Raw genomic sequence first — 230,373 nt, forward strand, 5'->3', positions numbered from 1 at the left:
AAACAGAGATATTTTACATACACAAAATCCTGGCTTGAAAATCTATGGGAAAATTCCACATTATTAAAGATTCGCAAAAAGTAAAAACTTCCAGGTGTTAAAAAGCTTTTAGAAACTTATTTTGGCATGAAGGTAATGCAGTTTTTACGTTCCCGTGACCACTGAAATACAAATTCATTTAGATAATGCTTTTAAACAAAAGCACAAAAGTCCCTATACTGCCCAAACAGGTGGCCATATTTGCTTCTAGAAGATCACTGATGTTTCTGCTGTGTTGACTGCTGCTTGGTTTGCCCAAAATTACTCAATATATGGCTGCTTTATTTACATTTATGAGGCAGTTTGATTAATGAGCTATGTATTAAGATACCTTTAGTTGTTGGCTATAGCTGACTTCTTCTTCATTTGAAATAGTCTATGATAATGTTTAGATTGTTAAGACAATATTTAGTGTATAGTTATGTATATAGTGTGTAAATAATTGTCTTATTACTGTCTTCCAATAACTTTAATGACTCCAAAGCAATCTTGATGACTTTAAAAAGTCACAGAGGGGCTTAGTGGATCTTAGCAGTGAGTAAGTGGAAAAAACACAGCTGTAAAGACCTAATAAAGCGTTAGCTCACATCGCCTCTCCCCCCACTGTCATCCCCTGATAGCCCAGGCATCTCATCAGTTATCTTTCTGCTAACCTGTTGCTCCTCAGTGTCTCAGGCCAACCACTGCAGCTTCGCCTTGAGGAGAATTTTTCGTACACACCGCTGACAGCTATCTCCCAGAGCAGTTGTTGGTAAACACAAATGAACTGCTTACCCCAACAGCAGGTTTCCTCTAACCCCTAATCCAAGCCAGAGGAGACCCCCCTCTTACCCTTTTGACCTTTTCCTCAGACCAGGCTCCCTCCACTCCTCCTCATCCTCCTCTGTGGTGGTGGTGGCAGTCGATGGGCCAGTGAGATAAGCCTGAGTGGAATTCCTGTCTGGGTGTTCTTGGGAGTAGTCTGGGTGGCAAAGGAGCATCAGTGAAAATCACTCAGCACTCTAGTCAATAAGGAACCAGTTTGAACCACGACTGCATTTCACATCGGGATTTTTTCTGTCTCTTTTCCGACTGTGTTTGAAGTTTTACAGTAGCAAGGAGAAATTGTTAGAGAGGAAACAGTGCTATATTGGTTGTGAGCCTGTGTGAACTTTTCACAACCTCTAACCTGAGGTAAAACAGCCATAAAAAGCCTGAAGTGTGCATGAATCAAAGAATCAGCTTAGCACGGAAAAAGAGCACCAGGAATGTGATCTTGTACAAATCGGATTTCTTAGAATTATGAAAAAAAAAACCATTTAGGTCATAGTTATTGTATCACCAGACATGTTTTTTTTTTCGGTACATTGACATACGCAGAGTGATTTGTCAATACCTAAATGTGATATACTACTGCAGACCGGGGTCATATCGGCCATATTAACCATGAGTCTAGCACTTCCTTAGAGACTGTAGATACATGGTAGAGGGGCCACTCGTCTGGGAAAGAATGCTGGTGTCTAGAGTGGCCTGGGCTAGGCAGCGGCGTGGCCATTGTGCCCCAGGAGAAGGTAATTAGGAAGTGAAACCTTGACCAGTTGACAGCAGGCTTTGTTCAGGGGCGAGTGGGCCAAGAGAAATGCTTTTGAAAGCTTTTTCACTTTCTTTGCAGTGGTGACCTCAACCCCTTCCTCCAGAAACATGCTGGGGGAGATCATATATGTTTCTGAGGAAAAAAAATGAATTTGGGAGGGGGGGGGTGTTTAAGTGCTATTTATTGAAAGAGAAGAAATCTATAGGCAGTGCGTTGTTTGACAAGGGCACCAAAACAAATATACAGAGTACAGTACCTGTTTAACAAAAATGTCACTCCTAATCCGAGTTTAAATAAGGTTCAATTATTTGTTTCCTTACTTATCATACCCGCAATATATGTTACATTTGAAAGACTCTTACAATTATGCTAATAACAGCCACATCCTGGGCAGAACAGCAGTCCATCCAGTTCAGGATGTGTTACTGAGCTGCAGCTGCAGCTGGAGCCCATAATCAACTCTGCTGTTTACTTTCCCTGTACTGTACACTTGCTGTCCAGCATTAAACTTGTGGATGAGCCAAACAACCAGCATCACTCTAGTGAGGGCATCCAGCACTAGGAGCCCACGCCTGTCCTGTCCCTGTTGACCCCGGCATTCTGCTCTGGGCTCCTAATGTGACAGCAGAAGTGTGAACATAGCTTTGGCAAAGAGTAAGTTGCAGTAAGAGGAAACTACACACAGCTGGTATACAAGATCCTGGACTTTGTACTTGTATATATAGTCCATTTTTAAATTATATTGCTTTAAAATTAAAAAAGGTGCGTTGCTCTATGTGATCGCCTGGTTTTAAAACGATTTCAAATTCATACAGCACAAAGTGGAACTATCACATGTTTAACCTGAAAAGCCCTTGACCACAACAAACACATTCCTCTGTGCTTGAAATTGAGCACTAGCCTCGCAGCTAGTCTATAAAGCACAAGAAGAATACGTGAGGAATCTCCCAAGTCCTTTGTTATCCTCTTTGTTCTCTACTTTATTATGGCAAGTCTTTCAGCAGGGTCTCTTTGTTACACAGTGGTCTCATTCAGCTTAGCGTCAAGGACTCGATTGCTGTCCCTCCACACCAGCTCCAACGGGTTAAATGATGTGTAGCTGCTGCCTGAGTAACTAAACCACGGTAGATGAACGTATAGCCATCAAACAGATCATTAAACTGTGTGCTGCGATCCTTATGACCCAAACAGCTTAGAAATTCAAAGACAAATAAGTTGATGCAAATTTGTCAAAAGCCCCCATGTTTGCTTATTTAAACATTAAAATGACCCCAAACATTTACAGTTTACAGTTTATAACTGTACAAACTCTGGTGTGGATCTTCAAGCACACCTCACCGTTGTGTTTTGGAAAAAAGTACATCACCTACTTAAAGTGGTTATTCTTACCATCACTCAGCTTTTATGAAGTTCTTAGGGAAAAGCTGCAGCTTTATGGGTGGTTCTTGCGCTGCTTTCGTACATTTACAGTGCTACAGCACAGGTGTCACAAACAGGCTTTTCCAAGTAAATGAAGTCAACTGATTGCTCTTGACTTTCTCCTGGAGACTGTGGAGCTCAGCTGGGACAGGGATCAGTCCTCTGTGACTGCAGTGATTAAAGTTTTATGTAGTTGACAGAGGAGTTAGAAAATGCCAGAGGACATTTCGCTTAATGATGCCATCCCCGAGGCCAGTATTATGTCACTCTGAATGAGGACTGAAGAGACAGAGGGATGACATTTTTACAGGTCGGGTTCTTATAAACACACTTGTGTGTGTCTGCAAAAAAAGATGTGCCAAACACACACACACACACACACACACACACACACACAAAAAACCTGCATGAACCACCACACAAACACACACATACACGCACCCAAGTACATGCATCCACTTCTCAAGTGCGACACCATAACACAGTCACTCTGCTGCTGTTGTATCCCGTAAGTGTGTGTATACGTGTGTGGTGAGTGCCATAGTTGGCTGGTGGGCCAGTGTTTGATGATGAAGTCATCAGTTTAAGTAAACTCCAGATGGCCAGGCAAGAAAGTAAAACAAGTGCCATCTGCTTAGATTCAACTGCTGCTCAACTTCTCCCCTCCCCGTCTCCCCGTTTCCCCCTCCCCTTTAGTTGGCACAGCTAAGGACCCGAGCACTCAGAACATTAATGCCATTAGTGAAATGTTTCAGAAGAGGCAGCCAAGCACAATGCATTACACTAGCACTACATTACCACCAAGGCCCACGCTCGCTGCTGGCTCACTCGGTCACAAGGTAATGCACAACCTGTAAATCAACTACGGTATTGTGCCTTGATTAAATGAATGTGTATCACATCGTGCATATTGTTAGCACAGAAGACAGCACAAATTATTTTAGTGACTTTAGTCTGACTTACCGTGCACGTCAAGTACTTGACCTTCAGATTTTAGCTCATAATTCAAAGAACGTTAGCAATAAATTTTCTTTTTGTCGACAAAAAATAACAAAAGAAGTTTAAAAAAAAACTCGTGGGTGTTTAAAATGTAAGTTTTTTCACCTTCAGGGGACTGTGGATCTGCTTGGAAAATTCCACAAGAACTGATCTGTAAGATTAGGACACATTTTGTATGCAAAGTTGCCATTTTTGCCTGAAGCTGGTTAAAGAGATAATTTGACAGGAACTAAAATGCATACTTTGTGGTTTGTCATGTTAATGCAGTTGCTTATTTTTTAGGCCATTTATTCTAATGGTGAACACTAATTTAATATATACAAATATATACTTGTTAAATAGAAATATTTAACAAGTATATCCTGCAGTCTGTTTTTTCTAATACCTAATCAAATTACAGTTTCTATAGATAATATATCAAAGAGGCTCCTGGTTCTGAAATACAATGTATTTCGTCTGTTCACGGTTAAATTAGTAATATTTCTGTTGCAGCACACGTCCCCTCACTTATGAATTTTGAGTGTTGCGCAGTATTCTTTTTGATAGAAAATTATTTTGTTTTAGTCTTTTTATCAAACCATCATTTAGTCTGAATTCTTTTAGTATTAGAGAGTATTAGAGTATTAAGATTATAATAGACAAAATCTTTTCATTTGACTAAAATATCAACTGTAAAAGTTTGTTGTGTTTCTATCAATGAGAGTTGCTCCACAAAGGTTAACAAACTGTCTTTGACATCAGATGTGAAACATGTCCATGTGTCTAGTCTTACCTTCCTTCCACATATTGATGTCCATCCATCCATTCACTGCCGCTTATCTTTTTCAGAGTCGCGAGGGGGGTGCCTGGAGCCTATATTGATGTTTTGTTGCCCAGAAAAAAGCTGTACTGTTTCCTCGGCGAAGATCAAATGTGCACTAACCTTACTGCACAAAATATATCCTGCCTTTCTAGACAACTTAATTTTTCGTGAATAGATCTCATCTCACCAAAACATTATAACATATCTTATTTTTTTTCATTGAAAAAATGTCAGTACATGTCATCATAGCTTTTTGGTCCTGGTACAGTAGTATATCACTCAACAGATTGAAGGTATGTATACCTTCAATCTACATGCAGAAATGTAAACATACCTATAGAAATATAACATTTTTCTTATCATATTTAACAAGTGAATTTGTAGCCTTTTATGCATTTATTGATATGAATTACAACTACTTCGATGGTATCGTTATGCACCTAGCTACTTACCTATTGGGTCACCCAAAAAGTTGGGGAATTGTAATGGCTCTACCAGTTATTTGATTGGCTTGTGTTGCAGTTATTGCCCTGTGTGATGAATAAGCTCAGGCAGGTTTGTTTTCTGTCCTCTCACTGATGCAGAACTCTCAGCGATGCCCTTCATCTGGTTTAACAACATTGGAGTCTACACATCGGTTAAGCTGTGCGTCCTAGAAGAAAAACAGGACCAATCTCCTTCACCACTCTGTGCTGTAATTAAGCCCACAGCTGGCAGTTCCCATTACGCCATCAGAGCGAGCAGACTGACTATGTTCTGTGGCACTGCAGGGCCTTACCTCTCTATTTTCCCCCCTCTCCTCAGCACCTGTATATTGTAAAGAAGTGTGTCGGCCCAAACAGCCCTGCAGCGAACAGCCTGATGGCTTTGAGAGTGTTTGTTGTGAAACACTTTGGTGTAACACATCATCTCTCCCCCGCTTCAGTGAACATTTTAGCATTCCGCCCCAGTTTAGCTGCGCCAGGTGGGGAAAAATGTCCACATGTGTTTTTAGGTTGAGTAAAATTCACACCAGCCTTTTTTTATATATTTGACAGGAAACTACATGGAAATGTGGCATAATGGAGAACAGGCAAGCGCCCCGACAATTGCTGTGGGGGCGACAACAATGAGGGCCACGAACAGCAACAAGCGAGGGTTTCATCACAACGGGCTACCCCCGAAGCCCCCCACCTCCTCTGTTCTCTCTCTCTCACTCACTCATTCTCGCCTCTTTCACGTCACGTTCGAGCAGGAATTTTAATGCTGTGCCGTCTTGAGTTTGCCCACACCAAATGCAGGCCTGTCCCCGTAGACCAACTCTCTCCTGGCCAAGATCAGCTGTCTGACCGCAAAGCAGCCTGCTGTAAACACTAGCCAGACAACACAATCACACACACACAAAAACACTCCAAGAATTATCACACTGACAAAATTACAAGCAAACATTGTCAACAAAATAATTTGCTTCCAGCTGCATACCATATTGGTTTAGATGGAGGCAGTTAGAAAGATTACAACTGGATCAAGTAGAAACAGAACATTACCGTCCAAATCCATTTCAGATTGTGGGAAGTCTTATGTAACATGTAAGGGGAGGGAGGGAAAAAAAACTAATGATGTGCACATGATTGGCAATAGTTGGCTATTAAAATTCCCTTCCCCCTCAAAAAAACCTACTGCAGGTGCTGCAGCAGGACGATTAGAAGTAAAACTGAAAAACTAGAACCGACCAAAACACAGCGGCCCAAGGTCACTGCTGTTATTGTTCCAAGTGGCGCTGTCAAACATAAAAATGACCATGCATTTTTTTGGTCAGTCTCCGCTTTGTTGATGTATGTTTATGTAAGAGTTTCTGTCAAAACACTGAAAAAAAAGATAAATGTGGCTAATTAAAAGAACATTTCTTTGGTAGTTGCTGTAATAGATACCTCATTGTGAGGTCCAGGGGCAAAAGCTCCCCTTTAACCAATCACGACCTCGGCTCATATTGAATTTGACTCTTGCAGAAGTTTTTGATTTCTGGAGTCTTGCTTACCTACAACCCTCCCGTGCCTCCACACACACACACACACACACACACACAAAGCCATATATGAGAACAAGTATATGTACACACGCTATACTGGGGAAAAAAAGTCTTTGGTATGTCACATCAGATTTGTACAAAGGTGAGACTGAGGTTCACTCGAATTAAAAAAGATGAACTGATGGAAAGACTGAGTCCCCGTGAGTCATGGCTCTGAAGCGAATTGGACCGAGATGCTACAACATGAGCACACCTGCTGCACCTTCACGCTGCCCTCAGAATGTCCTCTGAGTCCTGCTCTGCCGTGTCAGAAAGCAACATGTTCCAGCTGACTGCAATTAAACGGTAAACTGGAAATACTTACCACTGATTTAGTTGTACATAAATTGGTCGAAATGTGTTCCAGGGAGGAGACGCTTACCTCACCGCTCACCACCCAGGGCGGACACACATCTACCTAACCGGGGGTTTCTCAATTAAAGCCTCCCCCCAACCTCCTCCCTCTTATCCTCACCTGTTTGGTTTTTCGTGTGTGTGTGTGTGTTTCAAGGAAACATGAAGATCATCTGGGGGGGAAAATTGCAGGCTTCACAATCAATCAAGGAAGAGAGCTGCTAGACAAAAAAAACCAAAACAATTTCATAAATTGTTTTTTTTCCAGTCTCTCTCTTTATTATTTGAGTCTGTTAAACATCATAAATCCTCTGGATAGGAGATAGACTGGAGAGCCTCTGTGAGAGATTTATATCCCATGCCTTTTTCTAATCCAATATCCCCTCCTCTCCAGCCATTCCCAAAATGGTTTGGCTGTGAGGACGCTGTGGAGGCTCTGCTGAGGGGAACACACACACACACACACACACACACACACACACACACATGTTCACACACCCCGAGTGACCAGAGCAACAAGAGGAATGTAGCGAGTTGCGCCACATCCCAGCTGGACTGACAGTGAGCACTAGCGGTGTCCTCCTTTCCACCGAGGAGGATGAAAGGACATCAGCTCGTCTAAGACGCTGAAGGAACGCCTGGAATTAAGAAAGGGGAAGCTCTCCAACAGGGGCTTGCCTGGGAGACGACCTCGGTTCACTGCTAAAGCAAAGAAGAGGAAGAAGATGCGGGGGAGCAGGAGAAAGAGAGAGAGAGAAGAGAACTTCAAAAACACTCCTCACGCCACACCTGTGATCAATTATGATCTGCAAAATTAGAGAGTTACTAACGAAAACCCCAGCCTGTAATAATTCATAATTATCAAAAGAGCAGAAAGGGAGGGAGCACGCAGGGTTCACAGGGACTTTGGAATATGTTTGGAGGATGGGGGCGTAAGATGTACAATTTCCTCAGTGTGGCGTCCCACCTTAAGCCCCTTTCAACCAAAGGGTCAAACGAATCTAATTGCGATTCAGTCCTATGCTCGCATGTCTGTTGTCAGTAAAAATATTTGCTTTGAGCAGTGCAACCAGAGTCATATTATATATTATAGAACATCAATGTTAATCTCCCGTTCCAAAAGCTCTTTTGGATTTCCAACTTCTAAAACAAAACTGCACGGTAAAATAAATAGAGCGGCAATAAACACCTACTCCACCAGTTTGAGCCGTGCTGTTTGTGTAGCTGCAAGGAGCTGCTCTGTGATGTAACACATTTGTGAGTTAATCCTGCACATTATCCACTGATATGAAACAAGTGAGCAGAGCTATTGGGGTCCAAGAACTGTAGAGTGAGGCCATGACAAAGACGATGACTCAGTAAGGTGAGAACCTGCTCATAAAGAGCGCTATAAAATGTGATCCTTTATCTCTATCTCTGGTTGTTATGTTTGCAGACACTGCTCTTATCTTAACGAGGGATTAAGTGAGATAAATGCACACAACCCTCGTAACTGCCTTTTTTTTTTTTAGCACAATCATCGAGGCGAAATTTCTGCGAAATCTAAAACACAAGTGTGTAGATACTTCACTCAGAGGATTAAGGCAGGAAGAGATAGTATCAGTGTGAACTGCGATGTTCTAAACCCATCCCGTGCTTATCACTGCTGCTGCTAAACCTGTCAGAGAATCCCAGCAGTAGGAATCAGATACCAGCAGACACTTCTGGGAGGAGTGCGGGTGTGGTGGAGGGAGGAGGAGGAGGAGGAGGGAGCCAAATGACACTCCTTTCCAAACAATCCCAGTGCCAGTGAATATCCCAGACAATACACTCCCCCTGAAAGAAAATAAATGGAATCTCCTGTTTGGGTTAGATCGCTGAGAAAAAAAAAAGAGAGAAAGAAAAAAAAGAGGCCAATTTGCTGAAACTGCTCAACATGCTGTGTTTTAGTCACTGGACTTAACTGGAGGAAAAATGTGACATGCGAGCCAAAATGGACAAGGATGATTGCTGTTCACTACGAGCTGGTAGTACACAGTGTTATCTTTTAGAATAAAGTCTAATTTCAACAAAGATCACTGCTGATGTGCTTATTTTAGATACATATAGCAGTTTGGGATGTTAAATCACAAGACTAAAAGTCTGAAATGAGCAACAAAGTAAAACAGCTCAAGTCAAAACTTCAGGGAAAATGAACACCAAGTTTTCTCAGCTGCAGATATCCACAGTACGTATGTATCCACATCCATACATCACACTTGTGTTCAGTTCTAATTCTGTGAAAACATCAAACACTAAACATTTAGACTGAAAATGTGAAGTGGCGCTTAGCTGTTACGTGTTTGGCACAATAGACAGATAAGTGTAGGTGTAATCAGATACTGGAGGCAAAAGATGTAATTAGATCACATTTAGTAGTCAAAATTTGTTTTTGTAAAGTGTTTGCGTGCATCTGAATAGGGAAAAGATGATAAGGATGGATATTTTTCTAAATAATGGATGTCGGCAGTGGTTGCTGGGACAGAAATTATTACACCGCCATCAGGGGTAGGACGATTGATCAGTCTCTCCATTCATTTTGCAGTATTTGCAAAGAGTTTGCAAGTTTTTGACTGGTTCTCTGTGTATTTGTTTGAGTCTGTTGTGTCATGCGCCAAGGCAAATGGTGATGCCGTCAGATAAGAACCATGTTCAGTGATGGAAACTGAAAAATATTTTCCTACTAAAATCACAAAGGGGCTCTGATATATTACTCTACAGAGTACAGCTTGTTTGCCAGCAGTAAAAATGCTGTCGGAATAAAGATCATGCGTGTTAACTATGATGAAACAGCTACAGTTAGTAACAGACAACTCTGCTTTATTCTCCAGTTCCTTTATAGGTTAAAAGAATCAGCAATACTAAAATAATTTTCTTGGTATCAGACTGATACCAGATTTTGTAGTGTTGTACAGCACTAGTCTGTAACACATCACATTCTCAAGTTTGGGTATTACAAAATAAAGCAAACCCTGTGACATGTGACATTTGTACGTGTCTAGGATCTGGGATCATTGTATCAAAAACTACTAAGAGCTTCAAAAAAGGAAATTGTGGTGATGTCAACCAAAAGACTAGAAGTGTAATAGCATTTCACAGTGAAGTAGCATGACACTGCATGGCCTACAGCCCTGGGAACCACATCAAAGCCTAATCCATTTTCCCCAGTCCCCTATTTCAGAACCACTGCTCTCCTTTACTATGTACACTATTTTTTAAAATCCTTATTAACTGAACCTTTTTAATACACATTCTTTACTGAAAACTGTATGATAAATCCCTTAAAGAATGGTCACCTTTAATTTAATTAATCTATTTAGGAGGGTCACATTGCTCAAACGGTTTCCCTGGAGGGCTGCCTGGTGAGGTCCATGGTGTACCCGGTTAGCATGAGGCCAAGTCGGTCTCCCAAAAACCTTCTGCGCTAGCATGCACCTCATTAAGTTAACAGCTCGTTGTCAGCGCGGAGACAGGAAGTCAGACTGTTGTGTCATGATGAATGCTCTCGTAAGCAAAGCATGTCAAGGATGGCGGTTCAACTGAGGTGTTCAGACAAAGGGTGGAGAAGGGGAGGTGGAGTCATTGTGTTGTTGAGTTGTGAGAATCCAAATCTATTCTCGTAACGTTCACACACCTTTGTTATTTTCCCAGCTACCTCTACAGTAAATTGCATAATAGTAAAGTTAGTTTTTAGCTGGGCATTTTAAGATGAATAAACTCAAAAAGTCATATAATCTATGTGATTTTTTAAATCATCACCATCAACAAATTTCGAATCTCAGATATCTGAATCTTCTTCAGATTCCTCTTCTTCTGGCATTGCTGTATATCTTTGACACCTAAGGTAAACATTTAAAATATGATGATGTTCAGAGCAAAGCTTGTCTGTCTTAAATAAAGTGCATTCAAAAGATTTGTTAAACAAATTGATCCATGTTGGCTCAGAGTCTGCAGAAATGAGTGATGACTATCAGGTTGGCATTCATTTCAAACTTACGATTACCATCTTGTCAATTTGTTGCATCAATCACTGGACGTATGCGATTCCTTCACAGTGGATCTGAAGAAACACCTGTGAGTCTCCTTTAATATATGGAAGTCATCGCACAAGAAGACATGAAGGTGTGAGAAATAAGGCTAATGGTTATCTTGTGCTAACTCCTGGCTATAATAGCTGCTAGCTTAAAGAAAAGATTTGCCTCTGTATGTTCATTAGCAACTGACTGAGCCCCTAAGTGAACAGAGGAATGAACAAATAATTACAGCAGATGATTCAGCACAATCCATTTAGCAGGAAAACTCTTCATTTCGATGAAAAATTAGCAAACGCTTAGATTCCTGCCCCACATGTTTGAATACAAGCTGTTTGAAAACTGAACACAAAGCCAAATGTAAAAAGCTTGACAGACAACAGAGTTATGCCTGACAATATAACGGACTCCATAATTATTTTAAAGCCCTAAAAGCCCATTTGTGATTGGCTTACCCAGCCCTAAATGGCCTGGAAGTCTTTACTACATGGCAGCCGTGTTTTAATGGGCATTGAGGCATAAAACACTCGCCTGACACACACGTATGCTTTTTTTAAAAACTGATTTGCAAATAATACCCCAAGCACTTCATCTATAATCATTTTCTGGGAATAATTTGATTGCTCAGATGTTTGTTTGGGTCCCCTGTGTCAAAGCCTTTTGCCCCAGTGTGCAATGTACACTATTTAAGCAATGAAAATAAACCTTGTACATTCTGGGGTCTTTGCCAACAAGTACCCAGATGGTTCATTTAAAAACCATGAAAACAACACTATGTGTTTCTACCCCCCTCAAACATATAATTCATATGTACCCGTGTGTTGCAAATGCATCAGAATAGTATGATGTGTGTGTGTTTACATTAAAATTCATGGGCACCTACCTTCCATATGGTCATAGCCTTTAAAAAAGGGGGGAAAATATTATACAAACAGATGTGAGAACCGGAGCAACACTTAATTTTGGTTAAGTGTGTGGGGCGCCAAGGACTGCTGACTGATGCAAGTGCATAGATGTTGACAGTTAGATTTCATATAATCAGATAAAGTGCGTGATTGCCCCAAAAATCAATCATGATCAGTTTTTAAATCTTCTTACATATAAAAATACAAGATAAATGAAAATTTTTTTAATGATTTATTATGTTATTGATCAGTAGCCCAGGTAAATTATATTATTTAGACAAAAAAGACTGTCTAAATAACTTGGTTTAAATACTACTATAAAAATATATTTAAAAATTGTATAAAAAGGATATAATATTGAGCAAAAGTCTTGAGCCACCCTTGATTTCTTCATATAGTTCTAGGAAAGTGAGAAGCAGGTGTAGTGAATTATTGAAAATTATATGGAAATAAATAATAAACTGGTTCTTATATAGTGGATTTCTAGTCTAATTGATCACTCAAGACATGCCTCATTCACCCATTCATACAATCACTTTTTTCTACCCAAGGCTTTGTATCTAACATTGACACTGAAACAGCTGCATTGGAGAGCAACTTGGGGTTCAGTATCTTGCCCAAGGATACTTTGGCATGCAAGCTGGAACAGCCAGGAATTGAACCACCAGCCTTATGATGTAGTAGATGACCTGCTCTACTTCCTGAGATGCAGCCACCCAGATTATACTGTATATGAAGCGAAAAGGAGAAGCTGCTACAATCAGATGCTTTTCTAAATGGTATTGCATGGTGGCTAAAAACCTGATGGTTCTCTTCAATGTTCATAATTGCGTCAATTTTGACAAGATCCCCAACACCACTGGCTGAAATGAAACCCCAAACCATAGCAGAGCGTTTACCATGATATATACATGGCTGTAGTGTAGACACCCACTGTTGTATCCTTCTCCTGATCTTTTCCATACATAATGATAACAATTTGAACAAAAATGTCAAATTTAGATTAATCTCGGACCTGTTGCCACTGATTTTCAATCTACTTGCTGTGTAGTTTGGCATTATTTTATAAACTGTTGATCTGCTGCAGATAGTTTTTTTAGCCCTGTGACTTCTTCTTTTGTCCTTTGTCCTTTGTTTTACTCCGTGGAGGCAAAATATAAAGAAATAGGGGGGTTTCTCAAGACTATTGCACACTGCTCTGCATTTCTGAGGTCATAAATTGCGCCACACATTTTTCCAATATACTTGGCATACCAATGGGCCAATTCCTGTAAAAAAAAAAAAAAAAGCATGTAAAATGCATATGTGAAAAGTTGTAGGGAATGTAGAAAAAAGATACCAGATATATGGCTATCCTGTAAACCACAAACCTGATCATTTGAGCAGGAAATCCAGCCATGTCATGATGCTCTTATCAAGTGGTGGCAATAACTCACCTTTTCATGTAATCTAAATGAAGGGGAAAAACAGCTTGTCTGTTACAGTGTTTTGGTGATGGCAATAAATCATCCAAAAAATGCTACATGTAAGTCACAGTGCAACATGTCGTTCTTGCCGAGCTTTGGTTTTTATAGCTGGGGACAAAAATGCCTGCCTGTGGGGTGACATTTCTACATGATATTTTTCACGTCAGTGTTATCATCTGCCTACAGTTGATTGCATTTGGTTTTGAAAACCAATTTAGGTGTTTATTTAACCCAACCACACTGTAACGGAAAAGAGTAAGTCTTCTAATAAATTCCATGATGACAGGGCACTCCCAAAATGACGATCCCTCCTTCTTTCACCATCTCAAACCAAACCAACCCCCATCTTTGCTCCTCCGGCATCATTCCCGACCCCTGCCAGTCTCTGGGAAACTCCCAGCGTGCTCTCTGCTCCACCAGTAACCGCAGGAAATGAGTCTCGGAGAGCGCTGAAGTTTAATAAAAAATAAATGAATGGGGTGTCCCGGGGATCGAGTGAATGAAGAGTGGGAAACAGAGAAAGAGTGAAGTTGCAGTGGGTGCCCTGCAGTGGAGAACAGACAAGGCAGGATACAGAGAAGGAAAAACAACATATAAATGTGAGCCTTTTTACCGTGTGTGTTTCTGTACAGTGAAACACGGAAACCAAAACCAGCTGCAACGAGAGGTTCTCGCGGACAAGAATGGAAACTCGGATCAACTAGCGGATCATTTAATACCATCTAACCTTCTCTTTACCCTTCTCTACAACCACCAGCGGGCATTGGGCCTACAAACATGGCACAAACACATACTCAAACACAAATACCTTGTGCATGTGTGCACAGACTTAGCTGCATAGATCCTTTTCTTCCCTCTCCTGACACAATAACTCTCATGCTCTGAATGGAGGGACAAACATTCCAGACATGCCACATGTCGGGCTGCTGGCGAATCATTAAACTGTGGAAGAGAAACTGCAGGATACCCTCTTTTTCTCCCATGTCTTCTCTAATTACCCTTATACCTTTAATTGATGTTAAACATGAAACAGGTATTAACTTAAAGAGAAGGAGTAAAATGGAAATCCGCTGGGCACTTGGAGGCAACCGGATGCACTTTATGCGCCGATGAGGATATGTGATAACTCTATAAATTAGGAGTGGGTGTTATCTCCCTTCGGCTGCTGGTTGCTCCCAGGATTACAGCTTACCTCTGGGCCTCCTGAGGGAAAGAAAGAAAAAAAAACAGGCTTGACACGACAAGGGAGTGAAGTGGAGAAGTGGAGAAACAGCTACAGTAAAATACGTTTGGTCAGCAAATCCAACTCTGAGCTGGACAAAAAAGGGGATTCGGAAGTGCTAGTTGTTGGATATCCACTCAGAGCTCGCATATCCTCGGGGCCCCCCTTTGAAAGCGTGGCCCTCTAAGTGCCTGAAGTGTAACACCAAGCAGTCTATTGAGAGGCAGGTGATGTGCAGAACAAAGGGAGGATTCAGCACCTCAGTGACACAGTGGGAAAGAGATGAGTGATTATTAGCCCCGCTGAGGGCCTTGACAGACCATTTAAAGGCAGCTTCCTTTGATTGTGACAGTGTAATTGTTTCACAGATACAATCACGTTGAGCACTTACCTGGGGCAGGGGAAACTGGACTTTCATTAAAGTGCGGGATTGTCTCCAGGCTGCTTTGTAATTGTGCCTGTTGTCTTGTTTTGTGTTGTTGCCCGGACTCTGTTCCCCCGCTTCTGCACTGAGGTAATCCAGAGGTGTGTGGGCGTGAATGCGTGTAGGGATTTGACTGGAATATGGTGTTTTAAGATAATTAAATTCACTCTGCAGATTTAAAAGATTGCCAGCACCTAAGGAAACATTACAAAACTGCAAAAAAACTAGCCGGACTTGCATGAAACAGTGACAAGACATAGGAATAAATCAAACTCAAGGAGTGTAAACATGCTAAATAAACAGTGGAGGAGGGTGGGAAGGCCTCTCGCTTAATCCTGGTCTCCTCAAAACAGCGAGCTAGCCCCTGTGTTTGTTTTTGATTCGGCAGGCTGAGATGACACAGTCTGTTGGGTGCTCTATTGGCCATGTGGTCTGGGTCCATTGAGCGTGGCTGTGTGTCCAAGGGCTGAGCTGATTAGATAATAAACCGCAGAACGAAGAGAGAGGACGGACCGTTTGGGATGGTCACTCTGCGTTTTTTGAGTTGGGGGGGGTTAGCTCTTGCAGCTGCATCATCTGTCAGGACGCTAAAGAGCTTGATTACTGGTAAAAACCTAAAAAAACAAAAAGGAAAACAGTGCTGCATAAACATTTTTAAAGATCTTTAATGTGTTGACATCCAGCATTCGCTGCCAGCTATTATTCTGTATCTAAATGTCTTTATCAGGAGTGGAATGAACAACTTTAAGACATTTATCTGCTTTGTAAACACAGGATGTTTACCCGTTAGCTTAAGAAATTACACAAGTTGAGAGCTGGCCATGGTTTGCAGATTTTGCAACTTGATAAGAACAACATACAAATCATTGGCGCTTTGATATTTCGTGGATGTTTGATTTGAGAAGATTAGTTCCGGGGTAATAACAGGGCCCCAGCATGCTGCCAACCATGATTTGGCAAGAAGAAATACACAAATGCACAGCTGAGGGCTCGACATGAGAGCTCTCCCTCGCTTGTTTATTCCCCCATGTCAAAAAGCGGTGTGAAGAATTTTTCATTAAAGAAAAATAAATTGGTGTTATTATTAGTTGAATCAGTCACGCTTTCCACAGCGCATGTAACACAATCCCACTCCCCTTCCTCTTGGTTTTGTGTTCACAGCTCAATTTAAGTAATGCATTTTTGTTGTCAAATGATAAATGTACACTAACTAGGATGGTGCAAGCCCTGCTGACCCTTGTCCTCCATTTACATTTATGCGTAGATGGCCCACGGCTAATTTGAAATCTGTTGCTAGGCATGCAACCCATCCAGAGGAATTTAAGAGCTAGGCAAAATGTCTGTGAGGACACATGAGAGCAAGAGAAAAAAATGTGCGGAATCAAGTGAAGCAAAGACGTAAAGCTGGTTCAAAAAATGCCTACAACTGCCAAAGTTAAACACAAGAATCTGCAGCTTTCATCACTCACTGTAGATCATTACTAATCTAAGAAATGGATGCAAAATAGAAAACCAGAAAACAATTGAGAGAGGCAAGTGGAGGTCACAGTTAAATGACATTTGAAATTTTTCGATTGACACAGCGGTGGACCAAAAATAACCAAGGAAAGGTCAACCCCATAAAAAAAAAAGTGTACAATTTTGTAACTCATTTTACTGTCATTGAAAAACATAAATAAAAATTCACTAACAGATATGATGCAATATTTTGCAATGTGGACTGCAGGAGTATTTGTTCTGTTGATTGTTTTATGTATATTTTAGAGTGCATGATTCATTAGGTTTATTCATTTTTTAAAATTAGAGCTTTTCTCCCTTTTTTTGTTTGTTTTATGCCGATCTCTTGTCATCCTTACTCCTTTCCTGCTAACTTCTTATTTATTCATTTTTTACTTTAGAGGTGGCCTATTCAGTAGCTAAGGCATAGCTTACCTTATGCCTGATAGGTACAGAAATTTAGCATGCTAGACAACAGCCATTAATATAATGCTCATTTAAAGCAAAGTCTCTTCACACTTTAGTGCATTAGATGATAAGCAGTGATGCAATGCTGCCTAAAATGTAAGAAAGAAATCAAGCAGTGATCATAATGGATGAGTTTGTAAAAATGAAAGCTCCACTTGTGGATTTGCTCTCATTTATTTTAATCACTGAGCGTCATGTGAACATCATGTGACTTGCGGTTCTAGCTGTGGCCTGTGTGTAACACTCTTCCTTGGCAGGACATTTGCATAAAATATAAAAAATATTTATATGTATCAAATACACAAAAGTGAGATGCATATTAATGTTGCATATATGAATTTAGCTTTAGCCTTTATACTAATAAGGCCAGAAAAAGAATAACAAATCAGGGACATTTTATTTTTGCCATTGTAATTTTTTCCTGCTTTCTAGCCCCTTCCTTTTCTTGCTGTAACTGCCCTGTATTGTAGTCTCTTAGTTAGTATTGCTAGCAACAATCTGCTCACCTGCAGCTCCACAGAGCCACTTAATCCATCTGTCATTCTATTTATATCTGTATGTTAATATTTCTTTAATACGTTCCAGTAAAGTGACAGTTGACACCAATATTGCATCCCTTAGTGGTTTGGCGTGTGTCCACGAGTCCCTGCGCTATGCGTTCCACACAAGAGACTCATTCCTTAAGCCAGATCTCATTCCAAAGGGCTTAGGGGAGTGCTGTCAACGGGGCCTCCAGGAACAGAACCATAATGGGGATCCGATGGGCCCCGATCTCTGTGGAAAGATCAGTTCCTCTGCTTAATGAGACTCGGGGCCCCTTCATGCAGTCGACCTACCTCTCCTCATCGTTTCTCACGTCTGTGAGATCAGATTCGCTTCTTTCTCACCGTAAATCTGGAGAGCAGCGGCCCTGATCGACGTTAATTACCTGCACTCCTCCTCGAGGAAGTTCCCTCACTCGTCTGATGAGTGGATGGACCGTTAATGTGCGACGGCGAGTTTCTACGCACATGTCCGTGCATGTGTGAAACGGGGAAATTGAGTTATGATAACAGGAGATGAGCAAATTGAATTCTCACACCATATATCCACACAGTGGGACAGCCCGATCCCTCCCTCCCTCTTCTCCACCCAACCCCACATCCACCTACCCCCCACCGTCTCCCTCCCTCCAACTGCGAGAGTCCCCAGCTCTCAGTTTTTAAGTGCCTGAGCTCCCAGAATTTAAAATAATACGATCAGGTTTCCAGGCAGGTAAGTGCATCCAGACTTGTTATCTGTGATATCACCCGTGCTTCAGCCTTCTTCCTCCTGCTCTCTCGTTTTCTCCCCGTCTTCCCCTCCATCTCTCTCCCTCTCTCTTTCTAAGGTATCTCCTGGTTTTCTAAAACTGTACAGTGAAACCCAATACTTTGCATTATATACTTTGTGAAAAGCGGTTTCTGCAGCATCTTGTCATCGTTTGGGTGACCGGCTGCTGTTTGAAGTGCTCTCAGGTTCAGGGCTCGGCGCATAACAGTGACGGCTCGGCTGCACAACAGCGTATTATTTACCCAGATGGGGTTAATTGCTGAATAAAAGAATGGTTCTTTTCAGTTGACCATTGTAAAGCTTCACCCACCCCTCTTCCAAGCCTTCCTCTACACAGACGCACACACACACACACAACTGCACAGAAATATGAGCTAATATACTGAAAACACACACACAGGGATGTATACATGCACATAGACTCTTAGACACAAACACGTGCACTGCAAGAGAACTATTACAAGGATGTAAGCAAGAAACTAAACGAAGCATCGTTAACTCATTCTAAAGATGTGTATCTATTGTGTGATGGGTAGAGGTAAAGGGGGAAGTGCAGGTCTGCACTGATGGGTGATTATCCACCAGCTTCCAGCATCAGATCAGAACTGAAGGCGATGGCATCATTCCGCAAAAATGCACGCCTCCCTCTGATCACATACAGTACAGTTACTTATCTAAATGAAACTCACATTGCCTGCCTAATCAGATGACATATGATGGCATGCAGTAAGTATGAGAGGTAAAATTCATAATGCGTGAGATGGAAGAAAGAGAGAGAGAGAAAAAAAGAGTTAATGGAGGAACAGGAGGGGTGGGAGGCAGAAACAGGGAAAATGTGAGAAAGAGAGAGGAGGAGAGGTTAAATAGCTCCCACACTTCAGGGCAGGATGGCAGGTTGGACAGGGCTTGACAAGTCCCAGAACAGTAGCCTCTCCTGATCCCCATTAGCAGCAGCCTGACAGTATTTCTCCTTTGAAGAACAGAAAGTCAACACTCCATTTGTGGAGATAAGGGGCAGGTGAAGGAGTGAGCAAGGCGGCGAGGAAAACAGTCTAAGCTATACTGACTTAGAAAAAAAAAAAAAAAGGGTTAAATCATTTGAACTTCTGCGCTGCTTCGCTGACACACCGTGCACATTACTCCAGTGCCCTTCATCTTTCTTCCAAAACTGTTTATCAACGCATTAAACTGCCTTCCTTCCTACATATTATACACAGATGCAGTGAGCCACAGCCATTAGCGTTCTCGCTCTCTGTCTCGGTGACCTGTGCGTCTCTTAAAGGGCTCACACTCTCACAGCCAAGACACCCCCCACCCACACCACCACCACCCCTTTTAGAAAAGCCAGTGTCCCATCTTAGCCCCGCTCTTCAAACAGGTCTGCATTGATTAACTCAGGGGGCTTTCTCGCCTATCCACCTATTAATTATATGGCCTTCATTAACACTGGGCTGATGAATGGCCTCTGCTGGAAAGGCAAGTTAAGAGGAGGTGTTAACACAGCACCTGCCTGCACTCATGTGGCCACTTATTAACCAACAATGACCTTCCACATCATAAACCCACTGGCCGGCTATTTGCTGTCTAATAAACAGAGCCCCTCTCTCTCTCTCTCTCTCTCTCTCTCCTCGCTCTCTCTGCCTTCCCTCTTCCATGCACAGACCCCTTTGCTTTAGGCCTCTCAGAGTTTATTGTTCTGGAGGGGGGGAAAAAAATAGATGCCTGTAAACTTCGGACACCTGGAATCAACTAAAATACAGATCCATGGGACCAAAAAGGAGTTAAGTAGCATAGGTGGTTAATGGACTGATGAAGAGCCTCTCCACAAGCTCTCTGAAGAGAAGACAGACGTAGCTATACGTGTCAGAGCTTTTTCTCTCTCGACAATGTAGCTAATGGTAGCAGCTAGGCAGCACTCCAATGCTAATCTGTCATAATAGCGGGTCAGTATACAATGATCATACGCTGGGTAGATATAAGCCTACATATGTGTGTGTATATATATATAAAACACATTTGCCTTCCACATACAAGTTCATCAGGTTTAATTCAGACATGACAGGAACATATGGACAATAACAATATCTCCCAATATTTGGACAGAAGGAAGAAACAAGAATTGTCTGCGCTGGTGCCTCATTTTGTTTTGAAACCTTAATAAATCTCAACCTTTACTGCAGCAGGCACTGCACCATTATTCATACAGTGTATTCACTGGTACAGTTCACACCAATGCGGCTAATTGGGACTCTTAATCTGTATTTGCTTGTATGTTTTAAAATGATTTTTTTTTACAGTTTCATCCCTCAATAATCCCCTTTGACTCAACACTGTACACTTTTAAAAAACTACCTTACAGGGCTGGTGGATGGTTAATGCTAGTTAAGTGATTCTGTGCAGGTGCATGTTGGATGAGTAAAGGACCAAGAAGTGAGTCGATGCTTTTATAAGAAACTGGTTTGTATCTGAACCAGTCACTCTGTGTGAGCAGAAGCCTTCTCTGGGTGAACGTCTGTCTGATGGATACTGATCTTCACATCAGTCTGACTGGATGTTGTTTTAATATTTGTATTCACATGATTTTTAATTTCATTTTACTTGTGGTTTGGTTAGGTTTAGCTCACTATTTGATTAGGAATGAGGAATGTAGCTCGGATTAAAATATGCTCTCTTGATAACCTCAACAGAAAGCGTCTATATGCACACCTTGACACTATAAGTCGAGGCCATGATATAACAGCTCGCATAAATGACCTCTCCAGATGTTTCAGGAAGACGGTCTCAAAAATGCTTTGGGTGATAAATGTTAAAATTGGATGCGAGCTCTGATCCGAACTGATCCATGGTTTAACTGCACTGGTTCTAACTTATTTGATGTTGGCAGCCCACTTAGTAATAAATGAGTACATCAGTCTAAATAGTGGTTTAAAAAAGACTGATGTAAGCCCAGTAGATTCAGTTGGTTCCTGAATGGTGTCGCAAAGCATCTGCTAGACTTGCCATTGGGACTTCCATGGTTATAGACAACATGTAGTAATCAAAATTTTGAAATATGCTTTTTGTTATTAAATGTGTAGCTGAGGAATGAATGAATAAAATAAGTTTAAATTCAGCCAAGTTAATAGTAAAGTTAAAAAAAAGCTTCCATATAAATCAGTGATGACTGAGACTGTTGCAGGGATATATTTCTGTCAGTGTCAGAGTGAGTAGTTTTGGCCATTTACTCCGAGGTTAGAGTGCTTCATAGTGGTTGTGTGGATGGAGACCTCTCAACGGAGGCTATAGTTTGGTGGATGTCAGACAGACATAATGGTCTGGGGGCTGAGCCACCCGCTCAGTCCCTCTGCAGACCGGGGGAGAAATGGGAGAGAGAGTCCTGGTAATGGGCCCTAATGTGAGGACGTATTTATTTCATCCACTGGCCCAAGTAATTGGCTGTCTTTCAGTGTGGCCGAGGTTAAAACGCCGAGTGATGGATGGCAGTTTTGACAGAGGTTAGCTGGCTTCCGCTTTCACTGCTATTCTTCTCTCTGAGAGATGGATCCTGTCGCTGACTTCGGTGGAGTGATCCACTCTGAAGCCCTTTATCTCGGACCAAAACCTCAAGGCCAATTTTAGCCAAAACACTAACTGTACATTGAATAAAACACGAATTAAGGAAAACAAAAAAGCTATTAGCAATGAACAGAAACCTCATATTTACTCTGGACTGGAACATAATTCTCCCAGTTTGGGTTATAATGTCACATTGAAATTCCTTCATGTAGTACCAAAGTCACTATGGGAGTATGGGATAAATGGGCATGCCAGAGCTTTTAGCAACTAATCTTAATGAACGTAATGATGAGGGATGAATTTAGTGGGTAAAGCACAAACTGAACCAATTATAGAAAGCCACTGCTATGCTGGCATGAGAATATTTCCCTATTAGTACAGTAAATGTATCGTACAATAAACTCAAGCAATTCCCCAGTTAGGGAAAATAACAGAAAGAAACTGTGGCCTCTGCAGACGGTTCTGATCATGTTTCAGTTGTTTATAGCCATTAGTGTTGAGACTTCATCTCTTTATTTATGTCAAAACCACACCAATGTTGACTGCCGAATGGATACACTTTGGACTTACCATCCACTGAAGTGTTTTTATTCGAACATTTCATCCGTTCTGAGCTCTGCCAAACCCGCAAAGAGCTAAATGTGTGAACTGAATCTTAAAAAATGGTTCCAAAAGAGACAGAAGCAAGTTTTCTTTTGTATTGTGAGAAACTATAAAAACATTTTAATGAAAGAGAAGCAAATACTTTGTACAATAATACCAAGAAAATACATGAATATAGACTAGCATGTGGCTACCTCACCTTCTGTATCAGGTTCAGGTTTTAGCACCTGGCAGGTGCATTCAACCATCACAGGAAAATGGGTGGGGTGGGCATGTTGAAATGCCACAGAGTTTTTCACTGGTGACTTCCAACTAAGCAAAAGTCATTTAATGCACCCTAGAAATCTATTTTTTGTTGTTGTTGTTTTAAACCCCCCCCCCCGTGTCTCATTAGTCCAGGTGATTTAGCATCCCTCTCTAATGCCATGTGTAGTGCACCATGCCAGGACAGCTGAAAGCCCTGAACTACAAAAACAAAATACAACACAATAGTATGATAAGGACACTTTAAAACCAGACGTGGACACGGTGCATGTTTTGCTTTTTCACTCTGAGGAGACTTGAAGAATTATGTTCTCTGTTATCCTTCAGTTGATCCCTTGATTATAGTCGTGCAGGTTATGCCGAAATTCTTAAGCAAGCTGGGAAAAGGGCTTTGAGCATGCAAAACATACTGCTTTATGGGAATGAATCAACCATGTGACAGCTTTTAAATTCCTCAGAGTCTCCCAAACAAATGTTACTCCTGATAGTCGGAAAGGAAGTCTTTGCCTCATCCAAAAGTAAATCAAACACATACTTACGTCTCTATTTTCTGTCTCACACTCTTTTCTCCCCCCCTCCCTTCCTTCTGTGAAGCAGAGCCTGAAAAGAGAAGTTTCCCTGCTTCAGCAGACTAGGCCATAGGGATATTAGTCAAGACAGGCAATAGTGTTGATTACTCATTGGCCATTAGATTGCTTTCACTGCAGTGGCTAAGCCTCCTGCATCATGAGATCGCTTGGCTGAGTGCAAGATTAGAGAGCGTGCTTTGCTCAAATCCCCCTGCTCACCCCCCCGCCCTCATACCCACTACCCCTTCACCCCTTTAAGCCACCCTTCCCTTTCCTTTCCCTACCCTGAAAAAAAAGCTCATCTGGCTCCCCTCAGGTCAGCAAGGCAGTGCAGCAGCAAGACAGGTTGACTAGCTGTGCAGTCCTTATTACCTCATTTCCTGTGACCACAGTTTTACCCCCTTTTCTTTTTCTGCTGCTGGAACATGTTTTATGATGGTTATACATAGTTAATGGTCCCTATGACTTAATTGTTTTTAGGGTCAATTTAGAGTGACAAATTTAACTGAACCCAATTGTTTCGCTGGCTCCTCGGAACGCATATGGTGAGTGAGGAGGGAGCGGTAATGTTTATGATCTTTGCGAGACCTGTCATACACACATACAAAAGGCCGGGAAAAGTCCCTGTATGCTTAAAACACATGGATAAACATACTGCCACACATACTTGTACTTATGACACCCATGTGGACAGAATGAAGGATGGTAAGAGCTCGGCATTAAATAAAAGTCGTCTGACCTGTTTCAACCTGAGTTTTATCCATCGGTTTCTAATGTTGGCTTCTAAAGCTCTGACGGGATTCAGTAAAAACAACAAAAGATTTCCTTCTTAAAACAGAACAAGAAGGTGCAAGGAGGGGGTCATACGCGGCACTCCAACGTCCAAAAGTTCTCTCAGAGTCGTTTGGCAAAGTGAAGCTAAAACTTACTATGAGGGTTTGTAGCTTTTGAGCCTCCTCTTCAAAATAAGCTTGGACTTGAAAGCTGGTGAAGGAAAAGCAGGGAGAGGCATAGCAGTGCAGCTTAAAGCTCATTACCTTCTCTCCCTGGCACCTTGCTGAGTTGAAAAGGCTTGGTTGCCTCTCATAGACACATCCACCGGCCGCTAATCAGGTCAACAACGGAATTAACCAATCTTTTAGATTTGGTCACTGATGCTTGCAGGTTGTAAAAATACTTGCTTTTGAGTGTCATTGTGGTTTACTGTGATATAGTTCTTGTCTGTCACTTAGAACAAAGAGGGATAGAGAGTTAAAAGATCAGGCTAAGACTGAGGGAGTTTTTTGGGGACAAGAACTCAAAAACTCATGTTATGAATCACAGAGCCCCTGTAGTAGTGGAAAGTATCCGAGCACATTAACGCAGCACATTTAAATAGAGGGTGCTGTTGTGTTTTTTCTAACCTAATTCTACTCCATTGCAGTGGCTTCAGTGACAGCCACTGCACTTTTTCTCCTCTACATTTCAACAGCTGTGACCATCTTCTAAATATAATGGTTACAGATCAAACTCATGAACAGTTATATGGAAATAGCTTAGACTCAATCAGCTCCATTATTTAAAAAAAAAGTTGCCAGTGTTTATGAATAATAATTCATTAAAAGCACAGTTTTTGTTTGAGTTTTGCAGATATTAAATGCAGAGATGATGTCTCTTGCTACAAATCATGACCCTGTGGGTTTGAAAAAACAGTCACTCATTGCAAGATAGTAACCTATTAAGGTTGACTGTTAGGTTGTGTCAGTGTTGGGGAGTAATGGAATACATGTACCTCCGTTACATATTTAAAATACAAAATATGAGTAACTGTAGTCCGTTACAGTTACCGTTTAAAAAGGTGGTATTCAGAATACACTTACTTTGTTGAAATAAATAGATTACACGGCAGTATTTTCCTGTTTCATATGTTAGGCTATGCCCTCTCTATTTTTGGTAATTCCATGCCGGTGGAAACCAAAACAAAACAAGCATTAAGAGGCTCTAATGTCTGTGTCTCAATCTCGCGGCCCACGTCACCCATACTTGCGGCCCGCATAGTGACGTGAAGAAATATTTTTTTAAAATTATTCACAAAAATTATTTAATATGAAGGCAATGGGCAGAGTGTTACAGGCATGGCCCTAAAGAATGTAGCCTCATGGGCAGTGTAGTCTGTGCTGCAGGGAGAACGGACTGCCATACCTGTTATGTGTCTGTGAGCGAGGGAGAGAGAAAAAGGAGAGTCGAAAAGTACGAGTTGTCACAACCATTGTTTTATATCTTTAATCCTGATATTAATTTCTCTTTGAGGTTAAGCCAAAGGTACTTGCTATATTCAAGCTTGTAAATTTGAATCTTTTATCCTGTCTTCCTCCTCTCACTCCCAACTGATCATGGCAGATGGCTGCCCCTCCCCGAGCCTGATTCTGGCAGGGGTTTCTTCCTGTTAAAAGAGAGTTTTTCCTTCCCACTGTCACCAAGTGCTCGCTCATAAGAAGTCATCTGATTGTTGGGGTTTTCTCTTTATTATTGTCGGGTCTTTAGCTTACAAGATGGTAAATAGAAACAGATATAGGTAGTTCAGCTATCAAGCTTTTATCACTTCACAAAAGGCCTTGTTTAGTTCCTATTTTTGTTTATTTTTGAGTCAATATATCATGATCTCTAAAATAAGATAATGCTCCTAAATGGTTCTTACTTTTTTTCTCTTTTTGCAATCTTGGTATTATTTTGCTATTTGGCCAGAAATGCTGGGCTGCACAAACTGAAGCATTTCATTTCAGACCTAATGACTAATAAATAAAAAAATTAAATAAAATCATTGTACTTCAAACTATAACATTAAGTATAATTTTTATGCATCAAAGTAGATGTTATCTGCTTCTTTTACCACTATACTAAATTATAATATCAATAAAATATGTGTAGCCTGTCTCAAGGGTTAATTTTTTGTTGTTAATTTACAACTAGCTTTTATTGCACATTTAAAGGACCAAACAACCCAAAAGATAGTAAGTGTTCAGAATATACATCTATCTTTATCTGTGCATTTCATCACTCACTACAGTTTCTGCTCTGCTGTGTGACACATGCACACACTTTAGGCCAGCTGGAGTGCACTAGCAGCCCTCCCTGACACAGACAGTTACCCGGCACATTGTCCTTGCTGAGAGGTACATCAATCACTCTGATGCAGCATGGTGCTAAACCTGGACCATAAAACTGCTAAAGCTGAAAGTGGCATGTGTGTGTTTTTCGCTCAAAGAATTTTTACTAAGCTTTCTTTCTGAAATACCCCATCCTAACTTATTCTCTTTTCATTGCCACTTGTCCACTCAACACCGACACAGAAACACACACACTGATAAACACATCAATTTAGACTGAAATAGGCTGAAGTTCAACTGGATGTTTTATCAAGTCTTTATTCAATGTGACAAAACAGCACCCGAAAATATTGAGGTTAAAATATGAGGTCGCACAGCTTTGACAGTTCCCACATTAAAGGTTATTGATCTCTCTTAGGGGACAGATGTAAATCTAAATGCAGTGAACCTCTGCAGCTGGCCCCCCCTACACCTTAATCCTGTCTGCTGCTTCTCCCCTGCAGTCATGCTGCTTCTGGGAGCCAAGGGGGAAGATCATGAAGGAGGCTGGGAGGGTGAAGGGTTAGGTGGAAGGTGCTATAGCAGTGGAAGAGACCTGGGGTGAGGGCTACTGAGCTATGGGAATGTGTTACATCTCTGGTTAGATTACGGCTCCCAGATGTCCCTTCCCTACATAGCCATGCACAAGGGCCTTTGCAGGACCAGGACTGGCCTTGTTCGACAGTGCTAACACACATATATTGTTATTTAGTCGCCAGTACTGCTAGTACGCAAGGTAGCATTTTAGCTTTAGTTCATCAGCGTTAAAATGTTGAACATTTATTTCTATCAAAAAAGGGGGGAAATGACAGAAGAAGTGATCTTCCAATCTAAAATAAAAAGGGTTTGCTTTCTTTGGAGAGAATAGCTGTCATCCAGTTCATTCCTCAGATTCCAGTGAGAAGCAAGAGCGAGACTCACCAGCAGCTCATTTGGCGTGATTGACATTATTTGCTACCATTAGCCACTAGTATGCGGTTGCCCTTTGACCCACCAGCAACCATGTTGTTTGAAACAACTTTAAGCTGTACGATTTAATCTGCATGGGAAAAAAAGCTTGAGGAACCCGGCTTTCCAGGGCCTCTCAGATCAATCAACAATTAGAGGTGAGATAATGGTGACCATATCTCCAGGGTCAGCGATCATATACTCTCCTCCCTGCCCAGCCTGGCTCAGCCGAATCCCTCCCACTCCATCACCAGAGTCAGAATAACAACCACGAAGGTTGCAGGTGAAGTGAGCTGTGTGTGTTTCTTTAACCACGGCAGTTTGACATTAAGAAAGGCAGAAACTGTCTTTTTTTTTCTCTTCTAAATGACGGTCACGGCGTGGAGGCAAAGAAGCTGATGCCTTTGCCTAATCACACTGATGTTAAGTGTGAATCAGGCTGTACGAGACAGAGGCGAAGCAGAACTGGTTTATGCTGTGAGCTCTGTGTTGGAGCATTTTGACTGACAGTTTGATCCAGCAGCTGAAAGCTTGTTTACCATCTACTGTGCATGGTCTATGGCAGCGCTGAGACATTTATGCCCAATAAAATAAGTTACAGTAAGGCAATGGTATACAGTCCAGTGACAGATATGCCAGTGACTGTAACAAATTTACTCAGCCACAGTCAAAAGGTTTTATTACAGAAAGAACTTGTTTTTATATTTTGAAATAGGAGTAAAATTCATGATATGGTTTTGACTAACTGTGCAGCTTTGCTTCCAACAATAATTCAGTGTTTCGGGTAAAAAATTATAATGGTGACCACATCTATGCTCAGCGCCACTGCGGGAACTTAATGGTCATTGTGTTGCTAGTGTACGTCCATGTTAAAAAGGGCCAGTGGTGTTGAAAAATGAAGAACACCTGATGTATATTAAGTTTGCAACAGGCTGAACTGTGACCCTCCCATATTGAGCAGCTGGTGTGAAACAAGGGTTAACAACATCTACACCCAGTCCCCCCATTTCATACTCCCAGTGCCTCATCTTCAGCCCCCTCCCCAAAAAGACTGCAGGCCACATGAGGCAAGGAAGGGGGAACTAAAAGCGGGGCAAAGAGGACCATGGGAGGCTTAAAAGCAAGCTGGATGCTTGCTGCTACTATTTATTCCATCCAAAAGTAACAAGCAGTGACTTCTCAAAATATTCAAGTGTTAAAACTCAGGTGAAAAAGAATCAAAACAAAACAATCTAAACAAAAAGAAAAACTGCCAAGGTGAGCACTTGCTGTAATAGGTCTTTCTCTGACATGTGATATTGATTTGCTCTTGCCTGTCAGTAAAGTGAGTCATTGTTTAACTTCCTCTTCAACACCCAAAACCATCACCTCTCTCCACAGGATGAGGAATGTTTGGATGTCGAAGGATCAGAGTTCTACTGTTGGTAATAATCCTGCTCGCTGTGTTGGGCTGCGCTAACACATTGGGTTTACACATGCATTGCACCAATGACAGCTCAAAGCCAGAACTGAGAGTAAACACAAGATGGTTCGGTGCAAAAATTCAAACTATGTACTTGGATATTTTTAAATGTCTGAAGCAATTAGGGCATAGCAGTGCTTGATTGTAACAAAGGACATCTGCCTGAGTACTAGGCTGAAATGTAGTTTGTAGCTCCTCATTTTTGTGTTATTTTACAATTTTTCTAGACTACATTTAAGAGGCTGAATTATGTATGTACTTCACAGCCTCATATAGTTTGATGACTGCACTAATACGTTTATGAAGATATTCAATGCACTATGGTAAACCTACAACAGTTATTTTGATATATATTTACTGTACTCTGATCCATAAAACAGACATGCTGCTCACTATTGTCAGAAACAAATCTGTGTGCATCTGTGTGACTTTTACAGTATTGTGATTGTCTGGGCTTTCTTTAAAAATTAACATATTTTCTCTAGGAGTTTGAACAAAACAGTGTAGGATGTGTCTTTATGCTCCATGGTAGCCTGTTAATTGTTTAAATGTGTTTGTTCTTTGCCTTCTGGTGTGTGTTTCACTACAAGGAGGTTAATAAAATAATGTTTCCTTACTTGGGGCAAAATTCCGCATCTAAGGAAGTGTTAAAACCATAGTGTATTTACCAAGCAATGCCAACCAGTCATTTAAGCCTTTGTGGTTCCTTTTTTGTTTATTAAAGAATGTCTGACATAGAAAATGTTTTTTAAGGAACTCTTCCCCCCCAAAAAAGGAAAGCACCATCCTGACGCATGCAGCTGACATAAGGACTTGTGTACAGTAGTGGTTAGTTGTTGTGAACACACACGTGTCTGCCGGAGACCTGTTTGTCTCTTCTCTCTGCGCTGCCAGATGCTGCACTGGTGTGTTCTTCCATATGGAACCACTCGGTTGAACAAACATAGAGCAGCCTGATCACCGCAGTGGGAAGGGAACCATCCCTTTGAGTAATAATACTAAAAAGTAGGCTAACTATACGTCAGCTATCCCACTTTTACAGGAGTCTACTTGTCCCTAATCCTCTATCCTTCACTCACCTTCTGAAAATATGGTTTTCACTGCTCCTTTTGGTCCCATTTACACCTCAGGGGGCCCTAACCCTGTGCCAGTGACTAGCCTGTGATCATCTGGTAGCCATTGGTCACTATGAAAAAACATGCTGCAATGAAGCAGAAGTTTGCTTTGTGCATAGTTTGCATGAAAGACACCAACTTGCCTGCAAACACTTGCCAACTATTCTCAGAATGGTCAGCTCCTGTGCTTAGCTGACTGAAGTGACACAGTGTGTTCTTCTGCTGCTGTAGCCCAGCTGCTTCAAGGTAAACAGTAAATGGACTGGTTCTTATATAGCGTTTTTCTACTCTACATGAGCACGTAAACTGCTCATGATTTCCAAAACTTATGATGTCTAAATTTGATTCAAAGAACAGTAAAAAAAAAAAGGTTTAGCTGCACTTCAGCTAATTTTCACATAGCTGAAGTTAACAAGAAAGACAGGATAAAAGACACAAGTGGCTGAATGCTAACATCGCCATGTTACCATGCTTATCCATCATTTTTAAGAGGCAAATTTTCATAGAAGTTCCCCTTGTAGCTAAAATCAACAATAGACAGTGTTGGGAAGGTTATTTTTAAAATGTATTCCACTACAGATTACAGAATACATGCCCCAAAATGTATTTGGCAATGTATTCCATTACGTTTTTCAGTGAGAGTAACGTATTCTGAATACTTTGGATTACTTAATATATTATCAAGCTTTTTACAACTATGTGAATGTACACGCTCCTCACGTGTTAACCTCTTCGACATGTCAATGGCTGTGAACAAAGTGAAACTTGTAAATAACTCATGAAAGAATAAAGTTATGTTGAAACCAAGCACACCATTGTTTTTATTGTGACATTACCAACAAGTTTGATGTGTCACATGGCCCTCTTCCTATTGAAAAGACAAAAGTTGTATCCAAGATGGCCGACTTCTAAATGGCCACCATGGTCACCACCCATCTTGAGGAGTTTGCCCGCTCACATATACTAATGTGCCACAAACAGGACTTTAATATCACCAACCATTCCCATTTTATTACGGTGTATCCATATAAATGGCCCACCCTGTACTATTGCTGTGTGATTTATTACTATTACTGAAGGCTACTTGCCATACCAATAGCAACTAGATTTTTAAATCTTAATATAAAATGAGTAACAGTAGGGTGGACATTGGGTAAGGCCGCACTTTTTGCAGCAATCTGGTATAGAAAACTATTCCGCGCGTATATAAAAGAGATTCGTGGCTCCGAACTGTAATAAAGGGACCTCTGGCTAACACGCCGGGTTCCGTGTCGGGCTCGTAGCTGAAAACTAGCTTTACTTTGTTGTCTGGGTCAACTTTGCTGACGAGAGACAGAGAGAGGAGTTGAAAGGCTGCTCCAACTGAATTTATTTTTTCGGAGGAAAACACGAACACAGTGTACAGTTGAGTCTTACTTACAACTGGGCTCGTCAGGCACTCTTTTTGGCTGCAGTGGTTATTATTATATTTACGTGCTTCCATCTCCCGTTTCTGCTCAGTGACAACTCGTACTTTTCCACTGTCCTTTTTTCCCTCCCTCGCGCTCACAGACACATATCGGGTATAGCAGTCCATTCTCCCTGCAGCACAGACTACACTGCCCATGAGGCTACATTCTTTAGAGCTATGCCTGTAACACTCTGCCTTCATATTAAATCATTTTTTGAACAGTAATTTTTAAAAATATTTAGTCACGTCATTATGAGATGCAAGATTGAGACACAGGCATTTGAGCCTCTTAATGCATGTTTTGTTTGGGTTTCCACCAGCGTGGAATTACCAAAAATAGAGAGGGCATAGCCTAACATATGAAACTGGAAAAGACCGCCATGTAATCCCTTTATTTCAACAAAGTAACTGTATTCTGAATACCACCTTTTTAAACGGTAACTGTAACGGACTACAGTTACTCATATTTTGTATTTTAAATATGTAACGGCGGTACATGTATTCCGTTACTCCCCAACACAAACAATAGATAACCGTGTGATAATGATGAGGTTGAATGCAGTGACATCCAACCTACAAACACACATGCCTGCATGCATGTATTTAAACGTGAAAAATCTTAACACACTGGACCAGGTCATTGCCTTGGATGACATTTTTCAGGAGGCAGGGTAGTCCAGCAGACTTTACCAAATGTTCTCTGTTGGTCACTCTCTCTGTGATACCAAAAATTGATGAAAAAGTGTCCAATGTTGTGAAAAGGTAAACTCAAACCACTTTACTTTGCTAAACCTTCCCAGTTACTTTTTTTACATGAATCTAATCATCCAGTGAGAGAAAAATAAACCAAAAGAATCCTACACCTTTTAAAATCAATCAAGTCAGCTGTTTCAACTTCTTGTCAGTTATTATATTTATTATATAAATAATATATAAAGCCACAATATGACAGCTTAGAACTGGAAATGCTTTATCTTGAATATCAGTTTGAAGGATTTTTTTTCTCTTTTTGGGGTTTTTTTTTTTTCTTGTCACAGGAACATTTAATCTCCTCTGAATCGGCGCTTTGATATTTAACATACACTAGACATACGCAAGCGCACCACCAGCTATATCATAATGTCTGAAAACCTCATTGCCCATGGAATCCTTTGATCACAGGATTGGCTTCTCTCAGCCCCTGATGACACATACTTTTGTGCGTGTGTGTGTGTGTCAGTCTGCCTTGGGATCCCCTGGGGTGAAAATGAGCCAGCCAGTGTCATATCAAGACACGCACGCCACTGCACACCTCACCAATAGTCCCCCTATCTGCCTATATTACAAGATATGGTTTAAAGCCCCTAAAAACAGCCATTAATTTCTTCAATAAGACAGTGAGCTTATAAAGACAGACGTGCAATTAAAAGAAGATCCCAGATCTTTCTGGGTCTATAAGGAGCATATCATGTTCTCAGGGATTAGGGCTGGATGTGATAAGGACACATGTACACTGGACCTGAAGGTATGGCAGTGAGATCCTTTGAGCTGCTGGAAACAATCCAGCCAGAACTGGAGCCCTGCAGGGATCGTCCTGTAAAGGAGAAGATATTACAAAATAGAAAAGGAATTCTCCTTTTTCATCTCTGTTGTACGATTAAAGTGGTAGTATTTATCTACTGCTCTAATGAAAAAAGACATAGAATAATGCACATGGTCATGGTTTTCAACTAGACCGCTGAGAAATAACTAAAGCCTTTCTGCACGGCCTCTCGTGACTGAGCTGTTTAGAAACCGAGGCTGCGTTACTCTTCAGCAATTACATACCCTGCATGTGATGTGATCCAGGCTGCTCTTGCACTAATTGTGGCATTTTAGTCAAAGGGTGGGGTCTCTGGGATCCTCTACAAGGCAAGAAACACATGCACACACATTCATCTATTCGCTCCTCCTGCTCTGTACCTTCATGGAACACAGTCGACACTGGCTAGCGTGACAAAGTCTGGTGGTCAAAGTTGTTGTAAAAGACTACAAACAGTTCAATCTCTGTAACTTAAATATACACCTTTTCAAACTAGTTAACTGGGAAAAAAAAATAAAGATGTTATCATCTAGATTTACAGGTTTAAGGACCTAAGGGTGTTTTTTGGTGTTTTAATAAATACGAATGCTGAAGTAGGAGAGTGGTTAAATGTATGGCTGTTTAAAAACACGAGTAACAGCACATGTTTTCAGACAAAGAAAAAGAAGAAGGAGTGCTTATCATCCCCACACACCTAGCTAATGGGATTGTTGGTATCCCAAAGTTGCTGTAAATGGTTGGAACAGACGGTCCCTTTCCATTGTGTGGAGGCAACAACATCAAACCATTCAACGTGCACTTTCTGAGCACTGCAATCAATTTCACCCAACAGAACAAGACCGTGTTTCTAGCAAATGTTTTAGGCTCACAGCCTTCTCTGAAAGGGTTTAAATAATGTATCTCATGCTGCTCATGCTATTCTATTCACAAGTTTAGTACTGCAGCCATATTGCATTTTTTATCAAAGAGCCCCATGCTAACACTTTAGGCTGTATATAAAAGATGGAAGTATCAAACATGGCATCACACATTTGTCTCTGGAGTCTGTATTTTGATGCATCAACATGTGTCAAAAGTGATGCACCAGTCAAACAAGTGTTGTTGTTTAGTTTTGTTTTTTAATCATTTGTTTTTGAGCCAGAAGGGGGAATCTATGGCGACCACCTCACCTTTGGAATCAGTTTCAAGTAGTCACTCCAGAGACTGCAGCTTTTGGCATTTCTGCACCAACTTTAGGTTGGAGCTTGAATGTTACACGTTTAACTTGTAGCAGTGAAGGCAGGCAGGTTTACCTCATCATCCAGTCTCAGAGCGCTTTGTTTAATAACCTCAGCAAAAAGCTAGCACTTCTTCTGAAGCCATTCAGTGGCACTCCAGTACATTTTGCAGATGTTTGACAGTGGGAGGGCAGCAGTACATTGTATTTGTGACGTTTCCTCCTCTTTTTCAAACTATATAAGCAGAAAAAGGAGCAGTCATATAAAACAGGCCAGAGGGTTCTATGGTCAGATATAACACAAATTAAACACAGTATCTATAATGTAAAGTCATCTATGCAGTGACACTTGCTTCTGTGCAAAAACAGCTCAGTTATGCCAATGTGAGAATTCACTGAAGTAATCACAAAAAGTATATCTGCAAAGCATTGTTCTACATGGGAGATTCTGTGAAATGAAAGATTATTATATAATGAGGATTTCACCAATTCACTTTAATCAATCAATCAATTTAATCAATCTAATATTAACATTTAGTCATGTAAAGATGTTAAAAACTGTTACCACAAAGCAAAATTTGAATTGCTCTCCTTCAGCTACTTTTTTAACTGCACGATCTGTCCTAGTTAAGCGCAGACTCAGACTGTCCCTGCAGCTCAGCTGTGAAACTGGGGAAGCCATTAGCATCAGAAAGACATCCCTCCAGGTCTGAGGGCTGCTGCAGTCCAGCCTTCGATTTGGAGTCAGCTGAAGCGTGTGGCGAGCAAGCAAGGTCTCATCATCACCGCCACTCACAACCTCTCTCTCTCTGTGCGGTCCAAAGTGTTGACCATCTGGGAGAGATGGAGGAGGAGGACAGGGTCCCAATCCAACTAACTCTGTCAGCGAGGCAATGCATTTTCCTCCCGTCTGTGTGTGCAAAGGACAGAGCAAGTAACAGAGCAATATGAGAGAGGCAGAAACACACATAGCAGGAGAGAGGGAGAGAGCCTGTCCTCACTTCGACTAGTGTCTGCTCACTGCTAACCTCCCCAGGTTCTGCATTGCCTCATCCTATATGAGCTCAAAATGGGCTGGGACCCATGTGTCAGGGGTCGCACTGTGGGGACTAGGCTTGGCCTAAAAGCCTGGGAAACGTGTAGATATTTGGCCATATACATTGTCGCTGCCAAGAGCAAATACTGCATGCATGTTAGCTTTTGCACAAACATGGAAATAGACATATACACACATTTAAAACACATGGGCAAGTAAGTGGGTGTAAAGCTGTGAAAGAAAGAGGAGGAGGGACACTCTGTAGGTAAACAGGTTGAGAGCATCGTGACTGTGCAGTAGGGAAAATCCCCCTGCAGGCTCCCATCCCCCTGTTGTCCTTCCACCACACACACACGCACACACACACCTCACAAATCATAGCAGCTTCTCACCAAAGTCCACATTCCTCAAGATTCAACTTCATGAGAAACATATGGCTGACGTGAATCACATTATTCCTGATTAAGTGAGTATTGGAGAAAAGCATCCATAATAAACATTTTGGATATTAGACATGATTTCATTAGATTGCTGCAGTGCACTGTAGTGAAAAAAATACCCTGCCATGGTTGGGAGTTTACATTTCTTGGCATTGTGTCAACGCAGCCCTCCAAAGATGGCTAAATAAATGCAAACACAACCATTTGAGCTATTTTCAACTCATTTTCCTGTGACATGTAAATGACAATAAAGTTTTCTTTTTTGAATTCTAATTCTAATTATAAACCAGAATCAAAAATTTTCACTAAATCACTCAGGTCTAAACTACGTGCACATGTAGAGATGTTTGGTTTTTAACTACAATGGAAACCTGTTCAGCTCAAATTTTAAATAAAGTTGTAGGTAATATGGACAAGGTCATGTCAAGCCCTGCTTTGTCTTCAATATAAGTAAGAAGGTAAAATCAGGTAACATGAGTGAGAAAGAAGCTGATGAGCATATTTGGGCTGTTTTGTGACAAATCCTGCATATGCATTTATCTAATACATTTATTTTCATGCCATTTCATTAGTTTAAATTCTTGCATTCTTATTTTTTTTACTTTTCTTATGTGCAATGTGTTGTGTAATTGGTTTTAATGATAGATCACAATACAGTCACACTGAATCAGGTTTGGATGGACTGTAGTTCATGGCTTTCATTTCATTTTAGGCACCACAAAGCAGATGTCATGTAACTGCAAACATAACAAAGATTGTGTACAGATCAGATATCCCTTAAACACTGGCTGTAAATGAAGAGCTAAGCAATGACAAAGAAATATATGCATTCATAGATGGCCAATGGATCTTAAACCCAAACCCTAATATGTAAAAGTTGTTACTTTCATCCTGCATAAAGAAGAAATATATGTTTTATTTTTAAAAAAGAAACAAAGGAACACAATTTCGCTCATCCTATGCACTATGTGCGCTCTTTTGTGGGAATTTCAGTACATGGCATCTTTTTTGGACTTAACATTTCCACAACATATTATAAAAATATATGCCATGCTTTAAATAAATCCTTGCATTTAAACACATAAAGATGTGGTGACATTAGATATTAGGTGCCATGGTTACTTCCCGCAATGTCTGCCTCACCGCTGCACTGCATTACAGGATATTTACGGCAGTGTAATGTTCTGTAGTTGCATACTCTTATATTCCCTTGGTGATTGTGTACATGTTTTTTTTTTTTTAAATCTACCAGCTATTTTGGTATTTTAAATATCAGATTAGTGTGACCTTTATTATTTATTTATTATTAAAAAATAATTATTAATTATTTTAAAAATACTTATTTTTGACTCTTATGATCAAATAAAGATGCAGGCTCCGTCACACTAGAGTAAACATAGGGCGGCAGCCTCCTTGTAACTAGAAAAAAACTGGTGGTTGCATTTCATTTATTTGTTTGTTTGGGGTTTTTGCTGTTGAGACCAGTTGCAAGTAACAACCAGCTGATTGCCAAGAGATTGAGTGTGCAACCCCCTGGACTTCTGGGTGACCACTTAAACGCAAGGTGACTGCACAGGTAACCTGGTGGGAGGCGACCTGTGTCCCAACTAAGACTGACTGCAGTTACTGTCAGACATATCAGGTTTGTAAATACCTGGTGTCTAGTTTATGAATCCAAACATACTGTACCAACAAGTTATAACCTTAGTCTGTTTAGGCCAATGAGTGCAACTTGTCTCTTTGCAATAGGAGACTCAATTGGTTACCATAACATTGCACTCTGGTTATATTCCTATATAAAAGCAAGGTTGCTGTCCACCTATGCCACTTTGCAATAAGATTCCCGAAGTAACTATGTAACTTTTCTTTTCTAAGTGGACTCTGGATCTGAGTACTTAATGTGAATTTCTGTTTAATGAGAATTTATGTGTTTGTAGATAACAATAAATGTATAATAGAGGGCAATAAATTTCAGAATTTTCCTTTTTATCATAGTTAATCATTGTATTATCACAAGAAGATTGCACATAAATGCCAATTCAATAGCCGGCTAATAGCAAACTCAATCGTGCTATTTTATCACCTTAATCTTGATGCAGCACAGTCATTTTGAACCAAAGCAAATACTTCAAAGGCAACAAGAAGTCTGCAAGTTCACTGCACACGGTCGCAATGATTTTGGACATGCCAACCACAGTTTTCCTTCGTTTGAATGTGGAATTATTGAAAACCAGTTGTTAACAATAGATTAATATCTTCTTTAAAGGAAACTTTACCTTAAAAACTTTAATACAAGATCAACAGCAATGTTGGGATATTTAAATCACTGGTTAAGTTGTCGGTTTGGGAAAGATGAAATAATTAAGATGAAACTGGTGCCCAGTTTTTTTTTTCTTCTGAAAACACAAACCAATTTAAGCTTTTCTCAGTTTTAGTTTGAATAAAACAGCTTTTTTTTTTTCCAATTTTTTCATGAACAAAGGTACTAGCAAACTACGTTACTATTCAAGGCTTGGACTTCACTTGACTGTAAATTCTTCTTGTAGTATTTAAAAGGCGAGTGCTTATGTTTTGACTTGTCAGATATGAATCACAGAGATTAAACAGTTTGAGGGCATAGGGTACAGTCTGGCCTGTGGGGACATGGCTGGAAGCTTTAAGAGTCATTACGTGAAGAAGAGAGTGGCGTGTCAGTGGTGGTATGTCATTTGGTCATTGGATGCGCTGTACCCTCCAATTCACACCATCCCACAATCAGCTGAGGACCCAGATGAAAGGAGCAAGACCGTGACAGCACAGCAGAGAGAGGGAAAATGTATAGAAAGAAAATAGACCGTAGGAAAAAAAAAGTGCTCCAGCAAACATTGGCGAGGGATAATTAAAGGGCAGGATCTAGTCATGCCATGCGATTACTCAATTCCTGTGATATCCTTGAGAAGTTCCAGCCAGCCTGCTCTATAATCTAAAGCTCAGCTGAAGATGCTGCAGAGGTGGAAGCGAAGGGCTAAGGTCACAGTGTCATGGCAAGGAATGGCTTAAGGAAGATGCCATTCCTCTTATTTTGATGGATCTTGCAAAGTCTTGCATATTGCCGTAGAAGATATAGAGTATGTGTACGACAGTGAGGAAATAAAACACTCATCAAAGGAGAAAATTAAGCCTGCAATGATAAAAACCAAAAACCTGTTCACTGCATGAGTCATTCTGCTCGAGGGAGTATGGGAGTATGAAACTTTATTAAGAGCCCTCCAAATCCAGGGCACCTAAATTACAGCTTTGATTATTAATTACCCAAAAAGAAGCCATCTATTACTGCAGCACGTCATCATGTTGTTGGCGAAGAAGCCAGCCAGTGATTCACAACGATGAAGCACAGGAAACTACTCTGGTAAATTACACACAGGGCAGGAAGAGTGTGAAGCATGCACCATAGAGGAAATGCTGAGCAGCCTGCAGTCATAATGACTGGGGGGAAAGAATAGTCTGAAGAGTTCATCCCACAGTAATATTCAGATTGATTTTAATTGATCTAATGAATGTTTCCCATATATGGGACAGAGGAAGCATTTAATAATCTTGATCAGGAGTCCTGAAGCACCTTGAGGTGACTGTTGTTGTGATTTGGCTCTATATAAAATTATGGACAATGTTCTCCTGTGCCTGCAGTGGTTCTCTCTGAGTACTCTGGCTCACACAATCCAAAAGATATGCAAGTATGCAAGGTGATTCTAGATTTGCTATGGATGTGAATGTGATGTGTGTGGATGTATGGGATGTGCAAAAGTGTCAGACCACCCCTTGTTTCTTTATATTTTCCTAGGAAAATTGGAAATAGGTGCAGTTATTTATGGAATAACAGAACAAACAGAGATTATGCAATTCTAACTAACCTGAGAGTCAAAATTAGTTTGACCAACTTTATCCTTCAACACATCTTTATCATGGTCTGGGCGGGTCTGAGTAACTTTCCACTGCATCGGCTCCCCTCCTTTGGGTGGAGTCCTTGTTGTTCCTCACCTGATGGCGATCACACCAGCAGTATTTATTACCAGCGCGCACAACCAGTCTTCGCCAGATTGTCTGCTAACCTTAGTTAGTTCTCACGTCTTTTCCTTGGTGTATCATAGTGTGTTGCTTACCTCATTCTTCTGTCTTTTAGTTGGCATCTGGAGCTCACCTACCAAGCCTCACCATTAAAAGCTCTCCTGGATTCTGGTTTGCAGCTGCCGGTAACTTCTATCCTCCCAAACTGCTAGTCTCTCCTGCCTGCCTCCCTGCATCACACTCTGTACTCACCTGGACCTTTGCCTCACGCCTTCCCTCCAAACAGTCTCAACCTGCAAGCACATAAGGCAGCTCAGTGTTATACTTCTCGGATTAACTCACAACTTTCTTTTGGACCCATCTGACAATTCTCTCCTCTGTTTTAGTGCCCTGTTCTGCCATATTTCTTCCCGCCCAGTCCATGTGATCTGTCATAGTTTAGTTATTGTCTCAGACGTCTAGTTTATGTTCCTCACTAAATATAGTCTGAGTTTTCAGTTTGCTTACCACTACGGACGCTGTGAATAAAGATTTTTTGTTACACCGCACTTCAAGCCTCTGGGCCACTGTGCCATTTTGAATTTTGTTAAACAGGTTTGTTATCATTTTTTATGTAGTCTTCAGGAATAGTTCTCCAGACTTCTTGAAGGACATTCAGATCTCTTATTTGGATGTTGACTGCCTTTTGATCCATTCCCTGTCAACATGATCCCGTACTGCTTCAATAATGCAGAGGTCCGGACCATATCGAGGCCAAGCCACGACTTATGCTGTTCCGTTCTGTGTTTTTCAATCCAGGTATTCTATCCATTGGCTGAATTGTAGCCCCAGACCATGACAGAACCTCCACCATGTCTTACAAATGACCACAGACACTCACTGTTGAACCTCTCTCCTGACCTCTATATATACTGCTGACAATTTAAACCAAAATGTTCCCATTTGGATTCATGACTCCAATAAGCCCTGTTGTCATTTTCAGTTCCGTTCTTGTGTAATACGCCAAACCTCAGCTTTTCCTCCGTTTCTCGTCCTTAAAAATTGCTTCTTGACAGCCAGACTTCCACTGAGACCATTTTTCATTAGGTGATGATGATGTTTGATGATGTGTTTTTGTGACAGGCTGGTAGTAACAAAGGTAAAAAGACTCTAAAGATGCAGTTTAAAATTTATTCTGTGCTAAGTGGGATATACAAACAAATAGTTTCCTTTTCTTTTTTTGGTGTATTTTTATTTGAGGGAAAACAACAGACATCCAGCAGCATCTTTGCTAGTGAAAACATGTTATATAAATCTGCCAGATTGGCCCAGAACTTTTTGACCTCAGTCAATTAATTAGCACTTTCCCAGAGTAGCTGCATCCGCTCCGTCTGCCTGAAGATTTATGCCTGAAAGAAGGAGAGTGAAAAAGGAACACTCTCTGATTTCAACCTCTCTTTTTTTTTTCTTTTCTCTTCCTTCACACAGACCTTATCCCACCTTTTCTACCCACCTACCACCCTGCATAACAGCACTGATCTATAAAAACACACAAACATGACACTGAAACTATGATAAACACCAGGTCTGTATTTAGAGAGGAGAGGAAATCAACTCCAGTTCAGGATGTGACCACTACCTCTGCCCAGATCAATCATGCTCATGCTCCACATGTAGACCTGCATGTGGGGGGCAACTCTATCAGTTGGGCTTTACCTACACACACACACACAAACTTAGAAATATGCACATACACACAAAGAAAAGCCGTTGTATACAAGTCTCAGTGCAATGCAACACACAGCACACAGAAAGTTAACAAGTCTCCCAGGCAGACAGGTAAAGAATGAGCCCACTGCAACTGGATTCCAGGGCCGCGGTGCTGGGTTTACACTTTCAACTCCCCCCTCCTTATCTCCCAGATTAGTTCGATAAGAGAATTATGAACCCAGACGGACATCTAAAGCTTCCTGGGGGGTCAACGGTGTGATGAGAGACAGCATGGGAGGGGAGACGGCCACCTCTGAAACACTTAACCCTCCCAATACAGATATATATATATATACACACACACACAGTTGTGCATGTGCATGCACAGTCCCCTCAACACAAGGGTTTTCCTTATTCCTTTGCTCCATCATCCCTTCTCTCCTTTATCAGAAAGAGAACAAGCGCAAAACAAAGGAGGAGGGAAGTGAAGGAAAGCGCTGAGTACAGATAGCCTTGCTTCTGCGACTTCCTTCCTTCTGTGCATTCCAGGTTTTGTGACCTTCCTTCAAGGACAAAGAGCTTCCCTCCTTTTCTTAAAATTCAGGGTTGGGGGGGGAGACTCCTGTGCAAGTCGCAGGATGTAAAGGATGATAAATTATAGAGGTCAGCAAGTCACCTGGTTACAAGAGCGACTCAGCACTGTGCAGGTACAAACATCTGGACATGGAATGTCTCTGAAATATATGCAACACAATGAGGAAAATGCCTTTAGTTTGAAAACTCTGAATTTTTTTAGTATAGTAAGAACAAGTGAAAGCAAATAAAGGAGATATGGATCGTAAATGACTGTAAAAAAAAAAAAAAAAAAAAAAAAAGCATAACATCAAATATATTGGCGGCATCTCATGTATTATGTGTCACAGCTTCAATGAAAGCACCAAAAAAGCATCACTGAAGCTAAGACACTAACCAATTTGAAGAGTCAGGTGAAGGTTTCAGTTCACAGTGTGTACACTTTGATATGCTCTTTCTGTCTCAAACTGAACATTTGTGAACATTTACACCCTCTGAATATGAATGTAATGGTACACTTTTATATTCAACATTTAATTCAATGTTCAGAAACATCAGAAATGCCAAAACACATTTTGTGTCAGTATCCAATAAGAGCCTGTCACTGTTACACCGCTGCTGTTACCACATAGATTTTTGGGACCCAGTGTATGTAGCACAGCAAGCTAGCTCAGCCAGGTTAAAAACAAAAATCTTTACACCGACTACAGTACAGTACAGAGCTCCAGTACTGATACATCGTTGAGTATAGAAAGAATTTTTTTAAAAGAAAGCTTTCAGCTGAAACTTTTTCTACTCTTATGTTAGAACTGAGAACAGAGCTTTTTATTCTGAATGGCGACACCTATCATTCAGGAGAAGATTGCAGTGATTCCAGTGCACCTCAAGCTTTAATATAAAAAGGTTATAGGGCTGTGATGATGTCACAGCTGGCACACGCAACAGTCAAAGCTGGAAACATACACTAAGCTTTAGCTAACTTGCTAGCTTTCTAACTAGCTTTAGCTCTTTCTCTCAGGTTTTGATTGTGACCCCTTAGAGGTGGTCAGGTTGCGAACTACTTCTGTAGAATCAGCCTAGCCAGCAGCTACATGCTCCCTAAAAGGAAGAAAAAAAAACGTCTGGTGTTTTCACTACCACATGGCACTAAAACTCGTTTGAGAACAACATCTCCTGCTGGGTTTTCTGTTGGCAGTGAAAAATCTACCCCCTCACACATCCTCATTTGGATGAGCACCTACTTGATGCCAGTACCTAAGAGTTTTAAAGAGGCTTTAAAGGAACAACAAGCACTACCCCGCCCATACACCAAGTCTCTCCACGGTTCCCCGGCACCTCAAAACCGGCAAGTCTCGGCCTCCATCCATCCCATGATTCATCCTCCAGCTCTGTCATCTGTGACTGGTGACGCACCCTGCTGCCCGGGGCATAATTAAACTCTCACAGAGATCGCAGCTGCACGACACCTTCACCCTCTGTGTTTCTCCACTTTGGTATCATCTTCACCTATGATCAGAGCAAAATAGCTCCTCTGAACCTCCGTAACTCCAACCTTGCTCACACTTGTGCCCTCACCTCCGATCCAGACCGGCCAACTTCTAATGCCAAGCTAATTTAATCCAAAAACACTTCCTATAGCAGCCTGTTAATGTCAGAATAGATTTCCTCTACGTTCTCTGTGACCCAGAAAAGAGCACCACCCTGCCACTTTGCCAGGAACCTTCCACGGTTTTGTGTTTCCCAACAAATGGCAAATATGCTTCAAAACCAATAAACCTACCCCTGATATTTATTAGGCTGTTATTCAAGTATTCCTTCCCTGCCTAGCCAAATAGAGATGCACATCCATGCATTCATGCACATGTGCGCACACACTAACGCAAACACGCACATGCAAGCGGTCACACACCTTTCGTCAGCTGCAGACACATTAGTAATTCTAATGAGGAGCAGAAGATTAAAGAGCTGTGTTGTCTTGGGTGTTACAGTACACGTCTAACTTTACTTTGAGGACCAGAGGTCAAGAAGAGGAACACGGAGGGAGGAAATTGAGAACATTTCTTGATTAAAGGCCTCTGGAACATCTAACCTTTGACTGTGCACATACTCAGACTGCATATGCTACCCAGCCTGGGTCCTTTCAGTGTGTTAAACCTCCGATAGCACCTGGAAATAAGCTAGGCAAATAGGCAGATGCTTAAGGATTCACATCACTTGCCCAGCCATCTGGGGACAAACTGGTAAAAGCAGCAGCCATCTTAGCAGAAGCAGTTAAAGTTTGGGTAATATAAGTATAGAGAATGACACTAACATGTTTTAGTATGTAGATAACATGCACACATCGAAGCTTACTCTCTTCTTCTTTCTTCCCTCTACATGCTTTGATATCTTCTTTAGTATTTGTTCAGTTTGGGTTTGTTAGAATAAAAAAGAAGTGAAAAAACACCAGGTTAATCTGAAAAGTAAGAGTTAAGTCTAGAATTGAATCCTGTTGTGAGCAGACGAAGGTGTAAAAAATTTTCACACTTTAAACAACTTTATGGGGCTCATCTCCACCCCTTCCTTTCATTCAGTCGAGCCGGTTTCCTCATGTCCCCTGACCTCACAGTTCTTCTCATCAACCAGGCAGTTTGCTTATCAATCCTCTCTCAGCTCCGTCATCAGTCTCTCAGTAAAAATCTGGTCCTTTCTTCCAGTTGTTTCCTCCACAACCAGCGTGTTTGCTAGGACCCTGCAACGGCTGCCCTTTTCCTGCTGACTTAGTTGGACGCTAATAAAACTGTCTTGGTCAGTCATAAGACACCCTGAAAGAGAGAGAAAAGGGTGGGGTTGTTGGGCGGGTAGCTGGGTCACAGCTAAGACTAAGTTCTACCTGACTGGCTCAGCTTAGGGGAGGGTTCTTGCTCTAGGACCTCCAAACCTGCAGGATGATAAATGGCATTTAAAAGAGACAGTAAAACACAAATATTGCATAAAGTCCTGAGGTCAAGTTAATTACGGAATATATGGGGATTTGATTGAATGGGTCTCTGGGGTGTGATCAGGCAGAGAAGCTGCAGGCAAGTCTTAGAACGTCGTCCGATGAGCGGCAGTGACTCACACACATTCCTTGAGCTGGGACCTGGTCTGTGTAAAGGACTTCAGTAGACGCAGATGATTCATCGTCCAGCCAGCATAAAAGCAGAAGCCATGAGCCAATGTTGGGCACTGCCATATTTGAGTCTTGATTTTGGAAACATTCAGGCAAGCCATTTAAAGACATGTAGCTTTATACTGAAAGCTGCGCTGATCTGTAGTTTTATGTGAATTACAAGAAAGATATGCTAAAAATTTATGAACATATGTTAAAATAACACCACCCCGATTAAAGGAAGCACTGATGCAAATGCTAACTGCTCAGCCAACGGTGCTGCATTTTTTTTTTCAGGTATTTATATCACATGTATTTTTATGTGGTTTGATGTTTATAGGAAGGTGTGATCTCAAATTTTAAAGAATTCAGTCTCAGTTATGGCACCTAGTAAAACAGTGATAACTCAAAGACTGCTGAGGAATCATTTAAGATGAGGGGGTTGTTTTATCTGAAACAACGCTAAACTGTCAAAATTCATGCATAACACAAGCAAATCCATAGTGTACACAGTGCACTACCTGTAATGTCTTGTTTATACTCTATTGTGGATATGCACACGGACAGCTGGAGACCCGTAAATCATATTATACTTCTTTGAAGACTGCTTGAAGTCCGCTCCCTGGAGCGCATGTGTAGTTGAAGCATTGTTAAAAATATTACACCGACTAGTCCGCAGGTGTCATGATGGACAGGTATGTATGCACACAAGCGTTTTGACGAAACTGAGCAGACAATAGCAGACTTGCATACTTGGGAGGTATAATAGAGGCTTAAGAGTGTTAGTGGAAGTATGCAGGAAAAAAATCCATATAAATAAAATACAATGCAATATTTTAAAATGAAAGAATTTTCCATATTAATTTTTACATGTTTTTCCACAAGTTTACATGCCCATAAACGTCCAAAACTACCAGGCCATTTTCTTTTCATTTATTTATTTGTTTGTTTATTTTAGACAGTGTTGGCCTAGCTGAAATAGGACAGAATTACTTTTTAATGGTTGTAATCCCCAGTTTTTAGTCCATTCACAAATCTCAAAACCTCACAATATGATCAACAGCAATTCCAATATTTTTTAAAGCCAGCATAATACCTTGTTACACTGCTGCTGATTAGAGGAACTGAATGTAAATGGACAGATGCAGAATTGTGTAACATGGATGAAATTCAGTGTTGCACATACAATACTGAACCACACTGTTATGCGTTAAAGGAAGCCAAACCTTTTGAAACTTCTTTTTCAGTCTTTTAGTTGTGCTAAAACAGCATATTTTTCAGCCTGCTGCATGAATTCGGACACAGGCAATTATGTGCAAAGTTATATCACAAAGCTTTATATTTTACTAAAAAACACAATTTCACTGCAAAGCCAGTATTGTTCATTCTTCTGGAAGATGAAATTCAAGTTTCTATGTAATCATTGTTGGTCAAGTTACTTGAAAATAGTAATTAGTTACTAATTACTGATTACTTCTCCAAGAAAGTAATCCCATTACTTTACTGATTACTTACTTTTAAAAATAATAAGCTACTTTATTACTTAGTTACTTTTTAAAAACATGATACACAACCTGAATACATTATAAAGCAACAGACCTTTCAGCCCAATTCTATTTTTTCTGCATAATCCATCATGTAAAATTGAATCAAATGAAAAAGTCTCTTTTTAAAACTTGTTTAATTTGTTTTAATCTTTTAACTTTATGCACATTCTATCAAGCAAAAATTACATTATATGCAACAGTTTTTGACTTGAAGAAATTTGTTTAACATTTAAACCTATTTTCTGCATATTCCAGCATATAAAATAAAATAATTGCTTGTTTTTGCACTCACCCTTTCAAATAGATGCTTTTGATTAAAAAACAGTAAAAAATAAATAAAATCAAAGATTCAGCAGAACTGAGTCCTGTCACTCTTAAATCTACTTTTACCTGTTTACCAGGAGTGGGGCCATTGCACGTTTGCCTGGTGCCACGGCCGTCATGTCAGTGGGGGGATCCTGGGGTTTCTCTGTGAATTTCACATTCACATGGCAGCGTGCTCGGTGCCTGCTCAGATTTGAAGTTTAAATTTTTGCTGTAGAAAGTTTTCCTCCCATGCAGAGTGCACAGCTAACATTTGTGTCACTGTTTACGGAATCAAACTCAAAGTAATGTCAGTACTTCCAAGCTTTAAACGCTGCACTCTCCTGCACTCCGTATCATCCATTGTTGATCTACACACGTCTGTTGCTGCCACGGATGTCGCACGCTCGTACGTCATTGTCATGAGACACTCTCACATCGGTTTAATAACACAGTAACGCAGAGTGAAAGTAACAGTAATTCAATTACTTTTTTGCAATAGTAATCCCTTACTTTACTCGTTACTTGAAAAAAGTAATCAGATTACTGCCCATCTATGTATGTAATACAAATACAAATTTCATCACACTGGATTGTTCGTGTTTTGCTCACCAGGAGCGTGAAGAGCAATGGAACCAAGAGATTATCTACTGAAAGTCTAAAAAATAAAAAAAAACATATGGAAAACATGATAAGAATAGCGCAGAGGTTAGTATGCATGCTTTGTGTATGTGCTCATGTCTGTGTTTGTGTGTAGGTGTGTGTATGCATGTTTAAGGGGATCTGTTACGTTTCAGACAGGGGGTTACGTTACCGTTTCTGAGTGTCGGGCTGCAGCCGCGCATGCAATCAGTCTTTTTCTTTATAATTTTCAATATGTCTGTTTTTTTGGACTCTATAACTCAGCACCAATTCACCAACACAATCGCAGCAATCCCAAACACACGCACGTGAACATTTCCAAGCTAAATGATTTAAACCCCTTCCTCATCTAACTAGCAGACGCCATGTGTTTCTCATGTTGCCCTGACAGTCCCTTTTCATGAGATCTTCATGTTTTATTTCAGAGTAAAAGGGACAGAAAGTGTATTCTCCTTGTATCATGTTATAAAGTACAAATCACATTGAGAGGGGGAGAAAAGCTGCAAAAGAGAAGAATGAAAGGTGGGGGGAAGCAGGCACGGTGGTGGTGTATAAATCTTCATGAGGTTTGCAGGGAAGGAAACTCTTATGCTGACGAACAAGAAGCACATGTAGCAAGCAAGCTACCAGGAAATTGGTATAGTCTTGTATGATTTTATAGGGATCTTGGGCATGCCCTTCACATTAATTAGGATGTGGAGTGCGGAGGTATTTTTTACAGGAAACTAAGTATGGAACCCCTGCTGTCTGCCTCAGGGCTCCAGCTCCTGAATGAAAAAAACTCTGAGGACTCTGTAACCAAAGTAAAGCAGGATAATGCAGGTCATATGCACACTAACATGCTGATACACTACAAGAGGCTTAAACAAAGAAACATACCTATGTAAGCATGAAGGGAACATTATTTGATGAGTGCAAACAAATGACATTTTTTTCCCTAACCTTTGCTTTGGCATTGGTAAGGAAAGTAGGCTAATGACTCTTTCTGATGCCTTCGTTTCAACTAACGAGACACTACAGGGACTCATTTTCTATTTGGGGACACAAACCTGATCCCCCGCAAGTTAAATTTCCGTTGTAAAGATGAAACACTTGCATTCTTACCTCAGATCTGCATTTCAGCTCTGGTCCCCGCCTAATCTTTTTTTTTTTTTTAAACCAGCATAAGTGTGTGTTGACTCCCTATTTGCAAACGCCTTCTTCTTTCTGCCCACCCAGGTTGCTCTTCAGAAGTACACAGCAGTAACTTCATCCTCCTTTGTCTTAAACATAGCACTCTTTGAAATGGCTGGTGCTCTGTCACCAGCCTGAACCGGCACCAAATGAACCTCAAAAAGATGATGTCAAACTCAACTGAACACCTCATCCTCACATGAGCAAGCATTATGTATTTTGAGTGTATGCTGCAAAAGGTCAAAAAATATACTCTGCCTCAGGCCAGATTTTGTAACCCCTGGGATTCAATTTCTACTGATACTGCTTTACAATATTTTTTTATTAAACAAAAAAAACTTGCTTGTATTGTACCCTGGATTGTGAGGGTAACCATAATTATAATTGTGAGGTTTTTCTATTAAAATGATATTTGCATGTTTGGTTATTAAAAAAATAGTATGCCTTGTTTTGCACCAGTAAACACAGCTTTGACTGAAGCAGTCAAGAGACATATTATGCTCCTTTCCACAGCTTTGCATGATTCACAGTTTATATATATATATATATATATATATATATATATATATATATATATATATATATATATATATATATATATATATATATATATATAGATATATATATATCCTATAGTGGGGGCCTTGGTGCAACTCCTCAGTTCATTCAATCGAGATCGAGCTCCCTTCCTCCTTCGTTTAACCCAACTTTCTTTCGATTGGCTGCCCCTCGTAAACAAAAAGGTTTAAATTGCAAATGAGTGGGGCTCATAATTTGCTTCTAACATGGATTTTTATTTATTTATTTATTTTTCTGCATGTGCAATAATGTGTACTTCAGAATCTCCAGGTAACACTTTGGTTGAATAATTAGTAAATAATGTTAATCACATTTATGCGGTTGTTTTGTTTAATCTTTGATGGTTTTGTGCAAAGACAGCACAGTGAGTAAAAGCCCTTTTTTGGTTGAATAGTCACAGCTGAAAGTACGGAACTGCAAACAGACATAGCTTTGTTGAGCGCTTGTAATCCAGTGTGCATTGGCAGGCTCTTCATATTTCATTTCACTAAATAAAACACATATAATTGTCAATGCTGCTTTTATTTCTGACCCTTTGCACTCCACGCAGACAAGCCTGTGGGTAGACCCTGCTGTTGCAGAGGAGGAAGAGCAGTCGGAGTGTGTAGCGCAGCGTCAGAGCAAGCTGTGTCCAAATGTCGTGATGTATGTTTACACAATCTAATGCACAAGTTCAAAGGTGAAGGGGAAAGGGCTTTTAATGTTTCCGGGTTTATTTATTCAGCCTAGTGTCTGGCTAAGAACTAACTCCCACCCACGCAACCCCTCCCTCCGCTCCACCACCACCTCCACTACCACTCACCCACACACCCTCACTTCGAACCCTCCTAGAAGGGCTCCCACCTCAAATGACACTGCGAGGCCTGGGATCTGATTGGTGAAGAGCACAGTATGGTGGTGCTGGAGGGGGGGGGGTGCAACAACTTCTATCCACATGTTTTCCAAGCCACGTTAAGTACACACAGTAGTATGTAAAGCTAATAAATCAGCAAACAGCAGTCGCTCTTTTCTGAAAGAGGGGTGTGGGGTGGGGGTGGAGTGGGGGTGTTATCAATTTCAAATACCTCATGATTTTTTCTGTGCAGGAAAAGATCAGGTTCTTTAATGACAAGTTGTTTCTTTTTGAGGAGAAGTGAAATTGGAATTATGCGTGGAAACCTGCGCATCTGTATCACATATGTATAAAACACTGACTGTGAATGATCCTTTTCCCAGCAGATGTTCAGAATAGTATTAAATGCACACACACACACAATAAAAAATTCCTTTAGGTAGGCAAACACAGTATGCCAGACTTTAACTGTTGTTCTTGTGAGCACAGTCAATCATAAATAGTTGAGCCATTTTATTTGGCCAACTAGCTGTTAGTGGATAGCGTTGGCACTCCAGCCAGAGGCTCATAAAATTGACATGTCTGTAAATTCATGCATTTATTGACACAAACTAATAGATGCAATGCCTTTTCTGCTCTTTCATTCAGTGCTTTTCTCGCCATCTCTTTCAGCCATCTGGACACTTTTTGGATGAGGTTTGAAGTCTGAGGGAAGTGCATTTTTTTCTTTTCCTTTTTTTTCAGAGAAAAGAGAAGCTTCAAAATCCTTTAGCAGAATGTTGCAGCCAGACGAAATACACAACAGAAAGGTTTACTGTGCACGGATGCATTCATATTCAGTTTGACTCCAGGAACCGAAGCCAGAGAGTCATGGCTGGCTGTATGTTATAGCTATCAGGGGAATCTCGTCTTCAGACAAGGACAAACCATTAGATTATGCATTGCAGTTTGAATCCAATTTTAGTGACCCTAAACAGGAATAAGCAGGTGTAAGAAAAATAATAATGTACATAAAAAAAAACATGTACAACCATAGATAGTTCCTCGATGTGTTCACAAATGTGCAAAGCAGGAAAAAAAAAACCCTTGTGTAATCCAATCTATAGTAGTAAGTCTACTGTAGTCATACAGACAGTTGTTTCCTGACTGATTTCCTTGAATGCTATTGTACTGTTTGGGTTCTCAATGTACAATTTAATAAACCATACAAAAATATTGTTTTAGCACTTCAAAAATCATAGTTGACATTATGCTTCAGAAATCATGTTATCTATCTGTCTATCCACATCTGGGCTTTATATATCTGGACTATAGGGTGGCTGTGCAGTGCACCCATGGTACCAAGCTGGCTAGCATTTGCATCAACTTTGCCTCTTACATCCACAGATGATCACTTCTGGTTCCAAAATAAACTAGAGATGAAAGTAAAGCTTGGAACAGGCTGTGTTGATCTTTCTATACAGTCTGTGGTTTACTTGTGATCGGTGACGGATGTTTTGGGGTTTTTTATGTAACACAAACCCTTGAAGAGCCCAAAAAAATGTGTTTTTTTAATTTTCTATTAGTGGAATTTTATATTTTAATATCACTGAGAGGAAACTGATAAATTGCACTTTTTTTCGTTTTCTTTTTTTGCCTGTAAATGACTTACTGAACAGTCTACCACAACGCACATTACGTGCATTAAAATTCATTATAAAGTATCACAATCACATGCTCAGTTTAAGATTCAGTACTTATCTACACACTGGGTTCAATGAAATCAGAAAGAAAAGCAAAACTTATTATTATTATTATTATTAAAACGTGGATCTCATTGAGACCCCATAAAAAAGGACTAAAGTTAACATCATCTTATAATAAATTGGAAAATAAGGGTTAGAGTTGCAGCCAATTTGACTGATTATGCTGCAGAAGCTAAACTGACGTTGCTAAGAATCTGCTTCCTGATCCATCCCCTGTCCCACCCAGCAAAAGGAAGCACTGTACATTACGGATTAAACGTGCCATGAATTATGGGCTAAAGTTTTCCCCCTGTAGAAAGTCCTTTCATGTGCCAAATGGTTGGGCAGTGAAAGAAGAATTAATGGCTCTCCTGTGGCTTTGCTTGTGATGTTATATGTATTCAAATGATGCATTTATGCAACCCATCCCCAATTTAAGCTAAAGCAAACCAGCAGCAGGCTTGAGAACAAGCTAACCCTGCTTTCCCAGTCTCATTTTCTCAGTTTCACCCTCGCTCGTCCCTTCTTCCTCATGCTAACAAGATGTGCCAGGCACAGGACACCCTGCAGGCTCCAGAGAGCATTGCCTCTGTGGGACAGATGAGGAGCAGGCTTTTGCCGATCAGCCTGGCTGGAAATCAGGAATGCCCTCTTTCTCCACCTCCTCATCCTTTGCCACTACCTCCTCCTCTTCCTCCTCCTTCCTTTCCTAATAGCTCATACCAAACTCACCAGGAGATCTGTGACCGCACCATCCAGAGACCATGAGAAGACTGCCACCAACTTCCCCAGAGGTGCAGGATTATGAGCGCAAATGCTTTGCATCTGTGCGCTGTCTGTCTGTCTGTGCATGCCGCAATGGTATTTGTGCTATATGTAATGACAGGCAGTCTCATGTCCCTGTGAGGTGAAAGTGTCATTCAGCGAGCACAGATATTTTTTGACTTGCAAAAAAACAATGTTTCTATTATTAAGTAAGGAAGCACTGGTGCAATTTAAATAGGGTCACAGACAAATGAATGGCACTCCATCATGAGAATGTACTCATTAATGCTCAAGCTTGTTAAGACACTTCATTTTGAAAATGATGAAAAGACGTTTCACTCCTGGTCTGGTATTTTTATTATTTTATTTTTATGAGAACTTTGTTCCTCCCTTTCCGTTTTGCTTCTTTGCCTCAGTTTAGTCTCTTTACTGCCCTTTCTCTGGGGTTCAGCTGGAAGTGCTCTGTTTTCTCCACAAGAATTTTATGACTGTGTAACAGAGTGTTGAGACACAAAACACTTCAGCAGCACTGGAGAAGACTGCGGGACGGGACTGACAAACAGGGACACAAAGCCTTGCAGGAATGAGGAGAAGTGAGATGTGTGAGTGTGTGTGTGTGTGTGTAGATAGTTAAAGTCAGTGTGTTGACTAAGCATTATTTTTGGTATTTAAAGTTTTTTCCAATGCTCACAGCAAGTGTCTTTAGCTTCCAGAGGACATATGGTGTTAAATGTACCTGCGTTATCCAGTTGTGCTACAATCGCACAGTGATGAGCCCCTCTGCATGCCTGTAGCATCTGTTCTATGTCTGTCTGAGGGTGAATGTGCATTTTTTGAGCCAATAAGTGCACAAGTGACAGGTTTGGATGGAGCAGTTTGCCTCTGATTAATCAGATTCAGTGCAATAACCCTGCAATCCTAGAAGTTTGAAGCAAGACCCCAGATCTTAATTCAGACTTTCATTTCGAACCCCTCTGAAGTAGACAAAGAGGTAATTTGCAAAAGCATCTGGATCCGGTGGCAATGCAGACCAGGCAGCAGAGCAAGTTCCCATCCGCAGCCCCTCTCCCGAAACTCCCTCCACCCAGCACCCCCACCCCCAACCACCACCCTCGTCTGTTTATCATAGGATCTCCAACACACAATCAAACATGAAAGGATGAGTGCTCGCAAGAGCCTTTCTAGATTTTGTGGAAATGTGACATCTCTGGAAACGTTTAGCCTGTCATAGCTGCCGCTGCTCTTCAAAGAGCGCCGAGAGGAATAGATTAATGTTGCTTCTGTAACAAACCTTCTTCCTGTCTGTTCGCCTTTCCTACTAAACATGCTGGCTCCCCATATCTACTGTAAGCATAAACAGAGATTACCGACTGTAGAACGATAAGAAGACAACAAATCATTCTAAGATGTGTGCATGCATATCGGCAACGTACTGGTCACGATTTTAACTCGATAAAGCATTTAGGCTTCTTTTTTTTTATATCACAAAATGTTTGCGTCTAAATTTCATTATGTAATCTAGATTTAAATAGGTTTATGCCTTTGAGTTAGGTTGACCAAATGGGAAAGGCATGGGGACACATCCAGTACAGCTGAATGTAATGAAACCAAATGGAGATCAAATGTGTTATATCAAATTTTTTTATTTTTGTTATTTAATGAGTACAGGTTAGTAGGAATTACTGAATGTATGAAAATAAGGATACTCAGCATTAGATGAACACCAGCATTCTTTTACTCATACATATAAATGAGTGTTTCTTTCATCTTATCATCACTGCATGTGGTTCAAGTTCTACACTTTTTTTTATTTTTTTAAGGTGAGTTCAGATTGAACCCACACAGATTTCAGCAGTTTCTGGATACAAAGCCAAAGGGAGGATGCAGATAGCTGCAAATCTATTAGTTGTAAATTCATCGGAAAGAGCGTGAAACTATGAAAATATGCGCGGCGCAAAAAAACCCACATTCTAGAACAACTAACTAATCAAGTGTAAAGGGCAAAGGGGGAAACATAAAATGGACTTGCACATACACACACACACAAATACAGTTGCGCTCCCATCACTTACAGTGTCTTACACTGATCTAAACTTCTTAGCCTCACAACGAACTCCAATTTATCTTCAACCTTAAATCAAGCCTCCATATTAAATATTTGTGTCCTGAACTAAGGAGTAAGTTGTTCTGTTCTGATGGTGTGTTTTGGTTGGGCTCCAAGTTATTGTGTTAGTAGCCTCGAGTCACATAAATAAATACACGAACAATCCCAAACAACTCCAGCACTGCCATTCCACAGTCGTTCCTGACCTTTGACCTGTGAGGAAGTTCAAACTGAATAAACGTAACTGTTATTTTGACTTTTTCCTCTATCGTGCTGGTGATCTGCGTTCTTAAACAGTACTGGTGCAACTTAACATGACTGCTTTATATTTCAGTCACATTAGACCAAATTTAAAAAAGAATGAGTTCATGTGAAGGAGACCAAAGTACAGATGCAGTCTTGATAGACCTGTAGAGAGCAATTAGACTCATGCGTCATAGTGAGAGAATAACAGCGATGGCAAAAGCATGGTGCATTTAACAAAGAGTTACTGTGAAAAAGAACAGCACTACAATATACGGTGTATAAATACGAATAGCATGATAGGTCATAGCAACAAGCTCGAAGTGAGTCGTTTTTATAATATCTGATACTGCTGTTACTTACAGTTGTGGGAGCCTTTCCCAGCTGTCATAGGACAAAAGGCAGGACAGCCTGGACAGGTCGCCAGTCCGTCATGGGGATGACACAATGAAACAGACAACCATTTATACCTAAAGCCAATTTAAAACCTCCAATTAACCTAACGTGCCAATCTTTGGACTGTAGCGAGCTTGAGTATCCAGACATCAGGAGAACATGGATATTCCACACAGAAAGACCCAAACCAGTGAAATCAAACCCGGGACTTTCAGCACTAGCAACTGCACTTCTGTGTGCCAACATTGAGAAACAACTTGGGCGGTACAGGGGGGGCAGAAAAGAAATTGGACAGATAGTTAAATGCAGCTAACATTTACAGTAGCCAACTAGACAGCAGTTTTCGAATCACGATAAGTAGTCATTGTTTAATGGAGCATTTTTTTTGCATGAGATATTGACTTCTTAAATCACATGTTTAATGGTCTTACAAGCTAAAGGTTGATAGTGCTAAATATTAATAGGGTGCACTTCCTTCCACCTGCTCCTAGAGTTTCATCATTGCAGATCGTCCGATTGTTGAGCTTTTTGAGGGCTTCTTGCACTGAACTCCAACAGGTCTCAAGTAGCAGGAGTTGCTCTATTCTGTATTGGAAGCCTTTTTCTGGGGGGGGGGTGCGTTATGTGAAGGACAGACATATAGGGACAGAGAGGGTCAGACAGAGAAAGGAATGCTGTTTACCCATTGCACTCATCCATAAGAGGCCCCCCCAGCAGCCAGTCAGCCGGACACTGCCTCGAGTTCAGCGCCACACCCAGCCAATACCCCCCCACCCCAAACCTCCCAGCCTCAAACCGCCACCACTTTACCAACACAAAAAGATGCAGCACGGCACTTTCCTTTTCACCCTAGCATGCAGCTCCCCCCACCACCACCACCACTACACCACCCAACACACACACACACACCCCCCTGGCCTCCCCCTTTCCCACCTTTGTATCAGTTGAAAGGCATATGGTTACTGCCATCCGATTCCCCCCGGCTGAAAGTGCCTTTCACTTTACCGCAGTTCACAAAGAGGTCAGACTACGGCAAACAGAAATATTGTGTGAGAGCTCCCTTTTTTTGTGCCTGAGCTAAGAGATGTGAGAGACACAAGAATAGCGGGGGGAAAGAGAGAGAGATAGAGAGAGAGTCGCTGATAAAGTTACATCTGGTCAAACAAACCTCACTCCATTCCTCATGCCAGAAAAGGAGAATTTATGTTGCAGTGAATAAAAAGCAGTATTTGAGAGAACTGACAGAAACTAGCGTCGGACGTGGTCGGCCATACATCATTCACTCAGCTCCGCGTCCACGTCCCACGTTTTCGAGCCAGGTGGGATTTCCGTATGTAGTCGAAACAGCTGCATTTTTGGAAGCTTGCTGTTTTTTAGGCCACAGCGGTGCGATTTTCAGCAAAGAGCTTTGTTTTTAACTATCTATCTCGCAGGGAGAAAAATCAATCATCAGTGGGCAGGTAGGGCTGATAGGAGCGAGGTGTCGGAAGTGTCACAGTGGCCGGTGTGTGTGCAACACGATGAGGCTGCGTTTCAGTCACAAACGCCTGGGTCCTCAGGGCTATCTAGTCTCTCCAGTCTCTCTTTGTGCTACTCTAGTAAATGATTAATAATAATGTTCCTCTGCTGACTTTGTTTGTTAAAAGACTTGTACCTGACAACTCTCGGCAGTTTGTGCACGAAGAGGAGACCGTTTCTAAGAAAGAGCAGGACCTGCTCCTATTTCAGAACACATCCCCGCATCGGTTAAGCGGGTCATAAAATAAGCCGAGTTTTTTTGAAGCTATGCAATCTCTACCCCACTGTCCCTATTGTTAACCTTAATAATTGCAGCCATGAGTTGCAGAGTAAATTTTCAATCCACAGCCCTGTAATTAGGCTGCCAATTCAGGCACCAATTTACGACCAATATTTTTCTTGGCATTAAAAAGCTACTGAGCTAAAAGATTTGATTTCCAAACGGAACTCTGGGGAACCACACCAAAACAGCCTCTGGAAAGAAACCACGCAGCCAAAGAGTCTTCAGCACTTCAAACACTTCACTGGAAGCTAAAAGAGATTAATTCTGAAAAGCTAACTGCTGTTTACTTTGCCCTTTATGAGGGTTTCTTTTTTGGTAGGATAACATTTGGTGAGAAAGTGTCAGAGTCGGTTTTACTCGAGGCCTGTTGTTTCCCCACAGACCGGGGACTCTTCGAGGAGGTCTTCCCCCAGCAAACCTCCCTCCCGCTCTTCTAACTTGAGCAACAGATTGACGACCAGCCTGGAAGTGCGCCCTGTTCCACGAGGCCATCAAACATTTATTCATCTCTTAAGCTCCTGCCAGCAACTTCATTCACAGACCCTGGGCACTGCACCGCGCTGGGTCGGGGCAGAACATGTTAGGCTAACATAAAGATAATGCAGTAAATTTACACATATAAACTCAAGCCAGTGTGTGTGTTTGCATATTAACAAACGCGCTTGTGAGGGGTTTTTTTTTTTTCTTACCCCTGAATGGAAGACTGTCTTGCACCATAAATCTGTCCCTCACTGGGAAGACAAAATGAAAATGGCCCCCGTCATAAAACATCTGTAATGGCTCCATCTACCACCAACACATAATGGGGCAATTACCAAGAAGGGGGCTGGGACAGCATGAAGCCCTTAGCTCTCTTTGGTAAACCACACAGCGCTTTGGTGTATGTGTCTCACATGCATATGTCTCTGCATATGCTTATGCTTTATCCTGGCTTGAGGCCTCTGCATGTAGATGTTAGCTTGAGGCCCAGAGAAAACCATGTTGCAAGGAAAGATTTCCATTTTTAACCTGTTCACTGACCCCTGGATGCTTCTCCCCTACGAAGCCTCACTGTCCATTCCCCCGCAGTGATACGAAGGCACAGCTAATATAAAAGTGCATTATTGATGCCTGATCTTATGCACGACCCAGCTCGGGCCTTGCATCTTCCACACCTCGTAATCAAGCGTAATTGAGGTTAACTGTACCACACGGTTGAAACGCTAGACAGGTAAGCCGCAGCCTCTCATGATTAATGTAGTGTGTTAGCGTTCTGGGCTCTGACCTTTTGAGATAGGCCAGGCACCATTTTTAAGTGAAAGCTCTGCCTCTGCCGAGCTGTGGAGTTGTCCATCAAGTCCTCCTGCTGCACCCCCTCCCTCCAAAGTCAGATCCATGTCTTGCTGCCTCATTGCCCCTGACCCATGTTTGTTTGCCTCCATGTCTTGTTTTACAATGCAGAACCAACACCTTTTCGATACCACCCCTTTTTAAATTAAAGCGCATGTCCTATGTAGAGCTGCGAAAAAGTTAATAGACACTGAGTCGGTGTCAATCAGGACAGAATGAATGGCACAGCTGGCACATCAGATTCTTTTCTAAGCCAAAAATAGTTATTCCAGCATAATCTGGGGTCACTTTGCTGATTAGTTCTTGTTTTTTTCTTAAAGGTTGCAAGCACAAAACATAAACTTTAGACCTAACACATACTCAAGTGGCCCAAGCATGCAGGCCAGTGAAAGCTATGAGTCAGGCGCCCGCTGGTCAGTGACCTTCCCTCTGCTCTCGAGCCGCCGCACGGATGTAAACTGGCAGCGAGGTCACGTCCTTACCGTGCTCGCAAACATAAGCATTGTCACTGCCAACTGAGTAAATTTACTTTTCACTTGAGCTCATTCAGGCACAAACACAAATGCGCTCTCGTAAAAACAAAAAGATGGACCCTGAGCACACAAGAAGACGAGCTGCCTTTTTGCAGAGATCTGCAGGAGAACCTAAAAGGTGCGCTTGTTAATCAAGGATGGCGAGGACCTGGGTCACCATCTGTAACATAGACCAGGGGCAGTGAATGGATGAGGAGGGGTGAAAGGGCACCCTCAGACATTCCTTTAGAAAATAAACAGAACACAAACTGGTTTCTCTGGACAGGTATTCCACGCAGATCCATCAGCCTGAGCTTTTGCTGTTTCTTGAAGGTTCTAAATGTGTTTTAATGTGACGCTACAAAGCAGACTTTCACGCTCGGGAAAACAATGCTCTATCGCTCGAAACATTTAAGTGGCATTCGACTGCAACTGCAATAAGATACACTTCCTTCATCCTCACATTTCAAAAGCCCAGTTGGGAGTGTGTTTAATGCAATTAGCAGGTTATCTGTGGTGAAGCGGAGGTGTCTGCTGTCTTCCTGTTACCGTATGGCCTGGCAGGAGGGAGGGATAGCTTTCTTTTGTACCTTGGAGGAACACAAGGCAGATGCCCTGTTAGAAGAGAGCAACCCAGTCTCTTTTGTTACATCATAGCTGTTTAGGGTTTGGGGGGGGTTTGTCCAGACTTTATTAAATTTCTCTGCTCAGACAGTGTCTGCTAACCTGAGCAGTTTGGGTTCTCTTTTTGCAAAAAAAAGAAAGAAAGAAGAAGAAGAAAACCTTACAAGTACATTTTTATTTTTTTTTTATGACTCTCTGCAAAGACAAAAAAAAGTGACCTCTGGCATTAAAGCAGAAGCAAGTGTATTTAATGTTTAGGGGCCAGCCTCTGCCTTTGTGTTTGAGCCAGTGGTTCAATGAAAGGCAGCAGTAGGGGTCACTTCAGGCATCTGCTCCTCTCCTGCACCACTCATCTGCCCATCTGTGTGTGCTGTTGCCCTTCTGTCCACTCAGACGCGCTCACAGATACACAGATACGTCTAGAGACTCACACTGGCTGAATAACGTGGGGTAAGTCTGTGAGAGTCAATTTATTCTGCGTCTGTTTGAACCCAGAGAAGCACCACTTTGCACTGCCTTGGAAAGAAATGTCAGGCTTTATTATTGAAGGGACAACACTATCTGGGAAACTGGAAATGGAGGTCAAATAAATAAATGATATGTGAGGAAAGAAAACTGTTAAATAAATTGACTGTGTTCTTACTGGAGTGTATCAGTAGCAGTTTAAAAGTCAGACCTGGGCCAAATCTAAGCATTCTCATCTCTGTTTTCATGTATCCATTGAGCAAGTCAAAGAACAGCATCTAAGCCTTCGCAGAGCATTTTCTAATGCTTCTTAATGCCGGTTTAATACATTTCTGTACTCGCTTAGAGGTCCCCTGCTGTCTGGACGATCAGTGTGATTTATGCCTTTCCTGTCGCTGCTGAGGGCATCGCTGATAAGAGAGCCGTTAAGTATGAGGAGCATTTATGTCTCCAGAAGAGCCGAGACATTTTCTAAACTCTTGGAGACGCTCCCGGGCTTTCACTGAGTACAGCACCTTGTAGATCTTCACTTGTGCAGCCTTACAGTTCTCTCAAGAGGAGCCTCCACGCACAGATGTGGGGTGTCAAGACTATTTGTGTTATACATTCTCCACATTTCTGATGAAAAGGACCCCTCTCTTTGCCAGTTTTGGTTTGCTTAGACTAATGTATTAGGACCGAGTTTCAAATAAACACAACTCTGGTTTTGTGCTCTCTCTCTCTGTGTGTGCTCGGTGCGGATGGAGGGACAATAAGGCAGTTGTGATGGAGAACTTTATAGGAACGTTCAACTTAAGAGTGAGGGATTGAAGCGGGGTAAACAAAGCATTCCTTTCCCTTTCATCGCCATTTAACTGTTCCCTTAAAATCCTGTCTCACCTCCAGGCCAGTGCCCACCAGACCGAGGGACTTGTCAAATAAATATAAATCAAACAGCAAAGGTTTACTGCACGAGTTAATACGCAATAGCTTAGAAATTTCAACTTGATTGAGCAACTTTACAGTTTCTCTAATCCAGAATCAGCTGCAAAAGTCTTCATCTCTGGTGCGGAAAAGAGTCCCGTGGTGGCGCACCGTATCTCTCACAGTAGCGCCCCGGTGATGGTACTCCAGACATGTGGCCTGTTTGGGGTGGGGGGCATTTGGTTATTCTCAGGGGAATGCTTGTTGTGTCAGTCATTTGCAGCGGCCGCTAAAGAGTGCACTTAGCATCCTCTGTTTCCGTGTAGCAAACATGTGGGGAGTGACATGATACTGTACAAGAGCCTGGACAACATATAACATTTCAAAGCAATTTCCTAATTGTTTCCAGGCCAAGGTCGATAGCACTATATGGAAGCAATCCCTTCTTTCAAACTTTTTTTATTTTCCTTTTTTCTTTTATTTTCTTTTTTGTCCTGTTTTCATCCACAGATTGGGAAACATTAAAGTATTAAGTAAACTTGACCCAGGCAGGGCTAATTCATTGGGAAATAGCTGCATTCAGTGTCATATCAGTGACAGTCAAGTCAGTGGATTCCCCTCGCTGTGGATGGTCACCATGTGGGGCAATCCTGACACATCCAGTCAGTGCACACTTACATTTGTGGTCTGTGATGAGAACGTGTTCACTAAGATCAGATCTGACCTGCCAGGAAAGGTGTATGTGGACCAGATGCACTTTGTACATCTCATTCTGGGAATAAAAGTAAAATTACTCAGAGACTCTGTAATGAAGTAGTATCACGTGACTCTTTTTTTCTTCAGGTAATGAGAGGAAGGGTTTTATTAAGATAAAAGAATATTGCAAGAGTGGGAAAATGAATGAAAATGAAAGGTGGAAAATGCAAGGGGTTAAGAGTCAGTAATGCCAGCAATTTAGTGTATCAACAGATTAAAAAGACATCTTATTACCTTCCCATAGTTTCCCCAGAAACTAATCCCCTGCAAAGTTCTTACTGGACTTAAAAACACATCAAATTAATGCAAAAGAATTTTTCTTAAAAGAATAGTTGGCATCAATCATCAGAAGACTGGTGGGCTTTCTTTTGAATTTTATTTGTACAGTAATGGTGTGGAATATTAGCCAGTAATATATGTAAATAAATGATCTTATATATCATTGTAAAAGCTCTTTACACTCTAACTGAATGCACCTCCTATATGCAATTATGAGGTAGACATTAATAATGGTATTTTCCACCCTCTGCAAAATATCGAATACACCTTAAATTACTCTTATCCACGTAAGAAATATATGATTATCATGAAAACTCTGTACATCACAAATAATAAAATAATTATAGAATAGAAATTATACCGATTTGAGTGCATTTTTGTACATTTACAAAGAAATGCCGTTTTCTCATTTCTTCATTCGTTGCACTTTGTAGAGTTCTTTTGGGGCGGGGGACTGTACAAGTATTTACAACTCAAACAAACAAAAAGAAAACGAACAGCAGTGCATTCAAAGCTAATGTGCATTTAAATAACGTCTCGTTTGCGAGTCCTTTTTCTTTTTCTTGTCTTTTTTTAATCTTTTGTTTTTTCGTCATCAGAGAAGACGAATTCAGCTGACCACATGTCCTTGGCGCAGTCAGTTGTGGAAGTGCATTTTGTAAAGATGCCGACTTTTGAGCTTGAAATTACGCCTCAGTTATGTGTTCTTTCTTTTTTTTTTTTTTTCTTTCATTCACGCATTAAGTCTGATTTTGTGTCCTTTCTGTCCGTAAATGCGCCCTCTCCCAGCGCCTTTCAGCTGGTCTCCAGTAAGGAAAAACAAGAAATCTCTTTGAAGGCATTGCCACCACCACCACCATCACGATCACCGTCTTATCACCTCTCCTCAGACCAGTCTGTGTTTGTGTTTGGTAGATTAGACATTAACCCCCTTCATTTTTTTTTTTTTTTTTTTTTTTTTTTTTTAAACGGGCACTTGCTCGGGCCTGTAATGACTCCAGCTGGACAGTTACATTTGAGGCCTGGATGCACATACCCAAAAGAGTCCGGCCAGGCTGCCAGGATCACAGGTCAGCGCTGCAACAAAGCGCTGCTTACAGGCAAAGCCCGCTGTCCCCGGCACTCACAGGTGCGCAGTCGGACTTAATAGTTCCCTCCATATCACTCAGAACGCCCATCTCCTCGTGCCATGTGGACACGTCACACTTTTTGGGAAACAACAACAAAAAAATCTATTTCATGATAACTTGCCGCCTGGTTGGGAAATATTGTGCTTAACACTTTAAGGCAGAGAGTGGAATTTAATGCGACTGAGCCTGAATAAATAAAGATATGGCCTCGTGTGTGTGTGTGTGTGTGTGTGTGTGTGTGTGCGCGCGCGCATCCCTTTTGAATAAAAACAAGGCGCATCATGCGTCAAAACGCTTTGAGACCCATGAGGACTTTCTACCTTCAGCCTTGAACCCACTGAGAGTATCTTTAACAATCTTCTGTTGTTGTTGTTGTTGTTTGTTTTGTTTTTTCACAAAAATGGCCGCTACCTGCACCCACACTGCTCCACCACCATATCCTCGTACTGTTTGTACACCACGTTATTGCCCGAGTCTATGTACAGGATGCTGATGGGGCTGAGTTTGGTGGGCACGCAGCAGCTGGGCGGGGTGCTGTTGGGGTCCATGGAGTTCATGAGCGTCTGTATGATTGCGTGGTTGGTCGGCTCCAGGTGCGACCTCAGGGGGAAGTCGCACACCCCCTCGCAGTGGTATGCCTCGTAATCCAGGGGCGCGATGATCCAGTCGTCCCAGCCCAGCTCTTTGAAATTCACGTGCAGGGCCTTTTTGCTGCACCTGGATTTGGATTTCTTCCCGTGCCGCTTTCCATGCCGGTTGCCCAGCGCCGTCCTCCTCCGCCGCCTGGGCCCTTCTCCTTTGGCCCCAGTCAGCGGAGATACCCCCTCCTCTTTTGCTCTTTCCACCTTCACTTCCTTCTCACCGACTGACCTCCGCGACTTGATCTGCTCCTTCATCTCGTTGAACAGGTTCTCCCTCTTCTTGGAGCGGGTGTAGGCCACCAGGATGGCCTTCTCCTGCTGGGACCGGCCGCTCCTGTCCAGCCCCAGCTGCCTCAGGTCGACCTCGGTGTCCGATTTGCCCAGTGTGACCCTTAGCTGGAGGCAGAGCTGGTTCTCCTGCTGATAGTGACGAGAGCGATGGGGGTGGTGATAATGATGCTGGCGCGCTTTAAACACTTCCCACACGTCCAGCACTTCCCAGCCGGCTTTCGTGGAATCCAGCGGGTCCAAGGACCTGGAGTCCAGCAGCTTGTCTGAGCGGCAGGGGTAGAGCTGAATGTCGTAGAGGCCCGTCGTCTGCAGGGAAGTCTGCAAATCCCCGGGCGCTCTCCTAAATATCCTTAATTCCGCCCCGACCAGCTCCTCTTTTTCTGAAAGGGTTGAGACATCAAACAGATACTTTTGTCTTCGCAGAGGAGAGTGCAAAAGATCGTCTGCGGGGATAAAAGGAGAAAATAATTGCAGTCAGATTCACTTAGGGTGTACAGTGTTCAGAGGGAGGACGGGAGGGGTGAGAGGAAGGAGGGGGTCGGGGGTTGGGGGGCTCACATTCTCCCACAGAGGCCTTCTCTCTCTTTCTTGTTGTTCAAATGTCCACCCTGGACCTGACTGAAACAAACTGCAGCTGACAAGTCCCCAGTCTGGAGGGGAATTGAAAAAAGAAAACAACTCATACCATTATATGGAACTTAAAACTATTGTTTTCCTCGAAATGACGCCTTTTTAAAACTTTTATAAGGCTAAAGGCGGGATGAAGGTTAAGCTCACAGAGTTTATTTTAAAACTTCCTCTATAAAATTTGCGGTTTCTTAATTTCATTTCCTGCAAAACGTGCACGTACTTTGAGATGAATTATAAACTATATCTTTTTTTTCACTTGATATCACATTTCTCCGAAAATCATGGGAATGACATGAACACTTTTTATAAATATTTTTTTTTCGAACAAACCTCCAGAACAACCTGCCAATATTTGCATTCCGTGCCACTTTTAATCAAAGCCAGTGTATTTTCGCGAAAATACCCACGCTTTCGTTCTACATGCTGACAGACCGATCATTAATTTCCACTTCTCTGGCTGAGCAGAAGAAGCCTAAAACTATTCCTTCCCTCAAAGTCTGAGAAGCAGCCAGAGCATCAGAAAAAAAATGTATTTAGTTTTCTCTTCTTTTTTTTCTTTTTTCTTTTTTGGAGGAGGGGGAGAGAGATTTATTGCTGAGTCTTGTTTGTAAAAAAAAAAAAAAAAACAAGGGGCTTTGTGATGCTGAGGGTCCTCAGTGCTGCCAGACACTAACGGACCAAGCGACATACTGTACACTCAGCTGAACAATACACAATTAATGCATTATTCCCGCTGGAGACCCAGGAGGTCAACAAATATTTCATCAAGGCGAAGCAATGAGACTGGAATTTAACACCGAGACAGGCTGCATAAGAAGGCGTTAGCACGTATTCAATTTCTCATTTAATGGAAACATTTTATTGAATTTATTTAATTGTCTGTGTGTGTGTGTGTGTGTGTGTGTGTGTGTGTGTGTGTGTGTGTGTGTGTGTGTGTGTTGAAAGGGGGGAAAACTGCATCTATGGCGAATTTTTTTTCGCCCTCCCCGGTGCTTTTTACTGTTTTCGAATTTTTCCCCAAAGGAGCTTCAACAGTTTCAGTAAAGCACAAAAATGTAATTTTAAAAAAAGACGAAAAAATGAAATGTTAAAGTTTTATTATACAAATATCTCAACATTTTTCAACTGTTTGTCATTGCACCGTGATTTACTGCGCACTTTTTTTAGTCAAATCAGTATTTTATCGTGATTCTTTTTATTATTATTCATTTATATTATTAAAGTGACTTGGCTAGATCGAAAAGCCCTCGTGATCTGATTTGTAAAAGTTACTCCATAGAGATATTTAAATGCGGTTGTCAGTTTCCCCTGTGATCTCAGCCGAGTCAAACAGTAAAAGCAGATTGAAACCTTGTGCTCCTTTCAGTGACTTTGCACGTCTGGTTTGCATTACTTTTTTTTATAAGACCTCAAACAAATCGAATACAAGTTCACCAAATAATTAACAGTTCTCAATTCCCATATTACTCATTAAAGCACTTCCTCTCTTATATTTAATCTCATCCCTGCCAACGACAACATTCCCCTTAAAACGCAAAGGGGACTGTCAGTGACTGACTGCAGGAATTATTTTGTTATTTTTGTTGACAGTTTTTAAAAAAAAAAGTTACAAACTTTTCTTCATTTGAGTATTATACACAAAGCCAATTTTTTCCATTATGCGTAACACGCTTGACGGCGGATAATTGGGGGAGAGTGCGGTAGATTTTATTGCGTGGTTAAAGCCTGCATCCTGTGCACTTTTTTGTGACCTTGTTGGTTGTATCTGAGCAAATGCAAAACATGTTTTTGTCATCTATGCCTGTTTAGAGAGAGAGAGGGATAGAGCGGGGGGATAGAGAAAGAGAGCGAGAGAGAGAGAGGCCAGGCTGCACCATCTGCGCTTTAATGAGTTACCCCAAGTGCCAAAAGTAATTTTCAGATTCGGGTTATTCTTTTCTGATCTTGCCTTTTCTGACCTCCAGGAAACACCGCCTGGTTAATAAGCAAATTTCATCTACCTAAAAAAAAAAATTAAAAAGTGTGAAAGCAAAAGAAGCTTCAGGTCTTTAAAAAAAAAAAAAAAAAAAAACTATCTCTGCACGCATGAGTCATGCGCAAAAGTTACTACTTTCCGCGTCAAAAAGCCTTCCCCCGTGTTTCCTGATGGAGGCGATTCAAATAGGGAAACGTCCCAGCTGAGGTTCATTGTGCAGGTTAATTCAGTGCAACACTTTAGGGATGCTGGGAGGAATCCCAGAAGTAACCGAAGGTACTTGAGCTGAAAGAACGGAAAGAAAAATAATTTTCCGTAATTAAAGTGGCGGTGGCAAAAAAAAGAATACAAACCACTTCACAGCGACGAAACTTCCCTTTCGATTTTTTCCTCTCTCGTCATTTTTTTGGTGATGTGCCCATTGTGGCCGAGTTGGGTCATTATGGGAGAATAGACAGTGTTTGATATGTTATGACATGAACACTCAATTAGATCACCGAGTTCAAATACTCCAGTCAGCCGTTCGATGCCAAGCAGCTCTCAGAGGGTCCAGCTCGGGGTCACAGCCAGTGACACATCACATCAAAATCACAAGAGAGAGTGAGGCGTTTTTCCTATCAAACCAGCTCACACTGCAAGAAATGGCTGCACGGACGAGCAATTTAAATTTATAATCACCCCAACAAAGTCTCTCTTTTTTCTGTTTTTTCAGTCTTAAAAAGAACACCAGCATGAGAGAACCGCTTTTATTTTCATTGCGCATTTTTGGTTGCTTTCTCTGAACTTGAAATAAATCTATTTAAAAATCAACTTTCTTGACAAGCGAAGAAAAACATTTGATTATTAGTTAAATCATTTCAATTGCGCATCATTGGGGCTGATATGCTTCTACCGGTCTGTACGGAACAGCTCAGGATGGACATTTTTTGCAGCGCGCAGTCTGCGTCCCGGAGCCGAGGCTCGGAGTGTTTCAGACAGGAGGGGACGCAAACAAAGATAGCTTTTATTTCTCCCTCAAAGATTAACTCGGCGTATGTCCCCTTGTGTGTGTTGGATGTGTTAGTGTTTATCAGATTGTGTTTGTTCTCGCGGGCCGGTCAAATCACTTGGTTACACACGTTAACTGAGCCAAACACCTGCTTCTCACACCGACCCGCTTCTTCCCCCCGGCCCTCCCAGCTCCTCTTTGTCAGAACAAGTTGGTCAAACTGGGCACCATGAAGGCAACAGATTCCACGCTTTAATATATGTGGGACTGGGGTGCTTGCGTTTGAAACTCGGATAATTATTTAAGGATTCTTGGGTAAAAGAACCGAACACGAAACTCACAGCAAGTGTTTTAAGTTGGGGGGGTGGGGGGCAAAAGTTCTCTGTGTTCACGTGGAGGTTGGGAGCGGGGATAGCTTTTGCTACAGCCTGCATTGACAGTGATTTACAGCTTTCATCTAGAGAGCGCCTCAATTAGTGTTTTACTGTCGTGTTGCCCAGAGGTTAATTTAAGTGTAATATAATACTCGAAAAAAAAGTTATATGTTTCAGTCAACCATGGGGAAAACACATCCAAAAATAAATAAATAAATAAATAAATAACCACGAAAATCAGCGCAGTGTTCAGGAGCAACAAATAAACCTGCAGCTTTCAAATCTTTGCTTTTGTTCAGCAAATTTTTCAGAATCTCACTGGATTCTGTGTGCGTAAAAGTCCGCCTGTACGGTGCTTTAAAGCGTGCGTAAAAGCAGCTTGTTCTTCACTTGTTATGCGTTACTGTCATTTCTTAGCAACATTTTAACAACCTCTAAAGGAGAATATTAAACCCGTCTGAAGGTGGGTGGGGGAGTGGGGGGGACTGTGCCACAAAATTATGCAAGACAGAGCTGATGGAGACCGCAGCTGAAAGAAACCAACCTGTTCCTCTGTCCACAAAACTTGTTATGGTGTTGGCAGATTTAGAAGAGCGGAAAAAGCTGGCGTTTAGTCCGAGTTTCTCTGCAGCAGAGTATGTCCTGTATATGGAGAGCATGTACTCATGCGGAACAATAGCGTCCTTTAGATCTTCTTTGTGGTGTCCCGCGACAGGATGAGAGGACGCGAAGATGTCTTTTAGGAATTTGGAAGAGCTCTGTCCATCCTGGTGAGGGATCCTGGCACCCCTGTTCCTCCTCGGCGCAGAGGGAGAGATGATAGCAGCAGACTGGAAACACGGTATATTCCCAAGGAAAACAAAGGAGGAGGCCCAGATATATCGTAATGACTCGAAATGCGTCCATGGCTGGAAGATTCACCGGGAGATGTTAATAAACTCAATTTTTTCCCTCCCTCGCGCAGTGAAGTTAAATTCGAGGAGCTGCGTGAGCCAGAGATGGTGTGCGCTTCAGGGTCTGAGAGCAGCTAACTTTTGCGCTCTCCGGCCGCACCAGAAGGAGTGCGTTTTTCGCTCTGGACTCCACACAAGAGCGGAGACTGTTGGGCCGAAAAGAAACACGCCCACATGGTGGCTCAGTGCAGGGCTTCCCAAACAATTTTATGTCACAGACGTACTACAAAACATGCATGCTAGAGGACAGAGTGAAAGGGGAAATAACAGTGTGGGAAAGTTTGGAATGTTTTTGATTTAGCAGTGAGTAAAATGCGTGCACGTGAGAACTCTGATTTCTTTTATTGTGAATGGCAAAAACTCGATTATCTAATTTTGTGGATGAAATTATATGAGACATTTCACTGTTTCTTCTTATTAGCGTTGCTTTTTTTTCACTGGCAAGTTTGCAAAATTAAGTGTAGGCCTTGTCAAATTTGAGAAACACTGGAAGGGACTAACAGCCCTCCTTATCGGTAAGTCTGACAGCGTGAAAGCTTCCAAGGACGATGACGTTAGATTAGAGTTTAAACGCAGATACGCTGAAGACACAAACGAAGTGATCGTAAAGTTGCGACATTTTTAAAGAAATCTTTAAAGACTATTCATATTTTACAAAAATATATCAAATGTAGGGAAAACTAACTTTCAGGATAAATATCATTTGATGATTTCCTTCTTTTTCCGTTTTTACTTTAATCACAGAGTAGGCTTAGGTTTTCAGAGGCAGAAATGTCATTAAATAACCTGGGTTTAAATGTAACTCAGTGGTAAAGTTAAAACGCTCAGCCTCGGTGTAGAGCCCTTCAAATGATTTCGTCGAGACTCTGCTGACCTCTAATGGCCTCCGGCGTACATTACAAGAGGGGGGGGGAGACGTTTCCCACGTCCCTGAACAGAACAGAGACCAACGTGGGAGCAGCTAAGGGTTAAAATGTAATTGGTGTTGAAACTTTTATTCGTGATCAGCTTTCACTCAAACTTAGCCACTTGTTTTAAAGCAGAGCAGACTGTGAGATAGAGTTTGGTGATTGAGGGGTTTTTTTCTACTCTTTGCTCTGTATGATGTCAGTAAGAGTGGATATCCTTACCGTGGTCATCTCAGGTGCGCAGTTCTTGTCATGATTTATTGTTATTGTCAGCTGCTTTTCAAGATTTTTGTTGGCAAGAGGCAACTATCAGAAGAAAGCAGTTGTCCTCAAAGGAACTTTTAGCAGACAGTGAGGAGACTGCATCATGGTCCAGTTAAAATAAACAAGGATTATTTTGAACTGTGAATCATGCAAAGCTACTCTAGTAGAGCCTGGGAATAAAAATATGTCAGTGGAGATGAGCACAATTGCCCCCCTTTAAAGAGATCATTCCGGATATTTGTGTAAATGTATTTACAACACATAAGGTCAGAAGCCTCACAGTCTTGATTCAAATTTTGCATTGAGTTTCCCAGGCCTTATCTTGTCTGTCTCCTTGCATTAGTAGCAAACAGAAGAAAACTATCATAATGGCGAAAGACTGTTATGTGTTATCCCAAAACATCAGAATCAGACAGCTAATGATCATCAGAACAAATAAACTTAGCAACAAAGGAAGGAGATGTGTGTTTGGTTAATGATTTCTCTGTTGTAACAATGCTTCTTAGCAATCAGTCCTACACTGTTGGAAAACCTGTTGATTTCCTTAAATGGTGCCACATTTGTAAGTACAATGCATTTGTGGGTTGTGCCCATTAAAAACTTGACAAATCTTCTCTGTCATTGCTAAACAGCTTATTCTGCTGTTGACGACAATCAGGTGATTAGCATCTGATTAGCAACACCTATGAGTATGGATCCTACCACAGTAATCAGTTGGTGTTTGTTCTGGAAAGTGTTGGTTCTGAGCATACTATGTTTGATATGGTCTACACCATGGGGCAACTTCAAGCCAGTGTTTCACAAAATCAAGTTTCAGCATTTTCTGGAGTGAGCCTTGGTACCATCTTGAGACTGAAGGCCACGTTCCATATAACAGGGGATGTCAGAGACAGGCTGTGAAGTGGATGTCCCAAGCAAAAACACCACAAGGATGCTTGCATGGCAATATGGCCGACAGACCAGACGATCTGGAACAGACTGCACACAGTCAATCTCCAGGCTCATAGGCCTGCCACGAGACCTGCCATGACTGTCCTTCACTGTTAGGTCCATTTGTGGTGGACCTTGTGAAACATGAGCTTGTGGAGGAATGTTATGTTCAGTGATGTGTCCTAATTCTATTTACAGCGGTTGGATAATCGGGTAGTGTGGAGAAGATGTGGAGAACGCTACGCTGATTGCTGCACTGATAGGGTAACAGCTTTTGGTGGGGCAGTGTGATGATGTGGAGCATCATCTCCCTCACTATAAAAAAACAAGGCTTATCATCACTGGAGATGATCTCAATGCAGCGAGATGAGATTCTACAATCAGTGTCAGTCCCATATCTCCACAGTCTGTGAACAAACTCTGTCCTACAGGATGACAACACTCAACCCCAGATTGGGGTTTATCAGAGACTACCTCCAGAATTTTGGAGTAAAGAGTAGGGAATGGCCCGGCTGCAGTCTTGACCTCGACTTTATTGAACACTTTTGACCAAACACAAATTTCTTTGTTTTGTGCTTAGTTTGTTTAGTCTCGGTTGTCTGTGGCTACCATATACATTGATAAACTATGCTAATGGTATTTACTGTTCTGAAAATACTGAATATTGCCCCTTAATCTTGTTGATTTATTGATTTATTCATAGTAACTATTGCAATGGCAGGTCTCTGTAAGGCCACAACAGTGTTGTTCACAGGATCCTATATGCTTCAGTTCAAAATAGATCCTAATAAAAACCTGCCCAGATCTGTACTCCCTTTAAATCATTTTAAATCACATTTATAGCAGGACGTGAACAAAACGTTAGGACACTGAAACTGCTACAGCTACATTAACTAGTGCTACCATTACTTTCCCTCCTGTTACATGCCAAGCTGCTCTTTGTGGAGTAGGCCTGTGAGGGCAAAAATGGTAGTTGATTTTAAATGCGCATACGTCAGCTGTGCTGTTTACCATCTTAAAATAAAGCATCACTGCCCACCGAGCTTCAGTGTCTTCTTGTTCCAGCAGAGGTCCTCCGTGATACAAGACAAACTCATGCTTAGAGGTGGCACGCTGGCATCTTAGTCACTGTGCTGTGTTTCCATTTAGAATCCACTTTAAAACGACTGGAATTAGCTGATGAAAATCCAAATAAATGAGGTAAGACAAAAACATTAACAATCGAGTTATTTCAGCGCGCTCAAAGTTGTATTTTTATGTGTGAATCTCACTCTGATTTCAGCACATTTGCCGTGACAAAAACACTGTTTTATGTATGTGTGTGTTTGCAGAATCTGTAAACGTTACGGCATGAATGGCATTTAAAGCGCCCGCATCGTATTTCAATCAGCCTCAGTTTCAGCACCATGGAGAGCCAACAGTCCCTGACAGCAAGTCAGCAGACAGTGTTTACCCTCGTGTACATGTTCGAGCCAAAAAAAAAGCCTTCTGTATGCGTACAGCAGATGACATTTTTATATCTGGCATTTAAATGGTTTTAACTTGTGTCCGTTGGGATGATTTTAAGGAATACCGCAAATCCATGAAGGGAATGTAAAATCTTTGATAGATGATATGGTTTCGATAAATGTTAAATCCTGTTAAATCTAGTTTTGCAGCGTCGGAGGGGGTACTATTGATGATACTATTGCATCATGTGCATTTCTAAGAATAATGTATAGACTAAGTGTATGTAAAATTGAAACGTGGACAGCACGCAGTGTACTGCTGTACAAAGTCCATATCGCTACACGGTGGGGGGGCTTCGGTCGTTAAGTAACGCCCCGCTCGTTATGTAACACACTTGGGATGGCGGGCACATTACTGCGCGCGCACAGTCAGTGGTCTCACTTCTTGCCCAATCGCGTGCGTCGTCAGTCTGCACTCAGCTCTCATCCGCCCGACATCCACACAGCAGCGCGCAGGCTGGCACCACCAGCAGAGGAACGACCCTTTGTGCTTCACCCAAACTGACGCGCATCCTTCTGAGAGACATCACCGTCTAACGTCACCGTCCACCATCCAGGCAGGTGTTGTTGTGTTTTTGATCCTCTCATCGAAAACGATGTCGCATCAAACGCGTGTTAGCCTCTAAAAATCTTCCCTTAAAACTATTTTAGGAATGGCAGCAGGTGGGGAGGGGTGGAGGGAAGAGCTGTTTACAAGTTCAGGAGCGAGTCTTCTTTAGATTTTTTTTTTTTCAATCATGATATTTTTGCCTATGCGCATAAATATGACATTTTGGATGCTTCTGGGTGAAATCTGTCCACCCCATGCTTGAAGTTGTTTACAGCCAGAGACGTCCTGTAGCTGACTCCGCACGTCGTTATTTTGGAGACATGTCAGCGCCTCAGGAAAACATTCCCAGAAACTGCGGGGGCGCCAGATGAAACAAAACAAAAATCCCACGGCTGGATGCGATAGGATAAAAATGTAAATCGAGCGACTATTAAATGGTTATATGAAAAGAACCGCTTTATTTGTTGGTATGATATTATCTAAATAGGCTTTATAATACTCAGTTTAAAAAAAGAAAAGGAAAAATGGATTTTGAAGGGAGCTGTGGTAAACAAAGGGAGGCATGTAAACACATGGTGCGCTGTCCCAGGGTTTATTAATGATGCTTTAAATGGCTGCCCAAATTCTCTTTTATTTTGGGTGTGTTGACAGCACTGGAAAGACATGCAAACGAAAATGATCGCCACTATATGGAGAATAATTCTTATGACTGTGGTTTTCTTTTGCATAAACACATCTTCTGTACTGGCAGGAAGCTATTTTACCAAAAGTCACTTTTAGTTTCAGGATGCTTCATGCTGAAAGTGAAAGTCACTTCCAAGCACTGACATCATGCATTAATGATGCAGTCTGTTTAAGGGTTGGTGGGCTTAAAATAAAAGTTGCAGGTATGACATGTGACTCAGCAGAGAGAATGAAATCATTCCATTGAATCTTTCCTCTTTTTTTTTCAGCAAAGGGAGGGGGAACAAGAGTCAAACATCAGCTGGTTTTCACAGAAATCAAGCAATTTAATGCCTCAGTAATAAACACAGCAAATGTACCGACTGCATTATGATGTTAATGTCAAAGTGGAATGAGAAGCTTCGCATTAGTTCATGTGTGTCATCACCATTATGAAAAACACATACTCTGGGATGGATTAAGGGAATTATTATTGACGCCCACTCCATGCTGTTTTAAAACAACACCATCTGGATGAGGGGAGTAGCTCCAGTGGAGGCTTAAAGACTTGTTTACTTGTATCCCACTGACAGTTCTTATAAAACATCCTTTCTCAGTTCATCTTCTTACTAAATCAGCAACCTCCCATGAAGTTTGTTTGGAATACAGTTTTTTAAATTATTATTTATTTATTTTTGGATTGATTATGGTTCATATGTGCAGGCAATTTGGCTGTTTGTTGCTTAAAGGGAGGCTTTGCAGCTTAGGCAGTTCTTAGCCTCTTACTCAGCAGGTAGCCAATCAACTTTGTCTAGAGACAAGTAAAGGATCGAATGTATGGGTCTTGGCCACAGTCAAATCATCAAATATGGGTATACCACAAATGGATGGGCAGGAATCAATGTCAACACAATGTAACACAATACTACAAAACCAAGGTGTGTACAGTTCAAATAAAAACAACCTCAAGCAAAACTAAGCAGAAGAAAGGAACCAGCAAATCTCTTTAGTTCATTTAATCAGGAGGCTTCAGTGCATAGGCTTATTCTAACTGAGATGTTTGACACTGTGACTAAGAGCTATATATTTAAACAATCAATCTACACTGAAAGTCCTTGTAGCCCATAGTAAAGCTAAAACACCCAGCATCATCAGCAGACTGTCAGAATCCACTGAGCCCACTCTTTTTGCAGCCAATTGTTATTAAGACACTACATTCAAAACTGAAAACCTCAGCCTCTGAGAGATACTAGAATGGAAGTCAAAAGATCAATAAAGTCATGCCGAGTTATTTTCAGGGAACCATGGATGCCTTTGCTTTGCATAACGTCAGTCCATTCGGTGGCATCACCTCCAAAATTTGTCATCCTGGTAGCGGTGCTTCCTAAAAAGCAAAACAATCATCGGTATTCTCGTGACAATCTGCCTCATAGTAGTTTAGACACCACATTTCAATCAGCACCAAAACTGTCAGACAGGCTGACACCACCATCCACATTTCCTCTTGACCACACCCTGTTTGATTGAAAAATCACACATCTCATCTTCTCTGCTCAGCTCTTGTTTCAGTTTATCCACATCCACCACCCCTCTATGCCTTACTCATGTTTGTTTGTTTTACCTTTAAAGCCCATTAATGAGAGCCACAGTTTAAAAGAAAATCCATTAAAAATATGCAAATATAAATATTCACTGATCTCATCAAATCAGTGGCACGATGCTCCGTGAACACGCTGGCTAGAGTACACAATGTTCATTCAGTCTGAGGAAAGCATCGAGCAGCTGAATGGTACCTCCCCTTCATCACTTCCAGATATTTCCTCAGCGAAAGGCTGAGTAGGATGAGCAGCAGAAGCCTTCACTCTGTGCACATTCATACATAACTGGTTCCTTCTAGCTCGATTCTTTCGCACAGCTTATCCCCTTCAGTTGCTATGACTGTTGCTAGGGCACGGCAGCAGTCGCCCGGCCCTGCTTGGTGCCTATAATCTGATTCTGCCATGCTATTGCACCGGGCTTTTGTGTACTACAACAGCGAAGGATGAAATTGTGGATGCCTGAAAACCAAAAGAATAAAAGTGTAAGATAAAGTGGTGCAGTACAATTCAGAACATGTCAGTCTATTTTTGAAGAAGATGGAAGTGGAGTTTGAGTCCTGAGACTCTGTGTTCTAATTTTGCAGTTCAGTTTGGTCCTTTGTGGGTTGGAAAGGAGGATTTTGCACACTTCTGGGCTACTCATTAATGGATAATAGGTCGTATTAGGTCCTTAGTTTTGCAAAGGCAGGTGATCGAAGTACTTTTCTTTTTAATGTAGGAGGGGGGAAGGTGAGATCAGAGTCAAAGGATGCGACAGCAGCACACAGGCCCTGGGGTCAATGACATAATTCCCAATGCCGCCCCCAAAAAAGAATCTGTATGTACTTATGCAACTGACCCCCTTACTCGAGGGTGCTGAGAGGCAATCAACAGGCAAGAGGAACCAAAGTAATTTTATAAAGTTTATTCAAGCGTGAGAGAAGATCTGCATTATTTAGCTATGGAGCATCAATAAAAAATGATTCTCTCTTGTTTAAATGTGCACGTACAAAAAAAAAAGTTCAGCGTTAGACCAGAGTTTCTCTCTGCTTTGGCTTCTACTTGAAACCCTTTTATAGAAAAAGAAGCCACAGCATCGCTCCAGCATCCATTAGATTTCATTGATTGAAGCACTTTGTGGCATTTGGCAGGCAGCCCTGCACTTTTTGCACAGACAGCTGATAAGCAGAGTTAGCATGGCCTCATCTACTGTATTACTGTGCTTTATATCTATCATTTTAATCTGGGATAACTTTGATGAATAATCCGAACATGAAGAGATTGCTCTTTATATCTGCATCTGCACAAAGACCGAACTGTTCTAAAACCATAAGCAAACTGAGTTAAAGGTCTAGTATGTAGAATTTAGAGGTATTATCATGTCCAACTACAGATGTAAGTAAGTTTAGAACAAGCCCTTTATAGGCAGCGCATCTTCTTATAATAATCCTGCCATGCTGCAGAGTAGAACAAGCAAACCAAATACAGTTTCTAGAAAAGGCTTTTCACATTTAGACTGAATCAACACCCTTATGAGCTCTCCATCATGCTTGGAAATGAAAGGATTAATTTTGTTCCATTTTGCAATCTGATGCCATTAAATCTCATACAGTGTTCCTTTAATCGATTTAAAATTCATTTCTGCCATATGTTTTTTGTTTGTTTTTTTGTCCAGGGTTAGGGTTAAAACTTAGATTTTCTGAACTTTTGATTAGCATCATTATGTAAAGGTAAAGACATTTCAGCCCATGCTCTGCATGTCTTTATTGCTCATTGGCAAACTTCAGCATGCTAAGTAGACAGAAATGCCAAACCTCTGTACGTTAACATCAGCATGCTTGTACATTGAAGCTCTGCAACTATTAAGATTCTTACATAGATGTAGACTCATAATTATTTTTACATAATCTCCTTTCGTTTAGATTTTCTTTGTAATTCCTTGGCTTCATTTGACTGTTTAAAGGCCGACTGATCCTGATAAGAAAAGGTAGCCGACTGTTTATTTTTAGCATTTTCTTATTTATTTCCTGTGTTGGGCCAAGTTTGCCTTCAGGCTTCTAGTGCCATCTGTACCAGGCAGCATTTGTGTGTGTGTGTGTGTGTGGGGGGGGGGGGATTCAATGGTGTAACAGGGTTGCCTTTGTTTATTATGAGTCTGACTTCCACATCAAAATTCTTTTCTATATACGGTCCACAGCAATGTGACTTACCTGTTTTTTTTCTCTTCTTTCACACTGATCAGAGGAGAAAGCGTGAGGCACAATGGGACCATTCCAAGAATATGAGGTGAGTCTTAACTGAATGCAAAATACTCTTTTTTACCCATAAAAACAAAGATAAAACAAAAATATCTGCAACCTTGCAGTTATTATCATAAGATAATTAATGATAAATATGACCTGAACTAAATCTTTTGGCAATTCAAAAGAAAAAAAAAGAAAATCGTAGTTATCATACATGCACTACATCAGTGCCTCCTGCTCTGATAAACAGGAAAACAAATCACCACAGAAAGGGAGCCCCCGCAGCCGCATCCCACGTCTGGTCCTCCATCCTTTCCGACCGAAAGACAAGGGATCACCTCTGTCTGATTCCCCTTTCTCAGAGGAGGAGGGCAGGGAGTGTGACATCAGCTCTGAGCACTCCAAGAGGACCATCAGCACCAACAGTTTTTGTTCTGGTAAGAAGCTCAGCTCCAGGGCAAGGGCAGGACATGCCTAATATAAACTGAACGTGACTGGTGGTCAGTTGACAAATTTTATAACAATACTACAATGCAAACATTTTGCAAAGGTTAAGCAAAGGTTATGCACACTCAAAAGGAAAATGCATCTTTGTTTGGTTTTCTCTCAAGCTAGCCTCTATTAAGAAACAGAGCAAAAAATGCAAAGAGTGAATGTGTGTGACCACAGAAACTACTTGACAGCTTCTTTCTGGTGGTGATGAGCCATTGTAAAAGCTGTTGTGCTATCTGCCAGAGAGCAAACTTAAGCTGCGATTGACTGCTTATGCTCGCTGCCTGCCCTGCGCTGCCCATTCTTGGCTATTACTGTCTGTGTGCCTGTCTACAATAGATGACACCGGCTGCCCCACTAGTCAGTCTGTGTCCCCCTCCAAAACCCCGTCAGGCTCAGAGCAGAGTGCCCACGGATCGCCGATACTCCCAGAGCGCAAGACCAAAGTGAAGAGGGTGAGGGTGATGGCCGAGTGGAGCGGTGAAGCACGGAGCGCGCCGAGGCACAAGAGGGAGCTGAGGTCGGCCATGAAAGCCAGAGGTACAAAAAAAGAGTACTGTGAAAAATACAAAAACAAAATTCGAGGTAAAGCTAACTCGGGTCAAGAAATCAATGATTCTGTTACCACTCATAAGTTTTGTTTTTTTCTACTCACAGACTTCTGTAGTGCAGCATGGTTATCACATAACAATTTCCCACTCTGGGATGCAGCTGGTTACTAAAAAGAAAATTGTGAATGGGAGAAGAGCCATTTGTGTATCTGTGCATTTTTTTTTAACCAGATAATAACATTTTTTCTCTTATAATCTGAGGCAAAAGGGAAAAAAATGCTTGACTAATAATCAGACTGAACAAGGACACTGATTGGTGGGGAGAAATGTTTGGGAGCTTAACCAATTAGGTTGATTAGCAGGAGGTCAGCTCACTGATTGAAGGTGCACAGACTCTTAGTTGACTCACAAAGTGGTGAAGGATCACTGAGATTTGAGCAATTTTAATTGTCACAGTTGTCACTGGACACAGAAATATGGTTTTGTTTAATGGAAAAAGACACTACTCAGGTATGACTCTGATTTCAGTTTGGAATCACTGAAACTCTAAAATGATGACCTGCTTTTGTTCTGCTTCCATTACTGAGCTCGCTGATGTTCTTCGTCACTGTGCCCAGGCCTCAAGCCTTTGTCCTGCTGCAACAGGACAACAGCAGAGAGAGATTGCATAAGGCTGGATAGCATTGGCTAAATGTGGAGTTCCAGTGATATTTTTGATGATATGGTTCATTTTTGGCTAAGCATTAGTATAGATTGCTCATAAATCTCAGTGGAAATCCTATTTAGAGATATCAACACCATAATCCTGCAGTGGTTGCTGGATGAGGGATTGTTTATGATTTTAAAAACAGAAAATGGTTTTCTAATGCACAACAATAAGTTAAACTCAATTCTAAAACGGTTTCAGTTTCTAATGTGGCACCTTGGGAAAATTAATTGCTCTAATGCGTTAAACTCAAATTAACTCTGGTTGTGGTTTAAAGGCAGGAGTCATGTGACTAGCTGGTAACTTTTGGCTTCTTTTAGCAGGAATTTAAGTAGGATTCCTTTTTTAGTTTTTATAAAATTGACCCTTATTAAATTATGTAGAACCCAGAGTGTTGCTGGAGAAGTATAGCAGTGATCAAAAGTTGTACTGTGTCTTTGTGGATCCAGAGGAAGTATATAATGGTGTACCAAGAGAGAAACTGTGTGACTGCATGAGGAAGTCAGAAAGTGGCAGAAAAATATGTAAGAAGACAGAGAGACAGTGGTGAGGTGTGTCGTAGGAGTGACAGAGGAGTTCAAGGCAGGGATGGGATCGCGTCAGGGTTTGGCTCTGAGCCCCTTCTTGTTTGCTCTGGTGAGGGATGGGTTGACAGATGAGGTCAGGCAGGAGTCTCCGTGGACTATGATGATTGGAGACAACACTGTGGTCTGTAGTGAGAGTAGGGAGCAGGTAGAAGAGAGTCTGGAGAAAAAAGGAATGAAAGTCAGTGGAAGAAAGATGGACTACATGCGTGTGAATGAGAGGGAGGTGGGTGAAACGGCCAAGATGCAAGGAGCAGAGGCAGTGAAGGTGGATGAAGTTAAATACCTGGGGTCAACAAGCCAAAGCAATAGATAGTGCACAGGAGAGGTGAAGAGGAGTGTGGGTGGAGATGAGTGTTTGGGATAATATGTGACAGGAGCATGCAGCAACAGTGAAAGGGAAGGTTTACCAGATTGTAATGACACTTACTATTATGTTTTGCAGAGCAGACAGAGCTGGACATGTTAAGATTTTCTCAGTGGGGGTGACCAGAATGGAAGATTAGAAAGGAGTATGTCAGAGGGATAGCTTAGGTCATGCGGTTTGGAGACAAAGAAAGAGAGACAAGGCTGAGATAGTTTGGACATGCGTAGAGGGGGGGATAGTAGATATATATTTGACAAAGGGTGTTGAAGATGGAGCTGCCCGGCAGGAGTGGACATGGAGAGGGTTGGTGTGACAGGAAGATGCAAGGGATAAGCTGAGATGGAAGCGGATGATCTGCTGCGCTGACCTCTACAGGGAGCAGCCAAAAAAAGGAGACATAATTATGTAGAACCCACATTTTTAACTTACAGGAATCAATCAGTGTTTCTGCATCACTAAAGATAACTGTTAAACAGTTTGTTTTATCCTGTTGGGACATTGTGCTCTTTTTCCTTTTTTTTTCCTTCCTTCAGGTAGTGAGGCAGACTTCAGCTCTTCCAGCAGCACAGGCAGCCTGAAGACCAGGGAGGGTCTCACTTCCAATTCAGTTGGAAAGAAAGCTCTTTCACGCAGGTATGAGGTTTAATATGTGCATCATAAATCACTAACAGATTTGAACTTAAGTTTTCAAGACATGTGTTATCCAGCAAGACTGCAGTGTGCATATACACACTTTTAATTTTATTTTAAGTCGCAGCACTCACATCAGGCCACTTCCGGTGTTCAAACCAGCCGGGAACCCAGCAGCCAACAGAGATGCAGAACTCTACGCACCCTACCGAACTCCTCCAAGAGCTGCCTCCTCAACCAACAGCAGCAGCTGCACCTCCAGCCCCACTTCTAGGTAATAAATATAGATTTCATGCTTATTTGCCCTTTTCTCTTTATTTCCTGTTAAATGTATTTGAAGTGTAACCTCTTTTGTAGGACAAGCAGGTAGATTTTGGAGACTGTAAAGGTTTAGGCTGTGGCTCGGGCCATGTGCAGTGACCACTAGTGAGTGGGTGGCTGGATTTAGGCTCAGACAGTTATCATTTCCTCTCTTGCAGCTGGCTGGGATTATATTGGTCATGATTTGGCTGTAGCTGGGATTAATGGGGATTTAATATAGCAAATGTCTGAATATGGTACCCAGACAGTGACCCTTCTGACTGGGTCTCATTTGCAACTAGAGCGAAAGCACTTTACTCTGCAAAGAGAAGAGGGTCATAAAATTTCTCATACAACAGAATACAGTTGCCTGAATCTTAAATATTTGCTAAAACCGAATTTCTAACATGGTGCTTAAGGCAGCAGATTATTTGAAAGGCTCTGTTAGTTTGCATCTCAGCCCTGCATAAGCCCTTACTTTAAAAATCCACTCTCAGGAGCAGTCCAAACGATAGACACTCAACCCTTTTTAGTTTCTATGCAGACACAGAATCTGCCCTGTTTTCCATGCTCACAGCTTCCATAAGTGCATCATAATCCTCCAGTCCTGTCACTCCAAGACGTGCTGTTTGTCAGCATTCCTCTGCCTGGCTAAGTGTCATGTGACATTGCTTCCCCCTCACATGCTGCTTTCTCCAGGGCTGTGTCTATTTCTGGCAGGGATGCAGCATATTTGCATCAAAGCCTAGAGTAACCCAGGTTGCTAGGATATCGTTCTGGTGAAAGAGAGCGGCTTAAATGCTGCTTTGCATATCATCCAAATCCGCTAACTTTTTTGGGGGGTGACAGGAATCCTTTTATCAGTTTTCTCTGAGCATGATGACACATCTATTTGAGGACATGTAGGGGACATTTGCCTCGGCTAATTCAGTTTGCTGTAGATAAAGGCTTTTTCCACTAAGGTGATTTCTTTGCTAGCTAACGCTGCTTGTATTCAGCATTTTAGGATTTTAAGTCTGTTGCCTGCATGCCAGTAATCCTGTGTCAGACAGTAATTCCAGGCTTCAGGGAGCATCTGCCCTGACAGCACTCCGAACCCGACTAATTACACTCTGTGGGGAAAATTTAGCTGAAGTTTTAAATTGGTTTGTTTTCTGCAGCTGTTTAAAAATGTCTGCTTGATGAATGACAGACAATCAGTTCCCGAGGTGTAAACATCCACCGGCAACCTCATTTCCCTTTCTCCCTCTCTTTGTCTGCCCAACAGGAGGGCAGGTCTTGGCCGCTACCATTCATGTGGCGACAACCACGGAATCAGGCCTCCGAACCCTGAGCAGTACCTCACCCCTCTGCAGCAGAAGGAAGTGGCCATCAGACACCTGAAGACCAAACTGCTGGAATCTGAGAACAGAGTCCGTGACAGGTTGGCAGCACAGGGGCTCCTCATGTCCAGCTGTTCAGTTTTAGAACAGGATGACGGCAAAAATGTACTGCTGTGCTGATGTAATGCTTGCATGCTGCAGTTCTGCTCCTCACTAACATCTTGTGAAGTCAAAACCCCGTGGAAAAGGAGTGTTGCATTAGACTGCACATACAAAGCATAGTTTTAAAGAGTGTTTCTTTATTCCTATGCTGCGCTTATAACAGTGATGGATTAAATATTGTCCTTGTCATGTATTAAGTATGGGACTGTGGTCAATTAGTTTAGCATGAAGACTCAAACAGGAGGATCTGGACAAATGACAAAATGTGCCATTTTTATTTTGGGTGAAAATTTGAGTGATTTATTTATTTTACTTTACTACAGTTTGCTTGAATGTGTATACAAAAAGGGGGCATAGTAAGAAATCAATAGGAATGGCATTGCTGTGGTTAGATGGGTTAAAAGTGTGGTAGCTAGGTTACACCAGCCAAATTTTCACTCTAATCAAAATACAAGACAAAAGTTTCTTAAATTTTATTCAAAAACCATAAACAACACAGGTTGTTGGCTTTAAATAGATAATGCTACCAAGTCATATGTCAAGTGTTAAGGCCCATGTGTGGCCCACCTGCCACTTCGACACAAACTTCAAGACACGAGCAGTAAATTTAGGTCAGAGTAATATTACACACTAATGACCTCCTATTTGATTCATCTTTTTTACATAAATGTGTAACTGTACATACTTGTCATTTCAAACTGAATAGTTATTCCCCCCCCTTGAATTCAGGCATTTTTGGTTTGTAGTCACATGTGTAAAATCAAGTGCCTAGCCATAGCCATCAGCCTTCACAGACATTTGTATTAAAGTGGCAGACAACATGAAGTTACAAACTCAATAAATGGAGAGTTTAAAAAAAACAACAACAACAACAACATCCTGTCATGTGTAAGTGGCCTAGGACTTCTGTCCATATAGTGTATTTCCCTGTTCTAACAGTAAATGTCTAGCCACCTAAACCCACACATACAGTGGGTTGTCACAGCCATCCCCCAGAACATCCAGTCTTTAGCTAAGCTATGTATAGCTTCAGACTTGGCATATAGACATGAAAGTGGCATTTTTTTTTTTTTTTCTTCAAACTTTACAAATTACATGGTAAAGTTCACAAGTGTGTATTCAAAAACTGTTCCTTTAAGTTACTTTGGATGTTTTCCTCCCTCTTTATTAGAGAGACAGAGATTGAGGAGCTTAAAGCCCAGCTTAGCAGAATGAGGGAGGACTGGATTGAAGAGGAGTGCCACCGGGTGGAGGCTCAGCTGTCCCTCAAAGAAGCACGCAAAGAGATCAAGCAGCTGCGTCAGGTGGTGGAAACCATGAAGAGCAGCCTGATGGAAAAAGATAAAGGAATTCAGAAATACTTCATTGACATCAACATCCAAAACAGGAAGTTGGAGTCCCTGCTGCAAAGCATGGAGCTCGCCCAGAGTGGTGCCAACCTCCAAGATGAAAACACCCTGGACTTTATGTACGACAGCTCTGATGGCAGCGGGAAGAAGATGGTGGGGGATGAGGAAGGTGCGATGGAGGTGGGACACCAAGGAGCAGAGGCAATGGCAGACAGCGGGCTGCTGGCAAATGATGAGATGGCGAACAGAGCGGACATTTTGGAGAAGGTCTTCATGTCCACTGCAATGGATTTCAGTCAGGACTGTAGCAGCAAGCTGAGGGCCAGTGCAGAGTCTGGGCCCGGAGTGTCTGCACTGTCAGGAGAGAGACAGTTAACAGATTCATCCACTGGAACCCAGCCCACTCTACCAGATATGGTTGCCATCTCAGGCACACTTCCGCATCAGGACAAAGAAGTCCAGGCCGACATCATGCCCATGCCTCCAGACCTGCAGGCGCTGCTCTTTCAGCTTCTAAAGTTCCATGGGGTTGCAGCAGGAGATGCAGCTCTATCAGCCCCAGTTAGTCTAATAGAGTTCCCAAACCTACCTGGCTCCATTTGCACCACCACCAAACAGCCTGACTCAACACCTTCCCAACCCAGCACATTTCCAGAGAGCCCCGACACCTCCGCCGATTCTGGCACATGTTGCTCAGAGCCTTCCGAGAACAGACGATTCATGGAGGAGCTGGACTTTGCTGTCGGCGAGGAGGAGCCTCATCTGTCATCAGGACTGGATGTGGTTGGCAAGCGTTACTGGAGCAACAGCTTCCTGGTGGATCTGGTGGCAGTAGCAGCACCAGTATTGCCTACAGTGGCTTGGCTGTACTCACGACATGGCTTGGACGGAAGCACTCCAGTGTACAACATCGCTGCCCTGATTAGGGGCTGCTGCATCATGGGATTGCACTCTCTTCGTCACATCACTTATAGGCCTGATGCGTAATGGCTTCCTATCTGCATGCAAAACCCCTGACCTTGAACTAAAGCACTTAAGCATCTTTCCAAGAGTATTTGTGACATCGTTGAACACTTGATATCAATGCAGTCATTTTGGTTCGAGCACTGTTGTTTTTTTGTTTTTTGTTGCACTGTAGATACCAAGAGGTGACATGGAAGGGATTATTTATAACAAAGTTTATTTATGTATTTATGATTTACATGTATAAGCAGATCATCTGGGTAGATGGTTGTGTGTTATCATAGTCCTGTGGTGTCCCCAGCTGTTTAAAGCAAAAGTTCTTTGTGTTAAGAGATTTTCAGGAGGTGAAAGACTGACTGCTGCTTTCTGTTTGATGGGAGGTGGGTTCTGGAATGTTACCTTTATTCATAAAGAAACCTTAAACCTTCAGCCAAAGCTTTAACGTAAGTTCACCGTTTTGTGGATTTTTTTTTTTTTTTTTTTTTTTCCTTTTTCCTCCCCTGACTCTGGGTGTAGAGCTTTACTTGGTACTGCCTGTGTATTGTTCATAGAAGCTAATGCTTCAAAGCAACTGACACTTGTTATGTGCCTGAGCAATGTGCAATACTGGTAGTAACATCAGTGTCCTTGCATCTTTATTATTAAAGCATGATAATTCTGGCTATGTTGTAGTTTTGGTTTTTTTCATCTATTTATTTATTTTGGACATATTTGCTTTTGGGTTTATCAAAATTCATGGAAGTCTTTTTCCAAGTTTGACTCACATAAGGGGCATGTTTGAGGCACAAACAATGGGATTTTTTTTTTTGTTTTGTTTTTTTTTTCCCATAAATAAATAAACAGAGGTGGGGTATCTCATCAGAACCCAAGTTCCAGCAAGCAACATGCTCGTGATGGCTCATCTTACATAAAAGCTTTCTCGACCTGTCTACAGATGTCCCCTGGGTTGTGGTTCCGACGGTGGAGTGCATTAGATCCACTTTAATGGGATCTCTCAGAAGCTGTTAAACCTGCCCTTACACCAGTAAAAACTGGGTCAGTGCAGCTTTGAGTCTGCCCACGTAAGCTTTTAGTGATTGCATAATACCCATCACATTCAGTGAAAATTAAAGCAAAAAGCTGATTAAATCTACATGAGCTAACACTTGCATCTTTGTTACAATGGGTCCATTTCCGCTGCAGCTGTAAGGAGAAATGCTACGTTGACATTGCATAACCACAACTCCTCGGTTCACAAGGCATCTGATGAGTCATCAGATGCTGTAATCCCCACATCAGTGTGAGGATGCTAGATTAAATGAGTGGGCAAGCATTGGTTTGAGCATGAGCGCACACCAGTCTTTTAAAGAACACTGGATGTGACTCCACCAACATAGCTTATCCCCTTTCTGAAGACTGATGACGTGCACTTTCCCTTCCTGAAAGTGGGTCAGTCTCTGAGAGGTTTGGCAGGCAGGCCAGCAGAGTCCCCAGGTAGACGGGACTGACATCATTACGATGGAGGTCAGATGTGTGATGACAATAGTCTGTCAGTACCTTCTACAGGCCAGTTTAGCATCAGACTGTGTTTTGATACTGGAATCTTCGTGCATGCTGACGCTTGACTCTAATGCTTAAATGATTGATCATGAAAAGAAATGCTATACAACATGGTAACCATCCTAGATTAGCCACATTGCTAACATTTATGGGCTTGAGAAAGTACGACGATAAATTCTCCACTTCTTTATCTCAGTGCAATCCCTCACAGTCTTTAAGTTTGTGTCACTCCATCAAGGTTTTGTCACATTGTCTCCCCTTAAACACTTCTGTGGTTTGCAGCATTTTTCATGAGGCTGGTTTGCAGGTAGGAGATTAAAAAATAGAAAGTTCTAGGTCAATTTTATTTTAACATGATGATGTCAAGGAAAGAGTCTATACATATTTCTGTTTTGTGAGAATGTAATGGCAATTCCACCAATATCTTGACAAATTTCAATAAAAACCAGAGTGAGATCTTGGTAAAGTTCATCCTCTGGGGACCATCACTGATTTTACAGAGCTCCTTCCAAGAGTGTTATGAGATTTCAGTGTAGAAACAAGTTGTTTGCCAAGTGGCTGACACCTAAAAACACTCCGAGACAGTGAAAAAGCCTGAACCTAAAGGTCGGTATTCATGAAAGATAATTACCTTTCCCACAATGGTTGCTGGAGTTATTTTACTATTTACACATCAGGCGTAGCCAGATTGGCTTCAGTTGAAGGTATGAATCAAAATTTATTAAAAACCTGTGTAGGTCTAATACAGCAGGGATACAATTTGTCAACTCTGGACTCATTACTTCATATTAGTCCTATGTTGTGCTCAACCACTGCTATTTTTACCATTAAGCATGTGCAAAAACAGGATTTTAATGATTAATTTCTGAAATAAGAAATCATGACGTGCAAAATTTAAGAAGGAAAAACATGACATGCAGCCTTTCTCAGTGAAAATGAGGAGGAAAGGGCATTTCCAAAGAAAATAAATCCACACCTGCTTTTAATTTCATTCTTGAATCTAGTCATGCTCTAATTATTTTCATATTCATTTTATCATTGAAATTTTAATGGAAATTTTGTCAGTAAATCATTGGATAATATTAACCCAGATATGTCTTCTTTGACTTGCTTTGCACCATTTATCACAAGTCATGGACGAACACATGCTGTATCTGCACTTGCCAATGTTTCCATGACAACACTGACTGGGAATTTCATTACAATGATGCATAACAAGATACTCAGTCAGAAGCACTTACTTAAAATGATGTGCTAGGAAACGTTTATCCATCAGCCCATTATTTGCCAAGATTACTGTATGAGTGTCCACTGTGATGATGACCCATGTTTTTTAAGTACTGGGTCTCTGCACACAATTCATCAACTATTTAACAGCAGAGCAAGATTTCCTCCCCCAAGATAAAAGGGGGAAAAAAAAAAAAAAAAAAAAAAGCATCAATCATTGGAAATTCTCCTTCAATATTAAGGGCTGACAAAGATGAGTGAATGGCAGATGTGGTGCAGTGAGATTACCATAGGAACCCACAACTAACATCTGCATTGGCTACGTTCTAGTCTACCATCATGTATCCACACGCACTTTGAAAATCTCCAGCCTTCATTTTAATGCAGATTTCCAGCGAAATAAGGGCCATACAGCACAGGGAGATAATGTGAAATATAAAAGCATCATTCATTAAAAAAAAAAAAAACAATGAACAGATCAGTTGTCAGACAAAGACATAAATATAAAAAAAATAAAATCAAGCAAACCAAGGGATGTCACTGTTACTCAGTGATGCATAAAATAAATTAGACGTCCTTGCCCTTTGAGGTTGTAAAAATTAGAAAAAAAAAAAAAAAAAAAAGGATCAAGAAAGGGAAATGTACTACCTGTGTCAGTTTCAACAGGTAGCACAGGTACCAGTTTATTTACAAATGTTCCTGGAAAATCCAAAATGGAAGATTTTCCTACAGATTTAATCAGAATCTCAGAAAGCCGCTTCTGACCTTTAACCTAAAATGATCTGGATGGTATAAACACAATCTCCCTTAAATCTCCCTTAAAGACCAAAATGACCCTGCCACATGAAGAGTGAGAATACCTGCTGCCCCCAACATTGCCATGTGTTACGCCGCTGCAGCTGGAAAATACACTAAAACGCCGCTGGTGGAAAAAAGGAGGAGGACAATCTGCTAACATGTGAGTAGTGTACAGTAAGAATCCTGGTAGGTTTGGTGACTTTAAAGACAGAGTAATGATTGAGCTAGTGTCTTTGCCCCTCCCCCACCCCCAATTCCTGTTGCTCAAAAGTGAGCCTCTTTAAAATGTTATGAGAGCTTGACGGCAATTTTCTGCTCCTTCTTCATCATTCTCTGAGCTTCTTTCTCCATCTTTTTCCTCTGCTGCTCCATGAAGCGCTTCTCTCTCTCAGCCATCTTCTGTTGTCTGTTTAAAAAAACAAAACACAAAATTATAGTCAAAAGAAACAGATGACAGATGACAGGAAGTGATGTCACACCAAAGCATGTCACCAAAAGCTAGGTCAGCTGAGAATGGGGGAAAACAAAACCCTGCTTTTTGTGCCACTGCTGACAAAGTATTATCAAACACTGTCATCTGGTGGCCATGAAATGAACATACACATTTAGAAAAGTGATGATTGCAAGAAGAAATAAAATGGACCCATTATGCTCGCTGTACTGATGTTGTGTGCAAACAGTGATGTCGCCACAGTTCGGTATCATTTTATACCAGCACTGAGGGTGCGAGTACTCGCTGGCGTATTCTAGTCAACGATAGGCGTCATCACAAATCTTCCACATCAGTGCAAGCATAGGAAGAGAAGTCAAAACCAGAAGCAAAGTAGTAGTTTTTTTTTTTTTGGTTTGGGGTTTCCCACAAAGTCATCTGCATCTGTATAATCTGTTAATACCTGAACTGATCTGTACTGATCATCAAACAGCAGTACAAAAACAAAAAACAAACTACGGTAACAACAATAACGAACCCCCCCCCCCCAAAAAAAACAAAACAAAACAAAAAAAACCCAACATTGTACACTCGTGTTCTAATTACAAAGAGGTGAGGTGCACAAACAACCAAAATGCCAAAGTGCAGCTTTTGGCAGCGGATGTGAGACCACTGTTGATGTGCAGTGCTGTTCACGAGGACAAGAGACAGCGAGCATAATGGCATAATTTGTTTGAGATAAAAAAAAATATGAATTAAAATACTTTTATAGAGCCATATTGTTGTACAGATAGAATAATTCAAGTTAAGTTTTTTTTTTTTTTTTTTTTTAAGAAACCTGAACAAATAACACCATCTATTAGAGCAGGGGTGTCAAACTCAATGAAAATGTGTTGGAATTGTATCTCAACTGGTTTAATGACATATAAAAACACTCCTTGTTCCTGTTGTTCTTGCATAACTGGTAGTTAAGGTGGCAAACTGGTATTTGCTGTAACCCATTTACCTGAGCACCTCCTCTGCCTCCCAGGCAGCATCAGACTCATCCTCCCAGGCATTTGTGTCCTCCTGCCAGGTGTCCATTTCGCCCAGTTCAGCCTGTGGAAATGGACAGTTTGCAGTCTTATATACAGAGATAACACTATGATAACATTTTTAGTCAGGAGCTTTTGATGTATTAGAAATCAATAACTTCGGTTTACACAAGAGTGTTGCAAACTGCATCAAAATTTACTGAACCGGTGGAATGAGAGAAGGGGATTGGTCCATTCTTTCGAACGCTTACTGAGTCATTCTGACATTTGGGTGTTCGAACATTCAAGTCCTGCAGCTTTAATAATTTTTTTCACAAGCCTATTTACTGTTAAAACAAGTTTTGCTTTCCTTTGATGGCCAACTAACTCTCCTGCATAATTATAAATTTATTAGCATACAGAGTGTAAAACAAACAGTCTTCCAACAATAGTGTAACTTACTGAGGGGGGAATGAAAGTCATCATATCCTGAGAGGCTGCCAATCTGCTGGAGAAGCCTGCTGAGCCATCAGGCACCAGGTAGTTCAAAGGCTCCCTTTTCTTTAACACAATCTTCAATGTGGAAACCAGAAAGAAAGGAGCTTAGAGTCCAAGTAAAAGGGGTTAATGTTGAATCCCTGCTTAACAATTATTAGGAAGGACAAGGTGAGAATGGGAGATTTTCAGCAATCACACTGTTACACTACAAAAATTTTATGTCTAGAAATGACAAACCTAACACTTAAAACCTTAACCTAACACAAGTAAAAGCACTTTACTTCTGCACTCAAACAACTTCTAATCAGTGGCAGCAGAAATTATCAGGCTATATATCAAAAGAAGACATTTCAATCAAAAGCCACGGGTTTGGATCACAAGAAACATTTAATCGCATTCAAAGCATTAATAGCAAAACCTTTACTCTTTACTGTATCTGGAAGCCTACAGAATATTTATGTCATGCTCCTTGGTTTAGACACCAGTTAAGCATTTGCTAAAATAAATAAAACAAGCAAATACAGTTATATATTAGATGCCATTTCTTGTTATTACAGGAACTCAAAGATAAACTTTTAATATTGCAATGGAATACATAAATGAAACTCTGCACTGTGCGTCTCTTGTTTTACATCTGCACATTTCTAAATTGAATAAAAAAACAAAGACAAACATCCACACTGTTTGTGCTAATTACATCTAGATGCTACTGTTAATCTTCTAATGGAATATACATTTTATTAACAGCCCCTAGTGAGTAGCCTGACACCAGCTACAGTTATATTATTCTTAGAATTTTCTGTGGAATGGATCCATTTAAAACAGTTGGGGAAAAAAATAGTAGCCCTTCCCTTTGAAGTGGCAACTTTTTTTCCCCGCATCTTCATTCTATTTTGTATCATGTTTGCTGAACTCAAACACAATAGTCATGGCTTTTTTTCCCTGTTACACTTTTTCCTCATTTACAAAAATAACCGCTTTTTCATCTCTGATACTGTAATGAAATCAGTTAAAACAGAAAAGAAGCCAATCACATAAACACACTCTAAATTCCATGAGATAGAGTGGACCTATTATGCTTCACCTTACTTTCTGTCACATTTACACTGGTATAATTGTGTATACTCAGCAAACATGGTCAAGGTTCACCACAAATAAGGAGGAGCCTCAGAGGTGAAGTTTACTTTATAGAAAGACAACTTTAAAAAGGTTATACACTCTAATAGACATGCCACCAACTGCTTTGACTTGTTGCAGACATACCTTCTGTGTTTTCCTGATGGTGGGAGCCATGTCTTTGAAGTAGTCTGGCTCTTCATCTACATCGTTGGGTGGGGGGGAGACATTGCCGTTGCCACCTTCAATCTTAATACTTGTAGGAGCCTCTTCATCCCAAGAGCTCCATTCCTCAATCTCTGGCTGTGCAGACAAAAGTAACTAATAAATGAACAAATAAAAAGACAACAGTGCCTGAAAATTATTTGTTTCTGAAACAAGAAAATTGTGTCTACTGTATGCCACCCTCTTCTCAAAGAAGCTGCTGCTGACTGCCGCAATACTTGCCTGTTTTGGTACAGATGATGAAAAATCCACTGTTGTTGGGAGAGTTATTTGATCACCACTGAGCTTGCGGCCCCTTCCACTCCTGTGTTACAGAATGAAATTAAACTCTCCATTATTATAAAAAGCAGAAATTGCATGTTACGAAACACCACAACCAAATCTCTTTACTGTGCATTGTGACAACCTTGGTTACACAACTGCATCCAGCACACGCACAAAAAAGGATCTCTAGTTGTGGAGCTGATGCATGCAGAGTTTCATAGCTAGAAAGTTATTTTTAAATCCATAGCTCCTATTTTATTTTCAAAAAATTTCGTAGTAGTTTAAACACAAAAGTCTCATACATTCTGTAATGGACAATACATTTGTGCTTACCTGCATATTAACCTTTTAAAGAAAGAAAGAAAGCTGGCTAGGCATGTGCAGATCTTAAATAGACGGAACTGAGAGATGGCCATGATGAAACTGAGCTGGTGGGAAAGAAAAGGAAAGATTTTAGCATCTGATTTTACAAGTACGGACATGACTTGTATGCTCCATTTGCTGCAAAGCAGATGAGTATTTACACAGGACTGCGCGAAAACAAAACCTGTAGGCGTTTATAAACGCTTAATCTCGAGAGCCGTGCCACGAGCACCTCACTGAAATACGAACCCGTGTTTATTCACCATAGAAGAAGACCGAGCTAAGGCTAACGTTAACAATGCAAGTTCTTCACTCATGAAAACAACCGAGGTGTACCTACTAATAAAATACGTGTCTCTACAATCATAAAAAATACAAACTCACCTTATAAGATGCCAATAGACCGTATGAAAGGCAACTGCTTCCTTCTTGTGTGGCAGAAGAGACAAGTTCATTTATTTGCTAACCTTTGCTTGCTAGCTTAGCCCACAGGAAAACATATTTCTGAACCCTTTTAAACTATTCCTAAGACGACACATTGGCGGTGACAGTTTAATTCACTGTTATCTCAAAACAATGGAGGTAACAGCTCTGCAACCCAGTTTTGTTTCATGACAAAAGTCCTAAATTTGTGTCGTCTCTCGTCTCTGTCCCATGGCTGCCATCTTTGAACTGGGAGGAGCAGAAACACAGGAAGCGTGATTGTGCTGTATTCAAGTGCTGTTGGGAAAAAAATGGGAGAGTATTTAATATAATATGTTTTTAATATAGAGTATGTAATACAGGAGAGAATGGAGAAGACATGTACTGTATGGCTTTATGGTGAGAACATGCACTACAGATGTTATGCTGGCTTTGAGAGTTTTGATGGTCACATATAAAGAAATTCAGTGTCTTTGTGGACCTACAGAAAGCATATACAATATCATAGGGTGCCAAGAGAGGAACAGTAGTATTGCACGAGGAAGTCAAAAGTGCTAGACAAGTATGTGAGGGTGATGCAGGACAAGTATGAGGACAGCGAGATTACATCAGAGATCGGCTCTGAGTCCCTTCTTAAAAAATATATGCATATTTCAATGTATACACGTTCAAAATACAAACTAGAAATAATTATAAAAATTACAATGCGCTGGTATACTATATCGATAGATGCTTCTTCGCTGTATTTATCCTTTATTATTGTCGTCTTGCTTGTTTGTAAACTGAACGCATCGTGACGTCATCACAAAGTACCCAATCAATACACAACGCCAACGGAAGTGGCATATTTGAAATCTGGCAGTTGAAGTCCAGACTTTTTCCCCGTATATTGTTGCTGTAAATCCCGTCGCAAGAGACTTTTTCGTGGCAGGCCTAAACACGGTGAGATGGCTTTCGCTTTACTGCACTTTAATATGATATTTTTAAAAATGTTCTAATGCGTGTTTAACTTCACATGAATGCGCGAGTCCTCGGCAGAGTGTGGAGATTTGATGAGCAAGTTATCCTTCGCAAAATTGCTACATGCTACCTAGCCAGAAAATGAGCTAGCCCCGATTGTAAACACAAAACTATCCCCGTTTATAAGGAAAGCATTTGTTCAGTAACTTGTTTCAACTTGTTCTATAGGTTATTTCTTGCTGCTCACCAAGTCTGTATATGGTACCTTCTAGGTATTCCTCACCTCAGAATCAGAAATCACACAAAACTGGTAACTTAATGTTAATTAAATACTGAGAATTGTCTCAGTGTTGGTTACTCCTTTAACAAGAGCTCTGAATTTTTTTTTTTTTAAATGTCTGCAGTTCTAGCTCCCCATTATTAATAACCGTTAATAAACGAGTCATATTAATATTAAATCGCATTTTCTGTGCTGGATTTTGTGTTCTTGTTATTCAGGCGAAATGCTTATCTTCATTTGGGCTCATTTGTTATTTGTGTTGACTGAACTCATCATTTCAGATGGAGGAAGAGGAGCACACAGACAGAAAGCAGCAACTTGCCATGCTTTATCAAAAGCTTAATAAAATTAAAAAGTATCTCAATGAAGGTAACAAAGGATTAACAAGTAGTCATGTATGCCAGATGTCTGCATTACCGTGCATAACTGTGACACTTTGTGCTTGTTACAGATGACACAGACAATATTAACCAGGTCATTGGCTCAAACTCACCCGAATCATGCCTTTCATATTTGATGGACTTGGAGAAAAAAGGAGACCCTCACTTGTATAGTAATCACCTCACCAGGCTCATTGACTTTTATACTAGGGTGTTCTCCAATATGCCACTGGGAAAACACTGTCACAATGAGAGCTACGCAAGGATGTTGGTCAGATTTGCAGAGCTGAAAGCGTGAGTAGAAAATCCTGTTCTTGGTTTAATTATATTTTCATCTGTGCATTCAATGGGTCATTTATTCTTTTTTTCTATTAGAATTCAAGATGTCAGTGAGGCAGAGGCTAACTTCAACGTGGCAAGATCCCACAGCCAGAATTTTGCATTTGTCCACATTGCACATGCACAGTTTGAGATGTCTCAAGGTAGAAATGTGATGTTTGTCCTTCAGAACATGTGCCAATTCTCAAGAAATACTATATAGAATGTTTAATTTAATCTCTAACACTTTACCAGGCAACACAAAGAGAGGCATCTACATATTGCAGAATGCTGTTCAGGTGGGTGCCCAACCAAAAGAACAGCTGGAGGCTGCTTTGCGAAGCATTCAGAACGGAAAAGTGCTACTGCGGAGTTCAGAGGATAAGGAAAATTTACCAGGTGAGCATTCATGTTTATCTTGCGTCATTATATACATTTTGCTGTTTGACTTGGCTGTCCAGCAGCAGAAAGTCACAATAGAGCTCAAATTTAATAATGCCCTTTTCCCAATCATGCTTTTCTCTTCTAAATATTTTGTTTTCTTTCTGCCAGTACCAAACAGTAATGCACAGGACTGTGTCAAAAAAGGCTCAGAGTTCCAAAAAGTAAGCAGAACGTCAGATGGGACAGGCGACTTGCAGCTCTCAAGTATTTTTAGTTCAGGGTAAGAACAAAGTGGTTCTTAACTCCCAGAAGGCTTCTTCTGAGGGTGAACATCTGACATTTATTGTTCTCTGGCCTTCAGGAGGGACTCCCTTGGTGGAGCACCAGATGACCAACTACCAGGCTGGAGAACAGGATCTCAGCGCAAGAGAGCAGTTGGAATGGTGTGTGGGGTTTTGTTTTTTTCCACTTCAAACTGTTCTATGTTACCGATTACCAAAAAGTCTTTGAGGATCCCAAATTCTGTTCTTACCTTTTTGCTTTATAGCCAGTAAGAGTTCCCATAGTACCTTTCTCTATCCCAGAAAAGGATGATGATGACTACAATAATAGCAGGGTCTCCAAAGGAAGCGATGCATCAATCCCCACAAGTTTGTCCAGGTATGTTTATGTTTATTTAGTTTGGTTTAAAATATATTGAATGTAAGCAGGGGCGGGTGATCTGAGAAATACAATTAAAATATATGTAAATAAGTGAGTTTATGTTGCATGTAATGTCCTGCAGTGTCAATGAAATCTATTTCAGAGTTTTTGTTCATGCTTAATTTGTGTCACTGTGTCTTAGGCAAACATCTGGTTCAAATATGAACCCAATATTTGGGCTATCCTCCTCAAAGAACAGTGCTGTGGATCGGGATTTGGTGTGTGTTCAAGTGAGTACAAATAAACGTATTTGTAACTCTCAAATTCCACACTCGGTGGCTTTCATTTCTAATGATCTGTTCTGTGAAGAACCTTAGCTTGAGCCAAAGAAAGAAATGTTGAATCCTTGTTTTTTGTGTTCTCAGCAACCAGCTCTTAGTCCAGAGAAATCCATCTGGGAGGACCAGGCAGCCATAGACTCAACCACAACACTCCTTCACACGTGTGACACAAAGAACGCCTCAAGAATGGAAGGTACTACATTACATATTTCCATGTGGAATCTTATTTTCTATAGTTGTGAGAATGAAAGACATTGTGTCTCCTTCTCTGTTTTCATTACTTTTTTCCTTTCTAACAGATGTAACTTACAATTTCGATCAGATCGTCAATTCCAACTCTCCTGAGTCATGTTGGGCATACCTGACTAACCTGGAGAAGAGAGGGAACCCTCACACAGACATCAACCTTCTTAATAAGCTCAAGGACTGTTACTCTAAAGTCTTCTTCAAGCTGCCAGTCAGACAATACAGCAAAAACGCCACCTATGCCAGAATACTAGTCCGATATGCAGAACTAAAAGGGTGAGTGCTCCATCATATCCTTCACAATAATACCAATAGAAAATTTTATAAGATATAAGTGTTAAATCATGATATCAATGATTAGTGGTGCCATGCGTGCCATTTCTCAGTGAGCAAAACAATGAGACAAAGCCAGGCATGTGTCAGCCTCCTAATTTAGCAGCTTTCAACAAAGCACAGTACTCTGCAAAATTTCCGCTAAAGGTTGGAACAAGATTTTTAGATTTGAATCTTATGTGGGTCCTAAGGAGTTGCAAGTTTTTTTTTTTTGTTTTTTTTTGTTTGTTTGTTGTTGTTGTTTTGTTTTTTTTGTTAAATTAAAAGTGTTAAGGAGTTAAGTTATACTTTTTCTTGGAGTTACAAGGAAAACACTACCGGGGCTGCTTTTGCACTTACATTTGACTTATCCTCTATGACTGGATAAAATGCTGTCATTATGGTTGCATTGGTACTGCTATCACCTTGTGGCAATACATTCACACTTTGAATTAGGTTGTTACTGGAAAAACAAAGATGGAAAATGATGCAATGCATTTTGTTTTAACTAATAAATCCTTTGCCTGCAAGCTGCAGTCACTGATAAAACATTTTTTTCTATAATATCATTAATATCTTTATTGCAAATTTCCTTGAAATGTTGTGAAATGATCGGTAGTCACCTGAAATGGTTTTCCAACAGTCTTGAAGGAGTTCCCAGAGATGCTGAGCATGTGTTGGCCCTTTTGCCTTCAGTCTGCGGTCCATCTCATCCCAAACCATCTTAATTGGTTTAGATCAGGTGACTGTGGAGGCCAGGCCATGTGGTGCACCAGCCTGGAGGTGTGTTTGGGGTCATTGTCCTTGGAAAAAAATAAATGCTGGTCCTAACAACTGTAAACCAGATGGGATGGAATGTCGCTGCAGAATGCTGTGGTAGCCGTGTTGGTTCAGTGTGCCTTCAATTTGGAATAAATCCCCAACAGTGTCACCAGCAAAGCACCCACACACCATCACACCACCTCCTTCGTACTTCATGATGGGAACCATGCATGTAGAGACGATCTGTTCACCTTTTCTGCGTTACCCAAAGACTGAACCAAAGATCTCAAATTTGGACTCACCAGACAAAGCACAGATTTCCACTAGTCTAATCTCCATTCCCTTTTCTTGGCCCAAACAAATCTCTTCTGCTTGTTGCTTTTTCTTAGTAGTTGTTTGACCCTAAAGGCCTGATTCAGTCTTGTCTGAACAGTTGATGTAGAGATGTATCTGCTACTAGAACTCTGTGGCATTTATCTGCTCTAATCTGTTGTGCTGTTAACTTGTGGTTTCTGAAGCTGGTGAATTTATCCTCAGCAGCAGAGGTGACTCTTGGTCTTCCTTTCCTGGGGCGGTCTTCATGTGAGCCAGTTTCGTTGTTGCGCTTGATAGATTTTGCTTGTTCTAGCGATTTTCCGGACTGACTGACCTTCAGTTTTTAAAGTCATTTCTCTTTACTTAGCTGATTGGTTCTTGCCATAATATGAATTCTAACAGTTGTCAAATAGGGCTGTCAGCTGTGTACCGACCTGACTTCTGCACAGCACAACTGATGGTCCCAACCCCATTAAGAGGGCAAGAAATTCCACCAATTAAACGCAGACAAGGCACAACTGTGAAGTGAAAACCATTTCAGATGACTACATCATGAAACCCACTTACAGAAGACCAAGGTTTTGCAGTGCTGTCAACAAAGCAAAGGGTGGCTACTTTCAGGAATCAAAAATATAAAATGTGTATTTATGTGGTTAAATTACCGCCAACCCAAAAAAAGAGAAATGTCCACGTAGCCCTTCAGTCCCACCAAAAAAAGCATTGGCACAACCAAATGATAGCTATCACTACTAATAGGATTTTCACATGCTCTTTAAGTGTATCATCGTTTCCTTTTTCTTCTGCAGGATCGAGGATCCAGATGAAGCACAGGACCACTTCATAGTTGCAAGATCCAACTGCAAAGCCTTTGCCTTTGTCCACATAGCACATGCCCAGTTTGAGGTCTCTCAAGGTATGTAATTTTCTGGAGCCACATTCCCAAAACAAAAAGCTGAAAATAAGGAGCAACTCATACAAATAAGGACATTGTTTTGCACAACTTCAGGACTTCTCCTTGAAGAATTTAAATTTAAAGGTGGCACCGCTTTAGGGAAATAACAGGTAGTCCAGAGCGGCAATGTACTGCTGTAAAAGCAACTAATTAAGTCGGTGCTTTAGAAAAACGGTATCGCCATAACTGAAGCCAGTTGCAGTAGTGTAACTTATTACAGAAAGATCAATATAAAGCCTTGTAATCAGTAATCACAATGTCTTTAATAAATGTCTATCTCAAGGAACATCATTTTTTCTAGATCTGATCGATGGATCACTATGTCTGCATAGTTTATTCAAAATGCATGCCAAACATTTACTAGCGAGTGAAAAGTTTTGTCTGTATTTTGTGTTGTTTAGCCATAAGAATGTCTACTAATCAATCGTTCATTTCATTAAAACATAATTGAAGTGCCATTTATTTATACCCCTACTGTCCTATTTTTAGGTAATGTCAACAAAGCAACTTCAATTCTGCACAAAGCCCACACTTTAAATGCGAAGCCAGCAGAGCTCCTGGACATGGCCATACATAACCTTAAAGCTGGAGAGAAACGACTACTGCCCAACAGTGAGGAGGAACCTCCCACAGGTAGAGATTTTAGTCAATTCATTGTATGGGTCAAAACTTGAACATGCTTTTAAATTAAATTTAAATACATTGTTATTTTTTAAATACATTATATATTTTCCAAATTTCTTTTAGATTTGCAAGCAAGTGCTCCCGTAATGTCTGCATGTGGTGGAATCCAGGAAGTACAGCTTCCTGCTCGGGTCCCTGTCAGACGTTCAGTAGAGCAGCCTAAACCTGCCAGCAGGGAGCCTTTATCGGAGTGGAAGATCCCAACTTCCATCAACCGGCATGTTTCTCCTGAGGTCTGATGGCCCTTTTTAAATCTACTGCTAAATTTTTAGATACACAGATTTTAGTTTGTTTTTTCTGCATGCAAGCTGGTGTTTGCTTAGGTCTTCCCTGTGAAAGATCCAGACTTGGTGGGCGTTTATTATCTTCACTCAGAACATGTATATAAACATTTCTTTTGGTTATGTCTCAAAACCTTAAACGTTTTTTTTTTTCTCTTATAAGGTTAAACAAACAACACCCCCTGAACCTAGACCCATTCCTCGTTTGGCAGAGTCTTTCCTTACGCCGTCCCTCCAACTTCCATCCAAAGTTAACTCACAAACAGTCTGCGAAACACCTAACAGCAATAGATATCCAGCTGCTAACAGGTAATACTCTGACTCTGAAGTGTTTTTTCATATCTGTAATTCTGCTCTTTAGTTTCCATTGGGAACGGTATTTAAATATATGCTTTATTGTAGGGTTCTAAAAAGTTGCGCTAAAAGTCAATTCTACTTCAAACATATGCTAATACATTTGTATTCTAGAATATTTCTATTGAAATAAATTGTCACACTCTGCATGCCTGCATTTGTCTCCTCTCAGCTTTATTACTCCTGTTGTAAAGAGAGGCCCTGAAGTGTCTTCCTCTGCAGCAGCGGCACACAGAGCTGGGCCTGCTCAGCAGCCATGCACACCTCTAAATCAACCACTGTGTGCCCAGACACCACAGGTATATGTTCATGCGCTCCTTTTGGTTTTGTCTTATACGTTAAAAAACAAAAAAAAAAACATGCTGTGGAATTTTCTTGTAAAGATCTCAGGTGTGTGTGTGTGTGTGTGGGAAAAGCACTTGATATTATAAACATTTTCTTTTCCAGCTTGACTGAACAGTAAACAGTCACTTGAATGCCAAGTAGACAGAGGCCAGTCAGTTGGAAATATCAGCAGTAATGTAAATACTACTCTCAACTGTAATTACAAAATATATCTTTGTTTGGATCTCATTTTAGGCTTCCTTCAGTGTATTGTCCAATGAATCCATTACCATTAAGGGGAAACAGTTCTTCATACTAAAGATGATTGGACGTGGTGGATCGAGCAAGGTAACAACAGTGTTAAGGAGTTCCCATAATGCCAAAAACATTTCACCACAGTCTGACAATCCAGTTGGCCCCTAATCTTGTATTTTAAACAACTGCTTGTTTTTCCCCTCCAGGTCTACCAGGTGCTCGATCATAAAAAACAGCTGTATGCAGTGAAATATGTCAACCTCGAGGAGGCCGATGCCCAGACAATAGAGAGTTACAAAAATGAAATTGAACATCTGAACCACCTGCAGCAGTACAGTGACCAGATTATAAAGCTCTATGACTAGTGAGTGCACAGCCTATCCAGAAATTATTTTTACATTAGGCAGCCTTTTTTCTATTGCTTACCTGCAGTATAAATCTCTGCCACAATAAATGCCCTGATGGTTGTTTTATGTGGGTTTTGTTTGTTTGTTCCTTTCAGTGAAATAACCAACAGCTACATCTACATGCTGATGGAGTGTGGAAACTTGGATCTGAACACTTGGTTGCGAAACCGCAAAACTGTGAACCCTCTAGAGAGGAAGTTCTACTGGAAGAACATGCTGGAGGCCGTCCACACCATCCACAAACACGGTTCATTTCTCTTGTGCCTCTCACTATCAGTTGACTACCACTTTCAGTGTTGTTCAAATGTCATAAATGTCATAGTAACTCATGGTCATTTCTAACCACTGCATGTGTGGGTGTTCTGTATAGGAATTGTCCACAGCGACTTGAAACCAGCTAACTTCGTCATAGTGAATGCTTCGCTGAAACTGATCGACTTTGGCATCGCAAACAGAATCCAACCAGATGTAACGAGCATCATGAAGGATTCACAAGTAAGTCATACTAAGTAATACAATGAACCTCTCGTCTGTCATGTCAGCTTGGGTCCCAAGCAATCAAACTACAAAGGAATGTAATTGCTGGAAAACAATCTGGTGGATTGTAGAGGAGTGATGATATCTGTGCTAGACTGTCCAGAATGGCCTGATAGTCAGACATTTTCTGGTTAGCATGGTCAATGTCTGCATACTTTCCAATCCCAGGCTACAAAACGTATCTGTTCCAGAGTCTGTCAGATAAGATAGATGGAGGGCCCACGGTCATTTCTTCCAGTAGACCAGCAGATGTTTTGACATAGCAGGAAAAAGCACAGATGAATTAATAACACAGATGTATGAATGAGTGCATTCCACTAAGGTGCGGCCCAGATGCTTGTTGGCTTATGATCCTGGCGTACTGGGAAAGTTAAAGCAACAGAGCCATTGTTGAAGAAATTTATTTCACCTGTGTGTTTTTGGTTTTTTGGAGGTTTTTTTTTTTTTTTTTTCTTCTTCTTTCGCTTTAATAAATCGAAATGTCTGCAGGGGTGGTGTCTTAAGTATATTGTAGCATCTGTGAAACGACCTGCTAAAGTTCAAAAAACAGAGAATAGTCTTTAAAGGAAAGAGAGAGAAAATATCTAGCGAGCGGCTTTTCACTGGATAAAAATGCCAATCAGAGGAAGGCTGAAGGAAGCAGAGCTAAAACGCTCTCTGCAGACACTCGATGGAATCAGGGATTGCACCAAGATCCCGTAGAAGATACAGAAGAATGATTTTGAACTTCGAACCATGCAAAGCAACTCTAAATGAGCATACTGTGAGGGACAACAGAAAATGCCAGTTTTCTAATTTAAGTTCTGTTAAATATGTTGAAGCTGCAGCTCAGCTTAAGGATGTCAATCAGTTGGGAAAAATGGCTTAACATGTGTAACATGTAATCATTTGTCAACACAGGTAGGAACTTTGAACTATATGCCCCCTGAAGCCATCAAAGACACGTCATCCCAGACAGGAAAAGCACGCTCAAAGGTAGTCACCTTAATTTTTACTGATTTAACAGAGTCACTAACCAAACTGTGAATGCAACAGCAGGTAAGACATCTTCTGCTAATTTTGTTCGACAGATCAGCCCCAAAGGTGACGTGTGGTCCCTCGGATGCATCCTGTACTGTATGACTTACGGGAAGACTCCGTTCCAAAGCATCACCAACCAGATCAGCAAGCTGCACGCCATCATTGATCCCTCCCATAAAATAGAGTTTCCTGACATCTCTGAGAAGGATTTGCTCGATGTGTTGAAGGTGAAACAATGCCATAGATGGGACTTCTATGTTACAGTTTTACACACATTAAAATGCGAATCTGTCCAATCAGTTGTTGATGAGTCTTTATTAGAAGTGTTACTGAGTTCGTAAAATAGAAATATTCAGCTTTTGGTTGTTTTTTTTGTTGTTGTTTCCGTTTACCAGAGATGCTTGGTACGAAACCCCAGAGAGAGAATTTCCATTGCAGAACTGCTGGAGCATCCGTACCTGCAGCTCAAACCACAAGCATCACCTGAACCAGGTACATGCACATCAATCAGTTACAAGTTTGTGTACTAAAAAGATGCCAGGTTAACGTTAGAAACTCACCTGTACTCTGTTCCAGAATATCCTTCTAACAACGATCTTAAGAAGATCCTGACAGACCTCGCAGCCCTCCAGTCTCCAAACAGCATCATCCGAGCTGCTAATGTAAGATTAACCTCCCAAAATTTCTTCTCAGACTTCTTAAACAAGTTTCTGAAGCACTAACTTTGCTCTCTCATCGTCACAGAATTTGGCAAGAATGTGCAGCAGTGGCAAGAAGCTGGATGTTGCAGAGTGTGCAAAGTCATCATCTTAACTACCCTGGAATATGTGATGTGGCTGTTTCTACTTTTGTTCTTCTAAACCGCTCGTAACCACTAAAGTTTTCCTTTTTTGTAAGATAAAGCAATCTGTGTTTTTCTTGAAACAAAATATCACATCGTTTCATTTTTACTCATATTAGTAAATAAAAGCACAAGCCAATTAGCCATCATTAAAACTACTTGTTTAGTATTGTGTGGTTTAAACCACCAAAAAAAAAAAACAAAAGCTCTGACCTGTAGTGACATTGATGCCAGACATTTGGCAGTGGCTCATTTGGATCCTGTCAGCACAGTATGGGCTTTCAGTCCCATGGAAATTGACTGGCTTGTTCCAGTGCATCCTGTGAATGCTGTTTCAGATTGGGATCTGGAGAGATCAGGAAAAAACTTTGTATATGTGTGTTCTTGAACCCTTCCTGAGCAGTTTCAGGGAGTGCTGTTGCCATTACAGGATGTGCTTGCTTCTGTGCTCTGCAACAGAATTTATGTGGGTAGTACCTTTCAGAAATCCACACGAATGGTAGAACCTGTAAGTGTTACTCACTTATCCTTGTTTTAATGTTTTGGCTTATCAGTTTGTGCAGTATAGTATAACCCAATAAACATACTGTATTGTACCATAAGAGTCTGTGCTTTGTTTATTTCAGTTAACATGAAGGAACTTCAAGTTGAATATTGCGTATGTTTTTTTTTTCTGGAACTTTTTTTTTAAAATTTTCAAAGCAGTTTTTCACATGATTTGTCAGTTTACAATTACCAGTTAAACCTAACGTGCACAGAACATGCTACATGAAGGAGCCAGAAGCTTCTTCCTGTGAGAGCAGCAACAAAGTCAAGTTGTAATACAAATGCTTTACACACAAATATGTAAAAAATACTTTTACATTTTTACCTGTTTTGTAACGATCTTACATGTCCCAGAAGTGGCCCGTATGTGCTAGTCAATACTTCACTTGTTTGTTATACAATGGTTGTTCTTGATGAGTCTGCCTGTATCAACCCTACACCATGAGGCAAGTAACAAGAGTCTGAAGGTCTGCTTTTACTGGGAGGTTAAAACCTCAGGCCTCAACTCCTCCACAAAGAGGAGGGAAGACAGTGGCACATTGCAGCTCCTAAGTGCAAACGGGAAGGCATGAGGAAAATCCCAATGAGTTTCTGGTCTCAGCTACAGGGAGTCTGCAACCTCAACCCCAGGTGCAAAGTCCTTTCTATATGCCTGTGCCTCCTCTGTAAACACAAGATCATGGGAGACCTTTTGGGTACCCAGTGTGGGCTGTGAATCCAGACCAGTTTGCTGCAGGACTGTAAAACTTTAAAACTTTTGCATCTGGCAAGGTTGTCATGCCCTCTGTAGTATCTTTTGCCAGAGCTTATGTGTACCTATTTGGCATGTATGTACTTGGGGGTTTTAGTGTTTGGTAGGACAAGAAATGTCCAAGATTCATTTTTCTTGTGTCATTCTAACTAATGACATAATTAGCTACTTGAAACATATTTATCAGCATCTATATATTGATATTTGTTTTCAATTATGGTTGTAATGTTCCTGTCATGTTTGCAAAGAAATGGGAGCAACAAGCTCAAAAACCCACCCAGGACAGCATGAATAAATTCATCAGAATGGATTTTGAGAAATGATATTTTTCTTGCCTCTTAATAAGGTATAATGTAAGTGGTTATTGACTGAGACTTGGGGAAACAACCATAGCGATGGAAGTCACACACTCACGAGAGAGATTCATATATTTTGTACCTTTGGAGTACATACGATTTTGTGAGAGACATCTTGAGATTTTTAGTTTCTTAGTGGAAGGGGAAACATTGGTATAAAAGGCGTACTCTGAAAATGTGGACTTGAATTCATTAACAACCAGCTGCAGTACTCTGGACAGCTTCACGGGTACCAATCGACGTACGGTAAATGCAGGGGGGAAAAGTATTTCTCAGGATCTCGCAGAAGTACGTGCACCACGTCCCCCTTCAAAATGTCTCTTGCGTGGCTCCGTACCGTAGGCAACAGCGTCACCGATCACTTGTGTGTGTGTGTGGGGGGGGACACTTTACCGAAACAGGTAGACAGCAACATGACATTAACAGTTACAGAAGAACACGTCTACAGTAAAATGCATACATAAATAAATATAAATAAAGTCATCATGAAAATACCACGAGTTGTTGATTAAAAATATATAATAATATATGAAATATATATGAATATATAAAATACGAAATAAAAATGAATTACATTACAGGGGAATCAAACACTGTTAGGGCCTTTGGTGAGTTCTTATTTTTCAACTTAACCCGCTTGTCTGTTTTCTCCAGTCCGGTCAGAAATTTGACCACTGTTGGGTCTCGGCGTGACTCGTGATTTAGACACCTGTAAGTACTGCGCACGCCGCCCTCCCTTTGGACCAATCACGGCCTTTATGTCACTTGCTGAGGCTGAGGCAGGAAGAAAAGAAGAGCTCTCACTCCGTCACTATTCCCAGAAATCACAAAGAGCGGGGTCTCTCCCACTCGTATTATAATGATTACAGCAGTAGCTTCTAAAACAGGGGTCTTGAACTCCAGTCCTCGAGGGCCGGTGTCCTGAAACTTTTCCATGTGTCCCTGTTGCAACACACCTAATTACAATTAGTAGTTCATTAGCAAGACTCCATAGAACTCCAGAAACCTTGGAGTCATTTTTGACCAGGACATGTCCTTCAACGCACATATTAAACAAATATGTAAGACTGCTTTCTTCCATTTGCGCAACATCTCTAAAATTAGAAATATCCTGTCTCAGAGTGATGCTGAAAAACTAGTTCATGCATTTATTACTTCCAGGCTGGACTACTGTAATTCATTATTATCAGGAAGTCCTAAAACTCGCTGAAAAGCCTTCAGCTAATCCAAAATGCTGCAGCAAGAGTCCTGACAGGGACTAGAAAGAGAGCATATTTCTCCTGTTTTGGCTTCCTTCATTGGCTTCCTGTTAAATCCAGAATTGAATTCAAAATCCTGCTCCTCACACACAAGGTCTTAAATAATCAGGCCCCATCTTATCTTAATGACCTTGTAGTACCATATCACCCTATTAGAGCACTTCGCTCTTGCACTGCAGGCCTACTTGTTGTTCCTAGAGTATTTAAAAGTAGAATGGGAGGCAGAGCCTTCAGTTTTCAGGCCCTCTTCTGTGGAACCAACTTCCAGTTTGGATTCGGAGACAGACACTATCTCTACTTTCAAGATTAGGCTTAAAACTTTCCTTTTGCTAAAGCATATAGTTAGGGCTGGACCAGGTGACCCTGAATCCTCCCTTAGTTATGCTGCAATAGACGTGGGCTGCCGGGATTCCCATGATGCATTGAGTTTTCCTTCCAGTCACCTTTCTCACTCACTATGTGCTAATAGACCTCTCTGCATCGAATCATATCTGTTATTAATCTCTGTCTCTCTTCCACAGCATGTCTTTCATCCTGTTTTCCTTCTTTCACCCCAACCGGTCGCAGCAGATGGCCACCCTCCCTGAGCCTGGTTCTGCCGGAGGTTTCTTCCTGTTAAAGGGAGTTTTTCCTTCCCACTGTCGCCAAAGTGCTTGCTCATAGGGGTCATATGATTGTTGGGTTTTTCTCTGTATTTATTATTGTGCTATCTACTGTACAATATAAAGCGCCTTGAGGAGACTTTTGTTGTGATTTGGCGCTATATAAATAAAATTGAATTGAATTGAATTGAACATAACTGCATGCTGAGGTGGCAATTCAGCCAGATTCATGTTACAGATGCTCGTGAGTGAATGAACACGGTGCAATAAAAGTAAATTTTTCCAAACACTTACATTTACTTAAATTTACTTGAGTAAGGTTAGGGGTTGCCACTTCAACATGCAGTTAAGTTCTATACTAATTTCATTCAGGTGTGTTGCAACAAGGACACATGGAAAAGTTTCAGGACACCGGCCCTCGGGCACTGGAGTTCGAGACCCCTGTTCTAAAACGTTAACACAGAAATATTTGTTTTTCAATAAGCTGGCATGAAATCTCTCCGCATTGTTTATTGAAGCTTTGGGAAAAGTCTCCGAAGTTGATCGGGAGTGAAACAATTCCCTCCGCTGGGATTGGGAGCTAGCTCTAATAGACGATCTTTGGTCGTAGGTTCCTCTTGCCCTTCCTGTTCACTCGCAACAACAGTGATGGCGGCTGCTGCTCGGCTCTTCATTCGAGGTGCAAACTCGAAACTTTCCATCGCCCCCAGCTCTTTAGGGGTCACGCTGCTAAAACTGTCGCCGAACTGCAGCTCCCGCACAAAAACACAACGAAGGCATGCGACGCACTTTACCTTCCAGCCTGACCCCGTCCCGTCTCAGTACGGTGAGTGTCTGGCTAACCGGCTAACATGGGGGAGCGGGTCGTGTTGGATACCGCTGGAATGTTCCTCAGTCCAACCGAGAAATAAGCACAGAAACGAGCTGTCACCGTGAATTACACAATGTATGGTTAAAGGAAACAGCTGCACGTGGGGTTTTTTGTTTTCTTGTTAAGTCAGCACAGAGCAGTGTCGGGTACTTCCACCGCACTATCAGCACGGGCTTGCATTAAAGTGTGCTTGGAATAATAAATATTTATTTTCACACAATAGTTCGGTTATTCAGTAACAGAGCCAGATAAACTTTATTTTTATTATCACATAAGTGGGCTGGCCAGGTTAACACTAAAATGCGAGACAGAAGCTGATCATCCGTGTGGCACACTGCTAGGAGTCCACAGAAGGTAAATTGCACTGTTTGCTGTCCCAGAGCTACTTTGGCTTTTCAGACTAATCTGGCCTTTTTGTCCATGGGCATGATCACTGGTTTGTACTGCTGTATTCGCTCTTAGGAAGACTAAATAGCCATGAAAACAGGCTTAGATAACGGTATACTTACCACCTTCATCTTTACTTTTCCATTGTTGTGAAGCTGTCCTCATCATGGAAAAGATCCTTCTGTATTATCATTTCCTCTGTGGACGGCCAGGCTCACCAGTGTGTTGTTGGTGTTTGTTTTTTAAAATTATTATTATCATTATTTTATTTTAGAATAAACCAAAATGGTGATTTGGTCATTTTATGTTTAATGTAGTCTCTTTGTTTTGGCCCCCCAAAGGATGCTCTGTTTCACTTACACTTACTTAAAAGCTCCTGCATCTTGTGGGTTCATAGCCACAGCGTCCATACGACTTCTTGCAATCAGGTCCAGTCTTTTTACCTGGTTAATGAATGCTGAAATAAAAAAGCAATAGTACACATCATTGCATAACACAGCCCTTGACTTATTTGTCGCTGGACAGGTGAAAGATTCCTGGTTTGATTCTGGGAGGAGACGCTGTCTCTTGGCTCAGGAAGGGTATCTGGTGTAAAACTGAGAAAATGAAACATTCAAAGCTACCTGCTGTGAATAAGGAAGTAGCTAAAAATGTATTCATCTTTTCCTTGTAGTGTGATCTAATTCCAGGCTCTAAGCTGATTCTATAATATACTCTTACTCGATCCAGAATCACAACACGGTACTAAAAATTATAGGTGGGAATCACCTGACACCCCACAATACAGTATTATCACAATATTTTAATCTGATGTTAATGTGAATTTTTTTAACATGTTGCAATAAGCTCAAAACATAAAGTGCAATTTCACATTGTTTCAACTGCAAATTATGTTCTCAGAGTTAAACTCTTAAACTTTGCAATTCAATGAGGTCAAGCTGGCAATACAGCAATATAATACAGCAATTAACTACTATAAATCCTTATAAATCACATATCTGTTGTTGTCTGTATAGACAGAAGGTCGAATTTAACTACTCCATTTGTGCTTTCCTGTTCTGTAGGAATATAACCAAAATACAACCAGCTGGTAGCCAGTTGGCTCGAGTCCTTTCGAGTTGTGCTCATTGATAAACATTCATTCAGATTGATGGCAACATGGTGGCAATCTGTCTGCGTTTATAAATTAAACAGCATTTATTTGCAAACCTTCGACAACCTCTCTGAGAATGATTGCAGTTGTTTCGAGTCAGACTGCAACTGTTCTGTTGAGGCCTAGTCGTGTTCAACAGTCCAAATGCAGAGTGCACAAAAACCATTAAGATATTTGCATTTTTTATGTGTGAAGTTCTTCATTTTTTTTATTTAATTGGTTCACCTAAAGGTCCTACCCAGAAGATGAACTTGTTCCAGTCCATTACGAGTGCCTTGGACAACACTCTGGCCAGCGATCCTACCGCAGGTAAAAGGCAAGCAGACACACTCTGTAAACCTCCAGGCTGCCTAACAATCATGAAAGTATGAATCAAGCTGTCCAAGACACCAGTTATTGGAAATCTAAAAAATTCAAAGTGGCTTAATCGAAGGAGTTTTCAGTATTTTTCACTCTTGCGTACTTGAGCACTCATGTTGCTGACTGTTGTTTCTCTGCAGTCATCTTTGGGGAAGATGTCGCCTTTGGTGGAGTGTTCCGATGCACAGTGGGGCTGAGGGACAAATATGGTAAGATGCTGCTTTGTAGTTTAACGCTGGCTTTAAAACAAATGAGATTTACCTGATTTGAGCGACGCATACCAATGCACGGCATCAAAAAAAAATCATAAATTTTTTTTTTTTTCTTTTTTCAAAGTTGTTCTTGGTTGGTATAAGGTGACCAGGAACATAATTTTGAGCTGTCTTAAGTCAGCCTTTTTCCTCATTGACGTTTGCTTGTTTTGGCAAGGAAAACAGTGACGTTCAGGCAGCTGAACAATGGGTGCTCTGTCCTTGTTCCCTTAGTCAGCATTGTGAAGTATTGAGTAACCGTTCTTTTTCTCTCTGTTTCTACTCCATTGTTTAAAGGTTTTTCACCTTGACAATTACAATCACGAGCATCATGGAAAATCATCTCAAAAAGAACCCTGTTGTAGTCTTGGAAATAGTGCAAAGTCCGCTAAATCTTACACTCTGTGACTAAAGACTGGGTTGTATGGTAGACATTAACAATCCCTCTCAAAAGTGACACCTGAATAGTTGGAAGAAAAAAAAATTGTTAGGAACCTGTAGTCTGTGTAATTTTTGCCACTAGATGGCAGCAAAACACTGCTGAGAATCTCACCACCCACTGCTCTTCGGAGGGGCCTGTTACTGCCGAGCGTTCACCCAGAGGACCAGCATGATCTACTGGCACACGTGTCAGTCGTTGTAGGGGAAGCCTTACGAGCTGATATAGTATGAAGCTCGCCGTTGTAAGTTTTGTTTTTAGGGCTCATTATTTTCTCTAAGTTTTCTGATATTTTTAAATAGCGCACTCAGAATCCTACAGGTCGTTTAGACAGATCCTGGTGAAGAGGATCTGCCCTGTATGCAGTCACAGTGACAGCCGGAGAAGCACAGGTGTAATGTATAATGCAGTCAGTGGACAAGATATACTGAGACATTTGGCACTGAAATGCAGAGCTCCACAGACATACTGTTTTGTGACACCCACCATTATATTTGTTTAAGCAGTCAAAAATAATTTTTAATCACAGCTATTGAATTCATTAACAGTATACTGTAAGAAGTTTTAAAAATGTTCATTTTAATCTTCCCTGATCGTCGAGATCCAGATCCTTAAAGAGTGTAATACTGCAGCTGCTGCTCCACAGCTCTTAGGAGTCAACATTTAAACTTGTCATAGTCAGAAAATAACAGGTGCCAATAATTTCTAATCAAGTGTCCATGTGACCTGTGACAGATTGCCAGGCAATGCGAGGACTGTGCTTTTTTTGTTTTTGTTTCCACACTTGTTGTCTTATTCAGCTTTAATCCTGCAACTTCTCTGGTAACAGTGCACTCACACTGGGCTTTTGGCTGACCGGTCATGACCTGACTCCTCACTTTGAATAGGATCAGCATATTGATTTCCAGCAGACTGAGGTGTGGCTTTTATATCAGGTCACCGTATTAGGAAAAGCCGTGAGTAGGAAACAAAAATACTGAAATAGAGCATGTAAAGCAGCGCTAAGTCTAAGCTTCCAGCAGTCGAGGGTTACTTGCACAGATGCTGACCTCTTTGAAATTTTGGCCATATTTATGAGCACCACTGTAACATAATATACAGCATGTGACTGAAAATGAGGAATAGCTTAATAAGTCCGCTGTAGTAGCCACAATTCATAGATGCCTTGTGGCACATTGCTGTCTAAAACGAGTGTCAGAACAGGTCCGTTCATTGAGATCAATCTGATTCACAAGAATTTACATCAGTAACTGTCTCAAAGCACTTTATACTGTATTAAGAGACAATCAGGTTCCTCTGGTTCTGCCGGAGGTCTCTTCCTTGAAAAAGAAGAGACTTCCGGCGGAACCACTCTTAGGGACGGTGAGTATAACCTTGACGCATCCCATTGATGTTATTACAGCTCATTAGAGTTAATTAATGCTGAATTGTGGGAAAACTGAGGTAGGGAGCCCCCTGCACACTGTGTTGAATGACAAATCGAATTTGAGCCTGCAGAGTCTAAGTTCTGTGACTAATTCGTGGTTAAAATGAGGCAATGTCTGCCTGGCCTTAAACTGAAGAAGCTGCTGAGCTTGTTTTTTGGTTTTGTTCTGTTTTGTTTTTTTTTAATTTATTCTTGTGCTTTTCAGGCTGTGGTCAAGTTTCCAACCAAAAGCAGTACATATTTTAATTAAATATCAAGAAAATCTTCAAAGGCCAACACTAATTAATATGTCTTCCCTGAATTTGAGTTGAATGACTATTAAGAGTTAGCCACACAGAGAAACAGTCGGTGGAGCTAATTCTCCACACAGATGCTGTTCGTGGGCCACCGCAGAACAAGACATGACTTAATTAAAAGAGTGCCAATCAAACCTCAAGCAAATAAATTGAAGCAATGTGGGAAATGTGGCGTTTCTGTTTTGTATAAGGCACTGATTTGAGGAAGGTTGGAATCATTTCACAGGCCCACACACACACCTTCGACTTTTTTTTCTTTTCTTTTTTGGGGGTCTGCCATCATGTTTTGCGTTTCAGTGGACAGTTAGGCCATATGCCTCGTGACTTAGCATGTTTGCATTTGTTTCTGGTTTTGATGACAGATGGAATTTCCATCAAAGCCAAGTATTAAAGTTATTTACTTGTGTTCTAAAATAAAAGGCACATTAATAAAACACAGCTTGATGAAAATGCTCTGCATTTAGCTGTCCTGCATGGTAAAGTTTAGGGTTTTTTTTTCAGTTTCAACCTGTGGAGAAAAATGTACTTTGGCATTTTAAAAAAAGGGGAAAAAGGAGTTTTTCTGTCTCCACAGTGTCATTCAGTTAGGATGTAATATTTAAAAGAAGATGACCACTTTGGTTTGGTTGTATCATTGACCGCCGTAGTAGTAAATCTGTTTGGGTACACAAATGTCTAATGACATGGCAACAGCACCCAAATAGCAACTCACACTGTCTTCCGTTAAACTCAGCCACTCCATAACACAAGCGTGGAGACTGTGTGTGTGTGCAGCGACAGGATTTAATTGTTTTCCTCGTTTCTCACAAGGCTGATTGGCTAATTGGATGTCAATAGATTTCCTTTCTTGTTTGCATTTTCAGTGGATATTTGTATGCAGCCTGGAAATGGCGAGAAGTCTCGAACGCACCCTACAGTAGCGGGCTCTGCCTTTTTGTTTTCATTGACGTCAGAAGTGTTGACCTTTTGGAAAGGGATCATTATTTTCCATCTCATCCTTGTGTACAGTGACGAGAGCAAAGCTGTTTTTATTCCTCTCTGTACTGAAAAGGATGGCACACACCTCTGCCCCGCTGCCATTACACACAACAGAGGGGTAATGCAGGGCGGACTCCGTGTGAATGGCTTTTTACGAGACCGATGCATTCACCTCGGTGATCAGTCCTTCCACCTCTGGCTGTTGGCCTGTGCTTGATTGCTGTGAGAGCTACGGCGCACTAGCTCTCCTCTCACTCCCGTTTAGCCCGTTGCACTGAATGCAGTGTGGGTGTCAGACAGCTGACTATAAAAGTTCCACGTCGTCTATTTAAAATTGCATTCTAGACTCACGAGGCACAAACAGCAACACAACAGAGTTATTTTGGCATCACTTGATGTGTGTGTGTGTGTGTGTGTGTGTGTGTGTGTGTGTGTTTTAATTTACTTACTACTGATTGCTTTGATGGCACAGAAGCTCGCACACGTTATTTACTGTCACTTTCACATGAGGCTGCTTTTTTTTTTTTTTTTTTTTTTTTTTTGAGGTCGGCCTCAGTCTGAGCAGCGAGGCACTAAATTTTGATCACTTAATTGTGTGTTCCTCCGAGGGGTGGGGGGATGGGGGGTTTGGTTGTGGTGCCGCGGTTGCTAATTGAACTTTGAGTCCAGAGGGCACATAAGGGCAGAGTTTCGCTGCTGAGAAGCGCACTTCCCAGAGAAACAGAAAAAGGACTGGACTGGCAAATACACAAAGATGAGAGCAAAAAATAACATTCTCAGCCCAAATTTAGTGCCCCACTCTTGCGGTTCTTTCTAAGATTATAGGGTGGAGAATGGAAAATAGTATTTTTTTTTTTTTTTTTTCCTCTCTTTCCTGTTTTTACTCCATGGGGGTTGTGTGTTCGTCGCAGGTTTGCTTAGTTACAGCTCAGGAGAAGTCATCAGCTTCTCAGTTCATTTATTTTAGGACCACATTGCATTGTCACAAAGTGTTTCTCTGAGATCTCATCAGTCACGTGTGAAAAGTCTCAGAAATTTCTGTCAATCAGTGCATTATCCAGGAAGCCTAAAACCTTAAAAGCTCAGTGAGAACTTATTTTTTCTGTGTGTGTTACCTTTCTAATTTGTTCTTCTCACCAGGTAAGGACCGAGTCTTCAACACTCCTCTTTGTGAGCAGGGGATTGTGGGATTTGGCATCGGTGTAGCTGTCGCTGGTGCCACAGCCATCGCTGAGATCCAGTTTGCTGACTACATCTTTCCTGCTTTTGACCAGGTATGACGCACTGCCTCACTCTGTGACAAAGTAATGCGAGTATTTGCACAACTCCAGAAATATCAACATGTTCATGAAGGAAACTGATTTGGGTCTGTTTTTAACAAAATTAGATGTATTTTTTTTTTTTTTTTTCATTATTTTTTGAGCTTTCATAATTTCGTACATACTGGGGGAAAAACACATGAAATTTTCAAACTGCTACCAAAATAATTTTACACCCGTTCCAAAGTTTACAGTCTGAAGCCTGAATTGTTTTTGGTTTAGCATAAATTTTGAAAAAATATATATTTCCAACTGTAAGTGTCACTTTCATGGGAGCTATCACAGTTTCAGCCAACAGAAAAATTGCCCAAGTTGTCTGTAATGCTGAGCAGAAATGTGAGAAGTTTAACTATACTTGGCCAATTGGCTAATTTAAATTTAAAGTTTTTGCTAAATCATTGAAAATGGACCCACTGTAAATAAATAAATAAATATATAGATTATATAGAAATAAGACCTTTTTAGAGTGGATGGTGGAAAATAAGAATTCTGTCATTTCCATGTACAACATTGGATTCTTTGCAGTCCTGTAAGTAACCAAAATAAGTTACTGTTGTCTGTACTTTACTTGCTGCCATAACAGTCAAGGCAATGTTTGTATATATTCCTGTTGTTTGCATATAGGTTTTTTTAATGACCATTTTTGTAGTTCATTTTGTTATTACTGTTATTTATTTAAAAACTATGCTATTCCACCAAACAAATGTCATTAAATCTTTCTACAAGGACAAATAAAGAATCTTAATCTTAATTGTTAATTTATTACTTAATTAGTATGTAGTATGAATGACAACAGGGAGCTCTTTGTCTGTAGGAAAAGCTCTAAAACTTCAATATCAGAAAGTGGGCCGGATTGGAGTCAGACCGATTCTGGCCCCCGTGCCTTATGTTTGACACCCGTGATGTAGAGTAACAGAAACAACAAATTTTTATGTATCTTGGCAGCTAAAATTTGAAATTAAAAGGCTGTTTACAGATAAACAGTTGATATACCTTCTTGTGGTACTGGCACATGCTGTTTACCTTTTGCAGGTCTCAGCTCTGCTGTTGTCACAAACAAAGTGTTGCTGATTCTTCAAATTGATGCCTAAAAGTACTGGATGTGATCATGTAAAATAGTTGGTTTGCATTCCTAGTGGTATTCTCAGTGTTCCTAGTTGTACGCATATTTCTCCCACATTAGCTTCCCTTCATTAGCTCTGAATCCAGAACATAATTTTAAAGTCCTTGTCATCACATGTAAAGTCTTGAATAACGAGGCCTGATCTTATCTCAAAGAACTCATATAAACCAAATAGAGCACCTTACTTACTTTACTTTCTCTGTATTATTTTAGGTCTTCACTTTACAATATAAAACACCTCGAAGTGACTGTTGTTGTGATTGACAGTCAGCATCCTAGCATACGTCTCTCACTCAATATCTTTAGAAGCTTCAAGCAAAGACAGACAGAATGGGGAAAAAAATGAACCTTTTACTCCTTGCTTTTCATGTTTAACTTCTATCTCCTTTGTGCTGCATATTTCTTGCAGCGGACCTTGAATGTCTGTTATTTAACATTTCTGCAGCCTTGTACAGAAACATCAGCTGAACAAAAGGAGCCCTCTCCACAACCCCCTGCTTCAAAGCTTTGCTACAGAAGATTAATGTGACGTTAACACACTGAGCAGCACGTTGGGCAGTGCTGCTGTTTAACCATGCATACATGTTGACACCAGTGTCATCCTGTGTATTCTTGCCCTCCGCAAGATAAATGCGACTCTCGCTGCTATGTCAAGGCGACATGAAACAAAATATGCGATTGTGGAGCCAGTTTTTAAGAGCCTCCTATTGCGACGCAGAGAAACAGTAGATTAAATCTGGTGTCGGGCCTTGACTGGGATCCCTCTCGCCTTCTGCGCTCTCACTTAACACGATGGAGTCCAAACTGACCTTAGAGAGTCGTAAAAGGCGAATTAACAGTCCACCTGAGCTTCGGGGAGGGAAAATTTGGGACACCTCTTTGGTAGAAGCCCAGTGTCTGAAACTGTAGATGTAAAAGAAACCAAAGACACTTGAGGTGATGGCGCTCGTTAAAAATTAAGTGGCGTTTTAATATCTTTAAGAGGAATAGCAGAGAGAATGCCTCCGCACATGAAGCCAGGTCTTTATTCACAGAAACCAAAGAAAGTGCTCTGTTTTTGTTGGGATGTTTTTGCAAAGTAGTTTGCCATATATTTACATGACTGTGTTCTGGACTAATCTGCAGGTGCATTAATCTAAGTTATTATCGCTTTCCAGATAGTCAATGAAGCAGCCAAGTACCGCTACCGCTCTGGGAACTTGTTCGACTGCGGCAACCTCACCATTCGGGCTCCGTGGGGGTGCGTCGGCCATGGAGCCCTTTACCACTCTCAAAGTCCCGAAGCCTTCTTTGCTCACTGCCCGGGCCTCAAGGTCAGTCCACTGCTTCACTGTATATGCATTTCCTTTAGACATTTGTGGGTGTTTAATCTGAATTTCATCTCTCACCTGAAAGCAGAATTTGAAAGTCTACAAGAAAAAACTTTTTTTACTCTTTGTATTTTTTATTTATTTCATTATTTTATAACTTTTCCTGCACCATTATCAATGGTGATGCAATGAAAAAATTATTTCCAAATATTTCACAACAGTCAAAACTGTGTAAGTTAAACTGTCCAGTTTAGATTACTTACACTGGAAGTGCTGAGTGCAGTCGAAGAGTTACGGTGTGCCAAAGAAATGGTGCTCAGAACAGAACACCCACATTTTTGCTTCTTTATCCCTCTCTACTAGTGTTTTTAAGTTTCTGCTGCCGTTTTTGAACTGTTTGAATATGGCGTATCTGATGCAGGTAGTAACGCACTTTTCAGCAGAACCTTGAGTTCATCTCAGCTCTGCCACCTCCTCCTAACTACACTCGAAAACATTTGCTTACATTATTTTTTTGGGTTTCTTTCTTCTTCAGTCAGCTAGATTAAAGTAATCCAGCAAAAGAGGCAAGGCTCATCACTGAGGCTGGCATCTCTGCCATTCAGAATCATATGACTGGCAGCTATAGGCATTTAAAGAAAACAAAAACTACAGAAACTGATCACTGCACTAGTGGAGCAGCAGAACAAAATGGGTGTCTTACAGTGGATCATGAAAGTATTCACAATGCTTCATTTGTTCCATATTTTGTCATGTTAAAGCCTTATTCCAAAATGGATTAAATTCATTTTTTATAACACACCATAATGACAAAGGGAAACAATTTTAGTTGAAATTCTTGCAAATGTATATAGAATTTATAACATGTACGTCAGTGTTCACAGCCTTTGCCATAACATTTAAAACTGAGCTCCTGTTTCCACTGAACATCTGTCAGATGTTTCTTGATTAGAGTCCGTCTGTGGTAGTCCAAATGTCTATATGAGGTTTAAAAACTGTCAGTGTATCATACAAATTTAGCATGAACATCACCCTCAACGTTAAACACACCTGTTGGCTTTGGTAAATGATAAATGAAGTAGTACTTATATTATGCCTTTCTACTTAATTTGGGCAGCAAAAGTGTATTTTAGTCTTGTGAAAGACAACGAGGAGTCTGTATGTGTGTGAAAAGGGCTTGAGAAATGAAATTATTCATCAGTTCTGTGATACTGTCAGTGCAACTACTTTTAATCTGGGAGTTTTCTCATATACCTCTGAGGTCTGTAAAGTTTACAGCTGCAGTTCATCCCCTGTGAGTAATAAACAGGTCTTTCAGTAAAAGGTCACAAACTGATAAATCCTTGTGCATATTATCAGCCCTGTTCCCTCCTCCTGAGGGTCGGTCTCAATACACAGAAATGATTCAGCTCTGGTAAATACACAGTGCTGCAGTTAAACCTGGATTTTGATTAAAGTACAGCTTCAGTCAGAACCACTGTAGTGTGCAGTAGCATGCATTGGGCAGCATGGATCTGTTGTGCCATGCAACTACACTGTCAAGCACCCATGTAGAATGCATACGGTAGGTTGAGCATACTTGCCTGCGAGCCAGAGGCAGCAAGAACAGCAAGACCCAACCCCAGCACAGAACAAAGCAGATGTCAATATCAGCAGATGTGATATTGATTAAATCAGATCCTGCATGAAAAAGAGGAGTGTGTGAGTTGCAAAGTGGCTTGCCTGAAATGAAAGCAAGACAGTTGGATCTTTTAATAAAACATCTGGAACCATTACAATTCTCAATTAGAGACTGGGTAAAACACTGGAGTTCATTTGAAGCCACTTTTTGCAAGTGTTTAAGTTTGTATAGTTAGGTATGATGATGTTCTCTGCAGTCGAAATGTGAAACCATTTTAAACCTTTAAATATTCCATTCTGTTTAATGGGGAACATTAAGGTCAGTTCATTATATTCTTTGGCCTAACAGATGTCGTTTGTTTCTCAGATTGTAATACCTCGTGGTCCAATTCAGGCCAAAGGGCTGCTCCTCTCCTGCATTGCTGACAAGAACCCATGCATTTTCTTTGAGCCCAAGATTCTGTACAGAGCAGCAGGTAAGCTGGTTTGTGTGTAAATGTTACTGTAAAATCAACACACGACTGAAGCTTTGTTGATGTTTGTTCAGTTGTCCTCTCCTCAGCTTTTTTTTTTTTCCCTCAACTTTCTGCTTGGATTCTTTATGAAAAGCAAATGTTCTCCCTCTTTAGAGGTGCGAAGCTGAACAAACAAACAATGTGCCTGACTACAACAATGTGACTGAGATCAGCTGGGCCACAAGCGTGAAGCAGGCGTCTAAATGGTGTGTGAAGTGTTGACAGTGGCGAGCTGAACCCTCTCCCCCCTCCGCTCCTTGAGTGCAGTGTTTAGGGGTAGCATGAAAAAGCCCCAAGGCCAGCGTGGCCTTGGGAACACTGCCGGGGTAAACAGTGTCCAGCATTACCAGCAATACCATAATAAACTGTTAACAGTTGTTGAAAGCTGCTGTAAAACAGCACTGCCTCAGCCACATGTTGGTAATTTGATTTCCAAGAATTAAGACAGATGAATTTTTAAAGATTTTTAAAGACTTAACTTGTACCGACAGACTTTAAGAATTTCTTTTAAATTTTTTAAAGTGTTTTCTGCTTTGATGGGAATCAGATCAGTATAAAAAAAGTATGCTCCTTTCTTCTTCTGAGTAGTTCATACTGTAACGAAGGACATTAGTAAAAACGGCTGTCGCAGCACAGATAACACGTTTTAATAGCTTCCATTCTATTTGATTTATGTTTGTTTACACAGCCTGACATGTACTTTTCCAAAAATGTAAGTCCGTGAGACAGCAACAGTTGTGATTGATCCATATTGTAGCAATCACACATACACAATTTGGACAAGGATTTCCTACAAGATTTTAAAATGGAATATTTAATGGACTGTCATTTTATTTAACTTTGTCATTAGGCTAACACAATAACCATTATTATTTATTTTTCTTTCATTTCTCTGTCCGTGTATAAACTCAATCAGTTCTAAGGTTTCCTCTGATAAAATTTGCAAATTTCAGTGTGATCTGCTGAGCTCACACATCACTGTTAGAGTACACAAAGCATCTCAGCAGAGTGGTGTAGAACCACCGATACCAACTAGTACAGAACCAGCCTGCCGAAGAGTCCAGCTGGGGCCACTTGATGGCTTTGCTAAGTGTGACAGTGGGAGAGATTGAATGGCTCACTGGTTGTCTAAAGGGTTTGTTTCATTCGAGGTACAGACCAGAATTATTGTTAGTTTCACAGCCTTCTTAATGATGAAGACATCACCCACAGCTGCCATACCACACTGAAGTAAGGAGTCATGTCTTTGAGTTACGACAGCAGTGTTTCTTTGTAATGAGCGTAAACCGAGTAAATGTGGAAAAACTGAAACATACTGTTGAAACTGCACTTTTTCTCTTCAAGGAAAAAAAGGGGTAAATTAGTTAATAGATCTTCAGTAACATGTGACTTATTTCAACAATCTGCTTGTATGTGCAGTTTTTTTGGCCTTGTCCACTTGTGATAGAGCTGAATGTTGTCTGTGAGCATCAGCAGTGGTGGAATGTCAAATTTTGATAAATTAGGATTTACTGTAACTAGTTTAAGTTGTGTTTAAAAGTATACATACATTTTCTTTAGGGTTGTAAAGCAGTGCAGTTTTTTTTAATTACAAATTCAGTGTTCTATTATGACCATGAGTTAAATTATCAATCTGTCTTCTTGTAACTGCTTATCCAGTTCAGGGTCATGGGGGAAGCTGGAGCTCATCCCAGCTATTACAGAGAATAAAGCAGGATACACCCTGGACAGGTCGCTAGTCCATCACAGAGTTAACACAGATTGAAAGACAATAACTAACACGCTCATTCAAACATACAGACAATTTAAAATATTCAGTTAATCTAACGAGAACAAATGATAAGAACTTACAACATGATTATGCCCTTAAAGTAATATACAAAATTCTAATTGAAGTGGACTTGAAGTCTTTTGTCCTCTGTTTCTTAATTTATGTTTATGCTTGCTTTTATAAGAAATGCATAAAACAAAATGTATAAAAGATTCAAGCTTACTTTCATCATTATTGATGGCTTTAATACCTCACAGCTATAGCTACTCACTGACAAATGACTGATAAGAGATGTAAGAGTGTAATACATGTGTCATGTTTCAGATTTATGTAGTTAATAAAATCAGTTACCATCAATAACAGTAGCCAGGAAGAAGGCAGGTGTTTTTGTTTGCATTATTTCTCTGTTGATGCTGTCTACCTTTTGTGGGATTGATGAAATAGTAGATCGGTAAGATAGTGTATGGAAAAAGAGAGATATTGCTCTCTTATATCGACTATCAACGATTGGCTGAGCCTTTTGCCAATCATTTTTACAAGAGCGATTTATTTATTTATTTGCCCATGAGTAAGTTTGCTAATAATGCTGGCTGAAGGTAAGAAAAGCAGTCAACGGAAAAATAATAGCGCTGTTTTAATGGCTCCCTCTTCTAACTGCGATCAAATGCACCCTCCTCAGAGTGCGCCCAAATGAAGTGATTCATTTACTCAAACTCATAACAGAAAGAAAGAAAGGCAGTAGCCTATGTTCAGAAAAAAAACAAAAACATTTTGTTTAAATAAAAAAACCCACAACGGGTGGGGAGGGACCACTATAACCATGTTCAAATGTCTCTTCCAGCAAACATTACAAAACAAAATCTCAGACGTAAAGTTGTCTTTGTCCGATGTAGCGCAACTGAAATAAATAAATGAATAATCCAAAAAAGTAGCTATATTGATACTGAAACAAACAAGAAAAGAAGGTAAAATATTCCCTTCAAACAAAATGTATAAATTCTAAAAGTGCAAATCAGTCTGTGCATGATCACATTGCTCCGCCCATCAAAAATTCTGCGCCTGCGCGAATATATATCAGCTATCGTCAGTTATTGGACTGGCAGTTGTCAGTTGGAAAATTTTTACATATCACCCAACCTTAGAACACAATAAATAAATGTTGTTGTGCCTCTGGATGGCCATCTTTGGAACTACAGCAAAGGCCCATGTTTGATGATGCACTCGCTGAGAGCCCTGCTGCTATATTGCAACATATGCTGCATATGTTGACAAGATACTTGTCAAATCAAAACAAATCTTGTGCCATGGAAGAGGCACTTAAAAATCAGCTGTACCATCATTGCACGCACAATAGTTTTAGCTAATAGTTTTCTACCCCTTTTCTGTCCTGAATGCAGGACATTGCTGCTGTCAAAGTGATTTGACTCAGATGTGGGTGGCCTTTACTTTAATATTACTTACAGCTGTTCAGACATGCCAAGGCCATTACACATGAAGCCATAGTGCATGTGGGTATTTGGGATTCATTGTGTAGGAGCGTAGACAGTGTATCAAGCTACATATAGCAAATCATCTTTTTTACACATTGAGATGCCTGGTTATTGCATCCCGGGGTTAGGGTTAAACACATGCAGGAAAAACTCTAGGGTGTTGCACTAGGAGTGACCTAATACAGTTGCCGTTGTGACTGACACATCAAATTGCCTCGTGTTACATTATGACAAATCCATTGTCTGCTTCACTCTGAGGGGTTCTTTAGCGGTAGCGTGCGCAGGGTTATTTTCATTTCCTACAGGAGCAGAGCAAACCACTTTCTTGTGCCATATGCCTCCAATGATCTCTGCTCGATTATGAAGTCATGTTTTTTGATTGCCGGGGCCTCTCCTTTCTCACGTACAAGAGGACTAAAACCACTCATTTGCCCCATTGAGGTCGTACTGGTTTGCAGGGACCTGAGATTCCACTTGTTAAACCATAACCCAGTTTTCATAATTCAGGTTTAACTTTCTTAAAAAGGCCATTTTTCCACTCAATTGGCCAATTTTCTGTCTCGTCTGGAAGCCTAAACAGGAGAGTTGCACATGATTCACCGAAGTCGTTGGGATGGGCAGCCTTTCTTTCCTTTAACGGCTTCTCGTAGGCTCTAAAGGATCATGGAAGCCATTCAAGGTTTCCAGAAAGATCTCAAACTCAGCATCTCCTTGGAGCCCAATTACTCCGCCTAATTGCAATTTTAACTTTTTGTGTTGCCATTGAGGAACGCTTTTTAGTAGTTCACGTTCTCCAACATCCACTCACACTTTAAGATCCTGTACGCTGTGCAAACTTTGGAGCCAAAACCAAGATGGTGAATGAGATTCAAAGACAGTAAATGCTACATTTAGAGATTAAATGTTTGCATCTGTGCAGTATAAATACTGCTAATAAGCCGCTTGTTTGAAAGTGATGGCAGTTTTGAGTTTATGATAAGTTTTTGCGTTATAATAAATTCCATGACTGTGCTAATGTTTTCCAAGACTTTAATAGCTTTTATTCAAACCATATACTTACATGCACTTTGTCTTGGACTTGAGTTCAAAGAGGGCCTGGCTGCGAGGCTCCCCCTTTTGGGCTGATATTCCGTTTATGTGGCCCCTTTTCTGATTGATACCCCATCCCAATGTGTTGTTGTCAAGATTAATCAGAGTTACAAGCCCATAGCTGGCAGAGGATCTCATTAGATCATGCATTAGATTGTGCTGATAAAAGCACACTGGCTGTGGTGAGAGATGAGGTTCTGGAAAAAGCCTAAAGAAGCATTTGAAGGGAGCCAGATAAAATGTTCTAGAGCAGGGACCTTTTTTTGTTTTGTTTTTGAAGGTCTGTTATTTGATCAGTTTGTCATCTGGTCTGTCATTTAGAGGCATGCTTAGTTCGAGATCGGAGTATTTTAGGTAAAAATCCCAGACTTCATAGTGAAATGAATGAATGTTTTTTTTGATGTTGCCCCTTTTACATTTTGCATGTAAAGGTTTTGAATGTGTATGTTTTGTTTTTGTTTTTTCTCAGTGGAGCAGGTTCCCGAGGAACCTTACACCATCCCGCTCTCACAGGCTGAGATCTTACAGGAAGGAAGTGATGTCACTCTGGTTTCCTGGGGAACGCAGGTAGGCAATCACACTCATCATTGACACACTCTCAGCAGGTTACTCAAGGAGTTTCAATGTTATAGTCTATCTTTGACTCATTTTCCATGGCCGCAGGAAGAAAGGGTCCAAGTTTCATTTTCACTAAATGACATTTAAACCCAGGGAGGGTAGCGGTGGATTAACTCTAAGTCTCTCCCTAGCCCCCCTTCTGTCCCAGCAAGGTCTCTCAGCAGGCAGCCTGAGAGACCATATCTGCCCAGACATCTCCACGACATCAAGGCTGTTGATGACTCTCTATTAACACTACATGTCTGCTGCACACTTTCCATTGTGGCCTTTTTCTTTTCACATGTGAGATTTTATGTTCCTCAGCTTGATATAAAGATGCCTGTAACTCACCAGGAGTCATCCCTGACTTCGATTGTACCCAGCCACTTTAACAGGCTTATCCAGGGCATGATGTACCTGCAAGCGTGGCAGGGGGAGGGTCGGATAGTGCTGAAGGAAACTGTCTAACTATTAATGGTTAAGGGTGGATAGGGAGGAAAGAGGATCTAGTAAAGTAGAGGAAAACATGGTTCTCTTTCTCTAAACGCCATCCTTTACGTTCATCTGTCTCGCTTATTTAAATGATAATAAACAAACAATGTAACTTTTTATTCTTCAGAATTGCATTATTTAGTATTATGCTTGTTTATAAGTTTGAAGTTGTGTTTTTGTTTTTATTTTTTCAAACTGGCACGTCTGCTGACAACTATTATAGTTGCGATCATTCAGATTTATCACAGCAATTCTTGTTTGGAAGCGTCGAAAAAAAAAATGGCTGCCAGTAAACACGGACTCAGTGAACCCGGACACTACAGTGATGAATTGATGAAGCAGGACCATTTCTACGCCATATTTTGTTTTGTTTTGTTTTTCTTGTGACTTTTCACATTCAGCTTTCTTTTTGTTAGTCTGTTCTGAATTGGGTGCAATATTTGTTTAGCTGAAAGTAAAATACAAGGCAGTGCTTAAATTATTGTCCTTTGCATTTTTACCACCTGTAAAACCAGCGCTTACAAAGATGTAAATATGAATGTTAAGTTACAAACTATTAGTCACGTGCTGGCTTTTAGTTGGGATGGGTCAAAATAGTGGTAAACAAGTTCCTAAACATTCCGTATTGTGGTGGGAAAAGAACAAGCTTGTGTTTTCAGCATCTGGAGATAATATAAAAATATGCCTTTTTACTGTCACATTATTTTAAGTGTAAGACCTAGTGTTAGGAAATTTAAGGCAGGCTGAAAAGTCTTTTTCATTTCCTGTTTAGATTCATGTGCTGAAGGAGGTGGCGTCCATGGCTCAAGAAAAACTGGGAGTATCCTGCGAGGTCATTGATCTACAGACCATCCTACCCTGGGATATTGAAACCGTTTGCAAGGTAACAGAGATGCATGCACACATCACAAGCAGAGCAAATTGTAAAAAAGTATCACAAACATTTATTTTGGTGCGGGTTTTTTTAAGTAAGTGAATAAATCCACAAATAATATTTAATAGTGGAGCAATAGATGTAAAACACAGTCCACAGTCCTGCATAAAGGATGCCAGTTGAATGAAAGCTGTAATGTTTAAAGTTGTTGAATAACAGGAAATAATCAGAAAACTAATTAATCATGTTTTTCCCCCAGTTTTCTCATTCATGTCAAAAGTTGGGGTACACAACAAACTGCAGATTTGGAGAATCATATCGTTTGAGTTTCAAACGGAATACTTTGACATTTGTTATTCATTTAGATGGTCATTTGCCATAAATACTGCTGGTCAGTGGAACCTTCTTCCTACTGGATCTTTGTTTATTGTGGTACAAAGTTGGGCAACGTTCGTCTGGGCAGTGTGGTTCTCTTTGGTTCCTGATAAACAGGATCCCTTCTACCGCTGGAAAGACGCGACTGCTAGTTTATGTTGCCTCAGCCTTACACAGGCTATGGCACTCGCTAAAATAAAATATTTAATTTGGGAGGGCTTTGAGAAGGGAGCTTTCTTTCCAGTGGGTATTCCATCCTTATTTACTTTGAAATACAGGAAGGAGCATGACACAAGACAGTTTGGAGAATTGTGGCCTAGAGAGATTCTTTCCTGCTCACCAAGGGCAAAGCGCCTGTAGACTAAACCACCAGGAGACCAGCTGGAGAGGGTCTGATGTTATGAAGAGACAAAAAGGTGTGTCTGTCAAGTCAAACCTTAAGGAGCCTTGCAGTGAGACACGACTCATAATCATGCATCCTCTTGACACTCGGATTGCTGCCTTTTGCAGTGGTTCTTGAATAATCACAAACCATCTTTGTTTGTCACCAGCTGTTTAATTTCGCATGTTTATTATCCAAGTTTCATGCTCCTCTGGTGAAAGATACACCTTCATCAGCGAGCACCAGGTTGCGCCCGCTGCCAAGCATATCTTATAACCAGCATTTAAAAGGCAGGAAGAAACTGTGGTAGGAGGGTAGTAATTTAATAGGGAGTCAATTTGAACTGATGGCAGAGACTGCAGCATTGTGTTGGCACTGAAATACTCGGAGTGAGCCGCAGTCAGTTACAGTTTGTTCAAGGGAGCTTCTCAAGTCCATGCAATCTTTCTTTCATTTTTCTTTTTTTCCCCTTTTTTTGTAATTTGTGCCCCATTAAAACAACTGCCATGAAATTGAATAGTGTGTTTATGTGCTGCTTAACAGGCCTGATGCCAAACCTGCCACCTCGAGCTTGTCAACAACATCTCTGCTTGTCATTTCCTCCAACCCAATATTCCTTAAACATCTGTCAAACCCATAAACCAATTTCCCCAAACACACACTCACATACAATCAAATACAGACACACACACACACACACACACACACACAGGGCCTGTTCCTTCTTTCATATTTGGCAGTAAAGTCACTGTTGCATTACACTAATCACTCTAGGGATACCAGTCTCTTTTTCAAGCCTCTTCTGCTGGATGAGCAGTGAAACAGCCTTTTAATCAGGCTATTATCAAATTTCAGTGAAGGCACAGAATTAATTTCAGTGCAAATCACGATTATTATCACCCAGACTAATGCACAGGAATACGCATTAACGGCTTTTATTTTATCTTTTAATTAATCGGAAACAAGCAAGCAAATATCCAGATGTACATTATTCACAACGAAAACAAATGGAAGTAGCTTACGCAACACCTGCCATCACAAATAAAAGGTGGCAGATGCAACGCTGCGCAGACCTCCAAATGCTACGGCTTGTTCATTTCAAGCATAAAAGGAGCCAAAGGCACAATGCTGAGATGACCTTTGGTTGTCCAGAGGTAGACATGTCTGCCATTATTTTCGTTTGGAATGGGAGACGTGTAAACAGATTTTAGCATTTAAATTAAAGCTGTGTTTGTCTTTTGTGCATATATTTAAAATACGTTACATTTCATTGGACTGGCTAGAGCTGAAACAATTAGCCGACTCATTAGTGCGCTGACGGAACAAATGATCTTTTGATATTATAAAAGATTACTTTGCTTTATTTTAAAGCATTTAGCTTTCAAGAAACTTTTAAAGGCAAAGTATCTTTAGCGTTAAAATTAAGCTAAAGGTACATTCAGCATCTGCTTTACCAAAAGGGGTCGCCACAGCTAGTAGTTCTGCATGTTTGACTTGGCAGATTTACACTGGATGTCCTTCCTGATACCAACCTCAGAGGGAATTTGGATGCAAACCCGTGACTTTTACTCACCAAGCGAATGTGTAAAAGAGCTTATGTGGAAAATAATTAGCATTATATACAGAATAAGTGAAATCTGTGGCTTTCTTAAAACTATGTTTTATGAAAAATCAACTAACTTCAGCAGTCTTGAGACAATACTACAAAGCTGAGTGACACTAGATAGAAATCTTCAAAGTTTCATACACTTTGTTGCTTATTTATGTTATAAAATGCACAAAAAGAAACACACCCCAAAGTTAAAAGCTTTCATTTTTGTGACAGTGACAGCAGGCAGTAGTACAGTGTCCTGAGTGTCCTCAGTAACCCCTCACAAGCGGTGCCCTAAAAACTGGGCGCTGCACAGCTGCTCTGGGCTGGCAGGAGTTTAAATGCCTGAGAATCAGCAGAGCTGCAATCCACACAACCATCTAAGTTTCGTCACACTGCAACCCACCCATGCAGAACTAGTTTAAGTATAATATCTATAAATGGCTCTTTGATGCTGAATCTTTGATCAGTTCATTTGTTGTTGACTCCAATTTTTTTTTTAAGAAAGTCACATTGGTTAAAAACCTGTTTTGTCTATGCAAGTTTAAATCCCAGAAATGCACTCTATGGACAAAAGTAGTGGGCCTATATATTACACCTACAGTAGCTACTTAGCCATGGAAACATGTCCTATGAAGCTGCTGGTGCACAGGTTCTGTGTTGATGTTAATACTGAGGAGGTTGGAAACTGTATTTATTGAGTCGGTAGAGCATCGAAGACATTTGTGCACTCTACGACCCTGCTGTGGTTCCTAAATGCTTCCACTTTGACAGTAATATAACTTCAATCGTGAAATATCTTGGAGGAAAGAAATTTGACCAACTGACAGCATTATGCTGTTGCTGTTACAGCACTATGCTCAAATTCAATGACAATTTTAAAATGTCCCATTCTTTCATTAGTATGTATAAAGGCAGACTCCATGGATAGGTGCTTGGTTTTATACATCTGTGAGTGAATGAAACTGATAACACCTGAATCAAAATATGAAGAGGTGTCAGTAACTTTGCCCCTAAACTACATATACTATATGTAGTTTAAAATGGACAGAAGCAGCACTGATGGTAAGAGGATATAAACTTGAAACAGTCTTCTCCTGACTTAGCTTGGCTGGCCAACAGTGACCCAGGTGGGAGGCCTTCGACTGACCTCCCCTGCACCCTCTCCATAAAAGCATAAAAAAAACTGATTGAGCCACACACTAGACAGCACTCCTATAAGAACTGCATTGTCTGCGTAGCATTTTTGGAAAAGGTGAGTTACACAAAAGTAATACAAAAAGAGATACCCCCACAATAATTTGCACTCCATAAAGGAGATCATAAAGGAGAGGTTTCTCTCCCTAATTAGGTAGAGTTGTAAGTTGAAAAAGTAATATATATGATATACTTTAAATAGTAAAGCATGGAGAACAGTGTGTTCTGTATATGATGTGCAACTAGGCTTTTAGTTGTTATTTCTTACGAGATAGCAACACATTTGAGAAACCCACACGGTGAAACCACACCAACAAAACATGACTCTAAAAGATAAACTCTACTACACAAGGGATGTATTAATATATATTTTTATCATTTCATTGACTGAGGCACTGTGAGATGGAACCGTTTTCAGTTCAGTAAATAAACAGTTAAGAGTCGTTGGAGCCTTTTGAAACGGGTGTTCTCTTCTGATAAATAGATTTTCAGGACAAGTTGTGTTCTTCAGTTTAGAGAGGAAGTAGCCAAGACATTGTTAATTCAAAAGATTGTACACCTGGTGTCCAGCTTTTCCGGCAGCCTCGCGTCTCCGTAAAGCCGGCCCTTTTGTGCTGCTTATTAACTGGACGTGAGAAGCGGCGAGTGTGCAGGCAGTGAGATAGGCTGCAGACACACATCCAGCTGTTGGCAGCCAATTAAAATTTCTCATGTCCGATGAGTCACATTTCCCCCCTGTATCCTTTGAATGGAGGATTTGTGTGCGTGCATGTGCAGGCTGTGGTTAGCTGGTTTATATATAGTCCGTGAGTCGTTTTCTGAGTGTGCACGTATATAGTGAAGCACGATGTGTCTCCAAAGTAGAAATTTTTAAAGCTGTGCTATAAGAGAAGCATGCCTTTTTCTTCCCGAGGGATCTGTTGAGGCAGCCACCAGCTACACTCGGATCTAAATATATTCACGCCTCTTGTTGACAAAAGGAATCATGGGTAGAAATTGCTATGAAAATACAGAAAAAGTGAGTGTATTCAATTTTGTCCCAGTGTCTCAAGCGTTCCAGTAAATGTAATAGTCGTTCTTTAAGGGATAAACAAAATGGCTGGTTTATGTCTGCCAGACCCACGGCTCAGATGATACTCTGTGGAAAGTCTTCCTGCCGTGCTTGGGCAGCGCACGTGGGGAGTTGTGTAAAGATGCTACATAAGAGCTTTCTGATTCCTTGCTAAGTGGACCGCTTTACTCCCTACTGATTAACAGCTTTTCTTGTTGAGTTGATGAACATTTTGCCAACATTTTCATCTGTTCTTACACGGGCCTACATTTGTTTGACTTGGCCACTCGGGAGGCTTACAAAATATCTCTGCTACTCCCATTATTCTTTTGGTCCGATGTTGGTGATTCAGCCTCATTCTCAGGTTTTCCAGACTCCGAATCCGGCCAGTGAAGAACCGACCGAGGCCAGTTTATAATTCAGTGTTTGGTTCACGAGCAGGTCCTTATAGGAAGCAGCCTGTACACCCAGGATACCTCAAGGAACTCCATAAGGGGCATTTTTTCTCTCTTCTGTTTTCCAGTGGCTCTTCCTTAACTTCCCAATCTTTAGGACTGTCAGAATATAAGATTTTTAAGACATGATTATGGCTAAAAGAATTTAGAGTAACAATAATGGATAGAGGTTCAGGAAATGCTTTTAGTTAAAATCATAGTTAACCTTTGATGTGAACAAATCTGAACACGGTAGATGCAGGGTGAGAGTGAAAAAAGAATTTAGGTCAGGAAAAAACAAAACAAAAAGGAAAACCGTACCAACTATATTGTCCCCAATGAGGCAAAAAGGAAAATAGAAATGCACAGTACCTAGTTTGCACAGCTAATTAAGAGCATCAAACTGCAAAGACTTTATCAGGATATCCACAAACTGCAAATGCATCAGTGAGGCAAGATGCTCGGGACAGTAGCATTTTACAGAGCGCCTAGCTTTAGCTTCAAGTTGGAAAAGCAGAAAGGAGCGAGGGCAAGTGCAGACAACGAAACAGTAATTAAACAAAGAATTCAGTCCTTATTAGTTCACCTCCATCTCCAGTGCTGCCGTCAACATGTACCATAGCCTGAGGATAACACCGAGTAACTCTGTTACCTTGTGAGAACCCAGTCTCTCCTGGTTTGTGAGAGGAGTATCAGCAGCAACAGCCAGTCAGCCATAAAATGTGTAGACAAACTGAGGCTGCAGTGCAGTAGTTACTTATTAACAGTCTACTACTAAAATGGAAGCGAGCTATGATGAACTGCAAAGTGGGTCTCTAACTGTGATTGTATTTGTGCTGGGTTGTTTGCAATATTATCTATGCTGTTCATTTTTTTTTTTTTTAAAGTTGTGTAGTTATCGGCGCAGCATGTATAACATCCCTAGATTTAGCACCAGCAAAAACACAAAATCCACTGATATTAATATGCTGCTTTGGCCAAAATGAAGTTTCGTTTCATAGGAAAACCCCACAGAAGAGTTCTACACTTGTCATCAATAAAACTCTTAAGTCATGTGAAAGTATGCTTCTTCTCTTTAAATGGGCTCTTGAGAAGAGAGAGCTTTCTTTCCTTTCCTCCCGATCAGTGTTTAACAGCGCTGAAAGCAAGCTGTAAATGCTAAACTTGTGCATTATCATACATAAAACTATCAGCAGACAGTCGAAGTAGTGCTCGTTGCATTTCTTCAATCATAAATTTTACATCACTTCTTAACAAAATTAACATTTTGCAAATGGCAAACTGCAGAAATATATTGGGCCAAAAAGCTGTCTGTGTAATATCACCTCGGGAAGAAAGTTTTTTATAGCCTGTGTTGTGTTGGTATCTCTTAGTTACTTGCAGAGCATAACACAATCTGTCATCTTCCGGTCTTTATCTCTTGTATGTCATAGTGTTATTAGATTGACCCTTTGTTCTTTTTTTGTCTTTTTTGTCTTTTTCGCCATGTGCCAATAGACAATTGCATTTTGGCAGTTGCAGTTTGAGTAATTTCCACAGAGTGCTCATCATCATATGCTTCAAAGTGTTGTAGCTGAAACACAGTACTCTCTTCTCTACCCTGTTTACATGAAAAACCATAAACACAGAAGAAACATGCAAAGCCAAAGACTTGATCTGTGTGACACTTCCGAAAAATACCACGCTGGTAGCGTTTCAGAGGTGCCTGAGAAGATGACCTGTAAGGGGATATGGGAAGAATTTATCAGGTATAAAATTTTTTTATGTGGAGAATCCCAAACTTTTTATGATCACGGTTTGATTTTCATTGGCAACAGGTTTTTACAGCTGGTTAAAATATCAAACAACTTTGTGTGCGGCCTTGTTTATGCAGCGTGGATCTGTCTGGCTGGTGAAGGAGGTCAGCCTTTAGTTTTGTGATTTAGAGACCATTGAGGAAGAATTGGATGGGCTGTGGTAAAACTGTCTTACAATTGGGTCTATTTTCAATGACATGGCATTAAAGACAACAGTGAGTCGTCGTAAGCGGTGAGCAGGGTGAAAGCGCAGCCTGACTCTATGTTAGGAACTGTAGGACTACGTGACTTCAAGCGAGTGTCCCTACACCACAGTACAGCTATAAACATGTGGTCTGCAAACACAAGGGGAGGCTTAGGTTAAGTGAAGAATTTGAATCCTCTACTACAGACAACAGAGGCATATTATAATAGCTTAGCACAGCCTATTAAAGAACTTAACAGGCACTGTTCTGCATCGTGTATTGCTCAAACCTGTCGCGGCTGTGACTTGTCAAAGCAGGTTTTATGTCAAAAGACAAGTTATTTAAAGTAATTCACATTTCCTGGCATGAAACCTTTGATAAAAGACATGCTAATTTGCTGGACTGACTGCAGTTTGTGTATGTCTGGCAGCCGTGCTGCCTGTGTTGCTTTTCTTTTGGGACGTGAGATAACTTGTAGGTCTCTGGCGTACCTGGTAACTGCTTTCTCCAGCTCACAATCCTCTCTATAATGTGCATAGCTTTCTCCCTTAATAGATGTCTCTTGGCCTGCTCTCCAGTTGAAGTCTCTGTGACTGTAGCGCTGCCTGGATCTCAACCCTTGTAGTGATGCAACCAGTTTGGCTGAACCTGTTAAACCCTCTCTAACACATGCAGGAGGAGTCACTTAGGGATACACAGTGCACGAATGCACCAATATCTCAGGTCTTACAAAATATAAATAACATTATGTCAGAGTCCCAAACAAAAGCAGAACTTACTGGATGCTTAATAGAGGAGGAAGATTTGTAGCGAGCCGTACTTGGTGAGCGATGTGCATCAGCATCTGTTCTGATTCTTGGAACTGATGCGGGTTATGATGAGTGCTCTGAGTGCGCTGGAGTCTGTTGACTCACTGTAGCAGATAAGACCTTCTTATCACATCTACGCTCAACTTGCACTCTCTCTTAATGGCTTCGGGCTGTAAATGTACGTCCTAAGGCAAAGACTGCAGGTAAACACAGTGTGTGTGTGGAAGCAGCCGGGGAGCCAGCCGGTACGCTGACATCAGTTTGTTTGCCATTCACTCAGGTGGAAAGGGATGCAAGCAAATAGAAGCCACCGCCAAGCTCTGCGTGTTGTCCCCATCTCTGCAGCTGTGGTTGCTATTGTTTTTAATACTACCTACCATAATTACAAAGGGGGAAAATGTGTCATTTGAGGTCGACTTCAGCCTTCAGCCAAGCAGAACACAATTGGACCGATGGAAAATATTCAAAAATTTTGACCACACATTAAAGACATGTTGCTTCAAAAAATATTTTAATGTCCGGCCGTGGAAAATGATCACGGCTTTCTCAGATGGAAGCAGTTTTCTGATAATGAATAAAAACACGATTAAGGACATGAAACCAAAACTTTTAGAACGTTTATGGTAAATAAAGGAGCGTGATGTGTGTTTCCAGTGGGGGGTGGGGGTGAGAGTCAATATCAGTGCATTGATTTTTCCCGCCATACTCCTCAACCTCTTCTGAACATGTTTTGGAAAACCTGATTGAAATGCATGAGTGCTAGAACTGTTGTGGTTAAGTGAGCTTTTGATTGAATGATTATTTTTCCTCATGGAGCAAAACCTTTAAATTGAGGCTCTCATGTTTGAGTCAGTTGGTCTGCCACATCTGGCAGCAGCTTTTTTTTTAGTAACTCCATGACAAACATCAAGAGTTGTTCTCCATTCACCCTGATCTCAGTTACGGAGGTAAATAAATAAATAAATGATGATGATTTCAGTTTATAAATGATTCCACATTGCCAAGCATTTATTTGAGGTCAGGTGGTCAGTTTAAAGAATGGCCTCAAGTCTGTCAGCAAAAGCTTATTCAGAGCATTCATACTTGGTTTTAATTTTCCTGTTGCATGTGTTTGATTTTAAGTTGTCACTGCAGTAATGCAGATGAAACCCAACCTTAAAACATGTTCACGGCTCTCCAGTTATTCCCAGCTAAGTCTCTTCTTTTTGGTGTAGATATGGAAACGGCTCACTTCTAACAAACTGAAGAAAGTCCCCATCTAAGCCAGAGACATCTCTTTTCATTTGAAGTAATTTGACGTGGCCTTGTTCCAGCCACGCCCGCTGCCACCTACGCGCTTTGAATTTCAATGAAACTTCCAGTAGAAATGACCCATCCTTTCTGCTTAATTTTAAAATATGATCATACTTAGCTAAAGACTCATTATGATAATCATGTGAATAGACAACCGTGGATAGAAACAGTTGGCCTCCAGATACAGAGAGAGAGAGCCAGGATGAGTATGTTCAGTGTGTGTGTGTGTGTGTGTGTGTGTGTGTGTGTGTGTGTGTGTGTGTGTGTGTGTGTGTGTGTGTGTGTACGGGTTATTATCTTGGTGGGGACCAAAATCTGAAATTTACTATACTGGTGGGGACCAACAGCCCTCGCGGGGACCAAAATCCAGGTCCCCACGAGGTTGAAGGCATTTATCACACTCAAAATGTGGTTTTGGCATCAGGGTTGCAATTGGGTTATGGTTAGGTTTAGGGTTAGGGTTAGGGTTAGGCATTCATTTTTGATGGTTAGGGTAAGCAGCTAGGGAAAGCATTATGTCAATGGGAAGTCCCCACGAGGATAGATGGATGGATGGATAGATAGGAGAGCTGGACAGGGCTGTAGAAGGTCCTGAAACCATCAGCAGGACTGGTATCTGCTCCTTGTCCAAGGAGGAACAGGGTGAGTATTGCCAGAGCTACAAAATGACCTCCAGCAGGACACTGGTGTGAATGTTTTTGACTAGAAAATCAGAAACAGACATTGTGGCCTGATGCCCCAACATCCTCTTGTGGACTCTGTGCTCACCCTGCAGCCCGATTGGCATTTGCCATAAAATACCAGAATTGACAGATCCACCACTGGCAGCCTGTGCTTTTCACACAGTGCTGCCTGTAACATCATTCAGCATGACAGGGTTGATGGTGGGTCAGTGATGGCCTGGGGAAGCATATCCATGGAGGCACACTTCGACCTCTACAGGCTATCTTGACTACCATTAGGTATCAGGATGGAATCCTTGGACCCGTTGTCAGTCCTTATGCTGGTGCACAACAATGGCCAGCCTCAATTGGCAAGAGGATGTATGCAGTTCCTGGAGGATGAAGGACTTGATACCAATGACTGGCCTTCATGCTCTCCTGACTGCTAAATACAGTAGAACACCACTGGGACATTATGTTTCAGTCTGTTCGATGCTGCTAGGTTGCACCTCAGATTGTCCAGGACCTCACTGATACTGTAATCCAGATCTGGTAGGATATTCCTCAGGACGCCATCCGTAGTCTCATTAGGAGGATGCTATGTAGTTTTTTGCTACATATTTTCCTTAGGCTGCAGCTAAAATCTGTCTTGAGTGCACCAACAATCTTTATATGCAGGAAAAATATAGCTGCCAGCTAATTTGAATCTTGAATATATGAGGTAAAATCACCATATCAATAATGTGTTTTTAATAACGCGTGTAAATGGAGAGCCCCATTGGTTTGGTCATTAATCAGATACATTAAATTCATTCTTATATTACACTGACATTACATGAGATTCATGTCAATCTGGTTCTTTTAATATACCATCTTTTTTTTCTTTTTTTTTTACTTTTAAATTGAAAACAATTGTAAGTCCCAATTTTGTGTCAGAGGAAAAAAACCTTTCAGCTGGCTGTGTATTCAGTCACTATTGTATAATCCAAGATAAATTTTGACTTTAAAGAAGTTCAAATCTAGATATGTATGTATTCACGTCTGGATCTGTTGTAGTGTCTGGGTGCCCACTTTCAGCACTCATCTCAGTGAGCAAGCAGAGCCTGCTTTTATCTGACTGTGGTCTGGAGCTGGGCCAGGGAAGGGGCAAGCAGCCTGCTGGCGATTAGCTCACAGACAAGCCGGGGCTCATGCCTCTGTTTCCCTTTCAGGCGAGGGGTTCTCTGCCAGTATCTGCTCACTGGCCCACCACAGCATCCCTAATGTCTTTGGCCCGCTGTCACACATGCACTGGAATCAATCAAACGAGAAGAAAAATGGCGCATGAAGAAAGTGGACAGAGGTTTGGGCCCCACGTTCTTATTATTGTAGCCTGTGTCTATAATTACAATGTTAACACTGAGCTCTGTAGACCCAAGCAAGCAGGACTGCTCCACCAGTGTTTCGGTGGTTATATCAGTGGAAAATTACTCATGCTAGTTTTTCGGTGATGGATCCAGCTCCTTCATCGCTTTCTCCACCGACGTTGATGCTCAAAATATTGCATAATGCAGCGGAACAGAAGAAACCAGCACTTAACTTCATAGCAGTTGGATAATTTTATCTGGATTAGACGTGTAAATCACCAAATTTGTGATTAATTAAGTCCATTTGTGGTTTACCAGACTATTCAAGGTATAGTAATCTCCCCTGGTTGTCTCCTCCAACGCCCCCCCCCCCCCACTTGTGTCTGTCTGCTACTGACCACTTTTCCAGCCTTCCTCCTGGCAGTACCGAGCATTCACATTCCACAGCTAGGCACTGGAGATTTCTCAAATTCTTCCCAGTGTCACTCACTGGAGAAATGTGGCCTTTAAATTTGGCAAATGCACATCAAGGCACATTGAAAAGTCATATACACTCACAGTCCTGAAAATTGAAAACCTTGAAAATTAGACATAGTTGTTCTGTAGCCAGTGATTACGGCAATTCAACCCCACACACCCTCCTCCAAATTGTACTGTAACAGGTTAATTGCCTTATTGTGTTGACGGCAGATGCAAATGTCCAAATTGGGTATGGGAATCGGCTGCTGAAGGAAAATGATAAATGAAGTGGCCCTTTTCATTAAGAAATAAGCCCTCTAAAATCAGTCTGCACTATAAATTGGACTGCCTGTTGCTTCTTTGGGCCAGGTTGTAGGCTTTCCACTGGAGAGGACGGTTCAGTTAAGTAGCTTTGGCCTGAGGTGTGGGCAGACTGAGATCATCGAGGTCAGCCTGCAGGCCGATAACAAGACCGAGCGGAAAACGCAGAACGTCGGAAGTCACAAGGACAGAAAGACATCCAAGAGGTCTGCTCAGATACAACACACACTACTAGATTGTCCTTTGCCGAGGGATTTTCCAGCTCCTTTTAAAAGTCAGCTGTAAATCATCAAGTCAGTTACATAAACCGAAACCAAAAAGTAATAATAATTTGTCATTAATCTTAACTGTTTTTATGTTTTGCTTTTCATATCAGCTCTATTCTAACTATTAAATATGTTCATGTTTTTCTTTTCTTTTTTACTTTTATCTTTTCAGAACTTTTATTGGCTTTGTTAACTTTAGAAGTCTTGGCAACTTTTTTTTGACTGCACGTCATGGAGTTCAGTTAGAATTATTATTTCTTCCTTCATACTGAAGCTAGAATTTTTTTTTTTTTTTAATTATTTATTTATTTATTTTTCATAGTCGGACGGCAACTTGGATTCTCTGAACGTTTTGTGGAAGGAAGCAAACTCCAAAGATAGATTTGTTTGGTTGAAACGCATGCTTTTTTGAACTTTTATTGGCTTTGTTAAAAATATTAGAAGTCTTGGCAACTTTTTTTTGTTACTGTGTAATTTAAGCCATGGAGTTCAGTTAGCTGAATTATTATTTGCTTCCTTCATACTGACAGCTATGAATTTTTCTATTTTTTTGTAAAAATTATTTATTTATTTTTTTTTCATAGTCTTGGACAGTAGGTGGTTTTAACTTTTGGATTCTATCTCGATTTAGCGTCTTTTGTGGTGTGTTTTAAGGAATCAAACTCTGAACTTGATGTTGCTGCTAAAGATTTGTTTGGGTGTGGCTGGATGTTTTTGGTGTTAGGCTATGAAAAAAGAGAGTACATTTAGTCTTTCAGCTCCTTTTTAAGCATTGTTACCAGTGTAATTTAAGCCATCCAAAGACAGAAGGATAGTTCCTTTTTGCTGAGCTATTATTGGCTGTAGACACTGTGGTGCTTGTCTTGCATTATGCTGACAGCTCATGACCCAAATTTTGAATCTCATAGGAAAAGGAAGCTCTATAACCTCAGTGTTTTGTATATAAATTATATTAAGTATAACTTTTTTTTCAAGGCTCTTGGCAACCCCCTGGCTTAGTGACCCCTCATCTGGTTTCCTCAGCATTTTCTGTAAATTTCCACGGTTCATCTCGGTTGGTCTTCCTAGCCTGTCTCTGGGGCCTTGGATGTTGTGTTTTGATTCCTCCATATAATCCCAGACTCTGACTACTTGTTGTTGCTGCTAAAGATAATTCCATTTTACACACAGGTGACTGTTTTGGCTGGATGCTTGGTCGACTTGGTGTTAATGTTTAATATTTAGTATTTACTGTCATATTCCCATAGATCATTGTGATGTTGTTTATTACTCTCGCTTTTCTTCTGCTTGCTTTCTTCTTTCTTTCTCAACAGGTGATCAGGTGATTAAGACTAATCAGGTTTTGGTTTTTGCCCTTTTCCCCGCCTTCTTCAGTTTTCTTTCCCTCTTTCTTTCTCCCTTTGCTTCCCCCAGTCAAGTCTGTCCCGTATTCAGCAAGAAAATAAAATAAACAATAAAGGTGAATCAAATGGACCATTACGGCAAGGCTGGGATGGTCCATTTGGTAACATATTAGAACATCTTTCTTCGCCTGTTCTGTGGCACAGGTTTAAAAAAAAAAAAAAAAAAAAAAGATGTCAGAACATATATTATATGATAACAAGATTATTTTTAAAAGAAAAAGCTGCTAAAGTAAAAAAAAAAAAAAAAAAAAGATGAAACCATTGCTGTCATGTAAATGCTACACATCTTTGAGGAACGCTGCATATTTGAAAAACATCTTCACACCATTTCTACAGTTTTTATGTCCAGTAGCAGTTGACAAAAAAGAAATTCTTTCAAGGAATTGATGATGAGGCTCACATTGTGTACAACACAACAAAAGAGAGAATAGATTTAGGGCAGATTTTTTTTCTTTGTGTGTAGAGTGTTGATGTGAGCCAGATGTCATGGCCACTGTGATGCTCTTGCGCTCCTGTAGAAATGTCACTGGGACACATTAAGCCAACATCCTGTTGTGGAAGTGTGTGAAGCACTGAAGCAGGAGTTCTTCTTTTTGTTGATTAATCCTGTTTTATTTTTGACTTGTAGCGGCTTTCAAGGTTTCTGCCATCACCAGGTTTGCAGAGTATTTTTTTAATGCTTATTGTTGTTGTCTATGTATCTGTTCAATTTTATGGAAAGAATGGAATGAGGCTTTTTGTTCCTCCATTATTCAGTGATGTGTCTGGAAGTTTCTTTGGTCACATTATTTGTTAAGAAAGTCTGACTCTTGATAACATTGTTCTCATTTAGTCCTGAAGGTATTTTGTTTTAGTAGTAGTACCAGTAGTAGTTGTAGTAGTAAGTCACAGGCTAAAAGTGGCAGTTTTTATTTAGAGCACAATAAAAGTTGAATGTCTCTGCTGGGCTGTTTCCTTGGTAAACTATAGTCTAACACAAACTTGCACTACAGCATATCCTATACTGCGACCGTGAAAAAAGAAAGATTGACACCATGATACTTTTTAACCTGCTTAAAGCACATTAGTGTATGGGATACATGACAGTCTGCCTTTTAGTTGGACTTTTGGTATAAACTGTTTTGATTTAGCAGGTTTTTTTACGCTTTGATCAGAACTGGGGTATGAAATCAAAATAATACAATCTGTTAATCATCTTATTAGAATTATTTCTCTGAAATGAGTCTCCCTCAGCTCTTGGCTATTGCCATTGCAAACTTTGCAGCACTGATGTCTCACAGCAAGAAGGTTGTGGGTTTGAACCTTGTTGTTGGCTTTGATGTTTCTGTGTGGACTTATGCGCATTTATGTCCATACACTTGCATATTAGGTTCATCAGTGATCCTAAATTCACCCTATCTGTGGTTGTAAGTGTGAATGGTTCTCTGTCTTTGTGTTAACCACCATGATGGTGGTATACCAGCATATCAGCTTGGATATGCTCCAGCACCCGATTTAACCCTCATCCTACCAACATATTTAACATAAACGGATTATCAAGAATAATTTACTTAAAGAAGCAATCATAAAATTTGCATGTTTTGTAAACTTAAAATCTGTACTTTTCTTTGATACAGCTTGCAGCTATTATTGACAGTACAATCCACATTATAATTATTATTACTTTCTTCTCGGCTTGGGGCCTGCAGCGTAGGAGCATTAGTTCTCCTTCTTATGAATGACATGACTGAGCATGCCCCAGCTGCCTTTGGTAGATCTGGTGACATCATTCCAAAGTTCTGATAACTTTCATTCTGGGAAGCTCCCCTTATAGAAGATGAATGCAGCAATTGAATTGTTCTCATTTAAAATGAATGATATGACATTTTAATTTAGAACCCATGGCAAACGTTAACTGGATAAACGGCTCCATTTAGTAGTAAAATTGCATATTGGGAAATTGGTATTTTTCACCAGGGTCCCCTCGGAACCCCAAAACATTTGGATTTTTAAGAGTAGAAATGGAAAACAATAATGTGACATCATTTGGAAGAAATTCATTGACAAAGAAAAAATATTGGAATGAAAAGGAAAAATCCCTCTGAGATATGACTAAAAATATATCTCCAGGGTATAATCTGTAACTAATCATCCAATAGTCTTCAGTGTCACCACATCAGTTGTTTGGTTTATAATTTTTTTTACTGATTTATTTTCCTTTTTTAAGCTTTTATTTGACAGCGCAGTGCAGAAAGTAGACAGGAAAGCAGGAAGAGAGTGGCGTGCACATCCAGGGCCAACTCAAACCCAGTCCCTGGAGTGGCCTTTGATACATGGGTTGCCCGCTCGACAAGGATATCTGTAGCAGTGCTCCTGGTCTACTACACAGCACAGAAGATTTGCATAAAAAAGTTTAGAGCCCAAAGTTAGTCTTTCAAAGTGCTTGTTTTGTCCCAACATTTCCATCCCAATTTGTAATGATGTAAAAACAGAGAAGTGTACTACATCCTTGTGTTGGAGAAGCTTGAATCTGAGAGCATTTGTGGTCTTGGCTTGAAAACAGATTGGTTCCCTTTCCAGGTTACTTTTCTTTCAAAAGATTCTTGACTAATCACTTTTAATAAAATAGCTGTTGTATGAGCCTTGACAGACCCAAGCATTGTGAGCTTTGAACTGGTAGTGTTTATATCCTTTGGGGCTACATTATGCTTCACTGTATGGTATCATTGTTCTGTCCACCACCTGCAGTATCTGTTGTAATCTTAATGCCGAACAAGCTGCCTTGTGTACTGTTGTCACTGCAGACTACAGCGTTGTCCTGGCTCTGACTTTGCATTAAACGTGCTTTCCTCCCCAAGTCAAAAATTCCAGCCAGTTTGCCTCAAATTCTATATAATTTCAGTTTATACAGGTTATCCTGCTGAGAAAGAACCCTCCTTACAAGACGTTGTTGAGATGTTACATCCACAGAAAACCAACCCTTTGTTATGTTATACATGGGCCTTTAAAAATGGTTGATTGATTTTTTTACTACCTTACTGTCTGCTTATACACGCGTCAGCCTGTGGGATGCTCACAGAGAGCTGTCATCAAGTTGAAGTGTGCGCAGTCATGGACGTGTGTGTGTGTGTACACACTGACACAGTCAGCGGTACAGCGTGGTTACAGGGCAGAAAGGTAGAGTGAGTATGTGTGTCTGTGTGTGCACGTCAGGGAGTAATTGAGTTGAATTGGTTTTAATGGGTCTTTATGGGATGTTTGGAGTTATTTCTGTCTGAGGTCTCCTCTGGCGTCCTGGCTCCTCTGAAGGATGGCTTGGCCTTCTGCCCAGCGTCGAGGCAGTTCTACACTTTCTCCTCTGTTGTTTCGTTCTTCCGCTCCCTCGCCCTCTCTCTTTCTTCCTCTCTTCTTCTCTCCTGGTGCTCACTTTCCCTCTCTCCGTCATGACAGAGAGCGAGTGATTTTGCGGCACCAGAAAGCGAACGAGTGTTTGTGTTTTCCTCCCGCCCTGCCTCCCCCTCAGCGTTGCGATTTTTAACGGGGGCCCCCTTTTCGCCGAGCACTCACCCCTCTCCGCTAATCGCTGAGCACCACTTTAAAGGCCCCAGCGAGCAGTCGAGCCTCGTCCCGACTCCCATTTGTCACAGAGATCACATGGTGGCGCATGAGTTAGGACCCTGTGGTGGCGGCGCAATTACAGGGTCGGCGGAAGGGAGCAAAGCCAGCGGATCCAGTGGCAAGGACGACTCCTCGGTGGCGGCACTGAACTAAACTTTCTGTTCCTGTCTCTTTTTGATGGACGGCCTGAGGAAAGAGGAGGCACATTATATGGGAAGACGGGGAGTTACTTATACTCGTGTGTGTGCGCGTGTGTGTGTGTGTGTGTGTGTGTGTGCGTGCATACAGTGAAAGCACAGCACATTTTGTTTTTGTCATCGCCACTCTTTTTAAATTATTCTCAACCAATTTAGTGGCGCAAAAAAAAATAAAGATCCAACAAATAAGTGTTGGCAACGACTTCTGGAAACATTCTCACATGTGTTTTGAGAACTTTGAAGGCACATTATGTGATTCTGCACCAGTCAAACCACATCCCAGTTTAGCCCCAAGTATGGACTGTTTTTATTCACTTCTGCCTGAACACTCGTTTTAGAATGAGTTACTGCTCTGTGATAACTACATACTGTATAAATATGCTACTGTCTTTTTAGATGTCTTCTTTCTGCTTAATGTAAATGTAAATGAATCAAATCTGATTAAGTAGTGTGTGGTACACAATTTATAATTATGTGTGTGTATTTGTTCACACGTCTTTGTGGGGCCCCGTGTGTGTGTGTGTGTGTGTGTGTGTGTGTGTGTGTGTGTGTGTGTGTGTGTGTGTGTGTGTATATATGTATGTCTCTGTGTGTGTTTGAGTTTATGTGCCATGGGAGAGTGACAGTTCTGACCTTAGCCTCTGAGGCCATGCCAGGTCATTGGCCGCCAGCCTCAGAGTGGTGAGGCCACATACTGGGGTGAGCGCTGCGACTGAGAAAACAGGCTTCATGAAAACAGAGTAGGATAAATAGATGCTTTGAAGGATGGATCGTGGGAGGAATGAAGAAAAAAAAAAAAGATGGGTGACGAGGATGAGACAGACCGACCGCAGCACAGAGGAGCAAGAGTCAGGAAGGAGCCTGGTGGAGGAAAAGGCAAATCCTTGTAGCGAGGATGGAGAAAATGCTGAAGATGGGCTCCATGCTGCTCATTAGGTTTGGGTGTGTATGGGAATGGCAGCAAACATGACATTTCCTCTGCAGCCAGCGGAACGACTCCGGCATCAAATAACAGCCCTGCTGCACAATGAGTAGTAAAGCTGTAGCCACCAGAGCTGTCGCCCAGCCCAACTACCACCAGCCACCATGAGCCAGGAGCCTTCACTTTGACTCAGGGCCAGGGCAGGGAGCAGGATATAACAAACAAGCTTCGTACAGATTTGAGACTCTGGCTTGGTAGATGCATCAAGCATCCAGTTAACTAGACAGAGACACCTGAGCAATTCATTTTTTTTATTTTGTATTTTTTTTTACCAAATTGAGTCTTTAACCTAGTTAGCAAACCTTAAAGTGAAACTCTTGTCCGTGACCAAGCTGGCACTTAAATCAAGCATGGCCCTGGGTGTGTATCCTTGTTTGGACGTGTAATTATTGTCTGGGAAAATTCTCATAGTAAATGACAAGTTTACTGATTTATAGCACAACTTAAAGTTTGTTGGTTTTTCTCAGAAGCTAGACTGTTTAAGGACAGATTCAGAGTTTAATCAGTCCGAGAATGTTGTGCAATAGAACAAATTAAAGATGAAGCAGATCAACATATTTAAAAAGACTAATACATTAAAACAACAAATAATCATTTGAATGTATTCCATTTGTTTTGTTTTTTTTTATCATTCACTACCCTATAAAATAGATTTTCACAATTAAGCTTTGCTTTGAATGCACTCTTCTTCACCAGAACAAGATCTCCTGTTGTGCTTAAAACAACAGCTTTAAGAACATTTCCAGTCTCCATTCCAAACTCACGTTTTCAGCTTGCCTTTTCTCACTTCCACTCTCATCCTCCCAATTAATATTGCTGCACAGTCTTCTGTTCTTCGGCTTTTATTTTGGTAAGTAAAGGCTCTTTGACTCAGTAGACACGAGCCGCAGAGTAATAAACTCATCAGGCACGTGTCCATGATGTAACCATAACAAAGGGATCCCCCTGCCAGAATGTCTTCCTGAGGTTATATTGAAAGATTCATGACATGTTTTAACAGTCCTTTGCACACTGAAGACATATAATTTCTCCCATTGGACGCATCTAACTGGTCATCTTCTTACAGTGTCTGATGTACTTCCTCTGGCTCCACAGCTGTCTTGAAAGTAGCAGCTTTGCTCCCAGTTTTACCGACATGGAAGGTGGCTGTTATGGGCAAATAAGAGGACAGGACGAGTTTAGAGAAAAGGGTCAAACCGCATGATGAGAGCGGATGGTTCTGTCTCCTGAAAGCCCTTCCAGCAACCGGAAGCAACCAAGTTAAAGGCCACAGCCACAATTACTGTGTTGGTGCGCTGCGACAGGCTCCTGTCAGAGATTTAAAAAAAAAAACAAAACAAGTTTGTGTGTGTCCCTTTTTTTTTTTTTTTAAACTGTAATGCAATTGAACCTCTGGCGGTGAGGTGAGCTGAATGACTCTGACAGCTGAGGTGTAAATCCAGCCATGGATAGGCTGAAATAAGACTACCAAAGCAATTACATTTGGCCTTCTGTGGATGCTGAATAGAGTATATTGAAAGACAGAGGGGAAAATTTGTTAATAATAGGTCCTTAAAGACATGAGTAAAATGGTTCTTGTGTTTTATTTTTTCTTCTTTAACAGAAGTTTGGTGGATGACTGGTTGGGCTGTCTTTGTCCCAGATTGAAATGTATATAATGGATTATCTTAAAATGTTGTCCATGGTCCCCCGAGGATAAATCCTGAGGACTGGAAATTAAGTTTGAATTTTACTATGTTTTAGTCACTAACAGGGTGGCTCAAGGGATGTTGTCAGTCTAAAAGACATGCCTGTGTCCAGACTGGAAAAAAAACATAAAGGGAGCAGGTCACTGTTAAATTTCATACGGATGATGTGATCGTCTGTTTTTTCTCCTCTGACACAGTGAAGTTGGTTTAGATTCAAATCTATAGACGGTTATTAAATGGCGTAATTCCTAAAAGACTTTGGTGATTCCCTTTCTTTTTCTGTAGCAAAATTATCCATTTTGTTTGACCTGGAATTGGTTTACTACCAAAGTACTTGTAAAACTAATGACATTCCCAGCATGGGCTGCTTGTGTTTTCTCCTACTAGTTTCTTTTGCCAGTACAGTAAAATGCAAGAGTAAGACAACAGGAAGCCTTTTACTGCCACCCTTGCTCTGCACCAAATGAAACAACTTAAATACAGCAAATGGAAAGCCAAGTCTCATATTCAGGAACTAACCCAAGGCAAGGTTATATTTTAAACAAGACATAGCCTGATCCTATCCAGTATAGGCATGTATGAATTCAAACTCATACATCCTAAGTTCATTTAGCAATGTAGTCAGCAACAGGGTACCAAGACGTTTCTTGGTTTTAATCTGTCGGTGCAGCTTTGACGGTTTCTCTTAAATGCAGTAACTTCAACCCATCATATAAATTGCATTAACTACTGTAGCAGTACACCGGCTGCCACTTAGCTGCCCCAGACATTACTGCATTTTGCCATTTTCCAAACATATTGTCATATTGTGCACTGGCATCCAGCACAGCTTCTAAAGTAGCTCTAACTAACTTAGCTTATGCCAGCTAGCTGACACACTGCCAGTAACTGTCTCTGTGCATTTAAGCTGCATGGGTTTTGCACAAGTCTATTAAATAGGTCACAAGTTTTTTTTTTTTTTTTTTTTTTTCCCTGAGCCCCCAGTGTCTGAAATTCTATCCCACGATATTGTATAAACAGTGGCAGGCTCCTTTTGTGTCATAAGCATCTGAAGAATGCACTGCAGCGAGTACTATGAGGGGTGTTCCCCCAGGGACATGACCAACAAGAGGGGATCGATCAGGGCGATGCTGGTGTCACAGTATAAATTGGAACTTATGTTAGCATTGTCTTTGTGGGTGTGTGTTTGCATAAGCTGAGCAATGGGTTCACCATCAGGGCGGGGAAAAAGATTGGACAACGGCTCTGTTTATTCACACAACCTGGATGAGTCATTTTGCTAAGGCAGTGCTGACAGCAACATGTCACATCAAGACATCGCCCAGCTCTCAGCTCCTCGCTTGATTCCTCCTTATAGTGTAGATCGCCAACTGTTGTTATTGTCTTCCAGTGCTGTTATTAACTTCCACATTCCTGGGCATAGTGTCATATCATCAGTGAATTTTGCACACTGAACTCATTTACCTCAGCTGGTTATGGATTGCTAAAAACAGCATTCAGCCTCAGTGAATTGACTTGAAATTAGGTTTTCTACTGTGTTAAATTTAACTTCTATAAGCCCAGCTTGCAACACAATGTTTCCACTGTACCCTGTGGCATGTTGACATTAGTGACACAGCCCTGACTCATTTAGCCTCCAATAAGTGAGTGATAGTGGCACAAGTTTGCCACAGTTATTTAGTCCTTCACAGCCAAAACCCCGGACCTCAGCAATGTAAACATTGCTTCTGTGCGCGTATGTGGATCCCAGGCTTAACTTACAGTGCCATATGGACATGTGTTGCTTATTTTCAGCAGGTTATTTGGTTACAACGGCTGTTTGGTTTGTGGTTCTTAAGGACGGAAAAGTATGTGATGTTCTCCCAGCCGTGCCTAAATGAAGAGCGTATTGTGCGGTACAGTTATTTCAGTGGAAAACGCATGCACGGAGCCCATGACCAGCGTTTCCACTTATATGCACTGTTCAAAAGCACTAAAGGAACACTTTGAAAAAACATCAGATCTTAGTGTTGGGGGCAAAAAATCATGCTGAATATCTATACTGATATGGACTGGTAATGTGTTAAGAATGAAAGCTTGCCACATCACATTGGTTGATCAGTTACATTTCCATCAATCAACAGTACCTAATTCAACGACACCCCAAAAATCAAAGTGAAAAGATGACACAGGAGGTCAGTCTTTTTTACCGAAATTTAATTGCAGCATCTCCAAATGGTACTCAGAAGTTTGTAAGGCGCCCCACATGCTTGTATGCATGCCTGACAATGTCGTAGGTGCAACCTAGCAGCGAAACACAATGTTCCAGAGGTGTGCTGTTAGATTTGATTCAGTGGAGTTCAGGGGCCAGTCAATGGTATCCATTCCTTCATCCTTCAGGAACTGCCTGCATACTCCTCACATGAGGCCAGGCGTTGTGGTGCACCAGTAGGGTGTGACAATAAGTTCAAATATTTAATCTCAATACCTAATGACAGTCAGGGTTCAGTTTCCTGTGCATCCCTCTATGGATATGCCTCCCCAGATCATCACTGACCCAGCACCAAATCAGTCTTGCTGAATGGTCTTCCAGGCAGTACATCTGTCACATGTGTTCAGAATGAACCTGCTCTTATCTGTGAAAAGCATGGGGCGCTAGTGGTGGCGCTGTCAGTTCTTGTATTTTATGGCAAATGCCAATCCAGCTGCAAAGTAAGGACAGGGCCCACTAGAGGATATTGGGGCATCAGACCACCATCATAAAGTCTGTTACTGATTGTTTGGTCAGAAACATTCACACCACTGTTCTGCTATAGATTTTGTATTTCTGGCAGTGCTCATCCTGTCCCTTCTTGCTCAAAGGAGCAGATACCGGTCCTGCTGATGGGCTCGGGAGCCCTGTCCAGCTCTCCTAGAGTAACTGCCTGTCTCCTGGAATCTCCTCCATGCTCTTGAAACTGTGTGTCTTAATTCCAATAACACCAAAACAGCTGAAACTGAATAATAGCCCCCTCTACTACTTCACTGACCAGATCAATATCCCACAAGTTTAATTGACTTGATAGTATACTATGATTAAAGTGTTGTAATATTTTTTGATTACTGTACATTAGCCTCTTCTTTTAACCCCATTAAAGTTGCACATCTCAAAACAATGCTGGCAAAAATATGCTCAACACTGGTATCAGAGGTGTTTTTCCTAACTTTATTGATGGAAACAAACTGGTGAGGGTAAAGGAAAAGGCTTGCTGAAGTTGCAGAGAACAGACATAGCTTTGGTCTGGACAAGTGGCAAGTGGATAAGATTATAGTATAGTACTGGTTTTATGTTGTGGTAGATAACGGGTGGAGCAGAGGCATCCTTGTGCAGTAATGTCAGGTTTCAGAAAACCCAAATGCAAATGCCTGGGAGGCTGAGACCTCTAATGTCCATGATTGTCCCATTGGCCCTGTGTACCAGCCTAAATCAGCCCTCCAGCTCGTACTGTTGTGTCATATCCATTTTATACATGCACTCACACACATGCACTGTGAGGGAAGGAAGCAGATATAGCTGACCACAGCAGGCCGCATGTGAACCACTCTGACTCAGTAACACCAGTCTCCCTGCCCACATACAGCTGAAGGAGTAGCACCTCCAGTAGTTAAGCTTTCACCTCTACACAGTGTCGTACACATCCAAAACTCACACAGTTATTACACTGCCTGAATGAGTTTAACTCTTCATTTAGTTTTGCACATTTTTGATGGAACTTATTTTGATTTTGGAAGTGTTCTCATTCATAATCCTACTTATCTGCCATCTATAAGGCTTGTGCAAGTTTAGAGATGGCTCACTGATTTATTTGTTTTTTTTTGTTTTTCAGTCGGTGGTCAAAACAGGACGCTTGCTTATCAGTCACGAGGCACCGGTAACAGGAGGCTTTGCTGCTGAAATCAGCTCTACAGTACAGGTGAGTGCAGGGCATGATTGTATGCATTCATGCATCTCATCGATTGTGTGTCCATGCTGATAGCATGCTATATTTGACTTTTATTTGACAATCTATCTCCCAGGGGTAGATATAAAACTCCTAAAAACTTCTCACTGATTCCCCCAGAGCAGTGGCTTTGAAAACTGAGAGGCCTGCCTCCCAGCTGGGTTTACAGTAGAGCTGAGAAGAGGCACCGATCTTTCCTCCATGAAGCAAAGATTATGAGTAAGGTTAAAGGAGAGGTGCTTGCCAGCTGATTTGGCTGCTAACCAGCATGCTCAGCAGCTGGAGCTGCAGCAGTGGCTGTGACACACAGCTCACACAGGCAATCAATTAAGGCACTTTAGAAACCTCTAGTGCTTCACCACTGCAGTTTGCATCAGAAATGATATTCCTTCTATGAGTCAACAGAAACTCAGACAATGAGGAAATCATATTCTCTAGTCCGAGTGAAAGTCAATCTCTATAAAATAGCCTAGAATGGATAAAGAGACATTTTCCTACATCAAAGAGATTCACTGATAAATGTGGACTGCTAATAGTCGATTCTGTATTTCTAGAGGAACTATGCTGCCAGTCATTGTGCGGTAAAATATAATCATGGTTGGCTTGAATGTTGAATGTGCAGTTGTGTTGATGTGGTTTCCATAAAAATGAGCAGAGATAGAATGAATTCAAAGTCAATTTTGTCAGATGATGTGCATAAATATATCTTATAATTTATAGTGCCAATGGCAGTATGATTTTTTTTTTTTTTTTAACTTATAAACCACTATAACGTACACCAGAAAAATTGTTCCACCAGCCTGGCTAAGAGAGATTTGTGAACTACACACCCAGGCATTGTTTCAAAACTGTTCAAGAACAGCTCAAGGTAGTCAGAGGTACAGTCTTGGCTCAATCTCCAAACTGATCAATCACTCACCTCTTTTCACACTCTGTGTTTATACATCACTTTGTATTTAGTTATTAGTTATTAATCTCTGGCACTCTTCCACAGTGTGTCTTTGTCCTGTCTTCCTTCCCTCACCTCAAGATTGTGCCATTGTATTAACACACCTGAATGTTCCAGACTACCAAAACTTTATAGAGGTGGTCACACTTGCTGATATTCACTTAGTCAAATTAATTTGGTCAGCTATTTGCATTTTTAATTCTTAGAAAACACTTTAAATGCTAACTAGTGTTAGTGTTTTTCCTCTCTTTCTACCCCCCTCCCTGAGCCTAGTTCTGTCAGAGGTTTCTTCCTGTTAAAAGGGAGGTTTTCCTTCCCACTGTCACCAAATGCTTGCTCATAGGGGAGTAGTTTGATTGTTGGGGTTTTCTCTCTAGTATTGTTGGGTCTTTACCTTATAATATAAAGCTACTGTTCTTGTAATTTGGTACTACATAAATAACTTTCAACTGATTCCAGTGAAGTTTGATTTATATATCCACCCCTACTCCAAAAAAGTTCCAGACTCTTAAAGGTATCCACAGGGATCCCATGTGGATCCTCCAGCTAACAGAGCTAACTGATTACTTAAAATTCCTGATAATGTGGGATTTCACAAAATAATAAAGCAAATTTCCAGCTCTGGCATATAGTCAGCTCATTTGGAACTTTCTTCTGTCACTGTCACAAGTGATTCAGTTGCTTCAGTAACATTTAATGCATCTTTTAAAATCTAGCCCACAGCTAACTCGCAGACTGAGCGGCATGGTTATATTTCCTGCTGGCATCCACTGTAGTACTATATCAACTACAGTTCCCAAAGTTGGAGCATTATCAGTTTAGATAGCAGTAGAAAAGTAGGAGTAAGATGGGCAGAATCTATTAATATTAACTTTTTGTTTGACATTGTTTGGTTGTCCTTAAGTATATTGGAATTTCCCTTTTTGTTTGGAACCTGTGGGCATACAGGCCAAGACATCAAACTGTTCAATCAAATTTGAATAAACACTGTTCACTGAACATATAAATTAACCACTGATATGACATGATAGCATATACAACATGTTTAACCTGATATCAAATCTGGCCCATCTCCCATCTTTCAGATTATGTTCTCAGGTATGCCCAGACAGCTTCCAGCACAGCTGCTGTTCTAACAACTTGCACTGGTGCCCTTTGTGGGCTGTTTCCTGGAACATTATCACGCCTCCTATACAGTGATAATGATTTTGACACAAGACTGTAAACAAAATAGACTAAAACCCAGCAAAAAAAACTGAGGAGCTGCACAGATAATACGATGCTACTCATCTAAGGGTTGTGAATCCAGCTGAGCTGTCTGCTCATATTGGATTTCTGAAATATTGCTTGCTACTGGTAATGCAAAAGGTCTGCACACTGTAACCACAACATGCCAGAGACAGTCGATGCCAAATTCTGAGCTAAGTACAATGCATGACTAAATGAAAAGCCCTCCCCTTCCCTTCATCCTAATTGCATCTACTCTTGTGTTCTGGGGTAATTATCTTCAGTATGTGGGGTGTTTTCTCTCTCTGAGGCGCTCACTGTAGCAGCGACTAGCACTCCCATCTAGATGAGCAATTAGTGTCTTAACAAATGACACATCTCCCCTTTTATGACCACCTCCTCAAAAGTCATCAGCCTAATTGTATGCATGACACACTATGCATTACCTGGAGCAGTTTCCTTGTTAATTCTCGTGAGTTGGAGCTGTCAAATGAAAAAATCGATCCCATGCTCATTTACTGTCAATCAGATGTTGCCTTCTCCCCCTCCCCTGTTTGCTAGGGCTTAAATGGCCAGTGAGTCATCCACCTCATTTCCATGTTTTCACATTGTGTACAGATGATGTAAGCTGTTGGTGTATTCACTGATTGCATCGATCTGCAGTTTTCGCCTGGCCTCGGGAGATTTGGATGCTCTTGTCGGAAAAGAAATCTTTACAGTTGCTGATTGTTGTACTTCAACAGGATGCAGCTTGACCTACTGGCATCTGTTGCACTCTTAAAACCATGAATTATATCAAAGATATTCCTTCATCAGAGAGAAAGTAATGGGCTCGTTGAAGATCTTCTAAAAGGCAGTCTCACTAAAAAAAAAGAGAGTACGATGGCTTTACAGTAGCCCATTAGCGCCAACAAGCCATTCTGCTTAAAAATAAATAAGCACAGCGCCATTGACACTTTGAAGACTGCAGCCAGTTACAAGCCCGTGGCGTGACAACATAATAAACGATCGGCATTACCTAGCGCAGCGTGTCAAACTTTGCCTTGTGCCGGAGTGATCCAGATGTACTCGCCTGGCTACGTGACAGTACCTTTCTCAGCTCTGCTTGACAGTTTTGACCAAAAACATGTTTGTATGTTGCCTAAAAGGGCTGTGAGTCATGATTCGAGCTGAACTCATGTGTTCAGCAGATTTGTAAAGGAAAAGGTGACACATTTTCAGATTTAGCTTGGTCAGATAGAAGAAACAAACCTGCAATTATATCAGACTAGTCACTAGTTATAGGGATGATGTGCCACGTTAAGCATGGTTCTTTTTTTTTGCCAGAACATTGAGTTTGTTTTCCTTCCACTCGCTCACCACTGAGGTTTCCTCAGTTCTAATGTGTTTTTATTAGAAATATTTGTTCTTCGCACACAGTGTTAATCCGTCTTTGTTTGACGCAGCTTGAAAAGTCACAAAGCGTTTGGTTTGTTGTAACTTTTGTTGCTCACTTGAATGCAGGGTAAATGCTGTCATGTGTGTTCCCTTTGAGTTGTAAAATAAAATGGCCATTTAAATGTGATTTTGCAGTCCCACTCAGCTTTGATAATAATAAGAATAATAAATAAAGCTTCTAAAAATACAGCTTTTAAGGAGATTGTGAGTCAGAGGTCCCCGTCAACAACAATAACATCCTGGAGAGTTTCTGAATATTGGAGACAGATTAGTGGTATTGTGGAAAATCGAGGTCCTAACATATACCACACTTCTTTGTTTACTTGTGTGGTCTCGGAACCGTGAAATCAAGGGAGGAAAAAGATAAGCTGGTTGTCAGTAAAGCTTGTATAGTCTGGACTTAGTTGCCTGGGAGCACTGTTTAAACTAAAGTCTGTTATTTTGAAGAGAGCGTGGATTCAACTACTATCTACTTCAGACTTTTGGGCTCTTACAGAAAGATCCTTAGATGGAGTCGATCTTCTGTTTTGTGTTATGAACAGAAGAGTGTTTGGTAGGACTTGGCAAGTTTCCTTTATCAGGCTTTGGATCTCACCCCCATGATTTAATGATGTGTCATTTTGGCCCTCTTCTAAGTGTTTTACTGATGTCTGGATCGGACGCAGTAGGGCAGAAAGATGAGGCTCAGGACAATGCTTTTGTGGACCTCAGGGATGCACAGAGAGAAATGGTGAATCATCCTACAAAAGCGTTGCAGACATGACTAAAGTAGCTTCAAGTTCCAAAAATGTACTTGCTTTGGCTGATCATTTGGAAATAATAAAATGCTGCATAATTGTGACCACGCTGGACGACAATAGCTCTTGGCAGCTTCAAGCAATTAGACAGGAGTGTACTTAACATAACCTATGTAGGGTATCAAATATGGTAGTTTTCTAACTTATGCTTGGTGTTCTCCAACTTTTCAGCTTCACTCTCTAACCACAAATGACATTGCACTGAATCATGTGGCACTGTCACGGAGGGGGTTTAACAGTTATTCACTGGCCCCTTTGATTCCCTGCTTATTGTTCCACTGGTAGTGGTTTCGATTATTCTTGTGTAATTAAACCTAACAGAATCAAACATCCAGCTTAGGATGTCCTGTTGAGCTGTGGTCCTCTGCTATGATACAATTCAAAAGCTGGCGTCTCCACTCTGGCCCACTTGTTGTTAGCCAAGGATGAAGGCCTTGCCATCTCCTGCCATAAATGCCTTCTAAATCAGAATCAGGTTCCTGGTTGCCGGTCAGGCGCATCTGAATGAGAAGCAGCTCAAGGCCCGGGGCGCTGTTCTCCACAGTGGTAGGCCCCCCGCCTCCGACTTGTCTTTCTCCATCAGGGGATACACTAAACCGCCTTTAAAGTTCAATGTGTAAACAAGAAAGCTCCTTCAGAAGATTTGATTGGATGCATGTACTGCACTGGCTAAGGAGGTCTCCTTCCGCTCATTATCATCACTTGCTTAACAGCATGAAGCCCACACCAGGCCAGTAATGTAAGTTAATGGCTTACCTATATGAAATAAAACCAGAAGTCTAAAGCAATAGCAGCCCCAAGGATTCTCAGAACAAAAAAGCTGACTGATGAAATCTTTTTTTTTTTTTTTTTAAATATGTTATTTATAGTTGGCATTTGTCAATCTATTTATTTTCTCTAGTGGCCTCACTGTACTGTTGTTCTTATTCTTAGAAGAACTGTGCAATTCCCACACATCATATTGTTCTCACACCCACTAAACTTTAGTAAGAGGCCTCCATGTTTTTTCTTTACAGTGGATCCTTTTGAGCTCAAGGGTTTTTCTGTTAATGATAGAAACTCAGTGCTGGGGGTTTTTTGTGTTCATGTCCAATAAATTCTCAGTCTGTAAACATTATCGATGGTCCATTTAGTATTATTTAGTACTTCCACAGATCTAAAATCAACAGTACAACAACAAAACAATGTCACATTCACAACTCGGACACTCAAGCCTTTTTGTTGTATTTCTTAGTATTATTTCATTTCTTCTTTGCCGCACACCCGATAAGTGGTAACTTGCCTTATCCTTAGTTCATCGTGTTATGCTGAGTTATCTGTGCTTTACTTTGCAAACTTATTCAAAACATTAAATTTACTTTGCACAGCATCAGCTTACAATTACTATGTGAGTAAAGATCAGAACAGAGACGTTGCATACATGCTGTATCTGTCCTTCAATCTCATTATCATTGGGAGAGCTTTAAAAACATGTTGAGAAGTCATGAACTTAACACTGACCGAAATCAAGCTGGTTTGGCTTGGGCCTTTCTTAACTGATATAGCATGTGATACTGGCCCTTTTCTACCCCTGTCTGACTGCAACCTCCAATCTGCGGGTGTTTCTGACAATCTAAATATCATCATTTTGATTCTAAGCCCCCGCTGTGTAGTATTTTTAAATCCTGCACCACTGCAGGACTCAAGCTTTTTTGCGACTGCCCTGTTGACATATTTTTATTCCGACATTTAAGTATATTACATATAATGATGCACCTCTCATAAGATAAACACAGATTTAAATGAAATCTGAGATGCATGGCCATCCCCCATCCATTTGGGATGGCAGGCAGTCAAACTGCTGTACTTTTCTCCCACTTCCAGTAGATGTATTTAGAGGAGATTACAGCTCTGATCCAGACAAAAAGACCAAACTTCCTGGTACCGTCTGACTAGTTGTCTGTAGTCGGACAGAGAATAGATCTCAATGTTGTAATCTCAATGGACAAGGGTTATCACATTGTTACTTCCACTAATACTCTGAGATGAAGAGAAAGCGTCATGTGGCGTGGTATTTTTCCCCTCTTTGGTCTCAACAGAAATTCATCATTTCATAAATACCTTGGACAAAAGCTCATTCACTGCATATCCTGCTGTCAAATGAATACTGTAAAAAAGCCGGCCTTTTCAGTCAAGGCTGCACAGGAGCAAAAAGACTGATCCAGACCCAACAAGATACAATCTTATTATGAGTGCCAGAGCTTTGCTCCAGGCTGTCTATTCAAGCACACTCCTGTTCAGCGCCGAGATTTGACATTACAAAGTTTACAGGTAAATGAGTATGAGAGCTAACTTTTCCCAGAAAAGCCACAGTTACATGCTAATAAAAGCATTAATGGTGTTAAAATTCTATGTGCAAGGCTAAAGAACTGGTCTTTTAATTAATCTGCATCTCCAAAGAAACAGCCCAGATTCCAAGAATGTGGAATCTTTTGTAAAATGTAGATTAAAAATGGAACAAAAAAGTGAACGAGTCACTAAATTTATTTATTTAAAAGTAGCAGCACAAAAAGAACATATTAGATGTCATCCTTGCAAAATTTTATACCTTGTAAGCATTTGGGAACTGAGGAAACCAGCTGCTGAACTTTGAAAAGCCAATCTCTGCCCTTTTTTGTCTGATATACACTTTCAGCTGCTCAGTATTTCAAGATCTCCTTTGTTAACCAAATTTTTTAAATTGGTGAAAAGTCAGTGCCCTTTGACGGTCTTGGATTGCATAAAGAATGTGGATTGGCACTATCCTGCTTAAATAAAACATTATCAATTTGACAGCATATTTTGCTCCAAAAGCTGTAGTATGTCTTCAAGCATTAGTGATGCCTTCACAGATACGGATATTACCCAATCCATATACACCAGTGCAACACCATATCATCAGGGTTGCTGGGTTTCTGTTTGTATATAAGCCAGACAAGCAGACAAATGGACGGGACGGACTAGTGGGTGGTGGTGTCTCCAGCTGTGTCCATTTTTATAATTACCTTATAATGAGGTTATATATGCTGCTTTACTTCTGGAGAATTCTGCTGTTCTGTTCAGAAGTAGCCAAGTTTCATTGCGTGTGAAATGTTTCACTAGGTGGGTTTCTTTGTTTTGTTTTTCTTGAAATTTCAAACTTTTATTGCCCCGTCTTAGCATTTTGTAAATACATTTCTGGCAATCTGAAAAAATGTGTGGGGGAGCGAATTGTCAATTCAGCAAAATCCAGTTTTTAAATGGTTTACAAATCATCACATTCTGTGTTAGCAGACGTAAAACATGTCTGCCGTCTGCAGCAGTTGTACAGTAGCACCACTGTTCAGTTAAAGCTTCAGATTTAACAAGACGGTTCAGAACAAGTGTGTTTTTTCTTCTTTTTTTCCCTCCTACTTCTCACGTTCTCTTTTCAATCTCCTTCATAGACCCTAAGGCCATGGACATTTGTCAGCACATGAAAGTAGCGCGCTCAAGCAAACTTATAAAGAAATGGAAAAATATCTGCCGCAGCCTGTTGGAGCAAATCAGTCACAGGTTATTCTGGAGTTCACAAAAAAAGGAGGAAACAGAACAGTGAAGTGGAAAGGAAGGTTTGTTGTACTAGTTGTCTCCATTCAGTGTACATTCATTAAAGCTAATCACAGTTAATTAGCTGGGTGGAGAAGACTGCCAGTTGTAGAGCACTGTGTCCAGATGTTGGACAAATAATGGTGCCAGCAGCAAGAAAAAAATAATAATAATACTTTATGGTAAATCAGGTGGAGCTCCCTGTGGGGTTTAGGTTTTAATTTTTACTGGAACCAAAATGAGAGGCCATAATGACCACTAAACAGGTCTTTATTTGCCGATCATTTCTTCTGATTTTAGGTCTCAAAATAAATGGTCCTTTCTAAACCTATTTCCATGCAAATAGTGATGTTACAACACATTTCCAGTAGTTGCATAACTTGTTTGAAGTACAAAAAAATAAGCTCATATATAGTTAGTACCACATTTGCAGTCTGTTGGTTTAAAATCTGAAGCTCCAGTTCAAATGATGAATAAATAAGGTGATATTCCCCATTCTTTACATTGCCCTCATACTGGCACTTTCGAAGACCAGGACTGCATGACCCTGCAGTTAAATGAGACTTCTCTGTTGTGATGTGCTGCTTTTCTAAATGGAAATAGTTTTAGCAGTTTGGAGAAACCTTCATTAGAGCTTTAGTGGTTTTTTGAGGTTTCTAAAAAGTGTGGCGAAGTTGCAGAGCACAGTAATGCAGAGCAGCAGTTGGCCTTCACTTGCAGCTCTTGTCTTGTCAAATTAGGAGGAGGAAAAGGGAGGAGGGAGAAATACATAAACTAACACAACCACATGCTTTTTGAAATGTAAACAAACAGAAAAGTGTTTGAAGCTCTTGAATGAGGGCCGTTGAATATGACGGGAAAATTAGTTTGTTGGTGTAAATATCATATGATTGGATATTTCTTAGTATTTCATGGTTTATGTGAATCCAGACCATTTGAATAATGTGAAACAGCAATCATCCATCACCACCACAGTCACACTGCTTTTCTGTATGTTCATTAATAAGTGATGAGAGTACACTCCTCTTTTTTTTTTTAACTCTTTAAAGTTTGCTGAAACTTGACAGTTTTTTTTGTTACTAAATATTAATTTGCCTATATGACTTTTACTTTGTATCATATCTGTTTAAAAAAATATGGCTTAAAAAAGCATTGTGCAATTTAATGGTAATGTGGAAGTGTTAAACTCACAAAAACTTATACAAATACACTATATTTTCAAAAGGGTTCACTCGTCTGCTTTCACATTCATATGAACTTGACATCCCATTCCATTTTGATGTCAGCTCACCCTATGCAGCTTTAATAGCTTACATTCTTTTAAGAAGGCCTTCACAAGGTTTAGGAGTACCAGTCCAGACTTGTTCATTGGATTGCCTAATGGAGAAGCTTGATACATGTCCACTGCTCTAGATTTCAGTGGTGCTGTGCTTTACACCACTGCGTCCAACTCTTGGTGATGTAAGGCCTGCAGCTGCTCAGCCATGAAAACCCATTCCATGATGCTTTTTATGTATTGTTCTTCGGCTTATCTGCAGACCACATGAAGGTTTGGAGGTCTGTAGCGATTGACTCTGCAGCGAGATGGCGATTGATGTTTCAGCATCCACTGACCTCACTTTGTGATTTTACATGGCTGAGTTGCTGTCTTTCCCAATCGCTGCTACTTTGTTATAATACCACTAACAGCTGACTTTAATATTTAGTAGTGAGGCACAGGTGGCATCCTATCATGGTACCGCGCTGGAATTCACTGAGCTCCTGAGAGTTCCCATTTTTATCACAAATGGTTGTAGATGCAGCTGGGATGCGGGATCGGTGCTTAACTTAATGAACGTGTGGCCAGGGTAGTGATTGGAACACCTGAATTCACTGATTTAAATGGGTGAGTGATACCATTGACAATAAATTGGCAATATATACTAGTCATTAAGGGGACTTTTGATACCCCTGGTATCAAAGTCCTATTTGCTGGTTGCACACCTGGATTGGAAACCTCCCCTGTACTAACATCAGCTCCACACACTGCAGCAATCTTCTGCTGCTGGAGTCGTCTTTCTTTTGTCTTAGTTTCTCTTGTTGCGTTGCACTTTTACAGGCTGTAAAATCACTGAAGCATAAAATATCTCCTCATCAAGTCTGACATTGGTCTAGACTCTGCCAGATGTTGCATAAGAAATGAAAAACATAGTGTGAAACATTCAACAGTCAGAGTGCTCCATGGCAGCCAGTTGGTGGGTTCGTAATACAGAAATACATGCATGGCTAGGTTACTGATGCTGTTGGTGACATAAGACAAAAAGCAAAGACAACAGCATTCATTCAGTATCAGACTTTAACTTCAGATAATGTTTTGTTGTTGTTGTTTGTTTTTTTTTCTTTGAGTTGTTCGCAGCTCAGTTTAATCTGAAAGGTTAATCAGAAAAAGTGCACTTCAGGTCTGTTTCTGCAAATCTGTGCACAGGCTTCCTAGTGTGTTCGTGTAACTCATCAGGGGGTTTGTCCCATTCAGAGTGTTTTGGCCAGCTTCATTCTGCTTGTCTCCACAGGAAGAGGTCAAAAGCCACACAGGGAAGAGTCATGGTCAAAGGAAAAAACCTTAGAGAAGCAAGAAACATGGAACTCAATTTATGGCGAGTCATGGCTTGTTTTCAGTCCGTTCTTTATTTTATAGCAGAGAATACACAGCATCTCTAGGTCCAATAGAAAAACATTTCTGCCCCATCCATAAGACAAGAGGAACTAGTATCTTTGCTATCAGCTTCAGGTTGAACTGTCTCTGCCTGAGTCTGAATGAGCCTGTTCCTTAATCTGTAGGTTGCAGGCACATCATGTTCTCATTATTATACTTAAGCAAAATATTATCAAAGTAAAGAAATCTCTTAACACATGGCTTGTTTTGTACTCTCAAATACCATTTTTCTGTTGCCCTAAATTTATCTTTATTACCACGTGTAGTTTGTTTCTCTGCTATCAGTAGTTCTGTGAATATAAATTCTAAGGTGAAAACAAATCGCCATGGTGAGTTGAGGAAGTACCAGGAGAAGTTTAAGAGATCCATGCCCTCTCAACTGTCAAAAAACCCCTTCAAATCAAGCACATGCTGTCCATTTCAAACTTTCAGAAATGGTGTTTCTGTCAAATAAAAACATTTTTATTTTACCCACATCTGTTTTATCTGTACTACATGATCAGGAGTACACAATTCATAGCAAAAGTTTTGACGCTACTGCACACTTAGCTAAAAATGCGCATGTCATGCTCTAGCTTTGATAACAAACTGGGGGTCTGCAAAGAAGATTTGTCGATGTTTTGGTCATTTATTTACACAGCTCATTAAGAAAAGCTGGGATCTTTGCCTTACTGAACATTTTTATTTACACCATTTAATCTCTTTATATTTGAATCAATAACAGGTTGGCCTCGGTCACATTGCACGTCATTTATAAGACTACTGGATTATTGTGGCTTTAAGGTTTCTGCTGGCCTAACCTTTGTCAATCCATAATTTGACTCCGTGTATGTGTGACACGCAGGGGTAAGACTGTTTTCCATAGTTGTTGCAGTCTGAACACGTTAGCGTTCCTGTCTGAATGAATGATGAATTGCAGTAAGAATAACAATAATAATAATGATGATGATAATAACGATGGTGGCATTTGTTCTAATCATGCAGGAGGAGTGCTTTCTTAACCTGGAGGCTCCCATCAGCAGGGTCTGCGGTTACGACACCCCCTTCCCGCACATCTTTGAGCCCTTCTACACCCCAGACAAGTGGAAGTGCTTTGAAGCAATTAAGAAGATGATCAACTACTGAACCACCCCCATCGGGTAGGAGAGATCTGACAGCTTCTTTTTGAAGCAAATTTATGATGGGACATTATGTAATTTTCTAACTCTTATTCTATATTAAAGCCTTCCAACAGCTACCCTGTAATATGTATTATTTATATCAGTAATGCAAACATGAAAAGGTGACTTAACCACGACCTGCCTTCAGGAGCAAGAAGCATCATTATAGGAAATCTGATTGCCTCTTCTCTTAAACACTCACATTGTGTTTCATATAAGCCGTCACTGCACATGTAGAGGATTTTTATCAAGACATACAAATGTTGTTGCCATGCAGAACTGCATTTTATTTATCTGTTGGTAGTTGCCACTGTTGGATATATTGTGCATTTGAACTGTTTATGTGCAAATTTTGGTAATTACAAACATTACAGGTTGCTAGTTGTAACAACAGTGACTAATACGGTCATAGTTTCTGGGAGTCATACAACCTACAGTATTGTTTTTAAACCAACACCAAATTCTTCAAAAAACAAAACCAAACAATTAAAGGATTTATTTAAGAGGGAACAATTTAAGTATTTTATAAGTAAGAAAAAAAATGAAGGCATCTGGTTTTCATGTAACTGTGTAATACAGCGCTCCAACTATTAAATATTGTTCGCCCATAAAGTTAATGGAGTTGAGATGAGAAAAATAAAGTTTGACCTCTTGCGTGGGTAAGCTTCAGCAGCGCTAGAGTGTTCATTGTCCATATTTGTTGTATCTGTTTTTAGAGCTTAGCTGAGCGTGTGTGATCGTATCTGTAAAAGTCCTACTTTGTTACTATGCATCTAATATTGTCTAGTAACATTTAACAGGTTCTCCAAATGTTCTGCATGGTACAGAATACAGATGTTTGAAGTCATCTTATGTGAGGTATTGGGATGATGACAAAATCATCTTATTACTTCCAGTGAAGACGGGGTTTTTCCTGGCTCATGCCGGGCTGTTAGGGGGTAATTGCACACGTGTCTGCATACAGTAAGCTTAATTTGTGAGAAATATGTTTCTTTTTCTTTTTTCAACCATTTCTTAACAGGAATCATCCTTTAGTAAAAAAAAAAAGTACAAGTTGCCAAAACTTGATTTAAAAATAAATAATTTTTTAACGATACCTCTGATTTTCTTGTGACTTTGTATTTTTTGGAGGGTTTTGTAAGATTCAGTATGGGTGGTATGGTACTGTTTTCTCACCCGCCCCTGAATTTAATAAGCAATTAAGAAAATGGATGGTCATTTTATTGCTTTCAAAAAAGCAATAAAATGAAATTTTTCCTGTATCTTTGTTGTTACCAATAATGTAATTGTCAGTATCTCTAAATGTAACATTTACTGTTCTTTTTGCACGTAGTCTTTTTCAGTGCTCCCCCATAAATATGACATTTGACAAACTGTACACTTTGTAACCCTAAATGGAAGCACATACCAAAACTGTTTATGTACAAATTTCTCAGTAATAATTTAGTAAATGCTGTAGTAACACCTGTCTGGATTTGCTAATCTAACACTGCAAACTGTAAATTAATCAAAATAAATTGCCATAGATCTGTCATTGTAGTTGAGGACGTGCATGTGTTCACTCTGCATACAGTGTGTGTACCTCATGTGAAGCTGGAGAGTTCTGAACATGCCATAGCATTTATTCTGTGTGCATTAATACCTACCACCTTGTAATCAGACCACCCAATGCTTATTTTAATGCCAAGTGTTAACAGGACGTACATGACAGGGGTATGCCCTTGGATTTGTGAAACCTCATCCTGGGAATCTAATACTAACAGTTGGGTTCTGGTCCTTTGATTGTTTCCAGAAATGTTGAATAATGTATTGAGAGCTCTTTTGCAAATTCCTTTTAATTATTACTGTCACCTTGAGTTATAGCCTTTTAAATGTTGGCCTGTAAGTCTGAAGGAGGCATTTATTACATCTCTAATTGCATCCAACACATGTCACCTCTCATCCTCACTCTTCACTATCTCCATCCAGATCCGTTTTCCTCCTCATCTGCCATCTACATACATTGCCAAGTTCTTCACTTATTGAATCTTTCTCCTTTTCCAGAGCCAACTCCTGGTAGCCCTGAACTTGATCGCCTCTCCCTCTTCCTCTTCTTTCATCCAGACAGTGGAGAGCAGCCAGGAAAAGACACTTTGTTGACCATCCAATCAGAAAGCAGTAACCAGATGGGTTCCATGTTGTTCTGTCCTCAAGCTAAAAGACTGTTACCATAGCTCTGAATTAGAGAGCCTTGTTCTTCTGCAAGGCAAAAGTGACTTCATTTGCTCGATGAACCTCCATGTAAAGCACATGTGATTTAGTTATCTCTTAGATTAAAGTTGGATACTGTGGGGAAAAGTGTATTTGGTTTCATTTGTGACTGTCTGCCTCTGTGGTGTTACTTTTGATTTGACTGTGTCTAACTGTGCTCTAATCTTCATTTTGTTTGACATGAACTGAACCTTGTTGTACTAATAAAGGTGGATCTGTGGATTTTAAGGAAAATAAAAGATGCCGGATTGGTGAAAGCATTTGGTTTGGTGTTTTGGATTTGTAGAGATTTACTGTGTCATGTCGGAAACAGAAAAAAGTCTGCTCAAGAGGTCTGGTAACATATTTTACAGCTGTATTTTACAGCTCATTCAATATATTTTGTTGTATTTATTGCACCAGTTTTGATTTTTCAGCCATCTGCTCATCTTGTTCGGCTTGCTAGGAGTCTAAAGATGAGCTGATGGGTTTTCTGTTATCGCAGCTTTGATTTAAAGATGTAAAATTGTGAAACAACGGAACAAGTTGTAGAATTTTTATCGCATGGCCATTACTGGGATGTTTTAAGGCTTTTCCATCATATCAGCGCTTCCATAAGGAAATCAGTTTTTCTTGTTAAACCTCTTGTCCATGTTTGCCATTTTAGATTTCAACATGGAATCAATCATGACCGCAGTTGGGAGCCTTTGCCCTTTTACTTCATGTTTCTGAAAATCTTGAGTTATGGTAAACCATAACTCAATGGAGAATAAAAACAGTAGTTGAAAACCTGCCCTCAATTCCATTAATAAACACTGACAAGAAGCAATTGTTCCCTCAACCAGTGCTTAATGCGCCACATATATGTGCTGATCATTTAAGTATCTGGGTATGCCTGTAAAGTTTTAGTCAGGCAATCATTAGGTCAAAAAAACAAATCATTCAAAAGTACTTAGAAAATATCTTTGTATGTCTGTTAGACACTTCAAACCCTGTATACATGTGGAAATGGGTGCAGTTTCTCTTTAGGATTATACAGTAGACTGTAAATCGTTCAGTACTGTGCAAAAGTCTCAAGGCACCCCTCCTGTCTTGACATTTTGCTAAGAAAATAGGAAATAAGTGCATCGATTTACTAAAACTTGCAAACATAAATGGAAATGCAGTATATATTGTAAGGCAAAATCAATTCTAACTAGCATGAAAGTCGATATTTAGTGTGTGAACAGTCTTGGGTAAGCTTTGCTTTAAGTAGTCTTCCTGAATAGTTCTCCAGGCTTCTTGAAAGGCATTTCAAGCTTTTATTTGAACGCTGGCCAACTTTTGTTCTGTTCTCTGTCAGGGTGATCCCACAGTGCTTCAATAATGTTGGGATCTGGGCTCTGGCAAGGCCAATCCATCACTGTGTTGACCGTGTTTCATTGTGTATTTTTCTATCCAGGTATCCTTTTATTGCACCGGCAATGTGTTTGAGATCGTTGTCATGCTGAAAAATGAAGCTGGACAATCCAAATCGGACTTCAATAATTCTGGCAAGATCTCTAACGCCACAGTCTGAAGTGACAGAGCCTCCATTGTCTACAGATACCTATACACTCACTGTGGTACTGCTCTCCTGACTAACTCTTTGTGAAGTAAAAAAAAAAAAAAACAACTCAAATTTCAATTTATTGCTCCATAATACCATTGATTTCCAGTCCATTTCTTATGTAATTTTGACATACCTTACAAACAACTGTTTGGCATGGCTCCGGCAGTACTTACTCCCTTTGTCTCCTGCTTTCCTTCTTTTCAGTTGCTCTCTTGCTCTCAGGTGAGTGTGGGCAGTGCCCTGGGGTCTAGCCTGCATCCTGCTTCCCAGTTTGTTCATTCTTGTAAATATAACTGAATGATCTGACCACTCAGTGGGCTCAGCAGACTCAGCTGCTGTTCATATGATGATATCCAGCCAGCAGGTGTTAGGAAAGCATGAGCAAGTCTTGCACTTCCTAGTAAAAAAGCAGCAGGCCAACAATATATCCTTAGATCAGCTGAGTAATGCAATTCAAAAGATAAATGCCAAACTCCTTCAGTCCTCACCCTCAGAAACAGTTCCTCTTCCCTAGCCAGAGGCTTCAGTAAGTGTAATCCCTCCTCCTCAGGTTTTTCCAATTCCTGACATCTTTGAAGACAGGCAAACCTCTGTCAAAGCTTTCTTCTCCAGTGTTCTTTAGCCTTTAGTCATACTCCTTATTAATTTACTTCAGTCTAAGATTTCTTACATTTTCAGTTTACTCAAGAGCAGAATTTAAGAAAGTGTTAGACCATCTACTGCAAGCAGAAGCCACTACAAACTGCATATTAGATATGCTAGAGTAATTAGGTTTCAGATTACTGAATTCTGCATGCTTGTTGCTGAAACCAGTTGGAATTATAGAGCTCATAAGGGATTATTCTAACATTCTTTACATGAGCTATTACAAAATGACCTGCTCTCTTCTAAGGACTCCACAATTGGCTCGAAAGAAGTGCAAACCCATCAAAGTAGTTCCCACATCTGCTCAGCACCATCTTCCATTTTCCGTACCCCTGCTCCGAACGCTTCCAACATACCTGGGATGGTATCAGGACCTGTGAAAATTCACCAAAACTTTCATGCCAGATACACCTTGGGATTTCCAGTCCTCCTTGGCAGGGTCAGAGCCTATGATCCTGAGGAGAGGTCTTTGGTTCATTAGGATCACATCCTGGTTCCCTTTCTGATCTCTGACCTTTACAAGACGAACCCTGACCAAGCTAGCAGGCCACCTAGAAGCATTTGTTTCTATCTTGTTCTCAGGTAGAATGTAGGCTGTACCCTGGGTCACTGTTCTGCCCTACTTTCTGGTCCAGTGCACACCTGCTTCCCATTTTCTCAACACTCCTCTGGAACAAATGCCCAGCTGAAACCTCCACTCTTGGCCAGATCATTGCTTCAAACATTGTGATTTGCCTAGTTTCCTGACCCTGTTATGCCATCTCTGTTCCTAATTCCTCCTGCTGTGTATTTTGGCTGGACCCTGCAACCTGAAGGAATCGCTTGCCTCCAGTTGAATTTTCAAACCAAGATCTACCAATTCCTCAACAATACTCACCCTAGAATATTTACCTGCTTGCTCACCCTCTACCACTTCTTACCTCCAGAGCTGTCGTCTGCCTTCCCCACCTGCAACTCAGAAAATAGACCCAAGTTAGAAGTCCATTCACAGTTAATTCCTTAGATTCATTGGAAACACTTCTAACCTGTTCTTCATCTCTAGGAATCATCTGGCACAACAGTGTTTGGACCCTTCGAGCAAAATTCTTACCTGAAAGTATTGACCTGAATCCTGAGTGCATCTTTGATTGTGTACATAAATGTGTAATGCTTGCACTGGTCTCTTTGCCTCTTGCTTATTCTTGAAATAATACCACTTCTTGACAGCCACCCTTCCACCCATGGTAGAAAAACTGGATTTAAAATTGATTGAGCCATTGTCCAACAAAAAAAGCCTGGGGGACTTTTGCTGAAGACCGACCACTTTAAAGCAATTACAAGAAAGCCTGGCTCCTGGGAAGTAAGATAAAAAGACATGAGGAGTAGCTCAAGAGTTTGCATATACTCTGTATTGGTCATGTAACAAAACTGGACTATCACCAAACCCTTTATCTTCAAGAAAGCATGACAATGAATAATAATAATAATAATACTCCTTTTTAACCTTCCCAATAAGCTTTTGGCTAAACTGTAAAAAATGTGTAAGCAGATAGAGTCTCTACATTTTTGTCTTATGAAGTCTACAAATACCCAAGAAAAAAAAGCTGCTAAAATGCTTCATAGAGCTTAGGGCATCTGTGATTGCGTGGCTTCCTGTGACCTTTTCAGTACAAGCGACTCACATTCACATTACACTGAATCATTTGATGCAATAACACTATAAAAATGTAACTGGGTGCAGCTTATACAGACCTTAATTGGAATCAAATGAAAGCTAAATTTGCTATATTCTCATCCTATCACTTGTTCTAAGAATACAGGTGCTTTCGTTGTTTACAGATCATCATCAGTGCAGAGGCATGTCCGAAATGCATCAACACAATAAATGGAATTTATAGTGTTGATGTACAAATGGATTTTTTTTTATGGTATTGTATGAACGGGTGAAAGACACTATGAAAGCAATTTTTGCACTTACATACACTTTACTTTATTCCTAAGCAAACTTAATATAAATATATCTATATATATATTTCCCTGTGTAGTATGTTAAAATATAGCACTTTGACCTTCAAACCATTCTTTTGTCTTCTCATTCCTTGCAGTTTCATGTGAAAACTGCTATTTAGTGAGATTATAAACTAATTTATTTATTAATTATTTTGGTACTTGCTCAGTGTGGAAATTTCTTCCCCATATGCTCAGTTTACTATTTAGAAACAGCCATGCTAAGTGATGTAAAAATGTCTCACTGCCTCTTGCCCTCAGCATGTACTGTTTCACCAGGTCTCATGCTGTGGGGAAAGAAAAATCAGCCTGCTAATGAAATGTACAGCCGAGGCATACGAAGGACCAGATGGCCCCATGCCTCAAGGCCTTTGCTTTTAATTTGTGCCTTAAATGCTGAGCTGAGTGGAGTTTAGGAGAAAGGTGAGAAGGACTTCAAAGTGTGAATAATAACTTAATAGAGTGATGTTTTCCCTGTGGCGCTGCCTGCCTGGGATTTTTAAAGGAAGGGGTATAAGGCCCAGAATTCTCGACAGGATGGCTTAAATTCAAATCTACACCCCAGCGAAAGTCCCAACGCTTTAATGTAAAACAGCCGTCTGGAAAATCTTTTGAATGTTACTCACTTTGCAGATTTGGCTATTTCTTTCAGTTTTTTTTTTTTTTATTTTTTCTTGTTAGGACCATAGAAATCAAGATGCCACAGTGTGCGCCACTTGCCCATTTTCTTTTAATATTTTGGGAGCAAATGCACTCAATGTGTCACTTTGTAAACAATTTGTAAAAGTAACATGAACAGCCTTGTGAACTGTACAAGAAACTCCATCAGTGATGTTTGCTGAGCTTCCAAGAAATCCACCCTATTGCAAACAAAAAAAGAAAAACACTTGAAAGTTCTGATCCTGGCTTGCAAAAAGCATAAATTTAGGACAGCTGTATTAGAAGTGTACTGGTAGAGTTCAGGTTTTTGTTTTTTTTTTTTTAAATGGTGCATGTTCAGTGCACAAAATCTTCAGTGTCAAAGTCTATCACCATGTGTACTTTCAAAGGCAAACATTTTGAATTGATTTTTGGCTCAAAACAAAGATGGAACTCCTTTGTGAATCGCCTTATCATGGTGGAGAAGTTTGCTCATCAACAACCCGGGGGTTATGTTTTTATAGGGGGCTTTTGCCTCCTGGCAGGGTCTCCTATAGCAAGTGTGTCTTGGGTGAAGGACCAGACAAAGAGTGATTCAAAAACCCCTATGAGTGGAAGATCTAGGAAACAGTTCACCCTACCTGGCATAGGGTTACTGAGGCCCTGCCCTGGAGCCAAGCCCAGAGAAGGTGCCCAAGGGTGAGTGCCTGGTGGCCAGGCCTTAGTCCATGGGGCCCAGCCAGGAACAGCCTGAAAAACGGATATGGGCCCACCCTCCTTTAAGCCCACCAATGACAGGAGGAGCCATAGGGGTCGTGTACAGTGTGAGCTGGGTGGCGGCCAGGGACGGAGACTCTGGCGGACCTATTCCTGGTACTAAGACTACCGACTGGGACTTGGAACATCACCTCTCTGGTGGGGAAGGAGCCTGAGTTAACAGGTGCCGGCTAGATATAGTTGGGCTCACCTCAATGCACAGCTTTTGCTTCTGGAACCAGTCTCCTCGAGAGGGGTTGGACTCTGTCTCAATCTAGAGATGCCCTTGGTGAAAGGTGGCAGGCTGGGGTGGGTATCTTAGTATCCCTTGTTAGATATAGTTGGGCTCACCCCAATGACACAGCTTTTTTTAACTTCTTTAACCAGTCTCCTCGAGAGGGCCAAAACAATGGACTCTGTCTCAATCTGTCCAGAAATGCCAAAGAAATAACACAGACTGACCTCCTGGTGAAAAACACAGGTGGCAGGCTGGGGTGGGCTCACCCCTACTCTTAGTATCCCATGCCCGACTTTGTGCTAAATTGCTGCCTGCACATTGGGTTTTTCCTGGTGGATGAGAGGGTTTGTTCCCTGGGCCTTGGGTCCACCAATCACAGTCGAGCTGCGCACATGACAGTTCAGATAAACCACAGCACACGCCTTCCTGGAGACCCTGGTGGTGGGTTTCTCCTGAGGGTGCTCTCTTCCTGGAGACCCTTGGTGGGTTTCTTGAGGGTGCTCTCTGTCGTCTTACTGGGAGACTTATACATTCATGAGAGATCTGCAACAGAGAGATCTGGAGGGGCATGATTTGGTGGAATAGGGCTGCCAGATCTGAACCTGAGCAGTGCTCTATTACTAGACTTCTGTGCAAACCACAGTTTGTCCATAGGTGCCACAAGGGCATGTGGCACCAGGACACCCCAGGCCACGGGCCAATGATCGATTTTGTGATTGTATCATCAGATCTATATGTCCATATGTTCTGGACACCCGGGTGAAGAGTGGTGCTGAGCTGTCAACTGATCACCACCTGGTGGTGAGTTGGATCAGGTGGCAGGGGAGGATGCTGGACTGACCTGGGGTGCCTAAACAAATAGTGAGGGTGCGCTGAGAACGCCTGGCAGAGGCCCCTGTCCGTGAGATCTTCAACTCTCACCTCTGGCAGAGCTTTGACAGCATTCCAAGAGAGACTGGGGGCACTGAGTCCAAGTGGACCATGTTCAGCACCTCCATTGTTGAAGCTGCTGCTGCACTGAGCTGCAGCCACAAAGTGGTTGATAACCACTGAACCAGATGGTGAACACCAGAGGTGAAGGGAACCATCAGGCTGAAGAAGGAGTCCTATTGGGCTTGGCTAGGCTAGTCGATAGGTACTGACAGGCCAAGCTCGGGCAGTGGCTGAAGCAAAAACTCGGGTGTTGGAGGACTTTGGAGAGCCCATGGAAAACCCTCATAGTGTTCTATGGGAGGTGCTTTGGGAGTATGGGGTGCCCGATGCTACAAGCCATTCAATCCTTATACAACCGTTGCAAGAGCTTGTTCCACATAGCCGGCAATAAGTTTGACTTATTCCGAGTGGTTGTTGGACTCCACCAGGGCTGCCCTTTCTAGGCGTGGTCAAGTGGCAGAAGGTTTTCACATGGGTAGTCTCAGAATCTCGTCTATGCTTTTGTGGTTCTGTTGGCTTCATCAGGTGGTGGCCTCCAGCTTGCACTAAAGCAGCTCGCAGCTGGGTGTGAAGCAATGGGAATGAGAATCAGCCCATCCAAGTCTGAGACCATGGTCCTCAGCTGGAAAAGAGTGGAGTGCCCACTCCAAGTCAGGGACGAGTTACTGCCCCAAGTGGAGGAGTTTAAGTATCTCGGGGTCTTGTTCACAAGTGAGGGGAGCAACAGATTGACAGATGGACTGGTGCTGTGGCTGCAGTCATGCAGACACTATACCAGTCCATTGTGCTGAAGAGAGTGTAAAGCTGAGCTCTCAATTTACCACTCGATCTACGTCCCTCACCTATGTTCACAAGCTTTGGATAGTGACCAAAAGAACAAGATCATGGACACAAGCGGCAAAAATTAGCTTTCTTCGTAGGGTGGCTAGCCTGTCCTTAGAGATAAGGTGAGATAAGGTTCAGCCATCCGGGAAGGGCTCAGAGTAGAGCCACTTCACAACTCCACTTTCGATGTGGAGTATGGAGGTAGTTCGGACATCTGACAAGAATGCCTCCTGGGCGCCTCCTGGGAAAGGTGTTCCGGGCATGTCACAGAGGTGTGCTTAGGCTGCTGCCCCTGCGACCCAGTCCTGGATAAGCGGAAGAAAATGGATGGATGGATGGATGGATGGATGGACTTGTCTCCATGCCAAATGCTCTCTTCCCCGTTTCTCATAGTCTTAGAGACCTGGCTAGAGTTCCTCCTACCTTTCCACTGTACCAACCAAGAAACTGACCTCACAGCCGTTGTTCGTCAGTGGTGCTAGTTTCAGTCATTATGCAAATGCACTGTTTATAAGGTTGAGGAAAAGTGGATTTAGCTGAGGCTGAAGAATTCACTTGAATGAGTGACAAAATGTTTCTCCCATTGTCCCATACATCCAGATGAACAGAATAAACTTTTTGGGGGGGGGCACTTGTAATAATGTTTCCCCAGTTTGAAGTCTCTTGACTCCAAAGTAAATTAATCAAAAGAGAACAAAGAAATCACAATTTCAACACGTGTAAAAACCTGTAAAGAAAACTTCACTCAAGTATCTGTTTGCCTTGTACAGTTTCAGACAGGATTCTCAGCACTCTGCACCACAAACTCTTGCCAATATATAGATAAAATCATATGTCATTTTGGTCTGGGTGAAAGCAGGGCCTTTAACCATGTTGGCGCAGCGATCCCTCCTTTGGGCGGGGTGGCAAAAGATGACCTCTGCTTGGTAGGGATACCATAATAGCATCTGTGCGCTTGACAGTGTGTCATTACACACTAAATTTACATGAAACTCAAAAACCCAGGGTGGCAGGTCACGACGCAAAGCCACGGGGGGTGAAGATCCTCCGGTGCATGTCCAACCGTACAACCACAGATGAGTGGAGATTATAGAACTGCTCAGCCTGTAATGTGGCCCTTTGTACATTTCAGCGGTCGCAGAGGCATGTTTTACAACATTGGTACAAATTCATGAGATTGCTTTGTATTTATTCAACATGATATTTAATTATAACACAAACAGCCTGGGATAGTTTTCTGTGGTTAACGCAGAAAAAAAGAAGATAGTGGTAAAGTAAATGATCTGTTGTGGACAGAAAAACGTACCAAATGACTTCATTTCAGCATTGCTGAGGGTTGTTTCTTGCAGTGCTACATAAACTCTATAAATCTAATTAGAAACTAATTCCTGAGAAGCATGTTCATTTTTACTGATAAGAAAAACACTGCTGGTTTTATTAAAAACGGCAAATGAGCAGTATAGCATGTCACGACAACTCATATCTGCACAACAGTTTGTGTTGAACATGCCTTCAGTAATGAGTGGTGGCAATGCCTCTGTCAGTCAAATCAAAAGCCTCCAAGTGTTACCCTTGCATGAAAGTCCTTTAAAACATTATGGTCAGCAAAAAGTAAATCTTAGCTTAGTTGTAATATGCTTGTTGGGAAAACTGTGATTTATGCATCACATAAAGTTCATAGATTGGAATAAAAGATTCACACAAAATATGCAAGCCCAGCTGACTCAAACCAGTTCAGTTCAGTTTAATTTATACAGAGCCAGTCCACAACAGCTGCTGTCTCAAGTCGCTTCATAAAGATCCTACGATGTTAAAGAGAGAACCAAAGGACTTGGGGAGCAAAGACAAAGATCGCCTGTTAATTGGGAAGAGACTTTTGGAAGAACCATTCAAATAAGTGCAAATTGGCTATTTTTTAAACTGGCGACTGTCAGTTGAAACCGGTGGTGTCAAGCATAAGGCCCAAGGGCCAGAATTGGCCTGGCAAAGACTCCAATCCACCCCACAGGACAGCTTTGGAAAGTGTGACGAAGTGCATGTAGCATGTCGCTTTTCAGGGATAGCTTTTGCTATTCATACTAAACAAAAGTAATTAAGTAATAGATAAACAATAAAATGACAGAAAAGGGAGTTTTTCCTTCCCCACTGTCACTAAGTGCTTGCTCATAGGGTGTTGTCTGTTTCTTGAGGTTTTCTCTGTATTATTGTAATCTTTACCTTACAAATAGCAACTTGTTGTGATTTGGCACTATATAAATAAAATTGAATTGAAGCTTAGTAATGGGTTTACTAACAGCTGCACAGTACAATAACTACACAGCACAACCTTTTTGTCACTGTAATTATGCCATCTGTCTGTTCTCAAGCTAAAAGTAAGCTATTGTGTTTTTGTTTTATAGTCTGTTTTATTCATAGAACGGGCTGTGTTATCTGTCTTTGCCGGGATACTTTCCAATTGCTCTTTAGATCTAAAAGGATCCCTGACTTCAGAGGTTCGTGGAGTTAAAGCACACTAATGCAGAACAGGATATAGCCTACATTTTATTACCTGTTGGTAATGGAGAGATAAAAAGCTAAGCCTTTGCTGAACTTTGACAGAGAGGCACGTGAACGCTGTTCCTTATAGGTCAGTCTTTCATATAGTGTTTGACAGGAAAGAAAATAACGAGGTGTTAGAAATTCTACCCTTTAAGGCAGAACTGAAATCTCTCTCAACTCTGTGGATTATATTATGTTCGATAATCACTCAGAGGATAAAATTACTGCCTATAAACTACTGTTCTTATAAGATAAGTGTATTTGCCTGTAAAAACCCAGACCATAGTGTTTACCTCCTAGAATAACACGGGACTGATGGAGAACACCAGCTGTTTTTGTTCCATTTATTCAAAGCTTCATTACCTAGTCAAACATTGACCTGCAAGCAGTGTGCTGTCACAAGTACACACACAGACACTAACACAAAGCATGCACTGTACATTAGTTCACTAGTGCCATAAGACCTAAGAATTGACTGCACAGCGTTTGGGTTTTCAAGTGTTGTCCACATGTCTCTTTAAAACCAAACAGAGCACTCTGAACAGCTCTAAAACACAAAACACATGCACATTTGCCTGTCTGACGATCAGAGCTTCCCCTCTCATGCAGAACTGCTGGATATCATGAATGAGTCTTTCTTCATCATCACAGAGTTACGAAAGTTCTGGCCATTTTGTCTGACAGCTGGTTGCTATGGAGTTATTGGAAAGTGGTGGGGGGGATACAAAACACTCTTGGTTGAATGGATGTAATTTTGCCTGGCTGTTGGCTTGACAGTGTGTTTTAATGTGCCAGTGACATCCTGTTAGAGACGCAGGGCAGTTCAGTCTCATCTGACGTAAGGGGCGCTAATTTGTATAGCAATGAAATAATTTCCAGCCTAATTGCAGGAGTGTTGCATGTAAGGCTCACATGCTTACGCTCTCTGTGGAAAGTTCTGTTTCTGTGTGTTGCCCATTCGAGAAGGGCAGCGTTTTTACACTTCACCTTGGTGGTAACAACACATTATTATGCCTGAAAACTGATACCGCACAAATGCATCCCATCTGCGTGAGTCTGACCGGTGGGGGAGCATGATGTTTGCAAAGAGAGAAGGTGATTTTAACAGACCCGAAAGGCTTTTGGTTAAGGTAACATCCTGATTATTGGTGAGATTATGTCATTGTTGTTGTCTTCACAATGGAAACAGATCAGGTCTCTATTTGGACTGGGTTATTTGGGACAGAAAATTGAAATCCCAATTGGTGAATTAGCATAAACTGTTTGTACTGTGCCTACAAATGGAAACTCCAAGGGCCTTGGCATACTTCCTTCTCGAAAGTTATGCTTTCAGGCTAAGTCAGCTTCCACCTCAACAGAGTTTCAGTCCTTTTGCTTGAAATTTTGTTAGAGGAGCCTTTGAGGTTTGTGCATTAGAAACAGAGAAGGAAAATGCTTGTCTAATATTTGTTCTAGGAAAAGTCATTATAAGAAAGTTGAAAAATTCTTCAACGAGAAGGCTGTTCTTGCCTATCACTCTTCACATTGTGAAGATGAATAATGAATAAAGCCTTGGTCTGGAGTTTAAAGAAAATTCTTTAAAACTGACCTCCCATTATTATTTTTTTTTAGCTTAACCATTTGACAAGCTTTTACACTTAATGTGCTTAGAAAAAATTAAAAGAGCGCACATGAGAAACTATCCAAACCTTACATACTATTTCATCTCTCACATGGTCTTTCTGCATTGTTATCCTTACTGAAAATGTTGTGTAAGCAGCATATTTATAAGCAGCCTTGAAGACTCTCAGTGCAGTTACACAGAAGCCATTAAAGTAAGAGTGTAGGTGATACCTGCATTTTGAAGGTGCCTAACATATAACAGTGATACAAGTATCATCGTTACACAGTATGTTAGGCAGATGGAGTAGACTCGACGCTGTTACAGTGCGCCACATGTAGACAATCTGTTTGATTAGAGATGAGGCAGACATCTAGAAAAACATCTTTTTTTGTAGGCATAGTGTTCTTCTTTTTTGTGTCTGCAAAGAACACACATGTGAGCCATTTTTTCACCACACTCCTTTGCCTCCATACTTTTAGATGACATGTGTTTAGCAAACTCTGACCTCAACTCAGGACATGGTCTGTCATTTTTTTCAACTGTGTGGCATAGTTTTTACCACCTATGGAAGTATGAGTGTAACATGAAATCGACTGAACTGGCCACATGTGTGTGTGTGTGTGTGTGTGTGTGTGTGTGTGTGTGTGTGTGTGTGTGGCTAACAGTTTTCACTTAACATTTAAAGGCAAAGGTTTTCACTTAACAGGTTCAACAGCTGGTTTGTCACAATTTAGAAAACTCCATCATACCCCTTTGAATTTGAATAAGAATTCATTTGGTTACCACTAAAAAGCATTTCCACCACTTATTTGCAAATGTTGCAAATAAAATAAAAATATGTTTGATTAGATGTGAGTAAGTGTTCTCATAAGCACACACCAAATTGGGATATGAAAAAAATACCATCAACCTGTGACCCTAAGGAAGTATTTCTAATATGCTGCCTGAGCAACTCTGGTTTCTGCTTTTATCTGAATATACTGATTGCTTTCTGTTGACACAAAGATGTGATAATGCATTAAAAGGATTTGCAGTCTTCTTGTCATTGCGAGTATCTGTGTTCTCCCTGTGACTGTGTGGGGTTTCTCAGGGTGCTTTGGTTTCCCTCCAAATTCCAAAGACATTCCTGTGAGGTTATTTGTGGATTATTAATCCAGTAGGTGTGCATGTGAGAGTATGTGGTTGTCTCTGTGTCGCTTAGCTCTGTGATGGACTGGTGACCTCTCGAGTGTGTACCCCGCCTCTCATCCTATGATAGCTGGGACAGGATCCAGCCCCCTCCCCTGACCCTAAGTTGGATGAGAGGTTAAGAGAATGGATGGATGAATTTCAGCCTCTCAGTTGTTTTGTTTTTTTAATACTGCCTCTGAACTCAGCCAGAGTTGGATTTCTTTCCAAATTCTCCGTATGGTGGCTTTAAATCTAGAAACTGTCACAAGAGTTTTTACTTTTCCATTGTGCTGGCGACATCCTCAGTTTTTAATGGCTACATAACTGCACCAGACTATAAAGTGCAGACGTTCATTGCGTTTCAGTTCTAAGTGATTGATGAGCTAAACTGCTAGAGAAGCGATATCTCCGCATTAAAGCCAATTATTGTTAAATTTTGGGTTTGTGGCATCTGAGGTAAATGTTGCCTGTTTTTAAGTATGCTATCTCACATTCTGTGAATATGCTTACATCCAGTATCCTTTCAGCTGTGTGTGGTCAGATAGGGTCTGCTCAGCAGCTGGTCAGCAGGAATGTTAAAGATAGGTAAAAATGTCTGAGCATGCTTCATCAACAGCGTCTACTATGCTGCATTTCTATCCAACACTTTGAAATCCCTCTGTACTGAAGCTCCCATCGAGAAGGACAAGTGTAAACCACTTGTATTGCTTATCACAAAATGATCTATTGATATCAGCTGCTTGTCCAAGAGTTGTATAAAGGCTGCATCTTCCTGCATTCCACGAGATAAATAGCTTCCTCTGGGATGTTTATAAGTATGCAGTTAATCAGTTCATACGATATCTACAAAGGGGAAAGGCACCAAAGGAAAGTCCGGTTAACGTTCGCATCAAGCCATTTGTGTTATCTTACACTGTCTCATATATATTGTGTGTACAGTTGTAGCAGCTTCAGACAGCAGTGCTCTGAAAATTTAGCTTTTACTCTCTGAAGAACTTTTTATGAGAGAATTTATTACAGTAACAGTTTGCTATGATATTAGCCAGTCAGTAGCTAGAAACTGCAGCTTCACCAAACCATTAGCACAGCATGATATCGGCACGACTCTCCGCCGGTCTTTGCATCAAGACCATCTGCTAGACACATATTTCCACAGTTTGAACATGCCAGCCTTCTCGCAGAGCTCATAAATACACTATCATGCCTTTAAATGTAATGTTTTCACAGACTGAACATACCAGTCAGGGCTTGTGGCATGACTTCTATTGTTCCACTCTTTAAGGAACTCGCACTTTTCAGAGAAACAGAGCGCTTCGCTCCTCTCTCGGGTCCCAGCTGTGTCAGATGTGCCGTTGAGCAGCGGTGCTGAAGGATCTCAAGGAACAGTTATTTTGCAGGGAGGGAGAAGAGGAGTCATTTGAGGTCAGCGAAAGGGAAATGTGCGAGCAGTAAAACATTTCACCTTCCTGGAGGCTGAGTCAGAGCACTTCTATCTCAGCTGGGAGTGAGTCAGGAGTGGGGGGGCAGTGAAGTGATGGTGAAAAGTGATGAGAACTGACTGACCTGCAACACCCCTGAGACTGGATAGGAGGGATAAATGTGGTTATTACCGTTGCTATTACTCAAAGCAAAAGTAATCTGAACAAGATTCTGGTGAAGAAAAACACTACAGGCTATCTGAGCATCTGGACTCTCACACACTTTCACTGACTGCAAGAATTAATGGTGTACCTCACACATCTTTTCTGTATATTTATGCATGTACATATGTGTATGTACATGAATATTTTTAAACACCACATTGCTATTCGGGTAAAAAGACAAATATTTGCAGGGATATTGTAGAGGTTTGAAGCACAGCCAGGACTTTGCGTTTCTACATAATATGCTCAGACTTTGGTATGCTCCTGCTAAGAATGTCTTTATCAGGCAGCGCCAACTTTCCTCAGATGGATGTCATATGAACTTGAACCTAGAGCTGGTTTGCAAGGATACATCCAATATGAGGGAATTTAACAAAAAAACAACAGTGACAGAACCTCCAAAAGTTGATCCTGTTCATCTGGATGTAACGTTTTCAGTGGGAGAAACGTTTCGTCACTCATCCAAGTGACTTCTTCAGTCTCAGCTGACTGCAGGTTTCGCCAATCTTATAAACAGTACATTTGCATGATGAGTGAAACCAGCCCACTGAAGGAACAATGGGCTGTGAGGTCAGTTCCTTCATTATGATTATTCAAATTCTCATGGCCATTGATCAACAACCACTTTGAGAACACAACAGTGACAGAAATGTGAGAAAATTATATATAAGTTTACCTACTACAATCTCTAATAGTTTAAACTGGCACTATTTTTTATGCGTAATGTGAACAACGCCCAACACTCCCTACACCTGGTTCTGCAAGCAGTTTCTTCCTGTTAAAACAGAGTTTTTCATTCCCACTGTCACCAAGTGCTTGCTCGAAGGGGTGCGTTTGATTGTTGGGGTTTTCTCTGTATTACTGAATTGAACTGAACTATGGAAACAATAAGAGTGTACTTAGTTTTTCACACAGTCCTGTAAAAGCTTTCTTTTTCACAAGACTGAATACTCATCAGATTACATAAAAATAAAACTAGATAACTGTTTGCTATTTTGTTCGTTGTAGCAAATGTGGCTACAAGGTTTTTAAAGTTGCCCAAAGAATGTAAAAATAATCACCATTATGTATATGATAATATCTGATATTTTTTCCTGCTAAAATCGCACTTTATTACACTAGTATTGAAGTGGAATCAGAGAACACTTTTTGCAGGGGCTCATCTAAATTGAACCACTTTAAAATAGAAGGAAGAACATTTTCTGTCTGAAATTTCTGCAAACTGCCTCAGTGACACTGTGACCCTTCCTGCCTTTCTAAAATCTCTCAGAGCTCCTGCTTCATAGTCACAGTCTCAAAACTTGTGACCAAACCACAGACTTCTGTCGCTGCTGCACTTCTCCTTCAGTTAAGCAAATACACATAAAGTCACCTTACCACTTATATTTTTCAATTTTGACCTTGATTTTTCTGTCTAAATGTTTATAATTTTCCATTTGGAAACTTTGTTTTTGTTTTGGTATATTTAGCCATCCCTCATCCTGGGCTCAGTGCCCGCTTGACAGACAGTCTCTAATTAGCACAGCAGAAATACATATTTAGAGCGGTGTGGCTTTGGAGACTCTCTTTATTTAAGTCGCCAGGGAGAACAATGGAGGAAACAATGGCTGCCTGCTGCATGCAAGGTCTTCAGAGCACTGACTCGGAGTAGATCTTTTCAGTATGAAGGTTCTGCTCAAATTTGAATGCTGTCATACCCACTCAATGCAGAAGCTGAAAGCTAGTTTATTTTCTGCAGTGACATGGAGTTGATTGTTGTATAGCATGTTTTTACACACAGTGTGAATAGCTGCGGTACCATGTCTGGTAAAGATTTAGTTGCAAATGTTTTTTTCATGAATAATAATGAATCATAGCTTAAAAGATGGATATTGTGGCTGCTTGTAATTAAGACAAGTGTTTGTTCGCCTTATTCATGGGTGACACGGGTGATTTAAGACATAATAGACATTTTGGAAACAAACTGTGTAAATCTCCCTGTGGCAGAGCTGATAAGAGGAAGCTGTGTCTTAATACTGATAGCTGTTTTGGGTTTTTGTCCTCTATGGAGGCAGGCTTTGAACAGGAAGTGTGGGTGAGGCAGGCAGACATTTCCCTCGGCTCCCCTGCTGAGACTCTTTTAAAAGTGAAACTTGAATCAGAGTCTCTCACTCGTCTGCGGTTCACAAATGAGTAAGCAGCTGGGGATTGCTCTTCTAGTGTGCTATAATTTTGGAAATTATTTCACATTAATTTTAATTTTCTTGAAAACTGTAAGGCAGCCGCACAGTAAATGATACCCTCAGAGGGAGCTTAGATTTCACTGTGAAATAGAAGGGTGTCAAAATAATGGTTCAATGTGTAGGTAGCGTAACCATTCTTCATTGAGACCATGAGTTTCTGCCAGCTTTGGCTTTAGATACAAAAGACGTCTCACCATATATCACTGCTCTTTTTAGTTTTTCTCCTGGAGTTTGATGAAAACGGACTGTATTAAGATAAAAGTTCTGCCTTGACTGCCAAGCTGTATTAAGTCTCTCTATAGAGACTGTCTAGTTAGTACTCTTTTGGCTGGCATAATGTTTGCCTTTTGTAGAGTTCTGGACAACAATGCTAAGAAAAGATTAAATCTGGAAAGGACTAAGGTCAATCAAGATATTTTCATAACAAAAGCTGTGGCATTTCCTTGTTAAATTCAATAACAGTACTTTTCCCCCCAGCTGTTTAGTTTTCTCAGTTTCTTTTAGTCACTCAGCAGATTCTGCCATGGCTTACATGTCTAGGTGAAAAAATGTTAGTAATTAGACAAAAACTTGCTCTGATCCCCTTTCAAAGGCCCCGACTGGCTCGAGGCACACCCTCCCTCTCTTCATGGGTCTCCCAACTCCCAGCCACTGACCAGTCCTACACCCAAGGCAAATATTTGGCGAAATGGCATGCACGTGGCACACACACACACACACACACACACACTGTATAACACACACACACACACTTTGTGTGTGTGTGTGTGTAGTTTGTGTGTGTGTGTGTGTGTTTAGTAGGTGTGACTAAATGGTTGCAAAGAGAGACTGAAGGGGTGTAGGCGCCCAGAAGGGAGAATAGCAGATATACAGGACAGCTACAAGTACCTGGGTATCCCACAGGCCATCATGAAGATGCATGAAGGTCAGCCACAGCCAAATACTGCCAGAAGGTAAAACAGGTGCTGACAAGCCAACTCAGTGGTAGGATGAGATCTAAGCCATCAATACATGCTCCACTACTGGCCATCAGATACCCAGCTGGAACAATAAGCTGCAATAAGCTGGCCATAGGAGGAAAGAGATGGCACTAATGTTAAGACACAAAAACGTCTCGCTCGAAGTCTAGTACCCTAAGGCTCTATGAACAAAGGAAAGAGAGGAGGCAAAGATTACTGAGTGTGAACCCCAGAATCCAGTATGAGAAATGGAGCATCTTCAAATGCTGAAGATGGCACCCCAAGATGAGTCGCTCCAAGAATGCTGCAGGCACCTGAAGACTGTGATGAGGATGGAGATCTATGATGGAAAACCAGGCCCCTCATGTGATATACCATCAACAGATGGAAGAAGTGGCTGACATCAAGAAATCCTACCAGTGGATGGAAAAGAATGGCTTAAAGGACTGCACGGAGGCTCTGATCATGGGAGCTCAAGAACAAGCCCAAAGCACCAGCTGGCACAACCCAATTTGCAGCCTGTGCCCTGGAGACTATTCAACATATAGTAATACGATGTAGGAAGCAAGTTGGGACAGAATAAACTTAGAGGCACAACCAAGTGGCTGTGATAGTGTACAGGAACATCTGTGCTGCATATGGACTAGAAGTCCCCAAGTCCTCAACCACAAAAGGTGGTTGAGAACAACAGGACTAAGGTCCTGTGGGACTTCCACTTCCAGACAGACAAACAGCTGCTGGCCAACCAACCAGACATAATGTAGTAGTTGTTGACAAGGAACAGAAGACTGCAGTTGTGATAGATGTGGCAATCCTAGCGGACAGCAACATCGGGAAGAAGGAGCTCAAGAAAATGGAGAAGAACCAGGTGCTGAACAAACATCTGGAGCAGATGTGGGAGGTAAAGTCCAAAGTGGTCCTAGTGGTAATAGAAGCATTAGGAGCTGGACCCCCAAAACTGGAAAATTAGCTTGAGCAGATTTGAGCCACAACATCAAAGGTCTCTGGTTTTGTTTTTATTAATATTTTGCATCATCTCTCTGTGACTGAGAATAGCAAATATACTAGCCCACCACTTAGCCAAGTGTGGACAGAAGTAGAGCAACTCATACTGCACATTCAAGCATCTTCCTGTGACCATCTCCTAACCATGAGAAATATTCATGGATTTCAGATATGCCTCAGGGTTTTTCCCATAACCAGCATGCCATAGAAGTCTACAGTCAACTGTCTGGACTGGTATTAATACAGTTGAACTTAAAACAACTTGTTTGGAAGATGAAGAATTGGCTCTGTCAGAAAAACTGGAATTTGCCTGTTCAAATCCTCAGCTGCTGAAGGATTGAGAGAAGGAGCAGAGAATCTCTTCATGCGAACTCATGAACCTAATCCAGGATAGGGCTCTGAAAGTTTCCTGGCCCCTATTTATTTATTTATAACATTAACAAAGTGGTTATAATGGGCTTATAGTAACTCAAAAAGCCTTATAAGTCCTGCTGGCACTGGTTCCCCCAGAGCAACAAAGCCAACCCTCATCATTAGATTATCAATTGAGCAATAATCTGGCATGGACATTTGTAATCATAAAATTTCAAACATGTAGCAGTTATTTTTATTGACAGTGACAGCCCAGATTTGAAGTTCTCAGGTTTCCTGCATTTGGACAGTGACAGCTTTGACAAATATTGGCTGGATGGAATAAGATGATTTGAGTTGCATTACATTAATTCTATCGAGGGGGATGTTCGTCTTGGACTCCTCGCACATGTGATGGGTGATATTTTTATGCAAACAAAAATTTATTATTTTTCTGTTGCCTGATAAATGATCCTGACAAAAGATCTATGTGCAGCTGAAATGTTAAAGTCAGTATACACAGAAGTAGTTGGAAAATAGGTAATAAAAACGTTTCATTTATGGTGAACAGTTTTTTAAAAGATGTTTTGACATTTAAAGCACATTTTTGGGTTATTTCATGTCACACCGTAGAGATTACATCACACTAAAGGACAGAAATGGGAGTTACTGTATTAAGAGAAGACGCTTATTTATTTATTTCTTTAATCCTTTTTAGTAATCCCTACAATCATGGTATCTCTTCTGAATCTCATGTTAAAAAATGTGTTTCATTGTCAACCATTTACATTTGCATATTCTCACATCTTTGAAAACTAAATTGCAATTTCATTCATGTATTTAATTTAATCTAAAAACACGTATTTTTTTAGAACTGTTATCAAACAGATGCTTATCACTCCAGTATATGTACAGTTTCCCTTCAGCCTTTCATTTATGATACCTGTTTGAAAAAGGAGGTAGAAATAATATTGTCAGTGTAACAAATTACCAGTGGAATTAGATAAATTATTATTAGATAAATACAGTGAAGAATGACAGGAAAAGCTGAATACTTTCTGCATGCACTGTACTATACTAGACCAGGGGACATGTGATCCATATTCTGTCCAAATGCCTGCTGCATGGCTTTCATATGTATCTTGGAGAATCGCTCACCTTAACCTGGGTGCCCAGAAATGTTTCATCGTTAAAGTGAAGTTTAATCTTTTTTTTAAAGATTTTTTTGCTTTATTAGATTACTAAGCTTGAAGCAAACTACCTGCACATGTAAATCTTATGTTTTTAGTTGACTTGGACTTTAAATCTTACGATTTTTTTTTATGGACTTTTACAGAAAAGAAAAGTTCAGGTAGTATTAATTTGTCAATAAACAACAAAGCTGATGAGTACTCTCCACTCTTTTGGCAGCTGTAAATGAACACACTGATTAATGCATCTGATAGCACAGCAGCTATCAGGCATTTTGGCTAAATTCGAGTTAAATAGATGATCAAAGGATGGCTGGAGGGCAAAGCACTGCTTTTGCTCACCAGATGGGCATGTCCCCGTAGCTCTGACATCACATGAAAACTGGATAGGTCCACACAAAATAAAGGCGATGTTTAGCTATTTAGAACATTTTAAATGAGAACAATAACAGCTAAATTGATTTTCTTTAATCTTCTGCGATGCTGAAACATCAACAACCCACATGAAAGAAAGTTGAAGATATACATCTGCTATCTGCAACATTAAAAACACCTGCTTAATATTTTGTATGACCTTCTTGTTCTGCCAAAGCAACACTTAGCCTTCAAGGCATACATTCAGCAATACCTCTGAAGGTGTTCCCTGTATCAGCCATCAAGACATAAACAGCATATCTCCCAAGCCCTCCGAGCTGCAAGGTGGTGCCGCAGTGGCTCGGACTCGCAGATCCCAGACATGCTTGTTTGGATTGAGTGAATTTGAAGCTTAAGTAAATATCTTGAACATTTTTTCATGTTCCTTGAATCATTCCCAAATAATTTCTGCAGTGCAACAGGGTGCATTAATCTGCCAGAAGGCATTGCTGCAATCGGGGAATACTTTTGCCATGAAGTGATGTAGGTGATCTGCAAAAATGTTTTGATAGGTGGTACATGTCACTGTAACATAACATAAAGCTTTTCCAGCAGAAGATCTTTCCCATAGCCCCATACTGCCTCAGGCAGCTTGTCTTCTTCCCATAAATAACCCTGCTGCCATCGCTTCACCAGGTAGCAGGCATGCATCTGTCTTTCATGTGAAAGAAAACATCACAGCTGAGGATTTCTAACTGCAGAATGACACTGGTCAGCGATGTGGACCACATAAAACTTTCTCTCATGTGTACACACACCTGTGTCATGATGCCACTGTTTGGTCAGAAGTCAGCCATATCATTTGATCAACATCCCAGGTGTAATATATGTAATATATATACGAAGTATAGAAATAAATATAATCTTCCTTTTTTGCCCCTTCCCATTCTCCTCATACCCAACTGATTGAGGCAGATGGCTGCCATTCCTGAGCCTGGGTCTGCTGGGGGTCTTTTCTCTCTCACACTCAAGCATTTTTATCCTGCAATATTGCAGTGAATTGGTGTTGTATGAATAAAGCAGAATTGAATTAAAAGCTAATTAAACATTGAATTATTTTCAATTATTTTCAGTTGTTTGTTTTACGCTTGATGTTTATTTTAGTCTAGAAGGGTCAGCTGGCTGAAATCCTAAAAACTCTAAATGGTTAAAAGGACAGATCATTTTAGACATGTCTTGTTGTGTCTGGCTCAAAACCTAGACGTTTGCTTTGTTGTCATGTGTGGCAATGAAAAGTATCACATACTGTGTTGTAGGGATAATTATACTAAAATAAATCGATTTTATACTAAATTATTATTTGCATTTATTGTTTCTTTATAAAATAAAAAAGCAAAGAAAAAAGGAAAAACAAAACGAAAATATTTTCTTGTTTTATCTTTATTTTTAATTACTGTAGGTCTTAAAAAGCATTGTTTCTGAATTTTAAAGTGATGCCAAAACCCTGTATGTCAAAATTTACAGAGGAAATGCAAACCATCTGTAGAGGGCACAGGGTGAAAGAAACTCAGTGCCCCTCTTAAACACTTTATGGAAAACATCAGTTTGCCTAGAAGAGTTTAGGAGGCAAAAAAATCCTAATACTGTCATTTAGGTTGGATCACTGAATGACTTTATACATTAATAGTATTTGCATAGTAGTAGTGAGTATGTGGGGTATGTTGCTTTTGTAGTGTAGTCTCCAGTTACAGGATTTGCAAGATAAGACACTTCCTTTGTGTGTCAGTCAATAAAGTTCCCCTTTGCTTGATGGTTTCTAATAGTTTCTGAAGTGATTTCGTAATGTTTACTCGTTGTAATTAACACCCCTTCAAACACAGTACTTTCACTGTTCCCCTCTGTTATTCTGTTTAAAGTTTGTCTTCATATTCATGTGTTTACCATGCCTCTCATCAGAGTTACTCACACCAATGGCTGCTTCTCATCTCTACACACACCCTGTTTGACACTTTGTTAAATACAGCTGCATTTTTAACACTGTTCTCCTATCAGATCTCATTTGCTTACTTTAAAACTTCCTCTAAGGGTGTATTTGATCCTACAGGACTGACATGATCAAAGGGAGATCGGATCAAAGGAAAGTTTTAACATTTTCATTTCCGATTGTTGTGTGTGACATACTGCACATACTGTGCTGTACACTCTGAAACCTCATACTCAAATATGAGGCTTTAGAGGCACTTTGCATGACCTCATATCCCAAAACACTTTATTCTTTAACACAGATAAAGAAAATAAAGCTCATATATACTCATAATGTCTTTTAGCACTGATAGGATAATGTGAAAATATGTTTTAAGATACTGTATGATTTAGTTTTATAGCCTATTCCCACTTGAAGTCCCCATATATATGAGTGTGTGTATCTCCTTTGCTGAAACCTCACCAAGTTTCACTTAATTGATTCTTGCTACGATTCAGTGAACTGCAGGCAACCTGATTAAGACTACAGGTAGAAGCCAGGAAATAATCCATCACTGCAGGTGCTGAGATTTGGCCCAGGATACTGATTCTTCCAGCTGGAGCTGCAGCCAAGCATGTCGCCTCAAGAAAACGTCACCTATAGCATAGTTCAACTTAAAATCTTGGCAAGACGATCGAGCTGCAAAGTCGTAAATTACAAACAGAGGTAAATGAAAGGGGAAGGAAAGTGTTACACTGCAGGTGCTAATTTGCTGATTTATGTATTGTCTCTCATTGGCATGTTTGTTTTCGAACGATCAAAGCTGCTTTCGTAGATTGGCAGCAACTTGTATTTGATTGCTCTGGTTTGCAGTATTTTATGAAAGCGGAAGCATTTTTATGACCCCGATCAATTGTCTTTTTGGAATTAGCACAACATAAAAAGAAGTGAACAGAGCAGCATCGGTTATTCTGATGCTCTTCCATTTCTCACCAGTTGGCCTGTGACGCAGGGAATCACTTTCTACTTTCCCACAGGAGCTTACTTTTTACCCCGAGATCATTTGAAGGAAGATATGAAAACGGTATTTTATGTTTCTCGGATTTTACTGAATGCTGCGCTGTAGCTCGTGGTTGTTAATTCACAGATGTTGGGAGATTAATACCAGCCATTACTGCCCCATTGTTTTTCCTGTGGGCTCTGTCAATTGATAAATTGTGTTTTTCTGTTAGAAAGCTTTCAATAGCTGTGCACCATACTGTTCTTTTATGACTTCAGCTTTACCAGACCACGGCACTAGTGTAATTATACATCTTTCATTATTAATTCCCATTTTTACCATATAAAATATTTACTCAGGTCAGTCATAATCACAGTGTCGCTTGATGTGGACACTCACGCACACACATCCTATTGCACCCACAAACTCTTGTGTACTGTATTTACCACATTGAGGAGCAAAGATACACTATACTGCCAAAAGTATTCACTCATCTGTCTTCACACACATATGAACTTGAGTGACAACCTATTCTTAATCCATAGCGAAAGGATAATATGATGTCAGCCCAGCCTTTGGCATTGCATTGGCTTCTAGTATCACTGTGAGGAATGTTAGAGTCATTTCTCACCAGGATATATTCAGTGCACATATTAAACAAATATGTTGTGCAGTATCTCTAAAATTAGAAACACCCTGTCTCAGAGTGAGACTGAAAAACTAGTTCATGCATTTATTACTTCTATGCTGGACTACTGTAATTCATTAATATCCCTGAAACTCCCTGAAAAGCTTCAGTTGTTCCAAAATGCTGCAGCAAGTGTACTGACAGGGGCTAGAAAGAGAGAACATATTTCTCCTTTTCTTCACTGCTTCCTGTTCAATCTAGACTCAAATTTAAAATCCTGATCCTCACATACAAGGTCTTGAATAATCAGGCACCATCTTATCTTAAAGACCTCATGGTACCATGTCACCCCATTAGAGTACTTCTCTCTCAGACTGCTGGCTTACTTGTTGTTCCTACAGTATTTAAAAGTAGAATGGGAGGGAGAGCCTTCGGCTTTCTGTGGAATCAGCTCCCAGCTTGAATTCAGGAGACAGACACCCTCTCTACTTTTAAGATTAGGCTTAAAACGTTCCTTTTTGATAAAGCATATAGTTAGGGCTGGATCAGATGACCCCAAATCTTCACTTAGTTGTGCTGCAATGGACTTAGACTGCTGGGGGCTTCCCATGAGTGTTTCTCCTTCTCTCATCCCTTTTCACTCACTTTGTCTTTATACAACCCTTTGCATTTAATTATGAGATATTGTTAATCTCTGGCTCTCTTCCACAGCATCTGTTGTCCTGTCTCCCTCCCCTCTCCCCCAAATGGTTGTGGCAGATGGCTGCCTCTCCCTGAGCCTGGTTCTGCCGGCGGTTTCGTCCTTCCTGATTTTTTCTTTCCCACTGTCACCAAAGTGCTTGCTCATAGGGTTTTGTCTGATTTCTGAGATTCTCTATATTATGATAGGGTCTTTATCTTACAATATTAAGTGCATTAAGGGAATAAAACTGAATTTAATAACAGCTTCAACTCTTCTAGGAAGGCTTTCAACAAGGTTTAGGAGTGTGTTTAAGTGTTTATGGAAATGTTTGATCATTCGTGAGATCAGTCTCTGATGTTGGATGGGAAGGCCTGGCTCACAGTCTCCACTCTAATTCATCCCAAATGTGTTCCTTCAAGTTGAAATCAGGACTCTGTGCAGGCCACTCAAGTTCTTCCACACCAAACTCGCTCATCCATGTCTTTATGCACCTTGCTTTGTGCACTGGTGAGCAGTCATGTTGGAAGGGGCCATCCCCTTACTTGCTGATTATATACACATGTGAGCATGAAAGTGATTGGGACACCAGTATTCAATAATTTGGATGGGGATGGGGATACTTTTGACAATATGATGTACACTGAAGTGTTGCATTTGGCTCACCGCTTTAAGATAGTTGGTTGAAGCATACTCGGTAACAAAGTGCACCCTGTCATTTAACCCCATTCCAAAGATCCCAAAGATTATATCATTTGAATCCCTATATAGCTTTCTTCCCTGTTTTGCATTTTACTATATGTAACAACTACATGCTGCATCCTTTGTATATTATACTTGTGCTATGAAGCATGTAGGACTCAGAAAGTGTAAAGCCCTTGTTTGAGATAATAACCTGTCCTAAACTGACATCAACACGGCCTTCAGCTCCACACATGGTTCAAGGTGGACCTCAAACTGGCCCTTGGCGTTGGTCAGCACTCTGGGATCACGCTATAGCAAAACCTCATGTGCCGTTACCATCCTGTGTGTTCCTTGCTCTATCCATGTCATTCCAACTAACCGAGACTGACAGCTGTTCTCTTACTTTCTCTGTAATTTCAACCTCAGAATTTGACCATAAATTGGGCTCCCATGTGAGCAGGAAAAAATATCTCCCCTGTGCTGAAGTAAACCCTAATTACAATTGATGTTTTTCCATGGACACTGACCAAAAAGCTGCCTTCAGACTGTATGGATGGACAGCGTGTGGAAGGTTGTGTCACTTTCATTACCATAAAAGTAAATTAATTTTCTGATGGTATTTTCACCCCAAATGCAGTGCGTGATTGGTTATAATTTGTGTTATGGCCTAAATGTTTGGTTTAAATTTTCATTTTTCATTTTTAGCACGTGTCCTCGGTGCATTCGTTTTATTTGATTTTGTTTTCCTCAGCCTTCACCTTATATTCATAGTTTAAGTATTTCTTTAAGTATTTCTATAATTTAGAAACACATGACTTATCAAAAGTATATGCTATGTATCAAACAGCTACAACATGTGAAAGATAAATGCTGTCACTCATAGTGACAAAGCCCCAGGAACTATTGGCTGACTGTCATTACTGTCAGATCTACATGGTTTTAATGTCTTTTGGCTCTTATCAGCTTAAGTTTTTATTTTTTAAAATAGAGTGGGTAACATAAAGCTGCTTAATGCTGGATGCCCATCAACAAATGACAAAGGATGCAAGCAGGCGAACACAGTCATGCATTTAGCAGCCAAAGAGAGAGAGAGACAAATGGGGATAAACAGGAGAGCTGATATGGGACTCACATTCAGTGAAAGATACGTATACATGTTTGTTTTAGGTATTTTTAGTGCACGCAAATTTTTTTTTATCGTTTCTTATCTTATCTTTAAAATGGTCTTTATCTCTTCCTTCATATGATGCCATAAATCAAATGTAAATAAATTGAAAATTGAAACTATAATGGTCTTTTTGACTTTACACTGCCTCAGAGGCTGAACTTCATCTTTGACGATTCAGCTCCAGCACTGCTCTTCCCCCGATTATCCTAGTTTCTTCATTCTAACCAATTACCCAATAACTGGCAGACTTTACAACACACTGGAACAAAACTAGACCCTCTAATATATCTTTTGCCTCAAATGCTCTCTTCAAATTTTTGGCACTGTAGCTTCATAATCCTGTAAGCTTTGGCTCTCCCAGGCCCAAGGTATGACTGATCTGTTCTCTGAATGTTCCCAGAAGTAGGGAGGAATCTCAGAGTCTTCAGCAGGTACAGTTTCGAGCATGATATGCCACTGCATGATGATTCATGCTCATAAACAGACGTCATAAGTGGAGATCTTTGGCTGATAGTGATGACCCATGTTACGTTTGTCTCTGCTACCAGCTTGCACTAATTAATTCCTGTCCCTTGACCTTTGACTCCCCAAGCGGTAGGCTGTGCCTCGGGCTGTTGACTGATGTCATCAGTGAGTCACAGGCATGGGGACATTTAGCCACCTGTGATGTGCAGTGACAAGCACTCTGGAGTCATATGGAACCAGATGCTGCTTTTTGCTTAAAGGCAAAAAAGGAGGGATGATTCATGACTTAAATAATGATTAAGGTTAAATTGTTTTGATGTTAAAGTTATGCCTAAAAATATCTTTGTTTGTTTATTTGTTAACAGTTTTAGGTCCTGTGTTAGTCAGGCCTTATCTTTAGCCTTTCCTTTTAGTTCTCTTATTATTAGACACTAAATGTAAAAGTGTGATTTTGAGGTTATCCTCTCATTAAAGAAAAATACATTAGCACAAAATTTCCACTGCAGTCCGCTTTCACATGGCCTTGGTTTTGCCCACATGGACCTCATGCTCCAGACTAAATGAAACAATCCCGCGATCCTTACGTCCCTCTGTTGTTGTAACCACTTCACCCTGCTTCACAGCAGAAAATGCTTCACCAATGTGCAGCCCTTATGCCTTCAAGGTTACGCCATTTTTTTTATTCTTGTCTGCGCTTTGATGCTTTATTATTATTAGTTAAGTGAATAAGAAAGCTCCCACAGTGCATAGATATTAAATTCTGTTTGCTCAGAACTACTTCTCAAATCAGTTTAGCACATTCCAGATAAGACTTAAATATCACACTTTGATTCACAGGCATGTAGCTGTAAAAATCACTGATTGCAGTGACTGCATAAAAGCGACTGTAGTATTTTATTATTCATACAGCTAATAACCCTCTTTGTGTAACGGGTGCACTTCATTACAACTAACAAACTCTTTTTCTGCAGGGGAAAAATAAAAGTGGCTACAGCAGAGATTTGACATCCAGCCAGAGAGTGTGACACACATGTGACAGGGCTAGCATCCAAACAAAATAATGATGTGCTGGCCTGGGCAGAGGCGATGGAAAACAGCTTGTTCTGGTTAGATGCTGACCGGTGTGTGTCCCCCATTGACAGCACTCACACCGCTTGCGATAGAACAAAAAAACTGCCCGTCTATCACTCCCAAAGTTCTAGTCAAGTTTAGGGGTGCAGCAAGAGCTGGAGGGTTTACAGTAGAACGTGTGGATGCAGTGCAGAATGCCAGCAGCAACCGTTTGACCCAATGAGCCCAATGTTGGTACTGGTCAGTGACAGCAGATCGGTAACAGCAACCTGAGGATATTAGAGATGCTTCGGTGTGCACTTTGAATGTTTCACGCACTATTTAAGTATAAAGCAGAACAGACTTTCCACCACATGGACCACATACTGGTTGACTCCAGACATAAAACCGCAATCAAATGCTCTTTTGATCCGAGAGGCTTATCTGTATTCTCGACCAACCACCAGCGCACCTTTTGACAATGGATTCAAGACACAGAGCATGTCAAAAACCAAAAACAATATAGCCTTTTTCCCTAAATATGCAAAATAATTTTGTCTTTTCACATACTACGCATTAAATGTTTTTAAATATAATGTCCTAAACTAGATCCAGATTCCAGAGTGTTACGCTCGACAGTCAGGAAACAAGACCCTTTGAATCCTGTTATATAAATGCAAGACTGAACTTGAATGATCCTAAGATTTCATTAAAGGCAGAGGCTGATGTCAGATCAAAAGTCCTGAAGGTGCTGTGGAAGAATTTATATCACATATCATCAACATTATTATCATCCTGTAGTCATTTTAGCGCATGTTGTGTGCACATCTGTTATAAGTTGGTCGTAGATCAGTTGAGCAGAGTCCAGTTCAGGACTGTCTTTAATTGTATCATCTAAAGACAACACAACAGCGAAACAGATGACAAGATGGGGTTAAATGGCGGCTGGAATGTAGTAATGGGTGAGAGGAAAAACCAACAAGAAGTTTCTCTGTAAGGTTTTGCTTTGCTTCGCTTCTTCTTTGCAAGGAATTTAGAAGTAGCTGAAACCAAAGCAGCACAAGAATGACTGTTTTCATCATTGATTTCTGTGCTTTTCCTGTGGTGATACATCAAAATGTGAAAGCTTGAGAACAGGTCTGTGGCCAGTATGCTTCATACACATGTTGCTTCATCTGAAAGAAAGGAGAAGACAAGATATCTCACTTGAAAAAGTGCATTAGCTGCTTTATTTATTGATTACTTATTTAATTAATTTGATTTAATTATTTGATCATTGAATTATTTGTATTGCAAGTTGCATCTTGCTCAGTTGTGCTATAGCACTTATGTCACTTTCACACTCATTCAACGTCTGAATTTTTCATGCTTTTCCATTTATCTATTCAGACATTGCCTCACAGTAGTTTCACAGGGGACAAAACACAGGGCAGAAGGCCATAGCTTCCGGATCTCTGTCCGTCATTTAAGCCTTACATCCTACCCCCCTTTATCCAATTTTAATATATCCTTAGCCTAACTGCAGTGTTGTGCAGATGTGGCTGTCTGTAAGAAAAATCACCATGGGAGTAGAATTCAGCATGCCTGCCCGGTGGAGTAATTGGACAATAAAATTGTTCACCTCCTCCTCATGTTCCCTCCAGGCGATGTGGTGTACTTCTAGTAGTGTGGTCTAATGAACTGTGGATGCACAACAAGCCCCACGAAACAAACATTCAGACATTTGGTTAGCGCGGGCCACAACCTTTTATATGTCAGTTCACCTGAAGTCCACTGTGGGGAGAGGAGGAAAGTGGGAGGGGGAGCGCGGGGGAGACAGGCTTCGTTCTGGCAGATCGACTGCCATATCAATCATACATACTTTAACGGCCCAGAGCAAATAAATATCCTTCTATGCTGGCTCCTGTTCTCTTGGTTAAAGTATCTTCCAGAAATTAATCTGCTTTAATGATCTTGAATGCTTAAGAGCTTCCTGAATGGCAAGCCACAATATGGAAGACAACTGTGGACATCTAGGGTGTAAAATATCCCCCTAGGCATGTCTTTTGCAATCATTTTTTAGTAGAGTGTAGTTGAGAACCATCAAGTGCAATGTCCTGCTCCATGTGTTTAAGGAACAATTAACCTCAAATAAAAGTAGACCAGGAAAACACCCTTAATAAATTAAAGTTCTTCAAAAGCTACAGTAATGTAAAAAAAAGACAGTTTTACAGGACTCTGTACAGTCCTCTGAAAAACTAAGTACATCGCATGAGTCAATAACTGTAGCAGCAAGAACTTGCTGTATGATATCATTAGCGTCTCACATCGCTGTGACCGTTCATTGGGGATTGTGGCCATTTGTTGATGTACAGCTTTCTTAATGCGCCACCAAAGCATTTCAGTCAGGTCAAGGTCTGGACTTTGACTAGGCCATTGCAACACCTTGATTCTTTCTCACTTCATCTGTTGTAGATTTGTTGCTGTGCTTGAAATCATTGTTCTGTTGCATGACCCAATTTCAGCCAAGCTTTAGCTGGCAGACAGATGTCCTCATATTTGACTCCTAACCTAAGCATGCTGCCATGTTCTTTTAAGAGCCTCCTGGCAAACTTTCCAAATAAACCATATTTATTCTGGGTTTTTTTTTTAGTTTCTTTTTCAAACTGTACTGTCATGAACTTCACAGTTTACATAGAAAGTGAGGCCTGTAGAGTCTGAGCTGTAGCTCTTGTTTTTTGGGTTGTTTTTCTTTTTATATTCTGAGCTGAGGGAAATGTGGCATTGTATTAACACACACCTGAATGTTCCAGACCAGCAAACTGCCAAACGTCCACTTTTTGGGAGGTGGTCATACTTACTGATTATCATTTATTCAAGTGCATTTGATCAATCAAGTGCTGCTACTTAGTCTCTTTATTCCTCTGGAACCAGTAAGAGTGAACTTGTGTTCTTTTTCACATGACAATATATCCACTCATATGTTTATTAATATGTTCAGATTTAACCTGAGACAAGCAACTAAAAATAATTTTCATGTATATCGATACAAGCGAAAAGGAAACTTTTACATTTTCACTCTCTCATTTCCTTTCTTGATGGGCAATTTGGGAATAATTCAAAGTAGTTTTGTTGACTGCTTTGGTCATTTTCAGAAAACATTAGCTAATACTTCTGACAGCGGCACGAAGCCTCCTACTGAAGAAAGGATCATTCTAAGAAGTCTATAAATTAACAAATCAGGAGCTTATTAGAGTACATGGAAATAGTGACACTATCTATAGAAAATAGTAATTAGTCTAATTTTTATTCTTTTGCACTATCACTGTACTTGAGAACTCGTGTTTTTCCCCCTCAAAGCATATTTACTTACATAACCGAGTTAGGACTGTCTGAGATGACTTCCTGAGGCCAGCACCCATCCTGACTCGGGATAGGATAAGCACAGGTGTTAGTGATAAACATTAATGATGGCGCTGTTCTGTGGAGCCATCGTTCTATCTGTTCCATCTGTTCTTTGGCTCTGCTCAGTGAGCCAGCATTCACAAGACCAGGAACCTGAAACCAAAGCAGCAGATGAATGACAGCTTTTTATATTGACTCCTGTGCTTTCCCTCTGGTCACACATCAAAATGTGAGCCGTGAAGCTTAGAAAAGGGTCTTTGCATTGCTATTTGAGAGGAGCAGGAATCAGAATAACCAGATAGACCAGGTACTTGCAATATTTTGTCCATGCAGTAACTGTTAATGAGGTTCAGTGGAACTTATTAGTGGAAATAATTTTTAGTATCATGCAATTCAGGAGGATAATAGCCTCTAAAATTGACTCACAGATAACTTGATACCTCTGAAAAGTTTTCAATGATATATTGCTGCAAGGCTACTGTATTACACAATGATAGTTTTATCCATATATAAGTGCCCTAAACTAATTACAAACATAAAGCTCTTTTTCTTATGTCGCATTTGCATTCTCTTGAATTTTAATATGGATGAAAAAAAGTGTTAAAATATATACACCCTCTAGCAAGTAATTAGATTTTTTTATTCTATTTCTGTGAGTCAACACATTTTTTGCCAGTTGCTACTGAAGGTTGCTTATATATTAAAAACCATTATTACCTGCGAGCTTCTTTTAGGATGTGTGTGCATGTGACAGAGCGAGAGAGTGAGAGAGAGAAAATATGAAATCATATCTGTGAAAATCACGTGTATCTTTTCAGTTTTCTGTTTGCATCTCCATAAGCCCCGTTTCATAGTGGCCATAGAGATGTCACTGCAGGTGTAATACAGGTGTAATTGATTACATTAATTATGGCCCTGTCGTATTTATATGGGCCCTGGTGTTGTGCAGGCTGACTCACTGACATGCCTGTTACATAATGAGACCGTAATTAATTTTATCAATCACACCCGTATATGCTACTATGACAAGTCAAAATGTCCTATTGAAGCCACTGGCCTGTTGTTCCACCTTATTAAAAAGCTTTTTCTGCTGTCAACTATCTGTGATAACATAAGAAAATATTCCAATTATACACAAAACCAACTCCTATACTGTAGCTGCTGTTGCAAAGATTACTGCTACGGCTCAGTGGAGCATCAAACAAATGCCAGTAGCTTGAGTGGGGGTTGATTTTCCACAGCATTTTATGAGCAATTAAATTCTGACTCATCTCAATCAATAACTAAAAAGTGTCGCCCTCTATTTCCCATCAACGTTAGGCACAGCACTGCAGTGCCATCATGAAACTGTTTGTCTAAGATTGTGTTTAAACTTAAACTATATATTCCAGACCTTTATTGTTTAATGCACATTTCCTGCTTCTTTGTGCTTGTAAATTTAGTCTGACAAAAAAAAATACTCACTACTACCTTGACTTAAATAATAGTGATACATTATATTGAGTTTTAAATTGGACACTTGGCTTCTGAATGTTTCTATAGCAGGTGTGTCTCATTAATTCATACATTGCTCAGAGTTAATTAAGAGTTACGAGCTGTCAAATGTCTAAAATCAGTTGGGAACATTCAAAGAGCAAATGCACCATAGACTGTATAAAAAAGATGAATGGAGCCATAGTAACCTCACCCAGTATGGTCATCTTTGGGGCGATCGTGGCTCAAGAGTTGGCAGTTCACAAGTAATCGGAGGTTGCCTGAAACGAAGCAGCAGATGACAGTCTCGATCATTGACTCCTGTGCTTTCCTCAAGACACTTCACCGTGTGACTGGTGGTGGTCAGAGGGCCTGGTGGCGCCAGTGTCCGGCAGCCTCGCCTCTGTCAGTGCGCCCAGGGCAGCTGTGGCTACAATGTAGCTTGCCATCACCAGTGTGTGAATGGGTGGATGACTGAATGTAGTGTAAAGCGCTTTGGGGTCCATAGGGACTAAGTAAAGTGCTATTCAAATACAGGCCATTTACTATCTTTAAGTTTTTTGTTTGTTTTTTTGGAACCAAAATTTGCCGTATATAGATGAGACGGGTGAGTGCCAAGTAAAACTAGCCAGCATTGTTAACTAGCAACATTCCTAAATTGTGCGGGACACACATCTGGTAATTAGAGCTAACTGGTAACAAACTAATAAAATTCTAGAATGTGACCCACCAAAAAACAAAAGCATTCCATTTCCATTAAAAACACAAACGGTACCAAAACCATAATAAATTTGGTTGAGAGGTTCAGTTGAGTGACTCTAGCTAACAGAAGCCTAGCCGACACTGAAAAGGTATGGCTCAGTATGAGGACACCTGTCTTTTAAAGGGGACAAACCCCTAATTCCAGAACCCAGATTGACAAGTTATATGTATGTTTAAATATAAAAATAACCTGCAGTTGTTATGAATAGGGAAACTAGGCATAGAGTCTGAATCTATTCGACCCAATACAATTAGCATTATGGAGCAAACTCAAATCAACTGATGAAACAGTCTATCAAAATGATGGAAAGAGGAAGTGTGGAGAAATATGGGAACACATCATGACCCCAAGCTAGTTGTCTGTAAGACACTGTGGGGCTTCTGTTATGCCTCAGACATCTTTGGCTGCCAACTAAACTCCCAATCGTGCATTTATTGGTGATCCCACTGCACTGACAGATGCACCAGGGAGGAAAACAGAAGCAGTATGTGTGGTCAGACTGAGCTTTACGCACTTAAATTAACTGGATGACATCATTATCATTATCATTATCACAGTTCGCATACCGCCACAACAGGTCCACTGATGACGCCATAGCCCTGACACTACATACTGCCCTGTCACACCTGGAGAAGAGAGACAGACCTTTATTGTTTAAATGCTGTTTGTAGATGTAGCTGTTTGTCGTTTGTCGTTCCTTAAGCTGGACAGGAAAAATGCAGGATCTAGGACTGAGCAGCTCCTCTGCAGCTGGATCCTGAGCTTCCTGTCTGACAGGCTTCAAGTGGTCAGACTGGGCAGCATCACCTCATCCCCATCACACTGAACACTGGTGTCAAATCCACAGGGGTTGGGTACATGAGCCCACTCCTGTACTCACTCTACACCTATGACTGCAGCCACTAGTAACCCAACATCATTGTGAAGTTCGCGGGACGACACTCACAGTGGTGGGTCTTATCACCAAATCGTGATGAGTTGCCTACAGGGAGGAGGTCAGCGCCTGACCCACTGGTGTCAAGACAACCATCTCACCCTCAACGTCACAAAGACAAAGGTGTTGATAGTGGACTTCGGAGGTGCCAGTGCCCGTACACACCCCATCACCATCCCCGGCGCTGCTGTGGCTAGAATGTGAGCAGCTATCACCTGTGTTCCTGGGTGGATGACTGACATCTGGCTGAGGATCTCATATGGTCAGTAGTAAAGTAAACAAAACAGTGAAGAACTATCTTTAAGTTTTTTCTTTCTCAGGAGACTGAAAAGATTTGGCATGAGCCCCGTGATCCTCAGGACCTTCTATCGCTGTGCCATTGAGAGCATCCTCACTGGATGCATCACCACCTGGTTAGCAACAGCACCGCTGGTAACAACTAATAAAATTCTCCAGAGAGTAGTGACCCACTCTGAACAAATAATTGCAGGTAATTTCCATTCCAAGACATCTATAGGAACCAAAACCTGAGGAAATTTGGTTGGAGGTTCAGTTGAGGACTCCAGTCACCCCAGCCATAAACACCTCACCTTCACTACTTGAACTTCAACATTATGCACTCCACACTGTACATTAATGCCACTGTTTTGCACATGTCCAACTACCAACCTCTGTATATTTTATATATTTTATTTATTGTTTACTCTATTTAATTTGTAAACTATACATACAGTCTGACACACACACACACACACACACAGCATTATGGAGCAAACTCATATTTAGTATACACAGTCCAGTAATGCATATACTCTTATATATTGTACATATATTTATTACTTTCAGATTTAGCCATTCTTATATTTTGCTTGTTTTACCTTATTGTCTTTTTTACACAACTCTGTTGCTTGTGAAGCTCTGCACACACAGAATTTCACTCGCATGTACTGTACCAGTGTACCTGCACTGAGCTGTGACGTGACAATAAAATGACATGATTTGATTTGGTGGGATAACAATCCAAAAGATGTGGCCAAGAGCTTTTCAAGCAGAGCTGGTTGAGACAGTCTGACCTCCTCTGACCTCTGGATAAACTACAGCTGCTAAATTTACCAGCAAGTCACTAACTTGCTGCTTGTTGCTTGGTCCAGGCCAGGTCACATACATGTTTTTTATAGCTAAATTTAAATGTTAAAACTTGACAGAGTTCAGTAGGACAGTCAAGTTATGACGTTATTGAATGTTTTAGCACCTCCGACATTATGGTATTCTAGACAGGAGCTCTATATAAAGTAGAAGATTGCCATTACCATCTGCAGTAATTTGTATTTGTTGCTATGGCTCTTTAGGACCTATACTGTGGGAAAAGAAACAGTAAGACCTTGTACAGAACAGCACAAGCATCAGTGACACCTAAAGATTAATCCAGATTAAGGCAGATATCACATGAAAAGAAGAAGCTAGGGAACACATTGGTTGCAAAGTGGCTTGCAACAACTGTAGACAACCTAATGCAGCTTGAATAGTGCACTCATAAGTTTTGCCAGCAGAATTCAAAGAGGAGTAATCAGTTGATATTTTCATTACCTGCCTGGATTAATGCTGTGGTTGTTTTCATAGATCATGTAAAAAAAAGCTTCCTCTAGCATCTAACCTCATTACCAGTTAAATAGCTCAGCTCTGAAACCAAAAGATATCAGTAAGACCAATAAAAGCATTCATTGGACATAATTTAGAAAGGCACGCACAAATGAGGTCTCTTTGATGGTGTATTATAAAGTAAAAGCAAAGAGCTCTAGAACTGACAGGGCTTTTTGTATGCACTGAGATGAGGAAAAGATGCAGTAAACAAACAAACAATCAGTAAAGTAATTCTTAAAGACAAGAAATTTAGAAACCACCAATAATCTTCCTAGATCTGACCATTAAGACTAAGTGACTGAAAAGAATCTGAAATGAACTACAAAAACACAGCTTTTGTTATCCTGAGCCAGCAGAACCCTACAAAAGTACAAGCTCTGCTCCAGCACTAATCGAGCCTTTATGATAGAGAGACCATAAAGAATTCCTGAGCCATATGCTCACTAAACGGCATAAATTTAGCCAGAAGGCATCCAAGTAACTGTCAGTCCATGAAAACAAAAAAATCCTCTGGTCTGAATTATTTGGCCACAATTCCAGAAGGAAACACGGCCCTAAGCATTACCTCAGCCAAACACAGTGGTGGTAGCATCAAATGCTGGGATGTGATTCTGTGACAGGGACCGAAAGATGAATGAACAACAATATAGAGCATGCTGAGTAAAATACATGAATTAAGCACTAAGTGAATATTTGAAGTCATTTACCCAAGTATCCAGTCTTTTATTTTTAATATATTAACAAAAGACTTTTGACAAAAGACAAAACCTTTTTTTTTTGCTTTTTGTCCTTTCAATGGGGATTACTGTGTGTAGCCTAGTAAGAAAAAAAAAACTGACTCCATTTTAGCATGAGTGATACATTAGAAATTGTGGAAACTAAGGGGTCTAAAGGCTTACAGATTGCACTATAGCGATCGGTCTCACATGACATGTTTACACACTGTGTGTTGCAGCCAGTGCCAAGGTTTGGCTCACAATGCTGCGGTTGAAGTAAAGCTGATGCTGTTTCCCATATCCTTACAGGCCATGAAACCCAATCAAGACCATAGCAGCAGTGCGTTAAACCGCCAATTTCTTAAACATCACAACAGTGCAGAGACAATTTCACCAACAGGAAATGCTTAGTGATTTGCCACCCAGTTTGGCACTGGATGAAGGAATATTTGTAGCTGAGCAGTGAGCCATCAAAACACTGCTGAGTCTGATGTTTTCTGCTTCACAGAGCATGTTGTGTCACGTGAAAGGAAATGAACTCAAACACACTGGATAGAAATGTGCATATGTCTATATATGTTTCGTGTGATGGATGAATATCCCCATTTCACCTAGCAATATTTCCAAATTCCATCAGTTTCTCTGCAATCTTAGAAGCTTCACTCAACATATATTTCAGAAAATGTCACCTCTAGGCATAAAATAATGGAATTCCTCCCAAGCTCACAGAGAAAATGTCCTGCACTTACATGTAGGGAGTACCTCTTAACTTTGGCTTGCTAAGCTAATCTAACTTGGCTATGCAAAGCAGTGTAGACAGGCCAGAGATCACATCAGTGACCCTAGAATTAGTGGGCAGCCTTCTTTACCACCTGAGAAACAGCACCCAGTGTGGCTGTGTAGCATGTAGCCCCAACAACAGCACCAGTATTGGTGTGTAGTGAGCTCAGTTCAACACTGTTTTTTGTTTTAACAACTGAAAACTTAAGCATAAGTTCTAGAAGGTGGCATGACTGTGATTTCCATTAATAACAAAAAACAAAAAAACATTCCTGTAGAGGAAGAAGAGCATCATGGGACGTTACCAGTACTAGGGCTATTTCAGCATAACAAAAGGATTCATGGTTACCTGATTCTGCCATAGCTAGAGGGGGCCTGGTTATTCAAGACCTCATGTGTAATTATAAATAAGATTCTGTAATTAACAATAATAATATCTACCGTGTTAATCATGATAGCTTAGCATACTTTTATTTGCTAACAATTGCTAAAACAAAGAGCAGAGTTTTTCTTAAATGCATTTGACTAATTAAAACTCCAAATTTTGTCAAGAATGCTCAAAAATATCACAGTTGATTCTGTAGTAAATATGAATATCTGTAGCAAGTTTCAAAGTAGTCCCTCTAATAGTTATTTAAATATCACGGCCTTGTCACTGCTAGTGTGACACAAATGTAGGTTAAAAATAAACTGAAGTTATATCAATGTACATGTGTAAAAAGAAAAAAAAGAAAAAAGTTCAGTATTGAGTCATGATTAACAAACGTTCACAATGACACACTTTTTCCTCCTGAAGTCCAAATGTTTTTTGGCACATACACACAGCCCATGGGATCCTTTGTTGAGCAACTATATCTGACTGCAAAAACAAAGAAATGAGACAAGGAGAACAATTTTAGAAAGATGTGTGTACTGTTACAACAAAGTCAATCAGCTCATCAATCATCCACCACGACTGCCATTCTGTATTACCAAATATTATCTGCTTGCTTCACAAAATACTTCACTGAAACTCACAAACTCAGGTCACAGATGTTTACTCAACTACTTCCCATTTTTGGCAGTCTGGTTTCCAGTCTTCACACTGACCCGCCAGTCCTCGTCTCAGAGGGAACCCCTCCTTATCTTTGATGGACTGTGCAGTATTGTTAAGGTGCTTCACTCTGTTTCACAGAATGCTTCACAGAATGCCTTTAGCACATAGCAAAAGAACATACATGTCCCATAGAAATTACATACACCAATAAACCACTGTGTAAAACCGCCTGTCTAACATTGTGCAGCTACCTTTGCTGCAAAAACAATAGCAAATGGGGGAGCATTAATACCCACATGACCCAAGATGTTCCAGCAGAGCTTGGCTTTGTGACAAGATTATGATGTTATTTAATTTACCTGTCAGTGGTTTTGTGTTTGCACACACACACACACACACACACACAAGTTGATGGTTAACCTCAGACTTGAGTCAGCCCTGCTAAACCTGTATCCCTGTCATCCGCTCTACTGCTAAAAGACTAGGGAAAACACTGTTCAACGGAGCATTCCCAACATTCTGCCTTTATGGAAATGTTTGGTGAATTGGTCACGGGGATCAGTCAGTTAACCTAACACCTAAACACAGTGATCTAACTGTTCATGTGTTTAAGATTTGTGTATGAGACTACACACATCTGCTCTTCTGTATGAATGTTCATACTAGGGGAGAAAATGCACATGTCTATGAAAAAGGACAATTTATGAATGCAACATGTTAAAGGTAAACATAATGTGAACCCTGGCTAGCTCTGCAGAGTAAATGCAGAGCCCTATGATGGAACTTCCTAAACGCGTTACACCCCTCCTTCCTCTGTCTATAAAAAACTTGGTGCACAGCTGCGCCTTAAAGGATGACAAGCTGTGCTGGGTAAAAGCAAAGTAAAACATGCTTTAGGAAATGCCATTTTTTGCAATTACTGTAACTCTATTAACCCATTTGAAACTCTGTAGGAAAACATTGTGCTTGGACCAATAAGTTACAGTATAAAGTATAGGCAGTTAGAACACAAACACTGAAAGGTTCCTTCTAATGTAATTCCACTGTTTTGGTTGGATCCAAGAAGTGCTACTAATTGCCTACTTTAAACTAGAAGTGTAATTGGAGCACTCCACCAAAGCCATTGTAATGTCTTGCAGTATCTTGGAACCATGTCAGAGTTAGAAAACATTACTTTGCCTTCTCTCCTGCAATGTAATGAAACTAAGGTTACTGATATTTAAATCTTTCTTACTATAACTTGTAAATGCAGTATGATGCACAGTAACGTTAACAAACTCTGAGGTTGCATAAATGAGTAAAGCAGTCAATTATGGAATATGGAACATGAGGCAAAAACAGAGTTTGTAGAGTTCTAACAAGCTTGAAATTTGATATGGCCACTTTCATCACAGCCTGAACTCTCAGTTTTCTTATAATGTCTGTAAGTAGACTTCAATAATTGTCCTCCGGGCTTCTTGAAGGGCTGGCTGCCTTTTGTTCTGTTCTCTGTCAAGATGATCCCACACTGCTTCAGTAATGTTGAGACTGAGGCTCTGGGGAGGCCACTCAATGCTTGGTAATGTTTCACTGTGTTTTATTGTATTGGCAGTGTGCTTTGAATCATTGTCATGCTGAAAAATGCCAATCAGATATTTTTTTCATAATTGTATCAATTTTGATAACATCTTTGACACCCCTGGCTAAAATACAGCCCCCAAACCATGACAATCTCCACTGTGTTTTACAGATGGCTACAATCACTATTGTGTCTCTCTAGTGACTGCCTCCCTCCTTACTGATGACAATTTGTACCATTTCAAATTTGGGTTCATCATTCATCAGACCTGTTGTCACTGATTTTCAGTGTAATTTGTCATACCTCAGCCTTTTCTCCTTGTTTCCCTTCCTTAAGCATGGCTTCTTGACAGCCACCCTTCCACTGAGACCATTTCTAGTGACATTTCAGTGAACAGTTAATGGATGAAATGAAGGGCCAAATGCATCTCTCAGACTTTCAGACACCGTTCTTTTGCAGGATATAGTTTTTTAGGTTTGACACTTCACACCAGTTTCCTAAAATTTTGCACACCACACTGATTTATGCCAAGTTTTCAAACTTTGCGAATTCATTGCTGGTGCAAAAAAACTATTTCAGGTCTCCTCAGATCGAGGATGAGCCGTCAGGCTGTACAAAAGACCAGTAAATAAGATTATATTAAATTCTGAATCATGCAGACCTGCTACAGATAAATGGAGTTGCAAATGAGCATAACAGATCCCTTTTAATCTAAAGCAAACATTTGGAATCACAGTCCTTATGACCACAGCTTCACATGGAAAATTTACATGGTTGCTTTAATTTTCTTCAGCCATTTGGCACTGTTAGAACATAACGTGACGGTCAGATGATCATAGCTGATAAAAGCACTCGACAACAACATCTGACTCTCTCCCCTTGGTGCTTATGGGACTCTGCATTGTGTTGTTTTGTTTTCTTTGGCAGGCCTAACAGTCAAAGCGGCTTTCAGCAGCTGTCCACAGATCCCTCCATGCCTAAGTATTAATTTGTCTCACAGGATTTGGTTTCTTCCTGCACAACCAGCAACACAGCAGCAAGAGTCCATTATACAGCAAAACCCTGCAAGACCAAGTCGAGCGTCAGCAAATGTCTGTGAGAGAATGACACTCTGAACATTCCCTACCTGCAAACGGTGCTACGTAACGTGACGTCATCTTATTTTCTCCACCTGAGAAAAATCACACCCTTTTTAATTGCAGGGAATGGACTCAGGGCTCTGGCTAGTTTCACAGATGCTGTGTTGAGATTTAGAAAAAGCAAAATAACATTTTCTCTGCTTCTGTCTTTGTTTACAGCCTTGAAAAAAATCAAAGCAGGCTGCAAAATAATACATGGTTTATTGCCTTCAAAATATATTCACACACAAATATTGGAATATGAAAAAGGGTGCACATGGAAATTATTTGTCACGGCTAGGTCATTTAGCATGTGTTAGGGGCAACATTCTGGATGACTGCATATTACTTACAGCAACCGAGTCCAACAGATGCCATGATAAGCATGTAATTATCTTGTCTTGTTTATGAGACATTTAAAACAGAGTCATCAGAAGCCAGCGAGGATTACGCACAGGTTTTCTTAATGCTTGTCCTCTGTAGTGCAGCAGAGCAGCAGAGTCATGCCATTCCAGCCAGTCTCTTACACTTCAAGACACATCTGGGAAGTGTTTCCGCAGCCTCAGCATCTTGTTTTGCTTTTGGATGAGGGAATGGTAGAAGGGCTGGGGTCTTGTTTATAACAGTTTTATTTCGTATAAGCCAGTGAAAGAAATGTTTGTGCCTTTGTGGGCTGGGTGCTGCCAGAGCTCATCAATACTCTCAGCAGGGACATAAAAGTAACACCAGTGAGCCATGGGGATCACAATCTCGCTCAGCAAAGGCTTGGCGTTTAATGCATGTGGTGGATTGCAAGAGCAAAAGAAGCAGACTGATTAGGAGACACGATACAGTAAGAAAGGTAAATCCCAACTGAAAGAAATGCTTGAGCATCTTGACAACACCAGCGGCATGATTTACTGCCTGAACGTGTGCTTTTGAAAACAGAGCCGGGGTGAATCAGTGGACATGGATGGCACACAGATGAATTCTGGGATTAAATGGCAGCAGCGCAGCCTCTCATCATCTGGTTCCCATGTCTCTTGGAAAGCCAGCAAAGAAACAAGGGAAAGTTTGTCAGCACAATGACTTTGAACTGTTTCCACCAATTACTGCTCTGGACTTGTAATATGTAGCCACTACAAATACTATTTTTGCATATTTTTACCACTTTGCATTTTTTCCACTCCATACCAGCCAAATGGCAAAACCAACAAACAACAGGCTTCAGGAAGAGGCAATCGCCCACTATGGCAGAGAAAACACTTAATGGTATGATTACTTACATGACATCTGGCAAAGTCTGACAGTGATTATGATTCTAAGTGAGTTTGCAGTGTTAATTTACACAGTATATATCTCTTAGTTGTTTGGTGTCATTTCGAGAGTCCTACAAAAAAGACAAGTAAATACAAACATCCATACATTATGAGAGATAGAGTGTGTATCTGTTATCCAACCTGGTGAGCAGATTATATATTACTTTATTACTTATTACTGTTCCTGTCCTTTTAATAAATTGTTGTCTTTGACTGGACTCTTACTGGATATCATGTGTTTGTACTCACTGAACAGTTTCTTTTAAGAGTTTTGGCTTCATAATGGTGGTGTATGAAACGGTATCTCATGTATAAATCATATATATATATATATATATATATATATATATATATATATATATATATATATATATATATATATATATATATAAAATAAATATGGAGTCAGTTTGGTGCAAAAAAACATATTTTAATGACCAGAGTGACAAAATTCACATTTTTACAATTTAAAAAAATGAACGTGTCATATCTCGATGAACTCGATAATACAGGTGAGCGTGTGTTTTTTTGCCAGTTTCACTGTGTCAATACAAAGATGTGCTGAGACACATATTGTTGCAAAGAAGGATATAAAATTTAAAATGGTTTGTAGAGCTAAAGCCAGATCTGTGCAGTCAAACTCGTTCAGCTTGTTAGGTTTTGATCTAAGACGTGGATATATATATATTAGAGGTGGGGGAAAAAATCGATACTGTGTAGTATCGTGATATTTTGTTTGCTAATAATGTATCGATACAGGGACAGCAGAAATCGATATTTTGTTACAAAAGTTTTGTGGAGCTGATCAACATGCTCTGAAGTCAGAGCATGTTGATCAGCTCCTTTTCTGAGAGCAAGAATCCTGACATTCCTTCACTGTCCAAATGTGTTTAACTTTTTTTTTATGGCAGCAATAAACATGACAGTTTGCTTATTTTAATTTAAGACATGTTTTATTTTAATTAAGTTTAAAACTTTTTTATTTAATGTAAAATAATATTTTATTTTAATTTACTTTCAAATTCTTCAGTTGCTGAAGGGGTTGCATAGTTTTCACAAATTGCATAGTTCAGAATAGCCATAATTGTACCAGATGGTTGCATTCAGTTAAGTTGGACTAGACCGTAATACAAACCGTTCAGTTTGTCAACAATAAAACTGACTGAAATGAGAGAAAGACTGAGTGTGAGACTTTGCTATTAGATAAAATGAATATTAATAAAGTTTACCTTTATGTACAGAATCTGAATATCGCAAAATATTTTAAAAAATTGCAATAATATCGTATCGTGTGGTAAGTATTGTGATAGTATCGTATCGTGGGATGTATGGTGATTCCCACCTCTAATATATATATGTGTATATATATAGATATATATATATATATATATCTATATATATATATATATATATATATATATATGTGCGTTTGTCCCATGGTTTTTGAGTTCCAGTGAGTTTTGTGTTTATTATTTGAGATTTTCAGTGCCATGAAGCATACCCAGGGCACTACAGGGAATCAGGGTAAACTGTCACATGAAACTGGCTATAACTGTCTAAGTTAACCCAGGGTTTCCTTTGCACGTTTGCATTAAAGGGTTAGCGTTGGCAGCATCTGGTGAATCACACTTAAAGGCAAGTGTAGTGGCAGTAGAGCAGCTGATTTTACAAAGGAAGAATATTGTACTGTGGGCAAAATGTGAAGAGATTAAACACAGAATACAGGCTGAACAGACTGGCGACCTGTCCAGGCCCGCCTGAAAGACAATAGGCTCCAGCAGCTGCAAAGGATAAGTGGAAGTGAATGGATGGATGGATGGATACAGGCTGAAAGCAACACAGCAGCTGCAGACAAAAGCAGAGGCATGAGTGTGTGTGAGAAGAAGAGCACCATACACCACTTTGATACTAACAGTGCTGCATGGAAGCATGAGTGCTTTAGATGCTTTAGTCAATAAGACTGGAAAAGAGCTAGTGCAATAATAAAGTTTAGCCTATTTGAAGCCAGGAAAGAAGGGCCAGCAAAATGCCAACACACAGTCGACCATCAGCGTACCATTTAGTGACTAATTTTGATTTTCAGTTCAGAACAAGTTCAGAATTTAGACATAATTACTGAATTTGCAGTGATATTTTGATCTTTTCAGTGTCTCTTTGAGGATGTAACGAAAGATTATTCAAAACTTTAACAGCATTTTAAAAACAGCACAATTAATTTTGTACCTATCGAGGCCAAAAATATTAAGCAGATGGGACCACTGGCAAAATACTGATACTGACAGACAGTGTTACAACTTAACGTGTTGTTTCTTAACAGCAGTGTTTTAACTGCATGTTGATTTCTGGAGCAGTGCTCGTCAGTTTATGACAAAGACTACTTTGATTTGTGTTCATTTTCATGGGAAGCATAAATCAAGCTTCAAAATGCTTAATGTTTGCTGACACTGCAGGCTGTGCAGAGCTATTTTGTAAATCGCACCACACATTGAACTAGTTGAGTTAGCATTAGCATTGTTTTGGGCTTTTTTAAACAGCCATTTGCAAACAGTGTTTACCTCTTGAAAACATGAATAAGTTTTTTTTTTAATTTGCAGTTCATAGCTCACTTTGAAGACACTTCCTTTAATTACTCTGTTATTTTGTGATTAAAAACAATTTGGCATTCACACTTGCATTAATATTTTAGAGGTAGGAAACTACAAACTCTATTTGTAATGTCGTAAGCATTACATTTTCCATTTGTGCTCTGTTCTTTCTCTCTCTAATTATTGCCTTTATGTAAAAAATTTTAAAACCGCTGATCTTATTTTCTTTAAATACAGAGGAAAATGGTCAACAAGCATTACTGTAATTTGTGATAAGTGCTTTTATCTTCTCATGGAGTTTATATCTATGTTCGACCCCCTCACTGTGCAGTCTCTCCATCATTTCTGTAATAAATCTTAAACTAATGTATGGCATTCCCCTAATACTGAGCAATTCATTTCCACGCAAAAAGCCATTTCCTGTGACTGGAATCATTTCCCTCTAAATAGCTGGGGTTTCACAGTAAGTCACTGTCACTCTGGTTTAATCTATGAAACTTCTCCACTGATTTCTATGGCAACTGCTTGCTCACATCAGCCATGTACAATGGCATCCAACCTATGAATAAAGGACAGCAAATAATGTGTTTATGTGAGAGATATGGACGGAAAGGCGACTGGAGAGCATCTTTACAGCATGGAATGTGTAAACATGTACAAATCCAAGAGTGATTTCCATGCATAAAATGTGTGTGTGCGCGCATTTGCATAAGTGTGTTCATGCATTTGTGTTTCCAAGCAGCAGAGAAGTGAAGCGGAGGCTGACGTCAAGTAGCTGACCTTGGGTCTTGATGTGTTTACTGCTATGTGAAGTGTCTACTCCGTTCTGGCCAGTGGTGATGCAGCCCATGAGTCTGGCAATCCCTGCTCCATGTGTGACATACCAAGTGAGTTAAACACACATCACCACCAGTCTTTACAATGTGTTGCAGTGATGTCTAAATACAAAGCGATAAAACAGAAACACTCACACACACTTTTAAAACTTCCCACTGCCACTGCCACCACAGTTTGTTTATGTGGTGATTATTAGGATAGAGAATGTTTACTTTTCTGCTGTGTTACATGATTTATTTATTTCATTTAGGATTGTGGAACTTTTGCAGATGCTAATTCAGCTCAATATGTTTGATGTTACAGCCACAGTAGGGAAAACAGTGTTTCAAGATGGATATCAGGATGTCAGGATGTCAAACGAACAGCAAAATGTAATAGGTACTTTGCAAACTTGCTTTTATACTCAATTCAATTCAATTCATATAGCACCAAATCACAACAACAGTCGCCTCAAGGCGCTTTATATTTTAAGTAAAGACAATAATAGTGAGACAAACCTAACAATCAGATGAACCCTTGTAAGCAAGCACTTGGTGACAGTGGTAATGATTGAATGCAGAGCGCTGCATAAATGCATAAACAGTGAAAAGAGGTGAGGAAAGAAGTGCATCATGGAAGTCTGCAGCCTTGGCCTAATGCAGCTTAATTGAGGTAGGGTTAAGGGTCACCTGATCCAGCCCTAACTATAAGCCTTATCTAAAAGGAAAGTTTTAAGCCTAATATTAAAAGTAAAGCGGGTGTTTGTCTCTTGAATCCAAACTGGGAGCTGGCTCCACAGAAGAGGGGGCTGAAAGCTGCAGACTCTGCCTCCCATTCTACTTTTAAATACCCAGGATTTAGCCAGCAGTCTGACAGAGAAGTGCTGCATTGGGGGGATATGGTACTATGATGTCTTTGAAACAGGGCATGATTATTGAAGACAGTGTATGTGAAGAGAAGGATTTTAAATTTGATTCTGGATTTAACAGGGAGCCAATGAAGCGAAGCCAATGTAGTGGAAATATGCTCTTTCTAGTCCCTGTCAGTTCTCTCACTGCAGCCTTTTGGATCAACTGAACACTTTTAAGCTATGTTTTAGAACAACCTGATAATAATGAATTACAATAGTCAAGCCTAGGAGTAATAAATGTGTATTAGTTTTTCATCACTACTCTGAGACAGTTGTCTTAAATCTTATCTTTAAATTTAAAGCAACTGTGCAAATGGGAGAAAGCAGTCCTATTAGTTTTAATGTGCATTGAAGGACATATCCTGGTCAAAAATAGTGTTACTGGAGTCCAAGGTAATGCCATCCAGTGTAAGGATCAGGTTAGACACCATGTTTCAATGATTTCTATGAACAATAACCTCAGTTTTATCTAAATGTATCCAAATTTAAAGCAGGGAATTAGAGGTCACCCAGGCCTTTATGTCTTTAAGACATAGAGTTGAATTTAATTGCTGTGTGTCATCTGGCTTCATGGGTAGATAAAGCTGGGTGTCATCTGCATAGCAATGAAAATGTATGTTATGCCTTCTAATGAACCTTAAAACTAATTAACCTTTTAATTAATTAAAGTTAGCTTTAAGTGAAAACTGGAATACTGTAAAAGTTCATCATACCAACAGTCAAACCTAGTGGTGGTAGTGTGATTATCTTGGGTTGCTTTGGTGCTTTAGGACCAGGCTTGCCATATATGATGGATCCATGAATTTTGCTCTCTACCAGAAAATCCTAAAGGAGAAGGTCCGGCCATCAGTTTGTGCCCTGAAGCTCAAGTGTGCTTGTGTTATGCAGCAGGATATTGACTAGAAATACACCAGCAAGCCCACACAACAAAGGTTTCGGAGTGGCCAAGTCAAAGTCTGGATTTAAATTTGACTGACATTCTTTGGCATGACCATAAATAAGCCATTCCTGATCAACAACCCTCCAATGTAGGGCTGTTCGATATAACGATATATATCGGATGACGATAGAAAAATGTCTATCGTTTCATTTTACGCTATCGTTTGTTTCGTGGTGTCATAAAATAAACTGTTTACGGCAATATTTTTCATTATTTTGATGGTCACTGTAGTGGCTATATTAATTTCCTAAAGTTCTCTCTTTCTCTTATATTTAATATAACCACATTACAGACGGACAAGCGCTTGTTTTTATGCGTTTTCGTTAGCAACAACGACGGTAAAACCACCTCGTGTCCGCTTCTTTATTTTCCACATAAACCTTTCACAATAAAGCTCAAGATCCTGTTGAGACTTTTCAAAATAAACTGAATCACGTGAAAGATGCAGAGTATTTACGGATGAGAAGCAAAAAGAGCCGTCAGGTGCTAAAAATAAACCTTAGACTCAAACGTTAGAACAGGCTTTTCCCCGCAGCAGCGCTGTGTAATAAAACTCACAAAGAAAACGGTCTTTACAACCTATGTCTAAAAATGTATTGTTTCATGCATCAGTTAAAACACTCGACTCCAGGTGCGCTGACGCCCAGCTGGAAATACTTCACGCAAGTCGAGCTGCCCGACATTCACAGAATTTACAGAAAATGTTACATTTTGTGATTTATATCGTTATCGGACGATAGATGTCTTAATATCGGGATATGAGATTTTGGTCATATCGCACAGCCCTACTCCAATGTGACTGAATTAAAACAATTCTGCAAAGAAGAGTGGGCCAAAATTCCTCCACTGCAATATGAAAGGCTGCAATTGATTGCAGGTCTTGCTGCCAAGGATGAGACAACCAGTTATTAGGTTTATGGGACAATCACTTTTTCACACAGGGCCAATAAATAAATAAAAAAATCTATTTTGTATTTACTTACATATACTTATATCTGTGTCTAATAATACATTTTCTTTGATCATCTTAAATGCATAAATGTGAAAAATATGCACACAAAAAAATCAAGAAGGAAAAAAAATTCCTCTGGAATGAAAACTGTAGAAGCATACTTTAAGATCATCTTTCAGGCACGTCCAGGGCTGCTGGCTTTACATTGTGCCCTTTGAAGTCTGGCTCTGACAAGCAGTAATAGAAACTGCTAATGGTAAATTATACAAGTGCTGCACCTGATACCTCCAAAATGTCATCTTCAGCATCATCTCTTTTAATTTTCAGTCTGCTGAATCATTAAAAACATTGAAAGTTTTCCTTACCAATATAAATGTTTTAAAGACTTGAGCTTTTTTAAAGTACGTTTGGGGTTTATTGTGGTTATTTCTGGTCTTATGAAATCCATACAGAGAAATTCTGTGTATTCTGGACTCTGTGAACTTTCTAAGTTTATACGTTTTTCTGCTGACATGAAAAGAATGCACTGGCAAAAGCGTCGCCACGTGAGAAACACTGTAATTCATATACTGAACTGGCTTTCTGTCATACTACAGGCTTTTTTATGGTTGCAGTTTTGGGAGTCTACAAGTCCTAACAATGAAAGAATTTTGAAGGAAAATTACTACACATCAAAAAACAGATTTCACAAATGAAAATCGTTCTGGTGTCTGAATGCTGTTTTCCTCAGCATCCCTCATACCCAGATCCCGGTAGTTCTCTTTTAGATAGTTGTGTGCTTCCACCCACCTTCCTCAACATGTCCAGGGTGGGGGTGTGTCTTTTGGTCCTTAACATCAATCATAATTAGCAACTAAGTTTAATTTGCTACTTCTTTCTCCTCGGGGACTGCTGACTCACACCCTTGAAGTGGATAAATTGTTTCCAATCATACGTAGGTAACTAAACTTTACCAGTGAGTCGTGATTCACATTTTGCTCCTCAAACGTGATCCAGACTAAACATTTGCACACACAGTTTGGAGAGTGTGAGGAATCCTGGGAAACTCTCTCATCTTGTTGATTGGCACTCCGCCCAGAGGGGTTTCCATGTTTATGTGATGGCTGAAGAACAGCTCTGTGTGTAGCCTCATATGGGGACAGCATGGTCCACACCTGGACATTTGTGCACTGTATAATATAAAATACCTATATCCAATTAAGTGTAAAGTCTAGCTCATGCTCTAGGAGCAAGCTCATCCAGAGCTAATGTATTTTGAATCCTGCTGTCTTTACGGGCAGTAAAAAAAAATCTGGATGTTTCATTTCTTCGCGTGAAATGGAACCATCCCTCTCATCCTGAAGTCTGAGCTCCTGTTTTTGTGATTGTTTTAATTTGTTAGTATTTAATGTGCTATTCCAAAGAGGTTTTTTTAATCATTACTACACCTCCTAAGAGACCATGCAAAGCAAACTCAAATAAATCAACCAAATGTTATGCGTCATTGAGCCAAAGATTTCTGGATTCATGCTTTATACTAAAGCAGACACTGGAAGAAATTAGTTATAAATTATTCACATGTACTGAGCAACTGGTTTTAAATTGTCAAGGTTTATTCACCATGGCTTATGACTCCCAGGTTTGTTGCTAAGGATTTAGCAACACATTTTAAACTTTGGCCTTACAACAGCACAGTAGAGGCAGATTTGTCTGTCAGGTGTAGTCCACAGCTGGACTCTTAATGCTGGGTCCTCAGAGCCCAGGGAGCCACTCTGCTGAGCCGCTAATGCGTCCACACTCTAACCATCACCTCATCAGTGAGCTTCTAGGAAAGCATGGTTTAAAAAAATGGTGAAATCCCTACCAAGATTTTACCCTCTACCTTAACAATAATAGACATTGTGACGCACATTCTGTTAATGACGATCACTGCTACTCTGGTGTACAGCATGTTACAGCAGCAGATATGGCTGTAGTTTTGCAATAAATGCAATACTGTATTTTGCTAGAAAAATAAAAAATAGTGATATAAATGAGCTAATACAACTCTAATGAAAGTAGGACCACCTTTTTCTTCAACAGAGCCTGAGCTCTTCTTTGTATGTTGGCTCTTTTTTGATGCCTTCTCTGTCAAGATGGGACCAGACTGCTTCAATAATATTTTTTGGGGAGGCCAATCCACGACTCTGTTCCATTATGAGTTTTTCCATCCAGGTATCCATTCACTGCACTGACACTATGTTTGGGATTATTGTCATGGTGAAAAATGAAGCTGTTGCCAATCAGAGACTTTCCAGATTGTAATGCATGGCCGATCAAAATGTGATGGTACTTTGCTGTGTTCATCCATCCATCAAATTTGACGAGATCTCCAACACCATTGGCTGAAATGCTGCCCTAATTTACTCATGTTTGACTTCTCTCCTGATCTCGTTACATGTTGATAATGTTCAGTTTTGGGAAAGTTACTTTTAAAATGTATTCCACTACAGATTAGAGAATACATGCCCCAAAATATATTCCGTTAAGGTACTCAATGAGAGTAACATATTCTGAATACTTTGGATTACTTAATATATTGTCATGCTTTTTACAACTACATGAATGTACTATTGCTGTGTGATTTATTACAATTACTGAACTGAGCTTATATTGTTAGCTGGCGTTAGCTGAGGTTAGTTCAGAACTGTACATGATTATTTGCAACTAGCAGGTTGTTAATGCTATCCATCAAGTAACAGTCTGCAGTCTATGAACTAACCTCAGCTAACGCCAGCTAACAATGTTAGCTCAGTGGCAAGTAGCCTTCCGTAATAGTATTAAATCACACAGCAATAGTACACATAACCCAGGTAGCTACCACAAGGTAGTTGCAGTAGGCTAACATTAGTTTTTTTTAAAAGAACTTACCTCCAGATATTTCTTTAGCTTGCAGGTGGAGTCTTTTGCAGCTGAGAGCAGCTTGGTTGTTGGCAAGCAGAGCTCGCATTGAACGGTCAGATTTCGCCCATATGGAATGCCAGGACTGACATAATGAATTAATTAATTACACCATTAAATAATTAATTAAATGTGGCAATAATTAATTAATTAAAAGTGCCATAGCTAGTTATTTATTTAATTTATTTATTCCAATTTTAATTAATTATTGCCACATTTAATTAATTATTTAATGGTGTATTTAATTAATTCATTATGTCATTCCTGGCGTTCCGTACGCCCATCCCTTTCTTCTTTAAATGTGATTTCCAAGTTTTCCAAGTAAGAAATGTATTCCTGCCCATGCACTGCTGGCTCTGTTGTGCTGGCTTCGGGTCCATTATGTAACTGATGCCACCAACATAAACAGGACGCTTACATTAGAGCCTCTTATTTCGTGTTTTGTTTGGGTCTCCAGCAATGCGTGAAATTATCAAAATTAGAGAGGGGATAGCCTAACATAAACAGGAAAAGACCACCGTGTAATCCATTTATTTCAACAACAACAATTTTTTTCAACAATTTATTTCAAGTAACTTTATTCTGATTATCACCTTTTTAAATGGTAACTGTAATAAAATACAGTTACTCATATTTTGTATTTTAAAGCTATGCTATGCTGTGACAGATAAAAAGTCAGGTGGTCACCACATCAGTAGTCTTTTTTTAGAATAATACATTAAGATAATCTTTTAACAGACTGTTGATTTTCTTGGACTAAAAAAGTATCACTAGTGTAAAATTTAAAGCAATCTCACCAGGTCATCTACAAAAACTAATGAAACCAATAAATGAAGCCAGAATAACTGCAAACACACATCCATGTGCCATTATGCTTCATGCACATTTGGTTTTCTTTAGACTTGGTAATGCAAAAGTCTTCCTGTACTTCCCATGTGGTACCTATATGTAACATATAAACATCTTTGTCTTAAAAGTTTATATTAAATATGATCAAGTTATTTTGATATGTTTTACTATTTTATGCTGACTTATTTCACCTGTCCTTTAAGAGGCATTGTTGTGTGGAAGGACTGCTCAGACTGCCATCTATGAACGATTTCCCAGGATATATGTTTCTCCACTGTGACAGCTATTGCTTTGCAGGTCTGCTCTTTTTCACTGTTGTATGCCAGCTATTGTCTAACACCAAATAATTTCTCTTCTTGTGAAAAGCTTTAATAGGGGTTTCTGCAAATTGCTCAAAAAGGGAACATAATGCTAACCCTGACCCTTTTTTGCAGTTTGGAATGCATTATATTCACTCAGAAGACAAGTGCAAGTATCTTAATAGTGACATCTGAAATCTGCCAAAGATTTTGGCAAGCATGCCATTGTGTCGTGCTTTATTATATGAGAAATGAAACAGCACTAGACTTGTATAATTCAATTTAAAAAATAAATAAATAAATAATCAAACAATGTTACTCTGGTTTGAATTTGTTATTGTGAGCAGGAAAATTTAAGGCGGGAACTGTTATGTAACACCATGTGACAGTAAACGCAGTGACCTTTTCTGGCGACAATGCAAATGGCACACAGGGGACAGGTGGCTATGAAAGCACAAAGAAACCATCAGGGAAAAGAAAATGAGAGTCAAAAGAGAGACAAAGTGACCTCTGCATGATCAGCCTGGCTTTTCATTTCAATAATTAGTTCTTTTCTTCTCGTGTGGTATTAACTCTCTGCCTTGTCTCTTTGTGATGGAAAGGAGCCTCTTTCAAACCTATTTCTACCTGCTCTCTTTCTCTTAACTTTGAGAATGACAGCTGCACTTCAGCACCTCCAGCCTGAGCCCAAGTGTAAATACTGCCTTTTTTTAAACTCTCCAACTGTGCCCTTTCTTTAACAACTTATACCTCTGTCATTATCTCTTTTTCAGGACAGCTACAACCTTTGGAAGAGTCTGTTCCCTGAACTTGAAAACATCTTTAAATTACATTTTCAGGGACTTCCAAAGCAGACCACTGCAAGCTGCAGCTGACTCATTCTTAAACATCAATTATATTTTCCACGTCTACGAGTCAGCAAGGGTCCGCTCAGGTTTTAGCGACATAAATTTCGTCATCAGATGGTGAGCACGAGGGTCTGTACTTAAGTCCGCGTGCCTGCCTGGTTTTGTGACCTCGTGAACTCGTCCGTGGACAATTTACATTACAGTGCACCAACTGCGCATGCGCCCCGGGTGGGGGATTTCAAGCAGATCTTCAAAGGAATATAACAGGAATGACTGTTCAACTGTCAGGTCTCCAGCTGTTCATGTCTGTGTCCGCAACGAAGTATAATCGAGACATTACTCAAACAAAATCAGGTGCTGCTTTCAGAGAGATTCATGTTTTATGCTCTGGAGAAAAAATCCTTTTGCATCTGAAGGGACGTTTCAGAAGACCCAGTGTGCCATAATGCATTAAAATAATGCGTATTAAAGCTTTTCCTACAGAGTTCTTCTCAAGTTGGGTTAGTCAAGCACCACTGGCTTGAACAACCTTCCTCATATGTCTTGCTTTCTGGCAGCAGTCACTTGAAAATGTGCTTCTCCCAGCAGATCTCTGAACTCAGTAAGTTAGCATTCATATTGCTGTGTTTTCCTGGTGTCTACAGGCAGCTCGATTGATGTGTGCAAAGGTTCTTCCTCCCTCACCCAATCCCTCATCTCAGCAAAGCAGCACAAAGGTTAATTTTGATTACGCTATGGAAGAACTGAGATTACTCATCTCGGAGAATGTGTTTAGTTTACACATAGCTACTGAGAGATGTCACGAAAGAAATAGCCTTCCCACATGGCACGTGGGAAACTGCAGCCACAACACGCGCACATGTTTTGCATGGTCTCCATCCAAAGAAAGAGCTGGTATTCTCTGTTCCCCAATATGTAAATAATGTAACATGAGGAATAATGTGTGAAAGCTGTGATGGCAGGCAGCTCAACCATCAAAACTTTACTTTTTCAGGTGCCTGTACACGTTCATGCTGTATTTGCAGATCTGAAAGATTTTCACTTGACATGTATAAATGTGACAGAAAAGATGCTAAGTGTGATAAATGTGTTACATGAGTCTAAATAAGTGGGTCTAAAAAGATTGATGCATATATAAACATGTTTGCGCTAGATATATCCTAAAACATTCATTCAGGTATCATATGCATGTCCAGACGTGCCACCAAAGCGACTCATGAGCAGGCCTGACACAGAGGCACGTTTAACATTCTTCAACTCCCACAGATCCCATGATCCCACTGCAACCAAAGGGCAGCTGCATTAATGGTTATCATTTATTAAAACGATACGCTGTGTACTGTTTATGAACTATTCATGGGAGCCATTAGCACTTCTACAATCCATTTGCTAAAGATTTCCTATATTTACTCCAGCAGATGTCATAAATAATAAACTGATATCCCCACAGCTTTTTATTATAACTTACCTTTACCAACATTTGCAAATACATTTTCACCAGACACAACACTCTACTGATACTAGTGCCTTATTTTTTACCTTTAGGCTCACTGTTTCAGGCCTACACCCAACGGATTTGATGTAACCTCTTGCATAAATTGAAGCTATTATGAAAAATGGTGGAGTGCTGTTTCATCATTTTTTATACCAAAAGACTTTTTATATAGAAGAACAACGGTGGATTTCATTGAGCGTGAATAAGTTAATCAGCAAAACTGTCCACCCTGCATTTCTGTGATATTTTGATAGTTTCCATATAAAAATGGTACTTACAGTTGCCAGCCATGGTTAGCATTACAAATAGCAATTGACACAAAGCAAAACTGGCATTAATTCTCAAAAGCATTACTGAATGTAAGTTAATGAGCAAAATGTCAAACCCAACATTGTTTTTTATTTGTTCACAGATCTTTTATCATCATTAAACTAAAACTGGCAAATTCTCACAGTTTCTAAAACTAAGGCAACACAGTTTCTAAAGAGGCCCTTTTGAACCACCTTAATACAAGAAGGAGGAGCACAAACATAACTTTTGTACTGACAGTTGCCTCAGCGGCCTGTAACACAACACGCTTAGACAGCATTTAGAATAAACGCTCACAGATGAAAAGGTACCACTTCTCTGGAGAATGTTCTGGGAAGCATAACTGACTGAATACTTGATGTAAGTTGAGACAGATGTAGACACAACAACAACATAAAAAAAAGAAAAAAGCAGCTACTACTCAGAAAGCGAGGCCTGTGAAACAAAGTGTATAAATCATATAGTGAATTCTAAATTTCTCTGTCACTTTATGGAGGATATAGTGACTGGCTTTCCCATGAATCCCAAATTCCCCACAGTGCTGGAGCACTCTGATGAATAAAGGTATATTTCAAAGCATTTATTTTATGTTGACAGGATTTGCATTAAGCACTCAAACAGCCCCTGAAAGTGAACAGAACAAGTGAGCTGTCCTGATCGGCTTATACAGCGATGTCATTCCTCGGTTTCAAGGCGTCCTGTTGGCTGTCAGATCTATCTGGGGTAAACAGTGTTGCGAACCAAGACAAAATTTGTGTTTTACGTTTCGTCTCCACGGGCCGATTTGTGAATTTGCTTCCATGTTTAACAAAATTCGATCCCCGAGCCTGAGGATCTGTGATTGGAGCCAGAGACTGTGTATTGGTTGGCTAATTGTAGGTGACGGTGTTTCCTGTTGTGGGAAAGGACACGCTGGCTCGATCGCAGCGCGGGGTCATTGCGGTCATGCCTAATAAGAAGCAGAATTAGATTCCTCACATGTCAGGAAACCGAGCACACAAAGGAGTCACACAACGGAGAGGGGAGGAGGAGGATGCTGGGAAGGTTGAAATAAAACAGGTCAGTGAAAATACTGGCATGAAGAGAAGAAGAAAAGCAAGGCATCGATCCCTTTATTGTTTCAGCTGAGGAACGTCTGCAGCCAGGAAGCTTCAGACAAAAGCTCTGCGGTGGGGCTATCTGCAATTATGGCACTATATCATAAGAGGTGAAGTGTATGTGTGGTTACTCATGTTAGGGGAGATGAATACAGTGTAGCAACCCATCCTGTGTCAGGTTTATGTCGCTTTGGTCACTGCGGGTATTATCACTGCACTTGCAGGCAGTCAGTTGACGCCTGTTCTCACTCCATCGCGGTTAGAGGAGATGGACCGGTGTCCAGCAGAGCCGTTTCAAAATACATATGAGGAGAGCTGCTGAACTTTAGGCACGGTTCAGCCAAAATTACAAAAGGCAGTTCCAAAGAAAAGGTACAGCATTATGCCTCACAAGGCCAAATATTATCTTTTGCCATCACCTTTTTTTTTTTTTTTTTGGTTCAGCTAGGTTCAGCACGATCTGCTTCTTTTGGAAGTCAAATGCTGTTAGCGTTTGAGAGCACTCTAAAGTCATTTTCAGAGATACGGTTCTTGTTCCACATCTGCTTGAATTAGCCAGCAGATGCCCCGTCCACTGCAACCCTCTTCATAGGCATAATAATGCACTGATTTATGAAGCAGCAACTCATAACATCAGACTAAATGTGAACCCCAGAAACGGATATATAACGCTTGTTTAGCACTTGGCATGTCCAGCGCGAAAAGGACAAGATTTTGGCTGTGTCAAAGCTCTTTTTTTCTCTCCATGTTGTGTCATCTATAATCTTTCTCTCTCTCTCTCGCACTCCCCCCACCCCCCTTTTTTTTCCTCTCCAGATTTTTCTCTGGAGTTGTCAACATTTGACAGCATTTCTCGGACCAGCACGGCTGGATCCCAGAACAACAGGCAACAGTCACATGAGGGCCTCAGCGTGAACAGGACCGGCCCATGACCCAGACCCGGTCAGATACAATGACCTCATGAAGCACTGGGGAGAAGGCCTGTTCTTTGGCTAAACAACCCACTTAAAGCACTGAGTGAAAAATGAAAGAAAACATAGTCTGAACATAGTTTTTAATACATTAAAACTGAAAAAATAAGACAGAATTTAAATAATGTTCAAAATGTGTGCAAATTTATATAATAACAGATCCGCTCAAAGGCCTGTCATCCTGTTTATGGGAATTAAAGAAATAGGGTATATAGTCAAGTAAGATGCAAAAAATCCCCTCAAAAGTTCTCAAATTTATCTGCCAAGTATGGAGTTGGAGTCAGGAGGTAGTTAGTAGCTCGGGATATAGACTGGAGGTGGGGGAAAATAGCAAGTCTGGCTCTGTCAAAAAGTTAAAAAATGTATCCAAAAGCTCCTGTAGAGAGATAAAGTAGAACCATAAAACTGAAGAAGTTCAACATGGAGTGAAGGGTGTAGAAGGTCTACAGGAGAGATGGTCTTGATTTACACAGCTCCTTTTATCCAAAGGAGATACACACACACAAATACGTATTACTGGCCACGATAGTGGGGAAAACTTGGGATTTAGTGTATCTTCAGCAAACTGGTCTATGACCTGAGTTGTATTATTAATTCTTCATTGGCTAGTGCCAGTTTATCACAGAACAGAGACAGTAAACCCCACACTTCATTTATTCAAAATGACTGAACACGTTTCTACAAAGAGTAATTTGCAGAGGCTGTGCTAGTGGAGGATGGCCCACATATAGCATGCCCAGACTACCTCCAAAAATCCAAGATCTTAGCTGTGTCCTTCCCCTTGCACCCCTAGCAGATATCTGTTAACACCACTTGTCTCAGAGCCATTCACTCATCTCCTGTGAGCGTCACTGTTCATTCACTGAGGCTGTGTACACTTAAAGTGTAATCTAGTTTCCTGGAAGTTGTCCAAGTGGTCCTACCCTGTGGTCAGCTATTTCCACACTCATTCATGGTCTGGAAGCATCTGTCATTTAAGTTGAATACTTGGGGGCTATACTTACCTGTGCTGGGGCTGGTGTGTACAGCGCGGTAAGAATTCTGCTGGTACAGGTATGACGATGGGAAACCTGATAATTACTGTAATCTTCAGGTAAGTATAGCTGTGGCTCAGCGGTTCTGGATCTGAGCGTTGCTCCATCGCTGTTGCACAGAGGCTTGTCCAGAGTAACAGGGGCTGCTTTCACGAGCTGCACTTTCACCGACAGGCTGCTGCGATACAGCAGTTATAAGCCGTTAACTGGTGTAATTTTAGCTTTAATGAGGGCTTGAGGAGAGAGGTATGTTGAAAATTGGTACTGTGTGCCAATAAAACATTAAAACAGAGCCCCTGGAAGCCCTTATCTTTCAAAGTTTTCGTCATTGCTCCACTTGTAAGTGTTTTAGTTGTAATTCCTTGACTTTGCACATGCACAGAGGGAAGCAGTCCTTGCAGTTGAAAGTTTACACCTACAAACATGCCTGTCATTAGGATACAAGATGCATAACATTAAAATCAAGAGTATGTTGGTAAAATCACACAAAGTCAGATAGAAGCAAAGCAAATGGCCAGCAAGATCTAATACTGACAAAGTAGAGAGTGTTGTTGTCTACAACGTGAACTGACAAATTGGATTTAAAGAGAGGGGAGGACCCTTGTTAACAGATCTGCAAGATTAAGAAGTTATCAGGTCACAGACACTGCAGCCATCTACTTAAGCCCTTGTTTGACATAGTATGACTTTTCCAAACGCTGAGATAAACAGGCGTTTTTAATGTTTTTTTGTCGTCCCAGTAGATCGGATCAGTGTTTCACGAGGCCGAGAGGCCAAAAATTTGTTCGACCCACAGAGGATCATGTAATCCTTCAGCTGCAGAAATGAAAAAAAGGAGAACCGTGAAAATCACCTAACTCTGTTTTATTAGGTTTTTTATACAAAGTCGGTGATAAATATCATGCTGTAGTGGTGAGTAGCTTTCACCACCTTCAACAAAGAGGCAAAAACACTCATGTTGCAGCATCACAGGAAAATCACCCTAGGGTTCCCCTCCGATGACCCCTCCAAGCGGCCTGGTTAAACATCCTGTCTACAAATTAACGTCAGAGATGGTGTCCAAACCTAGCTGGAGATATGTTACAAGCTACCCTCCAGAGAGGTTTGGGTCATCCAGACAGGAAATGAAAGGGAAAATGGTTGTAAAATGGGTTCTGCTCATGACTCATCGAGAGACCTGGCACTCAGATCGGAGCAGGCTGGAGCTCATCCCTTAGCCTGTTCTGACCTGGACTGCTTCATTGTGCCATCGCTTTCATCCAGTCATAAGCTATCAGATGTTCATGTGTGAAATGAAAATGTGTTTAATGAAGTTCAAATTGCAAGCTGGGTTTGTTTGTGTGACAACACGATAAGAACATATGGATGTTACATTTATAACAGTAATAATACTGTCAAACTGTGTTATTAATGCACAGCGTTTGACAGTCTTATTGCATTAAACTGTGTAAGGCTAGATATGATTCTCTGAAGATACCAGTAAATGTCATTGCAATTCTGCTCGGAGTGTTACAGCTAATCAGATATTACAGAGATCCCAAGCTCGCCTCCTTAATCACAGAAAAGTGTGTCAGTAACTAAAGGAAAGAAATCCAAAATATCAGCAGCCAACAGCAGAAACTTTGGAACGGCACAGCAACCTGAAAAAGACAGAAGGAACAGAGACACGTAAAGAGAAACTAATAAAGTCAATCAGATGGAAAAGAACAAAGGAAGAAAGTCAAAATACCGAAAGGCATATGAGGATTGAGGAGTCCCAGCTATAGTAAGTCACCTCAAGATGCTTTATATAATAAGGTAAGCCATCTGCTTTGCAACAGAGACCTGCTGGGACTGAGGGCCATCTGCCGAGACCTGCTGGGACTGAGGGCAGGGAGCAGGACAAAAGACACACACAAAAGACAAAATGAGACCAAATAACTTGTTATAACTGCACCAAGGCCCAGTAAAATAAATGAGGAATATTTTGAACACGGTGAATCATGCAAATCTATGAAAGGGGACTCCAAGAATTTAAACGTAGCACTGGTACATCCATTTCTTCATTTTCCAGTTTTTTATGATTCCCAGACTTTTATAGTAGGATTAAAAGTCCAATATTTTTGCATTTATTTAATTTAGTACATTCATACAGTTTTTGTGTTAATAATTACTAAAAGTTAGCAAATATGCCAAACTAAGGCCCTATTTAAAATTGCATTTTAATGCTTACATTGGTTGTTGTATACAGCATACTGTACGGAGCTTGAACTGAAAGATGAAACAGGTGTTCATGAAGATGTCCAAGAAAATCCACTCACACATAATTGAATTAAAAGTCAAATTCAATTATGATTCCATTGGAGTTTGGTTTTATGTGTTTTGGACATGAAATAGGTGGATAAATCGAACTGTAGGAGACTGAGTCTGTTAATTTCTGGACCAGTGATGCTGTTTTGGTGCTTTTTGCTGGCAAATCTGTCAGCTCGGGGCTCAGTCGGCATTTTCTTTTTTTTTTTTTTTTCAGGAAAATCTCCAGCTGGCCCCGTGTGTGGAATTACACCCAAGGATCCAAGCAGGGCAGGCTCACAGAAAAGAAAACAGCTGTCAGACAATGAATTACTGTACTTTCCTGGGGAATGGATGAGGAAGCTAGACTGTGTCAAAAACACACATACGCTCCTGCTTGTCATACAGTTTGCATATGTTCATACTTGTTTATACCCAGAAAGTCATGAAAACGTGGCAAAGACGAGACTGCTTTTACTGTCTGAACTCAACATGCATTTAGTATCTCATGCTACCTTTCATTCTAATTTAAACACAAGCTTAATAGATCGCCACACTTTCATGCAAACATGTTGACTGAAAGAGTAAGGTTGTGGAGCTGATGGGGGGGAGGAATCTCAGATTTCCAAATATGCAGTTCTTTTTCTGGTGATGGCTCTAAAGCACTAACTTTGGCAGCAGGGTGACTTTGCAGTGCAAACAGAGCACATCCTCACACTGACCCTTGCAAACCAAGCAGCCAGCTCTGCAGAGGGAGCCTACAGCCTGCAGGGCTCAATGCTGCCTCAGTCTCACACACGACCGTGAGTGACCCAGACTCAAGGGAGAAAACAAAGTCTTTTTCTCCGTTTGTGCATGTCAAGGGTAATTAAACTAAACTACATATAAACTTATGCAAGTGTACTGAAGGTAATATTGTTGGTATTCGTTTATCCCATCTTTAGTAGGATGCTGTCAAATTTCACATCAAGGAAATAAAATATGTAAATCCTGTCCACTTTAATACACACACATGATACACTTTGTCTGAGGCAAGTCAGTAATAGTAAGAATGACTCTGCCATGATAGTGAGTTAGCATTTACTAACATTAGAACACCAAAAAATATAGCCAACATTTGTTTGTGCCTCTAATTTTTGCAGACATCATAACAGATCAAAATATCTGCTATGAAAAAAACACATTTCAGGTCTGTTCATTAGGTTTCTTTGTGTTTTGGAGCCAGATGTGACGAGTGAGCGTTGGCTCCTAAGATGAATATGCTCGCCCAATGGCTAGTTGTAGGCAAATGAGGGTTCTCTGGGTACCAAAAAATAACCAAACTGTACAACATGGATTAAAAGTTTTACACAATATGACCTGAAATGAGGGACTGAGCCCATATACTCATGAGTAAAGCATTTTTTTGAGGTCAGGTCCAAGGGTGGCAAGGTGGTTTAGTGATTAGCAAAAATATGGCTTCTCCGGCTTCCTCCCAGAGATCACCAATCTTAACAGACTGGTGACCTGGCTAGATTTTAAAACATCTTGATCTTCTTTTTTCAGCTGGTTTCCAAGGAGCTTATCTGCCTCCATCTATCCTTGAAAGCAATGAAAAACATCCAGCATGGTTACATTTCAAGTGAAACTTTTACCCACCAACAATCTAAATCTGAGCGATAAACACAATATATTATTTTTCACATCCTAAAACTGTAAAAGCAAGCAAACAAATAAACACATCTTGTTTTATGAGTTGTAAAAATTTTAGATGGAACAACAGCAGAGAACAGTGACAGCACATGTTCTTAATGCCACAGTGAGGTTGCAAGTGTGTACCAAGTTTAAAGGTGAAGTCTCTGACTGATTGTAGACACGTGTACTTTGACACCGAGAGCTGCTGGCTCTGTATCTGCAGATCCTGTGATGATGTTATGGAGTTCTTGGAGAGTTTTTTTTTCCACATAAAACACTCTGCTCTAGTGACAGTTTAGCTGGGATGGCCAGTTCTGGACAAACTGTCAATTGTTTGAAGTCAGTGCTACTTGCAGAAAATTCTCCTCATAGTGCAATTATTTATTTTATTAAATTAGGGATCTTGTTAAATCTATGCCACACTCACTGCAAAATTTTATCAGAAGCCTTTAGCTTTTAGGATCCTGGCACAACACACATAAACAGCAAAGAAAAGAGCAGACAACAAAGAAGTTTAAATAGCACAGGGTTCACCTGTGTTGAACTAAGAAGGTTCTAATTATTGGAACCTTATCTGGAACTTCTGATTCTGACTCAAGAAATGGAAATGCCTTTAAAATGTCAGTTTTATGTGTTTTCTCTGAGTATGCCGCCTTTGCAAAGTTTCCTAGATCACTCGTTAATTGTCCAAATATTCTGAAAACATCAGTGTCCATGGGTTTGACTATTTTTTTACGACTGCAGTATTACATAAGGAATCAGGAGAAATGTCTTCCTCGTTTCCTTACACAAACCTCCACGTAGTCTGTAATGTTTCTAAGTGTTTGTGTGAGCCTGCTTGTGACAATTGCATTCAGCGATAATAATCAGATCAGTCAACCTCATCTAGTCGCACTGTGCAGCTTTCAAAAGAAAATCAACAGTCTCTCTCTTGCAAAGGAGTTCTCAGCATTTCCCCTTCCCCCACAAGACTCTCTCCCACCAATTGGATTAAATTGGAAAGTAATGAAATTTCTTTTTAAGGAAATTATAGACGTTTACAAGAATGATCTCGCTGGGGAGAAACACGGATGCCTTATCTCGGTTTGGTTTTACACAAGGGTGGAGAGTCTGCACTGTTTCAAACGAGACGCATCTAGTCCTTTCACAGTGCTGTTGTATGAAATTACCTGGCTTTTATATCAGCTCTACCATCTGGGTCCTATTACCTCAGCAACTGATGAGCCAGCCTAAAATGGTTTCATTTGTCTCTGAGAGAAGAATATTGTGGTTTACCCAGGAAAGGTTATGTTTGTAATATGTTGTGGGCTTAAATGCTCTCCAAATTGCCTGGACCCCATTCAGTGGTATTTTTTCTCCTGTCGTAAATATAAAGCTATTTTGAGACCTACAGAAATGATGATAACATTTTTTTATTCCAGACTGGAAACTAACTGGTGGTACTGGTGAAAAACCCTACAATATTTTTTCAAATTATTCAAAGAACATCATATATTATATTTGGGAATTTGCAGCCAAGTATATAAATATACACTTTTTAAGCTGCTATTAGCGGTCTGAAGAATGCAATTTCATATGAAGCAGCTGGTAAACTCGAACCAGTGGTGGGCTGCATCAGAGCCAAAGATTTCATCTATTTCAAGGGAAAGACGGTTACAAAGGAGGGTCAAAGAGCCACACAGCAACATGCAGTATGGTACACAACAGCTAAGTGTAAACAGGAATGAAAGAAGGATGTCAGAAAAATGGGAAAAAAATGTCTTAAAATGATTACTGAAAATCACAACTTTGCTATCTCATGCCAGAGCATGACAGCAAAGAGCCACTTCAGTTCAAGCAGAAGGCTTTGAATCCAAGTTATAAGCCATGCCTCCTTCCTGCCTCTGCGGATCCGAGTGCTTTGGTGAAATTGAGACGTCAGTGAGTGCTTGATGGATTGCCACAATGCTTTGTAGCCACACTTACTTCTCCACTTGCACCATCATAAGTGCTGAAATATCTTGGCAATAGTTGGAAGACAGATTGAAAGGTCCTTGGTGACCCAGTCATCTCTTGACTCTTCACCCAGTTTGGTTGGCTTATGAGCGAATCAGTTTAATCCTTACAGGAAGTTGTTACCGTGCTAACAGACAGAGCATGACCAATAAATAGCCTTTCGCCATGACCATGTTAGACCCCTTGAGCCTTTTGTCGACCTTGGACACGATTTGAGACTGCTTTCATGTAATGAAAAACATCCACAGCTCTCATTTTCTGTAAAAAGCAAAAGTCATTTGGTTGCTTACCAGCCATCTTCTTACACTGCAATCACAATGTGAGATCTCTCTATGGGGTTCTATCTGTTATCAGACTGGCATGTGAGACTGAAAATATGATAATCTTATGTTGTTTCACACTCTTTATCGCCCAAGTTCTGATAAAGCGTTTGTGTTCAAAAAAAGAACTGTTCTCACAAACGCCACGCACCAATGCACACCAGTCCATGCATAAACATTTTACATTGTGCTAATATGGGTTGTGTGTCTTTTTCTGCTCACACATCAACAGTGTGTAACACAGGTCTCCCACACATCAAGGCATCATATGAACTATGGCCATACTGGTAACCATTGCTGTCAGCAACCACAACGGACTAAACATAGTGATGACGGGAGCTCTGACGCACAGATTCAACAAATGTATTATCACAAGCAGCTGAATCTCAGCAAAATCTAAATTATTCATGTAGTGTGATGGTTTCTGCTTCTGTTTGAGCAAACACTGAGTATAACTATTGGAATGAACTGAACTGAAAACAGGAAATTACTCATCAAAAGTGCAAGTTCAAATCTTAAGCCACCAACATTTCTTTATATTTTTCTTCCAAGGAGTCAGATTTTCTGGTAATAATCTTTTAAAGTTGATCAACAGTTCTGCATTGGCTGCTTTTTCTTTCATGCAGTCCAGTCCATCCATCAGTCCAGTCTTTGTATTTGACCATTTTGAGAAGAAAGTTGTTTTTTTCTTATCTTTTCTTTTTTCACCAAACACTGAGATATGAATCATTCAAGTAAAAAGAACGAACTAAAAATATTATCTACAGCAGATAAATGGCATCAAAAAGTCTTATGCTTAAGAAATAGAAAAAAATCCAGCAAAGACGTAAGCATCTGGCCCTTTAGTTGATCCATCTACTGTTCAGCGAAAGAATACATGAATAGAAAAACTCATATTGGAGCACTATCAGTCATGGATTGGCCTCCCAGAGCCTGGACTTCAACATTACTGAATCATCCTGACAGAGAATGGAACAAAAGGCAGCCAATAACCAAAGAAGAGTCTGGAGAACTATTCCTGAAGACTCCTGCACAGTAAAGGTGGTCAGACCCAAATATTCACATTCAATTTTTTTTTTTAAACTGTGTTTTTGCCTTATGTTTGCCGTGCATGTTTGTACATACCAATACATAGCTGCACCTATTTCCCATTTTTCTTGCAAAAATATGTAGGAAAGAAGGATGGCTTGAGACTTGAGCACAGTGCTGTGCAGATTAATGTTACATTCGCTTAAAGTGTGTTGTTATCACCTTATCAAATAAAACTTTATATTATTTACTGTCATAC

At 40.6% G+C, this 230,373-nt stretch overlaps 5 protein-coding genes across 8 annotated transcripts; 3 read left to right on the forward strand and 2 right to left on the reverse strand.

The window, feature by feature from the left end:
* Positions 1 to 62,410: 62,410 nt before the first annotated feature.
* On the reverse strand, positions 62,411 to 70,996 carry gdf6a (growth differentiation factor 6a). Its single transcript, XM_031740268.2, has 2 exons — positions 68,906 to 70,996; positions 62,411 to 64,837 (listed from the first exon to the last, which is right to left on the reverse strand). The coding sequence occupies exons 1-2, from the start codon at positions 69,018 to 69,020 to the stop codon at positions 63,870 to 63,872; spliced, it is 1,083 nt and encodes a 360-aa protein (XP_031596128.2). The 5' UTR covers positions 69,021 to 70,996; the 3' UTR covers positions 62,411 to 63,869.
* A 2,369-nt stretch (positions 70,997 to 73,365) lies between these two features.
* On the forward strand, positions 73,366 to 86,062 carry sybu (syntabulin (syntaxin-interacting)). 3 transcript variants are annotated; one of them, XM_031740281.2, is made up of 8 exons: positions 73,366 to 73,481; positions 77,957 to 78,000; positions 78,208 to 78,394; positions 78,789 to 78,989; positions 81,191 to 81,290; positions 81,409 to 81,561; positions 82,855 to 83,010; positions 84,243 to 86,062. In XM_031740281.2, exons 2-8 carry the CDS (start codon positions 77,977 to 77,979, stop codon positions 85,405 to 85,407), a joined length of 1,986 nt encoding a protein of 661 aa, XP_031596141.2. In that variant the 5' UTR covers positions 73,366 to 73,481; positions 77,957 to 77,976; the 3' UTR covers positions 85,408 to 86,062. The 3 variants fall into 3 exon arrangements, with proteins under 3 accessions (XP_031596141.2, XP_031596142.2, XP_031596143.2); XM_031740282.2 differs by having other exon boundaries at positions 73,367 to 73,481; positions 78,843 to 78,989; positions 84,243 to 86,061; XM_031740283.2 differs by lacking the exons at positions 73,366 to 73,481; positions 77,957 to 78,000; positions 78,208 to 78,394; positions 78,789 to 78,989 and adding an exon at positions 79,322 to 79,510 and having other exon boundaries at positions 84,243 to 86,059.
* Positions 86,063 to 87,614: 1,552 nt separating this feature from the next.
* Positions 87,615 to 93,553, reverse strand: ebag9 (estrogen receptor binding site associated antigen 9). Of its 2 annotated transcripts, none has more exons than XM_039620224.1 (7): positions 93,241 to 93,553; positions 92,827 to 92,921; positions 92,452 to 92,533; positions 92,152 to 92,325; positions 90,853 to 90,963; positions 90,384 to 90,475; positions 87,615 to 89,353 (listed from the first exon to the last, which is right to left on the reverse strand). In XM_039620224.1, exons 2-7 carry the CDS (start codon positions 92,907 to 92,909, stop codon positions 89,236 to 89,238), a joined length of 660 nt encoding a protein of 219 aa, XP_039476158.1. In that variant the 5' UTR covers positions 92,910 to 92,921; positions 93,241 to 93,553; the 3' UTR covers positions 87,615 to 89,235. The 2 variants fall into 2 exon arrangements, with proteins under 2 accessions (XP_039476158.1, XP_031596098.1); XM_031740238.2 differs by having other exon boundaries at positions 92,152 to 92,307; positions 93,241 to 93,551.
* Positions 93,554 to 94,113: 560 nt separating this feature from the next.
* ttk (ttk protein kinase) lies at positions 94,114 to 104,476 on the forward strand. The gene is made up of 25 exons (XM_031740292.2): positions 94,114 to 94,221; positions 94,801 to 94,888; positions 94,971 to 95,193; positions 95,275 to 95,381; positions 95,473 to 95,616; positions 95,770 to 95,881; positions 95,963 to 96,044; positions 96,149 to 96,261; positions 96,446 to 96,533; positions 96,669 to 96,777; positions 96,884 to 97,106; positions 99,026 to 99,132; positions 99,661 to 99,804; positions 99,919 to 100,088; positions 100,300 to 100,445; positions 100,663 to 100,789; positions 101,070 to 101,162; positions 101,276 to 101,433; positions 101,572 to 101,723; positions 101,847 to 101,971; positions 102,914 to 102,988; positions 103,084 to 103,260; positions 103,429 to 103,525; positions 103,610 to 103,695; positions 103,778 to 104,476. Exons 2-25 carry the CDS (start codon positions 94,801 to 94,803, stop codon positions 103,844 to 103,846), a joined length of 3,015 nt encoding a protein of 1,004 aa, XP_031596152.2. The 5' UTR covers positions 94,114 to 94,221; the 3' UTR covers positions 103,847 to 104,476.
* A 3,511-nt stretch (positions 104,477 to 107,987) lies between these two features.
* On the forward strand, positions 107,988 to 164,099 carry bckdhb (branched chain keto acid dehydrogenase E1 subunit beta). The gene is made up of 11 exons (XM_031740240.2): positions 107,988 to 108,214; positions 110,031 to 110,108; positions 110,300 to 110,368; positions 114,690 to 114,823; positions 117,149 to 117,304; positions 119,289 to 119,397; positions 124,256 to 124,353; positions 125,648 to 125,758; positions 149,629 to 149,715; positions 161,414 to 161,568; positions 163,633 to 164,099. Exons 1-10 carry the CDS (start codon positions 108,037 to 108,039, stop codon positions 161,552 to 161,554), a joined length of 1,161 nt encoding a protein of 386 aa, XP_031596100.1. The 5' UTR covers positions 107,988 to 108,036; the 3' UTR covers positions 161,555 to 161,568; positions 163,633 to 164,099.
* Positions 164,100 to 230,373: the final 66,274 nt, after the last annotated feature.

Source organism: Oreochromis aureus, linkage group 11 (assembly GCF_013358895.1).
Source record: "Oreochromis aureus strain Israel breed Guangdong linkage group 11, ZZ_aureus, whole genome shotgun sequence".
Classification (NCBI taxonomy): domain Eukaryota; kingdom Metazoa; phylum Chordata; class Actinopteri; order Cichliformes; family Cichlidae; genus Oreochromis; species Oreochromis aureus.

Excerpts from the sequence above, each read along its gene's own strand:
- ttk (XM_031740292.2), top strand. The coding sequence starts at position 94,801 with ATGGAGGAAGAGGAGCACACAGACAGAAAGCAGCAACTTGCCATGCTT. Across the intron at positions 100,790-101,069 it reads TGTGTGCCCAGACACCACAG|GCTTCCTTCAGTGTATTGTC; the intron begins GTATATGTTCAT and ends ATCTCATTTTAG. Across the intron at positions 103,526-103,609 it reads ACAAGCATCACCTGAACCAG|AATATCCTTCTAACAACGAT; the intron begins GTACATGCACAT and ends ACTCTGTTCCAG.
- ebag9 (XM_039620224.1), bottom strand. The coding sequence starts at position 92,909 with ATGGCCATCTCTCAGTTCCGTCTATTTAAGATCTGCACATGCCTAGCC. Across the intron at positions 90,964-92,151 it reads CCATCAGGAAAACACAGAAG|ATTGTGTTAAAGAAAAGGGA; the intron begins GTATGTCTGCAA and ends TCCACATTGAAG. Across the intron at positions 89,354-90,383 it reads GAGGCAGAGGAGGTGCTCAG|ACAACAGAAGATGGCTGAGA; the intron begins GTAAATGGGTTA and ends TTTTTTAAACAG.
- bckdhb (XM_031740240.2), top strand. The coding sequence starts at position 108,037 with ATGGCGGCTGCTGCTCGGCTCTTCATTCGAGGTGCAAACTCGAAACTT. Across the intron at positions 110,369-114,689 it reads GGGGCTGAGGGACAAATATG|GTAAGGACCGAGTCTTCAAC; the intron begins GTAAGATGCTGC and ends TCTTCTCACCAG. Across the intron at positions 114,824-117,148 it reads TCTTTCCTGCTTTTGACCAG|ATAGTCAATGAAGCAGCCAA; the intron begins GTATGACGCACT and ends ATCGCTTTCCAG.
- sybu (XM_031740281.2), top strand. The coding sequence starts at position 77,977 with ATGGGACCATTCCAAGAATATGAG. Across the intron at positions 78,990-81,190 it reads GTCGGCCATGAAAGCCAGAG|GTAGTGAGGCAGACTTCAGC; the intron begins GTACAAAAAAAG and ends TCCTTCCTTCAG. Across the intron at positions 81,291-81,408 it reads AAGAAAGCTCTTTCACGCAG|TCGCAGCACTCACATCAGGC; the intron begins GTATGAGGTTTA and ends TTTTATTTTAAG.
- gdf6a (XM_031740268.2), bottom strand. The coding sequence starts at position 69,020 with ATGCTCTCCATATACAGGACATACTCTGCTGCAGAGAAACTCGGACTA. Across the intron at positions 64,838-68,905 it reads TTTTGTGGACAGAGGAACAG|ACGATCTTTTGCACTCTCCT; the intron begins GTTGGTTTCTTT and ends TTATCCCCGCAG.